The sequence below is a fragment of the Chamaea fasciata genome, unplaced genomic scaffold (assembly GCF_029207755.1).
Source record: "Chamaea fasciata isolate MVZ Bird 193981 ecotype frontalis unplaced genomic scaffold, bChaFas1.0.hap1 SCAF_4, whole genome shotgun sequence".
Lineage (NCBI taxonomy): Eukaryota > Metazoa > Chordata > Aves > Passeriformes > Sylviidae > Chamaea > Chamaea fasciata.
The window spans coordinates 60767046-61031486 of record NW_027094089.1 but is presented as its reverse complement, the minus strand read 5'-3'; the positions used below and the strand labels follow the sequence as shown (position 1 = coordinate 61031486).

At 39.4% G+C, this 264441-nt stretch overlaps 7 protein-coding genes across 22 annotated transcripts; 2 read left to right on the top strand and 5 right to left on the bottom strand.

The window, feature by feature from the left end:
• The first annotated feature begins 12588 nt into the window (after window positions 1-12588).
• IDNK (IDNK gluconokinase) lies at window positions 12589-20355 on the top strand. Of its 2 annotated transcripts, none has more exons than XM_066181765.1 (5): window positions 12589-12674; window positions 13095-13125; window positions 13495-13581; window positions 17259-17302; window positions 19304-20355. In XM_066181765.1, the coding sequence occupies exons 3-5, from the start codon at window positions 13552-13554 to the stop codon at window positions 19662-19664; spliced, it is 435 nt and encodes a 144-aa protein (XP_066037862.1). In that variant the 5' UTR covers window positions 12589-12674; window positions 13095-13125; window positions 13495-13551; the 3' UTR covers window positions 19665-20355. The 2 variants fall into 2 exon arrangements, with proteins under 2 accessions (XP_066037862.1, XP_066037861.1); XM_066181764.1 differs by lacking the exon at window positions 12589-12674 and adding an exon at window positions 12867-12967.
• Window positions 20356-25283: 4928 nt separating this feature from the next.
• On the bottom strand, window positions 25284-52242 carry UBQLN1 (ubiquilin 1). 4 transcript variants are annotated; one of them, XM_066181761.1, is made up of 11 exons: window positions 52059-52242; window positions 39322-39473; window positions 35462-35577; window positions 33822-34084; window positions 32962-33120; window positions 32110-32353; window positions 31477-31619; window positions 30524-30607; window positions 28071-28186; window positions 27588-27756; window positions 25285-26803 (listed from the first exon to the last, which is right to left on the bottom strand). In XM_066181761.1, the coding sequence occupies exons 1-11, from the start codon at window positions 52212-52214 to the stop codon at window positions 26648-26650; spliced, it is 1758 nt and encodes a 585-aa protein (XP_066037858.1). In that variant the 5' UTR covers window positions 52215-52242; the 3' UTR covers window positions 25285-26647. The 4 variants fall into 4 exon arrangements, with proteins under 4 accessions (XP_066037856.1, XP_066037857.1, XP_066037858.1 ...); XM_066181758.1 differs by having other exon boundaries at window positions 25285-26800; window positions 52059-52224; XM_066181759.1 differs by lacking the exon at window positions 30524-30607 and having other exon boundaries at window positions 25284-26803; window positions 52059-52224.
• Window positions 52243-62865: 10623 nt separating this feature from the next.
• On the bottom strand, window positions 62866-92748 carry KIF27 (kinesin family member 27). Its single transcript, XM_066181762.1, is given in 18 exon segments — window positions 62866-64038; window positions 64626-64790; window positions 65201-65399; window positions 67662-67752; window positions 67754-67866; window positions 68916-69131; window positions 70471-70644; window positions 71756-71869; window positions 72213-72410; window positions 73311-73516; window positions 74523-74678; window positions 75215-75348; window positions 75698-75873; window positions 77063-77269; window positions 80734-80877; window positions 87948-88885; window positions 90244-90444; window positions 92445-92748. Coding segments are annotated over 17 exon segments (3714 nt in total). The 5' UTR covers window positions 92743-92748; the 3' UTR covers window positions 62866-64038; window positions 64626-64641.
• A 2298-nt stretch (window positions 92749-95046) lies between these two features.
• QNG1 (Q-nucleotide N-glycosylase 1) lies at window positions 95047-102320 on the bottom strand. Its single transcript, XM_066181757.1, has 4 exons — window positions 101917-102320; window positions 100639-100898; window positions 97034-97229; window positions 95047-95777 (listed from the first exon to the last, which is right to left on the bottom strand). Exons 1-4 carry the CDS (start codon window positions 102251-102253, stop codon window positions 95545-95547), a joined length of 1026 nt encoding a protein of 341 aa, XP_066037854.1. The 5' UTR covers window positions 102254-102320; the 3' UTR covers window positions 95047-95544.
• A 778-nt stretch (window positions 102321-103098) lies between these two features.
• Window positions 103099-123722, bottom strand: HNRNPK (heterogeneous nuclear ribonucleoprotein K). Of its 7 annotated transcripts, none has more exons than XM_066181750.1 (16): window positions 123625-123722; window positions 121122-121200; window positions 120942-121020; window positions 119969-120079; window positions 118560-118616; window positions 116979-117022; window positions 116025-116097; window positions 115402-115530; window positions 114317-114445; window positions 113574-113875; window positions 113163-113217; window positions 109344-109394; window positions 105828-105849; window positions 105668-105750; window positions 105050-105219; window positions 103099-104294 (listed from the first exon to the last, which is right to left on the bottom strand). In XM_066181750.1, exons 3-16 carry the CDS (start codon window positions 120987-120989, stop codon window positions 104261-104263), a joined length of 1308 nt encoding a protein of 435 aa, XP_066037847.1. In that variant the 5' UTR covers window positions 120990-121020; window positions 121122-121200; window positions 123625-123722; the 3' UTR covers window positions 103099-104260. The 7 variants fall into 7 exon arrangements, with proteins under 7 accessions (XP_066037847.1, XP_066037849.1, XP_066037852.1 ...); XM_066181752.1 differs by lacking the exon at window positions 123625-123722 and adding an exon at window positions 123343-123433 and having other exon boundaries at window positions 119969-120066; window positions 120941-121020; XM_066181755.1 differs by lacking the exon at window positions 123625-123722 and adding an exon at window positions 123343-123433 and having other exon boundaries at window positions 115402-115515; window positions 119969-120066; window positions 120941-121020.
• Window positions 123723-123821: 99 nt separating this feature from the next.
• On the top strand, window positions 123822-190993 carry RMI1 (RecQ mediated genome instability 1). 4 transcript variants are annotated; one of them, XR_010720523.1, is made up of 4 exons: window positions 123837-123906; window positions 145026-145188; window positions 180503-180552; window positions 190964-190993. XR_010720523.1 is itself a non-coding variant. In XM_066181748.1 (2 exons), the coding sequence occupies exon 2, from the start codon at window positions 126340-126342 to the stop codon at window positions 128221-128223; it is 1884 nt and encodes a 627-aa protein (XP_066037845.1). In that variant the 5' UTR covers window positions 123822-123944; window positions 126313-126339; the 3' UTR covers window positions 128224-129093. The 4 variants fall into 4 exon arrangements, 2 of the variants coding, with proteins under 2 accessions (XP_066037845.1, XP_066037844.1); XR_010720524.1 differs by lacking the exons at window positions 180503-180552; window positions 190964-190993 and adding an exon at window positions 150118-150192; XM_066181748.1 differs by lacking the exons at window positions 145026-145188; window positions 180503-180552; window positions 190964-190993 and adding an exon at window positions 126313-129093 and having other exon boundaries at window positions 123822-123944.
• A 4175-nt stretch (window positions 190994-195168) lies between these two features.
• On the bottom strand, window positions 195169-233901 carry SLC28A3 (solute carrier family 28 member 3). Of its 3 annotated transcripts, none has more exons than XM_066182421.1 (18): window positions 233754-233901; window positions 225306-225410; window positions 221269-221351; window positions 218633-218724; window positions 217111-217300; window positions 215066-215210; window positions 213621-213734; window positions 212151-212228; window positions 207660-207740; window positions 206592-206672; window positions 205573-205698; window positions 205105-205235; window positions 204189-204357; window positions 202347-202544; window positions 199657-199738; window positions 198743-198841; window positions 196838-196961; window positions 195169-195362 (listed from the first exon to the last, which is right to left on the bottom strand). In XM_066182421.1, exons 1-18 carry the CDS (start codon window positions 233808-233810, stop codon window positions 195260-195262), a joined length of 2058 nt encoding a protein of 685 aa, XP_066038518.1. In that variant the 5' UTR covers window positions 233811-233901; the 3' UTR covers window positions 195169-195259. The 3 variants fall into 3 exon arrangements, with proteins under 3 accessions (XP_066038518.1, XP_066038519.1, XP_066038520.1); XM_066182422.1 differs by having other exon boundaries at window positions 204228-204357; XM_066182423.1 differs by lacking the exon at window positions 207660-207740.
• Window positions 233902-264441: the final 30540 nt, after the last annotated feature.

The following is a 264441-nucleotide window of genomic DNA, read 5'->3' as shown; positions in this document are numbered from 1 at the left end:
GGCGCGGCGCGGCCCGCAGGAACACCTCTCTGCCCTCACGCGCTCCTCTCGCTTCTCCGCCCCGCCGGTCCCGGCCGGGCTCCCTGCTCGGCTCCGTTTCGTCGGACTGGCAGAGCCGAGAGGAGAATGGTCAGCGCGATTGCTTGTCTTCCCCGCCCCAGGCGTGCCTCGCCCGGTTTTGAGCGTACCTGAGCGACTGGTACTCTCGTGGGAATGCCAGATGCCCTGCAAACAGGGGACATCCCCCAGGCTGCGGCGGGGAGTGGAATCCCCACGCTGCCTGGCCGCCCATGGCGGGAGTCTCCGGCGCACCCCAACACAGCCCGAGGCAGGAAGAGAAGCCTGTGTAAAGAAACCTCACCAAAGATTGAGTGTACCCCAATGAAACAGAAGAAAACAGACTGAAACTTACTGTAAGAGTGCAAGCCTTGAAAACTTGTTTCCTCGGTGGAAAAAATGACCCATTAGGGACCAGCAGTCACACCCCATTTGTTGTCTGAGAAAGAGAATGAAGCATCCAGTGGTTCCACTATTATGTTCTCCATCACAAAAGGGTGTACACTTTTGTGTAAATTGCTGGCAGAAAGCAAGCACCGAACTTAACCAGCCTTGAAACAGGGATCAGCACTGTGTTAAAAACTGAGCACTTTCCTTTGAAATATGAAATGAAAAACAGCCAGGGCAAAATGGGACATGACTGGAAATTTACAAATATAAAAGGAGCACTGACAGTCACAAAGAAGGTGCATTTTTTTCAGTTATTTTGCCTAGTTGTCTGTGATTACCTGTAAATGTCCACATTTTGAAAATAGCTCTGTGTGAATGTGTTGTTCTTTTGAAAATCCCGTGTAAAAGCCTAAGTTCTGTTACTGCTGTAAGCTCTTCCTTTGGCTTTCTGCTGGACTGCTAAAAGCAGGAAATACAGGCAACCACAAACAAATGAGAAATATATAATGCTCACTACCATCAGCTGATAAATATGCAAAGCCCTTTAATGTGGAACATAAAAGAAAAGCTATAAATACATGCTTCTCAGAAATGATAAATGCTTTCAATTGCATAGTGAAGCAAACCACTGAGTATTTAAAATACATTATTAACCTCAGCAGCCACAGTCAGCCCACAAGTTATGGAAGAAGGTCCTTATCAGCTGAGACACCAGATGTGGAAACCTACTCATTAATAATAAAATAACACTTTATCTTCTTACAGTCCTGCAACATGGGAACTCAATAGCAGGATTTAAGCCCACATGCAGATTGACTCTCAGGTGACACAGATTTTCCTGCTTCTCATAGAGAAGGAATCTTTTTTTCTAAGGCAAGTATTTAGCTTTCCTTCAGACTCTGCAGGACACAATTCTCCACCCAAAAGGGGAATTATAAGAAGGAGCTGAGCCAATGATGAAGATTAAGTGAGCAGGTCACAGTCTACCACTGTCTGTAGGGGGTTTTTGCTTTACCATCAGAACCACATGGAGAGGGATGAACTTTTCAGAAGTTCACAGTGTTACAGCAACAGTGATGACTACAACATGAAATCTGAATCCCCACACTGTTGCACAGCAAGCGTGAACAATTCTGTACCAACAACAGCACAGATACCTGAGCACAGAACTCAGAATTTTACTTGCCTCTTATAAAAACAGGTCACTCTTGTCTTTTTGGTCCCTTTATTTGCCTCTTTATTTGCCTCTCATACCATGTTAACCTGAGGTGCCTGAAAAGTCTGTGACACAAGTATAATAGATATATTGTATTAAATTCGTGTATCAAAAACTGTGCGTATTAAACTTTGCAGTGGAATGTAAAAACCCTGAATTCCTGAAAACAGTTCCAGGGCGTCTCTTTACATTTCACAGTCTTTTCTTAGTCCAAAGGTGTTACCTCGACATCTGCCGGAGAGATAACCGGGAAACGGCCCATTAATCATGGGCTGACCACATCTTCACAGTTCATCAGGAGATCCGATACCAATCTGGGCGGAGGGGGGCAGAAACCTTCCGACAGAAGATTCAGAGACTTTTCATTCAGACGTCTTTTCAATTTCTCAGGAAACTCTTTCAGATATTCCTTGCGGGATATCAGACATTTCAATGATTGTGTTATGGACATGATGTCATGTTCTTCGGGTTCTTTGTTACTGTCTTGTTTATGCCTCAGGGTAGAAAAATGGTATAAAACACCTACCCTGAGACCCCGAATTTGTGGGCAGTTCTCCAGAGAAGCACCCTTTGCTGCTCCCGGATTGTCCACTCAGCATTCGATCAATGTTGTCTGAGTTTATCGTGGCATTTCCCAAAATTGCTTTTCAAATTTGTTAAATAAATCTTTGATTTTGGAAATTGGCTCAATTCATTTATAACAAAAGTAACCCATCAATGTTTCAGCTACTGCAGCAATAGTTTTCACCACATAGAATGTGGCAGCCATCTAACAGGAGGACACTAGATAAATGAAACAATCAAACCCAAATACTCCATCCAAAGAGAAAAAACAAAGAACAGCCAAAAAAACCCAACCAAGCAATGAAAAGTTTTTTTGGTTGAAAAACCAAACACTCTGCCCAGTTGCAACTTCACGTAGTAAATCCATCAGATGAATTTTGTATCACATATTAGGACTACCACCCCTTCCTTATTATAAAAGCATTCTAGACTTTTTTTTCCCCCATTACAAATAGAAGGCTCTTTAAGGTCTCTTAGCATTGTAAACTATGCAGAAGAAACCCACAAACTTACCGCAACACATAGCATAGTGCACCCTCTTTTGCCAGATCTTGGAGGCCAAATAGTCCTTATGCAGCTAGCATTTGGAAAGATCACCTGAAAAGTCAGGTACTTGAGGAACTGGCATTAAACAGTATGGAAAATATAAGAAAACACAAAGCAACAAATTTATCTAATTTAATAGATAAATTTAATTCAGTTATCAGAAAATGCTGAGCTGATGGAGTAATGTCCTGGGGTGGCTTTATGATGCTTGTATCCCCAGCTGTCTGTTCTGTTTATGCTGGATATTAAGTTCTGCACCTTTAAGTCGGATTCTGAGAGCGAAGGGGGGAAATAAAAAGTGCGCAGTTTGTTCTCAGAAACTGCACTCACTCCTCTGCATTCTGCTCCTGGACTGTGTTGTCTGCAGCACAGACAGCGGGACAGAGCTCTCCTTTGCTTTTCGTTCAGGGTTTTGTTTTAGTTAGCTGAAGCAGAGAAGGTCCCCGGACTGTGTTTTTTCTCTTTCATGGAACTGATTAGCCCTGTTCTGGACTGAAAACCCAGAACACGGGGAGCTCACACCTGTGGCCCACTGGGGCCCAGGATGCAGCATTTGCCAGCACAGGAGGGACTGATAAGAGACAGAGGAAGCTGAGCTACAACCCAGGAAAAGACTTTCTAAATTTGCCATCTCTTCAGAACTGCAAGAGGTTTTATTGTTTACTATTATTCTTTTTTTTTTTTTTTTTTTTAATGTTTGTGAATACTTGTTAAATAAACAGTTGTTTCCACTTTTCTCCAAGGAAATCTTTTCCCAAAACAGTTGGGGGGAGGGGCCACTTAAATTTGCTTTTCTAGAGGGACCCCATTTGGAGGTTTCCTCCTAAAATTTGCCCTAAACCAGGACAAGTATATAAAAAAATATGCTGCTTCAGCTTGCAGAGTACGCTCCTGACTCAGGAGAAGGTTATAAGCTACTGCTGTCAAGTTGCTGAAACGACCATGGCATGTTATTGAGGGGTTTGCTGAAGTCCTCACCTGGCTTTGTACTGCAGACATTGGAAGTTCTAACTGGAGATCTCAATACCAGATAATGCCAATAGCAAGAACTGGTTGGTGGGGCTGGTGGAAAAGAATTTTAGATTCATCAGACTCAGAAACACTCAGTGCAATAGCCACATTCCCATTTGTTCTTCATCTAACTGGCCACTGAATTAATTTGCTTTCGGGATGACTACATGTGGATGGCCTAAAGGACTTACCTAGGAATTGCTGTCAGATACGAAGTTTTATTTAGAGACAGCAGGGAGCACTAATGAGCTTGAGTAGTACTTTGGTATCTGGATGATTTTGCACAGAGCCAAATTACAGAATATAATAGTCAAGGATTTTCTCTTCTGTGGCTGACATTCACAGCAACTTTAGCTCTTTCAAATAATGTTTATAATTTAACCAAATATATAGACATTTGATTTGGATTTGTTTGGGTTTTTTCCTAATACTTGAAGATTAAACTATAAATATAACTGCTATGGCTGCAAACACTGCCTGCCACAGGTCAGACCTTGAGTTCCAGCATGGGTAGACCAAGTGCACAAATCACTGTCCCCACAGGTGTGCTCTGTAAGGCACATTAACTTCCTTCCCCAAGGCCCACACCTCCCCATTGCCTTGGCCATGGGTCTCTCACAGGGCTCTCACAGCCAAGTCATTAGCTCCAATACTAAAATACTTTAGCTGAAAACAGATGGTCTGGGCATTAGGCTTCTCCAGAGCATATCCTAAAGAATGGGAGCCGGGGTTTGAGCTAGTAATGAATCAATAGTTCAGGGAGCAGGTTCCTGTAGGCAGGAAAGTGTGAGTTTTGCTGTCAAAGGCACAAAGTCCCCAGGAAAGCTGGCTTCCTAGGTGTCCTAGGGATCCTGTTAGAGAGCAGAAGGTTTAAATGACTTCTGAAGGACCTGGATCACAAGGCAAAAAAATCACTCATAATAAGGCCACATTTTTTTGTATCCACTTTGTTATCTTCAAGGGGATTACCTTTGAGACACACACTGTATAATTGTAAAATATATCTAGTAACTAACCTGAAATTAGCAGTGAGGTAATTGAAGGGTTGGGCATGCCAGGCAGCATGCAAAATACGAAAACAAATAAGAGATTCCACAAATATGGGATCTCTTTTGTTTCAATCTTTAGTAGTCATCTAAAAAAGTCACTTCAGATAAAAAACAATTTTAAAAAATAGCAGGGGGTTTGCATCTTGAAATAAAAGGTTTCTTACATCTAAATACTACACCAGTAACTTGAAAACTGTATCTAAAATATTAATGCATATATCTAAAAGACCCTAAAAGTATTACAATATACATAAATTACAAAGAAAAGTATGTTTTAATAGCAAAACTTCTACTGTTCAGTTAAGGCAGAGTTGAGTCAGAAGGTGAAACATAAATTCACACAGGGTTTCTACTTTCTTTTGTATTACAAAATCAGTACAAAACCAACACATTGCACGAATGAGAAAGCAACAAGATACATAAAATACTACACTATTTGACAGCAGTAGAAAAAGACTCAGGATTTTCATGCTTGTACTCCAAAGGGGGCGGTAACTCCCTAAAATCCACTAAAAAATGCAGGGCTATCTGTGATATATTTGGCCACAACTACCCTAGTAAAAAAGACCTGGAGTGTCATTGAAATGTGCAGGGCTGTACTGCAACCTGCATGGCACTGGTGGTCCTGTTCCGTGGGTGCACTTGTGCACCCCAACTATAGCTTAGAAGTGGTGAGTCAGAAGTTGGTATTTTCCTTCACTGCTTTAGTGTGGCAATCTCTACAAAGATTCAGAACAAAGTACGAGAAGAACATTATTACAATACTCCCTTCCAGCAGAGAATGATAGGTTGAATTTACTGTACAAACTTCTCAGCAAATTTCCTGCAGATGTCATCTGGAAGCTCAAACTCCAATCAGCATTTGTCCGAGTTAAACTGGATTGCACAATACCACACTTGAAATTTGCTGATGGGAGCAAACTTCACATTGATTTAAATCTACATAGTACAACTACCAAAAAGGCAAATGTCAGCTTTCAGCTTTTGGTTTGGAGTGTACAAAGTCAGTGGGATGATTCTTGTGATTCGCTGGGTCCTGGGACTTGCCAAGATTTTCTTATCAGTAGGATCAAAACATTTCTTTGGTACTCTCTTCTCTTTTCACGGAATATATAGCCAAGTGTTCTAATCTAGTCCTAGTCTAGTGAGTCTAATATCCTTCTCTGGAAAACTACAGCAGGCAGTGTACTCTCTCAGTTTCCCATGCTGCATCTCCAAGAAGTGTCTCTCCTCTGAGGACCAAATTTGTTCCTGAAACCTTCTTTCACTACAGGTTCTCTCCAGCTGCTTTCACACAATCCATGCAGTACTCTTACAGGTTGTTAACAGACCCACAGAAACCCTGCAGCTACCACTGCTGAAAGATTTTCAGTTTTTGTACACGACACAACCAGGGGTTTCAGAGGTCTACAGTTATTCAGTACCTGGAAGAACCTGATTGTCTTACACTGAATGCAGAGTGGCTGCCACATTCATATATCTCCATAGTCTACGATGAATTTAAAAAAAAAAACTAGCAAACCAATGATTCGGTAATCCAAAAAAGGCACTCTTCTCTACCTCTTCACCAAGCCACAAATCACAGCTCTGCTCTCCTGACTGTATTTATCCATAGACAAAGAATATAGTGATCTGACCAACAAAAAAGGTTTTTTTGTAAGTAGATAGAGATACATTGCAGGCAGTGTTGATAATTGGAGAAAAGAGGTATTTCCTTTTATAGACATTGTCTAAATAAATTAGTAAGACTCCAATTCAAATACAGTCTAATGTTACAACAAACAACCACATTTTTTCAACATTATTGTTGCAGGTAGGATTAAATTTGATCCTTACTATAATAATAGTAGTCATCATAAAATATATAAAAACTACATTATCATCAGTTACCTGATGGCAAGTCCAACAAAATATTCAGAGCCAGGCTTTGAAGAGCTCTCAGCATCCCAAAAGCCCTGCTTAAGGAGCACACAGAGAAATAGTCCCCAAAACACACCTTTCTATGTATCCTTTCATACTGTTCTTGTTACTGGGTGGAATTTGGATGCTCATGGACAGAATTCTCTTGCAGTAACATCCTGTTTCTGTGGCTGCTGCACAGGCACTTCAAAAGAGCTCCAAGTGTGTAGACCAGTTTTGGCTGGTTTTGTAGTTGCTTTTCTTATTTTGGGGCTATTCTGACTTTTAATACTCCCGTCATATGATTTGAATTTTACATCATCCACCTGCAGTGGTAGTTGTCTAACTTCAAATGTGTTTATAGCACTTTTCCACCCAGGAATGATCCTCAAAATTGAGGTCTATATGAGGAATCATATTTTACACCATGTCTAATTTGCATAAATCAAGGTAAAGTCCAGCAAAATAGAACTTCTGCTTTGCAAAATTATGTCAAGTTCCTAGTGTGTTTTGTGAACAAAGTAAGTATTACAGGAAAAACATGTACGATATACAACATGTATTTCAAATTTGTTCATCTTGGCAGCATCTAATCTGTATCCAGAACCTGTTATTAAAGTAATTAGCACCATGATTTTTAAATAATAATATGCAATAACATTCAGTTTCTGATACAGCTCTCTTTATAGCTTCTGGGTTCTGCCATTAATTCCTTTCCAAATTACTCATTGCTTTTTATTGTTCTGCCTCTTTTAACTACATAAAAGGTAATATGGACAGGATTTGAAGTTGCAATTAACTTTGTTGTTGAACTTCCTTGCACATGAGGGGCTCTATGGTGTACGAGCTAAGTGTGCTATTAAGTGATTGCAAAATGGAGGTTTGGCTATCCAGGGAAGAGATGTGGACTAACTACATAGAAAAAATAAATCAGAAACACTAAAACAGCATACTTCAAAAGCCTTCAATAGTAACTTACCTACTTGTAGAAGTAGCATTTTAAGACACATATTCTCCCTGCCACTTTCCAGAGCCAGTGGGTGGCTCCATCTTGCTAATGCTTTGAGTGCTTACAAAATTAATAGTTCTACATCAGTGCATACTGTTGGTGTTGTAAGTGCTGTTGAAATATAGACTGCATAACTCTTCCATCCTGGGTCTTGCAAGACAAATACAAGATGAGAAGATAAAATAAAAATCTGTTGCAAAACCTGTACTTCCACTGGAGGCCAGAATCTTTTAAAGTAACAGAATACTCCTGTAGAAGCAATTTTTACTCTCACATGGACTGGAATAGAAACAGTAAAGCTCTCGTAGATGCTCTTTTCAGCTCTGCCTGATTTCTTTTTGAAGAGACTAAAGGAAAGAAAACAGTCTTTCTGTAACTATGTGGTCTTCTTTATCTCCAGTCTGTCCCTAGAGCAACACTGAAATTACTCCAGACTGCACGTGACTGCAGCCTGCAAGCAGTAGCTGTGCACTACCTCTGCTAGCAGCCTTCCACACCCAGGCAGAAAAATCCATGTATTTTCCTGACTGTGCTCTGAGTGTCGGACATAATCCCTTGCCTCTCACTGTCACTTTTGAATCACACTACTGCAGCTCTAGTTGCTACTCTGGACTGAAACTACTGCAATAGTAGTAATAAATACTCTCAACATGGCAGATAAATAAAATGCTATTTTATAAACTAAGTCAGACAATTTTGTTGATTTAACTCAAGTCCATAAAATGAAGAAGTTTTCAAAACCTAAGAAACAGCCATGTAAAGAACCCAAGTAATTTTCCATTTCTTATCTACATTCATTTTACTGAAAGTCAATCAGCCAACCATCACAAGTAAATAATAGTATTTCCTTTGCTATTGTTAGGAAAATTTAAATAATTTAAAAGTAACTTCTCTTTTTAGAGCTATGTGCATTTCAACTTCGGATAAATGTTTTCTTAGGCCTCCTTGTACAGAAATTAGTGAGCTAGGACATGTTCTAGTTGTAGCACGGTATGAAGTACTGCATTCCTCTTTTACCTATAACTAGGCTTAGATGATTTTGTCATTCCTTCCATTTTGCAACCAAACTGAGAACATACTTGTGTCACAAGCACCAAAGAAAAGCTGCTCCCGTTCCCTCTTACCTATTTTTTGTTTGTTTGTGTTTGTACTGCAAACTGCAAAAATAAGAAGAGTTATCTCCAACGCTCCATACTTTTATTTTGTGAACACCATACCCTAAAGCTCTGAGCTTCAGTATAAAAAAAAGGGATGAGATAATATATACAAATACTTAATGTGATTTTAAAAACATTCAACAGCTTTAGTTTGATTTACTGACCCCAAATGTCTGGAAGTTTGACTCATTTATCAAATTGATGATTTTTTTTTTTCTCAGTACTGGCAAATCCTGTTGGGTGCAGAAAGCCATTATGCACTAAATTCTCCTCAGAAAGGACTTCAGACAATGTACTGACTGACTTTGCCTGGCATCAAACAAATTCTGAAAATTGTTGGTAAAGTTCCAATCAACATAGCTGTAATTTGATGATTATTTACTTTACAAGGAGGACTAAGTGTGACCAACAGAACACCGCAGTATAGCTTCTTTCAGCTACTCTCCTCAGAGTGAACATATTGTATTGACACTCTCTGCCTTGTATTTACTATCAATGCATACTCAGGATTTGATTTGAACCCCTAAATGACTCCATAAATTTGGTCCTTAACTGCTGAAAAAGTCTTACTCCCCTTAAGATTCAGGAAGCTCAGATTACTCAGTGTATCCAAGCCCCCACTTTTACAAGAAGCAGATGTGTGCGATGATGGATGTTCCTGGCAAGCTTTAAGAGGCCTATGCACTTTTACAGTAGTTCACCATTATACTGTGATAAGTTTCCACTAGGAATTACCATAGGAATGTTTTTTTTTCTACTTTGAATTTGACAATATTCTGAACACAACAGACATTTCCTAGTATCCATGGGAAAGAGATAGATATAGTAAAGGCAAACAGAAATAACTCCATGAAAATGAAGTTCTCTCATTCATATTTTATGTTACCCTTCTCTAAAATTAGGCAGCTAATTTAAGTAGAAGATGAAGCTTTACTGAATCCCATGAATTCAATATTAGTCAATTAGTCAAATAAGAAAGGCTCAGAAAGACACTGAAAATACTCCTAATAGCCATAAAAAATACCAAATGCCATTTAAAAAAGTATTTAAAGACACAGTGTCTGGAAAGTTCTGTTGAGGCTGAGAAGTACTTGATGGATTTTCTGGTAGGTATTCTTGAGGGTTTTTGACTTTTAATTCTAGAATGTTCGTCATTCACCATTATACTGTAATTTCACCTATTACTAAATACAATAAATAAAACATCAGAAGACGTTTACATTCCGTTCTTCCTATTTCAGCTTTGTGAATGTACTCTGGAACTCATGAAACCATACAAGATTTTTTATATAACTACCTCAAAGATTTGGAATCAAGTTCTACATTCTGACAACATTAGAAATAAAAATAAATTTAAATGATAGGGAGAAGCCACCATACCACCTCCAGCAAATGATTTTCAAAGAATAAGCATCATGACAAATTTCCTAAGATGTATATATATCACTAATTGATGAAGACTAATATGAAACTCTTTCATGTTATTAAAGAAATAATAAGTGTAAAAATATTTAATAGTCCTATGACCAGAACAGAGTGAAATTCTCACTCACATGAAAAGGATCCACATATTTTATTGGATTTACAACTTAATTAAGCACATCTTAAATGCTTAAATAAAGTATATACAATCTGATGCTGTTAAGTCAACCATTTGGCTAATTTTTATCCAGTCATCTCTCCAGCTGACTACTAGCATGAATTATATCTGCACAAATCATATCAGGCACACAAGCAGGAAATCTGAATATAATTGCCTTCTTCACATTGCCAATAGGTTTTGTGTTTGTACAATTCAATCAGCTTTCTCCAGATCTTTTTCTTCTCATTGCAGCAGCATCTGCAGAGCACACTGCTGCCTGCACAGCACATGCAAACTCTGCCAGTGCATGCTTATATTGTTATCCTGGCATTGAGTAAAATAGAAATCCTGGCAGGACTTCCTGCATGAAAAAAGGATATCAAATAGCTATTAGATAGCACCACACCAGTCTAACATGGCTCTTTTTCCAAAATTCAAGGATATGAATGATGAAAAGAAAAGGTGTCAAATAGAGAAGCTTGTTAAATCTGGTTCCAACAAAAGTCATTGAGCGTGCACTGTAGGCAGGTTAGTCAGTTGCTCTTCATGTTAGCAAAATTTGGGGAATTGTTTTGACAGAGTGATTAAAAGTTCTAATTCTGGGAATAGGAATAGCAATTGTGATGCTTCCAGGGTCAAAGTGAATGCTGGTATTTTTGAACTTGTTCATTTGGATCTCCCAGGAACTCTCATCCAAATGAAGAATTTTTTCCCTTTGTCATTATTACTAAGCCAAAAAATGGAAAAGATGCATGTAAATTCAATTTCTTTAGCACAATCATACAGCTATTACAGCAAAATATGTATCCAGTCACATGGCGCCTTACAGAAATCGTTGTAGTCTGTTAGTAATTTGAGAAGTAGCCTGTTTCAGTAATAGCTTAATCATTTTGAAGGTTCTGGTCTTCATTAAGAATTTCTTAATAGCTCTGTGACAAACAGGCAGTTCCAGATCTCAGTTAAATGATCAGCAACAGGCAATAATTAACCAAAAAAACCCCAAAACCCAAACATATATCATTCATAATGTTATTTGAAGTGCTGTGCAAAGGAACTAAAATTTCATGGAGACTGGGAGACTTAATGTACTTTCTGAGAATTTATTCCAAAGTTTCATTGATGTAAAAAATATGAAGGGGGCACACATTATGCCCTCCTGAAGCCACTGTCACCACGTGGAGCAGCTCTTACAGGTGCAGCAGATGCTTCTCCATCGCACAGGAAAACTACAATGCTGGTCGGCAGCATCACTGCATTTGATTCTTGCAAAGCTTTAAAAATGTTGCTTGGTCAGATATAAGTACATTATAACAGCAAGAATACTTGCTACCAAAGAAATTTTCCAGAATTTTCCACAGTCTTGCCCCTCTTCTCAGCCCTGTTGGGGCCACCTCTGGAGTGCCATGTCCAGTTCTGGCCTTCACGGAGCAAGAGAGTCATGGAGCTCCTGGAGCAAATCCAGCAAAGGGCTACAACGATTATTGAAGGACCAGATCATTCTTACAGAGAAATGCTGAGGGAGCTGGGACTGTTCAGCCTTGAAAAAAGACAACTGAGAGGAGACCTGCTCTATATTTATCAGCATCTGAAGGGAGGGTATCAAGAGGATGGATCCAGGCTCTGCTCAGTGGTGCTGAGCAACAGAACAAGAAGCAATGGGCACAAACTGAAACATAGGAGGATCTACTGGAACATCAGGAAGCACTTTGTTACTGTGAAGGTGACTGAGCACTGGAACTGGCTGCCCTGTAAAGGTTGTGGAATCTCCCTCATTGGAGACACTCAAAAGCCACCTGGACAGGATCCTAATGTGCTCTTCGGGGTCCTGCTTGAGCTGGGGTGTTGGACAAGATTACCCCATCAGTGGTCCTTCCCAGCCTTACCCAGCAAGTAATTCAGTGATTTAAAAGTATGACTGGATCAGTGCTTCAAGAAATACAAAAATGGAGCTACCCACAGCATGGCTGATGCCCTAATTAAATTTTAAAGGCAGACCTTTATCACCAAAGGGTAATACAAAATTCAACGGGCATCAATGCACACTTTAACATGCACTGAAGAAATCATTGTTTCTATTAAATTTGCGTGTGTTGCTGAGGCTGCAAACAGTGAATACCGCGCTAGGAACCGCTGGAAGAGAAACGCCCGACCAGACTGAAAAGCCGGAGACAAAGAGGGTTCAGGAGAAGATCAGGTAACTGCAGCACAAGTAGCAACTACGCGGAAAGAGAGCGGGGGACACGACACGGGTGTCCCGGGCAGCTGCGCGGGGCGGCGGCGGCGGGGCAGGAAGAGGCGCCGGGGCCGCTCCCCGCACGGCCGCGCTGGGGCCGCCCCACGCCCGAGGCCCGCGGGTGGGCCCGCACCCGCACCGCCTCCGCGGCAAAGGCCGAGGGCGGGCCGGGGCGGAGGGCAAAGGGGCAGTGGCAGAGTGCGCCGGGCCGCCATGGTGCTGGTGGTAGTGATGGGCGTCAGCGGCTCAGGGAAGTAGGTACCAGGCGAGGGGCGGGCAGGGGCAGAATGGCGGCGGCGGCGGCGGCGCGGCGCGGGCGGTGCGGCGCTGCCGGGGGCTGGCGGTGCGGGTGCGTAACCGGACCTTTGTGCTTCCCCGCAGGACCACGGTCGGGTGGCGGCTAGCAGAGAAGGTAGGAGCGTGTGGTAGCCACCGCCTCGGAGGCGTGCCGGAGCGAGCAGGCACCTCCCTGCGCCGGGCCGATTGCCTTCGCCCGGGCTGCTGGTCTCCCGAGCCGCGTTTGGCTGGCGCAGTGTCGCCTGCGCCGACTCCGGCTCAGCGCCGTGATGCAGCAGCTGTTGCTGCTACCAAGCTGCCTTAGTGTTTTGGTGGTTTGTTTGTTTGTTTTTTGCTAATCATTATGCTATAAACGGTGATTCATACTGTGGTGCAAGAAGCCTGTGATTTCGTAATTTCTTAGGTGTCTTTCTAAATTCTGAAGTAATTGTTACCTCACCTGATCTAACTGAACGATCCATAATTAATTTATTTTTTTTCTTAGTTGGGATGGAAATTCTACGATGCAGACGATTATCATTCTCTAGAGAATAAGAAGAAAATGGAAAGAGGGATACCACTAAATGATGAGGTACCTTGAATAAGCCCTGAAAAAAACCTGTTGTCCATACATTTATCTCTGTAACTTCATGCACATCTTGTTGAAGTAGATTGCGGTTTACTATGTAGATTAGTCTGACTGCAAACACAGGTCTGCATTTGGTAAGGTGAGGGAGACATCTTGTGTCAAAAAGGATTCTGCGTAAAAAAAAAAGTAGTTTATCCAATGCTTGTCAACTCACAAGTGGTAAGCTGCTGATCAGGACTTGTGAGAAATCTCCCCCTCTACAGTCCACACAGAAAGTTGCAGTTTTGGATTAGAATCATAGAATCTTAGAATATCCTGAGCCTGAGTTGGAAGGGACCCACAAGAACCACAGAATCCATTGTGTGGCCATGCACAAGGAAACTCCAAAAATTTGTTACCCTTCTCTCAAATAATTTTTCATCATTTATCACCACTTCTGGTTAACGTGGGAGGTCCCAGATGACTGGAGGTTGTCCAGTGTGGCCCATCTACAGCAAAGGTTGGAAGAAGGATCCAGGGAGCTGCATGCATGTAAGTCTGGCCTCTGTAAGGTTATGGAACAGATTGAGTACATCACATGGCATGTGCAGGACAACCAGTGCATCAGGCTCAGCCAGCAGGGGTTTGGGAAGGGTAACTTTACTTCCTTCTATATCCAGGTGAACTAGTGGATGATGGAAAGGCTGTCAATATAGTCTGCCTGGACTTTAGTCAAGTCTTTGATGCCATTTCCCAAAGCATCCTCCTTGAGAAACTGGCTTCCAATGTCCAGGATGAGTGCACTGTTCACTAGTTAAAAACTGGCTGGGTGGTCAAGCTCAGAGGGTGTTGGTGAATGGAGCAACAGTTGATGGTCAGTCACTGGTGGGTTTCGCCAGGGATCAGCGTCATGGCCAATCATGGTTAACATGGGCATGGAAGGGATTGGCTGCATTCAGTAGGTCTGCAGGTGACACCAGTTTGGATGCAAGTGTTGATATGCTGTAGGCTGGGAAGGCTCTGCAGAGGGATCTGGACAGGCTGGATCAATGTGCTGAGGCTAATCACCTATGTTTCAACATGGTGATGTCCCTTGGGTCACAACAACCCCAGGCAGGACTACAGGCTTGGGGCAGAGAGACTAGAAAGCTGTCCAGCAGAAAAGGGCCTTGGAGGGCTTGGTTGGCAGCAGGTGAACATGAGCCAGCACACTTGGGTGTGTGGCCAATGAAGAAGGCAAATGGCATCCTGGCCTCTATGAGCAACAGTGTGGCCAGCAAAACCAGGGCAGTGAATTGTCCTCCTCAACCTGTACCTCACATTGGTGAGGCCACACCTCGAGTGCTGTGTTCAGTGCTGGGCTCCTTAATTCAGGAAGGACACTGAAGTGCTGGAGTCAGTCCAGAGAAGGGCAGCAAGGATGGTGAAGGGTCTGGAACCCAAGTCCTGTGAGTAGTGTCTGAGGGAGCTGGGGGTGTTTTTACCCTGGGGAAACTGAGGCTCAGGGGAGACCTTATCAGTCTCTACAATTACCAGAAAGGAGGTTGTGGTGAATGGAAGTCAGCTTCTTCTCCCAGGTAACAAGGAATAGGACAAGGGGAAATGGTCACAGGTTGTGCCAGGGTAGGTGGCACAATAATATTCAAGGTGAATATTAGGAAAAAATTTCATCCTGAAAGAGTGGCTGAGCATTGGAACTGGCTGCTCAGAAAAGTGGTGGAGTCACCATCCCTAGAAGTGTTTAAAAAGACACTTAATGCTATGGTTGAATTAGCATGGTGGTATTCAGTCAAAGATTGGACTTGATGATCTTGAAGGTCTTTTCCAAGCCTTAGGATTCTATGATTCTGAATTGCAGCATGTGCCTGAGAGCTCTGACGAGATGCTTTGGAACTCTGTCAGGCTGGTGCTGTGACCACATCCCTGAGGAGCCTGTTCCAGTGCACAAACACCCTCTGGAATGGGGCCCTCTTCTAATATCCAGCATAAACCTCCCCTAACACAGCTTCAGGCCATTCCCTCAGGTCCTGTCACTGGTCACCACAGAGAAGAGATCAGTGCCTGTCCCTCCTCTTCCTCTCATGAGGAAGCTGTAACTGCAGTGAGGTCTGTCCTCAGTCTCCTCTTCCCCAGGCTGAACAGATCAAGTGACTTCAGCCACGCCTCACACAACTTCCCCTCAAGGCCCCTCAGCATCCTCAAGGCCCTCCTTTGGATGCTCTCTAATATTTATATTCTTCTTATACTGTGTTTCCCAAAACTGCACACAGGACTCTAGACAAGGCCGCCCCAGTGCAGAGCAGAGCAGGAGAATCCCATCCCTTGACAGGCTGGCAATGCTTGAAGTACTAATAGCTTAATGGCACAGCTTGAAAAAAATGGTTTCTCTGTTTGCCATCAATTAGGACAGTGATTTTACAGTTAAAGTCACTTTTCCTGTACAGAATCAGGGAGAATTAAAGTTTATGTCCACTACTTCTAGAGAAACATACACTTATGAATGTAGATAAAGACTTTTAAACAAAGAACATAAACTAAACAATCCTTGTGAACGTATGAAATCAATCTAAAAGCATATGGAGCTTAGAAACAGGGCAAGATGCAGTAATGAAATCTTTTGAAAAAGACTTTAAGAATTTAGCTGTAATAGAAAAATTTTGCAAAGCTCCTACCTTCTTTTTTTTTTTTTTTTTTTTTTGGAAGGCTTCCATTTTGTTTTTTTCAGTCCCTCAAATCTTTTGGAAGATGTCCTTAGCCCATTTAGACTGAAAAAAATATTCTAGATTTTGGTAAAAAACTTGGATCTTTCACTAGTGGTTGGAAGCCTGTATGTTGTCTGTAGCAACATTGTACACTTGAATGACTAAACCATTGGTGCATGGTGCTCAGCAAGAGGAAAGCATCTCTTCTGAAAAATGAGAGGTGCAAAATTGTGAGTGCCTTCTTGAATGCCAAGGAGAAGTTACTGGGTAGTGACAGCAGCAAAAAAATGTTACATTTATTTGTCTATGTTATAATTTATTGTGCTCACCCAGCAGTAACAGCATTGAAAGACTAAATGGGAGCAGTTGTTTAATGCTCATTAGGCTTGACTGAAGTTTGTGGCAGGTTCAAATTTCCAATTAAGTAAGCATCTGATCGATCACTTGTGTTTGCCTAAGTAATGGGCAAAAGTTTTGAGAAATTGTGGTTGTGATTACATTTATTTGTGAGTGCTATTGACATAAATGTAATTATTTCTGATAACTAAATTTAAATTTGTCTGTTTCTGAAAGCTTCAACTTGGATCCAAAATGGGGATGGGGTGTGTGTATATCACTGTATTAGAGAAAAGAAATAACAACTCTAGCTGTACATTTGAATAGTATAATAGAAGCAAGAGATAAGATGACTGTCCTTCAGTGGTTTACAAGGTGCATGCTACACTTGCATACACATTACTTCCATCATACACTTGTAGGGATCTGTAATATAAAAAGTACAATTCGACTAAAAGCATCTTATTCATAATGTGCTGAGCACTTATTATTAGCCTTCACAGGTAGTGGTAGCAAATCTATATAGGAAGAAAGAGATTCAAAACTGAACTTGCTGTACAGTTTAATGCTAATTTTTACCTCTAATCAAATATCTGAGATGCTAGTAGCAATTGTTTCAAATTGATTTCTGAAGAATTTTTAACTAACTTGTTTTCTTTCTAGGACAGGATTCCTTGGCTTTGCACATTGCATGATTTACTAAGGAGGTAAGAGAATATCCATTTTTAGTTTTAGCTAAAGACAGAAGTACTGGAAGTGTTTTCCCCCACTGCACTGCAAAGCAGAAATGTGATAGTGTAAAGAAATTCTGCAGGTAGTAAAGTCATTCTATTTTTACTAATCTAAACTGTCATAGTAATTGCTGATGGTGAGCCAATCCCTGAAAAATAAAGTGGGAAACTGTTGCCAATGATGGTTGTTTTTCTACTATCTGTGTAAAAATAATTTCAAGGATCCAGTTTATTAATAAGGCTGACATTAGCTACTTACAAAGAACATAACCACAAACTACACCAATAACAGTAGGATAAAATGCTGTTATTTTGAACAAGATACAGTGTCAAGTTTGTTTGACACTTTTTTTGCTTCAGTGTACTCTGCTAATTTGTAGCTGACACCAAAATGGGAGGAGGTCCCACTGATGCAGAGGGACCTTGAAACGGATTGGTAAGAACCTTTTAAAAATGCAAAATCCTGCCCCTGGGAAGGAACAACCCCAGGCACTGGTAGGGACACTGAGGGGCACTCAGCTGGGAAGCAGCAGAAAAGGGCCCAAGGAAGCTGTGGTGGACAGCCCCAGTTGGACATAGGCCAGCAATGTGCTCTTCTGGCAGGGCAGGCCAGCAAAATCTTGAATCCTGGGCAATATTAGACCAAGTATTGCCAGGAGGTCAAAGGAGGTGATCCTTCCTCTCTCCTTTTACACTGGTGAGGCCACACCTGAACTGCTGTGTCAGTTTTCGGCTCCTCATTATAAGAGAGGCATGGACGTACAGGAGAGCATCCAACAATGATGAAGGGACTGGAGTATGTCCCCAACAAGAAAAAGGTTGGGAGGGCAGGGACTGTTTAGACAGGCTTTACACTTGCTTATGCACATTAGGTGAGCATACCTCATTGGAGCACGGGTTAATTAATTGAGAAATTTGTCAGGACTGATTTGCTGGATCCATTGCTTTATGTTATGTGATAGCTCAATGCCACTGTGCAGCTCTGGAAACTTTACAAAACCAACTATATTTTAAAAGATGCTAATGCCAGTGTTTAGTTATTAGTACTTATTAGTAGCTGAGGCTGTAACTGACTTACCTAGGTGATAACGGTAGGTATTAGAAGTTCTTACTTTCCTTTGAACCAAAATCTGATGACTATTGAATGATTTTTAAATAGGTTTATACCTGATTTTATTACAGAATATATTTTCTTAGGCAGGAATTTTATTCACTCTTCATACAGACAACTAATTCTGGATTTGCTTTTTGGTGGGACAGACACACCCAGAGTTAAATGCTTTAAGAAACCTTATCAGCAAAAAATACATGTGCAAAGCATTCACTGACTTGCAATCTCTTGTTTAATCTGAAGTGAGCATATATGCAATGCTGCCAATGAGTTGCAGGAAACATAAATTACAGTTAAATCTGAGACAGTGACAACAGGTGTTGAAAATATTGTGTATTTATGAACAGTGGTCTGTCCTGTTTATCAGCCACTTACCTTTAGAGAGAATACTACACTAATTTTATAGATAATGCATAGGTGTTTCTATGGATATTTAGAACTGTTCCTGTTCTCAGCAATTACGGAAATGATCCTGACATTTCCTTGTGCTAGAATTGAATTTTATTTAGCAAAGAATAGTGGCTAATAGACAAGGTCCCTAGCACTGAGATTTTACTAGAAGATTGGCTAGCTTGACCTGACTTTCAAATCACATCTTTAACCAGACTGGAAATTTGGTTTCAAAATCCTGTCAAAATTACTCAAATACCACCGTCAAAATGCCACTACTCCAACAGCTGTCCTTCCTGAGGAGCTAGGGCTTGTCTACCTTGTTCAGCAGAACTAAGAAGCCATTTTTGTTATACCACACATAGGTATGTAAAAGTTTTTGGGTTTTTTGGTGGTTTGTTTTTGGTGGTTTTGTTTTTGGTTTTTTTTTTTTTTTTTTTTTTTTGTGTGTGTGTTGTTTTTTTTTTTTTTGATAGAGAAGACACATATAGACAAGATACAGTGCTGGCCTGTTCTGCACTGAAGAGGATGTACAGGCGTGTGTTAATCAGTGGAGCATCTGCAATTGAAAGCAACCAGCCAGAGCAACCAGGAGAAAACCCAGCACTGAAGATCCTCTTTGTTCATTTGGATGGACCTATGGACATCATTGCTGGCCGCCTGGAGAAGCGGAGAGGTCATTTTATGCCACTTGAACTTCTCAAGTCTCAGTTTGATACTCTAGAGCCACCTAGTGCACCAGAAAACTTCATTACTGTCAGTCTAGAAAAATCTCTCCCAGAAATAGTGCTAGAGATTGAGAGCACCATTCTTCAGGGTGAGGCATTGCTGGAGTAATTTACTGAATGACACATACAGAAATTCCCTGAAGGATCCCAAGGCTATGAGACAGGATTTTAATTATTAAATTTATTATTAAATCAAACCAACTTATTTTTAAGAGCTGGTTTACTACTCAGTTTTATCATGTATCTGTAAAAGACATATAAGATGTAATTTGCAAGAACTGTAAAGCTATTTTTAAGCCATTCACTCTATGAAGTTAAAATTCTCATTTTAGTAAGAGCCTGCTTTTGAAAACCCTGGTCACACAGAATAATGTATTTTCTTAATTTTAATATTTACTCTGTCAGACACTGAGATGGGCACATCTGCTATTACAAGATTAAATAATTTACAGCTTTGTTAAAAATAACGTGATTTTCCTAGAAGAGGCAGGAACATGCATGATGAAGTTCCATACATGACACTACCCTGTCTCACTGCTGGATTTTCATCAAGTTTTAAGTTCTGTGTTTGTATCCTTGATGACCTCACCAGAGCACTGATGACTTCATGAGAACTTTTCTGATCTCTTACTGGAAATTGTGAGAAAAAAAAGGTAGCGGTGGTGGTGATGCAATATACAAAACTTAATTGAATGGAAAGCTTTAAAAATAAAGCATAAGTGGCATCATACTGGCTCTGAACTTAGAGCTTTCAGGTACGAAGTGTACAAATTGCAGTTGATTAAAGATACTGAATGCAAGGTTGATAGACACTTCCTTCTTTTTGAAAACTTTACTCTTTCACAGCTGGACCTTCTCCTTCACTTCCCAATGCTGGTGGGTACCTCAGTGCATGTCAATGCAATTGCTTTAAAGCTTTTGATCAAACTTTTCTTAATACATATTTTACTCATCTTTTTTGATGAGGACAAGAAGAAAATTCCACACAGTCAGTCACCTAGCTCCCAGAATTTAAGGTCAAAGTCCTTTCCAATCACTAAGCTGTTTTTCAAAAAGTACTTAATGTCGTGTTATGCAAGACATGCCTTTTCAGCTTAATGTTATGAAAATTTCACATAGTTTCTGCAAGAAAGATTTGAGTCTTGTCTGAATGGAGATATGTGCTTGTGTTGTCACACATGGATTATTTTTAGTGCATCATGCAATTTTTTTTTTAATTCCTGGGATGATGGATGAACTCCTGTAGAAGAACACCTCATGTTTGAAAGCATCTTCAGTGTAATTTTTACCTGAGTAAGTAGTTGAAATACATTAGTCATGGTTCCCCCTATGTATGAAAATAGTAAGGGGGGTGTGGTTTACTAGACAAACTACTGTGCTTAAATTAGTGCAATAAATGGGCATTATCTTACTGAAAGCAGCAATTTTTAGAGATGGAGTTGGGATTTTAGGCATTAACCTACCCAGAAAAGGTGTTTTCCTGATTATTTGTGACCTGAAGGGGGAATACCAGGCAGTTACCAGTTTTAGTTTGTTTTAGTTTGTTGCTGTACAGCAACTACAGCACTACAGGGTGCTCTCACCTCAGAACCTGTTTGTTCCAAGAGACAGGGTGCAAGTTTAAGACACAGAGGCAAAGTTAAGTGCAAAGGATAGGGATATCTATATGCTTCTTAATACCCTCAGAGACCCATTTCAGACCAATTGACTTGTCAAACCTGTACAAATTTTGTAGCTATGAAAATCACAGACACAGCACCCTCTTGTGGCACGTCTGCTGTTAATGAGGTCTTCATCTTTTCCAATACACCATTTTACAAACGGTTGACTAATATACCCATTATTAAATACAGATTTATGCTTACTTCTTTCACACACAATAAAGTCAGACCAGGACACTCTACAGCAGCTGCATCCTGTCACACAGATACAATCAGACCTTTAAATAATTTTTTTTTTTTAATAAAGGGACATGTTTAAGTGTGAGTTCTGAGGCAGCCAGACTGATTTTCAGGTCTACTTGTCCGCATTTATAGAATACTCAATAAGTGACTTCACCAAAAGAAAATTGTACTCAACAGTTAAAAGAAGTTCTTTTTCAGAGAGTTCTATGTAAACAGCTTGGATTTTGGAAGGCTTCTAAACAAAGTACTATGTTTGTACTTACAGGCAGTTCATGCTTCAGATTAGGTCAGGGTATTTCTCAGTCTTTACATCTATGTTGGAAATATTTCCTTCCCTTACCCTTTTAATATATTTGCATTTTGCTTTTACTTAAAAGATACTGCAAAGAAGGTTGTTGTCAACCTAATCAGTTGTCTGTTACCTGCTATTCTGAAAGACAACAAAGCATTACTTCTGTTTACATTCTGTGCCTTACAAGCTATTAAGATGTGAATTATCCCAATACTAACCACATGAAACTACTCTCAGATTTTAATCAAGTTGTGCACATGTGCGGTGGAAGAAAAAGGTAGCAGAACCATCCCTGCTCAAATACAATTCTGCACCATTTCATTTACTTCATTTTGGTTTCATTTGTGGTTTTTTGTTGTGAGATTTTTTGGTTTTGTTGTTATTGTTTTTAAACTAACACCACTATTGTAGGGATGTCATATTCAGGCAGGCTATTAATATTTAGTACAGCTTATCTGGATGCAAGTACTCTGTGTGTATTTTGAAATGTATTTAGCAAATGCAGCAAAAACTGAGGAGGAAACACGTGGAGTTACAAATTGCTTTCTCTTTCTCTAAGCACAAACTATTTGTGCAAGGTACATGCACTATACATCCTCACAAATTTGTGCTAAGCACAATTAGTAACATGCTGTGTAAATAATGTACCTACTACAGCATAAACTTTTTTCAGTGCTAAATTGAGGAAATAAAATGCTATCTATCCCAAACTGCACAAGTTATCTATACAGGCAAAGGAACTGACTAGCTGCCTGCCACCTCAACTATAAATTGATATGTGGGGGTTTTTTTTAATTAATAATATTTATTTTATTATGCCAGGTTGCGGGGTGGAGCGACAGGGGTGGCTTCTGTGAGAAGCTGCTGGAAGCTTCCTCCATGCCCTGTAGAACTAATCCCAGCTGGGTCCCAGGCGGACGTGCTGCTGGCCAAGGCTAGGACAGTCAGAAAGGGTGGTAACACTCCTGTGATAACAGATTTAAGAAGGGGGGAAAAAACACGATTGCACAGTTGTAACTGCAGCCAGAAAAGTACAGGGTGAGAACACGTGAGAGCAACAACTCTGCAGACACCAGCATCAGAAAGAGAGGGAGGAGGTGCTCCAGGCACAAGAGCTGAGATTGCCCTGCAGACTGTAGTGTAAACCGTGGTGAAGCCACTGCAGCCCATGAAGGTCCATGGGGATGCAGAGATCCACCTGCGTCTTGTGGAGGAGCCCCGCACTGGAGAAGGTGAATGCCTGAGAGGAGGCTGTCATCCCATGGGAAACCTTTGCTGGAGCAGGGTCCTGGCAGGGACATGCACACCTGTGGAGAGAGCCCATGCTGGAGCAGGTTTCCTGTAGAATGTGACCCTGTGGGGGACCCATGCTGAAGCAGCCTGTCCTTGAAGGACTGCACTCCATAAACAGTGACACAGGTTGCAGCAGTTTGTGGAGAACTGTTGCCCATGAGATGGAGTGAAATGTTGGAGAAGCTCATGGAGAACTATCTCCCATGGTAGAGACCCCACACTGGAGCAGGGGAACCTCTCCTCTCCTATGCTAACACATCCAGCACAGGGAATAAAGTAGAGACGTATGCATGCCTGCAGGTCTATGATCTTACTGGCATCATGGAAACATGGTGGCAACTCCTATGATTGGAGTGCTGGAATGGAAGGATACAAGTCTCTTTAAGAAGGACAGGAAGGGGAGATGAGGAAGAGGTGTCAACCTCTCTGTCAGTGACCATCTGGAGTGCATGGAGCTCCACCTGGAATGGACGAGGAGCTAATTTAGCGCTTATGGATGAGAATTAAAGGGAGGACAAGCACAGGTAACTTCGTAGTGGAGGCCTGCTACAGGCCACCTGACCAGGAAGACTGACCAAGCCAGTGAAGCCCTCCACAAGCAGAGAGGAAAAGCCTCACATTCACAGGGCCTGGTCCTCATGGGGGATTCTGACCACTGCAACAGCCATTTGGAGGACCAGGCATAAGCACCTTAAGTATGTTTTGACTCAAACATTCTGACAGTTGCAACAGGAAAGTGTTGATTGGATTGGATTGCCCCTACAGAGGTTGGGCAGTCAGTGCTGTTCTGAGCCAACTTCCTTTTCCTTCCTAAATTGTTAAGCTTACAAGTCTGCCTTGAGACTCATGCTTAGTGTACCTGTGTCAAGAGAAGGGCCAAAACAAGTGAAGTTGTTCCAAACACCTCACTAAAAGGGGCTCCAAGACACCACAGTCTACTGTCTCCCTCATTTCCTGGGGGGCTCTAAATAACTGACTGTGCACATGTGAACAATACAGCAAGAATGGCACAAAAAAAATTTTATTTACATTAGAGGCATATACCAGGTAAACCATGGAAGGAAAGGGATTGGTCCCCAGCATTCTCTGTCAATGCCAGATCCGGACCATCCACAGCAGCAGGACCAATGCAGGATCTAAGGACTGACTTCTTTCCTTCTCTCTCTCTTTCCCATGTATTCTCTCCTGTTTTATCCCAGCAATCATAATCTACCACTTACTGAACATCTGAAGCTCATTGTGAGATTTGGGAGTTAGTTTGAAAGTTTGTTGTAGAAGTTGAAGAGCTTGTTAGCCAACACTTTTACAGCTGAGTAGTGGGCTAATTGCTGAAGTTAAGGCTACTGTATAGACATGTGGACCTAGTTGAGACAGACGAGAATTTACAAGAAACTTCACATACATTTCTGAGTTGTGACAGCCTGTTGGAGGCTCAGGACAGTAGAGCACACGTATTCCAGGAGGTTTGCTGATGACAACTGCCCTCTCCAACTGATAAAGGAGCCAAGAGGAGAGGTGCTAGGCTGGATCTTGTTCTCAGCAATAAGGAGCTGGCAGGGAATGTGGAGCCCAAGGGCAGGCTGGGCTGCAGTGACACTGAAACAGTGGAGACTGAGACCCTTGGGGCAACAAGGAGAGTGAGAAGCAAGATGACTATGCTGGACTTCAGGAGAACTGAATTTGGCCTCTTGAGGATCTCCTTGGTAGAATACCATGGGACAGAGCCCTGAGTGTAGAGGGCTAGATGACATTCAAGGCTCAAGATTAATGCATCCCAACTAAGAGGAAATTAGAAAAGAATTTCGGGAGGCCTGGATCGATGAACAAGGAGCCCCTGGACAAATTTAAAGCACAAAGAGGTAGCTTACAGAGCGTGGAAAGAGGGAAAAGTAGCCTGGGAGTAATGCAGAGAAATTGTCCAAACAGCCAGGGAGATGAAATTATTGTTGTTGCTGTTATTATAATATGAGAGAGAGAGAGAGAGAGAGAGAGAGAGAGAGAGAGAGAAGCAAAACCCAACCAAGAGAAACAAATTATGCACAGTACAGTGGCTCAGCACCCACTGACTGATACCCAGTTTATTCCCTTCACTGCAAGTGCTCCAGACACACTGCCCAAGTTGCAGAAGGTGAGAACAGAAATGAAGAACTGCCCAATGCAGAAGATCAAGTTTGAGAACACTGAAGGAACCTGAAGATGCACAAGTCCATTAAACTGACACAAAAGAGCAATAAAAAGCAGATTCATTTCAACTTTAATTCTGCTATCTCCACTTCATCTAAGCTAGAAGTCTTCAACAACATCCATCTCTTGCCCTCCTCCCTCCGCACCACACCACAGGAGTTGTTTACTACTTCTAGAATAGAGCTGGTAACTATTGCCAGAGCTTGAGCTCACTCAAATGCTCTCAAGATGGACTGTCATTTTGATTTTTAGATAGTGATCAACTGGAAACACATTGAAACAAGATGCGTAAAGATTTTTAAAATTCATTTATTACCTGTGCACAAGAGAAATAACTATCAAGAGAAACTTAAAAGCTTTACTGTATTTTTTTACTTGGTGGTCCAAAGTAATTATAGAGTATCACATGAATAGAGGTAATTTCTCCAATTACAAATCAGAATACGTGTTAAAATCTCAGTGGAACAAGCCAAATAGCTGTAGAAGCAATTCCAGAGCATAAGGCCATGGCTCTTTAATTTGGACAATGACAAAAGTAATTTACAGTTAATCTGTAAATATTGAGATAATGTTACAATGCAAGTTTCTGTACATTTAAATGTAAAGAGACAACCAGAACCAGTAATTCTAGTATATGTTAACTGAAGTTGCTTAAGCATTTTTTCTCAGATAGTTAGCAAAGATCCTGGGCAATTCTACACCAAATTAAAGTCCTGTGACTTTTTTTCCTGGTTTTGTTTTGGGGGTTTTTTTGTTTTGTTTTGGCGTTTTTTTGTTTTGTTTTGTTGTTTCATTGGGGTTTTTGTTTGGTTGGTTTTTTGGTGGGCTTTGTTGTTGTTTTTGGGGTTTTTGTTTGTTTTCTCATTACTTACCATTTCACTCTATTGTATTGTGTAAATCTCTAGAAATGAGCTGTCCCTGTTGTATACATTGTGTTTAAACAAATTAAAGCAAAAGATAGTAGATTACTCAAGTGGTATAAATCTTCCAACATTTTGCTAGTCAAGAAAAAAAAATGCCAAAATCACAATAAGCAGTATTGGTATCCACAGCTTCAGTTAATTTGTTTCCTTTTTAATGTGTAATATACATTAATTACTACTGAAGGATACTGTTTAAGGAGTAAATAAATTTGCCATTTGTAGGTCAGACAAAACTAGTTCATCCAACTGTGAAAGCTGATGTGGTTTCCAAAAAAATCGCAAATAATGCTGAACAAAAGAACTGATACGCTCAAAAGTGAAAAAGCATTGATTCCCACTGTCTGAAGGAAACTACTGCACTCCACCTTCAAATGCATCAGATTGGTTTTAGTTATAACAAGACAATCCCAAGAGTCAGAATGAAATAAAGCAATTTGAAAGATTAAAGAGCTGTTATCAAAAATAAATTACATTTTTTCAAGTGAAAGAAACACTGCTATGAAGGCTGAGAGCCAAGCAGCCTTTCAATAGCTGCACTGATGTCTCCTCCTGTTGCTATTAGTGCTTGTAAATTTGCTTCACGGTTCAGAAAGCCCATTGCGCTCAGCTGTTCCAGTTGTTGCTGAAATTGAACTTCTGGATTTTGTAACTGCTAAGAACAAAATTTCAAGCTATAAAGGCATAATACATATTTTGCAAAATACACAATTTAAACATAGGTGGGTTCTGCACCACTCTGTCTTTTCTAATTTTTGACTACACCTTTTTCAAGTTCCAAAAAATATATTCAGACAAATTCAATTAGCAGTTGAAAAAAAATTTTTAACAAGTCAGCACCATTGAATTATCTACACTTATATAATATTCCTGAACTCCAAGAAAAACTGACTGTTTGAAAGAGGAGGACTCAAATTAAATATGTATATGCATGTCCCAGGAACAGTTTCTCAAAGATACGCATATAGCTGTTTTTTTAAAACAAAACAGAGTTCAACCTAGCAATGTGGAACAGCAAAGATTATGTTGTCAGCAGTCTTGAACATCACAGGCTTTATTTTTCCTCAACATAAAGATCACCTCTTCTGTAACACTCCCAAGTATTCGTTGACTAAAATTACCAAAATCCTGACTGTTGGAAAGCCTGAGTCTAAGGCAAACTGTTAGTTGTGCTTTACAGAAAGATCCTGTTTACACAAAATCATGGCAAAATCCTGCACTTTCTCAACTGTATGCCCTCAGAGGCATGTTTTTAATCAGGACAGATGATGTTTTTTCACCATTTCCTGCACAGCTGCAATAGCACCTTTAAGCTTCCTCTAACTCACCTTTGACCAGATTCATCCAGTGGGCTCTCCCCTCTACTACCTGTCTTCTTTCCAGTGTTTTACAATTAAGAATGGAAGTAAAAATACCTAGAATTTAATGCTGTACTTTACCTGAGCATTTGCACCAGCGAGTGCCTGCAACATCTGGTGCACAAACTGCTGATGACCAGATTCAGCAGTTCCTGAAGTTGGACTTGTATTTTCAGTGGAAACAGAACTAGGTGCGGTGGATGCTGTAGGAGCTCCGCTGCTTCCCACTCCACCCAAACCACGATTAAATCTGTATAAATTACAGAAAAAGAAATACACCACTTGAACAATAAACACTAGTTTGTCTCTTCCCATTAATTAGTGGGTACACATTCTGTCAAAGAGAGGATAACAATTTGAGTAAAGTACTGAGACAAAGACCAGAGTTACCACTGTTTAGAATTGCATACCACTCAAATGTGACAGACCCTAAAACAAGTTTAGTTAAACTAAAAAAGGCAAGAGGATGAATCTTTAATAAAGACTGTATAAATCTCTAAATCTAAAAAGAATGAACAACACAAGGGAAGACTTCCTGTCCAAATTTGTAAGATCAATTCTTACCCTGGTATAAGCCCCGGTGCTTCTGTTGCTAATGTCTGCAAGCCCTGCTGAATCTGTAGCAGAGCCTGCATTGCTCTGGGGTTTGACATGGCTGATAATGTGTCAGGATTCTGCATCTAAGAGAAGGAGAAAAACCTCTTAATTATATTTAGATGCTCCAAGGTAATCTTGCTATGTGTCTTACAGAATCTGATATAATTTCAGAACTTGGCTTTTGATTTTATAGTTGAACATTACAGGAAATCCTTCACTTGTTTTTTTCTTCTGTGAGAAAACTTCCATAGAAGGTAATCAATGAACTCTCTAGATGCAGAAAAGCCTTTCAAATGAGAATTATAAAATGAGAAGTATTTTTCATTATAGATCTCAATCTTTCAAGGCCACAAGACTGTGTTAGTACATAATTCTAGAATTAGTCATATCATACTAAGCAACAATGCTGAACATGATGAAACCTGACCAATAAATATCTAAGAAAAAGTACTAAGTTCATTTTTCCTAGCTAATTTCAGATCACAGCAATTTGATTGTGACTATTTGTACGCATCTTCTTATCTGTAGTGCTCTTACAGCCTGAAATGGAAACAAACACACTGCAAAATATACCAGCAAGCAAATGTATAATATTCAAGGGTTCTCAGTCTACTGTGACTTCAATTACAAATTGGCTTTCACATCATCAAGAAATTTAGAAATTTTCATTTCTGAAACAAAACTTTCAAACTCCTCATTATTTTAGACACAAACTCAAAACTAGTGGCTTATGCTCACCTTTGCATACAGGTGCAACAGGTAAGTGAAAAGTAATGTTTCAGTAATGAATGAAAAGTAATGTTCAGACCAAAGAGCAGATAGGCTTACTAATCTTAGCAGCTTTCCCCTGTCCACTGGACCAGATTACTTTTGCTGAAAAACCACATTTGATTCATGCGGAAATCACAGATAAAGGTGAAACTTCCTCTAGTGCAGAGCAGAACTGCAGAATAGGACATGAAGAACTCTGATCTGAGTGCCTAAAGAGACTTCAGAAGAGCAATTAATATTCTCCATTCATGTCCTGGACTTTTATCTTCATGATAGCTCTAAGTCAAAGAACAACTAAATGTACAGTAGATGAACATTACTCAAATTTAAAGAAGTAAACATTTTGGGGTCTCCAAAGAAAGCTGCTCCAACTACTTTATGAAAATATTTAAATCATGACTTACTGTCTGATATATTGAAGCTGTCTTACATAAATGGTGGCCCAACAATTCGTAGAGCATTTAGGTGACCTGGATCTCATCTCTATTAATGTTATTAATTGCAGTAGCAACTATTCTTCCCTAGTTCTGCTGGGCAATTGCCCTTAATTGCAAAGATGCCTTCCATTATGCAGATTCCATGGTTTCTGTCTCCGAATCCCATAATATAAACACAGGTAGATAAGCAAGAAAACACAAATTGAACTATTACCAACATTCTGAGAATATCCAGATATTTCTCCACAGCTCACCTGCTGATGCTGTTAATCATCTAACTTTAGACAGTGAATACAACAGAGAATTATTTGTGGAGATAAATTCCAAGGTGGTAGTAACAGGAGATACACAAAGGAAACAGCTATGATTCCTACTGTGCCTTCATTAACCACTCACAGATTTCAAAACATAAATGTGGTACTAGCTCCTCAGATACTACTGAGTCATTACAAAGCAGTGGCAATCCTAAACACCACAGCCATTCACATGGTTCAAACAATGTAAACAGTATCTTCTGAACACTGAACATGATACTGTAATTCATGCATGTACTCATTATTTTACCCATATAACCTCCTGTGTGCAGTCAGATCTTGGCAATGCGTATTTACACTGATTTGCAAGGACTGCCTAATGACAGAACTCACGCAGTGGATTAGGTTTTCAATTCCTACAAAAATTTTGCTTGCTTTTATTTAGGGAACACAGTACTACTAACACTGTGGCAACTAACACCAACTAACACCAAAACTCACTTCTTTCAAATGAGTTAATGACTTGGGTCTTTCAAGACATGCTCTAGGACCTCTTTTTCAGTTATTTATGGCAGTTTTGAAGAGGCATGAGAAAAGCATACTGGAACTTTAACCAGTAATGTGAAAACTACTATTCTTTTTAATTTGTGAAACAAATCTTGTCACAAACAGGTGTTTTCTGGCTGGTGTGCAGTAAGAGCATTTATTCCTTCTAAGCAAAAAAGCAAGAACAAATCTTAGTGGTTCTGCTAGTCATAGATAAGTCAGGTTTAATTTTTGAAAGAGATGGAGACATTATCAAGAATATTATCAAGGGATAATCTAACTTAGTATCTAAAGCTAATGAGAATATATTACGGCATGTAGCTATTAGCCAAATCAAAGACAGGCACCAGTTTACTAAAAATAATGCTCATTGACTTGAAGAGCTTTATTAAGAGCTAGTATCTCATCTTACTTGCTGAAGGAAAGTTGGAAGTTGTTGTCTCATTTGTTCCTGAAGTTGAGGATTTCCAACAAATAAAGGATTATTCAACATCATCTATAGGACAAAAATATTTAACTTCAAAGATCAAGCAGTAAAAACCACTGGAGGTTTAAAACCAACTACTTATAATACACTAATCGTCTACGAAAATTACCTCACAGAATAATAATCATCTACTCCTTTGGCCAAAACTTTCTGGGGGTGTTTGTCTTTTTTTTTTTTTTCGGTTTGTTTCTCTTCTGCTTCATTGGGTTTTTTTCTTGTAAGTGAATAGATTTCCAGATACAAATGAGGCAGTCTTGCCAAGTATTACAAGAAAATCCTTTTCTGTTCAGCCTCCACTACAAATATAAGTAATAGCTTTGCTTTAAGTATCACCTGAAGTCAAGGATATTTCCAAGTGAGTATTTAACACAGAAGAGATAATATTTTTTCAATCTCAGTTCAGAATTTGACTTTCAATATTATCATTTTAAATAAAAACTGAAAGCACTTCTACAACACCATTCAGAACCATGACCAGAATAATATCTAGGTATGGCACCAAGTCCTCTCCCTTCACTTCTCCCAGACTAGTGGGGTTAATTGTTTACTGTTAGCTCTACCTTAATACTTATAGCTTATAACCAAAGCACTTGTTTTGTCTGTTTATAATGCTGGATCACAAGTTTAGGGCTGTACAAAACATACACAACCCCACAGCTTATTTTAGAAGCATGTCAGGCATGATATCCAACTACAAATTGAAGAAACTCACTGCAAAAAATTGTTGAAAGTAAGCAGGTAATAATTTCAGTGAGTTAGAAATTAACATTAAGAACTGGCCCATTTGCCAGAGGCAACTGTTGAGCTTTTGGGTTTTGTATTTTGGTATTATTTTACTTTAATACACACAATATATTACTATACCAAATGCAATTTACCTGTACTGCAAGATCAGGATTCTGGCTTAATGATTGCATCATGCTTCTCATGTAGGGTGCAGACAACATATTCTGCATAAGTTGTGGGTTTTCTGTTATCTGCTGTAATAAGCTCTGCATTCCTGGTGTATTGAACATACCAGCTTAAAGAAAAGTTAAAGGGCACTTTAGTAAACATCCTGACTACTATCAGAGACTATCTAAACCCTGAATATAACCACTTGGTTTTCATGAGTTTAAGACCCTGAAATTTACCTCAGTGTAGTTCTGCTTACACAGACACATACACTCTAGAATTTAAGACAGACATTGTACCCAACACACACTCCCATCAACTATCCACATTATTAGCTGTTTTCCCATTTGCCTGAGAACAGAAAAAATACTACAATTCATCTACAGATTTGTTACCTTTGTTATTTTAAGGCAGTATACAAGTATTATTATCACTAAAATTATTTTTTGTACTTTTTTTTTTCCTATTTTCCTTCAGAGGACTTTGATAAAAGTAAAATGTTCTACAAAAGTAAACAGCAATAAAAAAAAAATCAAAACCCCTCTTCCTAATGAAAAAATAATTTCAGCAAGTTTGCAAGTATGTGCAAATATATACAGTTGCAGTAACAAACACACCTCCAAGCCCAGGTCCCAAATTCGGTCCAGTTGAGCTCTGTCCCGTAGTGCCAGAAGTGCTATTTTCAGCATTACTGCTGCCACTGCTCTCACCACTAGTGCTGATATTTGTTGTGGAAGTCTGTGACCTGGACTGAGGAGCCCATGGATTTGGCAGAGGATCTCTATTTTCTGTACGAGATGGCTGATTGTCCCCTCCTGCTGATGCATTGCTTACTAAAGAAGCAAATGGGTTACCTCCAAACTACAAAAGAAAGCAAATATTTATCATCTACAAATTTCTAAATCATACATGAAAATAAACATTTATGGCTCTTAATCAGTTATACTCACCATTCTACAGTAATTAAATGTAAATATAGTGAAAAGACACTAACACTGAGAGATACTAGGACCCACCAAAAAATTAAATCACATTTCTTTTTGAAAGTAGTGTTGCTACTGCACTGTATTTTGATCACAGTAAAATTGTCTTGCATATTGGTTTCTGACTTTAAAGTCTTTTGTTCTGCTCCCCTTCAGTTAAAAGTCACTAAACACACCCTAAAAACGACTGTTTACTGGACCTCCAAAGCTTAAGGCAACAAATTGAAGGAATTTAAAATTAAGTAACAAACAAATCTATTAACTTTAAAATAGCTTCTCAATCACACAAAGTGATAGCTGTATTTCTTCAGACTCAGAAGAACACAGGATTTTTAAAGCTCTTTCCTCTCAAAAGTAAAAGGCTACGTAGCAACTTCGAGCTTTAAGAATTGTTTTGTCAAGTAAACATCTGGAAATTTAAATTACTTAAATTCTTTGATTAGAAAAAAAAATTTCCTTTCTGTGTTGTTTGTAATCTTTTCTCACCTGTTCCTGTGCTGCATTCAGTATTGGCTCCTGAATGTCTGTGTACATGCGCCGCAAGGCATTATATCCCCCTGGTATACTTTCAAGGTTGCTCAAGGCTCGGTCCTGGTTTCGCATCATTTCCTGCATCATTGCAGGGTTTCTAGCAAGTTCTAGTGTCTAGAGAAGTGGAACGTTTAATCTGTATTAATAAGAAATCCATTCTAAAGTGAAAACGTCAGCATTTGGCAATATCTCAGTTATCCCTGTCCAACCCAGTTTAAAATTATGATTAAAGCTGAATCAACCTGCCAGGTCAACGTGAATCAAGACAATTCAGCATTTAGCCAGCATTCTACTATAATTCTTACTATTTCTAACATCACTACAGCAGGCAGCCTATAGTATAAAATTTAAAATAAATACATACAATTTCAAAAGCATCTATCAATCTCTTCGGGTTTTGATTCATTTTGCCACACAAATCTTATTTATCTTTTAGTTTAAAAAGCATTTATAAGTACCCACAGCGAGACACAATGAAAATATGCAGTATTTTGGAGAACTACTACTTATGGTAAAATTGCTGGCTAGACAACAGGTTTCACGGGCAGACAGCCACATCCAGTTCTAGCTTCAGAAGACATGGCTACATAGAATTCAAAGACTTTCAGAAACTATTCTGCAGATTTTCTGAAATACCAATCTATTTTGGACATTAATGAGAAATGTAGACAATGGCTGTCTATGGCAACCTTTTATGGATTTTGAATAGGACTAAATACTTCAAGAATGTTTACACAACTTTGTCCCATTCCTGCCCTGTTGTTTACATTAACAGCAGAATCACAAGTCATGAACTAATAGATCTTTCCACATACCTGTCTCATTATATCTGGATTATTCAGCATATGACTGATTTCTGGATTTCTCTGTATCAATTGCTGCATTTGAGGGTTAGCCATAATTAACTGCCTCATCAGGTCGGGATTTGAAAGCATGCTCTGAACAAATGGATTCTCCATGATCTGAACCATCATTTCCGGGTTGGCCATAAGTTGTCGTTGCATCTGACTTTGCAACTCAGAGAAGTTTGAAGTGTTTAAGCCCAGGCTACTCAGGCCTGCCAACCCTCCAAGGCCACCTTTAAGAGGATGAAAAAAATGTGACTAACAATACTTCCAATCACATCCAGATTATTTCTAAATACAAAATACTTGAATATATCTCATACTTCAAAATAACAAAAATGAATGGAAAGTCCCATCTTTTGCAAGGCTGTTCAGGAGTTACACACCAAGAGTTTGCTTCCTTAAATAATAAGACATATAACTAAAAGTCCAAAAAAGTTTACTCTTAAATAAAAATTATTATAATTCTAACAACATTTCTTCTCATTTTCCAAAGTCAAGATAAAAGAAATACTTGAGTTTGGGGGGCCTTAGGTCCATGTTCCACCCCCTCCAGCAACACTTAAAAATCACATTTGTAATAATCAGTGATCTGTCCTCTTGGTTAGACTATAACTAAGCGAGAACTCCCAAGAGGACTAATATTTCCTATTCTAATTAAAAAACAGATCCTGTGGTCCTCTTGGCAGTAATGCACCAAGAGCTAATTAGGTTTTGAATTTTTGTACTTTGCTGAATCCAAATAAAAAATCTCAGAAGGTACTAGACAGACCGAAGAACCATTTACACCTAAGAAATTATCTGCTTACTATAACTGCTTTTCCAATTCTACCTCTTCCCTACTCCCAAATGCAAAAAAAGGACAAAAAAGAATGAAACAAAACCCCATCACAACTATGGAAATAGGTTTTAATTTTTAAGGCAATAGACTGTAGCCTCTTCATTCATAGAAGTGAAGACTAATACTATCAAACTTGAAAACTGAGAAATACTTAATTGTAAGATTAGCAGCAATTTTGTTGCTTTCATTGCAGATCTTGCCTTCATGTTACAGGTCCAAACTTCTACGATTCATCTGTATTCAGCTAACAGGAATTTAGATGCACTTTTAAGACGTACAGTACACTGGAAGGAATTTCATTACCCATAGTGCCAAAATATAACTTCAGTAGCACCTTACCACTGAAGGTGAAACAGTACAAATCCAAAGTTTGTGGTGAAACACTGGCACAGTTTATCCAGGGAACTGATGGATGCCCCATCTCTGGAAACATTCAAGGTCAGATTGAATGGGGTTCTGAGCAACTTTATCTAGCTAAAGATGTCCCAGCTAATTGCACAGAGGTTGGACTAGATCACCTTTAAAGGTATCCCTTCCAACCCAAACAATTTTGTGATTCTATATAAAACTAGCAAAACAACTCTCCTCTGGTAACTAACTGTTCAGAAACCTACAGCAAATTCAATATCTATCTGTAATCACTTTTTTGGCTGATGTATTTGTTTGGGTTTTGTTTTTTAAGTTCTGTCTACATTGTAATAAAGCTTTGGGGACAATTAGCTGAATCCAAGAGAAGATAACCACCATGCTACCTAACATATATTCTTACCCAAGCCAAAGGGGTTACTATTTCTTGATGCTGGTGTTGTGGTGCTACTGCTTGATGTTGATGTGGTGGCAGTATTTCCAGTGGTGTTTGCCTGTTGAGCTGGGTGGTCTTGTGACCTAAAAAGGCAATTTTAAAACTTTTTAGATTGTAACAAGTTATTTTAAGTAGTGCCATTAAATGCAGCTATAGTATTATACTTGAAAACCCAGTTATTCCCAGATTGCTTCCAGTAATAGATCTTTCTCAGACACCTGTCATGTCATCAGTTACTAATTTCAAATCGTAAAAAACCAGATAGGTATCACTGCAGCCATTACCACCTTCTCATCCTACCCTGTGATGCCTGCCAATGAATTGTTTTCTCTGTCCTTACCTTGTTTTAAGGATCCATGTCTTATTTAACTATACTCGCATACTACTGAAAACATGCCCACACCTTGAAAAAACAAAGCCTGAAAAATTTAATGTGAAATTTATTTCATGCCACATCTCTAATAGGATGCTTTACTGAATGTGAAATTCAGTTAATGTCACATTTTATTAGAAGACAAATCTCAGATTCTCAATAACCTTTAAGACTTCAAGGACAGACTGATAAAGAAATCACATGAAGCTAAAGCCAGCGTAATTTAGCACAGGCACTAAAGGCTACCCAGGCTGTATACTCACCACACCCTTCTACTGCAGGCAGAAAGACAGATGTTGTCATGCAGTAAAAGATATCAAGGAAATGAGCTTGAATAAAACTTACCTGGGCTCTCTGTTCTAAAGAAAAGAGGCTACCTTGAAATCCAGATCAATTCACTGTGGTTCAACAAGCAATAAATGCCTGTATTTGCAGTACTATAGAATAAAATAACTTTCAAAACTATGAATTCAGACTTCACAAAAAGATTTGAGAATTTGACAGTACACTAGACTTCATACTTCAGTTTACCTTGGAGGACCCTTCTCTGATAACGTAAGCCTGCTCTTGCTCAACTCAAGCAAACATCAGAAAGAAATCCCCAACCATGCAAAAAAATATCAGAAAGATGCCTTAAAATCCAGAGACTCTTCTGAGGTTTCTAAGAGTTCTTTAACTTCATTATCAGCAACAGCAAACTTTGAACACAAGATGACTACAATTGGCCAAGCAGCTCTAACTTGAATGAGAAAGACTACAGACTGTACACTGATCGTGATTCTCCTGCTAGATACTTGGTTTTCTTTCATCTAGAAAACACATACAACTTTTTTCCATAAGCAAAAGAAAAATAATAAGCATAAAATCTTATTTGTATTTTCAACTGAGAAGCTATTTTGAGAAGCAACTATGCTGCTTCATGCAATAGACATGAAAGGTCCTCAGAAGTGTGACAGAAAAGCAGATGACACTGAAACTTGAAGTCCAATACGGCTCCCATGCACACTTAGGCATATTCTCTGAAGATAAAAGTTCATGTGAGTGTCGAGCCTGTTAGCCTCCCCTCTTTCAGCGCTATTCCTGACAAGTGCACATCCTCTTTTATACCCATTTTGCCATTATGTTTCCTCCCAACACTTGTGAACAAACGACACTTGTTGACCTAGAACTCTATTCAGAAATTCAATGTATCTTCACTGCCCATTGCTAATCACTCACTGCTACTCTGACACTGTAAAAGATAGGCCACAAGATTTCACTGGAAGTCTGAACATTCTGGAAAACGTAGCACAGTAAAAAAAGCAATCTTTTTTTTTTATTTTTTTTTTTTTTACAAGGATTGGCTGGGATACATGAGGATTCCAATTTTGAAATTATACATGTAACATAGTTTAGAAGCGAAAAGATCACCTTCAGATCCAGTTTTGGAAAAGAACTTTTACTTATTCAGATACATAGCAGCAACAGTAACAGCAACAGTCAACAGAAAAGCAAATCGCATAGGGTAAGGTAGCTGGGAACAAATCAATCTTGATACTCATGGTCAAAAATCAGCACCCTCCAGGCCATAAAAGCAGTGTCTAAATCTTGTCTTTTGAGACATGCGTAAAATACAGACATTTTTGCAAGAATACAACTGAGATATATCAGGATAATGCTATACTTTCTCAGAGGTGATTTTCATTCTCTCCAGCAGGTTTTAGCATGTTTTTAGTTTATTCAAGCAAAGCTAGTGGGTGAAAACTTTAATGCATCATTTGAAGACAGCACAGGTACATGCAAGGGATCTGCAGTTCTTTGTTCATTGTTTTCTCAGACATAATTAAAACATTCTGCAGACAGTGGAAATACACTCTTCTAAAATGATTCAAAAAAGCAGGCACGAGTGAAGACATGGAGTGCAATGCTGGTAAGACAGATGCAGGAATACCAAAAATTCCCCAAAAGCCACACCTTTGACATTTGTGCTCCTAGGGGTTCCTCTGCTCAGAGGCAAAGTGCAGGAAGGTCCAAGAGACTGGCAGTGGTATTTCAGTATGTATATGGTATTTCAGTATAGCTACAGTAGGTGCAAACAATAAACCCTCTGAAGACTGTGCACGTCAAAAGCATCCTGTTAATACTACTCATGATGCCCCCCTGTTACACTCAAGACTGCAGGCAAAAATAGCAGTAAAAAATACAGCAACTGCAGAATACTCATTCAGATGCACAAGGCACAGAACTGCAGTATTACCTAACACTGTATTCAAGATTTGCATGGCTTGTATCAGCCTAAATTTCAGGTGGAGGAGGTACAGGCCAGAAAAGAGAGACCTCTGACAGTACAAACATGTATTTTGAGTCTAGGACAGAGAATATAATCCTCCCAGGACATGAATATAGAACTGACAGTATCAGTTTCAAAAGGTACCTACATTTAATGCTAATGCTACTAATTTCAACAAGAATTTGTATTTACTGCTAATGTTACTAGCCAGCCTCTGTGTCTTGGTAGGGCCTTGAAAGGGAAAGCCTATTTCTGTTCTCTCCTACACTCCATGCTCTTTCCTTCAACATCTGACATTTTCACATCAGAAGGGATCCTCACCATAGACAGAAAAGACCTAAGTAGAACAGGAGCAAAACCACTTTCAGTCTAAAAGAATGAACGTGTTACTGACTAATACCAAACTGCTTTTGAGAAGTCTATTACTTTACTTGCTGGAAGGATTTTTGGCCACTTCACAGGAAGTACACACGCCCCAGCTAACTGATACAACTTTCTAACTGTCACTCTAATGCTTCTTCACCACAAGGGAAAAAAAAAAAATAACAACAAACCTAGAAACAAACAAAACATCAAAACCAAAACAGAACAAAAAAAAATCCCAAACTATCTTAAAATCTAAAGTCTATTTAGACAGATAAATTCATTACACTAATGCAGTTCTTAAAAAATTTCCTTTCTTGTTTTACCAAAACAGAGGGTCTTTATTTACTGTGTTGGTAAAACAAGGAAGAAAAATCACTGCAGAGAAAAAAAAAGAAAGATAAGATTCACTGCAAGCTGTGATGTGTGAAAAGAAAATCTGCATAACATGTATTAATGGACAGTGAGAGATTATGTCTAACAACTATGAAGCCAAAACACAGCGAGGAGTAAAAGAAAAGTAGTATAACAAAAAAAATTAAACAAACAAAAAAAGGAAAACAAAAAAAAAAAAAAAAAAAAAAAGAAAAACAAAAAGAAAAACACATGTATTTAGGAATACAAATCAAATTAAAATCCAAGATAAATTTAAAAAAACATTGTAATTTCATAATTTCACTGTTGTCCTGAAGCAGCAGTAACTAAGGAACTGATTAAGGTGATTTAGTCAAACCTAGTTTTGCCCAACAGGAAGTTATTAATAACGCAGAATACTTTTACTTCTCCTGAGTTAAACAGAAGACCACTTGTTATTAAGGTTACCTGTTTTGTGTTTTGATAACCAGGTGAACAGTGAGTCCATCATGAATTCCATGCTGAGTCAAAGTATCTTGATCTTTTAAAATTTTTCCAGCAAATATCAACACAAGCTGATCAATGTGGGACTTGAAACGCTTAGAGATTTCTTCCTTGAACTAAACAAAAAATTAGTATTATACACTTATGTAATTAAATACTGAACTACAATTTTTTAAAAATAATTTAAGAAATCTGTTTTTTACATTTTACATCAGTTTCTACATTTTACATCAGTTTTTACATTTTACATTTACATTTGTACTAAATATTCTGTATTTAACAAACTAGAAATACTTTTGTTTCCTGAACTCTTTTTGTCCCTAGGAAGACGGGAAATATTTCTTTGTCATTCAGAAAAGGAAATCAGAAGATTTTCACATCTAGATCATTAGTTATATGAGTCGTGACAACAAAAACCTGATTTCTTCTGAAGACTACTATGACTTCAATCAGGCATGCATCCGTGATATAAATACATACTAGCAAATAATATACTTAAACACACCCATATGTATACACATGGTAAAGTATGCATATAATTATATACTAGCAAATACACATATACAAATGTGCACACCACTGAAGCCATCCATTGCTGAAGGACTGATGATGCAATGTCACAAAGAGGACAAATCTGTCTAGACTTTTGCTGGAACTAAGTATACTCTCTCCTTAGATGTCCTTTTGCGGCCTTCCTTCATGTGTCAAAACCAGCATTCCTTTCCACACAGACAGAATTTATACCTTAAAAACATTGTTGAAAAGGAATGTACAGATCATCTAGTTCCAAGTCCTCTGCCAAGGGTAGGGACACCTATTACTAGACCAGGTTACTCAAAGCCCTATCTAGCTTTGAATACTTCCTGAAATAGGGCATCCATTCCCTGGGCAACCTGTACCAGTGTCCTCACAGTAAAGAATTTCTTCCTAATATGAAAGAGGGTAAAGTCATCACCCTCATATCATCACTCCATGCCCTGGTAAGAAGTTCCTCACCATCTTTCATGTAGGTCTCTTTTGGCTACTGAAAGGCTGCTCTAAGGTCTTCCTGGAGCCTTCTCTTCTCCAGGATGAACAAAAGTCTCTCAGCCCGTCTTCATAGGACATGTGCTCCAGCCCTCTCATCATCTTGGTGGCCTTCTCCTGGCTCACACCAACAGGTCCATGTCCTCCTGCGCTGTGGTCTTCAGAACTGGGTGCAGCACTACAAGTGAAGTCTCACCAGAACAGAGCAGAGGGACAGAATACCCCTTGCCTGCCCTGCTGGCCACACTGCTTTTGGATGCAGGGTGGGATACAACCAACTTTCTGGACTGTGAGAACACGTTGCTCGGTCATGTCCAGTCTCTCATCCACAAGCACCTCCAAGTCCTTCTCCTCAGGGCTGCTCTCACTCCACCCTGCCGATATTTGTATTTGGGATTGCCCCAAACCAAGTGTAGGACCTTACACTTGGCCTTGTTGAACTTCCTGAGGTTCACGTGAGCCCACCTTCTCAAGCCTGTCAAGGATGGCATCCCTTCCCTCCAGTGCCTCCTTCACACCACACTGACTGGCACAGGTTGTTGGGGTGCACTCAATCCCACTGCCTATGTTACTGACAAAGATGTTAAACAGTGCTTGCTCCTAAGGCCACCACACATCACTGGTCTCCACTTGGATAGTGAGCTGTTCACCGCAACCCTTTAAACTCGTTATTCACTGAGTAGTCCATTTGTCAAAGCCATGTCTCTCCAGTTCAGAGACATATCATGTAACACAGTCAAACACTCTACATATGTGTAGGCAGATGATGTCACTCACTTTTCCCTCATCCACCACCACTGCAACCCCATCACAGGCAACCATCAGTTTTGTCCTTAGTGAAAATGGGTTGACTGCCACCAACCTTCTCCTTACCTTCCATGTTCCTTAGCATAATTTCCAGGAGGTTCTGCTCCATCATCCTACCAGACACTGAGGTAAAGCTGACCAGCCTGTAGTTCCCTGGGTCTTCCCAATTTCCCTTCCCAAAAATACATGGATGTTCTGTTTAGACTTTTCCAGTCTGTGGGAACTTTCATGGGGAACTACCACAACTTCTCAAATATAATGACTAGTGGTTTAGCTACTTCCTCGCCCAGTTCCCTCAGGGCCCATGGATGTATCTCATCAGATCCCATGGGTCTTGAACCTGATCTTCTACAGAGGACGGTCCTTCATTCTCCCAAACCCTGCTTTCACCAGCTTGCATAGTGTGGCTGGAGCACTTGCCAGTGAAGGGGAACAGGCTGGGTATCAGACAGTGGGCGCTGAGCCACTGTACTGTGCATCATCTGTTTCTCTTGCGTTTTGCTCCTTTCTGCCTCTCGTTCATTACTGTTACTGTTGTTGTTATTATTACTGTTGTTGTTGTTTTAAATATTAAACTGCTCTTATATCAACCCATGAGTTTTACTTCTTTTTGTTCTGATTCTCTTCCCCATTTCACTAGGCAGGAGAAGTGATGATGCAGTTGCATGATAATTGCTGGCTGGATTTAAACCTTGACAGATTATGATGATGGAAATTAATACATATTCAGGCAGTTACAAAAAAACTAAGTTTGGTGTTGTTTAGGTCTTCAGTTTGCACAATGTAACTAAATAACAGTATCAGTAAATTACAGTTAAAATACTTCATCCACTGGGAAAACCAAAAGCAGAAGGAGTTCAGCATCACTGGCTGGAAATTATGAGCATTTCTGTCCAATTCTCCTACTACAGTGACTCATCCTTTTAATTATCATGTAATAATCCAACCAACAACGTCAGCTCATTTGCTTTATTGTTCTAAAATACAAGTTTTACTTCATTGTAATAATACTATGCCTTGTGGTATTACAAAGGTGTTCAGTCATATCTGGGCATAGGAAAGGACTCAAAGTTGTGAAAATAATGTTTTGACACCCAATGTATTAATGGAAACTAGTTCCCTGTACTCCCTTAGTAACCAACTACAATAAAAATAATGTAAAATCATATCAATTTTTTACATGATTATGAGAAAAATATGTGGAGAGAAACACAGTGGGAATCAGACTAAAACACTGGACTAATGTCTCGACTTGGTTTCCCTAGGGAGAAAAGGAAAAAACATTCTTAACCAGAGTGAGTTGATTCAAGGTCACATTCGCCTCAAAGAATGGCAACTTGTAGATTTGACATGAATAGAACAAATCCAAAGCTCATCCTGTTGAAACACTTTGCCAAATTGCCATTTTACTTCAAGTTAACTTGTTTACATAAACTTTTTTTTTTTTTTTTTGCTTTGAAATACAGGAGCAGTATAGTTTTTCATATTGAGAACACTCATTGGCTTTTTAGCAGCACACCAGCACTTCTTGTTTATACTCTTGTCATGGGTTAACACAGCTTGGTTTTTAGCTAAAGAAGATACAGTTCCCTGTAGGGACCTGTTAATTCCCTGTGGAAAGGACAGGGACCTATCAGAGATCAGTTTTTAGATATTGACACATTATATGACCCCTGAGGAAGCCGGATGCGACTTTGTGAATACACAAATACAGCTGAGACTGTGACCGAGCTGCCCTTTTCCTTCCGGCCGGAGGAGCAGGTAAAAACTGGCCCCTGCGGCCTCTCCGTGGAGCAGCCCAGGCCGGCCAGGCCCCGCTGCCCCTCCCTGCTGTGGGGGAGCCGGCCCTGTCCCGGCCGTGCGCCCGGCTCTGCCGCTGCCGCAGCCCTGGCGGGGCCAGCGGGGAAGGGGAAGCCACGGCTGTTCACATCCAGCCGACCCGGGCCCTGACAGCAGCTACGGGCCTGGCGGGGCCGGGCCCGCCCCGACTGTCGCCAAGGGGTGGGCAGGAGGCACCCAGCAGCCAGGCTGCTCCGAGATCCCTCGGCGTGAGTTCTCTTCCCCCATCGGCATGGCTTAGAAATCCTAGTGGCTGCTGCCTGGCAGAGATAACGTGACCACCGCAGGCCCCGGGAAGACATTAACTCTTTCATTGCACGGATGAAACTTGCAGAACATTGATCCTCTCTAGGGTGCGAGAAGAGGTCAGAGTGGGAGACATTTAAAGAGACACTATGAAGATACCAGGGTCGGTGAAAGAGAAGTTGTATTTTAAGAGATGAGGAGATAGAGAAGATGCCTTGGCATTTTAGACTGAAAGTTTTGCGTGAGCCGTGGTAACAGACTGTAATATGCTAGAGTATTCCTTTAAACCGTGGACAGTAGGAACTGGCGAGATGGGTTGACCAAAGGTATCTGTAACTGACTGAGTGAATATTGAATTAAGTAGCTGTGATCCTGTGATCCCGTGAGAAGTTTGAACACAGAGAGATATGAGACAAGAAGCCCTCTGTGCCAGTGAAGAAGTGAAAAGAGATCTCTGTTCCAAGAGATGAAGAAAATCGTTTTCGTTTGAACTGTCCATTTTAAAATGACAGCCCAGTTATGTCCATGACCCCTATGCAGTTCGGGAAAGCTGCCAATGGGAGGTACTTCACAAAAGCAGCTTCCTGGGTGGCTGTTTCTGGGAACAGTTTCGACCCACAAGAGAACCGTTCTGTGTTGTCAGCGGAGAAATTCCATGACAAACTAAAGAGAATTCTCTTTCCAAATGAACTGATGAGAGAGTATTTTATGGGAGGTAACTGACTAAGAGTTCTGAGTTTTGTCTCTTTATGTTGTTTTTGGGAAAATGAACACTTTTGGGAGGGAGGAGGAGTGTTTTGAAAGTTTCATTTTGATTCTCATTTTCTTCTTTTAGTGTGTGTTAATAAACCTATCTTTATACCCTTTAAGTTTGAGCCTGCTTTGCTTTTTGCCTAACCATATCTCACAGCAGAAAAGACACTCAACCACTACAATCCATGCCAAATACCCTGATCTTCACAGCAACTTTAAAATAATTACCATTAACAAATATGTCTTTTTTATGTTAAAATACATGGAAAAAAACCCCAATTCTCTGTGTAGCAAGCTAGGACTTTTACTACACCTGCTCACCTTGATTGCCTCTGAAGGTTTTTGCAGGGTATGGATGGTCACCATAAAATGTTGATGTCTAGTGCTGAATAAATGCATACTGGTACCTAAGCCAGTTAAAGTAAACATCTGCCACCAAACAAGCAAATTTCTACACGAAGTAGAACAGCTGACTAAACCAGATATTGTTTTGCACTGTCACTTTGCAGAGCAGATCCGTAATTCAAACATTAATCTATTAACATCTGACAACTTGGGGCCTTGGAAGAGCCTGGTAAAGAGTTATTCCAGGTAAACTAAAAGTATTAACATTCAAACTCTCCTTTGAGATATTGCTACCACATAATGATTCAAAAGCTTCTGTTGACTCATTTTATGACATCAAAACCAGCAATGTAATAATCTTTCTATCTACTCAGAAGACAAAGTGTTGCAAAAAAGTAATAAAAAGAAGAAACCAAATAAATTAAAAAAAACTTTCCCAAATCCTTTCAACCTCAGCTTAGTAAGTCATTTTTAAAAACTACATTACAGTAACAACCCGGAAGAGGTCTTGGGCAATTAACATCCAAGTCCCACTGAAAGTAACAGAAAACAGGCCCCTAAAACCTTCAACTACTTTGAAAATATTAAGCTACAATTTCATCTAGATTACTGTACAAAAAAAGTATGGTTGCTGACTCTCCCCACATGAAACTCTGTTTTGAACACAATAGAGGATAACATGGATGCAAACGTTTGTACATAGAAGGCTGAACTGCAGTTTTCATTCCCAGCAGTTCTTCAAATAGTTCTACTACAAAGAAAGATTTTGAAACAACTTTACCTTGTTTGGCACCGCTGTTTCAAAACACACCCGTAATATTTAAACCTTCAACTGTCTTTCCTAACAACAAACACAGTTAAGCATATTGACTGAGCTCCAGTCTGTCTTACACTCACACTGAGCAATCTCAGAAGGAAACTTTGATGAGCTCCAGCTTTTATACAACAGAATTAATGGTTAAAGGTCATCTTGACCCAAGAAGTAAGGAACCAAACACTCATGGCCACAGCTGATAGCTGTGGTTTCCTTTTGTGATGAATCATGACCTGATCATCTTACGACCGACTTAAAAGTGAGTCAGTAAAAACAGGGTTTCATTGCACAACTCTAGGACACTATACAGAAGGAAGACAAGAATTTGTCATTTCAAGCAGGAATACAAGCACTTTTGGCTCACAACAAATAAAGCATACCTAGAAAGAACACACAAAATAAGGTTTCTATGTAAGAGTATGCTGTCTTTCATGTCTCAACAGAGTTACTATTTTATGATGGATTTGCAATGACCCATGCTAGTTTCACAATAAAATTATTTCCTCAAATGCCCGCAAACAAATCAGACTCACAAAACCCCCACATTTCAAAACACCAAGTCAGATTCTTGATGAACTCAAAAAAGCTAGCTGCCCATAAAGGGTAAACTGCATCAACGCATAGCAGTGTAAAGGGCTCACAACTCAAGTTCTAGCCATTTCTATTCCTTCCACGGATCCCTCAGCAAGCCACTGCACTTATCCAAGCACTTGTTTGGAGAAGCAATGCTTCTCCATAAAAGCACTTGGTAATCTACTCTCTCCCTGATAGTTATGAACCTGATCACTGGCAAAGCAACACAAACTGAAAACTTCATTTAGAATAAGCACAGTCCTGGCTCAGGCCACGGACAGGGTTCATTTTTGCTGTAGCCAGGAGGGGGCACAGCCAGGACCCAGAGGTTATTCTATACCACCTCTTGTCACTGACAGCACCTGGGGAAATGGAATCTCTCCCAGAGAGAAGGGGTTCTTTTCTGGTCAAGAAAACATAGTGGAGGGAGATGTCTGGTATTGCTTGTTATCAAGGGAGTTTTTTCTGTGTGAATCATCGATTTTCTTGTACCCTCTGTCATTAGTATTGTTGCTGTTAATATTTGTTTTCTTATCGCATTGCTGTTTCCAGTAAATTGGTCTTATCTTGACCTGTGATCTTGACCTTTTGTGCTTCCAACTCTCCTCTCCAGCATGCCTTGGGTTGACTGATAACTTAAGAAGAGTGAAAAGAGAAAAAGGCTCTGTAAGTTACAGGACACCAAGATTAAACTCAATCCACTGACATTTTCGTGCTGCGTAAAAATAGAAAATGTTTCAACTCCTCTCTTTCACTGTTATTTTCATCTTGAAAAGTCTCAACTTTATTATACAACTCTTAACTAATTTATACAACTTTCAACATTATTTAACAAATAAAGCATTGGCTCAGGGGAGAGAGGGAGGGGAAAATGTGGCAGAGAGAGAGTGTGGCAGTATGGTTTGGAAAGTCTCAGTGGGGTCAGTGATAAGGGAGTAACATTCCTAAGAAACAACAGAACTGTTTAACAAGAGCCAAGATCAGTATGTTACCAAGATATTCTTGCACTTAATACAAAACACAGCACCATATCAACTACTAAGAAGAAAATGAACTCTATCCCAGTCAAAACTGGAACACCATGTCACCATATAATCCAAATTCTTAAGATTTTACCCTAACTTTATTACCAGACAATGACCCTATTTACAGAGACAAGGTTTATACTCACTAGATTGAAATATTGTTTGGTTTTAAAAATCTTTATATGACACCTCTACCACAGCTAATTATTCAGTAAGGTTTTCTATGCTGTTGGCAATTCTGAAGTGTACGCAGGGCAATTTTTTAAAACTGTGTGACACCCCCAACCAAGGGTGAGGTATTCCAGCAAAACAAACTCACAGGACAAATGTGAGGCCCTATCTGATAGAGACAACATTTCATTCTTTTTTTTATGAATGTCTTACTTTTATTCAGAAAAGTATTACACAAAAGATACTTCACACTAATACTTAAATAGGTTTTCTTATTTTACTCCGTCTGCCAGTCATTTATCGGAAAATATTTGTTGAGTGCTATGGTCAGATAACTGATACCTTTGAGTTACATCTAACTAAGCCAATAGTCAGGAAAGTCAACATATTTTACTTCTGAAGATTCTTCTATCAAATAACCACTTACCATTGCTCTAAAACAATTTTTATATCACAAAATGAGGGGGAAAAAAACCCAGGTTAAGAAATCTGTATAATCGGTATATCATGAGGCAGACTCCATAAAGAATCACACAGATGTGTCACAATGCACTGAGACACCAGACAATGGAAAACCTAACACTAAATGCTTCGTGTATTAAAGTACCTTGAGACACCTAAAAACAACAGAAATCTGAATCACAGTTCTGAAAACAAAGAACAGACTGGATTCCATTATATAGTTTCAACCTATTTTGTTTGTACCATTCAATAATCCCTGAATTACAGAAAAACAATGAAACAGAACTGCATCATGTTAAAAGAATTGCTCTTGCGAAGTAAAGTTTCTTAAAAAGTAAAACATTACATCAAATATCAAAAGCGTATGGATGCCAGGAAAGATGTTGCACTACTGAATTACCCAAAGCTTTAACAATTTAACATCTACACCTGTGTGATCTTTATAAAGCAGAAGACTACCAATTTGGGATTGCAAGAACCAGGCACAAAAATGAAACCCTGAATTTATGGATTTGAAATTCAACTATAAACTGTGCTGAAATTTAATCAAAAAATTTAGATGCTCTCCACTTGACAAAAAATCAGTCTCAAGACAGTGGATATATTCACACTTAAAATTAAGTAGCTTATGGGTTTTATCTGTAGTTTAGTCTAGTGCAGAAAGCACATTTGTGTTCACCTACTTTAAATTGGTGTTTAAAGTGTCACCTACTTTAAATTGGTATTTAACACTCGAAGCTGTTAAATATGCTGTGGAACACTGAAAACTGTGTTCCATACTGAAGAGATAGTTTATTTAAAGGTTGAAGCTAAAATTTTCATATAATCAAAGGATTGACAATCATTCTGTGCAAGAACTTCAAATTTCTGAAATTATTAGCACAGATTTACTGTATCCATTGTTTGTTTGCCCAGCAGTCAATACCACACAGCTAGGCATGTTACTCTGTTTCAGAGCTGTAATGCTCACAGAATGGACTACTCGCTATCCTGTATGTGTGCTACACACCCACAGACAGTAACTCTGGACCAGTTATAAAAAACCCATGAATACTTCAAATGTCAACACAGGGCACTAAAACAGCACCAAGGAGCATCACCAAGCTTTTACTCTCCTAAAACTCCCTCATTCTAAACGATGAAGGTATAAAAACTGTTTTTCCATGTAACTGGTTCCAGCACCTCAACACTCAAACAGTTCAAGTCATTGACTAAGACATGAAGGCATGAGTCACTCCTGAAATGAGTACACTTTTTCTTTGTATACAGGCTTTACCAAAACACATAAAGACAACTCTGCTAAACAAGAAGTTGACAAGACTCAGAAAATTGCCACGAACTCAGAAAATGAAACAAAGGGAAAAAACACAGAAGGACAAGAGACAAACAGTTTTAGTGAGCCAGAGTATCATCACTGTCAAGGTCAGTTAAATTGAAAAGTTTATAGGTATTTATCTTTTACCAATCATGTATTAATTAAGTCTCTGATCTGAGCAAGACCAGTATCATACCCAGTCACAAATGCAAACACTTGGTCCTTGTCCTAATACTGTGCCAAACTGTGCTCAGCACAATTAAATAGTTTTCAAGAGAATAAAAGACAGATGGACAGCATTCACAATCAACGGACCTCCCAGAGTGGCTTTGTACTTAGTTTATTTTCCATACCAACCTGCACACTCACTGCTCTAGCTACACAGTACAAGATCACAGTTACAAATCTATTCTGCTGAAGTCTTTCAATACAGGAAGAAATCTAGACAAAAAAGTTGCAGACCTAGTTTACATCAATGGAGCAACATAAAATAAAATTTTAGCCCTATATTTGGCCCTGAAGACAAGAAATATTTTCCTAGAAAATCTAGGTTCCTGTTCCAGTAGTATTCTAAAATGACTGTGAAGAAATAAACAATTCAATTCTTTAAGTTCTAATGTTAGCTACAGAAAAATACTGAGGGATTTTTTTTCTTTTGCTGGTTTTTTTTTTGGGGGGGGGTGTGGGTTTCAGCCTACAAGCTACTGGCCCACCTGTCTCAACTGTACAGACCACTTGCTGATCCCAGACGCATTTGAAGAGATGTTGTCTGGTATTTAAGATTCACCTATTTTCAAGGCTGGCTCTAGAAACATTATATCTACTGTTGATGCTAATCAACAGCTCATTTTTGCAGTTTAAAAGAAAAAGCCAATATTAGTCACACTACGGGGACAGTGCATTTTTTAGTGCTGTTACACTGCCTGCGACTTCAATCCAATGGTCAACCCAGCAGGGCAATCTTACTTCACAGGAATTAAGTCACTACAGCTCCAAAAGAGACAACACTTAGAGTCTAAGACCTCTGTAGACAACAAAGATATCTGAAGTAATGTCCTCTGTTAATTCCCTAAACATGCATGACTGCTTTCAGTAAAAATTCAAGTTCTTGATAGATTGCACAACTATTTCAGTTTATGACAACTTTTTATTTGAAAACCTGGCAGCTCCAACAGTATTCAAATCTGAAACAAACCTGTTAAAGTCAAATGTATTATAAAATTCACAGCTAGAGTAAATCAGTTTATTATTTCCAGAGGACCCAAACTAATGGCTGGCTGCTTTTCAGGATAAACACAATCCTCAGGTAAGATTCAGTTTATGAATGTCTTTTGAAATATCCTAACAAAACAAAAGCCCCAAAAATGCAAAGACTTTTACAAAAACTGCATTGATGCTGCTCACAAATCTATGGAGAACAGAGAAGTGAAAAACGCCCCTTTCAGACTCAGATTACTGGGAAAGCAGTGGACAACATTAAAAAGCACACACAGTCATTTTACTTTTGGGAGAAATGCCTAGATCAGGCTTGCAGAGAGGGTAGCTCACAGCACACAATACTGCAGCTGCCAGAAGATTAGAGAAGAGAGCAGATCCAATGCATTGGCATCTGGAGAAAACCTCAATGAAACTCAGGTCTGGGACACTTCTAGCCCAAATGCTGATATACAAAAGGAAAAAAAAAGCAACAACAAAGCACAAACAACACAAAACTAAACTGAATCTAGATTAGATGTAAGGACAAAAAAATTTGAAAGAAATATTAGCATTTTCTCTATTCACAGCAACTAGGTGAAACAAAAGTCTGACAGTCCAGCTGAAGTGCTAGCACAACGTTTGAAACATCAGAGCCTTTACTTCATCTTTTGTATCTTCTTCCATTAACCAATGTCCTTCAGCTCTTAAGGAATGATGTCAAGTTCTGTATCCAGACATTAGTGGTGCTTTCAGACACGTAATCTTTTTTTGATGAGGTCTGCAATACCAATGACACACACAAAAAAAAAATTGTGGAATAGCACAAAGTTGCCACATTCAGAACCATTTCAAGGAAAAAACTTGGGAACCAGGGAAATCCTAGGGAAAATGAAAGAAGTTCTGAATCTAGCAATGTCTACATCCTTTACAAGCAGGAGACTCTGCGTTTTTACATTTTGATAGCATCTTTTCTATGATTTGCTGCTTTCTAATTTAAATAAATGAAGCTGTAATCAAAATTTACATAGCAAACCTTCTACAAAACCAGACGACTTGCCGGAAACAATGTCGATGAATCAGCAGGTGTCACTGGTTTGAGACAGGCAGCTGGGGCACAGACTTGCACAGGAAGGCACAAAATCCCTAATAACTTGGTTATCTGACAGTACTGCCATGCTACATTCCAAATCTGTAACTAGCATATTTAAGTACAGGAGACTGCAGATTTTACACAGTATAAGGCTATGGCTTCCCAAAGTTGAAGGCCTACTTGCTACTTTTAAAGACAGTGTTAGACCAAAACAACCACTGGAAACACAGAGATAAAAGTGACCATGTATTTTTCTATGGCCATGTTAGCCAGCCAGTGAGACAACTAACACCAAAACCAGACAGATCAACAGGACAACTCACAGCTAGAAAATGATTAGAGAGAAGGCTTTGGGATGGCCTAATTGTGGCCTTCCAGCACCTGAAGGGAACTTACACGAAAGATGAGGCAAGACTGTTTGCAAGAACATGTGCTGACAGGACAAGGGGCAATAGCTACAAACCGAAAGAGGTTTATATTAGCAATTACGAAAAAATTCTTTACTGTGGGAGTAGTGAGCCACTGGAACATGCTTCCCAGAGAAGCTGTGGATGGCCCATCTATGGAAGTGTTCAAAGCCTGGTCGGATAGGGCCCCGAGCAACCTGTTCTAGCTGAAGGTGTCCCTGCCTACGACAGGGGAGCAGGAAGACTTCTTAACGCCTACTTCCAACCCAAACCATTCCATGACTCAACAACTTCACGAATGAGCTGCGTCCACCTTCCAAGCCGGCCCTCTGCAGTGTAACAGAGAGAGAAGTCGGTGAGGAGGGTCAGAGGTGGCACGTTTCTCCACTACGCCCGCTAGCCCCAGATGGCAGGAGCCCTCTCCTGGGCCGGGATCGGTGCTAGTGCTCGCCCAAGAGCGCCCGGCGCGACGCGGGCGAACAGAAAAGCTGCTTTGTCACCGGGAGGGGCCTCGCCCCGCGCCGCCGGGGGCGGGAGCTGCAGCCCGGCGCTCCCCTCCCGGGCTGCTCCGCTCGGCCCCATCCCCAGCGTGGCCCCGCCGGCCCCCTCAGCCTGCTCCGCCGCCCCTCACCTGCCGGATGCTGCTGGTCTCGGAAACGGCGAACTCCTCCTTCTCCTTGGGAGTCTTCACCGTGACTTTGATGATCCGCGGCTCGGAGGCACCGGCGGAGTCGCAGGTGGGGGAGCCCGGAGAGCCCCCCTCGGGCCCCTCCGCTTTGTCCGACATTGCCGTGAGCGGCCGGGGCGGGGCGGGGCGGGGCGGGGCAGGACCGGGGAGGACCGGGGGCCTGGCCGGCGGCTCCCGGCGGCTACAGCCGAGCGCTCACGCCGCGCCCGCGACACCGGAAACGGCCTGTCCCGGCCGCCGCGCGCCGTGATGACGTAGAGCAATGGGGAAGTTACTAGAACGGGGCGTCGCCCGTGTACGCCGTCAGCACCGCGCGCGCCTCCGAGGGGCTGAGTGTGCCCGCGGGGACTCGCCCCGGACCGCGTGACTCCAGCGGAGCCTCCCCGCCGCCTGTTCAGCCTTGGGCTGTCACATCCCTGGCCTCTGCCCGTCTCCAGCCTCCACGGAGATCAATTTGTGAGGACACGTCCGGAGTGCCGTGCCCAGCTCTGGGCTCCTCCCTACAAGAGGAGAGAGACAAGAGAGGCAAGGAGCTATTGGAGAGGGTTCAGCCGGGGGTCACAAAGACACTTCGGTGTTTGGAATATCTCTCGTATGAGGAGAGACTGCAGGAGCTTGGCTTGTTTACTCTGGAGAAGATGAGAGGGGATTCATCAATACATATAAGTATCTCAGAGGTGGGTGCCCGAGAAGACGGTTCCAGACTCTTTTCAGTGGTGCCCAGAGACAGTACGAGCAGCAATGGCCATAAACTAAAACACAGGAAATTCCACTTCAACATGGGGAAGAACTTTACAGTGAGGGTGGTAGAGCAGTGGCACAGGCTGCCCGGGAAGGTCATGGATTCTCCCTTGCTTGTGACATTAAAAACCTGTCTGGACACGTTCCAGTGTAACCTGCTCTAGCTGACCCTGCCTTGCCAGAGGGCTAGATCTGGATTATGATCTCCAGAGCTGTCTTCCAACCCTAACAGTTCTGTTTCTCTGTGTCATTTTAGATTTTAGTCCTGTTTTCCTCTGTGTGCTTTAACCACTTAGTTAAGGTGGTTTAAAGTTGTACTTCCTTTAGTGGTATACCATTAGTGATGCTAAGTCATCACTCATGACCTAGTCCTGGTCTGTAAGTATTGGACCAAGCCTTGTCAACAAACTTTATCACACTTTCACTGTGACAAGATCTAAGGAAATGGTCTGAAGTTGTGTCAGGGAGGTTTAGGCTGGATAATAGGAAAAGGCTTATTGCCTAGAGGCTGCTCTGGCCCTGGAGCAGGCTCCCCAGGGAAGTGGTCACAGCACTTTTGTGGTCACTCACACCTGCTTTTGCTGATGCCTTTGCTTGTGATTTTGTTGAGTGACATAAACCGCCCAGTTGCAACAGCCCCTCATCTGCTGTTCCAGGACTTTCCACCCCCACAGGCAGACACAAGTAATGGGAAAGCTTAGTATTTATTGTCAGATGCAAGAGATGTGTGCTTTGGATTTTGTAAATCCATTCAGAAGGTCACCAGGAGTTTCCCAACTAGGATCTGGGAGTGCAGGTGCTGGCCGTGCAACTGTGGTTTGCTGGAGCTCCAGTCTGTAACTGGTGTTACAGAGGCTTGTAGTGAGGTGCAGGGGTTTGATGTTGGAAGATGCACGAAAACTAACTTGGCATAGTTTGTGAACCTACATCAGTGAAATAATTCAGTACCTGTTGCTTTTGAGTTACTTGGCCCCAGCTAAAGAGTAATAAATACGAGACATTTATGCTTTAAAGGTATTGCTAAGGTAGCATTCCATAGCTGGAAATCTCATCTTCCTCAAACTTGGACCAAGGAACCCTCAAACACAAATTAAATTTGCATTACCAAATCAGGCATTCTCCCCAAATATTCTTGCCTCTCAGGAAGTTCAAGGTGTCTGTTCCTGTTTTGGTGCAAAATACGTGTGTGGCTTTGAACTGTAGAATCAAATGTCCTTTTTTGCTTAGATGAGAACAGATGTTTCCCACAGTAATCTGAATTATGAGATGATTTGCTGGTTTGGTCTGCTCTTGGGATAACTTCTCAGACACCCTTTGTAGATTGGTTCAGCTAGTACTAAAAAAAGTGCAATACGGCATGATAGGCTCCAAAACTCTTTAACGTTTTTACTAAAATAATTTAAGACCTGCTAAGAGACCTTAAAATAGGAATACCAAACACTGGCTGAAGGAATTCCAGCTTTTGCCTGTTCTGCATATTCAAATATGAAGCCTTTCTTTGATCACACATACTCATTTTGCCCACTGGTTGTGACACTCGAAGGCGTTGACTTCTGCTGCAGCAGAACACTTGGACATGTGCCTGTGCCACATTGTCTTGTTGGCTGGCAGAGTGAGTGACATCATCCAGTAACATTCTGCACTGCAATCAGGCAGTGTTTTCAAGCAGAAATTAGATCAAAGAGCAAGGAGATACTCCTCACTGCAGGCTGTTCACAGTTTATAGATATAGCTCATGCTGACTGTATCATTATATGAGTAGACTTTATACAAGAGTAGCACAAGTTCTACCTGGTTATAGCTATCAGAAGTTTACAAGTTGGAGGAATAATCTTTTTTTTAATTTATGAATTATATTTGTTATAAGTGGCAAGGATACTAAAAATTTATAGAAAATAACTTGGAAGTTATTAACTAAGCAAGGAGGGAACTTGAACAAAGAATGTTTTTATCTTCACGTTAATTTTGATGCAGATAATAGGAGTATGGGATCTCATTTGCCAGAACTGATAGTGTCCAGATGGAAAATACCGTAATCCAGAATGACATGCATATGGGTTCTCAGTCAGATAGCTGAGAACAAAGCTTATAAACAGTGCATGGAAAATGAAAACAATACAGCAAAGAATTTTGAGTTCTTAATCCTCTTAACCTGATGGATTTTTAAAAATACTTCTTTCTTTCTTTCTTTCTTTCTTTCTTTCTTTCTTTCTTTCTTTCTTTCTTTCTTTCTTTCTCTCTCTCTCTCTCTCTCTCTCTCTCTTTCTTTCTCTCTTTCTTTCTCTCTTTCTCTCTTTCTCTCTTTCTCTCTTTCTCTCTCTCTTCCTTCCTTCCTTCCTTCCTTCCTTCCTTCCTTCCTTCCTTCCTTCCTTCCTTCCTTCCTTCCTTCCTTCCTTCCTTCCTTCCTTCCTTCCTTCCTTCCTTCCTTCCTTCCTTCCTTCCTTCCTTCCTTCCTTCCTTCCTTCCTTCCTTCCTTCCTTCCTTCCTTCCTTCCTTCCTTCCTTCCTTCCTTCCTTCCTTCCTTCCTTCCTTCCTTCCTTCCTTCCTTCCTCCCTCCCTCCCTCCCTCCCTCCCTCCCTCCCTCCCTCCCTCCCTCCCTCCCTCTTGCTTTTCCTTTTCCCACTTTCTTCCACCCATGCTTTTATTTCCCCTTTCTAAAACCACCTGTGCAATATTTTCTCATTGATTGCTGATATTATAGAACCGAATTCAGCATATGTATTAAACAGACCGGCTTAATTTTTATGCCACTTCATTTTCCTCACCTACGGTTGCTGGTGTTTACTGCAGAAGTTCAGCTTAATTCCCAGTGTTGACTAGACAGCATCAGTTTGGTATTTTTTCCCATAGTTAGTTGATGTAACCAATGCAAAGCCATCTAAATTGGCTTCAGACAAACAAACTGAAAACAGACAGGCAGTGATCAGAAAGTATTTTGAATCAAAGTGAAAGTTATGGCTTGTAGTAATGCACCCCACACCCCCAGCAGGTGCTTCCAAATAGGGAAAGAGTTTCAGTTTACCTCTGACATTTTAGGAAGTTTACCTAGAAACTTTGATACCTTTCTCATTGGGATTGGCTCGATGCTAGCACAGGAGCATGGATTGGGCTCTGAGAATGTAACTCAAAGTCTGTTGTTCATCTCATTGGCCAAGGGCCAAAAAGCCCACCTAAGCTGTTAAGTACTAAAGAGACAGAACAAAGAAACTCCATGCCTTTCGAGCTGTTGTAGCAAAGTGCAAGAGATTTCTCAACTGCCTGTGGGTGGTGTTATTATTTGTTTTCTGTAACGTTTTGTTATTTTGTTATTTTTTCTTTTTTAGCCAGTCTGATTTACAAAACACCTTCCAAGCGCAGTCTCGCTCAAATTAATTATAGCCACTTTTCTGCCAGGCTGGCCCTCAGAGTGTGGGTCAAACCCACAATGGCTCACATCAAGTTGAATCAAATTAAGAATATTAGCAAAAGGTTCTGAACCAGTTTGCCTGAACTCTGTTTAATGTTTTACCTGACATTAATGACACAGTCTTGAATTTAGATAAGGCCTCAGGTGGTCTAATGACAGCAAAACTTGCATACAATATCTCCAAAGTTCTGCTGTAAATAAAACATAGCTATCCTTGTATTTCTGAATATTCAAACCAAAACAAATGGTTTATGTTTATTTATAATTTGTTTATAATATAAATACCACTGATCTCTTTTTAATGTAAAAGGGAAGAGTATAGACTCTTACTCAAATATGGCATTGAAAAGATATTCTGTATATTTTTTTTTTCCCATTCCTCATTTGCCAGAACAATGGCTAAGGCTCTTGATTTAGACTCAGTTAAGGGGGTTTAATTGAAAAAGCTTCATGCTAAAGCGTAACTGCGTAGACAGCAATTATCTCCTGCTGTGGACAGGGGGCTCACTGTGCAGATTCTCTGCCTTTGGTACAGCAGATCTCAAGCACATGCCCTTGTTGGTAGTGGTGGGTCTAAGCACTGGCTAAATGCCAGTGCACCCACTAGAGCTATTTACTCCTTTTCTGCTATGAGATAGGATTAGGAGAAGAGCAAAGCAGGCTTAAACTTTAAGGGGTATAAAGAACACTTTATTACAAAACTGTAAGGAAAAGAAAAAAAGTAGTAAGAATCAGAATAAAACTTTGAAAACACTTCTCCTCCCCCCACAACCTTTTCTTTCCTACTGACAACATACAGAAACAAAACTTTAGGACTTAGGTCAGTTGACCACTTCTAAAATAGTCTTTGATCAGTTATTGTAGGGAGAGGAGTCTCTTTTGTCATGTCTTCAGGACTTCACAAGAAAACAGTTCTCGTGTGGCTTCAGTTCTCACAAATAGAAGCCGCCTGGAAATCTGCATTCCTGAAGTCCCTCCCATTTCATGCAGCCTTCCCACAGCTGCATTTATGGGCCATGTCAAACTCATGGGGGATGAGTTTTAAGACTGAGCTGTTCAAAGCAAAGGTTTTCTTCCTCTATCTCTGAGATCATCTTCATCTCTGGGAACAGAGGTTGGTCGTCCTCTTCCCTGGGGGCAAATGGTCTTCATCACTCATCTTCGTCTCTGTTCCAGCTTCTCAAGCAATCACAGCTACTTCAGCATCTACTTGCTTTAGCACAAATGCTTTTGCTCATATCTACAATCTGAACACTCCATCTACCGATATTGTTTTCATGAATTAAAGGGATATTCTAGTCCATCACCATGGTCTTGCAAAAGAATTTCCTTAGCCTAAGACTGAGGCATCTCCTCATTCTCCTCCCATCTGGGACTTAACTCCTTCTTCCCTGACCTTGGTGTCTTCATTTTGTCTCTTTTTGTGTCTTCACTCTGTCGTTTTTTCTCACTTGAGGGAGGATTGGTGCTTTTTAAGTTTCACCTGTGCCATAAAAGAGTTAATGTCTTGCCCGGAGCCTGTAGATGGTCAAGATGGTCGGCGGTGGCCAAAGCAGTCACAAAAAAGAATTTCCGGCCACTCTGGGGACTGTGCCAGGATCTCAGGGGCCCAGCCAGGATGGCCACAGCCATTCTACCGCATGGCGGGTCTCAGGCCCATCCTTGCATTTAATTCCAGCCACGGGTCCGCTTGACAGCGCTGGGGAGGAGGGAAGTGGCCCGGCGGCAGTATGCTAACAGCCCCTCGGCCTCCCCTCCCCTGCCTGGCAGCCCGGGAGGGATCCGGAACAGGGCCCAGCGGGATCCCTGGGAAGAAGCCCGGCCCAGACGCCAGGAGGAGGCCAGGCCGAGCCTCATACCTGTTCCCAGGCTGGTGAAAAAGAGAGCTTTCCCGGGATTTGTTTAATTTTTATTTAACATGTGTGTTCACAGAGGCGTGTCCAGCTTTCTAGTGGTCTAACCAGGTGTCAGTATTCAAAACTAGTCACTGACTGGTTTTGTCAGACACTGACTGGTTTTGTCAGACACAGACGAGACTCAGCAGCTCTTCTTAGAGAGATCATTTCCGTGGGTGGCTTCTTCCCTGCTCACTAAATGTCAATCAATGCAAACCCAGCACACTTTAGTACTGAAAATCTCAGGCACATGCCTTTGTTAGGTCTCAGCCAGAAGGCAGCATCCTTGTCAGGTTTTCAGTAGTACAGGAAATAATCTTGTCTCACTTTCAGTGGGATTTGTTTTTTGATGATTGCATTTCTAGTTCTTACAAGGAATCACCCATTCAAAAGTCTAGGAAAAATAATCACCCCTTTCATTATCCCAATCCATTAGCAGGTGTTTTCCAATTGTACTCTATATAACTTTTGCCTAACCTGAGTTATTTTTGTTAGTTTGATTCACTGAAATAATATTTAAAGTTTTGTAGTTGTCTTTAGTCATATCCATCCCAGAATTCATTTCTCCAGCTCCTCTCTACATGTGCACTGTGATTTGGTCTTTCCAGCAAGCCTCTTTGTCTCCCTAGCCTCTGTTATGTGGAACTTTTTGTTTCATTGGGAAAATTCTGCTCATTTCAGAACTTTAAGTGCCTATTTAAATTCTAAACTCTTTCAGTGTTCAGTAAATGAGAGCCTTTTGATCTTCATTTTTATTTCTGGCTTTCTCACATCAGCCTTGGTTATGAGGGTTTGATTTTTTTTTTTTTTAATCAACCTTTTTTGAAGAAGAAAGGGTTTATTGTGTTGTGACACAATTTACAGCTTATTTCAAAGTAACTAGAACAGATACAAAATAGTGTTGAAGATCTGTACAGGAAATCAAAATAATAACAAAGCTGTCTATTTACATACAGTCACATTCTAAAGTGAATCATTGTGGGAAAATAATATTGAAACAATTGCTGAATTTTCCAGAGAGAGCATACAAGGAGTGTCCTTTCTGAAACAGACCGCAACAGCTACAAAAAAAGCTTTGTCTTTGTGAACATTCAGTTATTACAAATGTAAAAGGAACTAGATATAAGAAAATACATTTTTTTTTTTCCAGGAGACATAGAAAGAATTTAAGTATAAGAACAACATAGAAGAGAAAAAAAATCAGCTGGTTGAAGAATTTCTGTGTAATTTATATTGGATAGACTCATTCTGTACTGGACAGGCTAATACAGCAAGTGGGAAAGGAGTGATGTTGAATAAGAACTGTATTTGGCATTGCCCAAGTTAGAAACATGTGTGTTTCTTTAACACTTAAAAACATCTATGGACTTCTTAAATGATGGCATCAACAGACATTTCTAGAATCCAATTTTGGATTCAAATAGAACTCCTATTAATCAAGCAGGCATTATACAAACTAATTTTTAAGTATATCACACTCAATAGCACAAGGAACAACACAGGTTTGTTCTATATTGAGGAATGACAGGGCAGGGAGTGGGCAAAGCTTTAACTAATGTCCTGAAAGAAAAAGAACATCAAACCAAATCTGTCAACTAGGGATAGGTGGACAAATTAAAACTTAAGGGAAGACAAATTTACAGAACAGCAGGTAATCAGTATTTTTGATTTTGACTTCTGTTTTATAATTTAGAATAATCAAATTACTGTAAAAATAATCTAGCAATTTAATGGTACCTCGAAACAGACTAATTAGTTTTTGTGAAAAGATAAATATCATGGATTTCTTAATTCAAAATATCTTACAAATACAAACATGTCGGAAAAGAAGTCACATCTCCAAGTTATGGACTTGGATTTGATTTGATTAAATAGAAGTCTTGGTCTTGTAACCCTTGGTAAATATCTGCTGTGGTGCAGCAGATAAAGAAAACACATACCACCTCTCCAAATGAAGGGGGTTGTAGTGGTTTGAAAGCAAAATAAATGAGAGGCTCCAAGGTAGAGATACAATTTAATAGGAAGAAAGGAAAGAAAAGTAAAATAAAATAGATGCAATAATACAAAAGACCACTGACAGAGTCAGAATACAGCCTGAGCAGAGTAATGGAAGCAGTTCAGATGAGGTGGTCTTCCTGAAGCAGTGATCCTGTAGAAAGGTCTGGTAGCTCGGGTCCTCTGGGAATCCAGTGGGTAAGGGCCCCCTGTACTGTCCCAAACCCCAGATTATATCCAGGTGAGAGTGCTTGGTTCCTCCCCCTGGGCAGAGTATCTCACAATGGGATGATGAGTCATGCAGGGGGTCCTTGATGGCCCATTAAACAGGGATAACTCCCAGAGGGAGTTATCTATGAGTCATGGGCAAGGCATTTGATGGGCCATTAACAGAAGATAATGGCCCAGAGGGAGGGGGTCTGGGAAAACACTGCCCTACCTGGATTCAACAGTTCATGAAGATGGTGATAGAATACTTTGTGCACATCCTATACTACAACTCAGGACAGGGTTTTAGTTTGAATCAGACTAGTAACAAAACTCATCACTTCATTCCACCCAGGAGCATTCTGTCTGTCAGGATATAACTATGCACACTTTATCCTGTGTGGTCACACGGTCCGCAGTTCTGTACTGTGGCATCAGTACCATTCTAAAGATGCTGTATTTGAAAATTTTTTTTCAGAGTTGACCAGAAAACAAAGGTAGGACAAACAAATTGGTGAATCTACGATTAGACTTTTAGCATGATTGTGAAATCTGAATAAATGTGGACTGCTAGTTACACTGTCTCATTTCTTTGAATAGACTTACTTCACTGTTAACATTTTCATGGAACTAGTTTTCAGAAGTCAGTAATAAGTTGTAACAGCATTACAGATTCATGGTGCCTTTACTAATACAGACTTTTGTCCCACTTTCCTCTCTTGCTGCCCACCCAAGTCAAGTGCTCTCTTCACACATACTTTGCTTTGGAAATGGGTTAGTGCTACAGTGTGTGGAAAAAAAAAGAAGTCTTCTTCAGACTTACAGGTATTTTGCTTTGTCTACTCTTTGGTCTCTTCTCTGGTTCTTTCCCTCCAACTTTCATGTCTTCTGCTTGTTTCCCAGGCAACTGACAGAGGTTTTCTATTCTGCTTCTAATCAGTCAGCTCCTACTCATAGTTGAACATTCTGTAATGTTCAACTTCAGCAACTATCACTAAATAAGATCCCAGGATTTAGTACAACATTCTGTGCTGCACAAACAATTCTACATTTTTATAGTCATATTGCTATTCATGTTGGAGTCCAGGGCACGGGGAAAACCCCTCAAACTGCCCTGGGGGTTCCAGGACCCCTGCCAGGACCCCAGGAAAGCATTGCCTTTGACCTTAGCCCATGGTCAAAATTGCCAACACTTACGGATAAAATGAGAACAACAAAAATTTAAATTAGATAGTAGTTTAGTTTGTCACAGGGTGAAAGTGTGTAGTTTTAGGTTTTTAGAATAGAAGTAGATAGAAGCAAGATGGAGAATTTTGGGTGGTGTCTTAAGTTCTTCTCCTTCTTCTTCTGCTCCATCTTCTGCTGTGATGGTGGCACAAAGACATTGGTAGAATGTAGGTGATGTAGAGAATTGCATGTCTAGAATTAGTAGTAATTATTGGTACAAAATTGTAAATATAGTACGTTTGAAGAGTTAATTAAGTTAAAAGTCCTTAAGAGACCTTGGATGCAGGGTCTCGTGCTCTTGGCAGTGGTGTCTTTCAGCGTGCAGAGCCTGGTGTTAGGCTTAATAAACACCTTTCAAGACTGAGCTGCAAGATCTGCTCTTCTTTCTTACTCTGGCACATAACTTTGGAAAAAAAAAACAACACCTAATTAAAAAAATCTTAAACCACAAGACATTCAGTGACAGGTAACATGGGACAAAAGAAATGTTTGAGCTTTGTCTTTGTAGTACGAGAGGAATTGTTTATTACTAGGCTAGCTCTGGAGACTGACACATGGCACTTTCCTTAACACTTAGCAGGCAGGGAAGAGCTTTTTCTGTGGTAATTGCACATGTTGGCATCTCCATTTTGCAGCTGAAAGTCATGTAGGTATAAACAAGACACAGACCATAAAATTTTAGAATCACAGACCCTTCAACATCTAAGTCTGTGTAATGACCCTTCAGCATCAACACTGCCAAGGGCAGAGACATCTTTCACTAGGTCAAGGTGCTCAAAGCCCTGTGCAACTTGACCTTGAACACTTCTGTGAATGGGGCATCCAAAACCTATTTCCAACCTGTTTGTTTTCTTAAATTCTATTCAGATTTTTTTGCACTTAAGAGCTACATATTGTTGGGAATATTTCTGTATATTCAGTCCAATACAGAAGTAGTTAAAAAAAAAGTCATATTTTCTCAGTTTTAAGAAAACTTCCTTTAAAGCTGCAGTATAACAAGAACGGAGACCTGTACTTTGTTATATTTTCTCCTATTACAGCTGAAATTGGAAATCTGATTCATCACCAGGAAGAAAAGATTTGTTTGTTAATAATTACATGGTGCAGCCATTTCACCACAGTGGCTAAGGAAAATCGACTTCTTTCCCTGTTTTCAGTCTGTGTTATCATTGTCTAGATAGTATCTAAAGCAAAATCCAAAAAATTTCCACTAAGAATGAGCACAGTAACAAAATCCAGTAAAGCAGTATATAATTATTTTAATTTTATTACTATTTTTATTAATTGCTTAAAGTACACTGAGCACACAGACAGATTGGGAGTTCTCTGATACTTCAAAAAGTACTTTTACTTGTAGTTACTAAAGACGTGAACTTTGTTAACAGCTGTTTTCACTTGAATTCGACAGAAGCAAGTTCTGCTTCCTCTTGACTGGATAACAATGCCAACACTGTTACCTAAAACGAAATTTATCAGCAGATAACTAAAAGTTACAACTTTCCTGAATGCCTATATACATAGGCAACATGGTTTTACAGCATCAGCAACCTGTAGCATGAACATGGTAAAAAGTTATCAGCACCTCACATTTTGCCGTTTCCATTCAAAAAGTTCACCACCTACAAAAACATCAGAGGTACTTGCTGTTACTCTCATCTGAGCAGGTGCTGTTAATACAAGCATGTATCCTAGTAAGCAGTCTAAAAACAACTGAACCATGACAAATATGAAATCATTCACATACTGAAAAACAGTCAGCAACTATACTAGTACAACACACAACAGACATTCTACAAATTTAACTGCAATATACAAACAGCGATTTTATTATTTCCAAAGCTCAGTAACCAATTACGGTTTTATTGCATTGTATAGCAATACATTTCATAATGTACTAAAAAGAAAAATAACTAAATGCAGAGTATTTCTTATAAAACTTACAAATATATGCATTAGAAAAAGTTGGAAATTCACAGGGGTCTTCTCTTCCCACTGCTACAATTGCCAAGGATAAGTGTTTCCCCACAAAGATACACATCCTAAACTACATGCTTCTTTGTATATTCAACACAGAATAATCTTTCCCATGCTCATTTATAACCCAGTCTCTAGAATATTCATGTTTACAGTTTGATAGTGTACTTCAAAGTAACAAATGTGTAGGCTCATTATCTTGCCTAGAGGGAAGGGGCTGAGCCCTAATTCACTCTGGGAGTAGACGTATCAGCATCTCTCTGTAGGAGGGCAAGGCACTGAGTGGAAAGAAACAGAAGCATCCATTCAGAGAAGGAGCCAGTCTGCGGAGCCTTCAAAAGAAACACCAACAGGCCAAGAAGGCTATATTGTGCATGTGAGATATTGTGGCATTGAGAGGAATGTAACAACAGAAGCAGTGATGAAACTGAATCTTCTTTTCTCCTCCATGTGAATAGTTGTGTTGTACATCTGGAGTCTGGCAAGAAGGACATGGAGCAATTAAAAACTTTTACTAAGAGTTGTTGGTTTTTGTTTGTTCAGTTGTTTGGGGTTTTTTTTAAGTCAAAGCATAACATGGCAATAGAGACTACTTCTTTTTCCCCTTCAAGTGTGTAAATGCTCTCTTTCAGCTTTGCTAAAGTAAATTAGTAACTGGAAGTGTGGCATTTTTCATCGACAATCTTCCAGAAATTTTTAAGACATCAGATACAGGGCATATAACAAAGCTGTTAGTTACAAGACCATTCAGATGCTTTCAGACAGCAAAATTCCTTTGTCTTAACCATAACAGTTTGAGGTTGTGGATGATGAAATTATGTCAGAATACAAAGAAAACAGAACAAGAATTTAAACCACTGGCACACCACTGCTACAACTACAGCTATAAACAAAGGCCTCTCACTTGAAATGGGGGTAGAGGTAGAATATATTCCTGAAGAACAGTTAATGCAGTAAAAATACAACGTTTTACAGCTATCTGGCATAGTTCTGTGTGTTCACCACAGTTCTGTGTGTTAATTGTCTATTAACAATTGCATAAGCATTATGAGATAATATGCTTACATTTGGATGACAGTAATTATTCAGATGACTCTCCAAGAAGGCCCTTCAGTTTCTTCTTCAGCTCTCTGCTGGTTTTCTTATAGAAAAATAGATCTTTTTCTAGTTGCTGGATTTTTACTTCATACCCTTTCAGGGTTTCTGCAGTACCTTCACTACTATTTTGTTCTAGGAGAAATAAAACTAGTTTAAGAACCAAGTATCTGTGTCAAAAATCAAGGTGCCCAACTAGACAGAGTATCTCGATGGCATTTTGCTTACAGTGTGCTTGTTTTAACTAACCTCAAGTAAGATCAAAAAGGCTGTGCCAATCCCACCTTTTAGTTGTATTTAGAAGATCAAAGTCAACAGAACCAGTATCTTACGACTTTGCAATATCAGTAAATTCAATATGAAAATACAGTAATTCTGATACTGCTTTAAAAAAATATTTCATTTTGCATTATATAACAATAGAATTAGTGGTAGCCAAAATATATCTCTGAACCTTATTTTTTTTTTCAGTTGGAATACAGTATTTCTTTGTTAATAACCAAAGAAAATACTTGTTGTATAATCCCTGCCCAAGAAGAAAATACCTTTGAAATGATTCAGTATAAACTGTATTTTTTTCTCATGTTCTTGGCACTGGTGAGTGGGCTGCCTGTCACACTGCAATTTGATGTGTTCAAGTGCAGATTCTAATTCATGCATCATGTTTTTCTGGTGTATGGACTTCATTTCATGTTCTTCAGTCTTCACTTGTAATTTTCGTTCAGACTCATGTAGGCCAACAATCTTAGAAAGAAACACACTTATTTTATCAAACCATTTTAAGAAAACCTTTTACCCTTCAGCCTAATAGATTAAGACATACAAAAGCACTGGATCTCTACAAGTAATTAAGCTTATACTGGAAATAGACTCGCCACTGCTACAAGTTGACACTTTAAAACTGGACTGCTTACATTTTGATCACATGGATTTTTTAATACCCTGTGCAAAGTTTAAACTGAAAGAACATTGTTTTCCAGATTCTGAAAAACTTCCAACTTGCATCCCACAGACAACCTTTTTACAAAATTACCAAAGGTTCACCCAATGTCACAAAGACACCATGCCATAATGTATTTAATATTTATGTTTCCAGATGTCAGTATGATTCCTAAGTATGTAGCCGCACACACTGCAGAGAGTGTATGCAAAATCTGTTTATACTGGTGTCATGGTTTGACCCGGGCTAAAAGCCAGGAACTCATGAAGAACTATTCACTCATTTTCCCCTAGTTTAGCAGAGGAAGGGGAAAGAAAACCTAAATGGCTCATGAGTTGAGATAAGGACCTGGAGGAAACACTCTAAGGGCAAAACAGGCTCAAATTTAAATGGTATATTGAAAAAATTATTAACAGAATTAAAAGAGGATAATGAGAACTAAAATAAAACCTTTAGAACACCTTTTCCCTGCCTCCAGCCCCTCCTTCCTTCCCACCAACGGCGCAGGGAGGCAGGGTGTGAGGGCTTTGCTCAGTTTTTTCACTTGAAATCTTTCTTCAGTTCACTTTGGGAGAGGATTTTCCTTTGCTATGCCATTGGGTCCTTCCCACAGGAGACAGTTCTCTCTGAACTTTTCTAGCGTGGTTCTAATTTTCACGAGTAGCAGTCCCACCCGACCTACTGTAACGTGAGTCCTTCCCATGGACAATGCAGTCTTCCCAAAACTGCATAGCATGGGTCATTGGGTCATGGGGTGTAATCTTTTAAGCATAAGCTGTTCTAGTTTGGAAGCAAGGGCTCTCTATCGTCTCTCTCTGTTTGAGTTTCCCACAAAATTACAGCTTTTCAGCACCCACTCACTCCAGCATGAGCACCTTTTCTCATGGGCTTTGAGTGGATCTCTGCATCTCCCTATGCACTTGATGAATTACAGGGAAACAGTTTGTTGTATTATAGTCCTCACCAGAGCTTGTAGAAGAATCTCAGCTCTGACGTTTGGAGCACCTCCTCTCCCTTCCTTTCACTGACCTTAGTGTCACCATGTTGTTCTCCTCACGTCTTCACCTCCTTTTTTCTGACTCAGAAGAAAATTGCTGTTCGTAGGTTCATTTGTTCTCAAGTTCTATCCATTGAAAAGTTCTTACAGGATTTTGCAGCACTAAAAGGTTGATCTCATCTAGGCTCTGTACTGGGGAAATGCTCGCCCCGCCCCTCGCTGTTGGCCACATGATCCCTGCCACTGCCGCATGAGCAGTGCCAGCCACCGCGGTGCTGCCTCCATTCAGGGCCTCTCTTCAAGCGGGGCGCCTGAAAGGAGCAGCCACCACCACCATCCCTGCCTTTCTGTCCGTGGCAGGGCTGGCTAAAAGCAGCCAGGCAGGCACAGGTCACCACTGGGCAAGCCAAGATGGCAGCGCCCATGTGGCCATGGCAGCCAAATGGCTGCCACGGCACCCTCCCCAGTCCTCAGAAAAGAAGAACTGTGCACAAGTGTTTTCCTTCTTAAATATGTCCTCACAGAGGCATTACCAACATCTCCAACTGGGCCAGCAATGTCCATTGTCAGAGCCTTCAGAGATTGGATCTGCTGGATTTAGTAGAAACTTCAAACAGCTTTCTCTCAGAAGCCGCTTCTGTGGCTTCCTCCACCCCCACTAAAAGCCAGGCTGTGTTAAACCAACACAACTGGATTTAGGAAAAAGACAATGGAAGAGCAGTTTTATGAAGCTTTCTGAAAGCGTGCAATCAGGAAGAATTTGAATCCAACACAACTATTTAAACATGTTGTTTCTCTCCTAGTCAGCAACACAGAGCACTGGAAAGGGGCAATGTAATTTCCAGATTTGCAGCACCTTTCTAACTAATGACAGCAAAACAAGTTATACAAAGTTAACCCACAAGTATCTTACTCAAGTTAACATTAAAAAAAATAACAGAGCTATGTAACCTGAAGATACATTTACCAAAAAGTTTCTTAAATGCATTTTTTATTTTTTGCCACCATCTCAATATCTAGAATAGTAATAGAAAATGGGATAAAGTATTATTCATTAGCCAAAACAAACCTTGTTGAAATAACTGATGATGATAGCTCTCAGCTCAGCAGCAGACAGGGAAACTAGTTTCCCTATTACATTATGCTTGCTCTGTGAAAGACTGAGAAGATGACCTAAGTAAGTGCTGGCGATTATGAATACTTTCATTCTTGTAATCAATTGCAGCTACAAGGGCTTCAATTCCTTCTTCTAGCTGGAAAAGAATATGTTCTTCCTACAGAGAAGATCTTTTTTTTAAAAGATCTTACTTTACGAGTAAGATCTTTTTTTTAAAAAAAAGCTCAGTATTAATCTTTCAAGACATCTTTAACATCATTCTCAAGAACAAGCCTAAACTTAATGGTAAGATGAACTAGTTGTAGCACCGAGAGTGGAGTGGAGAAAATAAGAGGTAGAGTGCAAATTTGTGTTTTCCTGCTATAGCACTCTTACCACAATACAGAGGTTGATCAAGTGGCTCATCACAAAACTAGAAGTCAAGTTTCTCTTTTTATCCTTCCCTCATCCTCACCACAGTTTGACTTCTGCTATTATTTTTTTATTTTTGGATGTACTAGTTTTCTGTTGGATTAATGAATTAATCAATCAGTCAGTAAGGAGTTTGGTGACCATGATTTGTGTAGGGAAGTGGCAGAAATGCCTGGCCTGAAGCACTGCGGAGTTTGATGAGTGAGGCAAGTAGGGATCTTTCTGGAACATTATTACCTTAGCTATAGTCTCATATTGCTTTTCAAGACCTAAAAGTAATCTGTGCATTTTATGTGAATTTGTCTTCAATATATGATACTGATCAACTCCAAGTAATGGGCCATGTATGTAATCTGACTTATTTTCACTGTAAAAATATGTAGTCTTTCAGGTAAAGTTTGCTTTTTCACAAGATTCTACCAAAAAAAAAAAAAAAAATCAAGGGGCATCACTACGTGAATATATTGCTTGTTCTGTATACTGACATTAAAATACCTGCCTGTGATAAACTGATGAATTTCTAGTTCCCTTACTTCTCATATTATGACTCTTAGACCAACAGAGTTTGGCAAGGCACTATCTGACTTATGTTCTTTTGATCTTAAACTTCATTCATCAGTACATAATTGGTGCTATCATAGTAGTATTCTAAAATTGCTATTCACAAAAGTATCCAACTTCTTCTCCTGATTTCTAGCTTACCTGATATTTGGAGACATTTTACGTCCTGACTGGAATTCTTTATTATTAAACAATACCTAAAACCTGGTATTTATCTCTAAGGTTCTTACTTACTTCACTTGACAACACGTTACCATCTTTCAGTTTCTCATCCATACTATTTCTCCTTCTGAGCAGCTGATCCCTTTCCATTTGGAGAGCCTGAATTTTTTCCAAAATGTTTGACTTGTCTTCAGTGGTGCTGCCCTGAAGCTGCATATTTTTATCACATAGCTCCTGATCCAGCATACTTAAGCGGGCAGACAATTTCATACTATCTTTGTTTAAAGCCTAAAAAAACCACCACAGTAAGCACAGATATAAAAATGAGATATTCCTTTCCAGTAAGAGAAAAGTAGGTGTCGTGGATTTTGTAAAGAACATGTTATTCTATTCCATCTGGGTGGAGCAGAATTGCTTATCTTTGCCCAAATGGGTCAGTGTCGCTTATCAGATGGTGGAGTGCTACTTATCTCTCTTCATTGTTTCACTACTCCCATAGGAATGTCTTCTGCTAATAGACCATTAAGAACTCATCAATGACATGACACATTACATTGTACTATTGTAAGATGCTCCGCACAGGGAGGAGGAGCCAAACCATCTTAACCTAGATAAAAAGGAGCCACAGTCCCACTAGGTATCCAGTTTTCCACCGGATCCCTGGAGGAAGACCGGACCCATCTCACCATTACTGAACCCCTTTTTCTTCAACGGGACCATCTCTACTCCAACAAAACCACATCTGCCACTCCAGGAGGGCTTACTTTGGACTGCTTCCAACACCCTGACCAACAGGGTGTCAGGTTGTATTTCTGACTCTGTCAGGGTTTTCTAGGATTTCTTGTTTTTTTATTTGCTTGCTTATTCTTCTGTAATACAACATCTGTATTTTTATATCCTTAGTAAAGAACTACTATACCTGTTCCCAAAATCTTTGCCTGACAGCCTTTTAATTGCAAATTTATAATTGAAAAATAGAAAAAGGGCTTACATTTCAAAGAAAACTCCAGCCCTCCCTGGCAAATACCTGTCTATCTAAACCAAGACAGTAGGTCATACTGTCATTCTGAAGTGAAAAAATTGCTTGTTTCTTGCAATGGGACCTCATTTACTTTGAGTTGACAGATACCATTAAAATAAAGCAAAACAAAAATGCTCAGTGTGCAGTTTTCTACATAATAAAAACTAAAGGCACTAGTCATTATATGTAACAATGATACTTTGCTCTCACTCTTTCTACTGAAAAGTAAATATTACAAGATATTTCTCTGCTGTGTTCTCTATACTGCAGAAGGATTTAGTCATATTCATAAATAATATATCACAGATATCATTCAATGCTCTGCAATAACAGAATTCCACAGTTCAGAATTGTTTTGGTTTGGTTTTTGTTTTGTTGTTGCAATTTTGGGGAGAAAAAATGAATAAAAATGATTGTGTTATTTACATTTGAAACGTCAATTGGTCAAGCTACATCCTATCTACGTCATATATATCACCACACACAGTGGTATAGACAGAGGAGGTCCCTTGAGCCTCCTCTGCTCTCTTATCTGCCCTCCCCCACCACCAGTCTTTCAGTTAGCCTTATGACTGTGGTGGGTTTTGTGTGTTTGTCTTGAATCACCTGGCTAGACCTCAGTTTCTTGATTTCCAGGTGGCTTTTCTCATGCAATAACGCTTCTTTTTTTCCCCCAATGGCTTCTCTTTTCTTTAAATCTTCTAGTTCTGCCAACTGTTGGTGCTGTTGAAGAATTCTTTCCATTTCTTCATCCAGCCATTTCTTCTGCTCTTCTAATTTCTAAAGTTTCCAGAGAAGACTCAGAGAGCATTAACCAGGACATTTTGAATCAGAATGTTGTGACTTTCTTTTTCCTTTCTTCAGAATTACTGATAAAACTGTAGCAGACATTAACTTTTCTAATGTCAGTATTAATTCTGCAACAGAAACCTTATTGAGAATAAGACAGAAACTGGACTGACTTAAAGGGGGCCTTAGTAATGTTACATTGCTACACCTCATATAAACAAACTCGTGTCAGATGCAGTATCTTTTCTAAATAATATTTTTTTTAAACTAGTCATATAAATAGATGTCATCTACCCAAGCACAGCAACTAAGTTTAGATAGGTTTAGAACCACAAGAATTCAGCTAGCCCATTCTCATTGGTTTTTAGTTGCTCAAAAAGAGCTCTTTGTGAGAAAACACTAAGTGACAAAAATAATTTCGTTGAAAGAATAAAAAACAGTAAATGACAGCTCTGATCCTGCAAGCATGGTCCATTATAAACTTATTCTGAAGTGAGTTTATCAGTGGATATATTCCTGTTAAGGCTAAAATGTTTCTTTTATTTAACTTTAAACATTTCTTTTCACCTTTAAAGACTTAGGGTAATTCATATTCCAGTGTCCACATCTGAAATAATGTAGGTGGTACTGCTACATAGTATACATACTTTTCTAACCCTGTTATCAACAAGCAAAACCAGAAACTGCTGCAATTTACAGCAGAGTATAAACCAAAACAAAATTAAAACGCCTGAACAACCCATGGAACACTTAAAACACAGTACATCAAGGCCACCCTCAAACCTACCAGACAACCAAACCTGCTGAATTCACATGCTTCTGAATCAGTATTTTTGACAAATTAAACAAACATACAAACAAACAACAAACAAACCAAACAACAACAAAACCCAACACTAAAGGCCCTCCTTTCTTCCATTCAAAAAGAGTAGAGTACTGCTAGGCTCTACTCCCAGTTTTTGCTACAGCAACAAAAAAAAGACAAAACTATGACAGAATACTCTTTTCCCAAACAGTTTATAAAAATAGATGACTAGGAATGAAGAAATTTTTTTTTTTTTTTTTAATTTCAGGGGTCACACATTTGGAATAGATTAACTACCTGTAGTTTCTGTGGAGTTCCCACTGAGTTATTTTTCTTCTTTTTTAAAGCACAAATTTCTTTATCCTTAAGTTTAAGGATCTTCTGATGTTGCTCCATCTTAAGTTGAAGTTCCTGTGAACAAACAAAAAGCACCATTCTTCCTACATCAGTCAGTCAAGTACATTTCATGTGAGAGTCCCCACAAGCTATATTCTGAATTACTGACCCTTAATTTATTTCTAAAACTGCAATGCAGAACTAGACATCAGGTAATAAAATTAAAAAAAAAGAAAGAGAAAGGTAAAATGGATGTTAATGTAAAATGTTTATAGACAATTTCTTTGTTGCATTTATCAAGAAATTCATTAAGTCATTATTGAAAATTAGAGAAAGCCTGGTAGTGTAGTGTATTGAGGAAGCAGGGAAAAAATTATTCATCCTAATCTTTGTCATAGGGAAACAGGAAGAATCCTACTTTAATTTGTTGCTGGTCCTGCTGAAGCTCTGCTTCCAGTTGCTTCTTCTTTTCACTCTCCTCACACAGTCTCTTCTGTATCTGGGATTGCTGATGTTTCAACTGAGCCACTTTCTGCTCAAGTTTTCTTGCTTCTCTCTCACTTTGGTTAGATAATAAAGCCAAATTCTTGGTGTCTTGCTGCTTCTTCTGTAAGGTCTGAATGTTCATGTCAAATTTCAATTTAAGAGCAGGAAAACTTGGAACTAATGACTTGTAACTATATGACTTAGTTGCATTCTTTATTTCATGCAATTCTTAGGGTCAGCAAGATTTACTAACTTCGGCCCAAACAATCATTTGTTATTGCTGTAATTTCTGAGCTATCTGGTAAGTTGGCATAGGCAGAATTAAACATGAAAAGGTACAGTTCATGTTTGGCAATACAGTGAAAGTACTAAAATCCAGCAGAAACCACAGTTCTGGAAAATTTGAAGAGATCCAATGATGTCAGAATGCTGGAGCCAGAATGCTGGTGTCAGAATGCTGAGCTCAAGTCAGTAAGCACACTACCTGTTTCTGTATGGAACTTTTCTGACCTGCCATTCTAGGATTGAGAGGCACCAAGCACCTAAGCCAGCCCTATACAGAATACTAACTTAGAGGAAGCAGAACTTAGAAGGTCAGTATCAAACAAATACACCTGTATTGGGCCTAATCTTGCAAAGCATCACAGGGATTTGCTTAGAGCTAGAATTTATATAGTATTTTCATAAAACATCAATTCTATTTACATCAGGTAATCAATTTGTAATACCCTCTCTCGAATAAGTTCTTCTATTGGACTATATACAATGATGTATATAGTCTATTGAACTATATACAGCGACAGCTCACATTCCCAGTAATTTCTTAGCTTCTTACATACCAAGAAGCTATTTTATGTATCTAAAGTAGATGTTAACCAATGGTTTGAGTATAATAGTATTAAGTTTCTCACTAGCTACTTCAATCCAACCGGCTTCCAGTGTGTAAAATGGGTAAGAATTTTACAAGCAGAGTTAAAGTTCAGACAGTGAGACGGAGATTTGCAAATCCTAATAATCAGATCAGAAATACCTGCACTTTCAACTTAGCTGCCTCCATCTTCTTCTGGCATTCTTTCAGTAACATGACTTTCTCAGGAATGTCTCTCAGCTCTTTACTGTCAAGCTCCTGAAGCTGCTTTTGTGTTTCAGCCAGTTCACTTTCGGCCTTCTCAATTTCTTGCTCGAGTTTACTTATCTTCAAAGAATACTGCCTGCTTACAGACTGAGCATCCTTACCTTAAAGATAGCAGATACAAATAGTTTAAAACCAACATGATAATCAGTTGAAATATAATTCTCACTCTTGGTGTTGAAACATTACTTACTTTCTTCTAAGTCAGTAATTCCTGATACATTTTCCAACACTAAAGGAACCTGCATTTCCCTTCATTTCCCTTCTTTCCCTTCTGAAATGAAGATAAAGTGAGTCCTAAATCTGAATGCTTCATGAGTCACCTTATGCCACAAAATAAAGTGCCATCTGAGTGCCAGAGTTAAATTCTTCTGCCTACTGTATATTTTGGCAAAATGGCTATCCTGTATTTAATAATTTCGTTTGCTTGTTTTTCTCAGAAGAATATGCCATTTATTTATTAGTCAACTTTCAGCTAAATAATTATTAAATAATCTTGGATTATGTTTCTACTCTGTGACTTGTCCTGTTTGGGCACTCTGGGATGGCACAAAGTCTTTCTCAGACCACCTCAAGAGAAGGTAAACAAAAAGGAGAAGAGAGTGATTGAAGGGGCTGAGGAAAGAGATCCTTCCTGTTATCACAAAGCTAGTTTCTGTGTGTAAGGGATGTAGCCACCAGGGACACTGACTTTTTCCTTCATCCACTTCTGACTCCCATTTCTATACTGTTATAGAATATAGAACATGTATCTTTTCTCCTATTCCAGACATTATGTCACAAATACATGTCTACAAAGACATCAGTAGCACTGACCACACATTAAAAATTACACTACTGTTGGATAAAAGCAATAACCAACAAAACACAAAAATATTTAACAAATAATCTTCACATCATAGTAGAGTAGGCTGTAGTCAAAATTTCCAGCGCAATCATAGCAAGTAATTAGCAAAATCTGTGGATTTTTAGGTTGTTAAAAATATTCTTGTCTAAGATAGTTATGTAAAAACTAAGACATACAAGACTTCAGGTTCTCTGTGCCTTTTCTTTGGCTTCTGAACATCTTCATTCCCTACGGTATCCAGTATCCCTACAGCAGCCAGTTACCTGTTCTTACTAACTCCTTTATAAGTTCCTCTTTCCTTTTGATATTAAGTGCAAGTTCTCTTATTTTTTGCTCAGCCTCAGCAAGTCTCAACTCTGAATTCTTTAACTTCTGCATGTTAAAAACATGGATTTTCTGGAGGCTGTCAATCTCTTCACCTTAAAAAAAAACAAAGCAAAATAGAGTTATAAAATCTGGAATAGATCCTGTATTCAAAAGGTAGTGCTCTGCAATATTGACTGTGTGCAGTTGTCCCATATGAAATACAAGAATCAAAAGGAGAGAAGACAGCAGGGTATTTTTCCCTGCCATGTGTCTAAACAGGAAAAAAAGGATGGTATACACTTGTATTTCAAGACCCTAGGTGTGAAAAATATTCCAGAAACCACTTCAGTTTTTCTGGTAAGATAGTAGCATCCATTTTCTTTCATTGAAGCAGTACTAAAGATTTATATCTAACTACCTTTTTATGACTGAACTGCCTTCTGGCTAGTAGGTATTACTTAGAGGTTACTAACATCTGTTTCAGAATGGGAAAGAAAAACAGAAATTGGAAAACCTACACTGAATTATAACCAAAAAATATTTGCAACAAATAAACATATTTTTCTGGGAAAACTAATTATGTGTGCTAAAGACATTATTGCATATTCTGATGCTGCAGTAAGATTTGCTCTAATGATTTCCATTATACCTGTGGTTGCATCAGTTTGTAGCGCAGATTTATTGGACAAACCAGACTTGTCTACTTGACATTTCATGTCACTTACATCAGGAAGGAAGCATGGAGAAGTGTGATTTGTTGTCCATGTTTGGCTTATGGAACGCCTATGGAAGAATGATAAACATGCTACTCTGCAAATACACAGGGATTTTTTTTCTTTAAGCATCATGCAAAGTAGATGATCTTAACAGAGAAGAATCTCAAACTACCTTCTTTCTCATCCACACCACTCCCACACACATCATCACCCAATTCCCCAATCTGCAAGGTAGATTCTGACCCCCAAGCAAGGATTACGCAATCTTTGCTAAACCTACATACATTAAACTTATTTTGCAGTATGCCAGGTTGGTCCCATAGGTTTACTGTAAGTATCATTACATGGAAGGATTAGGCAGTAATACGACCTTTGCTATACATTTTTCCGTAACAAATGTCAAAGAAAAAAATTACTTATATGTGGTTTTCTCTTCACTGCCTGTACTGTCTTCCTGTTCATCACTCTGATCAGAGAGGTGGTGGTGAAGGACTTTATCTTGATCTTCTAATTTGCTCAGTATAATCTGTCTGCGAACATGGAATTCTGCCATTATCCTGGCCAGGGACGAGACAGTGGGGCTGGTATACCCCTGTGATAGATATTGTAGGATTAATTCGTGTTTTCTTTTTATGATACTTTATAAACCTATATAGTTAGTTTGTGTGTTACTGTATAATGTTTAAAGCCTAAGGAATGCAGGGTTCTGGGAAGACATTCCTCGGCCGAATAGCAGAGAATCACCCATCACCGAAAGAAAGGAAGGCACCACCCATGGGTGATGGAGTTGAGCACTGCCATCATCAGCCATTGGCCAAGCACTCAGCACCCCATATCCATCATCCCAATCTCTTTAAGGACATACCAATACCTGGTTCCAGTAAACCGAGACATAAGTTTATGTCTCTCCTGAAAAACTATTCACCCAATTCACATCCAAAAAGGAAACCATAAGAATATGAATCGAGGACCATATTACACAAAGAACCAATGAAGTAATCGGTTGCACAAGCCCAAAAACTGTATAAAAATGGGGCCCTGCACACTCCGAATTTGGGAACCAAAGGGGGATTCTGTGCCATAGGGGCAGGATTTTCGGTTCACCCAGTGCCGATTCCCGGGATCGGAACTGAGCTTTAGTTGTGGTTTTATCGGGGTTTTTCTATTTCTCAAATTCTTGATTTTTTTGTTTTTATTAATGAATTTGTTATTAATATTTTTAATTCACGGATTTGGCTTATCATTTGTAACACCCCTGTCAAAAAGCACATGAAAATAATGAGTAAAAATACTTGCAACAATTTAGCAATTCGTTACTCATACTTTAAAAAATATTTCACCACACGAGCTTGTAAGTAAAATTACACAGGTTTTCTATAATAACTCTGAATACCTTTGTAACAAAAGGTTTTGCAAGAGCCAAGAGGAGTTGTTCCAAATATGAAAGAGGGCTCTGTTAGAAATTCATTATCCCATGTACTCAACATATTGGTAAGAATAATCATTGATTTTTTATAATGTTTCATACTTGAAAAAACCTCCAGAAAACCAGCTGGGGGTTGAAAACATGAGAGCCATAGCATTTGTAGGTGGGAATTTTAAGCCTAAATATTTTGGATAATTGTGGCATAAACAAATGTTACAAAACTAATTTTTCAGAGTCTTCAGTGGGAAGTTAAGCAGCAGTATCTGAGGAAGCCAACATATGTTGTCATGTCACGTCTAATCATTGGCCTATAATCATTACAAAGTAGAAGGGGGAAAATTTGGGTAGACCTTACCTTTTGGATCTCTGTCCCTGATGGCAGGTGAAGGGGGTGTAGCAGGTTTTTTGTGACTGGGACATGGTAGGGCCTCCTAGTAAATGCCATTACAGCTGGCCCATCTTCATAAGCACTTGGGAAATCTAAAGCTTTCACATCTTCAAACTTCTCTAATTTCAGTTTTAACTGATCAATGAGCATTTGTTGTTCCACCATTTTCTCAATCTCATGGGAAAAAAATAAAGCAAAAGCAAAACTGAGCTCAATATCATATTCACGACTTCTAATTCCTCACAAAGGTCAGGAATCTTGTAAATCACCCACTGACCTTAAATTATTCTGTAGGGCAGCAAACTGAGAATTCTATGACATATAAGCAGTCTCAGCGCACAACCCTGCCAATCCAGTAAAGTTTAGACACATTTTCGTTTAGAAAGACCTGCCCTGGTTTCCAAAGTTACAGAAAGAGTGCCAATGTGAGGTGTAACCAAACTGAGTATTTTAGGCCGTTCCTGACAACTCTTAATGATTCCTCATTTGCAGTAGATGCCCAGAGCACACCTGGCACCTCGGCTACAAGCTCGGTGTTAAATGAGATAAGGGAGAAGAGCCAAACCCTGTGAAGAGGGGAGTGTTTCTTTTTCTTCATGAATGACTCTGCAGTGCTAACTCCTTCTGGGGAAGCACTACCACAGTCCCACCGATCCTGAGGGGGTCATCTCTGCTAATGGGCCATAATTGCTCAACAGCATCAATGTAATAGACAGCTGTAACAACTTAGACCCCCAAGGATTCCCAAAAATCAGGATTACATCATTCCCACCGTGCAACTGTGTGCCCTGGGGAAGGTGCTGAATACTCTCCCCTGAACCTGGGCATATATACCTGAGGACTTGGGACCCCCACCACCCCTGGATGGATCCAGAGGAGGACCAACACTTTTCACAGCAACCGTCACTTCAGCAGGACTGCAGTCACCACTTGACAGGACTGTGAGCACAGGTTTGTGGGTCTAAGCCAGTTTTAACGTGTATTATTAGATTTATTTTAACCTTTCTATTAAATTGCAACTCTGACCTGAAATATCTCTCAAGGTAATTGTGTGGGTTTCATTTTTCCCACTGGTTCACCTTCAAACCAGCATACCCAGTTTAGTTACATTAGCCTATCTAGGCATCTAGTGAGAAGTGGATGACATAATTAGTAGCTCATGCTTGCTTTATATGCGTATTTACGGGGAAATAAAATGAGATTTAAACAAACATTTTCAAATTAAACTTATGGTCTGAGTCTTATTAATTAAAAATGTATACTGAACTAAACATATACATGATCCCAGGATCACTTCCTGCTTTTTCTTCCATGCAGCCTCAGGTTTATTGATAATGCTGGTTTGGAGACCTTATCTGCTTCTGTCACAGCATTATTCATATACTGTTCAAAATATTTATGTTATCAAAACTGATTCATCTATATGGCCAAGTGTCATGGGTTGTATTACAGGATGTGCACAAAGTATTCTATCACCATCTTCATGAACTGTTGAATCCAGGTGGGGCAGTGTTTTCCCAGACCCCCTCCCTCTGGGCCATTATCTTCTGTTAATGGCCCATCAAATGCCTTGCCCATGACTCATAGTAACCCCCTCCGGGAGTTGTCTCTGTTTAACGGGCCATCAAGGACCCCCTGCATGACTCATCATCCCACTGTGAGATGCTCTGCCCAGGGGGAGGAACCAAGCATTCTCACCTGGATATAATCTGGGTTTGGGACAGTACAGGGGGCCCTGACCCACTGGATTCCCAGAGGACCAGAGCTACCAGACCTTTCTACAGGATCACTGCTTCAGGAAGACCACCTCATCTGGACTGCTTCCATCACTCTGCTCAGGTTGTATTCTGACTCTGTCAGTGGTATTTTGTATTATTGCATCTATTTTATTTTACTTTCTTTCCTTTCTTCCTATTAAATTGTATCTCTGCCTTGGAGCCTCTCATTTGTTTTGCTTTCAAACCACTACACCAAGTTATATCCATTTTCAACTCACTCTATTGTTTTTGATTCATTTTGAAGTATGGTTAAAAACTGGCCTAGCAAGAACAGGGAAGTTGAAAAATAGCTCATGATACATTCTGCATCCTTCTACTTTGAATGCACGCTTTTATTCATTCTTTGTGGTGTTGTCTTAGATTGAAAGTTCCTTCCAAACACAAATATACAATGCCTTACAAGTTGACATTGTGTTGGAATACAATATATATTATTCATTCCTATGTCACAGAAAAGAGAATATATGTATGAATATTATATTTGTTATCTTTTTGGAAGAAGTAACAGCCACCTTGAAGCTATTTGTCCCTGATACAATTGCACATACAACTCCACAGTGTAACAGCCATTGCATAAATACATGTGTATAAATATTTATTACCTCCTACCTCATACCTGCTACTCTCAAAGTCCTTATTCTATCATGTATCATTAAATTACATATTCCTGTGATTACAATGTAAAATATGGACAGAAGCACTTGCTTTTCATTATCCTACCTACATTGTATGTTTTTAAAAAGAAGTGGCTGTTTAGTGAACTAAATGCCAAAATGGTGCCTGAAAGCTCTCAAGCTTCCTTCCTGTCTCTGATACTGAAATGACCTTCTATCTACACTGTGACAGCTACCTTGTATCCTCCAAAATTTATATAATAATTATCACAGTATAAGTTGACACTGTGGTGTGCAGGCTAAAAAAACAAATCTAGCCAGAAATGACCCATGACAGACAGCGAAGACAGAAAGAGACAGAAAAAAGAAAAAGATCATTACTAGTTTACTTACCTTTCATGTACTGACTCTCCCCAAGCCATCAGCAAAGAAAAGGAAAAAGGAGAAAAAGTATAATAAGGAGAAGAGCACTAGCTATCCATGTTTATGCGTTTCTGTTTTAAAAATCCATATAACTTATCTGTCATCCACGTATCAGGCAACACCAGCAGAATATTAACTATTCTATTTTGCAGTCTTCTCAACTTTGAAATGTTATGCACATATTAGCCACCATAATTTCATTAGCAATCTCAAGATTTACAGAAGAGGCAAGCAGCCTCTTTGTCACTACTTCACTTTCCATTGTGTCACTCAGTTTTCTCTAGTGGTAAATGATCAGAAAGTTAGGATGGAATTCTTTCTTAGAAAGTCAAAAGGGAACAATACTCTTATTCTTAATAAAGCTATAACAAAATAAGTTTCTATACAACTTTTCAATGAAAGCATTCTGTAGGATTGGTACAGTCTTTTTTAAATTCTGGAGAATCTTTCAAAGGCTTTCAAATCCTAATCTATTAATTGTCCTGAAACTCTTTTACAATAATACAAATCTGGGGAGAGTGTTATGTGTTATGCTTCAGGAGGCATGGGGAGCATGAATAGTTCACTTCAAGTTATGCAGGAGGCCTCTGCCACAGCCAGGCTCATATACAGTCTCCAGGAATCATGTTACTGTGATACATCCACTAGATGAACCCAACTCATTCAGTGAAACAGCTCTAATTAAAACACAATGTCCCTAATACTGACCGATAATTAAGTAAAAAAAAAAAATTCTAAGGGACATGTTGAATGTATTCGCATGGTAGAAGGATGATTCAATACAGATAAATGTGTAGAAAACACATTACAGGTAGAAAAATACCTGTAATCTTTGTGTTTCTTGAGCCTCCTCTAAAAATTCTTGTTGTTCTTCCTTTTCCCGCAGTAATGTCTTTATCTGATTCTGCAGTATCTGCACTTCATGATTCTTCTGGCTAAATAGTTCCTCATCCATAACTAGTACCTGCTAGATAATAGAAGAAAAGTTCAGCTGGGCAAAAGGGACATTATTATTCCTACAATGGGAATATGAATCAAAATTGAACCTCATTTGTTGTTAAAAGACATGACCATAACTGCAAAGTCTTGAGGTATGTGTAGCAAATTATCTAAGTGGTTATCTGCAGTTTGTAGCAGCTATTTCTTCACTTCTTTTTCATCTATTGATTTTGTTCTGACAAGTTTCATTCTTCCAAAGGAGATCATGTACTCACAACCAAACCTAATTTATTGAAGTATATATTAAATTCAATTATTCTCTTAGGTATGCTGTAACATGTAGCAACAAGATCACGGCATCTTGTGATTAATACACCTCTCAAATGAAAACAATAAGAACAGTTGTCCTCAATATGCAACTTGGATAACAGTTTAAAGATTAAAGAAACCATAAGAATGCTTCTTCATATGTTCTTGTAAATGAACTGATACTTATTGATGGAGACTTCCAAATGTTGTTACTCTTCCAGAAAGCCTACAGAAGCCAAAACCAAATATTGAAACATTACATCAACCCACAAACCTTCTCATTCTCGCTCTTCCTTTTTTTTTCTTTCTCTCAAAGAGAAGAGGTGGTGGTGGTGGACATATGAATGAATTTGGGTGTTAGCTACAGCCAATCCACTATGCCAGTATTTTAATATCATGTAAGACAACATTATTCAGGCAGTAATAGCTGCTAGCAAAGAAATGTGTATGTACAGACAAGAATAGGTCCACTACTAGTTATTAAATCTGTCCGTATGCAGACTCTGCTCTAGTTTGTAGCATCTCATTTATTTTAGCCTTCCTCTAACCATCTCTTCCTGGCATACTCACCTGGGGAAGTGAGTTTAAGCTAAGTTTAAGCTCAGTTTTTACACTGTTTAGAACCTGGGAAACAGAGGTTTAAAACAAGCCACAGAAGAAAATTAAGAAGGAAGAAAAAAACCTGTGATTTAAATTGTTTGAGAACAAAGAAAAGACAAAATTTGTTTGTGCAATTGCCTGATCACAATCTATAGGTTTGTCAGTTTGGTTGCAAACTAAAAATGGGTTGATGTTACAAAATTCTAACTTACTGGAGCACTGCCTCCTTCCACACATGACAAACTTAGTTTCTCTGAGATGTTTATCTTGCAACAGAACTTCACTCAGTTTCCAATTAGTGTACAGTTGTTTTAAGTAATAAAATTAATTTTGATTTGAGGTTATTTTCACTGTACAATAATCTGCATTTCTTTTCTTTTGATGTTCATAGTCAACATTTTAACTCAGCATATCCGATATATGTACTTCCTAAATGTATATGGGGATGTTTCCAAAAAGAATTACTTATTTGATCATGTGTCAGTTCTGTTAGGAGACATGTTCTCAGAAGGCTGACAGCCCTTCTCCCCATAGATCATCTCTAGGACTATTATCTACTGCGAGAGAAACAGCTAATCTGCACTACCAATATGACAGGATCCTCATGTGACATCTGCATGCTAAGAATCCCAGATGTTGTTTTGAAATTTTCACCTCATTTGGAAAACCATAAAGAAGTATGATGTCACCAAAAAGCAAAAGTTGATGTTTAACACAAAAGCAAATGTTAGAAAGTAGTTAGACAAAGAAATCTGCAAATATTTTAGAAACTCATTCAGAAGAAGGCATGGCAATGGAAAAAGAAATACAGGAGGTTTTGTGAGATCGTAGCTGAAGAAATACAGTTTAGGAAATTGCTAAGAGATAAGAGACGAGACTGTAACTTTGTAATATTAGACAGACTAGCAGATTACATACATTGCATTAAATAATATTAGACAAAAGTTGCAAAACTTACTCCCTGGGTTATCTGTAAGCTCACAGATATCTTTGAAAATATCTGTATTGCAATTATATCTGTTAGGCTTCTGACAGAGTAATATATTTGCTGGATTCAAAACCATTTCTGGGTTCATAGGACAACTACTGAGGGTATGCAACTAAGTACACACTTCCAAGAGAAGAGGAAGTTCTCTTACCCTCTTTTCCTCTTTCTCTTCTTTTTCCCCCAACTAAGTACGCTCCCTCACTTCCAAGCCCCCAATCCCAAGGGAGAGTAAAAGAAAGAAAACTTGACAGTCAAGACACAAATTGTTCAGTAAGTGAAAGTGAAGTAAAAGAGCAGAGAAAACAACACAAGTTGTTGTTTTCTCAAACAACAATGCAAAGGTAGTTAATGCAAAAGCAATCACTCTCTACCTCAAAGGGGTAGACTGATGCCCATTAGCTCCTGTGCAAAAAGACAGCTAACATAACTAAATCCCCCTCCTCCCCCTTTCAGTTTCTGAGTATGTCATATGATGTGAAGCATCTCTTTGGTTGACCTGGGTCATCTGCCTGGTTGTACTCCTCCTGTCCCTGGGTGCACTCGCCTATCTATTCACTCACAAAGACAGTTGGTCCCCTGATGCTGTGCCAACACTCTGCAGCAAGACCTAAAACACTGGTGTTTATCAGACTGTACTACAGAAATGCAAAACATGGCAGCCTGCAAACATTTATGAAGAAAATTAACTCCATCTCCATCTACAACATAGTACAACCTCCATTTATATTCCACACCATTTATGTCATGGTCAAGCCACACACTATCCGATGCAACATTATTAACCAGTCTTCCTTCCCTTCTTATCCTGTAACTTATACACAGATATCATTCCTTATGTCTACAGGCCACTCCTGTAAAATATCCATAAAATGTCCACTGAATTTATTTAGTCCATGATGTGGGTTCTGTCTGGTTACAGTAGCCACTCAGGTCAGGAGCCCAGGCTATGCTAAAAGAATTGTTGTATGATCCTACAAGAGACCATCACAGTCCTTCCATGGTGTCAGAGACTGAAATGTTATCACTCATGGCTCAAACATTGTTATAACGATTTTTGCCCATTACGGCAAAACTGTACGATGAAGCTGCACCAACAAAACTCACAGCAAATGGGTCTCCTGACTGAAACCCTGAACTGTCAGTTAAACTGACTAAAGCTATTCAAGGTAAGAAAAGTAACACTATTGGTCAAAGCATCTCAGGCCTAGGTAGTAACGGATAAGGCTGGGACAGCATTCACAGAAAAGCCAAGCCCAGCAGGTTCAGGAGGAGGCCACAGCCCCAGGCTTATCTGTTGCCAGGTTTGCACCAACTCCCACTCCACCAAAGAGTGGGGGAGGAGGGTTTTCAGTGCATGTGAGAACCTCTGGTCAGAGGCAGTGAACACCCATCCTCTGCTGTGCAGACTAGCTCAGCTGTGGGACCTCTCACCCCAGGAAAGTCACATCTACAGGACAGTCACATGAGGGGCAGCTAAGGGTGTGTCAAGGCCCACCAAAGGCCCCCCTGAAGGGTTTCCCAGACCCTGCACCAGAGGACATGACACAAAATGATGCAACTGACCCAAAGTCTTTCAAGGGACAGTGGCAAATGTCCTCGCTTCAGGGGAGGCACCTGGGCATCCCCACATGACCCAAATGTATATTAATCCATTGGGTACTATGCTTTTGACAGGGCACCCTCACCAGCAAGACCAGATGGAGAGGATCAACGAGACATCATTATCCATGGAGGGGTGGTATGTTCCTACTTAAACTGTCTGGTGTGATTCTTCCTGTTCCCTTCCTCCTTTCATCGCCCTTTCATCGCCCTTTCCTTTCCTTTCCTTTCCTTTCCTTTCCTTTCCTTTCCTTTCCTTTCCTTTCCTTTCCTTTCCTTTCCTTTCCTTTCCTTTCCTTTCCTTTCCTTTCCTTTCCTTTCCTTTCCTTTCCTTTCCTTTCCTTTCCTTTCCTTTCCTTTCCTTTCCTTTCCTTTCCTTTCCTTTCCTTTCCTTTCCTTTCCTTTCCTTTCCTTTCCTTTCCTTTCCTTTCCTTTCCTTTCCTTTCCTTTCCTTCCCGGAACTTCCCGGAACTTCCCTTCCCTTCCCGGAACTTCCCTTCCCTTCCCGGAACTTCCCGGAACTTCCCGGAACTTCCCGGAACTTCCCGGAACTTCCCTTCCCGGAACTTCCCTTCCCCTTCCCCTTCCCCTTCCCCTTCCCTTCCCGGAACTTCCCGGAACTTCCCGGAACTTCCCGGAACTTCCCTTCCCCTCTTTTACTGTTAAATAAAATTTATTGGTCAATTTCTTGGTATCAACATATAACCTCATTTGGTTTTAATCTCATTTCAGGGAGTAATCAATCCTCAGAGTTCTTTCCATTTTACTCGCAGAGAGCTCTCTTGGCTCTTTTGTAGTTAGAGCAGACTGTAACACATGGTAGAGCATGGTGTCAAACCCAGAGAGGCATAAATCCACGGAATCAGCATCAGAAAGAGGAAAGGGTCTACTGCATCTCAGGGACTGGTTAGCAGCAACTGCAACAGTAATCTTTCTGGAAGACCCTTTTTAACCACTGCCTCTTCGTCCTTTACATACAGACTGCTTTATGTGCAGAGTTCCAGGACCAAAATAGGTGCACTGCCCCACTTCTCATAACCTTTTCACAGTCATGCAGGTAGAACTGTAGGGTGGGATGTGTCATGGGCCCATGGTTCCCCTTCCCTTAAGCAGAGGAATTCCTGCTCATGGTAGCCAATATGTTGGCCTGCCCAGGCAAAGAGGTTTTAAGAGATTATCCACATTATCTTTTGAGTTGCTAGACCTTGTGTAACAATCTTTCCACAGCTGAGATACAGGCACATAGTAAGGAGAGGGAATAGAGCTTTTGAGTAAATCAGTAGGACTGGTAAACTGTTCTGTACAAAGCTGGTGCCACAGAGTCAGCCTAATTCAGCCTTACTAGGTTGCTGTCATACGATGTCTGTGTGTTCCGTACAGATTTCTGCCATTCAGATCATATGCACTGTATATTGTCTGGATCTTTTGAGGCCTGATTATTTTCCATGTCACTGAAGACCACCTTCACCACCTCTAATTCCCTTAAACATTAAATATATTTCTCTGTGGCAGTCCAAATGCCTCTGGATGACAGTATCTTCCTTAAGTGAGTACTTTGTCCTCACGCTCAACAGGAGTCACCTCTGGAACCTGGAGGTGGCTGACTCTCTTCCAATCCCTCTGTCAATCCCACAATCCCTAGTAAAGAATCCCACGTGATGTGTTTCCCTATCTTATAAATTCCAGACTGTTAGTCCCACTATTCCAGCTCTGGAGCAGCCAGGTAGCAATTAGCTCATCTTGTCAGGTAAAATCTTTACACATTACATTGCAGCTAAGTCTGGATAGGGACCAGGTAGCTTCCACCTCTTACAATTTCTGTCTCTTTCCTTTCCTAACCTTCTGTGGAACTGGCTGCCTGTTCTGATTCTTCTCTCTCCTCTTCTGAGCAGGAGCTGCTTCTTCTCTTATTAACTTGATCTCTGCTTCCATTGTTTGTTCTTTACTACAAGATCAGCTATCACAGTTGAGGGTTCAGTCTCTGGTTTAGTGTCTCTGTAGCCTCAGACCAAGAGACCTTCTCAGACCACCACAATCCCATTTGTGGGCTTTTAGACTAGAACCTCTTGCATTTCTAAGGGCATTGGACACTGACTTTATAGGGATGGGGCAGATCCAACACAGCTATAGAAGACACTGTGTTTCACCTTCATTCCTTCAAATGACGTATTAGTTTGATGGGCTAATGAGCCTGTTCAGACATGAAATCACAAACTGTCAGAGCCAGCAATGCCCCTGTGTTCCTGCCCAACTCCTCCCATACATACTCCCATACATACACCACAGGGATCAATCACCTTAGAGCGTGTTCCTGTGTGGCAACCCCAAACAGCTGTTTAACCTTATGAACAATAATCGAAGTTGGGATCACAGCACATCAGTATGAACAATCTGATTAGCATCAGATTAGGCTGATGGTCAGTGGTTTTGTCATAGCTCTCCCAAACAAAGGAAAACAAAGCTATAAAAAGCAAACAAAAGAGCAAAATCTGAAAATAGTCATTCATGACTCTTGGAGGCTGTTGTACAGCTAGAAAGGAATCAAGCATCTAAATATTCAAGGACACATACAAATCAGCACCCAAGGCAAATATGCAGCTTCATGACCTGCAACAGTCATTCAACACCTTAACTAAACAGTATTAACAGCTACAAACTTAATCTAGCACATTATAATCAAATCTGGTATTATCTTGAAAGCCTTGAGCCACAGGCTGAGTTCCAAAATAGACTGTTGTGGGTTACCCCAGTAGATCGCTATCGATTCACACAGAGCTATCAATTCACTTCCCCCTACCTCCATCTCCTAGGAGGACAGAGGAAGAGCAAAGGGAAAGTGAAAGCAAGAAAATTTGTGGGTCAAGATAGATGATCAGTAAGTGATGACAAAGTGGAAGAGAGAAAGAAAATAAAACAAAACGGATGATGCAAAAGCTATCGCCCACCACCTCCCAAGGCTGATGAATGCTCAACCAGTTCTGGGCAAAATACAGCTAATCTCCCTAAACCTCCTTTTCCTTTTTATTCCTGAGCATCACCTTATGTAGTATGAAATCTCTCTTTGATTAGTTCAGGTCATCTGCTTTGTTGCATGTTTGTGTCTCCAACTATTCATGCACCCTCCAATCTATTTACTGAGGGGCACAGGCAGAAAAACAGAAGGCCGGTCACTGTACTAAACACTATTCAGCAAGGGCAAAAACATTACTGTGTTATGGTCATAAATCTAAAACACAGCACCCTCAGAGATGCTATACAGAAAACAAACTCCATCCCAGGCAGACCTAGCACACTAGCGTAGCCAAAACCAAAAATCTAACAGACAAAACAGCTCAGCCTCAAAAGTCATCTTGAAACTGACTAGAGAAAATATAACATTACATCATTTATCTCTGTTGTCGCTGATTATTTATTCAAATATCCATTAAAATAAACCTATGTCCCAGGGATTAGCCAAATTAAATTATACAAAATCGTAAATTAAATTTAATTGTCAAATAAGGTACAGGTGACAGTTTTATCCATCTTTCAAAACTGAGTTAAAATTTTGGCAGATTGCTTTTTCACTTAGTCATTTAAATAAACAGCTTATAATTAAATACCTGGCATTTCTTTAATTCCCTCTTCAGCTGAAGAATTGTGATGTGATATGGTACTGGGCTGGTCTCAGTCCCTGTGTCAATTTCCTGGATGGTAAGAGCTTCCTTCCTTACTTTCTGTACCATAGTGATCCAGCTCTGCAACCTGTCCCGCTGACTTCTTCTTAAGCTAACATCATCATTCAAATCAACCAGAAAGGGGAAGGCTTCATCTACACAATTTCTGTAACTGAAATATTGAACCTGAAGGCGAGTGAGCTGCTCCTCAAGTGAACTGATACGGGCTTTTTCTTCATTTAAGTCATGTAAATGCTGATTATTCACCTGCTGGCTCTGCAAAGCTTCCCGAAGCAATCTGATTTCAAGTTCCATTTCATCAATTCGGTCTTTTTCTGGGTTATAATTTACTACTGGTTTATTTCTAATGTTTTTGGCTCTGTTGGCATATCTGAGGGAATTTAAAGATTCATCAAAGTCCAGTGAGGATGGACTTATACATGTTATCATAACAGTCTTGGCATTTCCTCCAAGGGAGTCTTTCAGAATACGAGTGATTTTAGCATCCCTGTATGGAATATGTACACTTTTCCTTTTTGGGTGTCCAAGGGCAATGATGACATTTCCCAAGGCCAAGAGACCACTATTGATCTGAATTGATTCTTTGAAGCGTTCACCAGTATTTCCAGTCTTTGCTACCCTCTCTGATCCTGCCAAATCCACAAAATGAAACTTTGAAGAGATCGAATCCTGTGCAACATCAGTATTTTTCTGATACTCTGGAGACTGCTTCTGGCAAATACTGATGGTAAAAATGGCATGAGATCGACTAGAGTGCTCATTCTTCTGTGTTGTGCCTGTGTGACGAGCTGCATTGCCGCTTTCCAGCAGGCTTATCACTTCATCTGCACATTCTACTTGGAATTCCTTAGCACCGACAATCACTTCAAACACAAAAGCAGGTGAAAGTAAGAATAATTTAATTAATTCTAAACTCTTCAGCAAAAGTTTACAGCAATAATTATAAACATACTGTATTAGAGAAACATACACGCCTGTGTTATTATGAGGTCATACCATGCAGCTACAGAAATAGAAGATACAATATGCGAAAAGCATGAGGTACAACACATCTGAAACCTGCAGATATTTAATGTATGGGTGTATTGTGCCATAACATTTGAAACAATATCTTAGACACAAGATGTAACTCATTTGCACATTGCAACACTGCACATTACCTTTACCACGTACAGTGTAGTGCTAGCTAGAAAAAGTATGAGCAAAGTCAGCTCAAAGGATATTTTGCTAGTTAAAAAAAAAAGGACTAAAACTATAAAGTTTTTAGTAAAAATTATTCCCAGCCCATACTAAGAAAAGAACTTCTATTCTGAATAGTGTAGATAGTTGGGCCTTTGGGACAGGTATCTGTTAGTAATCCAATAAAGTGTAAGTGTACTTCTACCAAGTGATCTTACTAATCATATTTTTTATCATATTTTTCTTTTAATGAGAGATGGAAAATGTCCTAGCACAATTTACTGAAGTTGACTCTAACTATACTGAAGAAAAGAAATAATTTAAAGTATATTGTGGGATCCTTTCAAAGCAACGATATGGTCTGCAATATTTGTGCTGAACTAGTGCTTTCTCCCAGGTACAGACAAAAAACCCACGATAGCTTAATATAACAGTATACTAATACTAGAGTAAACACAACAATTAGAATATAAAGACAAAAAAAGCCAAACCTAAAACAAATTAGATACTTCCAGAATAAAATACCTCCGATGTGAATTCTTCTAGCATTTTCATGAGGTGAACAGGACACCTATAGGCCAAGTGTTAATCTTGAAGCCTCTAAAAATATCTACTCTCCCTCCTCTAAATGAAGTGGTCTCTTCCACTCCTTTCATTGTAAAAGGGGAGCAGGTATTTACCATATAATTGACTTAACAATTGTCATTTAGAAGGAAGAAGCAATGGTTTAATCTTAAAATATTTATTCAAGTGAAGAATCACACACTATTTTGTTTCTACACAGAATTTGCAAAAACAGTAATTGTGTATTTACTTTACCATTTGTTGCCATTTCCACCCATATAGTAGAACATCTTTTTGCTCACAGGCATCTAAACCCCCAAGTGCTTCCAAACAGCTAAAATGTGTTGATACTCTGAAACTAACCTTTTTTTTTTTTTTACTTTTTATTCACTAGTAGTGAATAAGCACTTTCAAGAGAAGGGAAGAATAATTTGGGCACAAACTAAAACCAAAAACACCAAGAGAGCTGGAATCCTACCTGTATTTCCCTTCTCATCTTCTCGGATATGTAGTTCTTTTACAGAGGTCTCCAAATCCAACAAATCTCGCAGTTCTTCCTTGTAAACCTCTATATAGGATACCTTCACACAGAAGTTAATATTACGATGTTCAGAAATACGATGAAATAATTCCTGAATAGCCCGTGGGATTATCCCCCTTTCATCCACCGCAACTGATGCTAAAATATAAGCACAAATGTCACACAGACTTGCAGTCATTCTGTCACATAAATTACAAATACTGAAATTTGAGAGAAGCTTGTGATACTTGGTATGCAACACATTAAGGAATCTGAAGAGTTCATTGTTCACAAGGATTTTTGTAAATTTGTTTTTGTGTGTGTCAGAACCATTTTTTGCATCCCATGGCAGGATTCAAATTTAAGTTCTAAATTACATAATTTTATGGTCATGAAAGTTATGAAAAACATGGATTCTGCTTTAAAACTATCCTCCTTATAGTACAGATTTCTTCTTTATACCTACTCAGTATGGTTAGCAATGACATCTCAAGGGTCTGAGAAACTATAAATTCTACTTATATAAAGCAAAATCATCAGTAACTTAGAGAGAAGATTTATGACCAACATTAATAGTAGTTTCCTATTTTTTCATAGACATAGAACACTGGTGCCAAACTCTACTTTTTTTTTTTTTTTTTTATATTCAGCATAGGAAGGACAGTGCTTCCATTAATAATCTGTGCTCATTATCCAAGACCATGGAAGGTGTTTGCCTATGAGACAACACCAAGAATCTTTTCAAACCAAAAAACTAATGGGTTGCTCACATCTAACAATTAATTTAGTAAAGGTATTCATTAAACTAAAAGGTTTTACAATTACAATTGCAGAACTAAGATCAGCCTTAGATTGTGACATCTACTACCAAAACAATTTAGCTAGCAATGGTACTTAGAGGAACATTAAATAACACTAGTGAAGGGAACGGAAGTGAAGCTGCAACAATGAGCAGAACAGGCCAAAGGTAAGAGGTTCAATAAAGCTAAGTGTGTGGTCCTGCCCTTGAGTCACAACAGTCCCCTTAAGCACTACAGGTTGGGTGGGGGCAGAGTGGCTGGAAAGATGCTCAGCCATAAAGAAGCTGGGGTTGCTGGCTGACAGTGGCTGAACATGCGCCAGCTGTGCCCAGGGGGCCAAGAAGGCCGATGGCATCCTGGCTTGTATCAGCAATAGTGTGGCCAGCAGGACCAGGGCAGTGACTGTCCCCCTGTGCTGGGCACTGGTGAGGCCACACCTCAAGTGTTCAGTTCTGCGCCCATCACTGTACAAAGCACATGGAGGGGCAGGAGTGTGTCCAGAGGAGGGCAACAGAGCTGGGAAAGGATCTGGAGCACAGGTCCTGTGAGGAGTGGCTGAGTGAACTGGGGCTGTTTAGGCTGGAGAAAAGAAGACTCAGGATAGACCATATTGCTCTCTACTACCACCTGACAGGAGGGTGTAACCAGGAGGGGTCAGTCTTCTCTCCCGTGGTAAAAAGTGACAGGACAAGAAGAAATGACCTCAGGTTGCACCTGGGAGGTTTAGATTGGATATTGGGAAAAATTTCTTCACTGGTGGTCAATCAATGGAATGGTCTTAGCTGTGGACCTGGAAATGCAGGGTTAATGGTTGGACTTTATGATCTTAGGGGTCTTTTCCAACCTAAACAATTATCTGATCCTATGGTTCTAAATAAAAGTAAGACTCTACCAAGTCCACTATTTATATCCATTAGGAAGAATTAAATCATAAATTTCTTAGATGTCACAGACATTTCTTTCAAAAACTCCAAAAAAGAAAACAAATCCAACAAAGAATAAGCAAGCAAACAATTAAGTGCCTAATTTTAAGATAAGATAAATGTACCAAAAAATTTCAAACCCACGACATTTCAGAAAAAAAGTTCTAATATAAGTTGCATGTTAAAATGTGGAATGTGAAAGAACACTCAACAAATTGTATTTTTCTTAGATATTTTTGGTATAGTCTAATTTATGAAGAAGTTTTTAGAACTTTAATTATCACATAAATTTTAGAAGTTTTGGGGTTTTTTACTACAGGTTTCTTTCTTGGTCCTTAAAATTCTGCAGCATCATCTGCTATGTAATAAATATTTAACTTGCACAAATGTACCCTTTACCAATTAAAAAAACCCCAAAAACCTTTCTATAACCTACCAATGTGGTCACCGCCAATGGTGTAAGTCTTCCCAGAACCAGTTTGTCCATACACAAACACTGTAGCATTGTATCCTTCAGTCAGAGACACTAGAAGAGGCTTAACGCAAACAGCATAAACTTCTTCTTGGGTTGAGTTTTTCCCAAATACAAAATCAAAAGTGAAGACATGGTCCTTTCCAATGATAACTTGTTTAGCATTTGGGACTAATCTGACACACGCTTGGTGGTTATGAAGTATTTCTTTGGAAAGCAGAGGTCTGACTCGGACTGCAACTTTAACTGGGATCTCCTCCATGCCAGACTCCACCCTTGTGCTTCCCACTCAGTATTCATATAGTCAAGAAGAAATCTGTTACCACTGCTCTATTCACCTCATTCACAGTTGCCTGCAACTGAGAAATAAGGTTTTCTATGTTATATAATACAAAAGAATGAATGTCCTGAAGTGGAAAGTTGAGATTTCCTAAGGGACATGTAAGTACCATTACAACCTTGAAAAGCACCTGATATAAATGCAGCTCTATTAATAACTAGATAATCAATTAATAAATTAATTTTGCATCTAATAATTTCCAGGCTAGCAGACTTAAGTCTGAAAGTTACCTGATTTCCTATTTGAATACAACACAGCCATACAAAGCAACAATAATCTAAGAGGTTCTCAATAAACACTGTTGATAAAGCAAAGGCATACAATGGATCCTCTCATTTTCCTGTTCCTGCATTGATACTGCATAGGCAACACAAATAAGTCATTCAAAACCTTGTTCTCCAAAAGTTGTAATTATTTCTCAAAAAATGTAATTTTTTTTTAGTAATTATAATTTTTAGCATACATGGTTCCTTATACTGCCTGGTGCATACTCATTCTTACAGCATAAGCATTGCACATTAGCACACTAGTAAATACTAAGGAATCATCTTTCTTTACAGCTGTTTTTCACTAGAATTAAAAAATTCTGCAAGGGATCCCACACAAATCTTTTCTGTTGTTGTTGCTAATTCTGAGAAACTTTGTCATGCAAGGTAAAGTTTGCTGAACTTCCTGCTCTCACACACATTGTTTTCAGGAAAGCTGTATTACTGAACTGGCAGAAATCAGCTAAGCCCCCAAAATTCAAGATTGTTGAAAACTAATAGGTTAAAACAGTGTTGACTCACAGCTGCAAAGAGTAGAGCTTTTGCCTTTCATTTTATTCCTTTTAGTTTGAGGACCTGGCTATCCACAGCTGAAATTTGAAAACAGAAAAGCCCCATTTTGTTGACTGAGCATAAGAAGCAAGCAAAGCATGAGAGTGAGCCAAAACTTGAATTATAAGGGACATGGCAATCAGAAACAGATGCATAAACATACCAATAAAAACACATTGTGATTGATAACTGAGTTTAGTTACCTGGGTGCATTATTTTTTTATCAACCTCCCCCCCCCCCCCCCCCGCGGTGGTGCTCTTAAAATGCCAACATTTCCTACTCTCTTTTTAAACCTATATAATACACAAACAAACAAATTAACAAATCATGTCTCAGGTGCGGGAGGGAAGCCCTGTTTCCTAAGAATCTATTTTGTAAAAGGACGTGGGAATATTCCATATTCCCAATCCGTCAAGGCTAGAGAAGTACTTCGGTGTCGACGTTCGCGGCTCCCATAAGGGAGAGGCAAACATACAGGCAACCTTTTCGCTCGCAGGGGTGTTGTGAGGGCGGCCCACCAGAATTTCCGTGTTTGCAACGTCTCCAAAGCTGAGGAGTAGCCGGGATCATATCACGCGTGAGTGCGGGGAGCCGCTAGGCCGGCGGAGGCCCCCATGCCGTGCCCTGCTGCCACCGGTGCCGCGGGCCGGGGCAGCGCCGGGCAGCGTTTGCGACCCCGCGCTAGGCAACGGCCGCCAGGCCGGCCGCCTGCGCGCCGTACAGCGCCCCCAGCGGCGGGACCTGCGCGGGCGGGGCGTCCGGCGGGCTCCCGGAGCTCCTTCCCCCCTGCCCGGGTCTCGGCCCCTCCCTCAGGGAAAGACAGTGAGGCGCTGGAGCGTGTCCAGAAAAGCGCAACGGAGCTGCGCAAGGCTCTGGAGCACAAGTCCTGTGAGGAGCGGCTGAGGGAGCAGCGGGTGTTTAGCCTGAAGGAGGCTCAGGTGGACTTACTGCTCTCTACAACCGCGTGAAAGAAAGCAGTAGCAAGATGGCGTTCGGCCTCTTCTCACAGGCAACAGGTGCCGGTACAAAAGGAAATAGCCTCAAGCTGTGGACAGCCTCAGGTTGGACATCAGGAAAAATTTCTTCACAGAATGAGTGATTAAATATTGGAACAGGCTGCCCAGTCAGGTGGTGGAGCCACTCCCTGGAGTTGTCTGAGAAAAGACTGGATGTGGCACTCAGTGCCATGGTCTAGGTGACAAGGTGGGGTTGAGTCATTGGTTGCAGTCACTCAGTGCCGTGGTCTAGTAGACAAAGTCATGTTCAGTCACAGGCTGGACACGATCTCAGAGATCTTTTCCAACCTAAATGATTCTGTGGGTCCTCCCCTCCCATCCTCCCTCCCTCCCTGTGTGGACTGAGCTTCCCCATCCTGCCCCTAGCAACAGAAACACAAACACCCCCATGGCACGTCTGTCACCGCACTGTTTATTGGACAAATGGACGGGTTACACTTCCATCTCTGAGCAGTAAAGCATCTGCCGAGCACCTGCCACCTCTGTGCAGGTGTGCAGGTGGGACAGGCAGGAGCAGGGAGGGGCTGAGGAGGAAGGTACACTACTGGATCTGCACACACACCTGGCTATGCACACAGGCAGCCACGTACACCAATACAAAGGTCAAAGAGCAGGAGCAACAAACCCTACCATAACACGGGTTGCCCACAATTAATTCCAATTAGTTAATAGTTAATAATGGGTTGCTGATAATTCCAGTCAGGGCAAGTAAATGATTAAAAGAAAAGGTAATAAAACAATGGGGAAAAAAAGGCATGTTGTTACTAAATCACCAGAAAACAAACACTTGATTTAACAGTTCCAAGTTAGTGCATGACAAACCACCACATGAAAAGCAAAATTTCAGTTCAAAAGATAAGGCAGCAATAGAAGAGCTATCAGACTGGACTTAGTAATATATACACCGTACTCGGTGGAACGGGATATCTTTCATATCTTCCCTGTGATCCCTGGCATAGTCCCAAAGATAATAATCAAGTAAAACTGCATTGATCTTTTCATGCATGTCCTGACCCTTCTTCTGATAGAGCTCCTGCAGGTGCTTACAAATCAATGCACAACACCAAATAGAACAGCCACGGATCTCTACCTCTTCTTTGTCTCCAGATTGGAAAAGCTTCCCTGCAGACACAAGAGACAGCAATCTATTTATAACCAACAGACAGAAGCCCAAGGACTGCCTAAATTTGCTAATTTTTTTCCCCTCCACATTTATTCTGTCCTAGGATTCCAGTTCTCATGACTTACACAGCAACTGTTAACAATGTTGCTATACATTTTCTAATAGTTACTTTAATTTTACCACATTGCACTTAGAAGTTTCCCTCCCAATCAATTCAAACAACATCCTATATTCTAAAAAACTGCTTCAGGAGCAGAGTGTACTGCAAATCATATGATCATTTCCTTGCTTGCAGAAACAAAAAAGATAGTCTTTTATTATAGTATACTTTTTAGTATATAATTATTACACTTCATAGTGTATTTTCTGCCAGGATGACTGAAGTCAAAGATTTTAATATTAAAAACAAACAGTACCCCAAAACAACTGAATGTAAAGAGAAACAGTGGAATTATTTAAATGGGAATGTTCTCATTAGGACTCATGGAAGGATAAAACGTCTGTGAGATCTATTTAATATAAAGATATGCATAAACATGCACAGCCATTCTTTTAAAATTCATGGGTAACTGCATTAATCTGTTTATCTTCCTGAGTATTTCCAAAATTGCATAATAGCGGCTCTACATATATATACAGTCATTTTACAGTGCAAAAGTTATTGACCTATTTTTATTCGCTAAAATTTATGGTTAGTAAGTATTGCAAAGATGAAACCATGCTTAAAAAATGAGATCCTAGTCATTTGCAATTAACTTCATTTAAAGCAATATTTTTTAATAGATGCTTATGACATTACTTTGCTTATTATCTAGCAGTTCAGTACAAACAAAGTGGAATTCCCATGCTTTTACATCATATTTGAATTAATGACAAAATCATTGTTTCTTTTATGTAAACCTCAAAAATCATAACTATTCTCATGCCAAAAAGTGGGTGTGCAACAGCAGCTTTTCAGAAGCTAATTCAGAAACTCAAATTATATTTGAGTCTCTTTAATCCCTCCCTTATCAATGTTTAATCCACAAAAGAGTTAGGTCTTTATAAAAAAGTAACCTTAAGAACTCACTCAAGATCACAGTTAGAGAAGAAGTTCCTTCCTGCTACCTCATCCCTACATAAGAAATCCTTGTTCCCTGGAGGAAAAAAACTGACACATAGCCCTTACATGGACAACATATTACAGATTATAACTAACCTTAGTCTACAATGTCAGGCAGTAAGATTACTTGATATTAGCAAGGACAGAACAAACCTTCACGTAGTTTCTTCATTAATTCTTCAGAATACTTCATTGCTTTTAAGTGAACAAGAACTTGTGGAATTCTGTAGTCAGCGAATATTGTCAGAGTGGAAATATCATCAAAAGAGCCGTCTCCTTTGCCTTCTAAAACACTCCATGTGTCAGCCACAAGTATTTGTGCCCGTTTGTAGAAAGACACCTTTTTTTTCTGAAGAAAGAAATTTACTGATTATTTAAGTGCCTGATCAATAAATATAGCAAATAACATATTAAGCATTTCATATTGTTAAGCAAACATTAGTTAACTAGCACAGAATAAAACTGCAACACTCTTAAATATCTTAAAATCTAAACAATATCAAACTACAAACACGGATTATGTGGAATATTCATATATAAACTGAAATAAAAGAATAACATAATAAAAGTTATTGCAGCAAATAAAAATTGTTTAGAATATGCCTGGATCTCAGAACACATTCATAGTTGTCTACTGCCACTTGGCAAACACTGTAGTTGAACATCCAGCAACATTAATTTTCAGAAAGGCTACAATACATCCAACCTTTTGACAAGAGAATCATAATAGGCATGTATTGTACTAGACAATTAAAACATTTTGTTAATCCATTTATCTGTACTGCTAAATAAACAGAATTCTGGTGAAAACTTTAATGAATGCTCCTCTTTGTTTACTGCCAAGATGCTGTAACTATTCCTGACAACAAATTACATTTTTTGTCCTTGAATGATATTCTCCAAAAACACTGAGAAGTTCAACTACATTTCAAAGAACAACTTCTACAAACATCCTCAAAACTCCTGCCTCCCCTGTGCCTCATTCCATGTTGATATAGATGCAAAAACTTACTTCCAGAGAACATGTATGATTTTGTATCTAAATAACAAAATACCACATTAAACATCACACAAGAAGTGGTAACAAGAAGTAAATAATTAACAGACCAAACTTTATCATAGCTCTTACTGTCCCAAAGCATGGGTGTCATTCTTTCATAGCATTAAGGACTTCCCAGTAGTAAAGAACTGGTATGTCTCCAGCACCAAACCATTTCACAAGAGCAGAGGAAGGCAGAATTAGAATGGAATTTTTCATTTCATGCTGCAGTTTAACTAGAAAGAAAAATACTGTCTGGGACTCATCACTGAGCAGATGAATTTCATTGTTTCAATTGTTAACTTTTATGTTGCACAGAACTTATTAACTTTATATAAAAATCTCAACATGAAAAAGGCTACAAAGCATTTTGAGTAAATTTTTCCACTATTTATCAGAAAGCAAGTAAAGCACTAGGTGGAACTTAAGGACTTTTTTACTGTGCAAGTGACTGCACTGGCACAGATTGTCTAGAGAGGTTGTGGAGTCCCCCTCATGGAATATACTCAAGAACTGTCCAGACACAATCCAGTGCCATGTGCTCTGGGATGACCCTGCTCAAGCAAGGAGGTTGGAGGGACCATACCTCTTATGGTGTGGTCCCTTAAACCCTTACTTGGTCTCTGATTCTGTCTGTGAAAGACAGTAAAGATAGTACAATTTACCAAAAAATTGAACTTTTTTCAACATGGCAATACAATTATACTTCTTTTATCTTTTTTTTCTGCAACGCACTGCCTTTCCAGGAAATAGTACCATATACAGGAACATTTGCATCTCCTCTGCAGTACAATATGCTAATATTAAGGACTGTATCTAATTATGACCTACTGACATTAAAAGAAATGAGGAGTATTATGTTGGCAAAAAGCAAAATGTGATAGCACAGCCATTAAAAAAAAAAGCAAAGAATAGGATCATGAGGATTTTACAACCTCAGACCCAGGTGACGGATGGTAAGTAAAAGATGAATATGTGCAATATTATGGAAAGATCCAAAAGGACTTCACTAAGTCTCCGTCAGAACACAAAAACCCTGATATACGAGTACAATATAGTCTAAAATTTCAACTGCTGTTGGGAATCAAATACAGCACAGCATCTAAGTATGAATTATCCACTAAGAAGAAAAAATGTTTTGGAGATTTTGGTCTTGGTTTGCATTTTCTTTTTCAGAAAAACTAACACTGGTGACTTCTGTGATTACATGTGTAATTACTCAAAGTATTTTGTCTATGTATTTGGAAAAACATACAGTCAAATAATTGTGCTAATTTTAGAAGCTTCCCTAGAAGGTCAGCTGTAGCAGTCTGTGATAGTACGATTCTAATGCACAGCTTATCTTATAATCATATATATTTCTTCTTTGGAGAGTTTCTGTTTTGCTGTTGGATATTTCACCATCTTTCCATTTCCTTCCTAACCCTTTAGAAGTCTTACTTGTGACAGCTCAACCTGCTGCCATAAAAATAATGTGATCTATGTCACCACCTTCAAAATACACATCTTGCTTAGTGAAAGCAGAAAAAAAGCTTCCATATTCATGCAACAGGTTTTATTATTAAGTCAGTGCTTACGGTCTGAGATCATTTTTGGAACACCTTTTCATTCTGTAGTCTGCTGCTGCTTTTAAGGAGGCTTGCTTTATAAAGCACTCATCATCATCTCATGAAAGATAAAACGTCAATGAGTACAGTCACTATAAAGATAAGAAAATATCACTTTACTTAGAAAATATTCCCCTTTTGATCATAAAAATTGTCAAAGTATTACTTTATACGTAAAAAAAAAAAAAAAAAAGAACAACCCAAATAAACAAAACCAGTAGCTTGAAAGATTAATTCAAAAGAACCTCTGATTTTTTATGTAAATATATTTTGCTTCACAGCAGGAGACAAAGGAAAATAAAATGACACCTCCTGCTGAAGGGCAATAAATGCAATAGATTCAAAGCTTCAGGGACTGTTATTCCAAGAAGTTGAAAAGACTGCACAGACTAGTAGTACAGGCTGTGCTGTCACTTAAGATAGTCTTCTGGATTTAATGATGCAACAGCTGAGAGTACTCAGCTAAGAGTACTGCACATGCAACTGAGCACAAGAGCTGCTACATAAGTGTCAGATGGTAAATGAAAATCATGCCTGTATAGCTGAAAACTGGGACACAAAAAAACCCAGATGATCACTGTTTAATTCCCATAAATTTCTTTCAGGAAAAACTTCAGTATACGGTCAGTACTTGTTAATGTGGGTTACTTCTAATCTGTAGTCGTTTGAGTAATGTCTGTTGAATCAACAGCCGTTAAAGGGTGGAGTTCCAGTAGCTATGCATTAACTCTACCAGAGTTTCACTTCCTTCATCAGCTGCAGAGAGCCTCAAAGTAAAAGAAAAAGAAGATGCCAGGAGGAGGTTTGTCAGCAATTCAAGGGAAGCGAAAAAAAATGAAAAAAGGATTCCCATTTTTCAGGCAGGAATTATCTCAAATACTGTGCATTTTTAAGGAGTACAAAGGAGGTGTGATCTAATTGGGAACTCAAAGCATACCAAAATAAATTACAGTAAAGTGATGAAGAGACAGCATATGAAAAAAAGGTACTTCTCTGGTGAGAAAAAGAAAGTGAAGAAAGTGACTCTTGTCCTGACTAGTTGAGGACTATCAGGAGTCTTCTACTGTTACTAAACAGTAGGAATCTTTTTCTGAGCTTTAGAATTAGCTTACCTCAAATACAGCTTCATCTCTGTAAGAAGGAAAATTTTCCAGTACGAGATGTAGCAGCTTCTGAGCACTCTTCTCACTCATTTTAACACAGGTGAGGAAAGACCCACCAAACTTCTCTAACAGAATTATTCCACTTTCGTTCAGCACCCGATGTCTTTCTTCAATCAAAGGCAGAGGCACTTCTGTGTCAGAGCGAAACACGTGCCTAACTTGGTCAAGCGTCATGGTGGCAAAATAGGATGCACTGGTGATAGGTATCCCTTGAGAAAAGTGAAAATGAGGTATTTAGACTACCACATAACATACAGACCTAATACAGTGACCTGCTAAAGGAAAGAACTTCTATAGGAAGATCTAAGAAGTCCATCAACTCTTAAACCCACCTTTGTTTTCAGTGTTAACCGCATCCACAGACCTGCTCATAACTAAATTTTTGCATGCACAAACGTTTTCCCTCTACAGCAAATTTCCAACATACAACCACGGAACCGTTGTTACTTTTTGTACGTAATCTTACCCTGCTGCTTAGTCTTCATATTTTAAGTGTGATGTTTACATAACACACTTGCAAATATAGTCAATATAAAACTAGTTTAGTCAGAATAGACCTGTTTTCCCATGGATCCTAATCACTTTGTGCATTCACAGAAAGTGCCTTAATGCTAATACCATCTTAATTTACAAATAACTATGCAGAAATTTAATTAAAACTTTAATCTATACCTACTAACAGTTGGGTTTGGGTTTTTGCTTTGTTTTTCTGAGAACAGGAAAAACAGTGAGTGCTAAAGTACTGGGTTTAAATACGAAACTTAAAAACACTGGTGTAAAATACTGGTTTGAGGGGCATACACCCATATGTATTTTCAGACTTACTTTAGATACTCTGGTATTTTACCAGTCCAAAGGATTCTTGCTTTATGCCTCATTTTTTCATTTGCCATGGAAATACGTAACTTATCTTAAGAATACATGTGAAATAACCCAAGTCACGAACAGCTGACTACTGGCAATCCTTAAAGTCTTCCGAATGGAAGAGATAACCCAGTTGGAGCCACGAGTTAGGCAGTTTCAGTACAAGGGTATTTTGAAAGTACTTCCAGTTCCCTTCCCCAAGCACTAAGGGACGCCTGCACATACAGAGCTACAGAAACAGCGAGCAGCAGTTCCCAAGCGCGCGTCCCACTTCCAAGGCGCCGCCTTTATTTAATACACGACGCTCGGCTTCCGACGGCCCCCGCCCGCAGCCCCGGCCCCGCTTCCCCGGCGCTCACTGACCGTCGTCCAGGGCCCTGTTGACGGCGGCGCACAGCGACCAGTATCCGCTGTAGGTTTTATTCTTGTATTTCACAAGGTACTTGCGCTCCTCCTGCTCAGACCAGAAGGAGAAATTGAGGGTGTCCACCAGGAACACCCAGTCTACAGCCTCCTTGTCGGCGGCCCGGGGATTCAGCTCGTGGAGGCTTTTCCACCCCGCCAGCCCGAACTCCGCCGCCGAGGCTTTGTCGAACAGGCTCTCCGCCACCCGCCGCGCCCCCTCGTCGTCCACGGAGACATCCTTGCTGTGCTCGGCTATGAACTTGGCGGACTCCAGGGGGGACGGGAAGACCTCCATGCTTAGCAGGAAATACACACACTGCCGACGCCAGGACCTTTGCCACACTTCCCGCAGGATGCGCAAGGGAAAAGGCCCAGGCTCCCCCGGCCCCGCCCCGCCCCGCCCCGCCGTGCTGCCCCTGCGCGCAGGCGCGGCTGGCGGCGAGGCCCGCGCCGCGCTCGGGGGCGGCGGCGAGATCAGACCCCGGGCCCGGGGACAGCCTGGGCCGGTGCATTCGTATTGCCAGTCGCACCCTCAAATCCTGCCAGGCTGGAGCAGCGGGCAGAATCAGCTTTTCGGCAGCGATGCTTTCCAGAAGATTCCCATCAATGAGAAAGAGAGGGATTAAAAAAACCCAACCTGACAAAGGAACGAACAGACATATGCGTGTTCAGTTGTTGAGCTCTTATCTCCAATCAAAACAAAAAAGAACCAAACGAAAGACCATCAACAACCCCTTCCTTTTGCATACGTACGCAAGTTGGAAGCACACAGAAATCCAGCATTTATTTTAGTTCGCTTGCATTTGCCCAAAACCTTAGCCTCGATTGCAGACTTGTCTAATTCAGGTACTAAGTACTCTGCATACCAAGACGGCTGCCTTCCAACGGACTGGAGTGATGGCATTTCTTTCTACAGAACTCACCATCGCCCTGCCAAGAGAGCCAGCCTTATGCATAATGTTTCAGACTCCTTGCCTTTACCATGCCATTTTAAAGAGTAGCTGCACTGAAAAGGTGAAGTTCATGTGCCACAAATCATTGGGGGGCAGGGGGCAGGGATGGGACATAACATACCAACAAAACCACAATAAAAGAATACTCATTTAGTATGTACCATCATATCTGTATGTGCCACACCCCTTTACACTTTTTAATGTTTTTATTCAGGAAGTAAAATTAAAACTTTTAACTATAAATACAAATGCCAAGGTATTACATGAGATATCCAGAGGCTTTACAGTTTAATTTCTCACAAATAATTCTTACGGAACTCAACATACATCTGGAAAACAAGTTGAAGTTTTGCATACAATGAAAAACAAGTTACATAGTTATATTGTCAACTTGCCAATTTGCAATTCTTACCTCATACAAACAAAAGCTCAGGAAACAGGTGTAATTTATTCAGTAATGGCAGAGCAACTCTGCATTAAGCAAGCTGTCTAAAACCAGGTGCACTTTACCACTGTTTACTCAGTGACATCACAAAGTTTTAAAATAGTTTATTTATATACTGTCACCAATATATATATGTATTGCAAAGAGGGCCAAACACTTGCAAAAATGTCAAGTTTTACACAACATTTGCGTGAGTATTTTCATCTCTTTTTTCCCACCCAAACAGCAAAGCAGTCATTGTTTTCACACAAGCTCTTTAATTAGTCAAAAAATCCCACATAACTCCATCTATATATCAAGGAAACTGAAGAGCAAGCTTAACAGCAACTTTTAATTTATATGGGGTAAAAACAAACTAGGTGTACTCATTTTAGGTATGACCTTATGTAGACCTGAAGAAAAATGACCACCAAGAACAGGTTCACTAAATTTATTTAAAAATCCTAAAATGTTTCTTACAAAAAAGCATTACATTCTGCACACTGCTCTCAACAAATGCCAGGGAGACGTGGCCTACCATATTCTCCCCCTTCAAAGTAAGATACAGTGTACATAAAGCAGGGTGTTCACAACAATTACAGAAAAACAGTACAATTTACCACCAACAATGAACAAAAGTAGAATTCACTCTCTCTGCCGCTTCAAAATTTTAATGTTAGTCTCGTGCGCCCTTCCCCCCAAATGTATTTGTAAGGAACTAAAACATTACATCTGGTGTACAGCAAAGATTCCACTACACCTCAAATGCAGAACACCTATGAAGCAGAGGAATGTTGGCTTTTTTAACAGAAGCAGATTAAAAAAAAAAAAAAAGGGGTGCAGGACTCCTTCAGTTCTTCACTAGTCTTAGAAAAACTTTCCAGAATACTGCTTCACACTATAAAAAAGAAAAAATAATCTTGCATTAGAATCCTTCAACATCTGCATACTGCTTCACACTATAAAAGAAAAAGAAAAAAGCATGTATTAGAATACTGGACCATACATCTTGCATCAACATTCATAAAGCATATTAAATTACAAATTCCTAACATATTTTAAAGTACATAATTTTAAAATGTCAATGGCTAACAATTGTATCAGTGTATTTCAGGCAGTTAAATATTAGTAATCTAAAGCCAACCATTCCAGTTAAGACATTAAAATCTGCAATAGCAGCCAGAATATTAATACAGCAAATGCTATCTGTAGCTGTTAGGATTTGGCAGAAAAGGCAAAGTACTGTCAGCAAGGTGTGAAATGCTGCTTAACAGCCCCAAATCGATTTCAACTTGTCCTGCAGAGGCATGGTCTGTGCCATATGGCAGACTGTGATTTGTTGTCAATTTAGTTATCTAAAAACAACAAAATCACTAGTCTTCCACACAGAACTAGGCCAACATCCACTGAAATCTTCTATATTTTCTACAGACTCTATGTAATTTATTACAAGTAGTTTTTTGCAGCAGTTTTCACCAGAGAAAGGAGAGGACTGCTTGGTTAAGATGTCTTCCAGCAAGATTAGTTTTGAGGGTGTCTTCATTTTAATTAGAATGGAGAACAGGAGAGAATCAAGGCAGAACTACCACTAGAGAAGTTAGGTTCATATAGTTACTTAAAACCTGCCTTCTTAAAAAATTGATTCACAGAGGAGAACAGTTTTATAATACACACGTTAATTTGATAGTAGGGATAAAAATCAACTTTAACTTGCCTGTTCTGCAGCAAATACTGTGCATTTTGTATCTGGTCCTGTGTTCCTGTAATAGTTATTATCCGATCTTCTGAGCCTTCTAGTGGTTCATCAATTTTGATCGAAGCTCCTGACTCATGACGTATTTGTTTGATTCTCTGGCCTCCCTTTCCAATAATAGATCCTGCCAACTAGGGAAGAAAGCAAAAACATTCATTTCCTGATAAAATGGTCTTTCCAAAAAGTTAGAAAATTAAAACAGCATTTGAGAAGTTTCCAAAAATTCATTTTTAAGTGCTGCAATGGCAGCTTACTTCTTTATAGCCTAAAGATAGCTCCTGCAGTATTAATTGTATGGACACAGATGAGATAAAACTGGGAGAACCAGCTCTCATTTGCAAAGCACGGGTTACAAGGACCATCTATACTATGGAGTATTAACCACAAGTAGAATTGTTTAACGTGTCTGAAGACAGAAACCAAACAGTCAAACAAGACACTGTTGGTGATTTAGAAACACATGTTTTGTACTCACTCAAGCACTTTAAGTGCTTCTGATTTACTTGAACAGTCTGAGAAATGGCTGTGACTTTTTTTGTACGAGAAAGTATGAGTTGAAAGCAAATCAACTTTACTTACATCTTTGGGAATCGTTACTTGTGTTGTGATGATGGGTCCACCAAGATCTCCATACGAACCACGTCCCCCTGCGTAAGAATAATCTGATTTAAGTGTATGCATCAAGTCCTTTAGTAACTACATAATGAACTACATGCAAAGATTCTGTATGAACACTTACCATAACCAGAGCCACCCTCAAACTGTAAGAGAAAGAGAAAAAAAAATACTAAAGTCAACAGCCATGCTTCATTAACACATTTTATCTTGAGCATTATATTGTTAACTTTAAGCCCATTTAATCAAACATCACAACCCTCAACCTGATATAAATACAACAGTGTTGTGCCATCAAGAGGCAAAGAGGGAAGACCAGAAACAAAAGGGATGGGTGAGCAAGATCTCCTCTATCTCTGTTCATTTGCACCAGAGGCCATCTTGTGCAGGACCACAAGTTGGCTGAGATGATTCTTGTAGGTAAATCGTCCTACTACATCTACACCTTTGATTCTGACTATGCTACAACCCTTTAAGTCTCTGAAAAACCAATCATGACATGAGTTACTTCTGTTACATTTAAACCACCATATACCAAATGCAAATCACTGCAACGAGCACTCCTGGCCCTTTCATTTTTACAATCTGTAAACTTGCATTTGCTACCAAGTTCTCATTTCATCTAATGCGTTGTAGGTGTGCAAGACCCCATATTTATACTTTCCTAGAGAAGCAGAGAATATTTATACATTGTTCTCTCAAATTCAACTTCTGAACAGACTCCTGAAATCTGTGAGAGGAGACTGGAGGCCGCTCAAGGCTGAAACTGTCAGCCAAGCTAGTGCCATCTCAGTGATAATATTTAAGAGAAGAGTAATTTCCAAAGTGCACTGACTGCGAGAGTGAGCAAAGATGAAAAAAAGTGCTCCAGACACTGGAATGGAGACTGCCCTGCAGCCCATGGAGAGAACCACACTGCAGCAGATTGCTACACTGTAGCCCACTGACCGATGCTATGCTGGGAACAGGTAGATATGCCCTGAAGGAAGCTGCACAGACAGACACTTGTGGCCTGCAAGGGGCCCAACATCAAATCAGTCTGTTCTTGAAGGACTGTACCCCATGAAGGGGACCCACACTGGAACAGTTCATAAAAACTGTAGTCCACTGGAAACAGATAATTTGAGCAGTTCACAAACAGCTGTATCATCCCATGGAAGGTCTCTACACTGGAGCAGGGGAACAGTGCAGGGATGAAGGTGCAGAGACAAGTGTGATGAACTGACTTGGAAACTGCCATTCCCTACCCCCTACACCATTCTTGGCAGCGGAAGTAGAAGAGTAAGGAATGAAGGAGTGGCCGTTGAGTCTGCGAAGTGGAAGATAGGTAAAGTTGTTTTTATGTTTCTCACCACGCTACTCAAAGTGGTGGTAAACCTACCCAGAGCCAACTATGTTTTGCCTATGATGTTAATTAGTAAGTGATCTGCCTGTCTTAATCCTGAGCCACAGACTTTTCTGTCTTATTTTCTCACATTACTCTACTAAGGGCCGTAAAAGCAGCTGGATGGGCCCCTGGCAGCCACTCAAGTTCAACCACTCACAATTACTGGCCCACAGAAGCTACAGTTTACAGTGTAACAACTTTCCCAAAAATACTCCTTACCATCCTTTTTTTTACATCAAAACAGAAGCTATTCAGATCAAACTGTTGAGCTTATCCTCTGTCTCTAAGCAACATGTATTGTCTAATCATGTTACTTAGCAATATATAAATAGAGTTCACAATGGAGTCCAAAATACAACAGTAGGAACTACTCCACTTAAGGTTTAATTGAGAAGCTGATTCACATAGCACACTGCATACACAGATACACTGGTGTTAGTATTTGTCATAGGATTCCTTTTTGGACTAATTTACTTTTTAAGAAAAAATCTTTCCTTCATCACATCTGTCTCTCCAGACTACAAAACAACAGAATTTGACAGCAGCTGCTGTGTATATAAACTAAGAACTGACTTTTCACATATTAATTTAGCAGCATTTTGCCATCGTCAAGACACTGCCAACACCTGATGTACTCCATAATTTCTACAGTGGAGTGACTAAACAGTGAACAAGGGCTACAGGTATTATGTAACTGGACTTCTGTAATGGCTTTGACATAGTCCCCACATCCTTCCGTCCAAACTGGAGAGGGATGGATTCCATGGGTAGACTATTTATTGAACAGGGATACTTGCATCCAGAGGGCAGTGTCCATGGCTCAGTTTCCATGGACATGATGAAGTGTCCCTCAGGGGCTGGCCTTCACAGCGAACAGTGCTATTCAATGTCTTCATCAATGACACAAACAGATTAGGTGCACCTGCAGCAAGTTTGCAAGCTGAGTGGTGCTGCTGACAGACTAGAAGGACTGGACACCGTTCAGAGGAACCTGGACAAGCTCAAAAAGTGAGCCCATGGATATCTCATTCAATTTAACAAGACCAAGAGCAAGGTGCTGCACCTGAGCTGGTGCAACCTCCAATACCATCACAGGCTGGGGGATGAACAGATAGAGAGCAGCCCTGCCAAGAATAATTTGGGGGTGCTGGTGGGTGAAGCAGGACATGACCAAGCAATGGGCACTGGCAACCCAGAGCAGCAACTGTGTCCCATGCTGCATCAAAAGGTCAAGGGAAGTGATTCTGCCCTGCCAGTCTACTCCTTTGAGACCCCAACATGAGTACTGCATCCAGCTCTGGGGCCCCCAACATTAAGAGCATGGACCCACTGGACTACATCCAGCAGAGGACCATGAAGATTATTGGTGGGATGCAACACACCTCCTGTAAGAAAGCCTGAGAGCTGGGATTGTTCAGCTTGGGAGAACAGAAGGCCCCAGGGTGAGCTTATTGTGGCCTTACAACCCCAGAAGGCAGCCTACAAGAAGGCTAGTGAAGAGTTTTCACACTGACACGTAGAGCAAGGACAAGAGCTTCAAACTTAAAGAGGGTTAGTTTAGTTCAGGTATTAGAAAGAAATTCTTCACTGTGAGGGTGATGAGGCACTGGAAGAGGTTGCCCAGAAAAGCTGCGGATGCCCAATTACTGGAAATGTTCAAAGGCAGGTTCAATGGAACTCTGAGCATCCCGGTCTAGTTCAAGGTTCTCTACCCATAGCAGGTTGGAACTAGACGATCTTTAAGTTTACTTCCAGCCAAAACTATGATTCTGTGATGACATCCCCAAACCTATCTGACCAAATGATATATTTTCAAATAGATTGATATAGTTTATTCACAAACAGAACTGAGAAGTCACTTTAAATATTTGCTGTTTGAAATAAAATCCCACAACATTAAGGAAGTAACACAAAATATAAATTGTAAATGCATGCATCTACAGTGCATCAGTTATTTAGAAAGTTACCATTTATCAAAATGAAAATAGTGCGTAAAAGAGGCAAAAGAGGTACAGAAAAGCTCCTCTATTTTTACTAGGCTGCTGCATAATTCCACATTTTTTACTAACATTACTTGCCTTCAAAGGACACACCATTAAGTCTGCCACTAAATTCGGAGTCAGAAGAACGGCTTTATAATTTTAATAGGTGAAAGTTGCCATGGACTACACTCAAGATCTCCTAAAAAATTTGCTTTATCATTTGACCTACTCAATTAAAGCAATTTTCAAAAAACAGGCAGAAAACACTCACCAGCTCTGGTGGCTGCATGTCATCACAGGCATCCACATGACACTGCATCATCTTCCAGACACAACATAAGAAGAAGAAAGGAAGTTCAGGTCATACAGACTTTTAAGAGAATGTTACAATCAAGCAGAAGGCACAGTGGTACAAAGAAACCTTTATACTATTAACAAAGACTTAAAATTATGTGATTTAGACTACTTTCAAGACTCACTGGGCTTCTGATTTTACTTTGGGACAACTCTAAATGGGCAACTTATGTTTTCCTTCACTTTCTGTGCTATTAGCAGACTTTTCCTCCAAGAAGCTCAGAAACTAATGCCAAGGCAAAATTTAAACAAGCCTTCTTTTTTCTTTTAAAAAACTTTTTTACGTTTTTACATGTAAAAATATTTTATCAATCTTTTATTTCTGCCATCTGCTGGCAAAAGAAGGTTTAGTAAGATTGATTTAAGTAACTGCAAGTAATTACGCCAACTGCAGGTTAAGCAGGAAGAACACTGCTTCTTATGTTTTACTATCCACACACCTCATCTAGCCAGTAAGTAGACTAACAATCTACCACTGCTTAATTATATTATAAACTTAATTATATTTCTAAAACATATGATATATGGCATTTTTCCTTTCAGAATTTTACAATTTCAGCAACTGATGCTTATTTGTGCAAAATGAGTTTCAGAAACAGGGTGTCTTTGCATACATAACGTTTTATACTGCCAACTGATTTGTGCTAGTCACTACTCAGAACTGGAACAGAAACCAGATGACAGACTGGATGAGGCAAGGCACTTAACTTCTATATCTAATAAAAAACCCTGCATGCAGTCCTAACTGATATCAAATTCTTTTGTAGTAAGTTTTTCTGGTTTTTAAGAGTGACCTAGGAAAGTGGAATTTTGTTACTTCCTTCTAGCATCTGCATGAATAAATAGCACAGTTGTCATACATTCTTCCTTAACTAATTTTTTACATGCCTCTAAGAATAAGGGTGTTAAAAAATACAGAAAACTCAAGATTTTTCAGATTACAACAGTCCTGATGGCCTCCAGGATTTGATTTGGAGTAGTTACACAGTGAAATATAAACTTCTATATGCAGATAAACAAATCTGTACTTTGGAGAAAAAGCTTCAGAACAGATTATTAAGTCAAATGAGCATTTAAACAGCAGTACATATTTATCCTAGAACTTTAAGCCTGGCTAACAGACAAGTATCATCTTGTGATGATAGTTTAAGTGATTAACTTTGTATAGCCAAGAGAAATTTACCCATCTTTTAAAATCAAACTGGGTTTTTCTCATTTCAGCATTTACAAGGCTGTCAATATTGTCATATCACTGGAATTCACAAAAAACCACAGTTCAGCATCCCATCTTAAAGGCTGTCAACTGTTCCATCTGTCTGCCTTCAATGAAAAGGAGAACTGGCAAAAAATTGTTTCTGTACATTCAATTTTTCCAGTATTTTTGAGATGTTCATCAACTGTTGCTTTTTATTACACTTATGTTGGATAGAATCCATGTGAAAAGAGCACTTCTAACCTTTAAGAGCAATTTTTTCCATCATTACATCACAAACCACAGTAATACTGGTTTAGTTTAAACTTTTAGCTATACAAGAGTTTCTACTCGAAACAAAGGGTAGCACAGAAGACTTTACCTTTCGGCATGATACTTGAAGGTGTGATGTCACACTCAGTGTGAAGATCTCCTTTCTGCTTACACAATTTAGGATACTAGGATCATGATTAACTAAAACTAGAAATTAAATACTATCTTTGTTGGGAAGTAGTCCTCACTTTAACTAGGCTATAATATTTGATCACAAAGGAGCCAAAGTCATGAGCAGCTTCACTATGAAAACGAAATGAAATTGCTTTTTATTTCATGAAAGAAACCAAATTAGAAGAAATTACTCCACCTGCATGTAGAAACTCATGTCAGTAAAGTGAAGGTCAACCTGACAGGCTAAACCTAAGTAAAAATGGATTTTCTATTCTAGCTGGACTGGAATAAAAATAGAACAAAAATTAGAACACACTACTGCTCAAGAGTCCAGCTGAGTAAGACTGTGTTCAACCAAATTCCCAAAGAAGGGCAGGCAGCTCAGTTTATGTACTCTAGCACAGGCTTTATAAGCTGCAAATAGAAGAACACAAAACCTAAGCTCTGATAACACAGATAAGGAATCTCGGAGGTGTACTTCTCCATTCTTCCAGCTTCTTAGCATGCAGAGTAGCATGGGAAACAAGTTTTTTTTGTAACTGCAAATATTTCCTTTCATTATTTCTAACAAGCACATGACTTTCTTGCAATTTGTAGTTCCAGTAACTCTTATTGCCAAGAAGGAATGTAAAGCCCATTTAGGTAGCCTGTTTCATAGTTTTCATTTCTTTTACATTAATTTAGAAGAAAAAAAAAATAATGTGTCATCTTAAGGAAAGTGCCAAACAAAGCCAGAGGAGAAAAGAAGATTGTTACTATAGAGATCCACCTCTGTTGTGGTTTAAGACCAGCTGGCAACTAAGCACTACACAGCTGCTTGCTCACAACCCCCCACACAACCCCCAGTGGAACTGGGATGAGAATCGGAAGTAAAACTTACAGCTTGAGATAAGAACAGTCTAATAACTGAGAAAAAAGTTTAAAAACAAAACAAAGAAAACCAACAAAAAATGAAGCAACCAACACCATCATGCCCCAAAACAATAAAAAATCAGTAATAAAATCAAGGGGACATGATACAGCTGCTCACCACTTTGCTGACCACTGCCAGGCCCCACCCTCAAATCCTTATGAACCCCCCTTGTGTGTAACTGCCCCAGTTTATATACTGGGTATGATGTTCTATGGTGTGGAGTATCTCTTTGGCCAGTTCAGGTCACTTGTACTGATTATGATCCCTCCCAGCTTCTTCGGTGTACCTATTCACTGGCAGGGCATGAGACACTAAGTGCCTGACTTAGGATAAATACTACATGGTAAAACATAAAACCATTAGCATGTTATCAACATTATTCTCATACTGAATTCAAAACACAGCACTAGACCAGCTCCTGAGAAGAAAGTAACTATCCCAGCTGAAACCAGGACAACCTCTTGGATTTTCTACTGAGGAAACAGTAACCTTGTCTCAGCACAGCAGATGGCTGCTGGGGCATCGCAGTTCAGAATGCAACACAGAAGACTATCTGTTATCCTTCGTTTTAAGCTTCCACACAATATGAGGTTTTTTTCTCCCCACAGAAAGAACTGCTGCAGGATTCAACTAAGCAGTGGTTCTATCTCCAAAACACCTGGAATTAAGAATGGATTTTCTGCAGAGAAACTGAAGAACACAGAACTGGTTCGAAAGAGCCATCACCTACCATCAACTAGAGCTCTTCTCAGGTACAGTTCCATAATCTGTATTACTGTATCAATGCTCATGTTTTTCAATCTTTAGTGTTAAGAATGCTTGTGTAACTCATCAAGAACATTGTTCTGACATGCTTTCTCTATCTGAAAAATCTACCAATTGCTATTTCTGTCATGCTGATAAAAAAAAAATCTGAAAGATGGCCAGTGCAAGAAAACCTACAGGGCTGAGCATAGTCAAATTCTCTGAATCTTTCTGATCACAGAGAGAAAGAAAGAAAACAGAAGAGTACCATTCACACCTCAAACACTCATCCACAGGAGGACCATTTGTACGGACAACACATTTTGGTTTTACTATCAGAACCGTGTATGTCCCAAATGAATGTGCATGTGGTACAGCAACAGGGGGTCAGCGTGCGAACTGTGCTTAGGGACACAACAGAGCAAATTCTAAACTCATACCATGCCATCGTAACGGTCTCCTGGTCTGCCCCTTCGGTCATAGGACATCAGATCTCTAAAACAAAAAATGCTATGTTAATTGTGTTATGCGTATTATGAGCTGTCTTGTTTATTCCAATCTGGATTTTCCCATTCATGGTTCACATATAACTTTGTATCAAATTACCCAACCCAAGTACTGAAAAACAAAAAGTTCCAGAACTACTGACCATAGTCCTGGAAACTCACTACAGCACAGCAAGTAATTAAATTTCAGTAAATTTCAAAATACTCTTGTCTAATACAGGCTCTATTTTGCATAATCACTACCAACATGGAAGCATGGAAAAAAGCAAGGCACAATCACTGAAAATATGAAAGCAACTCAGATATACATGAGTTTTTGTATAATGTATTTACACAGCAACTCACCCGCCACGAGGAGGTGGTGGAGGAGGAAGAGGAAGATTACGAGCTCTGCTGCCACCTCTACCCCCACGACCCGGTGGAGGTGGTGGAGGTCCTCTGCGAGGGCTCATATCATCATAATCTCTTCTCGAGGGAGGCATAGGGCGTCCGCCACGGGGCATCCGATCAAAACCTCCTCTTCCACGCATGGGAAAGCCCACCGGCCGTCCCCTTCTATCATCAAACATCATTGTGAAGCCACCATAGTCATACGTTTCATCATAGAAATTGGGATCATAAGGCTGGGCCCGTCCTTTAATTGGAGACTAATACAAACAAACAAAACAATTCCCCAAATCAGATAGTTCTATTACAACTGGCACATTTAATCAACATATTTATGCATTTGGAACATGTTCTTGATTTCACAATGCTGCCAAGAAAGAAAATGTTGATCTGCTACCTGTGAACTCAACTATGACAGTAAAACTACTTAGATCTGTACTCTTCGAATTTTCCATTCTGATGACATGTTAAGTATAAATGGCCCCCTAGTACCAAAAATTGCTTTCCTCCCTCATAAGGTGTACCCTAATTCTAAACAACAGAAACAGTTCCCAAGGTCCATCACTTTGCTGTTGGGAAAGTAGGAGGCACTGAATTTAAACTAGAAACTGAAAGACAACATTTTTCATCCAACGAATGTCTAAAACAATCCAATGAAATAAATGCCAATGAAAGAATAAAATAAATGTAATGAACATTACCTCAGAGATAAGATCCAGGATAATCTTGATGCACTCAACAACTCTATCAGGTTTTCCACCAATAAGCACCACTCTGTCAGTTGAATGAGGACAACACTCTTGAAAGAGCTTAATGGTGGTCTGAGTGTTCTGTAGAAGAAAAAACTCAAAGATTATCAAATTATTCTTAACAAGTTTATAAAACCATTAAAATATTTAAAAAATAAGATTCAAGAGACAGTTAAGATCCCACTCACTTAAATCTGCACGCTTGCTTCTGAGTTATTACACAAAATTGGAAGATTACATATGTTTTAATATCTTGCTGTTTTAAGTTTTCTATGAAGATGAAAAAAAACCCCGATTTTCTCCTATTTCAATTATGACACACCTATGACACATCATTTAATTAAGTATTAGAAAAAAGACCACATAATCATTGAGAGCTTACAGGCTGCTTTCAAATTAAACATGCTTTGAGTGCTTAGACAGCAACGTTGCCAGGATTATGTCTAGGTACCTTGCTTTTCTTAATCCATACAAACAAGTACGGGCTAATACCTGAACTGACCTGAAACTGCCTTTGACAAAACACCAAGAAACTCAATCACATGTTTGCAGCTCATAGAGACCATAAAGTTTTTAAAATCTTACTTTTTCACTTTAAAAAAATGGTCTTTAAGGATTTAGAATTAAAAATTACAAAACCAAATGTGAAGTCCTTTTACAGTTCATCTACTGTGAAGATGCTTTCATTCTAAATTGTTTTGTGTGTCCAACCACACAAGTCATTCTACACTATGCAATAGTCTGCCCTAAAAAGAGAAATTAATACAATTTTAATAAAATGAAGTAAAAATACTTTATTTGCGGTAAAACACTGTTTTTAAGGAATGTTTAACCAAGTCCTGGCTCTGCCACTGATATTACTTCTGAGGGTCTGCAAATAAGTTTCAACTCCCAGCTCCATCTCAAAAGATCAAAAGCAGGTATGCAACATGTTCAGCAGAAATTACTGCCCAGCAGATACCTACAAACGCCCCTTATGAACAGAAAATATTGCTTATAGAACAAAATCAAATCTCAGAAAAACAGAAAGCAAGTACCTCTCTGAGTTCTTTAATTTTAGCACCCTTGACACCAATAATGCCTCCTGCCAAACTCTGGTGAATAAGAAGTCGAAGTTCGCAGTCGAAGTCGCTGCCTTTGTAGTGTTGATACTGCAAATAAGATGCATATAGGGAGAAGCAATAAAGATTAATCACAAATATTCAAGATACTTGGCGTTTTAAGCTTTTTCTTCAAACACAATGGCGTGATTTAATTTATTGCTGAATTGTAGTTCTGTATTTCTTTCAATACAACTGCAACAATTTAAACACCTCACCTGAACATGACGTATCAGTTTTGCCTATTTACATTACTTATTAAATTACACTGCACAACTTGCTATAAGGATTTTTAAAGGTATAAAACAGTGCAACACTTATTACTTGAAAAACAGGAAGGCTGTTCAAAATGTTAAATTAATAAAAAATTACAGACTCTGCCCTCTACCCAAAAAAATGCCAATGTATCATGACAGCCATAATCCTTCTTTAAAAGGCTTTTGGGATTTTTCACTTTTCTAATTTCCTGTAATTAAAAAGTACCAAACACTCTAGAACCATTTAATTCAAAAGCTAATCTTTTCATTCTAAACAGAAAAAAAAAATTTAAAGATAAATACCTCTTCTAAAGTAGGAATAATCTTCTTCAAGATTTCTCCAATTGTCTCTATATCTGCACTTATACTCAAGATGCTGTTGGAAGCCAGGATGACAGACAATATGGAGAAAGTAGAAAAGAAAAAGCAGAAGTAAATTTTTTTTATCATCACACAAAATTTTAACAAGATTTACTACAAGGAAGAGTTTAAAAATATTCCCCATTTAAAGTAAACCTGTTTGCTTAATTTACAACACATGCATTTTTGTTTATGCCCAGTATATAGGCATGAGAAATTTAAGATTAGGTAGGTCTTGCAGAGAGAGAAAGACAGAATGGGCTTTTGGAAGGGCTCAAATTAAGTGGGCAAGAAATTGACGCAGAACTGAAAAGTAGAAGTGAATATTCATGTTCCCCGCCACCACTAATAAGGATACCCTCGCTATTACATTTGTAGAACTGGCACACCTTCTCATATTAAAAGTGAGGATATGCAAGTGGTGAACGTTGTATCTGGAATAAGGTTATGGAACTCAGATTACTAATGGGCTCTCCAAGAAAACAAATACAAATGCAGGACAAAAAAAGACAAAACAAATGAGAAGTGAAGGAAAGCGAACCGGAATTAGCATTTCATCAGAAATAATTATGAACAGGCAATGCTGAGGGGAGCGAGGTGGGCCACAAAGACAGAGCGAGAGACTATTTTGAACCAATTTGATTTACAATGCAGCAAATATGCAACACTTGAAGCTGTGCTCCTTCCATTGAAATAAAATCAGTGGATTGTTTGGGTGGGCAACTCACGTAAAAGTTCAGTGACAAAAAGACTTAATGGGGAAAATAAGACAGAAAACTTGAAAAAAAACAATACACCGTCTATAAGGGGATACTATTTAATTATATCAAAGGCAGGTAATAAAATACATTTCTCTCTTTCTATTCAGGCAGTGAGGCATAAACTGTTGGGACATACCGCTCGGGGCCACTGCTGTCTGGGACTGAAACACTGGCATTGTACTGCATTGGTCATTGGCGTTCGTGGATGTTGGCATTGGGCATGGGTATTCAATCGGAAGTTGTCAAGTATGGTACCCGTTTGGCAACGAGCACATTTTTGGGCATAGCCAACCAGGGTTTTCACATGGGCGTTCAGGGGCGGATGGGCCAACGTCATGGTGGGCAACGCAGGGGCAAGTCGATCCAGTACATGGGCAACGGAGATATATGGCCAAAAAAACAAGGAGAGGGAAAAGGGGGAAAAGCAATAAATTTTAATTTAATACAAACTATACTCATTACTCTCAATTAATGAAACAAGCTTAAGTTGTTCTGAAGACTAACACAATAACTGATTGCTACACCGACTGTGGCCTAACAAAACGGACTTTAAAGATGAGTCACTTGATCTGACTAAACTACTTTTTACTTTTAATAAATGATGTTTCAGTAGCAGGCTGGCTCATGAGGGTAGACGCAAAACCTGTCAAGACTGATAGTACTAGAAACTTGGGCAAATCGGGAAAGTTCAAGTTCCAGACGAATCTAAATTATCTGGACTTAGGTGACATACTGATTTACTCAAAAAGCAAATTTAAAAAAAAAAACAAAAAAAAAAAACAAAAAAAAAAACCAACAACAACAAAAAAAAAACCAAAACCTGATTAAAAAACCCTAAAAAAAGAGGAACTAACTGCCAAAGTTAGTGAGCATATGTATGATTCCTGACCATTTCAACTAAAATCTCAACTGTAGTTGCGGTAGTTTATGAACTCAGTTGGAACTGATTTGTAATGGTATATTGCAAAATCTTGTGGTGAACAGAGTCTTGATTGGAAAAACCATTGAAATTGTAGCTGATGTTAAGTACAGGAGTGTAAACAAATGGAATTTAAGAAGCGTTGCCAAGTTTTATAAATACACAACATTAATGCTGAGCATGTGTCTGATCACTGGAGTCAACCCCCTGTAAAATGTGAACAGGCATTAAATCATGACCATTTAAAAATGCTTCCAAGTAACAGAATAGAGTGTTCCTTTAGTGATTTTTATACTCATGTTTAAAGCAAGAAACCTTAATATTAATGCCTTTGTGCTTCATGTGCAAGCTGTTAAGTAACAGATGGATGATTTCATTTTGCTTTTTTAAAGAAGTTAAAGAATTCCTCTATCACCAGGTTAAGCCAGCCACCTGCAAGGGTTTCAGCAGTACTATAATGGATTCACACATATGGGGAATGGTGCTATTAAGGGGTTTAAGCTTTATCAATATTTTTAATAAGGATGGTAACTCACTTCAAGTGTGTAATTTAGCAGAATCCTATTAAAAAGTGAAGAGATTTAATATAAACCTCTCCTCCCATGCATCAAGCTGAGTTTTAATTGAAATAGAAATTGAAGAACTGTTATCTACTCTGACAATCGATACAAATGGCTTGTAACTTGGATGTCTATAGAGTTGAACTGCTCCCATTTCTAGAAATGCACGCAATCAAGTTTTCGATGTAGTGCTCTGAAAGAAGCAGTGTTAAATTAGTTCAAATTCATATATACTCACGTCTGTGCGAAGTGCTTTAATATTTTTGCCACCTTTTCCAATCACTGCTCCAGCATTCTGGAAAATAGTTTTCAGAAGTTATGTTATGACAACACAGCACAGATTAAGTTTTTGAACTCAAGACTAAAACCAGTAGATCTATTTTTGCTGGCCCGAGTGGTGGGGGCAGGCACTATTTTGGAAAGGTTCAAACCAAACTGAAACCAGCTGGAAGTTTGTCCACATAAAGCTCTTATAATCATGGAACACAGCAGAGAGAGAAAAATATCTCAGCTTTGCCACTAATATTTCAATTCCAAAGAGAAGTTTCTAGGCAATTCTGTCCATGTTGACTTCTTATAGACCAGATCTATTCAAAAAAACAAACTAAATGAATGTAACGTAGGTTAATTGTCTTCTTAATTCTCTGATCAGCTTTGTCTCTTCCTCATGGAATATGTTTACATATTCCACTTTTGTTCTCCAAACATTTGATAATTTCAAGTGATAATATTGTTTTGCACATTTGTAAAGTAACTAATTTCTCACAGCAATACGAACTGAGAAAGATTGAAATGAATGTTTACAGCCACCACCTTCATTCAAGCCAACACTATCAACAGGAATAAACTGACAAACAGTAAAGAACAGTTACTGCAAAACTACACTTCTACCAGGTTTTTTCAAAAATTCTATGGAAAGTATTGCTTTTATTACCCACATACATTATGCTAACAGCATGCAAAGCATTTCATGGTATTCCATGAAACTTGGCTACTGGTCAGAAACGCCACATTAAGTTACGATAACATTCTTTCATACCAACACAAAAGACTGGGCTACTTCAGAAAGTATAAATCATCTGTAACAACTGGAAACACCAGAGGAAATTCATATACAGCAACTTCAACTATTTACACTTGTCAACAAAATCAATGCAATCCCTGAAGCACTACTCGCACACTTCTTCCTGTTGATATAGTTGAATAAGTTCAGCAGATCTATTTGAGAGAGTTACTAAAATCCTAAGTTCTTGTCTCACATATTTTATTTAAAATCATTAATTTATAATCCTCTAAACACCTTCCTTTCCAGAGACTCATATACAGTCATTCCCCGCAAAATAGCTACCTTCCACTCCAAAGTAAAAATATCTTAAAATCTTTATTGCTCTACTTCTCAACAAGTATATCCTGTTAATAAACCCTGTATTGATACTTAGAGCCTTACCCTTTTAAGAGAACCCCATGGACAATTCCATTGCAATACTCGTACAACCACCATTCCTACATACTGAAAATTACTCCAGTAAGTTATCTCATTTCAAAAAAAAGCACATACTATCTCTACACTTATATTCCAACGTACACTGTGCCACCACCATCTCGAACAATGCCACACACAAAACCAGTAAGAAAAAACAAGCGTACTTTGCTCTGAAGCAAGATGCGCAGTTCGACCATCTCATCCGTGTTCCGAGATCTTTTGAAGGCCTGCTCTTCCTCCATATCTTCTGCAGGACGTTTGCCTGTAGAGAGGTCCATAGGGAGGAAACATAAACATTTATTTAACTTTCTAAGTCATAATAAAGTGGAATTTGTGCCAAATTTATGCTCTGTACTATTAGTTCTTTCCTATTAGCACAAAACTAATTACAGACATCAATTCTGAGCATCTACAACATTGAAACAAGTCTTTATTTTAACACCTTTCTTACTGATTAACAACTGAAAATGCATTTAAAAATCTACGAACTATGGCTTAAATGAGAAGGTTGCACACAGGCAGTAAGAAATTAATGACACTTTGTCTAAAGGAGTGCAGCATCACCCACTTAGTAATTATTTTTAATTTACAATCGGGGAAAACCTTTCAGGCATAAAGTTCAAATGTAGTTCATTCAACACTGAAATACTGGTGAAGTAATAGTAAAGTAGCACTTCAGATGCTGTTTGGGAAAAACTCGCACAAATCAACAAGAGTAATGCCCAAACTTCCCCGGTAATTATTCCTAAGAAATTTTCCATTAAACTCTTTAGCAATAGTTCACATTTTCATACTCCTGCACATAACAACTGCAATGCACAAAATGCACTTAACAGATATTCCCTATAGCATTCATATACACATTCACATTCTCCATACAGCTATGAAATATATTTCAGTATTTGGTCATAAATTTCAGTTCTTATGTCTAAAACATGCCAACAGAAAGATTATGTGCTTATGCTTTAAAGTATGTATAATGACACATTAATTAAAACTGAAGATATTTAATGCAGAACACAAAATTACTGCTGATGCAAACATATGGTAAAGTTAAATAATTCAAAAATTCTTTGAAATACTAAAAATTTTTAAGATGTTCTTTCTAAAAAGCAACAGTCCTTTAAAAAATTTACCATTTGTCTCCGTGTTGGTAAAGGTCTCCTCCTGTTGTTCAGTCTCCATTGCCTTTTTTCCTTATGCGGACAAGCAAAACCTGTTGAAAAATAAAGATGGTACATTTTTTTGTCAAAAGACAAACTGCACCTCATGCTAAAGTCAAAAAAATAACAAAAATAGCCTGCTGCTAGAACTTACCGCTATTATATATCCTTGATGACAAAAACTCAAGTATTCTGGGCGGGATCAAAATCCAATAGCCTATTGCTTCAAGAGCCTATGAAAACAGCATAAATCTGTTGTTAGTCTGTTGCTACAGTCAGAAACCAAAGGCTTGACCTAAGCTATAGCTGTAAATTTTTTTTTAATAAAAGAAAAAGCATAGCCAAGCCAAACACACCACTAAGAGAAGATAAAGGCCAAATCTGTAGACTTACATATACTCTAAATGTCTGAATTACAGGTTTTGGGCACACGCTAGTTTTAAGTAACCAGACAATCTCAACATAATATGATATGTGCCTTGGTTTCACTTTCTAAAGGGCACTACACCAGAATCTGGTCCTGCTGTTTAGGACAACACTATTTACACTTAATAAATAGTCCTGTTAAGGTAATTGTCAGCATTTGTTCTACGAATTCTCTACTAACGTACTAGCACATATTTGAGCATGCGCTCCTCTCGACTCTAACTGATGAATAAAAATAAACTTCCAACTACACTAGAATAACCTCTTTTTAGAAATACCATCCTCTGCAGTTACAATTCACTGCATGCACACACCCCCAAAACCTCCAAAAGCAGCTGTACTTCAGTGAAATTTTCAGAAATAGATTGTGACCTGCTTTTAGCTACTAAGTCACAATCAGGAGAAGTGTAGGTAAAAGAAACAATTGTGCAACTTACTATCATAAAAAATGTGATTTACAAACACAGACAAACAATCACGTATTTCCCCTTGAATCGCTTTAACTTCCATTGCCCCAACAAAAAGCAGGGACTCATTCTTGTATTCACTATCGGGGGAGGGGGAATGGGGGTGGCGAAAAAGCCGATTATAACTTATTAAACGACCTCTCAGACAACCATGTAATGGTTGGTCCGCTTGAGGGGCTAAGAGCAGGCTCCGCCTTCCCAACACATGCCGGTACTTCCAGGCACTGGAAGTGGGCTAACGGACACGCACAAGTTTAGTAAGAGCAGGATCTCAGGCAGACATTGCCAAAATTGCGCCGTTACGCGGACGGGCAGTAAGGAAAACACCGACATAGCGTAACAGCCCTTTCACACACCGGTTCATCTATTTCCAACTATCCCAAAAATTTTAAGGCAGCAGGGAGCGAACTGTTATCACTTAGTTACAATTCACAGCTTCGTCTCCCCTAGTCAAACCTCCCCACAAGTCGTGTTCTCAGTGACCTCGCTCAGCTAAGTAAATCGAGGACATTCACATCACTAATAAGACTAAAACGGACACGAGAGGTGGGACCAGCGACCACAGACCTAAGAGCTGAGGAACGCCAGAGCGCCTCCAGGGAGCGGCGGCGCTTCTCGCCGGCCTCTCTCTCCCCGCAGTTCCCTCCCTCTCTCCAGCCGCCCGCCCACCGCGGCGGGGCCAGGGCCGAGAGCGGTAGCGCTGCGGCACCCCCGCGGAGCAGCAGAAATGGCGCCCTCCGAAATGGCGCCCGCCCGCCCACCCGCTGCGAGGCGGAGCCGGGAGCGGAGAGGCCGCCGCCACCACCACGCAGCCGCGGGGAGCGCCACTCGGCTCGGCCCGGGTCGATACAAAGGAAGTGCCCGGCGGCTCCAAGCCCGGCGCTGCAGGCGAAACAGGTCAGCTCGAAAGTCACGGGCACGCCGCCCGTCCCCGAAAGCGGCGCGGCCGCGGATGCGGAGCGTCCGCCCCCCGATCGGCCTCTGCGGCTGCTTCCGCCAGGCCGCAGCCTGGAGCGCCCTCTCTGCGCCCGCCATAATCCTCAGCAAAAGCTCGCCCTGGGCAGTCACCACAGGCGGGAGCGGGAAGGCGGCCGCCGCGCCTCCGCCCCTGCAGCGGACCCGCTGGCGCTGCGGAAGCCGCGCTGTCCCCGCGGGGCAACGGGGACAGTGGCCATCTAAGGGCCCTCGGCAATAGCCGAAGCGGCGACACACCAACGTCCTCCACGCAGCGCTTTCCCTATTCTACCGCCGACCCTTCGGGATCTCCACGGAAACCCTGGGACCCACGGCAGCCCTCGGCGGTTGAGGCCCCACGACAGGAGACACAGGCCCTCTCGCACCGCTGTGTCACGCAGCGTCGCCGAGCGGGGTACAGCGGCAGCTCTACCTCTGCAGGCGAGGCCTGGACCGGCCTCTGCCCTTCTCCCGCCCCCCTCCCCACCTCGCCGTCCTCGCCCGCACGGCGCCGCGGGCTGCGCGTACCTGCGCCCGCCGCCGGCCCCAGCGCGCACGGGAGAGAAAGGGGAGCAGCCCCGGCCTCCGACGCGCACATCCACCAGCGCCACCCGCGATTGGTCCCGCCACCGCCCCCCGTGCGGCGCCGCCGCCGCCTCGTTGGATGAGGTCGCTGCCCGTCAGCACAGGAGGCGGCGCCGCGATCCGCACCGCCCTCCGTGAGGGAAGGGACGAGATGGGCTCAGGGAAAGGGCAGCGCCGTTAGGCCCGTGCCGCGGCCGGCTGGCCTTCCCTACCGGGCTTCCCTACCTGGGCGCCAAGCTGGGAGCGGCGGGCCAGGGAGGGGGCGGCCCAGGAAAGTGGGAGCGGCTGCGGCCGGCAGGCGAGAAAATGGCGGCCGCTGAAACCCCGCCTTGTGCGTGCAGCCCGGAGCGGCGGTGGCGAAACTCTCGCGATGATTCGACGCACACCTCCCATTGGCTGGTGGGTGTGCGCGCGGCGGTTTAGGGGAGCGCGGGCTCGGGCCGTGCCCGTCCCTCAGGCCGGCGGGAGGAGCCAGCGCTGCCCCGCCGAGACCGCTCGCCCGCCCCGGTGAGTTGGAGCTCTCGGCCCCTCCGAGGGGCCGTGAGGTGCGGCCTGTTCTCGTTCACATCTTCTTCCTACCCCCGCTTCTGCCCCTCCTTCGCCCCTTTAACCTCCCCCGTTTAAACTTGGCGTTTTACTTGGGTTAAGTAACCTCGCGTTATCTTCCGAGTGGTGCATCTTTGGGGAGAGCTTGGAGGCAGTGTGTTCTTTTGTTTGCTCTGAAGGCTATGATGGCAAAAAAACCCCAAGAAACCCAGCAAAACCCACACCTAGTATTTCTTAAATATCCTTACTGTAGGTTTTGTTTTCGTTGTGTTCTGTAGAGAGACTGAGCTCCTCAGTCTTCCTTTCTAAGGGATTGAACGTGATCTATGTACAGTCAGGCAACCCAATATCTTTTCAGTATTTGTAGAGTGACGTCAATGCGGGAGTTGATTGCACCGTTGGCAAGTGTGCTAGCGATTCCAGATTGGGAGGTGCTGCTGACACTCTGTACAGACAAGAGCCTTGCAGGGAGATCTGAAATAGATTGGAGCACTGGGTAACTTTCAGTGGCATGAAATTTGCCAAGAACAAATTTGCCAAGAACAAATACAGATTCTGCCCCTGGGATGCACTAAAACTGGGCACAAGTGTGAGCTGGGAGAGAAGTGTGTGTAGAGCAGCCCTGCAGAAAGGGATCTGGGGGTGCAGGTAGGCAGCAGCTCAGGGTGAATCAGCAGTGTGTGCCCGGGCAGCCAGGAGGGCAAACGCCATCCCAGGCTGCATCAGACACAGCAGCACCAGCTGTGATTGGATCATCCTGCTGGATTCAGCCATGGTGAGGCCCCACCCCGAGTCCTGTGTGCACTGCTGGGCCCCACAGGTTGAGAAGGGTGGGAAGGTGCTGGAATGGTCCAGAGGAGCAGAACAGAGCTGGTGGAAGGGCTGGAAGGCACATCCTGTGAGGAGCGGCTGAGGGCTCTGGGTTTGTCTGGTTTAGAGAGGAGACTCAGGGGTGTGATCTCATTGCTCTGTACAGCTTCCTTGGGAGGACCTGGAGAGGGAGTGCTGGTCTGTTCCTGCCATCCAGCAAGACAGAATAGGAATGCTTCAAAGCTGTATCAGGAGAGGTTCAGACTTAAAAATAGGAATAATTTCTTTACCAAGTACAACAAAGCTGGTGAAAGGCCTGGAGAGTAAGTGGTGTTAGGTGTGGTTGAAGGCTGCAGAAAAGGAAGCTCAGGGGAGACATTCTTGCTTTCCACACCTACTTGAAAGGAAATTGTTACGAGGTAGAGGTCAGTCTCTGAGACTGACTTCAAGGTGTACCAAGAGAGGTTCAGGTTGGACATCAAGACTTTTTCACAGAAGGAGTGTTTAAGCAATGAACAGACTGCCCAGAGTGATAGTGGAGTCACCATCCCTGGAATAGTTCAGGAAGTGGTGGGACATGGCTCTTGGTGCCATGATCTAGTTTACATGGTGGTGTTCAATCAAAGCTTGGACTCAGTGACCTTGGAAGTCTTTTCCAACCTGAATTATTCTAATTCTAGGAGCATGAGCAAACATTGAAACAGGCTTCTTGTAGCGGTGACTGGTGCCCTAAACTTATTAGTGTTTAAGATGTACCTGGACAATATCCTTAGTAAAGTGATTTTACTTTGGGTCAACCCTGAGTTGGTCAGGTGGTTGGACTAGATGATCATTCAAAGTCCCTTCCCACTGAAATACTTCTGTTCTGTGTTCTGTTTGTGCAGAGCTGCTTCCTAAACTAACAAGAATTTAGAGTTTATTACTCACTGATGCCCTTGAAATGATAGATGCCAAGACACGGTGCTATTGTGGCCAAGTCCTGCTCTGGGTCTCTAGATAACACTGTTACAAGCCAGCTTTCTGTTGTGGGGTACAAAGCTCTCAGTCACAGACTGAAACTCACCCCTATGATGTAAGTGTTGTTAGACCACAGCTTGGTTCTATAGATCCTGCTCCTTCTGTTTGTAACAGTGCTGGTGTAGTGGGAGAGCAACGTCTCAGGTCAATTTCTAAAGTAAACTCTGTGTTAACAGAAAGAAAGCCATAGAAAGAAGAGGAAATACATTTTAAAACCTACCGCTGTTTTGGTTTGGGTTTTTTGTTCATTCACTTTCAACCTATAAGAAAAGGCTTTCAGTTATATGTTTCTAATTAAATCAACAGAAAAAAGCATGGTTGCTTGTGTAAGTCTCCATACTTTTATTTTGCACATACCTTTTATGCTGATAATTACACATACCTTCTATGCTGATTGAAATGTTAACTGTTGGAAATGCCTGTGGATTTTATTGTCTGCAGAAGTGTTTTTAAATTTTTGTATGTAATATGAACATGAAACTTGTAATAATTTCAGTTTTTGTCAAAAGATTAAATATGTCTTTTTGAACTCCACTTTAGGGAATTCAGTCTCTTACTTAAAAGAAAATGTCTACATCTAGCATAGTAGCAAGAGCGGAAACCTGGCTATCATCCACATGGCACGTTAAAGTTCCTTTAACATGGCTGGAAGCATGTATTAATTGGATCCAGGAAGAAAACAGTGGTAGTAATTTAAGTCAAGCTCAGATTAACAAGCAGGTGTTTGAGCAATGGCTTCTTACCGATCTGAGAGACTTGGAATATCCCATTTTGCCCAACTGCATCTTAGATACTCCCAAGGGAGAGTTATTAGGCTACTACTCCATACAGATTGATTCACTGGTGGATGTTAGCCAGCCAGCATATTCTCAGTTGCAGAAGCTAAGAGGGAAAAGCACTGTAAATGAAGAAGTTACAGCCAGTACTCAGGCATTTCAGAAGCCCTGGGAAGCAAAGCCTACTCGAATGCTGATGCTACAACTAACGGATGGCATACATCAAATTCAGGGCATGGAGTATCAACCGGTGCCTGTTCTCTGCAGTAATCTTCCTCCGGGAACAAAAATCACTGTACAGGGCAATATTGCGTATCGCCTTGGAGTCCTTCTGCTTAAACCAGAAAATGTGAAATTGCTGGGCGGTGAAGTTGATGTTCTTCTTGATGATTATTGTCAAGAAAGAGTCCTTTCTAGATTAATTGGAGAAACTGAAAACCCTAATTCTGTTGGACAAGCTGGACATGAACAGATTTTTTCAAGGCCTGCAGATGAATTAGAACAAACTCTTGGCCCTTCAGATGAAGAGCTTTTAGCCAGCCTTGATGAAAATAGCGAGTTTACTTTAAACAACAGAACATCTTTAGAAAGTGGATACTGTAGTAGAAGCAACAATTTTAACACAGCCTCTAGTTCAGTGACTGCACAAAATGGAAATGTTTTGCTACAAAAATCTGGAAGTCCTTTCCCTCACTCAGATGAACAAGTTTCTCCTCCCATAGAGTATGCTGATGGCCTTTTAAATGACTTTCCTTTAGAAGATGACTTTCTTCTGGAAGAAGAGATGCAAAGAGAGATGGAAGAAGTGCCACCAGTGGACGTGAAAAGAAACATAGGTTTAATTACTGGCAGACTTCCACATATATCTAGAATCTCCTACAATTCATCTTTAAATGGCACTGATGAAGAAGACGATGTTAATGAAAAAGATAAGTTGAGGGAAGCCATCAGCAAGGAAAATAACATGAGAAAAACAATATTTGATGAAGATGGAAATAGCAGGAGTAACTTATTGCAGCACCAGGTCTTATATCAGACCTGCAGTTCATCAGATTTTTCTTTGGCAAATCCTCCTGAGGAAGGGCAAAATTATACAGACCTAGATGAGGGCAGATGTAAACACCGAGACACTTCTGACAGCAGGGTATTAAATGATGATCCTGTATTTTCCTTAAAAATGGGTCCAGGAGGAGATCAGCAGAAACATGATTCACAGGGCTTTGCTTGCAAGGCAGTAGAAGCACGCTTAGAGTTAGATTCTCCACCTTTCACATATATTTCCCTTCTCCTTGCAAAAAAACCAGAAACTGTTACAATTCTGAAAGTTAAATGTTTTATTGTCACTCTCACTGGAAACCTCACAAAAAGCAATGGGTCCTGGGGTATAAAGGCTAAAATTTCTGATGGCTCTGCTTATCTTGAAGTAGATTTTGCTGATGATATTCTAACAAGTTTGATTGGCTTTTCAGTGCCTGAAATGAATAAGCTGAAAAAAGATGCAACTTTACGTCTAAAACTTAAGGATGGTTTAGAGAAATGTCAAAAACAGCTGATAGATCTCTATTGTTTGATGACTATTGAGTTTAATCCATTTCAGTCTAAAGCTACTGTATTAATTCTCCAGGATGTTGATGCTAGGCATCTAGAACAATTGAAGAAACGTTTGACTAAATAACATCTGCAAACTTGCAGACTATATGTTAGGAAATGTTTTAAGTCAGATTTCCTGTGAAGAACTCTTGAAAGTTTACGTGATGTGTCTTTTATCAGGAATTATAATGTAAAAGTGAGACAAGGAGATTACTTGTTGGAGCAAAACTGGGCAGTTTGTTTCTTATGGTGACAGTATTGGAATAAGATTTCAAATATTCGTGTCTTGATTTTTTCATTCTGCCTAATCCTGCATCTTCTAGACTGGTAATCCTGAGTAGCACAGTTTTTCAGGAAATGTATAAAAATTAACAAGCCATCTTGTTATTTTACTTTCTCAGGTAGTTACCTGGTTTTTAAAAGAAAGGTACATGAGTTTCTCAGTTTCTCAGTTTTTTTCTTGGAGAAAATCAGTTGAATAAATTTAAATAACAAATTATTGTTCAAATAGTCCCTTCTGACTATGCCAATCTGAAGACTCAAATCTATATTCACTGTGCAAGAACTTAAACTATAGAAAAATGAAAGATTGTCTTCTAAATATTCAGGTGTGACGAAAAAATCCAATTCTATACAAAAAGGAAATTAAAAAGCCCTCCATATTTTTACAAATAATTTAAAAGAAGGCCAAGTGTTTTAAAGTGTTTATTAGCAGAAAATTATTGTAACATATGCGGATTCTATTTTTTGTCACATTAATGTTAATCATTGCTAGTAGTTTGGAAACTAGGGGTAGACTCATTCACTAACTCTTATTGTTACTTTACTAACCTTTTTACAGAGTAGTCAAATACTTGTGCTGCACGCGTTGTATAGTATTTTTAATGTTGCTCTTAATTTTGTTTTTTTTTTTTAATTTCTACTTCTAAAATAATAAAGTTTTCATTTAAATTTTGGTGGATGCTGCTTAGTCACTTTGAAAGAAAAACATATATTTTGATGAGTGTATAGAGTATTGTCTCGGTTTAGATAGACAAGTATCTGCCAGGGAGGGTTGGAGTCTCCCTTGGAATGTAAGCCCCTCCCCCCTTTTCCAAATTATCATAAATTTGCAATTAAAAGGCTGTCAGGCAAAGATTTTGGAAATAGGTGTAGCAGTTCTTTACTAGGGATATAAAAATACAGATGTAGTACAGAAGAATAAGCAAACAAATAAACAAACAAGAAATCCTAGAAAACCCTGAGAGTCAGGAATACAACCTGACGCCCTGTTGGTCAGGGTGTTGGAAGCAGTCCAAAGTAAGCCCTCCTGGAGTGGCAGATGTGGTTTTGTTGGAGTAGAGATGGTCCCGTTGAAGAGAAAGGGGTTCAGTAATGGTGAGATGGGTCCAGTCTTCTTCTAGGGGTCCGGTGGAAGGCAGGATACCTAGTGGTACTGTGGCTCCTTTTTATCTAGGTTAAGATGGTTTGGCTCCTCCTCCCTGTGTGGAGCAGCTTACAATAGTGCAGTGTAATGTGTAATGTCATTGATGAGCTCTTAATGGTCCATTAGCAGAAGACATTCCTATGGGAGTAGTGAAACAATGAAGAGAGATTAGTAGCACTCCACCATCTGATAAGTGACACTGACCCATTTGGGCAAAGATAAGCAATTCTGCTCCACCCAGATGGAATAGAATAATACGCTCTTTACAAAACCCATGACAAGTATGAGAAATTATTTGATTAAGTTTTTTGTTCTTTTTTCTTCTTCCCATCCTTTCCCCTTTGCTTGTTTTTTTGTTTGTTTGTGGGGGGTTTTTTTGGTTTTTTTGTGTTTTTTTTTTGTTTTTTTTTTTTTTTTTTTTTTTTGGTTTTTTGGTTTGTTTTTGGTTTTTGCTTTGGTTTGGGTTTTTTTGTTCATTTTTTTTTTTTTCCTTTGGTTTGAGTTGGTTTGTTTTGTGAATTCAGAAGAATTAATATTCTGGCAGGAGTAGGGGAACCAGTCTGCCCAGGAGCAGTCTGCCCAGTGTTGGTAGTGTTTGCAAAGAATGTAAAATTGGTGGCTAGAAGAGGGATTTTTTTCTTTTTTAATTGACCTGCCAGTATCCTTCTTCAAAGTCTTTTCTTTTTCTGAACAATGTCTGTTAGGCCATTGAGATTTGCTGTGACAGATTGTCAGTATAAATACTCAATGTCGGTATGCATACTCAATCCCAAATTGAGAACCATGCTTGAAGACTCCAAGGAAAACTAGAGGTAATTTCCCAGGTAAAGTTAAAATGGAGGAAGGTGAAGCATGGGACATCTTGAGGGTTTTTATGCTTGACGTGGGAGGGGTTTTAGGCTTTATTTTGTACAGTATAAACACAAAGATCCCTGTGTACCTTTCTTTCCTTGCACTTTACACTGTGAAGAGAACTTGAGGAAGTTATAACCCTGTGAGCCACCTCTGGGTTTATTTTCTGAGGCTTTTGGGAACAGTACATTGTTTAGAACTGTAACAGCAAAAGCTTTTGCCTGTCTGGAACCTACATTACTGGACCTTGAGTTACAGTTTCAGAAAAAATTGCTTGTTAGTAGCAAGCTGACCAAGCCTCATTTCATGTAATCCTTACAGAAGTTAATAGAGCTGACTGTAAACCTTCGGTGGGGTTTTATGGAAATATTTCTCCTATAATGAGTTAGGAAACTTTCTTTGAAGTTTTTACCTTAGCACGTAAAAGGATAGGAGTCTTTAACTTCAAACGGCATGAATAATCCACAGATTTTGTTCTGCTTGTGCAGAGCAAAAGTGATGTTATTCAAACTGCAAAATCAAATTAAGTGTTGTGTTTGGTTTAGATGATGAAGTCACACCTGCCCCTCCTCTTTTGCATTTGCATTAGTGTTTAGCCATCTCTGCCTCAAAAATTGCATGTGTCTCCTGCTCTCTTCCTCTCTCCCCTGCCTTCCCACCTCCAAGGCAATGCTACTTATCTGACATCTTCTTCTGCCTCACCCCCTATTGTCCTGGTCTTCATTTTCAATATGTGCTCTCTGGAAAGCCACTCGCATGCCTGTGGTCCAGTGCAAGCAAGAAGATCTCAAAAAAGCTGTTTACAGCGTAACTGCCCTGCAGATATTTCAGTGCAATTTTCTGGTGTATAAGGTTTCCAGATCTGTGTTCAAGCTTTTAGAATTAATGAGAAATATTGCATAGTTTTTCCAGTAAAGAAAAGGAATGAAATTACTGATACTGAGAAAGCATGCTTAGTTAAGAGATGATGTCAGAGAATGGTTTATGTGGCTATGTGTACCAGTCATTGGTTCTTGCCTTACCCAGTTTGCTCTTAGAATCAACTTTTAACAGTCTTAATGTTTTGGTGCTCTGTTGTATGCATGGTGTGCATTGCCTCACTGTACGTGGCAGTGGTGTGTGTCAGAGCCCTTCAGATAACCACTGTTCTTACAGCCTGAATTCACAACACACGTTGCAACCCCAGCAAAAGTATGGCCACATTTCTGGAGGGTGCAACAGCAGTCCTGTAGCTGCTGCTGGAGGCATTTGTCATGGCAGCTACTCTCACACCTTACATGTAGCCTTCTGGCAGAGAGCAGCTTTTGCACTTTCTGTCATCTCTTGTCTACAGTATATCACAAACTGACTTCTTGTTCTTATCTTTGTTTCAGGTGCTTAGTAGACTTCTGCACTTGCAGTGTGTCTGACTGCAGTTTCAGAATCTGTGTTCTTCAAGAGTGTTTTCCTTTTAATGGAGAAAATAAGCAGCTTTTTTTTTTGTTGCTGGTCACAGTGAAAACTTCCAATTAATTTGGTGTCAATATATGAAACCTACAATATTCTCACACAGGGACATGGATGTTGCTCTGTTAACAGTGAAAGTCGGTTCTTGCCTTATGGTTATTCAAGAAAATGAAACCAATTATGTGCTATGGCAGTGCCAGGTACCTGCATCAGAATATCCTTTAAAAGCTCTGACACTAAGGCAAGCTAGCAGAAAACAGAATGCTTTCAGAAACTTTGCTGTGGCCTAGTTCTTTTTAAGGTATTCACTCAAACTGTAGAACAAGGCCATGGCTAGTCCAAGAAATATGGCCGGCTTCCAAATATACTAGACTGGCAAGAACAGCTTGAGGAGTAGTCTAATCCTACTGGATATTAGTTTGGTCACAAATATGCATGTCATAACCCAGCAGCCTCCTTCACAGTGAATGCAGGCAGTGTTCTCAGGAAGCAACAGCTAGTCGAGATAATGTAATTTCAAAGTATGGGTGAAGAATATTAAGGGATTTCCTAAAAGGTATTCTGGACTGCTCAGTAATGCGAGTTCACAGTAGAAGAATTATTTATTTCAGGTCATATCAAAAGCAGAAATTTTCACGGTAATGGAACATGATTAGATGGAACAGTACATGACATTTGGTCCTAAATGTAAGGACCTATTTCTTGACGTCTCACTGTAATAATGTCAAACATTTCTGTTTTGAATAAAAAGCTGACAACTTTAAGCTTTTTGTTAAAGGGAGGAAAGAATGATTTATAGTACAATGTTTCTGAATTATCTTGTGGCAAAGAAAATTAAATGTATTAGTCTGAGAGAAAAAGGCAGAAAGGCCTTTAAAATATAAGTAATACCTCTCATTTCAGATCCTATTCTCTGTTGTTATGGTCCTAGAAGGAACAGAATACCAATAGTAATAGCAGCAAATGAGAGGATAAAGGTAAACTGACATTGCAATTCTGAATTCAACTGAAGAGGCAAGTTTTTTACAAATCAGCTGCTCACCTAAATGTGTATGGATGACAGACTTTTGTATCAGTCTGTCACTTTTACTGTTTTTCTTAAGGACTTCTTTCCTTATTGTACTGGCTTTTCCAACAGGGTGAAATTGCAGTGTTTGTCTGTTAGAATTTGTCCAGCTTCTGATTATTTTCTTAAGGCTAAAAAACTTGGTTCTCTCATCCTTTCCCGCAAATGGCATGTTCTCCATCTCCCGCAAATAGCAAGTTCTCCATCTCCATGACCACCTTGGCAGTGTCTGCTGGCCACGTCCTTCACTGTCAGTGGCTTTCTTGTGCTAGGGAACGCTAAATAGGACACAACACTCCATGTGCAATCTCAAAAGTGCCAAAAGCAGAAGGTGGCTTGCTCTCTGGGACCTGATTGCTGGCTCTGATGGTCATTGCCACCACAAGGTCATATGGCTGACTTCTGTTAAGCTGCACACAAGTGCACATGCCTCTTACTCTGAAGTTTCCTAACCAGCTGGTTCCCAACCCATACTGTTGCATGGAGTTACTTCTGCAAGGATGAAGGAATTTGCATTTGTCTTTGTTGAACTTATATTTCTGCAAGTCCAAGCTGTGCTCTACTGGTTCTCTATCTCTAGCTGCTTTCCTTTCATTTCTTGCCCCTCCCTGCCATATGTGTAAGCTTCTCTACCACTTGCCCCTTATCTACACAATCAGACACCTCTTTCTACAGGGAATTAGCTTGGGCAGACATAACTTGGCAATGTAGGCCTCACTGACTGTTTCAAACTACTGTCACCTTCATGTGCCTAGGTATGGATTCAGAGAAGATTTGCTCTAACCTCTGGGACTGGGGTCAGACTGTCAAGTCGGTAATTCCCTGGATCCTCCTCCTGGAAAATGAGTGTGGCACTTGCCTTTTACCACTAATCAGGTACTGCTGTAACTTTTCCAGTGTCATCGAGAATGTCCTTAGGACATGAGCCAGCACCCTCTCTGGTCCCATGTGGAGCTGTATGTGTTTGCAGAGTAGTCTGTTGCTACAAGGAGATGCTGGTACATATGATCTCAGTAGGAAAGACACTCTGACTCTAAAATACCATTTAAAACACTAGTTATTGGAACAAACACTTTCAGATAAAGGCAAGGTCATGCAGGTGGCATAAGCTCTGGTACAACTGTCAGCTGCCTGCTGGCTGCTCCAACACTGTGCTGCCTGAGCTTGTCTCACCACCGAGAGATTTGCACAGCCCAACACAGCCTAAAGGCCACACTGGCTGTGCACAGCACAGACCTGTGGCTGCTCAGGTTAGCCATGACGTCATGTGTTCACTGGGATCTCAATGTCTTCTAAGTCAGCATCACTACATTCCCTGTCCCATTACTTGCAGTAGGTTGTGCTACCTTTCTACAGATGCTTAGTAGGCTTGGGAAAGTTAGTAGGCTTCTTGTCGTCTTCTCATGGATCACCTGCTTCTTCAGGTGTCTGTGTTGCTTTTGTAACCCATAAGTTATTTAGCCTGTATCACAGGTAGTACAAGTCACAGTTAATGCTAGCTTTAAAATAGTTTTACTGTAGGGGCAGTACAGACAGTGGAAGAAAACTTTTGGCTAGATGATAATCCTTAAAAAACCATGGTAATGTATAACTGACTGCTTTGTGGCAGGTGAATACTAAAACATCTTTTACATTGTTTTTATGGACAAAACTAACATTGATTCCAGCAAAGTTCTGGTAATATAAAAGAGAGCAAAATGCAGGCTTCACAAATACTATCTGAATTGGTAATACAGCGTAAAGCAGAGAGGTGAGCTGAGGTGGGTGAACTGAGAGAGATTTTCCTAGGAGGAATTACAGATTGGAGGCCTCTCAGAATAAGGGTATTTCCCTATTTAACAGGGCAGCTCTCACAGAGTCATTGTGGCGAAGAAAATTTGCCTCAGTTTTGTGGCTATTCAAAAAGCAGTAGGAATTCCAGTCCAATTGACTGAGAGAGAGCATCTACAGACCTGTTGAGCACCTTTATGGGTAGGTGGAGGTTGGAGCTGGGAGGTATTCCATACTTAACTGCTTCTTAGTAGCTAAATGAGCATCTCCCTGCACACTGAATTAGATTTTTAAGTTGAATTCCCTGTATAAACTTCAGAGATATCAAATACAGTTGATTTAGCTGGTATAGATCACTGTGCCATGTTAAACAACTTTTTGTTTGCATACTTAGTAGGCTGGAATTTTCTTCTAGGATGAGAATACCGGAAAAAAAAAAAAAAAGTCTACAGAGAGCCCTGGAGAGGCTCAATCGATGGAAGGACAATTTCATGAGACTCAGTAAGGCAAAGTGCTGGGTCCTGCACTCGGATTACAACCACTCCATGCAGTGCTACAGGCTGGGGGAGGAGTGACTGGAGAGCTCTTTGGCAGAAGGGGACTTGGAGATGCTGGCTGACAGCTGGCTGAACATGAATCAATATGTCCAGGTGGCCAAGAAGGCCAATGGCATCCTGGCCTATATCAAGAATAGTGTACCCAGCAGGACCAGGGCAGTGATTGTCCCCCTGCACTGGGCACTGGGGAGGCCACACTTTGAATCCTGTGTTCAATTCTGGGCCCCTCACTTTAAAAAGGACTTTGAGGTGCTGGAGAGTGTTCAAGAACGGCAACAAGGCTCGTGAAAGGACTCGAAAGCATATGAGAAATGGCTGAGGGATCTGGGTTTGTTTAGTCTGGAGAAGAGAAGGCTCAGGGGCGACCTCATCGCTGTCCACAACTCCCTGAAATGAGAGTGCAGTGATGTGGGCGCTGGTCTCCTCTACTGTGCCTGCAGTGAGAGGATCAGAGGAAATGGCCTTAAAATGAGACGGGTGATGAGAGATTCAGATTAGATAGTAGAAAAATTCTTTTTCACTGTTAGAGTGGTCAGGAAATAGGTTTTCCTGGGAGGTGGTAGACTCACGATCCCTGGAGGTGCTCAAGAGGATTCTGGATCTGTTGCTGGGCGGTGTGGTTTATAGGGTTACAGTAGTAATGCTGGACAGTGGGACTGGATGATCTTAAAGGTTTCTTGCAACCTTGACAATTCTGTGATTATTCTATGAAAAGCAGGTTAGGATTTCTGCTTAAAGGGTCAAGGATTTTTTTTATTGATATTGATAATCACAGTTCAAGAATGAGGCAATGATAGCAGTAACTGCAGAAGATGAAAGTCTGATCTCACTTTTTAAGTATTGACAGAATAACAACCTTCAGGAAGTATTCTTTCAAATTAAAAAACATTAAAATGCTAAGGTGAAAATACACCTATGTTGAACACAAAGAATCTATGATGGAAAAGATTGTGATTTGTGGTAATTATGAGGAAGTGTTGTGTTCCACTACCAGCATTTAGGAAATAAATGTAATTTCAACCTAAATATTCACAACTGACTTTCCTGCTCCTAGGACAATGTCTTTTTATATTTACAATTACAGTACAATCATCATTTAACAGATGTGTACTATATATAGAATTTGGGCAAGTATTATTTCTATTAAACAACAAATCTATCATTTACCTTAAAGAAATACAGCAGCTCCTAATACTGCTGGCTGTCTAAGCACACGCTTGACTGATTTACTCCCTTGTACTAACTGTTAGTGTAATTCCCTCATACAGTTTCTCCAAAGTAGAAAGTGCTATTAAGTAGAAAGTGTAAATAAGGATCTACTTGGAACGTAAAACATTCAAATTATCCTTCATTAGATATCTTTTTATGAAAACACATCATTTGTCTTAAACCTTTTATTTACAAATGGGTAGCTCAAATGCAAATATTGAGAAATTTGTTTGAGCTGCCTAGAATATTCTGCCAAGCATATGTGCAGTAAGGGCCTGTATAAATATTATATTACTTTAAAATAAATGTTAGTCTATGGAAGAGCACTGAAATAGATTTTTGGGTCTTTTTAGAGGTGGTCAGAGACAAAGGCAAGCATCAGCTGTTAAGCGCTATGGAATCACATTGAATCATGTAGGCAAAGACAAAATAGGAGACAAAGTAGGTGTCTTCCTTATGGGGCCCATTGCTGTTCATAAAAGAACATGAGGCTAATTCTCATGGTATTTTTAAAATCAACATTATCTTTTATTTTTGACCTCCTTATTTTCTAATACCAGTATTGTAATATATGAGTTATAATCTTTTAATGTAAAATAAGAAAGGACAGTGTGAAATAATCCTCTATCTCTAGGCAAGTACTTTATCTGCTGTCTAATGTTGGTGATGGTTGATGACGAATCAAGAGACCAAGAAACCCTAAAAGTCTGTTTTTCTTCTATCAGGTGACACTGGTTAGGTGACTATCATTTTCCCAATTGCATTTAAAACTCCTGATTCAGTGACCATTCTTCCATTTTTATTATTTGAAAATAAAATTGGGAGTTAGTTTGGTCTAATGATATCTTCATAATAGCCTTTATAATAATCAGTAAATTAGGCCCTGGTTACAAAAATAAAGAGGTAGCATACTTGCGAATATTGACAGCTCAGTACTATTTCTCCATACATGAGTATTGGTTGTTAATCACTCTGCAAAGACAGAAGCAAGTATGCAAAATGCAGCATGTCTGCTTTTCCATATTTTTAGTAGTAATTTATCCATGTGACACAGAATCTGATATGTTTCAACCGTATGCTATGTATTGATAAGAGTTTTTACCAAACCATTATCTTGTAGATAGAAATTAAATATTAAGGCTTCTGTTCCTGCTTCTTTGTAGAGGGAAGCTTTCTTTATAGAATTTTTTTTTCTCATCTGAAGATACATGAAAATGTGTGCTAAGGAAAAATATTAATGTTCTGATAATCTTAACAAGCTGATTTAAATCCACAGTTTATGTTATTTATGAAGACTCATTATTTCGTGAAATGAATAGTTTTAAATCTAAGAATCCAATACTAGTATGTCTTCAGTGTAATTTAGAGCTTTACATCTTCCTGAGAAATACTTCCAATACTTTCATATTGTATTATACCAAGGATTTAAATGTTTAAGAAAGATGTTTTGTGTTAGAAGAAGGCAAAACAAATTTTTATCATGACAGTAGTATAATATTTGGAAATGGTGTGTCTGTTTCTGATTTCATTTTGAGAGTGTAAGGGCTTGTTAGAGAAGGAGAACTTTTTAGTGGAAAAGAAAAGGGTGGTTGGAGAGAAGGTCGGGTATCTTAAAGGCAATGTATTTTAGCAAGAACTTTCCTTACTTGATTGGAGGAGGGAAAGGCAAAAGCTCAAATAAAACAACTTTAAAAAATCCCAAGCATCATACACTGGCTTTAATTTACTTTGATTTCTGTAGAAAAGTCTATTTAAATAAACTAAGGTTGGTGTCCTAGGCAAGGAAGCAATGTGCTTTGCACATGTAGTGTGCTTGATGTTGCTCTAGTGGTATGCACAGAGCAATCAATAGAAAAACTTTTGTTGGACATTTTCATAGCAGAACTCATCTGCCAAAAGCTTCATGCTGCTCTATGTTTTCTTTTACCATCCTGTCTCATTTGGAATGCTGTTGAAAGCAAAAACTTGTATATTAATTCTACAGAAGCTTACAAACCTCTCAGATACCTTGGGTAACCTCATGCTTTTCAAGAAGGGGAAGTGAATTTGTTTGGGTTTTATGGGGAACAGGTTCAGTGCAATTAATTATTGTGGTAAGACTGAGACAGACTGACAATTGTTGGACATTGTGATATTGGTATAAAGATCTGTAAGCTGATTTAATTTGTGTAATTTTCCTAAAAGTTGTGTAATAGACCCAGTGAATAAAATAATGCCCATGTTGCACCTAAAATTTTGGGTAGGATTTGGCTGACTGAAAAAAGGTTAAGGACCTGATCATTTAATGGCTTAGATTTGCTTTAGTTCTATATAAACCATACTACACTGAAGGTATTAAACCTTTTCTGGCCCTGTTTTCATGCTTGCATAGCAGCAGTGCTAAAAACAATCAAAACTATCACCATTAGCTGCTGGGTTAAAAATTCTCTGTAGTTGTTGGGCTGGATTTTAGCTTGAACCAGTTCCCTGAAGTACAAAGGAGGAAATGCTGTAATGGTGGAAAGAAGGGGGGGGGGGGCGGGGGACGACATGCAGAGTGCATATGCCAGTTTATTGTGTGTAGAGCCATCGCCACTGTTCTGCTGAAGGATAGCAACAGTCATCCTTAGGAGTCAGTAGGAGGAAAGTAGTATGAAAATATAAGAAGGAAGTCAAGAACAGAAGGGAAGGAAGCTAAGAGGTAGAACTATGAATATCAAAATGAGAGAAAGCTTACTGTAGCCTTTGTTTTCTTTCATGAATAAAATAATGTCTTTATTGGGAGCAGTAATGAATAATAAAAAGCAGGGATGGAAAAAGGGAAAATCAAAGCTTTCTGTGGTGTTGAAAACTATATGTGATTGTAGAAAGCCCAATTCAACTGCAGAAGCAGCTGAAAATTAAAATCATACGTATTAATACTGATTAAAGCTACCAATGAAGATACACAAAATAATTGAAATAAATTGCTTAATTTGAGGGGTCTTAGTATCTACAGTATGTTCCTTGTTGAAATTTTCCTATCAAAAGACAAAGGAAGGCACAGCGAATCATTATTTTCTCATAAGTATTCCACTGAACTCTAATTTCTTACATCTGGAAGTGTTGAAGTATATACTGTACTTCTGTGAATGAGTATAAAAATAATGTGGCAATAATAATAACGTTTGTCTTTTTGAGAGATGGTAACACAGAATCATTGAATTGTTTAGGTTGGAAAATGTCTCTAAGGTTATCAGTCCAACTGTTAATGTAATAAAACATTATCTTTAAACAGCCTTGAATCATTGTGCTGACTTCATTTTTCCTGACAGAATTCAGAGGGGCATGCAATGCAGGTATCACACAAGCGAAAGGAATTGTATGTTTAGGACTTTACTTCCAAAGAAAAACAAAATATGGTGTGTCTCAGTATATTTTGAACCCAAATCTACACCATCCTGTTCACTCATTGGACTAAACTCAATGCAGTGAGTACATGTTCTGTTGCAGCACTTCACCAATCCTCCCATTGGTTAGGATCATAGCTTTCTTCTAGGTACCAATATCCCAATTCCTCTAGGCTGCATAAGTAAAGAATGAACTGGTTCTAATTAGAATATAAACAAGCATGCTGAATTTCATAGCACTATTTGCAACAGTGAAGGGGAGCGTGGGGGAAAGTTGTGGAAAGATTCTCAGTACAGACTTTTGCCCTGATGTTTTTTAAACAGTGCATTTATCTTTTCTTTATTTCTCAAAGTATCTTCTCCAGCTGTGCAGTTGTAATTCAGCAGTGTCATGTGTTGTCATTTCTGCATTAGTAAATACGTAAGACCTATTTACTGAGTAATTATGAAATAACCTCTAAATGAAATGCAGGGAAGGGTTCTAATAAAATTTTAAAGTTGCTAAACATCTATTCAACTTTAAATGAGAATTTTCAATCTGTGTATCCTAATGAGTTCTCAGAACACATTACTAAAGTATATAAATGATACAGTAAACACAAAATGTGATTTTCCACATTCCCAGTCTATAAAAAAATATTTGTAAACAAAATATACTCATACACAAGAATTCAAATATTAATTTAGGATGGAATAGTAGGGCAACCACATGAAATTTTAAATGCTTTTTAAATATATAACCAACAATAAAGGAAGCCTGTAAAGATTGATATCAGTAACTCATGTCGTCCAGCATTTTGTCTGAAAATGTCTAGTACTAGGTGTGGAGGGTAGCGTGGCAAGGGTAAAGTGTTACTTCCTGGATTCTTTCAGCAATCTTAGGCTTGTGGACATCCTCACCCACAGGCTGTATCTTTGCACTTAATAGTCCTTCATTGGAAATCAAGAAAATGATACAATCAGACTATGCCAGATAATCAGAGGTTTTTTGTGAATATAAAATATTGTTAAAATTTAGTTTTTGTCTACCATCTCTGCTTCAGGTACTGCTATACTTATGTGCAAAGAAAAACTATTTTTTGGTTTTAAGATCTATCCCTAGTTTTCTTAAATTCTTACATCTTTCTGTTACCACACAAACCTTAGTCAGGTTAATCTGTTAGTACAATTAATGCCATAAGTACATTACACTAATTGTAAGTACAATTAATGCCACAATCCACATATCATTAGTATTACTAAACTGTAAAAACAGCTCCAAAAAAACCCAGCCAACAAAAATCCCCACACAAGTTAATCTAAGTATGAAAACTGATTTAAAATGCTAACTGAACATTTATAAGTAGCATTAATCATCACAATGTTAATTAATAATCATTTGGAATTTTTAACAAAGCTAGATGAAGTGGCAATTATAGTATTGTTTGAAAGATCTTCTTGATAACTGGTATATTCAATGAAGATAGATAGACCTAGTCCAAGGAAAATCTTCATTAGGTTAGAGAAATAAATACACAGAACTAGTTATGTTGCTAGGAACAAGTGTCTCAATCACACAGAGGCCTTACCAATAATGTAATCCTATCTTCCAGTTTCTGACTTTACTGTTCTGTGTGCTGCTTATAATACTTTTTCTCATATTCTTTCCGGTTTTTGTTTTTGAATTGTAAATTCATTATCATTTCTACTATTTTTGTAATTGCATTTTTTTAACTGAAGTGTTTTATACTGTTTCTCTACACTCACTTGGCATTTTTAAGTAGGTAATGGTAAAAACATAAAACATAATACAAGGAAACATAAACCAACCCTAATAACCCCAAATACTAAACTGTAACACCTTAAACCAAACTCCATAATCGCTAACCCTTAATCCTAACCTTCAGATATGAAATAATGCTTTACTTAGAATCACAGACTCATTCCAATTGGAAAAGATCATTAAAATCATTGGGTCCAACCATTCATCCAGCATTGCCAAGTCCACCACTAAACCATGTCCCTAAGTTCCACATCTACACGTTTAAAATGCATCCAAGAATGGTGACCTGTCTTGGTTTGGGAAGACAGGTATCTGCCAGGTAATAAAAAAAAAAACAACTGGAGTTTCCTTTGGAATGGAGAGTGTAACCCCCCCACCCCTTTTTTTCTTTTTCAATTATAAATTTACCATCAGAAGCTCTTAGGCAAAGATTTGGGAAATAGGAATAGCAGTTATTTACTAGTATGTATTACAAAGCAGACAAACACAAAAAAACCCCCCACCAAACAACTACAGCATTAATAACAAACGAAAACAGTACCAAGAACCTTGAGGGCCTTGTTTCACAAAACCCAGGGCAGTTTGGTTTCGGTGTCCCTGCAGGATCCTCAGAGCACCAAGCTGAAACAGTGGAAAGTCCCAGGCTGGTAGCTGGGATGGCAGGGTGTCTCGGAGGGCAGGGGCAGGATGTCTCGGCAGCGCGGGGGGTGCAGGGTCACACTGTAGCAAGAGGAGCAGCGCCGAAGAAGCCGAAGGCGAGGCAGGACCGGCCCAGCTCCCGCGGGTGGCAGAGAAAACTCAGGATTCAGGCTGAACCGGTGATAATAGATTTCCCAGGACTGGATCTCTTTGGCCACAATGAAACTCTTCCAGCCAGCAACAGCCGTTCTCTCTTCTCCCCGAACGCCGAAAAAAGAAGAGCCCGCAGCTGCCTCAAGCTCTGTCTTTTACCTACTGTTATCTCCCCCTTCCAACTTTGTCCACCTCTTTGTTTCGGTTAAGTACTCTCAAGTATCCAACACTTGGTCTCCTTGGTAACTTATGGGGAAAAAATTCTTTAGAGAAAGAAGGAACAAACCTAACCCCCAATAGGACCCAACCATTTCTTTGGGTAACCTGTTCCAGTGCTTGACAACCCGGCCAGTGAAGGAATTTTTACTGACATCCAATCTAAACTTCTCCTGGAGCAATTTGAGGCCATTACCTCTTGTCCTGTCACTGGTTCCCTGGGAAAAGAGGCTGACCGCCACCTGACTGTGACCTCCTGTCAGGGAGTTGTAGACAGTGATAAGGTCAGCCTTGAGCTTCCTTTTCTCCAGGCTAAACAACCCCAGCTCCCTCAGCCAATCCTCAAGTTCTGGACTTGTGTTCCAGACCCTTCCCCAGCTCCATTGCCTTTCTCTGGAAACAGTCCAGCCCCTCAATGTCCATCCGTGTAGTGAGGGGCCCAAAGCAAGGTGCAGCTTCATCAGGGCAAAATACAGGGGGTGGTCCCTTTTCTAGTCCTGCTGGCCACACTCTTGCTGAAACAGGCCCGGATGCCACTGACCTTCTTGGGCACCTGGGCACGTGCTGGCTTCTGTTCACTTACTGTCAGCCAGCATCCCCAGGCCCTCTGCACCAAGCAGCTTTCCAGCTACTCTGCCCCAAGTCTGTAGGGCTGCCTGGGGCCATTGTGCCTCAAGTGCAGGACGCCACACTTGCCTTGTTCAACCTCATACTGTTGTTCTCAGCCTCTGTCCAGATCCCTCTGCTGGGCCTTCCTACACTACAGCAGATCAACACTCCCACCCAACTTCGTGTCACCTGCAGACTTACTGAATGCTCTCAGTCCCCTCATCCAGATCCTTGATCTAGGTATTAAAGAGCATGGTCCCAATACTGATCCCCGGGGAACCTGTAGTTACTGGCCACCAACTGGACGTAACTCCGCTCACCAGCACTCTCAGTCCAGTCATCCAGGCAATTTTTAACCCAGTGGACAGTGGACCCATCCAAGAGATGAACACCCAGATTCTCCAGGAGAATGTTGTAAGAAGTGTTGTCAAAGGCTTTATTAATGTCTCAGTAGACAATGTTCAGAGCCTTTGCCCCATCAGTTAAGTGGATCACCCACTTCATAGGGTGATCACAGGATGAGATCATGTTGTTCAAGTAGGACCTGCCTTCCACAAACCCCTCCTGGCTGGGCTGTCCTGCAAATGGCATGCGATGACACTCAGGATGATCTGTTCTATGACTTTCCCTGATACCAAGGTCAGACTGACTGCCTATAGTTGTCTGGATCCTCCTGACCCTTCTGTAGATGGACATCACATTGGCCAACCTTCAGTCATCTAAGGTCCCCCATTTGACAAGGGCTGATGATAAATGATAGAATGTGGCTCAGCACTTTCAAGACCTCACTCAGTATCCCCAGGTGGATTCCATCCAGCCACGTAGACTTGTGTGGGTCTAAGTGATCTAGTAAGTCACTGACCATTTCTCCTTGGACTGTAGAAGGTTCATTCTGCTCCCTATCCCTTGTCTTCCACATCAAGGGGCTGGGCACCGCAGTAACTTATTGCTACCTCCAACTTATTGCCCTTTCAGATACCAGAAATCAAGTAGAATAAATTCTTTATCCAGAAAATTCTGGTTTACACACACACAATCCTGAACACAATTTTGGGTGATTATTTTACAAGATGAAGATTATCAGAATGCAGCAGTTTTCCATCATATTTCCTTCTTGTTCTAGTGTTTTAAGTGATAAGAAGAAGTCAATGGGGAAATAATATTAGGAGTAGAGTAGGTATCTCTGCTCCAAGAAGCAGGAGGCTTGTGTAACTACTTTTTTTTTTTATTACATCTCAAAAATATTAAGTTTTTTGTTTACTTACTGATATTCAAGCTGAGGATCCATACTCTCAAAATTTTTCTCCACCCTTGCTTTCCTGCAGAGTCAAGGATTCTGGGTTTTATTTGATTTCAGGTAAGCACATAACAACTGGAAGAGAGGCAGCACTACCATCTCACTCTGGTATACACTATGTTATAGATACTTTACTGCAAGTAGGGTCTGTGTTGGTAACCACTTTACACACACAACCACTCCCTGTAAAGGCACACTGCTTTGACTAGGCTGGATGATGTGTGCTGCCTCTTAAACTGCTGAGGACTTTCCTTAAAATTGCTATCACTGGCACCAGTGGCACTCTGGCACTTAGCACAACAGCTAAGAGGAGAGGAGTTTTTCCTGCCCTGCAGACCTCAACTTCTGAAAGAGAGAAATGGGCAAATGAAGTGGAGACAACTGAGTTTTCAGAAGACAGAAAGTATGGAAAAGGCAGAGGCTAAAGGAAAAGAAAGCATGAAAGCTACAACAAATCTTCTTTTTTTTTTTTTTTTTTTTTTTTTTTTTTTTTTTTTTTTTTTTTTTTTTTGTTAAGAGTTGTCCAGGTGCAGAGGACAGTCCTGAATTTCTGAGTACCTGGGCAGAACTCCAGTAAGTCAAAGCTGGAAATCTAAGAGGTCGGCAAGGCCCAGATAGAATGAGAAAAAGAAATTTGGTTATGTGGAGGCCTGCAGAAGAAAAAGAGAAGAACAACTGAGGTGAGAAACTTGAACAGCTATGGGAAAGGGTCTGCACATGAACTGTAAGATGATGGTAAATGGGCAGATGCTGACATTTGGAAGACTAGAAACTGGCAGGGCTGGAAATAAATAGAAGTTTGGTGGTGTAGCAGAAAAGGACAGGCAGCCAGGCTGGACATGCGGTGCCTATGATCATAGAGATAAGAGAGAAGAACGATAAAAAAAAATAGATCCTTTCAAATGCATTTTCCCGTGACTGTAAAATTATAAGTGGCTGTAAAGATTTTTAGGGTCCAAATACAGAATGTTTTCCTTTTGAAGAATATCAATACTTGGGATATTCCTAAAGCTACCCCTGGGTGGATGCAGTTGTTCCTACAAAAAGTGGGTTTACTTGAAAGGCTTTTTTTGCCCTAACAAAAGTGGACTATAACCTACAAATGTACCATTTTTGCTTATCCACAGCTGTGTAATTTCCATATGTATTATCTATTATGTAGAATCACCAAGGCACTTTTTGCCAGTGGAGTCCTGTTTATGGTGGGTACTTCTTCTGGCCCATCTTCTGTCCCTTAGCAATCATATCTTAAGGCATCTCTGATATAAAATGGGCTTCTTTGCATGGTTCTAATTTTAGGTCTGCAAACTGTGCAATTCATTAGCAAGGTATAGAAAAGAAGATGCGGTCACAGTAGCAGAAAGGGAAACCTTTATGAAATCAAGAACTGAATCCACAGACATTAAGTGCTGACAGCTATGTCCAGTACTAAAAAAATAGAGGTTTTCTGGTTTGCAAAGTCACTATGTAATTTTAAAATATAGTATCTCTTAGTTTGCAAAAGTTGCTTCTTTAGTAAATTGGCTTTAAATGTCAGTATATATTGATCTAGATCTAGACCTAGATCTATCTCTATCTATGTATACATCTACATTGCCCAAATCTGAAACCTTGCTTATCAGAATCTCTTTTGACATTAAAATTCATATTTATTCTTGCTTGACAAGAATTTGGCTAATCCAGTTCCTGCTGTTCAAATAGGACATCATAGCCTATTTTTCACTTGTTCCTTTGTTTTCCCGGAGTAGGTAATGAGCTCTGTGTGGTTTGGAGAAGTCTTATTTCTTCCAAGGGTGATTTACTTAGCTCATTTTATCTAAATCATCAGTAAATCCTTTATATGTAGTGAGATTACCAGCACATGCAGCAGGCAGATCAAAACTACCAACGCATTTATGAGATACTAATTATATTTTAAAAATTACACCCCACGTATGTGTAATATGTTAATTAAAATGTGTCTTTGTAAAATTTATATTTACTAACTCCTTTCTTTTTTTCCCTAACACCCCAACCAGGTAATTGTGAGGTCTGTTTTAAAACCCTAGGTACTGCTGAAATATCCATAAATACTATAACACTGATACATCTATGCTAACCTTGCTCTTACAGTATCTAAATAATGCATTCAAATCAGTATTTAGACAAGTAGCTGATATTTAACCTTGGTTTTGAATTACTGCAGTTAAGATTAATACATATTTCAGGAAGCTGCAGGTTTCTCTCATGTTTTAAAACAAAGCATTGTGCAATGAGAATGTTGTTAGCTATATTAATGTTTTATAAGTAGAGCTGCTGTAATTAAAATAAATAAGATGGCATTTTCAGTTCTTCTGTTTTCTCTGTACAGATCTTAATTATCCTACCATAAAAGCTATAACAGTTTCTCCACATTTTTGGGAGTCTTTGTATGTGTAATGCAGAATTCAAGCAGTTATTTCTGAATAAATTCTTTAATTTGGTCTTACTATAGAAAATATTTTGAAGTGTCACAACGCGTTGCATTTATTGTATACATCCATCAGAAGATCAGCAAACAATCTATAAAAGAATTTCACCTTCCTAGGGAACCTGACACTGCTAGTCATGTTGTTTGTTTTCAGTATGTAATAATGAAGAATATTTACTTCAAATACATTTGCATTTTCCTTCTGGGTATTTTTGAAAATACCTTTTAAAACAAGTTCTTATTTCAATAGAAAAACCTTTAAAGCATTGCACAGAATCAACTTCCGCTCCCAGGGTTGTTTTTACTGATGTTATTCTTTTAAATGCAGTTCCAACAATTAATGGAAATGGTCCTGAGAGGAGACATCTGGAACATAAAGATAATTATTCTGTGTACTGTGACTTGATGCAATGAATGGAGCTAAGGATATACTTTGTATCTCTCCAGCAACACAAAGCTATCTATTATCACACGAAGAGTACTAAAAGAAAAGAAATCCTATTGTGATTTAAATAGGACTCTATTTCCTGTTACAAAACCTCAAACCCTCAGTCAATACTAAAAACAAAATTTGCAGATCCGGGGACAACCACAGAGTAAGTAATCAGAAGAGAGTAACATCTAGTTTTCGTTCCAAAGGAAAACAGGAAATGTTCTTTCCTGCTCCCGTAGATGGGAATTTATTAGACCTCTTAGTAAATAGTTTAGTTTTACAGTAGATTACCAGGAATTAGTGAAACTGGTTATGTCCCTAATTATGGAGTTTTTAAAAAAATGTCCTTAGTCTACTTTGGAAGATTTTGAAGTGGAACTTTATTATGCCTACAGAGTTGTTTAAAGGAGTGCAGTACTCTCAAAATAAGGGTCACAGGTGGAATGTAGAAAAGCTAATATAAAAGGTAATGGAAAAATCCACTACTTCTCTTCACTGCTTAAATTATGTGATTGGGTAAATGGATTTCCCTACTTTCTAGGTGTGTGCTTCTACATTAGTCTAGCAGCCATTAGGGAGAAGAGGCTGCTCTGCAAATTGTCTCCATGAATCCTGTAGTTCATCTTTTTATTGTGTAAAACATAAAAAAATTGCTCCTAATCAATCCACTTCAATTTTCCATCTCAAAATCATTTTTCATCCCTTTTTGGCCTAGAGTACTTCTGAGATGTTTTCCTGAAATTAAGTAAAAGGAAGTGGTATTTATATCAGTGAGCAGATTAAGGCTATGTGAGGTAAATCTTATTTTGGCAACAACAAAGACTCTATATTTTTACTTAAAAGTTCTTAACAAATTGATCAATGCTTTTAGAATAATTACTCCACATTTCAGATGTAATAGTGGTCTCTTATTCAATAAATAAAAGATGCATCTCTTGGTTACAATAATAGACTCATAGAATAGAATCATGAAACATCCAGAGTTGGATGGGACCCAGAAGGTTCATCAAATTCAACTCCCATCCCTGCACAGCACCATCCCCAAGAGTCACACCATGTGCTGAGAACATTGTCTTAATTCTTGAACTCTGTCAGGCTAGTGCTGTGACCACTTCCTTGGGGAGCCTGTTCCAGTGCCCAACCACAACTGGGGTAAAAAACCTTTCCTAATATCCAACCTAAACGTCCCCTGACACAGCTCCAAGCCTTTCCCTCAGGTCCTCTTACTGATCACCACAGAGGAGAGATCAGTGCCTGCCCCTGTTCTTCCCTTCATGAGGAAGTTGTAACTGCAGTGAGGTTTGTCCCTCAGTCTCCTCTGGGCTGAAGAGGAGACCAGGTGCCCTCAGCTGCTCCTCACACAGCTTCCTTCAAGACCATTCACTTTGTTGCCCTCCTTTGGACACAGTCTAATATGTTTAGATCCTTCTTGTATTGTGACACCCAAAACTGCCCCCAGCGCTTGAGGTGAGGCTGCCCTAGCACAGAGTAGAGCAGGACAATCCCCTCCCTTGCCTGGCTGGTGGTGCTGTGCCTGATGCACCCCAGGACAGGGTTGGCCCTCCTGGCTGCCAGGGCACTGCTGCCTCATGTTCAGCTTGCCACTGACCAGGAGCCCCGGGTCCCTTTCCATGGCACTGCTTTCCAGGGTCTCATTCCCTGGTCTGTCCATACATCCAGGGTTGCCCTATCCCAGATGAAGAATGCAGCACTTTCCCCTGTTGATTTGTCAAGGTCTCTCTGCAGGGCCTCTCTCCCCTCAGGGCAGTCAACAGCTCCTCCCAGTTTTGTATCATGTGTGAATTTGCTCAGTATCCCTTTCAGTTCTGTGTCCAGGTCATTTCTGAAGATGTTGAAGAGCAGAGGGCTGAGAATGGGGCCCTGTGGAACCCCTCCAATGACAGATTCCCAGTCTGATGTCACCCTATTCTCTATAATCCTTTGTGTCTGACCCATGAGAGCTAGTTGCTCTCATCCCATGACATGTTTATCCAGCAGTGGGCTGGATATTTTGTTCAGAAGGATCTGTGAGATTTACTGAAGTCCAGAAATATCACAACTGGCTTCCCTTGGTCAACTCCTGTGCTCTTCAGAGGAGATTCTTAAAAGGTGACCAGCACTGATGGACCCCAGCACCTTCAAAAACATTTTCCCCATAGTGCCTTTCTCACTATTACTCTGAGCAGCCTGACATCTGCTCTGCCCTGTCCAGAGTTGAAGTTTTGCTGGCACTTTTCCAATGGACAGAGATTTTAAACCTGATCACTTTATGGTTGCTGTGACCAAGACAGCCCCAGTCAGTGCTTCTCTCATGAGACCTTCTCTGTTAACAAGCAACACATCAAGGAGCGTTGATCAACTCCTTTAGTACATGTACCATGAAGTTATCATTGTAGCAGGACTTTTGCCCCCACCACAGGAGAGTTTATCTGTTGTTTGTTAGCTGGTGCAATATCTCAGGGCATCTTTCATATAAGCCTTAGATGAGCCTTGGTGAAGTAACTCGATCAGGACAGTTTGCCTTGTTGTCAGTTATTTCAGTGCCACGTGACTGATGCTTTCAGCTGACCATAAACTTCTTGCTCTGGAAGCAGATGTAGAAAGATAAGCTGGAATTTCTGACTGACAGACACCTCACTTCACAAACTATAAAAGCTAAACCATACTTTCAGAAAGCAGAAGTTTGTACATTCCCTAAAATGTGTGGAGTTTTCTTCTCAAAATCAGGATGCCTACTTCATGATTATTCTCCTGGGGGATGTGAGAAAGGACTATCATCACTCTGGTACACTATTGTCAGTGGTAAGTGACATTGACTTCTAATCTATACTATTTTGTTGCTAGCTGTAATATAGGTACCTTTATGTCATACACTCTTTTATATAAACTACTACGAGTTCTTTTTGGTTTATCCTGTCTAGTAAGTAACTCTAGTTTTGCATGTTAATCTCCTTTCTATTCAGTAAATAAGTCAATTTGTAATAGACCTGATTTGCCATCCTTAAGAACTTGCAAACCAGAGTGATTTAGGTGCAGGGATTTAGAGCTGCTGCCAAAAATCTGATCCTAAGGCAGGGCTTGTCTAAACTCTCACTCAATCCATAACAATCATTCAGTTTAGGAATGTTGTAAACAGTTGTTTAGGAATCTTCTGGACCTGTTTGTGCCATCTGTGTGGTTTCCCCAGTTAACATCTGGCAAGCCGAAGACCTCTGTCAGGACAAGGACAATTGATTTACAGGTGTCTTTTAGTTCCCAGAAGAATAATTCATTGGCGTTATCATCCTGGCTAGGATGTCTATAGTAAATTCTCACACTGACATCTGCATTATTTGTTTGTCCCCAGTCCTTTCCCAAAGGCTCTCAGCTTTGCTAGTGACAACTGCAAGCTCCATACATTCCAGCCCTCCATTATATACAATGGCACCCACCCACATCACCTGCCTATTCCTCCTAAAGATCCTGTAACCATCCAACATGGCACAACACTCACAGAGCTCATCCCACTAGAATTCACTTATGCCAGTGATGTCATGTCTCTGGGACTGGACCAATGCTTTGAGGTCCTTTTGCTCACTTTTTATGCTGCATATGTTTGTGCAGAAATATTTCAAGTGTGGTTCACTGTAGTTAACACCTCCTGGACCAGACTGAAGGAAGCCTCTAGCACTCAGTTCCTCAAGTTTTGGCATGCCATCCCACTCCTTACCACTGGCAAGCCTGGTTTAGCTCCTTCCCCACTTCAAAACTTGTTTAAAATTCTACCAATGACCGCTGCTAGCTCCTGTGCTACAACCCTTTTCCTTCTCTGAGAAAGGTACATCCCATCAGATGTTGGTAGATCAGGTGTTAAATACACCATTCCACAGTCAAAAAGCTCAAAATTTTTCCAGTTACATCCCACTTGTATCCTTGTGTTCAATTGATCCGTCTGCCTGTTCCTTTTGTTATTCTTTCTTGCTGCTGGAATGTCCAAGAAAAACACTACCTGTGCTTCTGATCCTTAAAGCAATCATCCAAGATGATGACTCAATACTGAACTGTCTTATTTTTTTAAAAAAGAAACTAAATTATTTTGAACTTTCCTACTTACAGATAGCAAGTCACTTACTAAATAAGGGGGGTTTTTTGCTTATATTCCTCTGAAACTTGCAGGCACTCCTTTTGTGAGCAATAGTATTTTCTGTTGGCTTACTTATAGTCATTAGCTCCTAGAATATGATATTCATTATGTTCAGGTTAAAGAACAGTTAGGAGATATGATGGTAAGCTACTAGAAAATTATTAAATCTCTATATTTTCCGTAGTAGGCAGGTGTGGTGTTCATGGCTAGAATATTGCAAGGCTTAATTAATTGCTCTTGAGAGGTCCTGGCAGAGGATGTTCTAAAAAGTACTGTTGTCTGAATAAATATTTTGAGTCTAGTTTTGTAATCCTCTGGAAAACAATGATATAATTACAGTTGGTAAAAAGCTAAAATTCCATTTCACTGTAACAATTAAACTTCTCAAGTTTGTTTCTCTTTTGTTCTGGAGTAGAACCAAGACTTTTAAAGAATTTTCAGAAGGAAAATTGCATTGTAATAGGATTTTTTAAATAAATTATTCAGATTTTCAATTTCATCTTCTCTCAGCGGAAATAACTGCCTGACTTAGGATGTTTAAAATCTTTCCAACAGAAAAACTCCACAGAGCTAACAATGTCTTATCTATACTTCAGCTTGAACAATTGGGGGTTTTTCTCAAAAGTGTGGTTTTTGAAAATGCTGCAACCAGATTTACTAATTTAAATATTTTCCGATCAATTAGGTCTTATTTGTGATGTACCTGTACACAGAAACTATGATCTAAGGTTATTGAAATTTGACTTCCATATCCATTCTTAATTTTTCTGAAAGTAGTGACAACACAAATAAATCATATTCAGAATGTCATAATGTTCCTGTTGGTATGTAATAATAGTACTTGAAAGTCATTAAGATAGCTAGAAGCCTTCTCTAATTGTTTAAGTTAATCAGTTCAGTCATTCTGTACAGTGTGTGTCAAACTTTAATGCCCACAGCATATTATGGCACCAGGCACCAGAGAACTGATCAGTGAGCAGGTTCAGTGGCCTGGGTTACAGCATAGGATGTGCACAAAGTATTCTATCACCATCTTCATGAACTGTTGAATCCAGGTGGGGCAATGTTTTCCCAGACTCCCTCCCTCTGGGCCATTATCTTCTGTTAATGGCCCATCAAATGCCTTGCCCATGACTCAAAGATAACTTCCTCCGGGAGTTATCTCTGTTTAATGGGCCACCAAAGACCCTCTGCATGAGTCATCATCCCATTGTGAGATGCTCCGCCCAGGGGGAGGAACCAAGCATTCTCACCTGGATATAATCTGGGGTTTGGGACAGTACAGGGGGTCCTGACCCACTGGATTCCCAGAGGACCAGAGCTACCAGACCTTTCTACAGGATCACTGCTTCAGGAAGATCATCTCATCTGGACTGCTTCCATCACTCTGCTCAGGTAGTATTCTGACTCTGTCAGTGGTCTTTTGTATTATTGCATCTATTTTATTTTACTTTTTTTTTCCTTCTTCCTATTAAATTGTATCTCTGACTTGGAGCCTCTCATTTGTTTTGCTTTCAAACCATCACATTCAGTTCTGACTCATAGATGGATATGTGCATCCAAAATTCACATTTCAATGTATTCTGACTCATGGATGGCTATGTGCAAACCAAAATTCACATGGTTTACTTGGCCAATACCATGCACTGATTTGACTCAATCAAAGTTTGTGCTGGAAATTTTCTGGATCAAAATTCTAATTAGAATGCTACTTTATGGTGAGTTAATATTTTTAGATGAGGGTGTCCCAGAACAACAGCAGGAATTTCTATATGCTTCCAAAATTACCTTCACATCCAGAGAAAGCTGTCTTGGAAAAACAGAAAATAAATTCTTATCTATGTAGACCTAATATCTAATACTGATAAAGGTGTAATTATTAGTGCTCAACAGGATTCTCAAGATTTGCTGTGGCCAGCGAATGTGTCTGTCTGGTTCTTCAGAACAACGGGAGGAGGAGTGCAGGCAGTCCTACAAAAAACTCCTTCCTCATGGTGCTTGCTCATTATATCACACAACCTCTGAATTTGGGTTTCAAAGAACAGATGAGAAATAGCATTTATTGTCCTTCAATAAGTGTACACATGGTTCCAGATAGGATATTATACTGCTTGTAAGTGTGAGGAGAGATTTTTCAGAAATATTTGGAAAAATTTGGTGCTTCTGAGTGCAGATCAAAGGTTAGTTGAAACAGAAACAGAGCTTAGAATGCAAACAATAGGGTGATAATTCCATTGCTGGCACTAAGGTGGAAGATTGCAGGTTCATATTGTCTTGGACCTGCTTATTATAAGCTATCTCAAGAAAGGCAAATTGGTAGGTATAAGAAAACAGAACTTGGTTCCAGCATCACAGTCATTTTGGAGGATATTACTAGATCTTTTGAAACCTCTTGTTAGAGATATAGCCTTAGTTTAGCTGTCACCATGCTTATCATCATGAAAGTTTCTGTACATGAAAAAGTGAAAGTATATAGGTGTAGAGATTTTTATATGAATACAGATATGTACTTATTTTCATTTTTTCCCAGAAAACCAGGAGAGGCGTGGAACTGAGTTACTTACCTGTTAGTTGATATGTGACTCTGAGAAGTGTTACAAATTTTGTTTCTTAAAGACTGCAGCCACAACCCCAAGTTAATATCACCTTGTAAACAAAATCAACAGCTTTTTTCCATTCACTTCAATATGCTGTCCCTGAGACCAAGCTACAGCCCATGTAGCTGTCACTCAGAAGTGACTGCAAATGTGATTCTGTGTCTATTTATTTGCTTCCCAAATGCCAAAATTAACTAGGGCTTGACTGGAGATTCCAGCTTGCAGGTGGTGATTTTTGAACTGCTGCCATACACTTCCATACACTTCTAGTCTTCTTCACTGGTCTCACAGGCAGAAGTATAGCAATCCTTGTCAGATTTACATCTTCCTAGGGATTCCTGAAAAAGTAGGAATCGAAAAGGACTGTATTTTCTCTCTCTTGTGCAGAAGAGCAGAGGAGTAGCACATTGGTAAATTCTGCCCTCAGAAAATTATTACTCCAAATAATTAGGTCGACAGACTTTTCTGAGAAAAGGTCTGGAATTCCCTGTGTGCTACTCTTGTTCCCTAAAGAGGATAAATAATTCAGCTTATGGTCAGGCAGCAGAAGTCTCTGGCAGATCTGTGACAAAGAACTCAGATTCTGATTATGGAAAATGGGAATGGAAATCTAAGGTGGCCAGAATGTGACCATGTGATTTTTCTGTGCAAATAAAACTTAATATAGCATCAGGATCTTTATGGTGTGATCCTCAGGATGGGGCTAGATACATAGGTATTGGGATGCAGGACCATAAGACTGTTGTGGCTTAGCAATGGTATTCCCCAATTTAGTAATTGTGCTAAAACCACACCACCACTCACTTCCCCTCCCTACACCACAAGGAATGCACAAAAGACAGAGATCATGTGTTAAGAGCAATTTACTGGAAAGAGCAATGAGACAAGAAAATGAGCAGCAACAGCAACAACATTACTAGAAAAAGCATACAAAGAAAGGCTGATTTATGTGTAAAATGCTCACAAAGTCTGAGACAATGAACCATCTGCTGATGAAACACCTGCTTCCCTCCGTCTGCCATATTTGTTCAACTGGAAACCATGCCCTTCTTCCCAGAAGCCAGAGGGTCCCCTAGCCCCACTCTCAGCAATGATGTGAGGTGGGTAGAGAACAACCTTACAGCCATGCCGACAAGGGGCTCCACTCCCTCATGACTATGGCAAAAATGAACTTTGTCATGGCTGGAACTTGGGCTATATCCACCCTGTATTCTGTACCATTTACATCATGCCCACATCCTACACCCTCTGACTGTATGCACACACATTTATAGAAATATTCACCAAGTCAGAAATAATTCACCCTCATGTTGCCAGTCCAGATCCTCCTGAGACATTTTAATCTTGGCAGCTCCATCCACTCATCCCTGGTTGCACTGTTCTTCAACAGCCCAACTCTTGGGCACATGTGCATCTCACCATGTACTTTTACAGCCAGCTTCTCTACTCAGCTATATTGTAATCCCTCTCTATCATGCGATACAGAACAAGGATGATTTGATGATTTTATTTGTATTTAAAACATATTCTTTAGATGTCTTTCCTTCCTCAGTTGTCTCTAATAAGAATTTCTTTTTATTTCTTTCTCTGTCCATTTCTTTTTGAAAAGCATTCTGGGTTACTTGGACATATATATGGGTCTGAAGCCTTGAGAGGCTACCTGGAATAGAGGCTAGACAGTGTTAAAGGAATAGAGTAGGTATTTATTAAAAAGGCCTCTCAAGAATACACCTTGGGCAGTACAAGTGCCCAGCGAGGCTACACCCAAGATGAACATGAGTTCTCACGCTTTTATAGGTTCTGGTCCATTTACATATTGGGGTCAATTACCCAGTTACAGCTTCAGGTTGTGAAGTCCCGTCCTCCCAGTTTGCTCTCCTCAATTTGCTGTTGTTTATGCTTCTTAGGCCTGAAGCTGCAACATGTCCTTGGTTCTTGGGCTGGAAAAGGATTGTTTTGTGTAACTAAAATGGGAAGGGAACTTGCAAACACTTCACATGAAGTTCACAGTTGTATACTAATACAGTGCAGAATCTGGAAAATATGAAAGCTAAAACTTAAGGCATCGGGTCAAAAGTTCAATGTTCTTGATAAATATACTACTTGGTACGTGAACGTTGCCTTGCCTTTAGTAAGCCATCCAGAAACTCATTCAACACTGAGAAAAACACACCCCTGCACATATTAAAGAATAATTATCCACAAATTTGTGCATAATCTTCCTTTATTCCATGGATACTAGTCTAACTAATCTTTACTAATTACTATTTTCACCTCTGCCACTTGTTTTATTTGCAGTCTTAGATGTGAACTTATGGAGGTTCTTATGGTTGTTCTTACAAATATTTTATTCCTCTTAATTTTGTTCAACATTTAATTTCTCTGTAAGTTACTGGTGATTTGCAAACATGACATGTCCATATGTTTCTTTCAAATCTCTAGTCTGCACATTAAAATGGAAATGTGTTAAATTTGTAGGCCAAAGACACAGAACAACTGAACAGCCAACACAGGTCAAACAAACATTATCAGGCTTTTATAACTGCAATTTACAGAAGAGGCTGTTTCATTGGGTTTTTTCTAACTATATTTGAAAATCAGCATGATTCAGCTCTACTGGATAATATCAGCTAGACAAAACAAAATTATTTTTATCTGGCTATACTCTCCTACAGTGTTATACCTCTTGACCTTGTTATTCTGTAAATTTGAAATAAACTGGCCTTTCACAATTCTTGTTAGCTTTGTTTCAAGTCCATAAAGAAATCTCATATAAATGATACTTTTAAAATAGGTATTTTTACTTTAAAGATAACATTTAAATATGTAGCTCCTTAATATTAGTTAAATTATTTTTGTTTCACACTTGCCTCCTTTAAACAGGTGTAAATGGCATGCTCACTGTTGCCTGCTGGAAATCAACATTAATACAGATGGTAAGTAAACAGGCATCTCATCTTCCCCATGCCAGATGTTCACTAATTGTAGAACTGAATAATGGATAATAACACATCCTAATGTATTTATCAATAGATGTATCTTTTTTACAATGGAAAAGAGGTAATCTGAGACTTTTGTAGGTTTTTTCTGCTCTTACTATACAGGAACAAGGAACTAGCTGCCTGAAAAAGCTGCCATGTGAAAGGGAGGCCGCCCTGGAAACAATAACAGAGTGTGATACCACATGAAATAGAAATTCGCTTTGACCATGGCTGGGATACGGTTGCTGTCATCACCATCACTCAGAATTAAAGTTATACTTAGAAAAGGATATGATGTGAGATTGATTTAACAGTGACCAAGCTAGCTTGTTTCCCATGAACTCCAAACCTTTGAAAGAAGATAATTATCTTCAGAATAATTATCTTCAGAACACATACACCACTGTATTGCTCACTAGGACTTCAAGGTTAAAGCCAAAATTAAAACACTAAAAACATTTTTAGTATGTAACTTCATGGAGGAAACTAGAATAATTCCTGTGAAAAATGGAATCCTAATTTAGAAAGAACTACATTGCAGTGTTACAATAATCAAATAAGGGGGAGAGTTTAGTGTGAAAGCAGTTAACAGACAGAAAAGCAGTTAAGCTATCCAGCTTTGCCATGGCAAACTAGCTGACCATCACTGTTTGAAGACTTTGTGCTGCTTCTCATCCCTGATTTTCCACTTAAAGTAATAAAAAAGTCCCTGTTTTTTCAGTGGTAGAAAACCAGCTATTCAGCATATCCCAGAGTAAGCATTGTGCATATTTTTAAAGATTCCTAATCAGAAACAGTAGACTCCTAAAATTTCTGGTGGAAGGCTAAAAGAGAGAAGTAGATGAAACATATTTCAGTGGACCTATTATATCAAGTGTTATTATATTACACCTGGCATCTGTTTGTCTCTTCTCTTTCTCTTTTCCAGTCTCCTTGCCAAGTGACTGCTAAAAAATAGATTTAACCTGTGCCATCTGTTGTTTTACTGTAGACCCATGTGCTGCAGCCTCCTGTTTACTATAGCATTACATTTAATCTATTTTTTTGCCAACAACATTTAAAATATACACATATCCAGGTTAACCAGACAACCACTGGTAAGAAGCAAAGAGAACCTCCTCAAGCATATGTTTTATTACATTCTATTTCATTAACAAGACCCACTTAGTCCTGGAGTGCACTTGGAATGCATCTTGGTTGTGTTTGTTTAAAGGTTGCTATTTATTAATGCACCATACTGGAAAGGGCAGGGGAATTGCTATATGGTCTATTGTATAGCTGATTAAGTAGCTGAAGAATTGATCATTATGTGTTGACTCTTTGTTATTTTCCATGATTAGATTTCTTTCTTGCTTTACAGCATCTTTCTTTGAAAGGGGCAAAGTACTGCTGTCACTTCAGTTCCTGATAAAATAATTCTGACTTTCACAAGAAGAGGAGCTGGCAGCACTGCAATTTCTTAGGCTAAGCAGAACAGTAGGTTGTAACTCTATCACCTTTTTATCTTCATCATAGGAGCAGGAGCCCGGATAGTAGAAGTCTATCAAAGGTGGTGTGCAAGTACTGAAAATGGATCTATCTTCTTGTCATATACAAAGAGATTAAACACAAGTCAGTAAATACTCAAAAATTATAATTTTTTCTTTTCTTAAGATTTTTAGACTATGCCTACCTGTGTCATGAAACACAGCTATGTTCCTCTCTGGTAAAAAGATGAAACACTTCAGATACCATTTGGACAAGGTATTGCCATTATAACATGAAAATCTTTTTAGTCATTTTAGAGTGGTCAGTGATTTAAAATCTGGGTGTCTCTGGGAGAGTGGTCAAATAATTGGGTTTTTTTTTTTTTCCTTCTTTAAAAGACTAAGTAAAGGCAGCCTGTGTTTAAGAAGTTCTAAATGTTTGGAGGTATTGTATGAGTGAAACGAAAGGGAGCTGCAAGTACTAAGTGCTATTAAACAGTGAAAATCAAGAGAAGAAGTTGCAGACACTGTTTTCCTCACCTTTTTAATGGAAGTCATTTGAAGAAATGATGCTTCTTAATTCTTGCTCATTTCAGGGCTCAAAACTGATCATAAAGAGATTTGGGAAAGAACCTTTAAAGCAGGTGGCCAGAATGAGTAATGCCCTTATGCAATGGCAGATTTTTCTGTGGTATTTCTGAGCTCATGGAAGCAGAGAGATTAGCAAATCCTAATGCTATTTAATTGTAAATAATTAGCTTCTTTATGTAAAATATAGGCTTCTCCTAAAGATTTTTTTGTTCTTCTGATATTCTTCAAAATGATACTTCCAAAGATAATAAAACCAATTCAACATGTAAGTTGTACTTATTGCACAAAAAAAGGTAAATTGATACTTGATGATATCTCAACAATATAGTTGCATAATTAAATATTGGTTTAAATTGAAAATTCCACATATTATCTTTCCCTGTTTACAATTTTTTCAACATCATAATGTCTTAGTATTTAAATTCAACTAGGAGTGACATAAAAACTTCATCTATCTCTCCATTTCTTGTTCTTTTATTTGATACTACACCATGAATCATAGAATTGTTAAAGCTGGAAAAGACCTCGAAGACCATTAAACCCAGATGTCAACTTTGCATGTTCACCGCTAAACTGTGTCCTCAAATGCAATATCCACACATCTTTTAAACACTTCCTTGTATGGAAGTGTTTAAAACTCAACATTTCGTTGAGCAGCCTGTTCCAATGCTTGACAACATTTCCCTAATATTCAGTCTAAACCTCCATTGGTGCAACTTGAGGTAGTTTCCTCTTGTTCTATCCCTGTTACCTGGGAGAAAAAAGCAACCCCCACCTGGCTACACCCTTCTTTCAGGCAGTTGTAGAGGACTGAAACATTTAATTTTAATTCTTTCAAGATCACAGAATATTCTGGGTTGGAGTGATAAAGTCTCCCCTGAATGTCCTTCCTCCTAAAACACAGGCTAAAACACCCCCAGCTCCTCAGCAGATCTTCCTCACAGGACTTGTGCTCCAGACCCTTCACCAGCTCTGTTGCCCTTCTCTGCACCCTCTTCAGCTCTTCAAGGACCTTTCTGAAGTGATGGGCCCAGAACTGGATACAGCACTCGAGGTGCAGCCGCACCAGTGGGAGTACATGGAATAACGTCATCTCTGGTCTTGCTGGTCACACTATTGCTGATACAGGCCAGGATGCCATTGGCCTTCCTGGCCACCGGGGCTCACACTGGATCATGTTCAGCCACTGCCAGCCAGCAACCCCCGGTCCTTTTCCACTGGACCTTTAGAGAGTGTTTGAACAGAGCAGACACGTGCGAGTCCGTGAGGCCTGGTGGGTTGCACCCACAAGTCTGGTGAGAGCTGGCAGGTGTCATTACAAGATCACTCTCAATTCCCTTTTAAAGGCAAGTAGGGGGGTGGGGGGGTGGGAGGGGGGGATGTTACTGGAGACCAGAAAAGAAAAAGTGTCATTCCTGTCTTCAGCAAGGACAAGATGGAGGACCCAGGGCACTAGAGGACTCTCAGTCTCACCTCAGTCCCTGGAAACCTGATGAAGGACACAATTCTGGAAATAATTTCTATGTGTATGGTGGACAAGAAGGTGACTTGAAGTAGTCAGCATGGACTTGTGAAGAGGAATCATGTGTGACCAATCTGGTAGCCTTCTAAACCAAAATGACTAGCTCAATGGGCAAGGGAGGAGTGCCCAGCAAAAGGACAATATATTTATTGCAAAGGGCATATATTTAAATACAGGAAGTTTCTTTTAAACAAAAGAAAATGCTGCCTTGTTTTGGTTTGGTTTGGTTTGGTTTGGTTTGGTTTGGTTTGGTTTGGTTTGGTTTGGTTTGGTTTGGTTTGGTTTGGTTTGGTTTGGTTTGGTTTGGTTTGGTTTGGTTTGGTTTGGTTTGGTTTTTTTATGATAAGGGTTGTCAACACTGGAAGAGGTTTTGAGAAATGTAGCATTTGCATTCCTGGCCTCATTCAAATCCCAACTGGATGGAAGCGTTGGGCAATCTGTTCTAGCAGTACAGCTCCCCTCTTTCAGCAGGGGATTAATCTGATAGCCCCCCAGCTATGCTGTGATACTGTGATTATTAAAGCTATATATCCCTTGCAACATAACCTGCATTGAGACCAATGCAAGAAGAAACAACAGCAAGATATGGTATTGGTGATGCCTTCTGGTATGGAATGGAAATACCTGTTTGCAGACCAGATCCTCTGTTGATGTCAACTAGTTGCCTCCTTGGGACCTAAATTTGGGGATGTCACCACAAGGCTGAAGAACATAGCATGACTTTCAGAGAGGGACCTGGAATAGGTTGGAGCATTGGGTAATTATCAGTGGCATGAAATTTAACAAGGGCAAATAGAGATTCTGCCCCTGGGATGCAGTAAAGCTGAGCACAAGTGTGAGCTGGGAGAGGAGTGTGTGTAGAGCAGCCCTGCAGAAAGGGATCTGGGGGTGCTGGTGGGCAGCAGCTCAAGGTGAGTCAGCAGTGTGTGCCTGGGCAGCCAGGAAGGCAAACCCCATCCCAGGTTGCATCAGACACAGCAGCATCAGCCAGCCAAAAAATAAAAGGCTGGAAGGCATGTACTGTGAGGAGCATCTCCAAACTCTGTGTTTGGAGAGAAGGAGGCTGAGGGGATGTGGAAGTCTGTACAGCTTCCCAGTTAGGGGATGTGGAGAGTGAGATGCTGACGTCTTCTTTTTGGGATCTGGTGACAAGATGAATAGGAAGCCTACCCTGGTAGGTCTGGAGATTAGAAAGAGTTTTTTTACCAAGAAGGTAGTCGAACATTGAACAAGGCTTGTAAAGAGGTGGTTGATGCCCCAAACCTCTCTGTGTTTAGGAGTGTCTTGGTTTGAAAGACAGGTGTCTGCTAAGGAAGGCGGGAGCCTCCCTTGGAATGGAAAATGTAAAACCCTTTCCTCTGAACTATTACAATTTTGAAATTAAGGGGCTCTCAGGCAAAGATATGAGAATAGGAATAACAGTTCTTTACTAGTAAGTATAAATAAAAAAGAAATAAGAACTACAACTTAATAGGAAAATTAAAAAGAAAATGCAGCAGTACAACAACACTGACAGAGTCAGAATACAACCTGACACCCTGTTGGTCAGGGTGCTGGTAGCAGTCCAATTAAATGGCAGCTGCAGTCCTCCTGGAGCGACAGATGTGGTTCGATTGAAGCAATGGTCCTGTAGAGAAGGGTGTAGTTTTCCTCTGAAGGTTCAGTGGTGGAGTAGATAGGTCTGGTCTTCCGCCGGGAATCCAGTGGAAAACTGGATTCAAATCTCAGATTATATCCAGGTAGGAATGCTTGGCTCCTCTTCCCCAGTGGGATGATGTAATTTTATCAGTCATGCAGTGAGACTCAATGGCCCATTAACAGCGGACATCTCCCTGAAGGGAGGATGGGTTGTGGAAGAGATAAGGAACACTGCCCCACCTGGTTTTAACAGCTGGTAATAGAATACATTACTTTTGGTAACTACAATAGAATACATACTTTTGGTTACATCTTTAATTGCAACCTAAGACAAGGAGGCATTTGGACAATGTCCTTAACAATGTATTTTAACTGTCAGTCAGCCCCAGCAGTGGTCAGGCAGGGGGACTAGATGTTAGCTGTAGGTCTCTTCCAACACAAATATTCTATTTTATTTTATTGGCAGATTTTTGTTCATGTAAAATTAGCAAATCATATACTGTGAGATAGCTGGTGATCTGTGCCTTCAAATTTCAAACTAAAGCAGATTTCCCAGCTTGAGCACGAGTCTCGGAAGTTGTGTCTGCAAGACTGGTGTATTCTTAGTGTACTTGCTTGCTGTGTTCCCAAGGACCTGATAAAAAGATACTTACTTTACAGGAAACTTATTTTTCTGGGAAGACAGAGTCCAACGCACCCATATTTAGCTTTGTTTTGATGGCTTTCTCCCATTCTGTAATGCCCAAATTGTGCCAGCTGAAGAACAATCTGAAAATAATAATAGCTATAAACTGCTTTTTGGCTTCCAGCTTCAAAATAGCACCTCATCAGATGCTTTGCAAGGAAAGCTTTTTTCATCAGCTTTGGGGTTGGAATTTCATAATTTCTTGCATATGTAAATGCTAAGCTTCTAAAGAAAAGCATTGTTAATGTTGTCGCTCCAGGATTTCAGAGCAACAGAGCTCAGTTCAGAAAAGTCAGTACTTAGCCACCTGAAGTGCCTGAACTAGAAATGACTGCTGAGCTGGTTTCCACCCTACCATGGCACCATCCAAATAAATAACTAAAATGAAAGCCAGTAAAGCAAGAGAACCCATGAAAATGTAGGAGACAAAATTCATTATGAGTCCCCTTTTCTGAGGATGTGGTCTTTTCAATATTAACAATATTCAGCATTTAAACATGCTACTAAACATGAAGATCTATTTCTGCATGCATTTGAATATGTACAGATTTACTGAGCCAAAGACTGCTCCCAAAATATCACTACCCTCAAAAATATCAGACAGTCATATCTGGACAATCTCTATCCCCTTTTGCAAGCAGTGATGAACATAGCACGTCTGGGAACTTTGACAACAAGGTGATTTGTTAAACTCACAAATGTTTATGTGCAAAAGTGAATAGAATAAACACTTTGTGATGGGGTGTAAATCTGTTTCCCTCCATAAGTGTGCTGAATCTGGTACAACCTGTCTGGAGCAGAACTTGTGGGTAGCTGTCAAATGGGGAAAACTGAGGCAGTCTTATTTGAAGTTCTATTGACAAATACACCTTTTAGAAGTAGAAAACCATCTTCTCTAACTTAGGCTGGCTACCCTAGGAGCTGTTCTTCCCTGGGGTGAAAAGTGGAGTGAGGTTGATAGCATAGAATTAAAATGTTTCTAAAATCATGAAATTGTATACAATAGATTCACGAGGGGTGGAAATGTTGGGGCAGGATAGGCCTGGGAAAGAGAACTACGTAGGCCCTGGAAACAAAGGTTAGGTTTTGTCTTTACTAAATCATGTGAAGCTGCATCTGTATAATCATCATATGGTAAATGATATGATTGTTAATTGTAATTCACCATATGATAAATGATATGATTGTTAATTGTAACATTTGATAAGATCAATGTATACAATAGAACAATATGAGTTTCATAATTATATATAGTTATATAATGAAAGGGTATAAAATCAGGTCCATCTCAAATCCATGTTGGAGTCAGATTTGGGTCTGTATCCTGTACCCCTGATTCCCAGAGCTCTTCAATAAAGCACCTGCATATAAACATTCTGTGATTATGTGTTTCAATGCTAACGAGGTGAGAGTGAGACAGTGAAGGGATATTTCTGAATCCCAGTGAGAAAAGCCTAACAGGTGGCTTAATAAGGCATCTGCTTTAATAAGACAAAATAAGAACAGGATTATAGGTAGTGAGAAGCATCTTACATCCCCTCAGATGCAGGGCACCACACATTTGTGCAGCATCAGGCAGGGTCTTTGTGGGTTTTCCCATGGCTAGTGCAGATCCTGTCCATGGGGAGAAACTTTCCTTTTCTGTCATTCACGGTCATGTATAAGTTCCTTACAAGTAAATGATTCTGGGAATAATGATAAAATTATTTAGCTGCATTGTGGATTCTGTCTATCCTGCTACTATCAAGTTTACTCTGTTAGGTGATTATTGATATGACAGAAAAATTCTTAATTTTTTATTCCAAAGCTATACCACAACACTGTTAGACATCTGAAACACAATGTCACGTCCCAGGGCAGAAAAAAAGGAGTTGTTGTTGTTGTTGTAAATAACCAAGATGTAATTAATGAACATTGTCAGCAATCAGTATGTGGCTTTTCCACTTCAGATAAACTCTAATTAATTTCTAATAATGATTCATGCTGAAAGACCACTGTGTTGACTTACAAATCATCATCTCTCTTACAGATAATAGGTTTGTAATATATTCGGGGTAATATATTATAGCCAAAAGAAATTAAAATCAGGCTGGCTGGGAATCTTGTGCTTGAATTTGTAAGAGTAAAACAGAGTTCTTATTATATTCCAGGAAAAATTTACATACTAGATAAAAGACAACAATACTTTTTAATTCTGACAGACACACTAATGGTAATGGCATGAGAATTTTGTAATTAAATTACAAATCTTGCAACTAAAAGCCTTAAGGTGAGAAGTCAAATGAGACATCTTCCAAACCAATCTTTAATATAAAAAAGCAGCTGGGAATAGTAAATGTCAAAATTATAGTTGGTTATAGCTGGAATATAGTGCTACAGCTTTGGATTTCTGAAGGTTCTGAGTTTTTTTCATTTTTTTTAGGCTATGAATTGTAATCCTGCCAGGCCCAATAGTCCCTATACAAAGGGTGATTTGCAGGGATGCCATAGGCATGTCCTGTGAGTGAAGGTAGGGATAGAGAAGGCTGGCTGCTCTTTATAGACAAAGAGGGTCAAGGGTCCTTGTGTAGAGTGGGGAGGAGAGGAAGAATATAAGTTACACAGATATGGTCTAGTGAGGTACTGCATGAGCTCATTTTTCAGCTGCTTCACAGGAGCCACTTTAAGCTGGCATTAGGACACTGTCTGCTGGGCACAACAAATTTACTAGGTCATTTATGCTGCAGAGGAGTGGTTAGGATAGTTCACAAGATTACTAGATTTCCTGTCAGATTTTTGGACAAGAAATAGGTGGTCTGTGACAGAACTGACACATCAGAATTTTGCTTACACCTCTGTAGTGACTGAAGGACATGGACCCTGCTATGCAAGCAAAAGTCACTTTATTACACTAATCACCCGTATTTATAGTTCTCTAACTTCCATACAAAATTTTTCACTCAGACCCCTTTGCCCCTATTCCCTTAGCAACACAATCTTTTCAGTTATCAAGTCCCTGTTACATTCTTTTGCCCCAGCAATATCCTTGTTACATCTTATCTCATTGGAGTGGTCAGAGTGACCAGACATAACTTCACGTTTGTTCTTGCCTTGAGTTTATATCTCCCACAGCTTCCACTGCACCAGGGCCAAAAGGTCTGCAGTGCTACCCAGCTCAGCTTCTGTGGCTGTCTGATCTTCCACACACCTCTCAATTCTTAGTGGTTCCATTCTGTGAAAGAATCTGTTTCCTTCTTCCACAAGTAAAATTGTAGGACTTGTAATAGTTAAACGAAATATGATTAGAACCCCTTCTTTCTCCCTTCATACACTCCATCTGTGAGCATGCCCCTCCCCCTGGGGCAAAGTGTGGGCTCTCACCCTTGAAAAGTCTCCCAGTCTCCACTTAGTTGCTGTGATTGCACTGGTCTTCATCTTCCATCCTACCCTCAGTTATCTCTTCTCCCATGACATATTACAACTCAGTGATGAGCTCTTGCTCTTTGGTATCCACCATTGCATCCTGCTGTCCTGTTACCAAGAGGTCCTGTTACTGACCCTGCTTGCCACAGACCTGTATGGTCTCTGTCTTTCTTTGTCTCACCCCAAAAGAAGTGGCCCTGCAGGTTTAGAGGTCATTCACCAACGGCAGCTAATGATCCAACTTTCTCCCTATGTGATGCCTTCTGTGGTGGCTGTTAAGTCACTCTGGATTATTTTCATAACAGAACCACATGGCATCTCCTCATAGCAATTATCTTAAAAGGCTTGATCCCAGGCATCTTTAAAGACTCTATCAGTTATTCCCATGCTTAACTGAAAGAGCCACAAGGAGATAACAGAGCCTTCTTGATTACCAGCAAAAGCCTTTCTAGGCTCTTTGTAGAAGAAAAGGTCTGAGCTGCCAAAGGTTGTGGAGCTACACTCTATAACCTCCTTTGTAAAAATTGGCTTTGAGGTCACAGACAGAAGGAGAAAACATGGAGAAATGTATACCCTAGAAACTCTTTCAAGAGCCAGCTGGCAACATTTGTTGAGTTGTGCTTCAAGGTACTCGGGTGCCATTTTATTACTACCATTTCTTTTTGCAGCAGTGAAATGAAGTAGGCTGCATACAAAACTGCTTTGCTAGAATTAATTTCCCTCATTTTTGCCATGTTACAATCCTGCTACAGATTGTACAGAGGAAGTATATGATTACTGTAGCATAAGAATTAGTGAAAAATATTGAGTTATAAACTTAAAGTTATTCAAACTGCTCTTTGCTAGAATTTTCAGAACTTTCCTAAATATTGTGACCTATACAACAAGAATCACACTTAAAAGATAGCCAACAGTGATACAACAAAAAACTTCAGCAAGATGCAGACTCCCTATTGGGAATTAATTAATTAATTAATTAGCTGCTGAAACACTAAAAGGCTCTTTCAAAAGCTGTTATAGCTCCTGTCCAAACTCAATATGATTTGAGAAATCATGAAGTTCTGCTTTACTTTTACCAGAAGAGTAATTTATTAAGCCTTAATTTTTTTCAGTGAGCAATGAGAAACAGCCTTCTGCTAAAAATTTTAAACATTTCAAAAGAAAATAATTTTCTTCTCTTCCTTTTTTGCAGACTACATAAATCCCAGGATTGGACTTGAACATATTAGAAGCTAAGCAGCTATTAAGTAGTTTGTCACTGCAGTTTACTTATTTAACTTCTATGTCTACAAGAAATATGAAAAAAACCTAGACTTCATAATATAGAAACAGGAACATTGTGCCTTCTGGCAACAGTGCATGCAAATGATAAGAAAAGGCTGCCAGTGTACAGTGATTACCTCTGCAGGTAATGTTTGTCTTCTTTTATAAATAAGAGAGAATAAGAGTTTATGAATGATTGCACCTTCTGATCACATGCACCTTCTCTGATTAGAATGTGCAATAAAAATGTAATTAATTCATACTTGGGAAAACATACTGTATATAGGTAACTACTATGGTATTTACTTAAGAATCATTGATTGCCTTCAAAACATTTCTATTTTTAACAGTAGCCCGACTCTCAGGCCAATCAATACTGATCAATAATCAATACCTTGAGAGTGTGAGAACTCTCTTGGCTCATGGCTTTTGCTAGTGTATGTCACACTCAGCCTGACTTGAAACACCAAATATGTATATAAACACAGGCAAACCGATGCTGATGTACCATGTCCCTGGGCACCACTCCTTCAGGTCAGAAGGAGTTTCCAAAGTGTTGTTTCCTCCTCTTCAAGCCCTGGCATCATTACACTCTAATACCAGGCAGTCAAACACCTAACAGACCTTCTACCACACTCTAGCTCTTATATTTTAATCTTTTCAGGGGTATGACTGAACCCTCAGTTCAAATCAATTAATTTCCTTCATGGGCAGACCCAGCACCTTCAGCCTGGAAAGCATCATCATCAGGTTACAAAAGTTGCCCCACCAGTAGCTTAGTTTAATTTCGTTAAGCCTGGATCTCATGTTTCTGGTTTTGATTTCCTAAGACTTGCTTTCAGTTGGATGGACACATGATAAGGTTAAGTATTATGCAGCTACTAGCTTTGCATTAAGCTGAAGCTGCAAAACACAATATTTTAGTAAGTATAGTGATCAGAAAAATAACATGAGGATTTTGATTGTAGTCTGGATGCAAACTAATCCATTACTGAGGATAAGGAGAATTGGCCAAGGCAAGGCAAGATGAGAGCATGTTATAGTCCCTGAGGTACATTAAAGCGCACTTCAGAAAATCATAGAGAACTTGTAATAACAGAGATATGAGGTTTTTTTCTTCTCTCTGCCTCATTTATCTAGAAAACAAATTGGTATACATTTTGTTTGAGAGGTTTACCTTATTTCATGCAGTCCAGCTTTTGTTCCTGAACTTTAAAACAAAATATAGAGACAGGTTAGCTCCCTCTGGTGGAGTTTAACAGGTTCTGAGGTATGGGTCAGCTTGGAAGCTGAAACAGCTAACAGTCAAAAGAAAGGCACACAGTGTGGCAACCTCACAATGCAGCACTCTGGGCTGAGCTTCAGTATGTTTGTCTTTTGGAGAACAAGCATTTGACCATGTGCTACTGACATAATCCTTTCAAACAAACGGGGTTTTGAGCAAATTACACAACCTTTGCCTTCAGGAAACTTGGGAGCTGAAGACCTGAAGCAAACTCTATTTTGAATCAATTTCTTTTATTTCATGGCAAGTATTTTTTAATAGAGAAAAAAATTTAATGTACCTTTGTCTTGCCCATTTGCATTAATTTTCCATCAATGCCAGCCACCTGTATAGATTACACAATTAATAGTTTAGAATCCCAGAGTAGTCAATATTAATTAGGCACTTAAATTACTGTCTTAAAACAGCTTCTGTGATGTGGAGGACAAGTTTTTCTGTCATCTGCTCAATATTTATTTTAAACATTTTAAACCACCTCAGAAATATTCAGTGCACAAAAACCTTTTTATGTTGGAATGGATTCAATTTTCTTGTGCAATTTAAGGCTATAAATTGCATTAACATAGTTCACTCTCCACAAAGGGGAATGTGTTTTGCATGCGTAGCTTTTAATATATGTAAATGAAGCTGAAAATACAACACATGTGGCTAATTTGGACAAAGCAGAGGTTTTAGACCATTTCAACCCCAAGCTGATGATCGTTCTTTCAGTAGCTGTGTTTCACAATTATGCAGCATGTACTTGTGTCCTCAAATAAAAAGAGTCGTGTTAAGTAAACTCAAGCAGACCTCACTTTGGCTCTTAGGAATATAATAATACTTCAAAAGCTTTTTTTTTTGGTTTTTTTTGGGGTTTTTTTGGTTTGTTTTTTTTGGGTTTTTTTGGGGTTTTTTTGTTTTTTTTTTTTTTTTTTTGTTTCTTAGCATAAATAGGAAAAGGCAGAGTAATTTAACAGAGGGTTAGGCACTACATTCTTTCCTTGTCAGTTTGAAACATCTGCAAGAAAAACAAAGCCAAGATCAAATACCAGTTAGTATTAGATTTGATTTAGAAAAACCAAAAATTTTCCTAGAGTTAACCAAAGCACTTAACCATTTTGCCACATTTGAAATTGGTAGAGTTTATGTGGATAAATTCATCTGTCATCTTGAAGTCACAAATTGCACTTTAATTTTGAAAGTATGAAGCAACTTGTACATTTGGAATGGTTGATGTTAGCAATTTGTTTTGCAAAATAGAAAAGCCTTAATATACTCTATTGCTTAGTTTTAGAAAACCTGCCTGGTATCATACTAACAACAAATAGTATTTGTAAGTATAAAGTATGGGCACTTGATAAGGTGTTTGATGGCCCAGTCTTAAGTGATTTGTATTCATTTAGATGTACTTAAGCAATCAGACTCCCATTATTTTCTCTTGGTAGCCATTGCTATAGCTTTTTAGGTCAATGGAAACATTGAAATTATCTTTTTCCTTCTGCCTTTAACATGTTTTTCATTGATTAAGAAGAGAAACCAAACCCAAAAGTGCCTACAAGCACCTACTTGGCAGTCACATAAAATAATTTATGCCTAGGCATTATTTGAGTGAATTTGAAAGCAATATTTAGCCAGTTAATTTTTTTTTTTTTTAAGGTTGATGTCTCTGTCTCTTTCAGCACAACATATGTACACAAATTTAATAATTTGAAGATAAAATTATACACTTTCTTCCTGATTCATGTCTGATTAACTCACAGACACATAAACAAAACTTAAGATGTAAGTGGTCAAAATTTATTGAATTTTAATTATTAGTAGTATTATTATTTGTTACCTGAGCACATATTTCTAGAGCCTGAATACTCCTGCATTGCCTTGCTTCAATTATGGGTCAGCTTTCATTTATTAGTACCACCTCATTATATGTAATTTCAGCTTTCATTCCAAAATCTCCCTAAATTATCATGTCCCTCTAAAATCAATGCAAATGCATACCAAATTTATAAAAGAAAACTAAATTAGACCAACAGTACAGTGAGGATACAGGCTAGTACTTCAGGACAAAATTTTGTATCCTTGAATGTCCTTACACAACACCTAGATGGTCTTTGTTACTGGGGCCTTTCTTGCAATGATGCTTATCCATTGGTCCTCATGGAAAACATCTCTCATGTTTAAACATATTTCCACCCATGGCTTTGTAGGACCTCCTATCAGCAACTATCTTCTCTTCTGGATTTTGTGTTGTTTGGAAAGCAGCTGTGGGGATGATACTGATAACCTGTGCAGACTTTGGCAACTTGGGGTTGTCTCAGAAAAGATACTATGTTAAACAGAAAGTAGATGTGCTTACTACCTATTAGACTGTCCAGCAATGCCGGGCTTATGTCAGAGCCTACCTCCTCCAGGGAATGACGTGGTGCTTTCTGAGTCTGGAGGAAATATTATCAGCAGGAACCATATTTCAATTTAAGTGTTTTTCAGCTGATTGGGGCCAGCAGAGGTTTCATTCACTGTACTCCAATCCCTCAACCTCTGTGGAACTGTTAGCAGCTCTGAGTATGATGTGGGATTTACTGTACATGGGCTTGGTCTTGTGGCTAGTGCAAGACTTGTGCCATACTTCTGGAGGGACCAAAGCAATTTGTACTGCAATCCCCTTTGTCAGAGAAAACATGATGATGTTTCCCTTTTCAGCTTTGGAAAATCAGTCAAGGAAATTTGCAGTGGAGATAATAAAAAACACCAAGAGTACTGAGCCTGGTTGAGATATAGTTAATTCTCTCATAGCAGCTTGTACAGTGCTGTGTTCTAGATTTGTGGCCAATACAATACTGGTAACACAGCTGTCTTGCCTGTTTTGCTGAACAGTGTTTTCCCGGCATGCAGGGCTTCTCTCTTTCTCCCGCTGCCACCCCAGTGAAGGAGTTGGGGGTGGGCAGGATGTTGAGAGGGGACAAAACAAGGCGGATGAGCTGAGTTACCAAAGAGATATTCCACATCGAATCATGCCACAGGCAGCAATGAAACAAAACAAAGGGTTTAGAGACGTTGGCTGTGTTTTGCTTCAGTCTACTTGTGAGAGGTGGTGAGTGGTTTTGCAGCACTTGTTTTGTTTCAATGTATTTCTGTCTTCCACTCTTTCTCCACTTAATGAACGATTTTCAGCAGGATCCTAAAGGCTTTTTGCCAATACACTTCCTTTTCTCCTCCCCCATTCTACTGGGGGAAGGGGCAAAGTGAGAAAACAGCTGTGTGATTCTTAACTGCCTGCCAGAGTTAATTCCTGTGATGGCAATTAATGTTTATGGGGATGAAGTTTCTGTTATTACTGAGAAGAGCTCACTACTAACAGCATGAGTTATGAGAAATAAAATTGTTAAACCAACCCTACTCGCATTGAGTAATTTTATTCAATTCTGCTTTTTTTCTGTTAATTATTTAGAAATTATCCTTTCTTTCTCATAAATACTTGCAATGTGAAGTGTATGAAAGTCGTAGTTTGAAAGACTTCAATGATTTTGATTACAATAATTTTAAAATAATGACTACAGAAAAGTCAAGGTTCTCGCTCCACCCCACTTCTGGAAACATTTTCTCTGGTAATGAGAAAGACTGAGGTCTCACTAATGTTGCACAGAACTGAGTAGAGGGTCCTAACTTGACAGACTGTAATGTCAAATGGAGTGTCCTCACTGAAGAGTCAAGCAAGAGCTTTTTCGATTTCAGTCGGCCACTGGCATTTGTAAATCAGATGTTCTGATGCTTTAATAAATTCAGATGTTATGTGATTCCTCCATGCTGACTCATAAAAGAACATGCTTCTTCTTCGGATGTGATGTGGGAGGCACCAGAGGCCTACCTACATCTGACTGATGTCAGCTGCAACCTCACTGCTGCATGGAAGACTTACAAAGCTGAACTCAAAACCTCATGCAGGGTTTAATATCTACTCTAGAGAGCAATCTAGCACATCTAGAGGGTCACAGAGAGGATGGGCAAGGTTTTAGTTGGTAAAGAGGAAGATTTATGTCAACCATGCAGTAAATGCTCAATTTAACTCTATAGTAAATGTAATTGCATTACACTATCTGGTGGGAAGTTTTGCTACTCTTCAGACAGAGATAAGTGGACTTGGAAAGTACATCTAGGTCAGAAAATGTGAAGTGTTGTGAGCACACTGTGCTAAAGTCTGGCTCTGAGGAAAATGCAACTTGGGGCTAAAACACAGCACAGGATTTTCCAGCATATCATAGGCCCTCATGAGAAAGATGTGTAAGTTCTCTCTACAGCTGCCTGAAAGGAGGGTGCAGCCAGGTAAGAGTCAGCCTCTTCTTCCAGGGAACCACTGCCAGGACAAGAGGACACAGGCCTAAGCTGCATCAGGGGAACTTTAGGTTGGACATTACAAAAAATGTTCCTCACAGAGAGGGTGACTGGGCATTGGAATGGGCTGCCCAGAGAGGCGGTGGTGTCACCACCCCTGGAGGTGTTTAAGGAAAGACTGGATGTGGTACTCAGTGCCCTTGTCTAGATGACAAGGGAGTGTTGGGTCATAGGTTGATGCAGTGATCCCAGATGTCTTTTCCAACCTAGTTAATTCTGTGATTCTGTTTCCTCCTTCTCTCCTGAGTTGAAGGACCATTTGACTGAAACTGGAGCTGTTCAAGGCCTTATTTAAGAAGCTGTAACTAATAAGCGCATCTTTTACATTTTTAGGGCTTAAAAATAGCCCATTGGATAAAAGATGGTTACCAAGAAAATCATGCTTTTGTTCAACCTGTGCTGTCTCTCAAACTGCACCAAAAACACTGGCTGTGCTCTGAATGTCATTTGGTCCTCTGATCCCCTGTGTCCTGCTGATGCACTCGCTCTCTTTCACTGTTCTGTAATATCAGATGACCTCCACTCTCAGCAAAACTGCTGGCAGTCAGCCATTTGGAATAGACAGCCGCAGCATGAAGAGAGTCTTGCTCCGCTTAGTAAATGGATTTTATAGGACAAAGAGTCATCAAAAGCTGGAATTTTCCTGGGAAGTGGAGTGTTTTAAAGTGGTAATTTCCTAATTTTTCTTTTCTGTTTCTTTTGCAAGGTACTATTTGTTTAGTAATCTCTTTTTCAGTCCCTCCTCAGTTTGCAAGTTCACTTAATAGAGCTTCACCTGCACCATAATTGTTACAAAATACTTATATTCCAGAGAGTATGATCCCCCTGTTTGACAAATAAGCAGATACACAAAGGATAAGCTTTCAGTCTTACAGTTCTCATAACAGGGAATGAACAATATCAATATTAGTACTGGATGCAGTTTAGAAGAGTATTTGAAAGAGAAGAAAATCAGTGAGTGTAGAAACACTGGACCCTCAGGAAATAGTTGGAGATTTGTTCTTTGTTCTGTGTGATTTACATCCTGCAGCAAAGTTGCAGGAGCACAAGTACCAAAAGCAAGTAAATTCACCAGGGAAAACTCAGTTCAGCATGAGGACTGCAGGAATTACTGCCCTAGAAACAGCCATCAGCAACAGATATTAAAGGATAGTCTGTATTAGGGTGAAGCAAATATATTTGAGTGCAAAAGTGTGAACTTCCTGAATGTAATCACTAAGTTCAGTTTAGCCAACATCCTTATTTCTTTCATTTGTTGACATTGCTTATCAACTGCTTTCTACTCCAGAACATGTTAAATCATTCAAAGTAAAGAAATATGACCATGAAATAAATTTTTTAAGCTGGATCTTCCAAGTCCCTCACTCTTCAAAAAAGGACTTTTGTTTTTGGAGTCTCTGGACCCAGTTACTCATATTTTCAGCAGCTGTTTTCAAATCAAGGATTTAAACTAAAAAAAAAGAAAACTTTTTTCCCTCCCTCTACCTTTTATTTTCGGTTTTATTTTGGGTTTTCTTTCAGACATATCTTTTTTTTTTTTTTTTTTGTCAGTGTATCAGCTTTCATTTGAAAGCTTCCAATTGAACATTTGGGGCTTGAATAAGCAAATAGAAATGCCAAGTAACTTAAAACTGCATCTAAAAAATAGTGAACGATGCTGAATATCAGAAAATAACATACATATTGCATTGGTATACTACAGACATAATGAGAAAGGTCTAATTAAAGGATTTTTGCTGAAATAATGTGGTTCAAACAAATAACAAGCTTTTTTTCCCTAGAACTGCTTTTCCTTACTCTGTTACTATTGTATAATAACCCTGATCCAAAAACCTCAGCTCCCCATCTGACCTGCGTAAACCCCTTCTCTCCTTAAATCCCACAAATGAGCCTCTTCAATTTCCTTTTTCTCTGGTGCTCTGCATGGACTGTAGACAACCACATCTGCATTTTCTGTCCCAGTCCTAGTACTGCAGCCCAAGCACGACGTGTTGCTTGTGCTGCCTTCAGTTTGAAAGTATGTTCATGTAGCCCTGCATGTGGAAGAAAATAACACACCACAGTATTACTAACATTTTCAGGGCATTCTCAGGCCTCTGGTCACAGGGATTTTTTAAGTGCTTTAAGTTCCTGAAATGGAGGTTGTTACAGAAATTCTGACAATTATTGATCCATCTCAAATTGTGATCTGTGAATAGTAAAACCCAAGGACACATTATTGTGGTGGAGGGACAAATCTTCCATTTTACAGATGTTACAGAAAAAATTGTCTCCAGTCCCAATGTAGAATATGTTGTACATTAGCATTTAAGAGAGCAGCACTGGAAAATAGAAAACAGATAATGATAAATATCTGGAATGCACACTTAGAAAATAAAGCAACCATAACAAAGCAAGGTCCATTTAAATTCAAGATAAAAGGAAATAACTTGAAGTAAACAAAAAGATAAAACCTTTAGGCAGGTCTTTGATGATATATACTTGAAAAATTACTATTCCGATGCACATAAAAACAAAATTAATGCACTCCTTAACAGCCTCCAAGTGCCCCACATGCCTACATACACAAAGGGCTGATGTAGGAAAAGCATTAGTTCAGGAGAACATTATTTCACTGAATTATGGGAAAACAGCTGGGTTGCATGTCTCCCCATATAAATTCTATAAAATCTTTAATGAAGCTCTGAGTTCCATTTACTGTGCACCATTCACCATGGTCTTGAACATGGTGACAAGCCAAGACATTTGGCATGATCCTGGTTGAGACAGTATATATCCAACATCCTATCATCTATCGGCAAAGGCATTTCCAGAGGACTTAAATCTGTATTTCCCCATTACTGAAAACCACAAGTAGGTAAACTTTTTAAACAGACATAATTTGTTGAATAATAAACACATTTATGGCTTTCCTGTATTAATCAGAAAAACAAGAATCATTACTCATGAAGTCTATAAAGTATTTGGTTACAAAGTTTTAGCTTCAAAACAGTGGCAGTTATAGTGGCAGTTTTAATAGATTGTTGGAAGTATGCAAAAGAAATGCTTTAATGGACCTTAATCAATATGTTCCCATGCTGAAGTGCAGGGCATCCAGACTCAACCCTTTCACTGTATTTCCCAGTTAACAGTTTAGAAAGATACTTCTGTTATTCTGAGACAAGCAGCTCATTCTGGTCTTCTTACTTAGCAGATCTATGGGTTGCTCATAGCAAGGGACTGAATGTTTTCATCTATATTGTGTAGGTCAGAACTGGCCCAAGATTTTCTTAATCTGGATCATGTGCTATCCTTTTGTCATTTTTTTCCTCCCTGAGAAATATACCATAGAAAGAGGTTTCATGCAGAGGGAAAAAAACTGGTAATTGTAATTGTGGCTTGCATTTGTTTTTCTGGGGTTTTGAATTATTTAATGTCCTAATAGTTTCTTCTCTGATTTTTATTTCCACTTCATCATCCTGGTCCTATAAATGTAATGCTCCTACTTGATTCTGCTACCTTTCTTTCACTCCCTCCACTTTGTTTCTTCCACCCATCCCTTTCTTTCTAATCCCTGCCCAAATGACAGCAGATTGTTCAGTTTCTTTGGCAAGCAGAATTCAAAATGAAAGCAAAAGCAAATTACTGTAACACAAATGAATCGACTTGTGGAAATTATATCTACAGCTGACATTCTCATATTGGAGGGAAGAGGGGCAATGTGGTTTTAGGCACAGCTGAAAATTAAGCACCACACAGATAATCCCTCAACATCCACTCTCTCCTCCTCACCCTCCCCCTGTAAAATGGAGAGGCGAATCAAGGTAAGATTTGTAGGTTAAGATAAGGACAGTTTAATGATTGAAAAAAAATAATAAATTGAAAATAAAATACAGTAATAATGGCAAATAATATTAGTAAAAAGGAAAAAAGGAAAAAGTGATGCACAATGCAATTGCTCACTGCCCACTGAAGGATGCCAGACCCTGCTACCACACCCAGATCAGCTGCCCTTCCAGGTAACACCCACCAGTTTATACACTGGACATGATGTTCTAAGGTGCGGAATATCCTTTTGGCCAGTTGGGCTGGATACTGGTACATACCCACAGGCCAAGCACCAAAGTGGTTGGCCCATGGATACATACCAGTTTCAAGCCTTACTTTCTAGATTGTTTTAGTCAACTGTCCCAGCTGTGCTCCCTCCCAGTTTCTTTTGTGTTCCTACTCACTGTCAGAGCATGAGAAACTGAACAAATCCTTGACTCAAGATGAACACAACTTAGTAGAAAACCAAAACATCAGTGTGTTATCTAGATCATTCTCATTCTGAACCCAAAACACAGCACTGTAACAGCAGCTGAGAAGAAACTAACTCTATCCCAGCTGAAAGCAAAACAGAAGAGTGTTTATTTTTAAAGGATGATAAAGCTCACCAATCTGTGAACTGCACTGTCACTGAGGGTAGTAACAAGCATTCAGTCCCTCAGGGCTCCAGTGTGAAAAGCTTCTTGAGAGTTACTTATGGTTGCCATGTCATCAACTCCTCAATATAATTTTACATTACTACAGCTTCCAGTAATGATTTTTCCTCTTTCAATAAAATATAACTAACCCTCTGAAAAAATTCCATTTCAAAATCCTTAGCTAGAGATCTCTTTACTTAAGCTTCAAAGGCTTCATTGTCCAGATATTGATGTCATTCTTCAAGTTTCTTCAGGGAAAAATCTAAAGGTTTTATTTATTAATTCGGATGTAAATCAAGTAAGGGAATATGTTAGTTTTTTAGACCTGAATAAGCATGTATTTGCTGTGGATATTTTCAACCTCACTTCAGAGTGACCTTGGAAAGACTGTGTCAAATATCTAACCCTACACAGTATCTGTTTATAGTGGTTTGAAAGCAAAACAAATGAGAGGCTCCAAGTCAGAGATACAATTTAATAGGAAGAAAGGAAAAAAAGTAAAATAAAATAGATGCAAAAATACAAAAGACCACTGACAGAGTCAGAATACTACCTGAGCAGAGTGATGGAAGCAGTCCAGATGAGGTGGTCTTCTTGAAGCAGTGATCCTGTAGAAAGGTCTGGTAGCTCTGGTCCTCTGGGAATCCAGTGGGTCAGGACCCCCTGTACTGTCCCAAACCCCAGATTATATCCAGGTGAGAATGCTTGGTTCCTCCCCCAGGGCAGAGCATCTCACAATGGGATGATGAGTCCTGCAGGGTGTCCTTGATGGCCCATTAAACAGAGACAACTCCCGGAGGGAGTTATCTATGAGTCATGGGCAAGGCATTTGATGGGCCATTAACAGAAGATAATGGCCCAGAGGGAAGGGGCCCGGAAAGTGCACTGCTCCAACAACTGGATTCAACAGTTCATGAAGATGGTGATAGAATACTTTGTGCACATCCTACACTACAACCCAGGACACTGTTACATGCAATCTCCTTCCCATCATTTTTCCCTGTCAGCAGCATCTCAAGAACCCACGTACATTATGTATTTTCCATTCATGTGCTTGCAGTTATAAAATGACAGGTAAATGAATCAATGTTTTTCATATAGATCTATTACTTCACCATTTTACAATAAGACATCACACCTCAGCTACAGTCAAACTCAAAAGTTCTCTGAAATTACTGTGACTTCTCTGACTCTGCTTGCATTTGGAACACTGCTGTGACTCTCACAGAGCAGTAGACAGGAAAACTTCCTAATGCTTGGCATGGCCTTCTCTCCCTTTTATGGTCAGATATTAGTTACATGGACATTTAATTACATATATTTACACATGCACCCTATTAAAATATAAACTAGAAAAACAGGAGAAGGATGAAATTCAGCCGCAAGTGATGGAAGCAAAAACCCAGGTATGACTGTGACTGGATGGTCTCCACATGCTTAATTGTCAGAAAGGCAGAACTGTTCAACAGGTTTGTGAGAAGGCACTAGAGAATAGAATCCAATGTAGCTGATGGACTCTGGAAAGCATTTTTAAAAGTGGGGAACTACAAAACCAGCACACAGCTGAGTCAGTAGGACATGAGTGGAACAAAGTCAACTTAAATCCAGGGAAGAGGAGCAAGGAAGCAATAGTTTTTAAAAAGAGGAAATTTTAGAAGGTGGCAGAAGTTTCTAAAGTAGATGAATTTCCCATTATTGTCAGAGAATGAAGAGGTTAGAGATGAGTTTTCAATCAGCCAGAGATGATGAGGTGACAAAAGAGCAAATGTGCCTCTGTGAAATTCTACATAAGATTTGGAGTGTTGGAATACTCCACTGTCGCATTGAAGCTTAGAGTTTTCTAGAGACGGGTGTTTTAAGTAATAGGCCTCTTTGGGCTCAAGAATGACTACTGCAGAAAACTCACTTGATGAAAAGGGAGTGCACTTATTATTCTATCATCTTCTCCCAAATGTTGTGCTTGTCACTTCTCTGATGCTTTGCAAAGCTGAGCTTGGAAAACTTAAGATTAAATAACAGGAAGATCAAAGTGAGATCAGTCATTCCCACAAAGTGGTTGGCCCATGGATACATAACAGTTTCAAGCCCTTCTTTCTAGCATGTTTCTCATCACAGTAAGTATACTCTAGCTGTGTGAGGAGACATTGTGGTAGACAAAACAAACAAACAAACAAACAAACAAACACCCATCCAGGAAGTAAAGAAGTTGACAAAGTAAAACTTAATTCCAACTCTGAAAAACATTTCCAGTCATCCCTCTGTTTTTAATTATTTAAAATTTGAAATTATTTTTTGGAAACCAGGTGACACAAGATCTGAAGAAAGTATTAGACAACAAAATTAAACACATGCATATATGAGATGTAGCTCTCATTCACAATGAGAGATGGAGGAGTCAAATTTTTAACATTGATGGGAGTTATCTGGACATGCATATTGTTAAAATGTCTGAAGGCTAGTTTTAAAATTAAGCTTTTGCCACCTTCTGTGTCAGGAAAAAGTATAGCTTTAGATAAATCGGTTGATTAGCAGCAACAAACCTGTCATATATTAATTGCGTAACACATAATAATTGTGGCAGGTTGGGAAGTCCAAACACAGAACACTAACAAAAATGAGTGATGGGCTCAGCCATCATATGGAAAACCACAGTGTGTTCTGAAAAATTTGTCTCAGAAAATAACAGCTGCATGGAACTGTAGTACTGAGGTTTTAATTTCCCACTGTTTTGAATTTTGTTTTTCAGGTCCACTTTCCAGGCTTTCTTAACTGCTGTCATCTTTTACCTTTGGCCTGGTAAGAAATTTCAGGTATTTCTGTGTATTCCCAGGGGACACAGTACTGAAAATCCTATTGTGGTATGACAGTCCTGAGCTCATGAACAGTGTTAAGGTTCTTGTTTTGCAAAGACAGCTTTGAAATTGGGTGCTCCACATGTGGTCAAAGCCCTCACTCCCATCCCACACCACACTGTGTGTCCCATGGCTCCTTTCTCTACACCCCCTCCCTCCTGGTGGTACCCCTTTGCCCTCCTTCTTGTCCCCCAGAGGGAAAGCAGTCAACTGGGAGGCAGCAGCACACTCTGGCCTCTGAAAAAAGGGACAAGGAAACACAGGGAAGCACAGATGAGAGAACAGAAAAGAGGCAGAAAAGTATCAGAGGGAGATTGGAGAGAGGAACAGGGAAGTCCCCATTCCATGGCTGCGGGGTAGAGGTGTGAACCCACTGACCTCTGGCAAGCTCCTTCACAAAAGAGTCAGAGCAGACATGAAGGACAGAAAAGAGGTTTGAAAAATCTTAAAAAGGTGCCACAGACTTAAAGAAGTATCTGCCAAAACCACAAACATTCAAGTAGGCGAAGGCATGCACCGTGCTTGGAGATGCACATTCTTCCCTGCCTCTCCACCTTCTTACTCCTCAGGGGAAGACTGAGGCTCAGAAGCTTTCACAACACATGCTACAACATATGTCAGTATGTCACCAGTGCCATATGGATCATTACAATCTCACAGTGTAAACAGCATGGAGGGGATTTTTCAGTTGTTAGTAGTAAATGATGACTAGAAACAGCTTGAAAGCATACATGTGATTGATTAGTGGTTAGGACCCTTCAGTCTGGAGATTTCAAACTTGTTTTTAACTGCAGCATTCATCTCTTGAGAGCATATCACTATATCACTACAATAAATTCCATGGCATAAAGCTTTGCACTTCTCCCAGAAATCCTGTGAATTGCCACTTTCTCCTTGACTAGAGCTGAAATACAGAGGAATAGGCAGTACTCTCAGCCCAGAGCAGCAGGCATACATCAGGATACTTTTGGATACTTTATTACTAAAGGATGAAAGGTGCAAAACTGTCACACTGACCTTCCGACCCGGGGAATGCTTCTCATTCAATCCAGCACGCCCCATGCCATCATTGCTGGTTGTTTGCTGTTCTCTAAAATTATTTTCTCTCCTGACATGGAAGAATCACAGGACTCCATTGCTCTGGCAGGCTGAACAACCTTAAAGCCATTTTTAAGGAGAAAAATGTCAATGAGGAAGGTACATTTGAAAAAAACCTTGGCTGGTGGCAGAGACCACCCCAGCCCATAAGCCTAAACTCTGAAAAGTCTTCTTCTGACAAGCTTACCCAGGGAACACTGTTGATACACAGTCAGTTTGGAAGGGCTGCAAATCCCATTCCAGTACAAGACTCTGGTTTCTGACCTCTCTGGCCATTCTGGCCATGTGTGCCAGGATGCAAAGTGTTTGATGATGAGCATGTAAAAGTTGCCTGTAAGTGAGACATGCTTGAAAAGCTGTCCCCAAACCCAGCTCTTCTAACACGTTCACAGCAGCATGGCAGTTATGAGGGTGGTCACTTCTATTGTTGTTGCACTCAAACTTCTTGGGAGTGGATCCCAAGTGGAGGCACAGGGCAGCTCTGGTGCCAGCATGGTTGAAATGCCTAGGCAGGAGTGTTGGAATGGGTGATCTTCAGAGGTCCTTTCCTATCCAAAGAATTCTGTGATTCTGTGAGTTCTGTAGAAATGTGTACAGGAATGGAAACAAAGCTCGCCTCTGCAGATGTCCTTTTCCTTCTTTAGACTTCACCAAGTAGGTTTTAGCTATTCAAGAACACATTGCAAGTCAGGTAGCTGAAACGAAAAAAATGAACTTTATCATTAAAGACTCTTAGGCTTTATATGAGAAAAAACAGAATACATAATGATCACACTAACTAGAAGGGTCAGATTGGTTCATTTAGTGTCTTCTTTGTTAAATAACATGGCTCAACTGGCTTGTTCTGTATTTCTAACGAGACAGAGGGCTTGTAGAAAGTGAAATATTTAGATTAGTATTGTTTATGTTATTTTTAATGCTTTATTAACAGACAACACTTGGAATTTGTTTACAGTTTTCTTTTTCATGACCAGTCTGATGGGACATTCAGACCAGTTTCATTACCTGAATATTTTCCATAGCTTCACACAGACAGTCTGTGGAGCTTTTTTCATATACAAAATATGTGGACTTCAGTGGAGGGTCAATTTTGGAGCTTGCTGTGTCTGACATGGGGACAGTCCTTGTCTCTCCTCACTGAGGTCAAACATGCAGCTCCCCACTACCAAAACCTTGCCACATAAAAAAAAATACCGCTTCCTGTGTGCTTGTGCACTGAAGTGCTCCAGCAAGAGCAGCTCCATAACTTCTGACCTTGATTCCAGAAGAGCTTTAATGGCAGCACCTATATTGGCTTACAGTGGAGATCTAGCACAGAACCATCTACACTTTATCAGCCAGTCCTAGACCCAATGTAGTGCAGAGCCGAACAAGATAGTGCAAAATCAATACATTCTTTCACTTTTGGTAATTATCAAGCTGACTAGTTATAAACTAAGTAAACAAAACCTCCAAATGAAATTGCCTCCCATCCTCTCACTTTGCAAACACTTAGGAAACATTTGTCTTTGTTGACAGTTTTTCAGCCCCACAGGCGTTGCCAGCAGCATCATGAGAGACATGATGGTTCAGTCCTGGTCTATCTAGACTTGAGGTGAAGCCCTTAACCAGGTCTAAGACTGGTTAAAACAAAATACTAACTCTGAATAATCTCACTGATTCTAGAGCAATATATGAGTCTCTTCAGAAAACATATATATATATATATATATATATATATATATATATATATACTCAAGTATCAACCCACTGAGAGGCAATGTTTTCCTGTGGTGCAAACAAAGCCCATGGGCCCATCTCTGCTAATAAAATAGACCTTTGTCTCTTACCCATTTCCAGCGATGTAACTGACCAATACAGACCTAGCAGTGGCCACTAAATGTTGTTGAAAGCAGGAGATTATCTGATGGCAGCATATGGTTTTACCAGCAGTTGAGGAGTATACTGGACAAGTATTATACAAGTGTAACACATTTATACTCTTGCTTAGGAAAAAAGGCCTGATCACATCTGTATTGTGCTCTATATTGTATCGTTAATGGCTGCTTACTTTGTACTGCCCTTATGGTAGCACTACTATGATTATCATTGTGTCCACCAGTGTCTGTTGTGGCCTTGATCGCTACACATGTTCTTCTGTTTGCTCCATAAAAATTGAATCAAAAGCTCTCTGTAATTTGGTCTATTTGTTTCCATAAAGTAGACTAAAAAGTAGGTTTGTGCCTGTTCATTGTCCCTGATAAAGTAATGTACTCAGAATTACACCTATTTTTTAGAACATGTTTTACCAGTGACAGTGTCATCAGACAGAACAGGTACTGTCAACATAGTCTTATTTGGTCACAATCAGGAACAAGACATCTAGTAGCAGGTGTTTTGGTGTTTTGATTTTTTCCCCTTTTTTTCTGTGGCATTGTTGTAGTTTAAGCCCAGACAGTAATTAAGCACCCCAGCTTGCTTGCTCAACCCCTAACCTCTTTTTCTGCCATCCTGGTGGAATGGGGAGGACAATCAAAGTAAAGCTATAGGCTGAGATAAGAAGACCTTGATAATTGCAAATAAAGTAAAATGCAATCATAATGGTAAATAATAATCATAATAAAAAAGAGGAAAAAAAAGTGATGCACAATACAATCACTCACCACCCATCGACAGATGCCAGACCCTATTCCCACACCCAAATCAGCTGCCCTTCCAGGTAACTCCCCCAGTTTATATAGTGGGCATGATGTTCTGTGGTGTGGAATATCCCTTTCATGAGTTCACGCCACTTGTCCCAGCTGTGCTCCCTGCCAGTTTCTTTTGTGTATGCCCTAACTGGCAGAGCATGAGACAAGAAAAAAGAGTCCTTTACTCAGGATAAGCATGGCTTAGCAGAAATCAAAAACATCAGTGTGTGATCTACACCATTCCTATTCTGAATCCAAAACACAGCACTGTAACAGCTGTTAAGAAATTTGCTCTACCCTAGCTGAAACCACGTCAGACACATAAGTGTAAGAGGGTCTTCCAGGAATTCTAAATGAGATCACTTTTACAAAGACAAGAGTGAAGATTCCCAGTGTCACCATAATAGTTCCTCAGTCACTTGTATCAGCACGTTAGGATTCAACGTTTTCTCTCTGAAATGCCTGTATTGGCAAAGATAATTCTCAAGTGGGAGATTTCTTTTATTTTGAAATCTGGTTTCTTCCATCTTCCCCATCAAAAAAAAAAAAAACCACACCAAAACAGGAGAAGAACTATCATTCTCCTCTGGTTTGGAAAGCATTATCAAGTTCGGTTCAGTGGAAGCTTTTTTTGATAGATTCATGCTTGTCAGATAATGTACCTGTTGTTTTTTTTCCTTGACTACTAGTGCAGCTAAATCGAATAGTTCTCAGGTATTAGGCCAGCTCTCTCTTTGATGGCTAATGAGTAAACTACCTGACCGGATTTGTGTAGAACTATAACAAGTGTATCAGAGAAAGCATAAAGCATGAAAAGAATGCAGTTCACCAGCTACAGCCACCTTATGCAGTTTTAGTTGGGAGTCAAAGAGATTGAAAAATACTTTTTGCCTAAGCACATACGAAGAAATGAAGCCTGACTTGAAATCTCAGACTGGGCTCTGCTGTGGCTTTATTATGGCATTTAAGTAGCTAAAGGGCAAAGTGATAGTTGTGGGGAGATCTCTTATTTTTCCTATGTCTGGTTTCAGGTGAAGCCAGGTCCCATAGTCACTTATGAATGGAAAATATGCATAGTACAGAAGGTACCTTATCTGACTTAAGCTGAGCTGTCTGCAAGAATAGCACATAGCTTCTAGGATCAGTTCCTTTTTTTTGAAATGCCTGAGCATGATTATTCAAAAAACTGTGGAGGATGGATGTCTTCTTTGTGGTGTTCATGAATGGAAAATAGGGAAAGGACTTTTATTTTAGTGGCGCCTTTGGGAAGTAAGCGAGCCTAGTTGCAGAAGCCATTTTTGCCTGATGTTTGCATTGTAGGATTTTGGGAGATGTTTGCACAGACCAAAGACCTTGCCTCAGAGAAGAAAAAAATTCAGATACAGCTGAAAGCACCTTTGCTATTTTAGGGATTATTTAAAGAATAAGGAGGGAGTGAAGGTACTTTTTAATGCAGAAAGAATTTGGTACATTTTTAGCATCCTACTGAATCCTTAAGGATCTGCAAAGGACAAGGTCTTTATAGATCAGAATAGCACTGGTTAGATAAAAATTTATATTTTTATAGTTATTGCAATATAGTCAGAAGCGGAAAAGAAAGTTCTTCCCCTTGGCATGAATTTTTTGAAGGAACTTCAGGGAGCAAGCTTTATGGGAAGTAAAGTTACTTCTATTTAAAGTGTAGCATTTCCCTGTTAAAAAAAATAGGGAAAATACTATGGTGGATAAGACCAACATTTTAGTATTTTCCTTTTGACCATTATTTGACAAAGTCTTCTTTGGAAGCAGTCCAAAGGACTCCAGGTTGAGGTCTCCAAGACAGAAATACACTTTTTGATACTAGCTGAAACTATCTTTGGAGAATATGCTCTCTTTCATGTCCAAGTGAAAATGTTTTTATGAACAATTTTCCAGAAAAGGGAGTGTTTTCAAAGCTGGGTATTGCCAGTAAGAGCAAACCCACCACCCATCCTGTACTGCTCCTGAGGGCTTCAGTTCATTCTATTGAAAAACACATACCAGGCTTCATAGAATGACATAAGGAAATATGAAGAAAAGCTAATGCACACAATCTACCTAAGCTTTCAACAGTACCATTGTTGTTGAAGGGCTTTGAGCCCTTCAAGTTTTTTGAGTGTTTTGTGGATCGTTCCTGAAGGACAGGTGCTCATACCTTGTGTATGCCATTCCTGAATTTCCCATTAACATGGTCATGGATCTGACAGATGAAGAACAGCCCAAAGTCGGTAGCTGCTGTCTCATGTTAAAAACATTTCACAGTTGGAGTAGAAGTAATGGTTAGACCTTCTTATTTAGGTATTGAGAATACTATGCCATCCAATCTCTTTTAAGGAGCCTTTTAAATTCTGTTGAAGCTCTTGCAACTCACTGTGAGCAGGTAACTGCTCTGCAAAGTGGATTACTTTGCTGTATTTAGAAGTAAGAATTTAAGCTCTTGAATAATGGCTCTAGTACCTCTGGAAGGCAAGGAAGGCTCATTGTTCTTCCCTTTTCCTTGTTAATAAAGAGTTTGCCAGACATTGCAACAACCAATACTCCAGAAACAAACCATTTACTTGAATACATATCATAAGGATGTCTTGTCATTGTTCTCTCCACAACAAGTTTCCCTCTCCTTTTTCCAAGAGTACTGTTTTCTAGGACTTCTATTCAAGGTTATATCATTATTAGTATGTTTGTCCTGACCCTCTCTCCCACAGTGAGATGATTTCTCCTGCTTCCCCTTACCTCTGCAAGGCAACTGAGGAAAACTATATTGTTGCCTGAAATAAAACACGTATCTTTCTCAAATAGCATTAAAATTAGAATATATAAGCAAATCCTTAACTGAAAGGCTTTTAAGGTGCACAATATGGTGATATGCATGCATGATAGAGTGTTTCTGCAATTTTTTAAAGGTTAGTTGATTAGTGTACCTATCAAATATTGTCCAATTAGAAGAACAGTCACTTAGGTAATTTTTCCCCTATGTTTTGCCCCACTATAGTTATTCCAGTGGCTTTCTTGTTATGTCCTTAAAGTTCTGGTGGAAAACAAAGTATCCTTTCTGGCCTAAAAAGCAAGACAAAGCAGAATTCCAAGAAGCTAGCATAATTTCTAGGGAAGTGCAGCTACTGTACTAAACAGACAAAGTTAGAAACTATACAGCTATATATTGAAATTTATAAAACTACACATATACACCAAACACAAAAATCTTTAGGCATCAGCTTGTAAAAAGCCTTATCATGTCCAGCAAACCTGAAGGTAAAGGAAAAGCTGAGAGGTGGACTGGTGGTGGGGATTACAATAAGATAGGCTTTGGTAGTATTATTACTGTTGTGATTCTAGACCATGCCTAATTTTTAGAAATCTTTAGCCCCATATTACCTGCAGGTAAATAGAATAAGCAGGATACACAATGACCCTCTTCACACCTCCATCTATTGCAAGCTTTTTCAGCATCTAAATTTTATGTATTCTATAATCCATTCTATTACTTTCTCTAAGGTTACTACAGACACTAATGCTTTACCACAACATACAACGGTGATTAGAAAAGTAGGGCAACCAGCACACATCATTTCAGGAAAAGATGATCTTCAGGAAAGCCCATTTCTGGAGGAGGTGCTCTGGGAAGTAGAGCAGTAAGGTGCCCAGAGTGGCCCCTTAAAAACAAACTACCTTAGCCAAAATATATTGTAATTTTTATATGAAAAGAAAAAACCCTGAAAACAGGATGAAAAAAGTATTTAACACGATTTTTTGATCAACAAAAACCACAAGTGGACCACAAAATAAGTAAAAAGGCTAGATACTTGTATTCCTACCTACTTTCTGGGGAAGAGCTTTCACTGAGTCTCTTCTGCCATCTAGTGATCCAACAAAAGAAAAATTCCAGCACCCCCTGATGGTGTGTGAAATCAAAATAAAGATGATGAAAATTAGCAAGTACAGAAAGCAAGATGGGAAGAGTGCTTCTGTAAAGTCATTTTACAGATCTGGAACAGAGATGAGCAACTTTCCCAAGTGAACACAGGGTAAAAAACTCATGACTGGACAAAAATTCAGGTTTATTATACTGAGTATGGGGCTATTTTCCCTTACATGGGGACTCCAAACATTGTAATGCAATTGGTGCTGAGATAGGAACAATTCCCTAGCAGGTGGAGGAAAAGTAAACAAGGAAATTGAAATTTGATATTTCTTACCTACATTTAATTGTGGTAACAAGCAAGATTTTGCATGTAAAAATTCAAAATTTTCTCATTTCATCTAGACAAATGTGATCCTTAACTGCCATTTATATTTGCAGTCAAGGAAAAAGCAAAATGTCATGTAGGGTGCTGCCATCTCCCTCATATTTCTAGCCACCTGACATCAAAAGCATCAATCAATATAGCAAAAATGAAATATTCGCTGTGCCAACCATGGCAACATACGCATTCTGATCAATGCCTTATGATGTAATGCAGTGGTTGCTATAGTGAATCTGCTATGCTGCAGAACACCATAGCAACAAGAAAACGCTTTGATTTTTCCCCTCCTCTATAAAACCATTAAGAGTGAAAGAGTGAACTGGTTTTCACCAGTCAGTTTTCTAGTTTTGTATTATCCTGTTCCAGATTCATAGCTTCACAAAGCAAAACAGAAGCATGTGTACAGTTGTACGTACACACACAATACACAATATTTTATTAAATTAAGTACTTTCATTAGTTCCTGTGCACTGATAGACTTTAAAATTAACTTAAAGTCAAAATCAAACCCAAGGAAACAACTCCTGTCTGATGATTTACATTGTCATTAGTGTATGATAACTCCAGCTTCGGTGAAGACTCACCAAGTTTAGGCTGGTGCAAATGGGAAGGGAATTTGATTCAGCCTCTCAAATATGAAAGTTTTGTGACCTGATGCTTTTTTTTATGTTGGTACCAGAAAACAGCCTAGGATTGCAGCAGACCTGTTTATTTTGTGGGTCTGCTCACAGAATTGTGATGGCCCCACATGAATGAACTGTCCACAACTTTCAAACTTTGAGCTTCACACTGGCTGATCCCCAGGCAAATCCAGCTGTGCTGGTGACCGCCCAGCACGGCTGTGCTCCCCATGCAATGTACCTCACTAGGACAGAGAACTTCCCCTGCCTGCAGCAATGCTCTCAGCAAACATTTGTCTTCTACAACTGCTGAGGTCGAGGTTCAGCTATACCTTCACACCTATGTGGCACTGCTAAGCATTTAGTGCAAGCCGTTCCTAGCTGAAATTTGGAAATCTGACAGTGATCCACAGACTCACAACTTTTGGGAAAAATTAATTTATGGCACTGTATAGTGAGAAGTAGACTAACCATAGCAAAAACCAGTTTCAGTCCATAGGAGAATTGGAATTAATATTCTATGTCCTTGGCATCTTCCTTCTCTCTATTCATGCCGTTTGTAAGAAACAGGTGGTACCTGGTTTGGAGAACACTGTTTTGACGCCATAACTTGCTGTGTATGACATGCCTTTTCCATGTCCTTGTTTTGGCTGGGATAGAATTACTTCTCTTCCTAAAGTGCTGTGTTTTGGATTTAGGATGAAATTGATGTTGATAACACACTGATGTTTTGATTGTTAAGTAATGCTTACCCTAAGTCAAGGACTTTAGCTTCTCACACCGTCCCAAGAGTGAATAGGCTAGGGAGGAGCCCAAGAGTTTGGGAGAAAACAGTCTCGGTTCCAGACAGGAGAGGGTTCATTTTTGCTGTAGCCAGGAGAGGGTGTGGCCAGGACCTGGAGGTTACTCTACACCAACTTATTATTCTATATCACCTCATTATTTGATACCACCTCACATCACTGCTGAGGAAGAGAGTCTCCGCTGAGGTGAAGGGTTTCCTTTAGGTTGAGTAAGCATGTGAGTAAGTGAGGAGTGGTAGGGTAATGCTGATTTCCACACAGAGGGAAAAGCTGGGTGATTCTGGAGCAGTTGGGGTGGTGCCATTGCAGTCAGGTTGAGCTCTCTGGTGACAGCATTTTTGCATGTGAATCACTCTCCCTCTCTTTTGTACATTTTTGTTCTTCATATTGCTGCTCTTCCTGTTTGTTTTCTTATCTCACTGATGTTTCCAGTAAGTTGTTCTTATCTCAACCCGTGATCTTCACCTTTTGTGCCTCCAATTCTCCTCTCCAGCCACTCACAGGGGGGAGGGGGAGCCAAAGGGAAGTGAGAGATTTTGTGGTGTGGTTTGGAGGGTCTCAGTGAGAGCACTACATTGGGGAGTACCATTCCTAAACCATGACACACACAGAGTCAGAACAGCTGACACAAACTGCTCCAAAGGATAACCATGCCCTCTGGTGTCATGCTCAGTTTATAAACTGGGGGGAAGGCTTGCTGGGTGCTGCAGCCTAGGGCCTGAGTGGTCAGTAGTCAGTGGATAGAAAACAATTGCCTTATGTGTCAGTACTTCTGTATATATATATATATTATTATTATTACTATTATTATTATTATTATTGTTATTGTTATTATTGCTTCAAACTGTCTTTACCTCAACATTTTTTAATTAATTTTTTTTCTTTGAATTCTCTTCCCTGTCCCAGGTAGCAGCAGCAAGTAAGCAAGTGACTGGGTGGTGTTTAGCTGCCTGACAGATAAATCACAATAGATTGTCAACTACTCACTTGTTCACAAAGGTATATACATTGCAATGGCTGCTGTGATATGCAGAATTGCAAAAAGTTTGTTTCTAAAATGTCCTTGTTTTTTACATCTGCCTCTCATCTCAGCCAATTAAAACAGAAATATTCCTATTACCTGCCAGACATTCCTAATTTACATATTTCAGTATTTTTCTAAATTGGGTTGAGAGAGAACTTTGTCTTATTTTAAGGGTAATTTTCATTGATGGTACATGTTCTGAGTGTGATAAAGGCTATACTGTAGATTTCCTGGAATTCTTACACACAAAACTGCGTAAAAGTTTTCCTGGAATTATTACCATTGCCTTTTAGTGACTAACATCCTGCAGAAGCTACAGCACAAAGCTATTAGATGTGTACTGACATCCAGTGGGTAGCTTGTGAGGGTGAGAAATTGAGTCATGCCACTAATGCTTCATTCACTTGTCACCTTCATTAGTTCTAACCTATTGTGCATTGCCATTCCAATAACTAAAGAAAATAATTTTTTTTACAAGACCTTTGAAACAGAGCTACCTCCAAATAGACTTCATCTGTTATTTATGAATTGAAAAAAATGTTCACTTACATCTTTGAGTCTATAGGTATAGTGCGTGTACTGGGTTTACATGGCCAGGTTTTGGTAGTGAAGGGGGAGAGGGGAATGTGCTACAGGGTGGCTTCTTTGAGCAGTTACTGGAAACTTCCTCCATGTCCAGTGGAGGTAATACCAGTTGGCTCAGAGATGGACTTGCCACTGGCCAAAGCTGAGCCCACCAAAGACAGTGGTAGTGCCTCTGTAATAACGATTCAAGAAATGGCAAAAAACCTGCTGCAGAAGAAGCAGCCAAAAGAGAAGAGTAAGAAAATGTGAGAGGAAGTCTCCCAGGTCTGTGGAGAAGGAGGGGCAGGAGCTGGTATGGGTACAAAGCTGGGATTCCCCTGCAGCCTGTGATGCAGTCCATAGTGAGACAGCTGTGCCTCTGCAGCCCATGGAGGTCCATGGGGATGCAGTGATCCACCAGCAGCATGTGGAAAAGACCCACCCAAGACCAGGTGGATGCTCAAGGGAAGCTGTGACCCTGCGGGAAGCCCACATTGGAACAGACTCCTGGTAAGACCCATGGCCCCATAGAAAGAGGAGCTGGTCCTGGAGCAGAGCCCTGGTAGGCCTGTGGAGAGAGAAGCCCACACAGGAGCAGGCTTGCTGGCAGGACTTGTGACCTAGTTGAGGCTAACACTAAAACAGCCTGTTCCTGAAAGACTGCACCCCATGGAAGGGACACATGATAGAGCAGTTCATGAAAAACTGCAGCTCATGGAAGGACTCGAAGGACTCACAGTGGAGAAGTTTGTGGTGGACTGTCTGCTACAGCAGGGATCCCATAATGGAACAGGGGAGGACTGTGAGGATTCCTCTTCCTGAGGAGGAATGATAGGCCAAGACAATGTGTGATGAACTGACCACAACCCCAATTCCTCATCACTCTGGGCTGCTGGGTGATGGGGATGGAGGTAGAGAAAATCATGGGTAAAACTGATCACAAGGCAGAGGGAGGTCGGCTAGAGTATTTTTAAGATTTGGTTTTGTTTCTCTGTATCCCACTCTGAATTGACCAGCAATAAATTAAATTAATCTTCCCCAAGTTGCGTCAGTCCTGCCTATGACGGTACTTGGTGAGTGATCTCTCCCTGTCTTTATCTCAAGCCACTAACCTTTCTTTTCCTCTTGCCTGTACAGCAAAGGAGTAGAAGGATAGAGAAAGTTTGGTGGCACCTGTCATCCCTCCCTCCACAAGGTCAAGCCATCACATGTGCTAGCAAGCATTTGATTAAATCAAACATTTCTTTTGAGGTCTGTGATGCAGATTTGTTGCCACTTGTATGGTCAGAAATGTGTTCCTGGGCACTGATAGTTCAGGGACCAAGCTGCCAGGGTAACTCTGAGCTGGTGAAATGCACTATTCTACTTTCATATTGAGAGAAACACAAAGAGTTTTACACTGGACTCCTAGCACCATCACAAAGACAGTGGGAAAATAGTCATGGGAACACATGACAATACTTGGTAGCAATCCCCTCCTGCTGTCACTGCCCTTTTGGCTACACTTGAGATGTAATATCCCACATATATTGTCTTTTGATTAAGACATCATTAAATTGCGTGGGCAATCTATTTGAGCAGGTGTAGAGAAATACCATACATACTCTGCAAAAATTGCCTTCCATCTAATCCAGCTATAGATGAGTCTTAAAAAGGAAAAGAAACACACCACATCTCTTCTGAGGCTGCTACTTTCAGCTATATGAAAGGCTTTTTTAGCAGTTTATGCATGATTGTATTTACTAGCCCAAGTAGCTCTTTTACCCAGCATAAAACTGAAATAGAAAGAGCAACCATTTCAAAAGACTGATATTAAATTGAGCATGGTAGGGAGTAGCAAAAAGGGAGAGTTCCAGGGATGATTTGTAAACAGAGAGTGTGGGTTGTGCTCTTCTTGACAGCAAGAACTAATGTTTCTGATTAATTTTCCTTGAAATAATATATTACTCTATTTCACACTCTAAACTTACTTGATATCTAAACCCTGCTATAATCAGCATGTTGGATAAAAATCAAATAGATCAAATTCATGCATTTTCTTTATCTGTCCTAATCAATACTATCAACTTCCTTTAAAACCACTGAAAACTGAGGATGACATGCAGTCTTCTAAATTCAGGTGGATGAGGCCAAAGCAAAACACCTAACAATATAAAACTAGAGATAAAAAATCACAAGTAGTAGCAATACTGACATTCATAACTTTTCTGGGGATTAAGTTAATAAAATGAGGAATAATAAACTGTACAGGAAAACAGCACTTTCACAGTAAGTTCAAATAAATACCCCTGGAAACAGCTGGACTGGCAGCTAAGTTAATGAACTTGGATTTCCTGGAAAAGATTCTGCAGTAATTAATGGAAGATTGAAAAGTTAGTAATTGCTTTACCTGAATACACCATCTGCACAATTTTTATTTGCAGAATGTGTCAGAATTTTCCAATGTTCCTGTACTTTAGTTCTGACCTTTTCCCCCCAAGCATTTTGCATTAACGATATAATAGGATAGTAATCGCTTTCTCTCCCTCTGTCTCTATCTCTGCACAAAACTTGTCAGTTTTCGAGTCCATGAAAGTTGTGAAGCTTAAAACCATAACATACTTCCTTCTTCAAGGGGATACTGTAGAATCTCCTACATTAAGCTTGCTTGACAGGAAATAGTCATGATATGGACCTGATTTTTCCTGCATTTGATAATGGTCAAATATGTGTAAAAGTTTCTGGCTGGTGACTCCAGGATCAACTTTCAAAATGGATAAAAACATAGATTTAGAAGAATTAATACAGGAAACTTGACCTGGAGTATGGACAATTTCATTCATATGAGTTCACTCTGAACAGGGACCAACTTCCTGCACTCTCCTGTCAGCAGAAGGAGAACTGTGGCATAGAGTGGTTGGCCCCAGTTTGGGTGCTTCAGTGGCCAAGCTGATGAGGTAGAACAAGTTTGCAGCTCAGTTCATGTGCAGCTATAGCTACCTAAGTATAGGTAGGAATATATATATATATGTATATACCTGAATATATAAATATATAAATCTGCATTTTCTTCGGCGATAACTATATATATATATATATATATATATATATATATATATATAGTTATCGCCGAAGAAAATGCAGATTTCTGCAAAGATTCATTTATCTTCATGCTGTAAAGACTTCTTTGCCATCAAAAAAGGCAGAAATAGTATTAGAAATTGACGGCAACTCGGAATATTATTTCTAGTTCATAGCTTTCCGTAAGTGGCAGCCAAATCTTCTGAATCTTATTTTCTTCATGCCTATAGCAGTTTAATCTGGCAAATTAGTCAGTTTCAGGGCAGAAATAAAAGCAGGAGAATCAGGCTGAGAAATAAATGTTCTTCTATTCTGATTTGTAGTGGGAGAAGAATTCTGCAGCAAGAGGTGTCTTCCATTTATCCCTGTTTAATTTATAAATAATTCCAAGCAAGTCAGAGGAATTGGGATGGTAAGAGATAAAAAATAAAGATTGCATGAGGGAAATTCACACTCATTGTAGCAAAGAATATTTTTTTTATTTTTCTTTCTTCCAAGGAACATAGCTCTTATTTATGATCTACCCTGTCAAAAAAAATTAAAACTTAGGTAACCTAAGTGCAATGAAAAGCAGGTTGGCCCAGTATTTGGCAGCACACTTTCCAGGAATTCAGACTGTAGTTTCCTCCAGGAAAGGTCTCCTCCAAATGATTTGCACTGGGGAAAAGAAATAAAGGAAAAATCAGATAAAACTCCTCTTCACAGAATCACAGATTTTTGTCATGGGAATATCTCTCTGCAGTATATGTATATAAACACACACATACGCACATGGGAATATGCACTTTCTCCAAAGCAACTTTAGATGTGTTAAAATTTTCATGAGAAACAATACAGAGAGAAGACCTTCCAGACATCAGCCAAGTGCCATATCCAAAGATTCTCCCTTTTTATCAGGATAATTTCTGGTTTTCTGTATTAAGTCCTCATGCCTCTGGTATATCTCCCTAGATAACTGAAATGATTGAAGGCCTCACTTCTCTATTCAACATTTTTACATTTTCAAAGCATCTGCTTAACATTGATTCTGCTGAAAATACAGCAGATTCTTGTCTTTGTAGCAACCTGGTAGAGTTGAAATTAGTGAGATGAGCAAAAGTAGGCATAATGAAGAAATAAGAATGATTGAATGTACCCAGAGATGATTTTTGCTGTGTAAGTTCTACTTTCAATAACAAGGATAAAGGGTGAGTTAAGGGTATTTATTTCTAAAGTAACTAGTTGTGAAAATAGAAAAAAGCAGCAACACATTAGGACAAATTTGAAAGGTTCTTGCCAAAACCTAAATACATAGACATTGGGCTGTTTGTGAGATAGTGTTAAGTACCTCTGAATATATTCCTTGTTTAATATCAGTATTTTTTTCTTCTCTGCCCTGGATAAAGAGCTGTGAAATACAATTTATCTTGAAATATTTTTCTACTTTAAATGCATGTAAAGTTTTCAATGTAAAGAGGCCTGGTTACTATTATCTTCAGTCACATTACAGACAGAACAGGGAAGGGAGGGAAAGGCTCCTGACTTTTTTTCAGCTATTGCTATCCTCGAATACCATGTTAACATTATATTAGCTCAAATATTTGATTTAGTATTTGAGATAAACCAAGAATCATCGAGTCCAGCTCCTGGCCCTGCACAGCACTATCCCCAAGGGTCACACCACATGCCTGACAACATTGTCCAAATGCTTCTTGAACTCTGTCAGGCTGGTGCTGTGACCACTTCCCTGGGGAACGGTTCCAGTGCTCAACCACCCTCTGGGGTAAAAACTTCTTTCTAATATCCAACCCAAACCTCTCCTGACAGCACTTCAGGCCTTTCCCTCAATTCCTCTCACTGGTCGCTGTAGAGGAGAGACTGGTGCTTGACCCTGCTCTCATGAGAAAAATTCAACAAAGATATTTTGAATTGTCTGTTGGTTCTGTAGGTGTTTGTCATGCAACAGAAAAATGCTCCAAGAAGAGGAAAACAATTCAACAGCACTAAAATAGTCATTCCTCTAAAAGATGCTAGTTCACTGAAAGCAGATGCCTAAAAAAATACCAAATACAAAAATAAAAATAAAATTAAGTTTTCCGAGAAAATATGAGCTCCCTAAATTTTACTCTCAGAGGTTAAAGGGTTCTCAATACCTGGTGAAGTGATGCTGGCAGCATTTAAATAGCTCTGTACTGTTGGCAGGGAAATCTGTACTGTTGGAAGCATTTCCTAATAAGATGTGGCAAGGAACTTCCAGACCAGAGACAGTCAGCATTCCTGCGAAGTAAGTTACAATTTTCTTAATGAGTAATGAAGAGGAAGATAAAACCTGAGAATATGACTCATGGGGTCATGATCAAATGCCAGGAACCATCCTGGCTGATGCAAAATCACCATTTGAGATGGTAATGTAAAGGTACAAGGTCAAAATCTTTGAACTGTGGGACTTCTAGTCTAAATCATTTTAAAGAACTAAATTAAGGAGCAACAACAATTTATATACTTTTTATATGTAGAAATTCAACTACAGCAACCTATCTGTAACTATCTGTTACACCGAGATAGTTTTGGTTTTCTGTCCCTTCTAATGATATTGATATTGTGTAGTAATGCCTTTCCCATACCTGGGTCAGTGTGTTTTCATTAATTAAAACAGAAGCTATGCTGCATTTATAGAAGTGCAAGTAAATACAGAACCTCTTATTTTGTTTTAAATTGAGTTCACTTTGCTAGATATTCTCTAAAATTTCCTACAAACACTAATGTCATCATTCACTGGACCAATGGAGACACAAAGTATGAAAGGGATAGCTCCTTCTATATGTAATGTTGTGGAACTTGGACATGTTTTTAATATGTTCTTTTCTTAACTGGGGTAATAAAAATTGCTTGGCTTTTCTACTTTCTACCGAGTGTAAGGAAAGTAATTGGCATGGCAGAAGTGGGTGGAATGCAATTTTCTTTCCAAAGCAGATTCTATTATTTTGGAGAGATTTTCCCAGTGGCTGGTCACGATATTATTTTTAAGATCAGTATCGTGAAATGACACATTTTAGTAGAGCTTCCTGGTTCCTCAGTTATGCAGAGTAGTGTCATGTATTAAAATATTAAGGATGGCTGTGAGACTAATGTTATTTCAAGTGTGCTGGTTCTGTAGCCTTCAGAAAATACTGTCGGCTTATCCTTAAAATGTGTATCTTTCTGTTGCTGCCATGAACACAAAGGCACAGAGTGGTTTTGGTAGAAACAGACATAGTGGTTTTAGCTATATAAAGTACCAAGATCTTTTTTCCCTCTGAAATATGAGTGCTTTTAGCTTTGTCATACAATTTTGTGTATCATGTGCTCAGGAAAGAGCTGGAAAAGGGATTGTTAAGTACTGAGGATAAATTTTACCTCCAGAAACATATCAATTAATTACTCTTTTGAATAATTAATTTGTTCTTTTTAATTTACTCCCTAAAATGATAGCTGCATTGTGATTCTTCACTCAGATTGAAGCTGAAATTTTGAAAATGAGGATCAGCTATGTAGTCCCATTTTAAGACCATTTCATGAGCCTAAGTGCTCTGTGGAAATAATATCCACTCATAATATTGACTTAACATTACAACAAAAAGTTGCTCAGATTCTTCCTCACTCTTTCTCTTTTACACCCTTTCATTCCACTTTTCTGTATCTTTTCCAAAATTACTTCTCTATTCCTGTATCTAGTGGTGTGGAGGTGGGAGTGTAACCCATCCATAACTTGCTTTGTTTATGAGTCATGTGTTCTGCAAAGACAAACTAACTGAAAAAGCCCAACAAAAATCTCCCCCATTAAAAACACCATATCCCCCTCCCAAACACACAGGAATAATGGAAGAACTAAAATTTTTACATATTTTCATATTATAGTTTTCAATAAACTTTTGTCTCATATCGACCTTATCCTGCCAAGCCCAGAAATACTTGTGTCCGAGTGAGAGGGTCGGCAGCCCAGGTGGATATGGCATGGTGGTGTTGCACTGCCACATGGTGGTCACTGCATGCAGGGAAACCAAACCCAAGCACGGTACCTGCCACACAGGCTGTCATGAAACAGGCTGCAGTCCCTGCAATCATGGCTCTGAATGCACCATCAGCAATTTCCTTCTTTTTTGAGGGAGCAATGCTTCCTAGGAAGAAAAACAAAGTGTATGTCAAACAGAAATGCATGTAAGGAAGGTGAATCTGCCAGCTTTCGCCCCCACAGGAGTAATTTCCCACCCTGCAGTTTAAACTAAGGGAAAACATGGAGGGAAAATGGGACATTTTTTAGTTGGTTATTTGAAAGCCAAGTGCCAACTGTTGGCTCTCTACATTAAGTGGGTGGCTTATATATAAAATGGTAACTTTTGTTTGCTTTGGCAGTTTGCATGTCTGTGCTGGATGATTGTGCCCTTCAGAGGAGTCTGTCCCCATAGCTTGGTCTAGCTCCCCACTGCCAGCACTGCAGAGCCCACTGTGGCTTCAGGGTAAAGAGGACTCCCAGGAATTCTAGCTGCCTGGCAAGGAACTTGGATGGTTTTTCAATTTTTCTTTTCCATTGAGACCTGAAAACCATTTTTTTATTATTCCTTCCCTCTAATCCTACTGCATATATATATTTTTATACGAAATAGCTGAATCCATCTTTCAAACCAGCATGCTATGGAGCTGATCTGTTCCTCCTGAACCTCATGGATAGTAGTAGCTCAGGCTCATGTTTGAAGGCCAAACAGGGAAAGCTATCAGAAGGGCTTGGTTCCTTCCCCTTGCCTTCAGCACCTCTACCAGTACCTCCACAACAAAACCTGTAACCCCTCTCAGTGCCCTTCCATTCACATTTGAGTGCTAGGCCTTGGCAGAGCAGCTGCTCAGCCCCTAATGCCGTTAAGCCCCAGCCTGTTCCTTTGGGTGCTTTTGTTGGGATTTGCTTGACAAACAAATTGTCAGTGAGAGTGGTTCTTACTCAGGCCTCCTATTACCAGTCCCAGGGAGCCGAAGTTGGCAAACCCACAAAGAGCATAGGTGGCAATGACTTCAGACCGAACCTGAAAAGCAAAGACACACCCCCTGAGTGGTTTGAAACAGCTCATTGTGATTTAAAGGTCTGAAAAAACACCATTGTAGCTCTGAGCACAAAAATAACTGTTTTGCTTGGTGGCTGCCCAAGGTGTGGCTTTCAGAAAAGCAGACCTTCTCCCCAGTGGGAAGACACAGGCTTTCACACCCACTGCCCATGTTAGGACTCACAAACCATGTGATGATTTTATCTTTCGTGTATATTGTTGCGCCTTTCTGAAGTGACTACTAGTAATTAAAGACAAAAAAAATTGTATCTTACTAGGGGCAATTTAGCTGCTGTTTTCTGAAAGTTATGAGTCAGAGAGCTATAACCAAATTTGTTTTTCACAGCTGGATGCCTCTATAAAACTCTTTTGAAACTCAGGTTTCGGTATGCATCCCTGACTTGTCCCTGAAGAAGCAGGGGACTCTATCTACAAAGCTGCTTTGTGCATGCTCCACCCTGGGCAAAGAAGTAAACTGGTCTCCTAGGAAGTGGGTATATTGATGTGTTGACAGGCAGAGAGGGACATTATGATTTTGGAATTCTCATTAACAGCTTATTTCCATACTGACTTCTGCCACCCTCCTCCCCTTGGGTAACACCAACTAAACCTGGACCTCAGAGCAGAGAAAGGTTGGCCTTTGCCTCCATGGAGGGACCCCTCACAGGACACAAAATGACCTTAGGTGAATTCAGACAATAAATTTTGCAAGTCTTCAGACAAATGTAGTTCAAACATTTTGAGAAAGGAGGCAACATATCTCAGCAAATGGATTTTTGTCCCCCAGGCAGCTCTGAATTCCTGTTTACTGGGGCTTAGGTTCAAGCTGAAAATGAGTGAGTGTTCTAGCAGGTTTCCTGTTTATTAGAAGTTCCTCTGGTTTAATTCCTCTTTTATGAGCATCAATTTGTAGATACTTTCAAACAATCTGTACAAATGCAGGAAAATGTTTTTCAAGTACCCACTCTACCAGCTTTTCCTAGAAAAAGCTCTGTGTACTCTGATTTCCCTGCTTTCATTTGCACTTTCCTAGCTCTGAAAACAGGAAGCCATGTAATTAATGACTCAGGTGAAGACACTTGTTTGCTCAGTCTGAGTGAATATCTGTGTGTGGATGAATTAGAGAGCTCTGAAGCTGAAGAGAAATTAAAAATGGAAGCCAAGCACACCCTCACCTGAACTGTTGTGCTGTAATTATAATGGTTACTAGCCAATTTTTACCAGCATTATGAATCAAAATTGTTTATGTTTCTCAGAGCTTTTCACCATGGAAGCTAATACAGCTCTTTATAAGTATTAGAAGTGAATGTGAAGGTTCTATATGACATCTTATGGGAAGGGGGGGGGTGGGGGGCGGGGGGAGTGAAGTAGATTTCCCTAGGATCTATCCTCTAAGGCTGTATTCTGTACTAAAAAACCCTTATTCACTCATGCAGGAATTCAGTGTCATAGTCACATAGTAGAAGGAAGCACAGCTATAGCAGAGCACATCAAAGATCATTCTAGCCATGGTTTTATTGCCAGGAATTTCAGGAACAGCAGTAATGGGTGCTCAGGCAAGGGTGTGAATATTTTATAAGACCATGTGGCTTCCTACCTCCACATGTGAAATATGTTTTGTTAATCAGGAATGCAAGTGGTCAGGAATTTGATTTTGGTTTTTAATATAAGAGGAATCCACAGCATCCCATCTGATTCAAAGAAGCAAATAAGAGCTGTACAAAATACTTTCTCATTCAGGCTTTCTCCACAGTGTCAATCTGTCTCGATTTGAGAAAGAAGGATCAATGGAAGTGTAAAGTTGGGTATCATGGTTTTCGTTGCCTTTTCTCAGGACAAATTCAGCATGTGCTGTGCGTGTGAATGCCAGACAGTGGAGCAGTCACATCCACAAATGACAGCTCTGATCACTGAATGACCTTTGACCCCATGCACACATGCAAGGTGCCCTTAGCATTGCCTTCCTCAGGCACTGTAGTAGGAACTACACTTCTGTTGGGTAAACTGTGAACGAGAGGTGGGACAAGGCTGGAAAGCTCAATTGAGACAGACAGATTGGACTCAGTGTGGTAAGGGAGGTGCATGCCATGTACTGCATGTCTTTTACTACTGCCCTCTGCAAAGGGAACAATAGCCTACAGCAAAGGTGTGCCAGTAATGCCACCTGCTAGAGCTTGCTGCTTGCCTCTCTTTAAGTTTAATGCTTGGACAAACATCTGAGGGCAGGAGGATCCTCAAGTTCTTCCTCAGGGTTTTCTTGGGAGAGTAGCTCATAGATAAGTGCTGAGAATCAGGTAAGAAGAAACTTGCCTTGAAGACAGCCTCTTTCTTAAGTATGGTGTCCTGAGGGACACTGCATGTTCCCCAAAACCACACCATTCTGTTTCTATGCTTGTTCAAGACAGCTAGGGCAATGACAGTCACAGCAACCATACAGAGCAATGCTGCACTTCCACAATTAAAGTCTGTTGCTCAAAGACACATCTTAGAGTAATATGCAACCATTTAATGCCCGAATTAAAAAGTAAGTTGAACTTCAACATTGAAGTATTTGATGAAATAAATCTGTAGAACAGAAAATGTTACTTACTGTCATATACTGTTTCACACCATTAATATACATGCTTCCACCCTTTTCTCGCTTTTGAATCAGTTTTGAAAGGCGCTCATAAGCCAAAAATTCATTGAAGAAAGTTTTGTAACCTAGTAGTCCACCAACAATAAAACTGTCTTCCCAGTCTACTCCCATCATGAAAGAGAATGGCATGAAGACATAAGCACAAATGTTCTGCAGAATGTATAAGAAAAAGCAGGTCAAAAGATATGGTCAAAGAACAATAGCAGGCAGTAAGTTTTCTAAACTTAAAATAAGGATGGTTTTATTTTACCAGAAAAAAATTGGCCTTGAATTTTTGCTGCCACAAACTCTGGGAGAGTTTTTAATTGTCAGGCATGCTTGAGTAACTTTTAAACCATTAATGCAGTCTCTAGGTATAACAAATATTGATATATGTCCCTAATTTTATATCTAAAATAAAACAAAGGTTTCTGTGCCTTCTTTCCCCTCAATAATGGCTTCAAATTAGGCACAGTTTTTGAGGAGAAGAACTAAAAAGCTGATAAGAGAACTGAGGATTCTAATTCTTCTGCTGATTAAATCAAATGTGTTATTGAACACACTTAATTATCAGGTTATTGGACTCCAACTGGTGTAAACAAAAGAGTTGTCTCTGCATAAAAGTTGTGTATCTGACACAATTAAAGCTGTGTCTACTTTTTCCTGGCATTATGAGATTTATGCAAATTGAAAAAGAAATCCCATATCACAGTATAGCTTGTTTCTGTATGAGAGAAAATAGCTTCAGCTGTGAAAGGATTTGGTCAGATTGTCCCTAGGGATTGTAACAGAGGTCTTTAAGCAGTTACTGTTCCTGGCTGGTTTCTTTGCCAACAAAAAGTTACACGTTAGTGTCTCTCCTAAGTGAAGACTGGCTGCATGCATAGTGTCTGTGTCTCAATTCCTTGTGGACTATCTACCTGTCCAAACCTTACACCACCCAGCAGTTATGAAAACACCAGCCCCTGCATGAGTACGCCTGAAGCATGCATACTTGTGCCTTTTCTCAGCTGTGGGTATCTGGGGTGCAGTGAGATATCTGTGAAAGCTTGGCAGGGTAATAATCTAGTATTGCTGAAGCCATATCTGTTTTGAGTGGCATATGTTATGAGTGCACTTCTGCAGCACCTGTAACACAAATTATATCCATGTTTCTCACAAGGCTTTTTTTAGGGTCTTGCAAAACAAAAAGGCCCAAACCACTGAAACTAGGTGATTGCATTGGGTCAAAAATGACATACTGACCTAGGTTCAAACAGAAGTCCTGTTTGAAACCCATTTGCTCTGTTAAGTGATTTGGGTACAGTTTTACATTGTAATTGTTTTGAGAACTAACTGATATCGAGTAAGTCTGGTTTCAGACAAGCCCAGCCTTTCTCCAGTATCCCCATCTAAGTGAATCTAATGAGCATTAAGGGTTTGATGGGACCTCCTGAAGCTAAAGCCACTTATATGTTTAGTTGAAGGAGATAGTAATGGCCCAGCAAGTGTGTAACTGACAGGTGTGCTGCACTGCCAAATCAGAGAAGGCAGATGCTAGCCTACTCGGTAAAAACATACACTGAGGGTTAGCAGGAACACCAGAGAGGGAAACTATATGCAGACTAATAGATACAGAAATACTTACATGACAAAAATTTTACTTTAACTATTAAGAAATTTTTCAAAACATGCAAATAAATATGGGTTTAGATCACATTAAAACACAAAATGAGAACAAAAAAAACAACTACAAACAAACCACACAAGCACTTAAATTTGAGACAGACAAATTATGCATGTACATCAGTTGCATGAAGAACCTGGAGACCATACCTCAAAGGTTAGCTGTGGATAGTCAAACAAGTTGCCTACCCAAGAAAGGCCTGAGTCAAGGAAGCTCAGCAGGGCAAGGAAGGAGATCACATTCACGGCGATGTTTGCTACTAGCCCGATGGAGGTAGAGGCACCCTGACTGGCTGCTTCCAGCAGATTCTTTGATTCACTTCACCAATGAAGACAAAACCAGAGTGTGAACATCTTTAAATTCAAGAACAAGTAACAGAACTAAAAGCACTGGATTAGAATTCTAGTACTGAAGCTGTCTGTACACTTGTAGAGAAAATAATGAAGAGGAATGATGAGGTAAAGTGGACTTTTCCTGTTAGTCCTCATGGCAGACACTTGAAGCATATGCTTGTGATGCCCTGAGCATGTATTCTGGTACATTCAGGGTTGGGCAAGACATGGATCAGACCTCAAAACTGTAGCACTGCTAGGATTAGGCAGTGGTCACTGCTCTTCTTCCATGCAGCCCTTGCAGACATGCCTGGGCCATTCAGGAAGAGATCCTTACAAGCTTTTTTCTTTGCCTGTCATTCTCAAGAGAAGTCTCCCTGCAGGTGGGCAACAAAATTGCTGCTGTTGTTGAAATGACTGCTTTGCCTTTGCTTTTTACATGTTTCCATTTACAGATTCATTACAAATGGGAAAGCCTCCTGGCAGGTCACCTCAGGTAGGCACTTCCCTCTTTCTTTGGAGAGTTTACAGTTTCGCCTAGGTCCTTGCAATATGTTGGATTGTAACTGGGCACACTCATCTGAGTTAATAAATTAACCATTTTCAGTATTTAGTCTGCAATTAATTTATTGCTTGCACACCCACCATGTAATCCCCCTAAAATTTGTATGTGGAGTTATTTTTCCAGATCTCATTTTTGCAGTAGTATTAAATAGTACCTGGATCAGCTTACCTTTTTGCCATTTTTATGCCACTCCTCAGAGTTACCAGAGGCTCTTCAGTTTCAGGCCAGAATAACTTGGAGGCAGCTAATGATGCTGGTGCTGACATGACGGAAGCAGTCAGGAGGTGGGAGGGGGAAACCTAAAATTCCAGGTGACAGAAAATAATCCAAGATAACCATTATGGATTATTATGTATATGCATATATTATTATGCATAATCCATTATGCACAAACATGTAGGAATACAATTAATTTTTCTAGTTGTTTGGATGATTTTTCTACAGGGATCATTAAAAGCTCATATTGCTCATAAGGAAGAGAATGAGCCGTCAGAAGACCAGGGGTTTTTGTGGCTAATTCCTTCAGAGACAAAAAAACAAACAGTGGGAATGACTGAGGGATACTTTCAATGTGTTTTATCTGGGCCAAATACTTGAAAAATTTCAGATAAACCATGTATTTTCTAGTTCTCTTACCCCAAAAGAAATATATGCTCCTAAGACACTTCCAGCAATAGTTGAGAATCCTGCTGTCATGACTGCATGGAGTTCCGACTTGGTGATGTATGGTAAGTAGGGCCGTACCAGGAGAGGAGACTCTGTCTGGAAGTGAAAAACAAGCACCAAATTAAGAAATCCCCAATAAAAGTTTCAAGATTTCTTTTATTAAGGGCAGAAAAATTAGTGTCTGCATCATACTCTCTTCAGTATCTTTGACTAGTTAATCCTAGTGCTAATGAGTGCTCAAATTTCAATAGATTGGGACTTTTTTATCCCAAGAAAGAGAATGTCTGAAGACTATTGTGGCTGGTTATGGATAATTGTGCTGTCCCCCTGAAAGCACAATGAAACTGCCACGAAATTCTATTCCAGTTCTCAGTGGCTTAGGGACAGCTACAGGTCTGAGCCACAGACAAGGCTGTCAAATGAAACACACCTCTCTGGCATGTGTGTGAGCACATCCTTCAGGCAGTGTCATGCAAAGGCATACTTTAAATCTTGAAGTATTGTGACGTGGTGATGCATTGCTGCCAAATATCATGCTAATAGTGCATTTGGGCTTGGATGCTAATTGTTGATCTTCCTACATTGCTTTTAAGCTTTGGACAGACATTGTTGTAAATGTGGGTTTAATGCATTTCCCATTAAAGTGGAAAGTTAGATGTTGTCCACTCTTTTTGTGAATAAGGCCTTATACTGCTAGCCCTGGATCTTAGTTTTCTTCATTGTCTCTCCTGCCCTTGCCTGCTTTCTGTGCCATCTTTTCATATCACTTGCTTTTCCAACTCAAAAAGAATCCTGAAATTGTAATTTCTTCATAGCCAACATATGAACATACTGTAGTTTTGGAAATCAACCATCAGACTTGCTGTAGAGGAATCCTAGCTTTATAAGAGATTATTCTTTTAATACATGAATGCTCAATGAGCAGCATTATTTCCCTATATTCTGTAATACTGTTTTTTGTTAGCATGTTTTTCTGTGCTCCAACTCACCTGTCCCACAAATATGTTACCTGCAGCTACCAGAGATTCAACAGGAGTTGTCCCCATGAGGATGTGCATTACCCAACCAACCTAAAATGATTCAAAAAAAAAAAAAAACAAAAATTGGCTCTGTCTGTTCCATGCCCTTCTTGAGTTAATCATATCAATCTAAGAGTTCAGAGACATGTTACAGTGCTTCCTGAGTCCACGATTTCAGTTTAAAGGTATAGCACATTCATGTAAATGTTACATGCTAGAATAAGACAGAGGAGGAGTAATTTAACAAAACTGAAAGTAGTCCAGGCACCTTCTAGGCATAAGTATGTTAAAACTAAATTAAACAAAACAGATACTTTGATGTGTTCTTATTACTAATCATCTTGTCCAAAAAGACTTGGATCATAAGGAGGGAAAAAATGTGAAATTTAGATTAAGGCTAAAAATGCCTGATTGCAAATTTAGCACACTAATGTCAACTAGGCGATGTTCATGGTGCCTATATAACAATCCCGTGAATGTGAAGGGCAAAGTAATTTAATTTAAGAATATCTTCAAATTAGGTTTGACTACCACCACAGAGGAAGATCTTTTCCTTCATGTAACAGGTTTATTGGACAGAGAGGACAGAAAGTGGACTTGATCCTATCTTAGTAGACATAGATGACGACAGAAATGAACACTTAGAGAGTGAGGTGAGGAACTACTGAGGATCTTGTCTGGGTATCTGTGATAGGAAGGTGTATGCAATTGCTGCTGAAATGCTTAGCAGAAATTCACTGTCTGTGGTTTAACCTCCAACCTGCACTTTGAGAAGGGCAGACAGGAAAAGAAGACTTAAGCAAGTATGGCATCCAAAGAATGCTAAACATAGGCAGGCAAATCTAACAATTAATATGACATGAGCAATGAAACCAGACTGAGAGAGAGAAGGTGTGCAATGTGATGCCAATTAAGATTTTGCATATCTACCATGTAATGGTAACATCTGGAACTATTTCCAAGCTACAGTTCCTCCGCACGTGTTCAAAACATTCCCCACACTAGCCAAATGGGCACCTAATTGGCAAAAATGCATACCTTTCCAATAAGCCATGGCATGAATCCAATGTGGTAAAGCATAGACATAACCGTACTGAAGAAAACCACAATTGGCAGTACCTGATTTGAAGACACAAAATCATTATAACTTCTAGAGTGGTTTCCTGTCCTTCAGGCTATTTATTCTTTGAAAAAGAGAGTCAGGCTTTTGGAGTTGTACTTACAGGTATTGAAAACTTATCATTAAGTTTACACTTCCTTCCTTTTTGTGCTGTAATTAAATAAATCTCATTTATCTACATAGTATTCTAACACAACTGCAATTGTTTGGAAACTGTTTAGCTTAGCATAATACACATTGGTTTATAGCCATGTTTAAATCAAACATTTACACCCTTTTAAAAGAATCTATTTAAAGGTATATACTTATTAAATACAAAAAGTGAATATAGGTCTCTTACTGTGGACATTGAAAAATACTTTCTTTCAACATAATTTAAAAAATTGCATGAATGCCTAACCCACTCTCCGACAGGCTATTAAAACCACTCTCTGATTGGGTTTTCATCCTGAATGAAACTAATACAACCTGATTCTCAAGTATGTGAAGTATTCAGGACAGCACCACTTCTAAGCTGGCATACAACAAAGAAAAATTCCAGCCCCTCACCCCCCAAAGGTCCAAAATTAGTCAGACAGATTAGTTACAGCTAAAACAGTACCACTGTTACATGAAAAGGGGAGGCTTCCTTGACCGTTAGCATGGAGAGACTTATTTGCCCCGTAGTGTTTAATTTCTCGGTCAGTGTCCCAGGAAAGCCAAGCCAAGCCTGACCAGTCTGTCAGCATCCCTTTAGGGGCACCCTTAACTGAAGAGTCCTGTTGTTTCGGAGGGTGGTTTGACTGTCTTACGAAAATACACCACCAGGATAAAGGGAGACCTCTTGGCAGGTCTTGCCCTATTAGCGTGTGTTACCTGCTGCCAGCTGCCAGTGTCCATAAAGGATTTACACTAATAATTTAAGGAATAACACTCTTATTAATATAAAATTGTTACAGCTTAAGGTTCAAAGATTGTTGCTGATTGTATCTGACTGCAAAAATATACTTGAAGGAATACACAGACAAGCTCTATTACCCAATAAAAGCATTCAGGGCACACAGAGTCTGGTTCTTACCCAACAGGCATTTGTATGGGAAAGAAAAGAGGTTCAGCCCATTGACTGATCCCAGCAGTTAAGATGGGGTCTTCCCTAACTTCCCCCCATAGTCAACTTATGTACTAATTCTTTCTCTTTAAGTGGAGTTTAGTGACTCTAGTCATACATACCTTTGTTACTGATTAGTGTAAAAATCTCTCCCTTAGATTTTAAAGATACAGTCAAAAAGAATGTAGAGAGCATTCCAGTAAGGGGTGGTCATACATCAGGAGTAGGTAACTTTACATTAATATGTAAAGTTACATATGTATAAATGTGTACATTAATATTATTGGTCAGCTTTTATGAAGCAATTTTGTCTAAGGAGAGAGATTTTGCCACAGTTGCTGGTTCACCAGCATCTTCCCCTCTTTCCTTGGGTTGACAGTTGGTATATAGTTTATCAGCTGCAAAGTACCACCAAGTTCTCTTTCCTGCAAGTATTTCCACAGAGCCTGGCAGTGGTGCCACCACTCCACCCTCCATTCCATCTCCCTTAACAGGTGATGAGGAATAACCATGGAAGAGGTTTCAAGTCATGCACCAACCATATTCCATCCATAAAGCAGCAACTGTGATTTACCCTGTATTATACAACTCCTGCTAAAATGCAAATATAACCACTCAGTTTCCTCTGAGTGCACCCCCAGTTACCAGTCCACAGGGTCTACAGTCATTTTCCCACAACCATAAAGACTAGGAAGCTTTCATGTGTATTCACTAATTACATAATGCATTATAAATAAAATCAAGTAACAGAATGAAAAACAACAAACCACTCTGTTAGTTCAGATCTTTTCAGTACATAGACTCTATGCCTTTCTAGAGAAGAGTTGGTACTATCAACAATTTTGATAAACATTTAGAAACTCAATTTTGATGATCAGAACCTTTCCCTGAAAGGACAGAGCGCAATTAACCAATATTGTTGTGCTGTTCAACAAGTTAATATAATGTTGTTTTCTACAGTTTGGTTCCTTGATCCTTTTCGCAATTCTGTAGGGACAGTTTGCCATGCAGTAACAGCAGAGAGTTCAGTTCAGTAAAATTAATACCTTTCTCCCCAGTCTCTTCTTTTGTTATTACCATAAAGAGCAGGAAGTTAAAACTGTTGGCTGCTCTCAACTCCCCTCCTATCTGTGGCTTTAACTTTTTCCCTATTTTCCTTCAAAGAAGGATGTTTAAGAAACATGATATTGTATTGATGTTTAAGAAACATCCTGCTTTTTCATACACTCCTAAAGCTTGACCTTCAAAGCAAAGCCTTTCTCAGGGAACCGTAAGTCTCCTGGTGTACTAAAGAAGCTAGAGATTTAACAGAAGTCCAGTTTCCTCCTTGGTCAAAGCAAACTTTGTCTTTCGTAGTCACCAGGACAGAAGACGTAATACTAAAAGGTCTTTTCCATCTACTTAAGTACTTGGAAGTGCTTATTTATGTGGGCAAGTGGATTCTTTTACAACTCTGATACTCTGCATCTACCTGCACTAATACACACTTAAAATATCCCAGTATATGCATTCAAACGTGTGCATTTTTGACTGATTAGTGCTTCCAGAACTGTGTGCTCAAAGGCACTGGGGGACTGGTGAACTGGTCAGAACATAAACAAGTGTGCATATGTACATATAGGATGTGTCTGCTCTGGTAACATGTCCACTTCACCTGGAAGAAAAGTCACGTGTCCCTGCCTATTGCTAAGGATGCAGTATGAATACAACTGGACTGTGACAGTTTTCTGCAGACATATCCTGTCCCTTGTCTAATCTCTCAGGAGCTAAGCATTGTCTTTTGGAGGATGCTTTGAAATATCTTGGGGCAAGATTTGGAGAGGTCATCACAACATGTAAACCCCATAAAATACCTGAAAGACACAAAAAAGCACTTTGGACCAGCTTATTGTCTAAATAAATGACAAGTGTTTCAAGAGAGAACAAGCTGACTGTCACTCACTGTTGTTGGAAGACAGAATTCCCTGTCTAGAGGAGGAGCAGATGGAGCACGTTTTGATATTGCTGTACACTTGCCTGCCTGCCACTCCGTATACATATATATGTATATATGGCTATATATATGCAGCTCTGAAAACCAACTTATTTTCTTGTTTTTCAAGGTGAGAATAATCTACTTATTCCTGTTATCATCTTCTAGAAATTCCATGGTTTTGCTGGCTTGAACCATAGGATAAGACCGATGGACATCTGCCTACACAGAAGCAAACTTCTGGCTGTCTAATCCCCAGTTATGGTTTTAGTAAGCAAAGTATTTTACATCATTAAGGCGGGGGGGGGGGGGCGGGAAGGAGATTTAATAATTTCATCCCTGAAACATATAGAATCATGTTAATGACAAAATGTCTAAATTTTTTGCCCTCCTAAGATGTTCTGACTGTTCTTAGTAGCAGGTTATTTTACAGATAGCACTTTCTCTCTAAAGTAATGAAAAAGCTAAGTTTGCAGAATGTCTAGTTTGGAATATCACCTGAAGAAAAAAATAAGACAAAAGGCATATAATCCCATGGTCACATACCTGAAATATCAAAAGAATGGTGTCTGAGTAAGTCCTGATACATTTATTATATTTGTTTGGGGTTTATTTATTTGTTATTTGGGTTGGTTTGGGGTTTGGTGTTTCTTTTGCTTTGTATGTTCTTGATTACAGCCTAAGCAGGAACTGTGGCATGAGCTACTTCTCAAAGCAAACCCAGGAAGGATGATGGTGCAGATTAGAGAGCACAGAGCAGATAAACTGTATTCTAGCTGTTTCCCAAAAAGGTCTCTTAAGAAAAAGATGGAAAATCTCCCTGTGATCTTATAAATTCAATAGTACTGCAATATCATGTAATTCTTCCTGCTTATGCAGCTTCTAACTCTTCTCCCAGGCATAAATACACATCGAGGCTCTCCACTTCTTCAGCGGGAAAGTCTGTGAGGCAGTGGTTTGTACAGCACGTAAGGGTACAACAGCATAGCACGGCAGAGCACTTTTACTCATGGAGAGGTGGGGAAAATAGGCAAAAGATAATATTTCTGTCAGTGGCCAAGTACAAGCCTTTTAACCTATTCCTTGTAGAAAGCTATTCCAAAGTTTCATCTACATGTAATATGTGTTGCTACAATTAAACAAAGTAAGTGCAATCTAACTTAGTATATAGCAGTGAATGAAAGTGTTCCCAAATTTTCTATGCAGAATATCACATAATAAGGAATCATTTACCTGTTGATTTCTCTGGTGACTACGTAGGTATGACAAGACACACAATTTATTTTCCAGCTATACAGTTCCACTTGGCATTGTTTATCTGCCACATACAGCATATAAAAACCATCTTACCTTAAAAGCAAAGAAATGATCAGTGTATTTGTCACCAAACACAAACTTGGCACCTGTGTCAGAGTACTCCAGAAAAGTCTAGGGACAGAAAGCAAAGCAAATTAGCCATAAGCTCTGGGTACATGCCAAAACCCAACAAAATATTGCTAGTTGTCTTGCAGAGGTATGGTGATGTCCAAGAAGCTTGGGCTCTGATTTGTAGGGGTCCAAGCTGCACTGATGATTGTATTTGGCTGAACCGAGGGTCTCTGCCGTGCTCTATTGAGTACATGACACAATGGAGGCCATAAGCTACACTGAAAAAAACATTTACTTTTAAATCCCAACACTGTGGTGCATTTCTATGCTCTATGTGATGAAAATAAGTACAATGAATTATACAGCTTAAAATGGAGATTTGATGGCTGAAGTAATGAGTTTCAAAAGGTGTAGTAGCTAAGAGCTAGCCAGAGGGAATCTTCTACTTTTAAATTTTGATCCAGTGCATTTTTATACTTCTGATGCAAATGTATGCATTACTGATACAGTTTAAAATGGAGTTAAAATACAGTTTATAATGGCTACAGTAATTAGTTCTGACAGGATAGACAGTAAGACATGAAAATAAGAAGCTAACAAAAGGGAGCACCAGACCTGCTTTGGTCAGAGGCTGAGAACCTGGTGACAAAACACAGATGACTCTCACTGCCCGCAGATTAGACAGACATCACATTTGTGCCTTTGCTCCTGTGCAAAGACAGTACATTCTGCACTGTCTGGTTTTTACCTCTGCTTCTTTACCTGTCAACAACAGTTGTGCGAATAGTATCCCTGAGGTGAAAAGTCTGAATGTCCTTCAGCAGGTACTCTCTGATCTCTAGTTTGGATATTATTTATTCGTTACTTTACGGTAAGAGACTTTTAAAAAAACTTTCTGTTTGCAGGGATGCCTGCATATAGATCCTGTCCACTTTCTAGAGATCCCTTCCGGCATGCAGATCTGGATTTTGTCACCTATATGTAGCTGAATTAATTTTCTTGTATGTTATGAGGACTATGAAATGTCTCTGATGCCAGGAACGTTGCTGCTTTGAAGATAATTAAGGTTGTGCCCTAAATCCCAAGGTTTTGCTGCATATCGTGCTTACTGCAAGGACAATTTGGAGTTAAGCCATTTCTAAGAGTTCTTATGAGTGCCCTGGACCAACAGTAATTTGTGTTTCAAGAATGCCAATTTATAACTTCAGCCCAAGGATGGTTAAGCCATTAATAAATAGGATTACTCTAGCCATTGTATTAACTGAACAAAAAATAAATGGGAAGAAGGTTGAACTCAGGAAGTCAATTACCTTTCTGAGAATCCTGTTTTCTTCAAGACAAAAAAAAAAAATCAAGGGACAAATGGATCCTTGAACAGCCTGTTTATATAATGTAAGGTTCTCAAGACAGAAAATTATATTAAACAAGTAAGGATTTTGCTCAATAGCTTACCTGGATCTGAATGCCCAACCAGTTAAATACATCAAAACCCACTTTGGTCCTCAGAATAAGAATCCCAAGAATAAACTGCATTCCTATTCCTGAAAATATTGGTCTCCAAGTAACCTAGATAGATAGAAAAAAAAAGAAACTACTCATTATTTAAATAAATGATAGTTTACTTTGGATGTTTGTTTAAATAATGTAAGGGGATCGTCTGACTATACTGCAGGATGGGAGCAGCTGCCAGAACAGGTTGTAGGGGACTTGGATCTACACATACCTGGACAGAGAACAAGGAGATTTTGCTACAGGGTTTGTCCTTGGGTAATTTCAACTCTGTTTATATCCCCTAGCTTTAAAGACTTTTGATACTTGAGAACTACTCAGTTTTACATTGTGATTCATCATATAAAGGCAGTCATAAGAGAAACTGTAGGGGCCTATGATGAAGTCCTCTTCACTATACTGATGATTCCTGTTCTTCTGCCTCAGAAAACATCTTTGTTTTGTGAAAACTGAATCAAATCACTTACAAAACAAAGAGTTGAGATGGCATTCTCTATGTAATAACACAATGTAATAACACAAACCAATTAGGTGTAATGAGGGTTCATGGGAGAGCACAAAGCATTTGGAGTATGAATTTTCACCTCAGTTGGAGACAGCAGCAGTTGCAAAAGACAGGGCAAGTTCATCAGTCCTTGCTGAGAGGACTTCACTTGTTAAGAAAGTCTCAGCACTGATGGAAGATGTGAAAAGTATAGGGAAAATTTGGTGACCTGGACAGTGGATGTTTAATTAACGAAAGCATGTTGAGATATGTGAGGGATGCAAACAAGAATAAAAGCTAAAGTGGCGATTGTGGTGGCTGAATTGTGGTATTGCCCCTTTGCAATACCACAGCAAAACAGTGGATATTTCTGATGGAAAATTAAAATACATGGCATTTATTTGAGAGCCTATGGGAGCAGGTGAGCAAAAAGTGAGCACCACAGGTCAGCCTTGGCTACTTAATATACAGTGGGAAACAAACTTGTGAGGGGTAACAGCTACACAAGCCTATCATACCTCTGATTCCAGGCAATTTGTATTAACATGATGACAGTGTCCTCAAGAAAATGACTGTGATGTGCTGAGGACTATGGTGAGGCTCCTGTGGGTGAAAGCATGGAGAAGGCCTGCCTATCTCAGCTTGAACTGTATCAGGGCCGAAACAGAAGATGGGCAGCAGTTTCCCAAAGACTGAGAGACAGGTGTACAGCCCCTACATGGTCCCCAACAAAAAAATTATTTTCCTCAGAAATTAAATACAGTGCTTGGTGTCAGTCAAGCCTATATTCCTACTTTCCCACATTTTGTTACTCTTACTAGACTTGGTGGTAAGATGGGAGAATACCTTTTTAGACACAGAATAAAAAAAATCCCAAAAGATCCATCATGGAATAAATACTCACTCTGGCTGGATATTTGGAAAAGATAAGCATCAGGAGAATGTACATCCCAAGCCCACCAAAGGAGATGAGCTGACGGGATCCTCGTTTTGTTATGTCAAGGATGAGCCAGCAGATGATCGTTATAGTAAGAGTTGCACACAACACCCTGGGAAATAAAAAGCATTATGATATCCTGAAAAGGATGTTTGGGATATTCCTTTCCCTTTACATACCCACAACATTAACATCTCTGTTTGTGAATAAACTCTTTGTACGATATATTGTGCTGTAAAACCTGTGGCTCTACACAAACAGGAACCTGCCTGTGCTGATGCACCTCTGGCAAAATCCCTTGGTGGCATCTGGAAGAAATGTCCTCCAAGCCAGAGTATGGGGGGGAACCAAAAAGAAAAAAAAAAGCATGAGCGGCTCTTGTCTGGGTGCTATTTCTACTAAATGAAGTGCGGTATCTTCTTTTCTCACTTCATCCTTCTTTTCCTTCCCTTCCTTCTTTTATTAAATCTCTCTTTAGTTCTGGGCAAGAGAGGCTGTGGTATTTATGACCTGTGCTGTGCTGTTTAGCTGGTGGACCTATGGAGCACACTACTGAGGAGCAGGCTATAAACGGCTCCTTTCCTTGTAACCATTTGTAGTCTGTTCAACTACCTCAGAAACAAAGACATGAGATGTATACATCTGTATTTCAGTGCTTCTATGGTCCCCACTAGGAGAACCATGTTAAGCTTATTTATTGAAGGTAATTATTGCAACAGACTGGAAGACAACAAAATACATCACCCCATGTACAGAGAGGAAACAAACAGAGTCCCAAGTCTTTAATGCTAGCTTTGTCTAACAATAAGCTTTCACTGATTTCAGTGGTATCCAAATACGTAAATTCCATCTTTAGATGGGGATTAAAAACATTGCAGGCAAACACTACAAAATGGCTTCCCCGTTGCAATGCTGAGTAATCCTTTCTACATCTGAGAGTCTTTCTGTCTCTTGCAAGAAAACAAGTTCAGCACCTAATCTGTGATATGTACAATTTAAGGATTGCAGCCCAGGTAATATAGCATTTACTGCCCCCCAACTTGTTCCATCTGCTCCTCAGGGCTCTCCTGCTCCTTTTGCTCCTTCTCCCAGAGAGGCTGCCACATCATCTAATGGAAATGGCTCTGTGTGACTGCTCTCTAATGTGGCTCCTGAGCAGACGGACCACAATCTTCATATCACCTTTCTTAGCAAAGCCATTTCTAAATTTTAAGAATAATCTGGGACATTTTCCTGAACTGAGAATGACTCCTCCTTAAAACTCTTTCTCTCTCAGTTAGTAGGTGACCTAGCTGAAACAGAAGGTAGCTCGCTAATTTTGTTTTCCTTTTTAATGAGATTTCATTTGTTTTTTCTTTGGTCTACAAGGCTCATTTTCCTGCTCATTTTGCTGGGGATAACTTCAATAACCCAGATCACTGCTCAGAAATACCTGAAATAAGTATCTGACAGGTCTAATCATCTACCATTTATCTAGCAGATGAATGTCTACCATCCCAAATTAAGGTCATACAACCTTATTATGACATTATATCTGGCTGGCATGTTTTGATTCCTGAAGGTCAAGTAAAAATTGCTAGGGGGATACGTGGAAAAGCAGTGTCTAGATAATACACTCCAATCTTTAGCAGTTTGAAAATGTTGAGTTATGGTCTATATGAACCTAATAGCTCTGTCAACAGTGAAGCACTTTATGGTTTGCAGAACGAATGCAAAAAGCTGCAACACACGTGAACTTTTGTGAACATATTCTCTTTCAACCACAAACTTTTCCCATCTCAATTTGTGGTATTTTTCTATGCTTTCTGCCAAAACTTTTGATCCCTAGCTACTGCATTGAAATCCTGAATGTGTTTCTGGTATCTGTAAACTGGTAAATACGGAATTATTCTGTGATTTTATTGAGATATGTATGATTTACCCATCTCTCTGTTCTTATGGGGACTATTCTTAATAGTCAACTTGACTAGTGCATTGTCCTTCTACATAAATAGAAAGTAATTAATATTTACCATTTTAGCCAAAACCACTGTTTTTTCAGATATTGTTCTCCATGGGAAAAGAATGCAGCAATTGTGTCTTCATACTTTGCTATTAAAAAATCCCAGCAGATGAAGAAGATGGCTATGACAGTGACGACAAAGAGTGGCAAAGCTCTCTGAAAATTCAAACTGCAGGCTGCAATAACTACTGCCAAGTATGCTGTCACAGAAACAAGAATATACATGTCAGTTAGGTTGGTATTTTTAAAAACAGGAATTTTAAATTTATAAGTGGTGATCAAAGTCAGGCCTGTGTTTATCTTTACGGCAATTTTCTGACTCTCAGCCTAAATACTGAAAAATTTTGCTTTTTTAGATAGTGTGGTTACTTATGATATGCTCATTGATGAGAAAAGTGGCTTTCATTCTGTCAAAGCAGATTATATGCTTTTGCCAAGGTTAAGTTCATATGAAACATGTTAATCACTCAGAAAAATTTAACATATCTACAATAATTTCTTTTTCCTTTTTAAAAGGCATGAATTAAGGTCATGAGTCTTGTTCCTTTTTTCGAAAGAGGATGAGTTTAACCAATAAAACTAGAAACAAACTCTTATAAACACATGTCAATTGACTGATTTGATGACCTTAAGTAATTGTGAAGCTTAAAAGTAATTTACTTTATGAAGTAGCTATGAAATTATTTATTTGACAGGTTCACTGCTGATAAAATGTTGGACAAAACCATATTCAGTTCTTGTAAAGAATTATTTAATTTTGTCTATTGCAAATAAAGAAGGACTACTGATTTTTGCAATGCAAGTTGGTTTTCATGGAATTAATGTACGAAATCCTGACATATTCTTAGAACTCACTCACTCTCCTGAACCAGAATATGTCTATACTATGATAAAGCAAGGCAAGATGATGTGATGAGGGCAAGATATTTAGCATGCAAGCAACACTTTTATAACCACCTCCTGGTGTGCTGATGCCTGTCTCATAAATATTTCAATTCTCCATGTTCCCAGTGTTCAAGTTGTAGTTTGTTCAGAAACAAACTTGTGAAGTAGAAGGAAACAAACTAACCCACTGGCTAATTAGGAAAGGGAGAAGACAGAATATCTGAATGATTTTGCAGTGCATACTATCGTAAGTACATGACTTAAGTTCAGTCCTATTTGGTGCCTGACAGTTTTTTAAGTGCTATCATGGTCTTGGACAAGTTACTGAAACTGTAATTTTGGAGTCAGCTGGTAATGGAGTAGACACAAAGTCTGAACTACTCTGATATCGCAAGTGTAATTGCTAGTCAGACGTTAAACATGCTGGAGAAGCAGTTTAGCAAGACTTGTGCTTTTGTTATGTTTGGGAATGAGTGGAGGTTTTGCAATCTGGAATTCTTTCTGGGACTAAATTCTTAACTACTTTGAAATACATTGTTAAAGACAGTCAAGAGTTTTTATATCAGATAAAGACACAGCACAGCCTATCATCTCATACAGGTAAATAAATAAGGCTTCAGCAATCCTGGGTGTAAAATATACTGTACCTGTTATTAAAATTCCACAGATAACATAATGAATTTTGGTTTTATGTTTCTTGCAAAAGTCACAGGCTTCATCATATTTTTTTTCTAAATGTCTAGGAAAAAGAAATTAACAAAGAATAGAAATGTAAGCTTTTGCAGAAGAAAATTCTGTTAAATTGGTCAAAATTTCTCCACTGAAGTTCACTGAATTTGAAAAGGATTAAATTTGGATCTGAAGTGCTAAATAAAAAGTGCCTTTTGAGAGAGACTTCTTTGGGTTGATGTTGGACAGGTGAAAAAGAAAATATGGCAGATATTTAATGGGACAATCTGTCATCTACATAATGGGCCAAAGTCAGCAGGCCAGTTCTGCTACCCTCTGAAGTATAGCTGTTCTGTGAAGATATCTGTTAACAGGGTTAGTGCCAACTGAGTAAGTAGTTGGAAGATTCAGTGTCCATTACTAGACCCACAAATTCTGTTAATACAGCCAGCCCAGCACTACTATGTGGAACAGTAGCGTTGCTGTAATTGTGAAGGCCTAAGGCTGCATTTGTGTGCGTGTAAAATAACCAATACCCATCTAAAGCCTTATTACAACGTGCATAGATGTTTCTGGACTTTTTAAAATTTGGTTGTTATTACACTAACTTTTCATGTCATCATCTCATGGAAGTTAAAATTATTTGTTATGTTTGAATGTCATGCTCTGATATCAGTTCTTCCAGTTATTACATATTTCACTTTCTTCGTTTTCATCACTAAATGCAAGAGGGTGACTTCATGAGGGAGGTCAAATTTAGGGAAATAACAGTTAAGGAAATTAATTCAACACAGATTTCAAATGTTAAATATGGGGGTGACATGGCTGTTTATCTATGAAAATTACTGAAGCAGTGGTTAAAAAAAACACCTTCATATTGTGCAAGCTGGAAAAACAAACAAACAAAACTAAAAAAAACTACAGCTATGTCTCTGTCATCTCAGATGCACTGCTTTAGAGAGGTACATCTCTGAAGCAGTGCCTCACATTCCCAGTCCATAAAGGCAATGTTATATTTAGAGATGCTAATTGTCCAGACTGTACTTGTTTGAAAACTAAATGCAGCTGGAGTTAGATGCACACTGAAATCCAGCATGAATACCCTTCTTTTCTGCAAAGAAAATTCAATTAATTTAAAATAAATTTGAGAGAAATAAGAAATATTATTTTAAATTATGTCAGTAAACAGAAGAACAGAGCAGGAACACACTCCTTTGCAAATACAAAGAGTAATAGGTTCTCTGAGAAATCTTGATTGCTTTTGATACTTCAATTTCAGTTCTGGGAATTCCTGTTGCTTCACAAATTATAGTGCTCTTTTTTCCAACTTGTAAGAACATTAGGTTATCTACCCAATCTCAGCAGAAAGATTAGATACAACAGCAAAAGAAAAAAGGAGAAATGAGAGACAAATAGATGAAATAGCCAGTTACTTTATCAAATTTATGGTTCATCCATCACCCAAGAAAAGGAAAAAATACTATCTACTATCTGTTACTGCTGCTTATGAGTCCTTTGGGATTTAAAATTGTTACTTATAGGTTACAATTTCTTGTAATTTCTTCTTTTATCTAACATTTCTCTCTCCTTTTCATTTTATTAATTTAGGCTATTGTGACTTTGGTACCAGAGTATCTTAAATATTTAAACACATATATCATAAATATGCAGCTCCATTCTGAAAGGTGGCAGAAAAAAAATGTTCCTTATGAAATATGGTTAATTTACTAAGGAAACACTCTTCTCTAAAAGCTGATCCTATGAGCTTGAAATGCAACTAAAGATGTTGATAAAACAGGTCTTGCTTAAGCATATTAATGTGAAGTATTTATATATGTCAAAACTATTCTTTCTTGCATTTTGTAAGTCAGAGATCAATGTTATCTTGTGCACGTACTCCAGAAGGGAATGTTAAAACTTTGCACTTGTAGTGAATCTATGTTATCAACAGACTGATCTTTCAAAAGGGCTATGTCTTAGACCACAGGCTATTTAGTACTATCTGTGGAAAGAAATCAGTGACACATATGAACATTCAGTATGATTAAGTATCATGTCTTAATTATTTATTGCCTTAAACAGTTTGTAATTTTCACAAAAATACCTAATCCTCAAGTAAAATGTGGATGTGTGTTTTCACTCTGTGATTACTTGGAAGTAGAGCAAATACGATGTGAAACTTTTGTTCCATTAAAATGGCTTTTCACAGCTATTCTGTTTTTACTTTGTGCTGGAGCAAATGGCTATGCAAACTGAAAGACTCTAGTGAATCTTCATCTTCCTGAAAGAGACCACTCATTAAGACCTGTACCTAAAAAACACTGCTCTAGAAATATTGGAAGTTATTGTACAGGAAGAAAAGATATTGCTCCTTTAACTTGTAAGGCTTAAAAGGACAGTTACACAATCACAGATGTCATTTGTAAAGTGCAATAATTTTAAATGCGTTGTGTTTCTCTACTACAAAAATTGCTAGGCAATACAAAAGTCTATGTAGCATAGTGGTACAGCAGTGAAATTTAGAGCTGTCACTTCAGAAGCATAAACACTGGCAGCTTTTTGCTTAGGCCAGGATGAAGTGAGAGGAAGATTTACTCAAGCAAAAACACATTACCTTTTCAAGCGTGGTTGCTCATCCTCTACAGAGTCACGTTTGTTTTCAGGCAGATCACTCTCAATATTGATGTATTCATCTCCCTGGAAAGCAGATCAGTGCCGAGGTTGTTAGAGGGGTTTAAGCTTCTTAAGTAAGGTGCAAAAAAACATCCCCACTGGCAGATAGCTGAAGCAGTCTCCAGACTTTCCTGTCTAAACTTCGTGCATGGCTCCAGCTCTCCTGTCTGCCACCAACTCTGATCGGTGTTTAGATCAGCTAAGGAGTTTCCCAAGCCATCCACACTATTTTCAAAAGGGAAATAAAGGGGGAAAAATTACTAGTGTTACTCAGAGCTGAAGAGGGCAGGGCCTCACAGATGGTACTACTGCATACAGTTAAAAAGGGGAAGCAGTGAATTAGCCAACTTTGCCCAGCACCCCCTGATTTTGTCACTTCCCTCTTTGCAGAACTTTAATATGATGGAGCTTTTGTATATGGAAACAGGTTAAACCGGGCAAGGCTCAGTGTTTTAAAAATTTACCTAAGCCAATAATTTTATTCTTAAGAAAAATTGCTACCTGAGTCCACATAAGCACGGCACTATTAAAGCTTTTGTATGACTACAGGCTGCCCTGCACCCTGTCTGAGGACTGCCTTGAGGCAGCCAGGAGGGGCACAGCCCCTCAGACCTGCTCAGCACACCTGTGGGGGCTGTCATGCCCACCCCCTGCACCACTTTCCCCACCTCACTCCTGTGGGGCACAAGGAAGGAGCTTGTCCCATGGCTACTTACCTCCATGCTCACAGTGGGGCCTGCAGAGTGGCCAGGGCCCAGGGCAGGCGACCACTGTGCTCAAGGAGAGCAGGGTACCTGCATGCAGCCCTCACATCTCTCCCTCTGAGCACCGTGCCAGGGCACTGTGACCAGCGGACCGGCCTGCAGTGTCTGCCCATGACCAGGGCAGAGACAGGCAGTTTTTACCTGGCCCAGTGGAAATGTCCTACCCTCTTCAGAAGAGTGGCCCACAGTCCTCAGCCACTTTTGGAGCAGTGACAATCTACAGGTGAGTTTACCTTTTGCTATTCTGTCCCATTTATTTATTTTGAGTCAATTCCCCAGTCTGCTGTGGAAAGCAAGGACTACCACAGACCTTGCATTCATCTTGCCCATGAATTCTGTCTATCTGCCCTGCTGCAGGTGCTGCCAGAAGCCCTGGAAAGCTCTCAGTTAGTTGCCAGGGAGAGATTTGAACCACAGAGTCATAAGAATGGCTTGGGTTAGAATCATTTAAAGATCATTAAAGATCATTGAGTTCCAACCCCCTGCCATGGGCAGGGACACCTCCCACCATACCAGGGGGGTAGCCTCATCCAGCTTGGCTTTGAATATCTACAGGGATGGGGCACCCATAACTTCTCTGGGCAAATTATTCCAGGGTCTCATCACCCTCACAGTAAAAAAAATTCTTCCTAATATCTGACCTAAAGCTACCCTTTTTCCATTTAAAGCCCGCCCCCTTGTCCTATGACTACACGCCCCTATAAAAAGTCACTCTTCCTTATTTTTTTGTAAGCCCCCTTTAAGTGCAGAAAGACCACAGTGGGATCCCTGCAGCCTCTCTTCTCTTTCAGCCTGCCAAGTGTCTTCATACTTTATTGATCTCAAAGGCAAAACTAACACATGGCAAGACCAGAGGAGTATACACATGGAAGCTGCTGTTCACTCTCCTAGGGAAAGCTCAGCGTAAAGCCAGCAGGAGTCAATTGGTCCTCTGGCTGCAGTTTTCGAGTAGGGTGCTGTGTAGCTCTGTGGAGTTGCTCTGCAACATATGATGGCATCTTCACTAAACTTAATTTCTTTTCCTCTTTTGTCTTGACTGTGAAATAAAGCAAACCTGAAAAATGCCTACTCTTAACTGGTAGTACTCCTCTCAATGGCTGTACGAGGTGAGGTAGGCTTCATATTTGAGGGACAAGACAATGAGTGGTGATAATATGCAAATACCATTTATTCCTGAACCTAAATTTGGAATGTAATGCATACCAGTGCTTCTCACAGATTTTTTAACCTACATTATAAATCAGGAGAGTCTCACCCCTGCGGGTGGAAGTGCCATGCATTCACATTTGGAAGCAGCTACACTCCCTTTGGCACTCCCAATCAACTCTCCTGATTCACAGCTTGAAGCTTATATCCTTCAGATATTGCTTTCACCTCCACCATCATTCCCACTGCCACCACTTCATGCACTGCCTAGGCCAGGCCATGCTCTTCTCTTTTTCCCATGCCACAACATACTCCCTGTGCCTGGATTACTCACAGCCTGAACTCTGGCTCTCTGAATTTTTGAAATATATCGTTTGTCTATATGAGAATATACCCTACTTTTGCTTTTGAGTATTTCAATTACAAAAGCATCAACCTACATATTTTCACATTGTTTACAATGTGAAAAAAATAAGCTCAGAATATTACTATGCCACTCTTTCATTATCACAAATGCTTTCCTACAATAACATTAAAAGGTGAGAAAATCTGAAATCAAAGACAACTTTTTGTGAAAGGGTGCAGATACAAAAGGATATTGGAGAATGGATGCCTTTTGCTTTTTTTTTTCATGGCCAAACATGACACTAGGTCTGGCTCGTGGGCAGTGATGGCCCTTGTTGAGAGTTACCTAAGGGCTGTGTAGACATGTGGACGTCTGCCAGCAAAGGGAGACACTGCTATGTCCATACTGTAAAGACCATCAAAAAAAATTCTTATACCTCAGTCACAGTGTGCCTGAGAAATTGTTGGTGTGAATATTCACATCTCTGATACTCTTGCACTAAGCAGTGGCAGAATTTTCAGATTAACCTTTTCAGTGGGAAATTGGTTTCTCTGATACAAATCAAGCTTTCATAGATGCCACTACTTTTCTCCAATTTTTTACAGTTTCAATCAGTTCTTGAAGTCCTTTTTGCTTTTTTTTTGTTTGTTTGTTTGTTTTAACAATTTCCTTTTTGATAGCTTTTTTTGAAGCTGAAGGTATAGGCACCATCTACCACCTTTCTCTCCTAGGATCTCAGATTCCAATCTAGTTCCCAGGAGTGCTTATCAGAACAATCTAAGTGATCCTTTCCATCACTGTGTATCTGGAATTAATTCAGCTTTGAGAGCAGAAACATTACTTTGCGGCATGCCTTTGCTGCCTCTGATCAGATCCAAGAAAACAACAGAAGACAGAAAGGAGTACCCACTGCATCAAGTATTTCTTATATGCTGCTTTGAGTACCATTACCAAACTTGGCCAGTAGATACGATTACAACAGAATTTTTAGAGTAGCAAGTAATTTCTGGAGTGAGAATGTGAAAATATTAATAGCTGACAATGGCAAAATACCTGTGGATTTTTTTTAACCTGACTTGCATCTTTTCATAGTGGGATACTCACTATGTGGGCTTAAATAGCCCACATAGGGGGCTTATAGCTTAAACGTATAGTCAAAAAGAAGTCAAAATGAATGTGTTTATTATTAAAATAACCTGTATTGTGCTCTCTTCTTTGGTCAGTTTTACACAGGACCTGTTACCTCAAGTTTGTCTTTGTCTGAATTTATTCCTTATTAGGATGTTTATTTAATAATTATATATCAATTATTAGATATTTAGTAATATGAATTCTTTGTCTGACTGAAAGATTGTATCTCTAAAACTAATGATTACAGATTCTCTTTTTCCACCTTCATATGAGAAAATGCTTCTATGTCAACACTTCATCCACAGTCTTCCCTCTGACTGCCATTTCTGATTCCTCTTTTGTATCTTATATGAAGCTATTATGACATTGGAATATATTTTTTCTGAACCCTACACATGTAATTGTTTTTTCTCTAACATTTTTTGAGAACAGAACTCACTTCCCTGCCTGTTTATATGTTTTAAATCATATTCAGATTTTGTTAGAATATCTGTCTTAGATATACTATTACATTGCTGACATTAACTCTGAGGTTTACTAATTTTCATAAGGTTATTTGGAAGAAAAAAAAAAAAAAAGAAAAAACCATACCTGATTAGTATGCACTGTTTTCTTGTTTTGTGAATTCCTGATTCTCTGCAAATTGTCTCCAAAGCCTTTCAGATTTGTATCATCCACACCACCATCGCCGTCATTCTAGGACCAGAAATTAAATTGGTTCAAATCAGAAGCTGAAAGCCTCTCTAGTGTACAGTGAGAACTGATTTACAATCTGGTGCCTGGGCTACCATGGAAGCAACTGAATGAGTAACAGGAAATGGCATCAAGTTGCACCATGAGAGGTTTAGATTAGATACTAGGAAAAAATTCTTTGCTGAAAGGGTGGTCAGGCATTGTAATAGGCTGCCTGGGCACGCGATAGAATCACCATGCCTGAAGTGTTCCAAAAACCTGTAGATGTGGCACTCTTGGGGACACGGTTAATTGGTGAACATGGTGGTGCTAGATTAATGGTTGGACTCAATAATCTTACTGGTATTTTACTATCTAAATGATTCTACAATTCTCTGTGCCACTTTATTAGACCAGGGAGCCCAAAACTTGGTGCGCAAAGCTTGGCTGTTCATGTCCCTGCACTATTGCACAAAGGGGCCTTGATCACGGATGGTGCTCAACTAATGTGAATCTGCTGTTGACTAAAATCTGCGACTTGTTGTGTCAGTAGTGGTTCAACAAGTTTATAAAAATCCAGGTCTTATTCTCAGCAAGGGCAAAATGGACTATGTGGGGCCTTCCTCAATTGTTAGCACCTTTGCTCCAGTATTTATGTTCTTTTACACACATTGAGTAAATGTGAATATGTACTTGTATTGCTCTTAGAATAAAACACAGGTTATCTTTGAAGAGAGGAGTTAGCTTTACCACATTAATCCTCTGAGGTGTACCTTTTATCAGAGAGATGAAGACAGCCATAACCATTTCTAATCTATTTTTTTTAGTAAATCCTGAATCTCTGTTTTCTTGTTTCTTAATGTTCTGAAGGATAAGTTATCGCTTTGAAATGGTCCTAGAATATCTGGTTCTTGGTTTTGTAATAAAGCTGCTTAAACAAAATTTCAGACAACTTACATCTGCAATTGGTGTGAATGCTTTGCATTACAGTGGTTTCTTATAGCAGCAATTACAGTACAGGTTTCATTGCATGAAGTATCTCATTTACATGGTAATTTTATTTACATGGTAATAGACCCAGTAAATTAGTATTTACAATGAAAACAATCACTTTCACATAAGCAATACAAAGTAAGTTGAATCACAGAAAATTATGATACAGACAGAATAAGCAGTACTACTAGAAATAAACTGAATTTTGCCTTTTAGCAGAAACAACCTTAGAAGCAACTAGAACAATGTTCAGTAGTATTTTTCCTTAAATAAACATTGCCTCTGAACTTCACAAAAAAATCAGTTTCAGTCAAAGTGTTTCTGTAACTTTGTGCGTCTGGGAGAAGCAAGAGGAGTCACAAGAAGCTGTTTATGCCAGTGCTGTGGCCTTAATACATCATTTTCCTCGCTTCTAAGCTTCCAAGCCAAGAGCATATTTTCCTTCCCTTAAGAGAGGTATTTCTTTTTCAGAAACACTTGTCACTTGTTTGCCTTCTAACCATGCCATCACAGGAGTTTGCTGCAGCTGCCCCTGCAGTCAGCAACAAAAGCAACCACTGAACATCCCATACAATTTAAAAAAAAATCAAAAGAAGCAGATATTAACTGTATCATTGAGATATAATACATTTAAAATTCTACAAAGAAGAGCATAATGAAGTCAAAGCAGTATAGTTCTGTAATTTACATACACACACACACTCCTGAGAATGGTGTCTTTGAAGATTTCTGTACTTGCTGCTGAGGAACAAAAAGCAGAGTTTTCCTAGAACTTTTGTCAGTAAATGTGTGAAAAAAAATAAGCATGCAAGTTGCTGTCCATGAAATACACAAGTAAAGAATAATCTGTGTTGGAAGAAACCTGTAGAAGTCACTTTGGCGATACAAGTGCAATAATTGCATAAGAGTTTCATTTATAGAATAATTTAAAAATATGAATGTACGACTAATGTAACAAAACCAGTACAAGCATCACACAATTACTGGAACTCAGTAGTCCACACTGCATTGATACATTCCTATCCTTCTCTGTGAATAAAAAGTCGTTATTTCAACTGATCATATCATATTTCTGGATTATTACTGGTTCAGTAGAAACTGGTTAATTACTGTTGATAACAAGTTTACTTTAGTTAAGACTTCTGTTGTCTAGAACAGTCTTTGAATGAGTGCCATGAAGCTGAGTGATTTTCTTATTTCACAGCTGATTTTTAAAGTACTGTCTCTTCATTCTCCCCTTTATAGATTCTGTTTGTTCTGTGAAAACACATTATTTAACCCTACCGCTTGAAGAAAAAAAAATTATTTCTAATTAGAACAGAAATATTCAAGTGACAAGTAAACTGCCTATTCCCTTTTCTTCCTTACTTAATGTCTGAGGGGCTGAAGGAGCTCCTCAATAAAATGTCAGTCTATGCTTATGTTGGGGGTTAGGTTTGTTCCTTCTTTCTCTAAAGAATTTTTTCCCCATAAGTTATCAAGGAGACCAAGTGTTGGATACTTGAGAGTACTTAACCGAAACAAAGAGGTGGAAAAAGTTGGAAGGGGGGGATAATGCAGGTAAAAGACAGAGCTTGAGGCAGCTGCGGGCTCTTCTTTTTCCAGTGTTCGGGGAGAGAGAGAACGGGAAGAGAGAGAACGGCTGTTGCTGGCTGGAAGAGTTTCACTGTGGCCAAAGGGATCCAGTCCTGGGAAATCGACTATCACCGGTTCAGCCTGAATCCTGAGTTTTCTCTGCCACCCACGGGAGTTGGGCCGGCCCTGCCTCGCCGTCGGCTTCTTCGGCGCTGCTCCTCTTGCTACAGTGTGACCCTGCGCCCCCTGCCTGCCGGGACACCCTGCCATCCCAGCTACCAGCCCGGGACTTTTCCACTGTTTCAGCTTGGTGCTCTGAGGATCCTGCAGGGACACCGAAACCAAACTGCCCTGGGTTTTGTGAAACAAAGCCCTCAAGGTTCTTGGTACTGTTTTCATTTGTCATTAATGCTGTAGTTGTTTGGTGGTTTTGTTTTGGGTTTTTTTTTTTTTTTGGTTTTTTTTTTTTTTTGGTTTTTTTTTGTTTTTTTGTGTTTGTTTGCTTTGTAATACATACTAGTAAAGAACTGCTATGCCTATTTCCCAAATCTTTGCCTAAGAGCCTCTGATTGTAATTTATAATTGCAAAAGAAAAAAAAAAGGGGGGGGGTTTACACTCTCCATTCCAAAGGGAACTGCAGTTGTTTTTTTTTATTACCTGGCAGATACCTGTCTTCCCAAACCAAGACAGCTTACTGCCTACTCTTGCTGATTGCTATGTAAGCAACTCAGCACAGGCAGAAAACTTCTACCTCATTAACTCAATATCCTTTTCCAGCTCCCTGTAAATATCTGGAGAACAAAACAGTGCAGGAGAAAATGGAAGTTTAAGCCTTAGGCACTGCAGTTAGCAGAGTCCTGTTATGAGCATGGGCCAGTCCAGCAATATGTAAAGTCGTTTCTGAACCTACTCGACCTCCAGGTGACATGAGAGAGCAGGAAATTCACAGAGAAGCTTGGGTGGGAAAATTCCCTTTGCTTTAGTGCAACTTAAGGTTTACAGAATTGGCCCATCTATTTTGAATGTCTGTTAAATGAAAAGTGTTTCGAAGTTGTGGTTCTGCTTTCACAAACTGATTTACTTTAACTGATTGGAATTCAAGTCTTGTAAAATGTTTGATTAAATGACAAGGACATAGCTGTCTCAACGGTGTAAGTGAAATGCTCTTTCAATATTTGTTTAGTTCCCTCTGGACTGTTAAGTCACCAGGTATTGTTGCAGGACTACATTCACTGACCTTCCCTGCCATCTCCTGCCTGATTTTGAAGGAGGAGGGATTTTGCAAAGAGCTAATTACTTCTATTGTGCTTTCAACAACAGCAGACACTCTGGAGTAGATGGTGTTACACTCATGCTACTTAGGGAAGAAAATACACGGGCCAACACTGCATTCAGACAGCTGCTTAAATTGTTTATGGTTTAAGGGTGGGTCCTTATGTTATGTTGGAGATTAGAATCAGGATACTCCAGGAACTTACTGGAAAACAGGTGCTTCAAAAGCAAATAATTCAAGTTATAGTGTCGGATTTTGTTGCATCTCATTAGATTTTTAACTGCATTTGCCCAGCAGAAGTGAAGCCATCTAGTTTACAGTTCAAAACTTGCTTTTCTTTAAATATTCAGTGCACCTGAACACGATTCATCTAGTTTTCCCTCATGTACTATCTTTTGCTAGCCAGTGCTGTGATTCTGAAGGAGTTCAAATGCATTTTAAATACTGAGGAAGAATTTCTGTAAATTCATAATCACAACACTCATAAATACCTGTCAAATTATAAAACTCAGTGTACAAGGCAGGAAGGAAGAATGTCCATTATCCATGTACTAAAGTACAGTAAATGAGCTGTAGAAACAACAGATAAAAAACAGATTCTGCCAGATTTAAATTTAGCAGGCTATGTCTTCATGGACTGTTTTGAAAAGGACTGTAAATAACACTCCCCATCTCTGAGTACATTGCTGTTTTCCTAAAAAAAATAGGTTGCCAGGGCAGGATAGTTGGATAGTATCCTGAAATGTAGGGTTTTTTATTAAAAAACCCCCAAGTATGGCTTTGGAAAGCGAGTTTTGAAAATGTGGAAAAGGATTGCATAATTTCCTGTCTGGATCTCGTTAAGTAATGCAGTGCAAGACCACCTTCATTTCCAAGGGTAAACATAACAGTGATGTTCATGAAATACAAATGCTTACTAGCATCTATAGTCTAAACTAACCAACCAGACAAGAGTATCTAGGAAGCTGTGCAAAATAGCAGTGAACAGAAATGGCATTTTTTAGGATATGTTTTGAACTTGTTTGAATGAAATGGAGTACAAATATTGCACGAATTATGACAACACCAATGCCTTGTGCACTGTTAGTAAAGGGCAGAATTTTTAAGGGGATCCTTCCTCAAGTCAACTTTGTAGGAGTGGTGTGCTCTGCTACAGAAACAGGTACAGGTTGTTTAATGCATCCTAACACTAGGAATAGGAGGCCAGTGAACAATATCTATTTATTAGCTTTTACCTTCCCTTTGCATTGTATTTATGTTTGCCTCTGTGTTGCTTTTAAATGTAGGGCAGTTTATTCATCCCACCTACTGTTCCTTTTTAAGCTGCAGCTTTTATCATCCCTTATGGAGTAACTGTGACTTGATGTTTAATGTTATCAGAGATTTGAATCATTAGAACTGATTACATAGAAATTCTGCCTCTTTAATAAAGGCTAAAGGCAAGCTAGGTAAAGCCCATCTCAGTTTTAGGACAATTGTTAGTGATACAGGGTTTCTGAGCAGGAAATTGTGGGCAAATGTAGTGGTCCTCCAGCCAGGGCCATGTATGAGAAAAGTAAACTGAACCATCTTGAGGGCAAGAGACACAGTAGTGTTTCTACACATTATGTATGACATTATTGTAGCTATAGATACACAATCAGTTTTGCAGGTACACAGACACTTAGCAGGAACAATTTTCTGAATTGGGGATAATGATTTAAGTTCCTTAAACTACATGACATTTTTAAGATGAAAAAGAATTAACAACCTGAATGTCTCATTATAAACAGTGCAGCAATCTGTTGGTTCTAGCTATGAGGAAGCATCCAAAGCAGGTAACTTCAGCATGCAGGTCTTAACAACAGCATTGGGTTTTTTAAGGTAAATACACTATAACTGAAGTGTAGGAGCACGGTAGGGAAGACTGGCAGTATAGGTAAAGAAAGCTTTGTATCTTCTTAAAACCAATAGAAAAAGCTCACTCATCCTAATACCCAAATGCCTGTTGGTAATTGAGATGTTCCTAATATCCAAACGAGAAACAGAGAGAAACAGCAGAGGTGTACATTTGGGGTTTATTGTCTGTTTCCTTTTGAGACCATTTTGAGCTGTTAATAAGGGGAAGAGTTGCTTCTGTGTCTCACAGGTATGGGCATTATCGCAAGGCAATAATGCTGCAGGACTTGCAATTTCAACATTATGCTCAAGTGGAAACTGCATAGTGTGCAAAAGAAGTAGCTGATATTTTGGAGAACCAGGCATTTTTAAAAATGCAATTAATGGTATTAATATAATTTTGTGCTACATGGATGCACGTCCTATCTGAAAGTTAACATAGGTGTTCTACTGAGCGTGTACTACAGTATCATTGAAAATGGTGATACAGTGAAATGCTTCTGCGATGCAATGGAAATCCTGTCACGGTACAGATGAGTGTGTGTTCACTTATCAATAGCAGCTGAGAAATTGAGAAGAGCTCCTAGTTATCTCCCTTTGACCATTCGTGTGACAAATCAAAAAGCAGACTGACTGCTCTCTATTACAACTTCTTAATCCTGTTAAGAGTCCCTTTGCAACAGAAAGTACAACGCTTCTCATTCTTGACTTAATAAAGATCTGGTAAGAACCTTCATCCATCACTTAGTAGCCTTGAGCTGCTTTGTATTACATTGAGAGCTGTTTTACTAACTTAGGTACTTTATAAAACAAATTACCTAACTCGAATTTACTTTGTCCCTCTTTTACTTTATCCCTACGTGCATTGATCAAGCGGTTCAGGTGCATCTGAAGGTGCATCTGTATTTAAGTACTACAGATACTTTAAATGGTTTCAATTACACCTTTTCCGGAGCACTTTTATATTTTGTGGTTGAGGTAAGATACTTATTGCTTAATACATAAAGACTCATTTATTTTGGAGGAATTAAAGTGTTCACTCTTTGTGTAAGAAAACCTTTAAACACATGAAATAGTGGGAAATTATAAGACTGTTTACTTTTCAGTGGCTTTTACTGTGAAGTGATTTGTTTATATACAGAATTTTACCTATGTCCTTCTGTGTCTTATTTTCTCTAGGGATTGACTTACATTTTGAAACAGGGATAGACAGTGTAAAAGTAAATAAAATGGCCCGGATAAGCTAGCTGCGTAAGGCAGAGGGTTAATCCGGGTCACTCCACTGTGCTCCACAGATCTCTGAGGAAAACGGTAGTTCTCAGCTTATGCCACTCTAGAGAGTTCAACACCGAGCTTTTCCGACTAGGGAGTCCTCTCCTTTTTGAGTTTTTAAGCACAGACTTAGGAAGCTAATGGCACTAGCTTAGGCACATATTTTGTGTGAAAACAGACAGGATGAAACCTCTTTACTCGCTCACTTGAACTGAGGGTGACTCAAGTTCAAATCGCTAAACTATCTGCTCGGAAGCAGAGATGCGTTGAGGGTGTTCTGATTACCCAGGAGAAAGTCCTAACCACCCGGCTATCATGTTTTAAGAGTTATCACTCTTGCCTGCATTCCGCAAATATTCCCTGACGGACTTGTCTGTCCCTATAGCGCAATGAATAAATATACAGAGCGGTTGAATGTCGCTGATGTTATGTAATAGTCCACAAACTTAGCATCTACAAAGACCCTTCTGTGTTACTTGGATAGTGTCGGCAGATATCCGCTACCCACTTCCTGCTAGCTGAGATCAGAGGCAGCGTAAGGACTGGAGACGGCAAGGGCGAGCAAGGGCCTGCTTTGTTAACATCGCCCTTTTCAAAGCACTGCATAGCCACTGTCTCTCCCCGATCTATTCTACTTTCAGCAACAAGTACAGTGAGCCAGCCCGGCTGCGGGTTCGCAAGTTTCTGTTTGTGTCTGCCCTAATTCCAATGGAAGCACAAGGATGCTGGGCACTGAGAAACAATAACTAACTACTTTTGGGGGTTTTGAATTTTTTTGTGTTTGTTTGTTTGTTTTTTTAAACGGCTGTTATTACCTTATGCCTAGAAAATGCAAAACCTTCTGGCTTGGATCCTTATCTTCTCTCTGTGTTCTTCTTGAGAGCAGAAGACAATTGCACTTACTTTATGCATGGAAGAATGTTATGCCCCACTGCGATTACATTATTACATTGTTATTTTTCTCATATTATTGAAATACATTGTTTTGATGAGTTATATGTCTGCTGCGTAATACTGACCTTCTCTTTATCAGAACTATAAATGACCTATCTTCAGGAAAAACCAGCAACTGATACAGCAGATGGGAGTCTGTTGCGACATCCATCAGCCTGTGAAATATTACCAAATCAAGATACTTTTCAAAGCTAGTTGTATACCACTGAGTAGAGCATACTTCTGAATAATTAGTGAATTGTGCTCAGCTTTTTTTTTACCAGAGCCGTGTACTTTGGCAGGGTATCAGCACGTTGAATGTTGTAAAACACCTGAAGACAGAACGCAGAAAATGCTTTTTCTTTGTTCGGGGTCTGAATTCAACATTGTTCAGTTTTTAAGTCCTTCCTCTTCCCCAGAAAGCAAAGGAAACCACGCTTACCTGGAAGGCCAAATTGTGCACTCCTGAGTGATCACGGTTGGTCTCCGTCAGTTCCATGCGCCTGGTACGGAATTTTGGGTGAATGTTGGAAGCTATTTCCAGCAGAGGGGAGAATCAGCCAGGACCCGGTTAATCCATCCACAGGACCGGTATCACTTGAAGGCAAAACGGCTGGAGACCTTCTCAGGTTACTCTCACTCCCACTTAGCTCCACCTTCTCACTTCGCTAGCACAGCCCTTTTTGGCGAGCATGGCAAACTACTTTCAGAGACAAGAATGGGGGATACCTGCTGGCCCAAGAAACAGATTTTACCCAGTATATCTCTGGGTGGTCCTAAAGAGAAGTGTGTGTACTTATGAAACTTCTGTCTTTCTTCACTTGTGTAGGAGAAAATATTCCACGTCCAGATTTTGAGAGGCCAACACATTTTTTATCCTTTTTTTATGGGTATTCTCAAGTCATTATTTTTGTGATAATATTGTAGCATTATTTTCATAGTAGTTTTCACCTAGCAGGAGAGAAAATGAGTTTGTGAACAACACTCACTCTGACAAGTGCTGGTTAAGCCACTTTCAGCTGGCATCCTGTATTTCATGGCACAGAGTCTTTTAGCTATCTCTCCACCAATTATTCACCTAAACTGAAGAGTTTTTATGATACTTTTCAGGCTTGCTATTTGCTGTATTACAAATAGATGTTCTTAAAACTATCAGTTGGGTCTCTTATCCATGTTTTTTGTTGACTATGGACTTTGTGTATATAGCTTGTTCTGGATAAGTCCTGAAAATAGCACTATTACAGACACCAATGTCAGACAGGATTTGTGTGAATATAAATTTTGCCATTAAGAACAGCTAAAGTGACTGTGTTCTATTTCTTGGAAATTCAGCAAAGTATATTTATGAATTCATTAGCTGCCTACATTCATAAGTTTTTACACGCAGATGGAAAATGTCATGAGTTACGCCTCATCCTGTGAAAAGCAAAAAACTATGCCCTGTTTTATGTATAAAAGCAGAATGGATTGGCATGACTGAATGTATTATTTAAAATAATGAGCAATTACATGAAAAATAAGATGATGCATCTTTCTGAGTAATCTTCCAACTATTTTACTAGTATTATAAATCATACTGTTGCAATATGTGCTTTCTGAATATTATAACTATTGCTCAAAAAGAAGGTCTAGCTGAGGTTTTTGTTTTGTTTTGTTTTGTTTTGTTTTGTTTTGGGAGTGCAGGGTTTTTAATGATTTGCAGTGTTCAGAATATTTTCGGTGACCCAAGTTTTGAAATCAACTTGTTTGTTGGTAATTGTATTTGTCCTGTGAGTAGAGGAAATTTTCTGGCTAATTACTTCTCTCTGAACAATAATCGCCAGCAAGAAATAAATGCAAATATCTTTAACAAGTTTTTATAAAATTGCCTGCTGATTTTTTGCATACCTCAGCTGCTTTCCCTTCCTTTCTTCCTTCTCTCCCGATTCCAATTTTGAACATGCTTTTACTACAAAAATGTAGAAAAAACAAGGCAATGAATTATTTTCAAATCCAGTCCATGCAATCTTAAAATCTGTAATCTGCATTTGCATGGTTGGAAGAAAGTTGTACCCTCCTAACAATTACAAGACACAAGTATTTTCTGGTATTGTTCCTTGTCTTCTGGCAACCCAATAGATAATTTTTAAAACTGTTTTTCTCATTTAAAAAAAAAATCTCAGAATAACACTGACTCAATAATTTCAGTATGGTTTCCTCCTTTGAATTATATTTTATCTCAGAAAACTTACAGGATGTTTAAAAGAAGAAAATCACACATCCAAGAAAAATCCTGAACTCACTACAAAAACCATGAAATATTGCCATTTCTTTCTGGACAGAGGATTATATATTTAAAGAAAATCAGGTAACTCACTGATATTTTTTGACATGATCCGTCAGAATTATATTTAATGTTTGATGTACAGCAAACTCTTCCTGTTTCTGGTTAAATACTACTTGAAGATATGTTATTTTATATCAAGGCATGTTATGTGTCTGAGGAATATTGAATCCCATCATTTCAACTGATAACAAGCCTGGATGTCTGTTTTCCTCGTATGTTATTCCTTTGGCTATGAGGAGAAAGCATTAAAGACTCACATTCTTAGATTTTAAGGTGTTTTTACAACAATAGATTAATTGCTGGGCTGAAACAAATATGTTTTGCCAAAATTCTACTGACTCATAGCAGGGAAAAAATTTATAATAATCTTAAGAGTTGTTCCCAAAGAATAGTGATAAGAAACTTTATGTTCCATTTCACTATTTCCACATATACTCCGGAATCTCTTTGTTTTATTTAGAGGAAGACAAATCAAAAGGCCTAATTGTCTTACTGAATTTCACATATAAATAAGATTTATATTTTTCCTAGTGTGAATAATACATGGCAAATGTTTATTTTCATTTGAGGGAATAATTTGCCTCGGTGCTTTTCACTTCCATTTTTCATGGTAGAAGTTTATGAATTTATTGAAAGAATGCTGCTTTTTCAGTTGACAGGCCTGAGAAAGTAGGGAAGAAAAGCATTTTATTGTATTGAAACAACAATCTGGAAAAGCAGAAACTACTTTTCATATACAGACTAAGGAAAATTTAATGTTAATGTGTTGAGTATTTTTACAGTATTATGTAGAGCCTGACACAGTGAACTGTTATTTCATTGTACCTATGGCTAAAATGTAGAAAATTATTCAACTTTTGTAATTAATGTTTTTTAAAGTTTTAAGTACAATCAGCTATTTTCTTGAATCCTTTTCTCAAAATAAGTGAGAGGTGATTTTAGTAATTCCCCAGAAATTTTTAAAGGAAGAAGAATGTTATTATACCCTCAGAGTGTTTTTCCGTGTCTTCTAATGCAGATGAAAGAAACAAGAAGTCTTGTTATAGGAGAGGCTTTCAGCTCAACTTTTTGCTTAGAGATCTGAGTGGCAAAGAAACGGAATGCTGTGTCAAGTAAAATAAAATATTTTGTTAGCAAATTAAACCTTCCCACTGCTATATAACTCTGCCATGAAATCCTAGCCATGTGGTAAAGCATTCAGAACCTCTGTTCCTCAAGTAACAGAACAGTAATGCTCAATTTGCTCTGAAATTGGCACACAGACTGGTTAAAGCTAGAAAGGGTTTTTTTGGGTAATATAAAAATATTAACCAACATCACAGCTTACTGTACACACAGCAGGCAAATATATAGCAACGTGATTCTTAATAATTTGCTATGTGCATAGAGAAGATGAGCAGGAGTATGAAGAAACGAGTAAGTTATCTAAAAAAGAGTAAAGTCATTCTCTTGGGGTTTTTTTAAATTGTTGAGCTGTGAGAAGCAACTTCATAGTTAGAACCTATAAAGTTCAAAAATTCAAAATTTTTACGTTCTTAACTGATCCTATTCATTATGCATAGTTTTTAAAATATTACTCAGTTATGATTTCAAAAACATTTCAGTTAAATTTTTCAAAAGTATTGAGATTATCAAATCCCAATTTTTCATACATGCCCTGAGTTAACCGTGCCTCAGAGGAAAGGTGAATGAAAAAAACCCCATGATTACCATTGACAAATGGTTGGCAAGTAGAAGATTGTTTTACATTTTGCTATATATCCTAATATTTATGTAGCTAGTCCTGCTTATCCCTCTTCTGACTTCTCTGAGTGAAAGATGCCTTCCAGATTTGAAAAGAGATGGGCCAAAAATTTATTTTTGTTCATGTATATAACCTACAAGCTTCAGGTGTTTGCAGTATTGCCTATTCAGTTTTTAGAAATATTTTTATACCAATGTCAAAGATAGACTATAACTCTCCACATCATCTTGAGAATAAAGGGTGAAAGGAAGAACGTACTGTATTGGGGAGAAGAAACACAATTTTTTATGTGTGTAAAATTGTCCCTCAACACACACTTTTCTTGGAAACTGTGACTTTTTATCTAAAGGGAATTTCCCCTCCAAATTCTCAGATACTGCTCTCATATTTTTAACGGAAAAGCAGACAATGAAAAGCTCTTTGTAAGATAAAAACAGTTTAAAAAATCAGAATGATGTCAAGTTTGATGAGATGTGGACACAAACCCCCGGATCTCCGTTTTTAAAAACCGTTTATGTTCGTACAAAGTGACTGTAAATGAGGTGGCTGAGTGGCCAGGTGCTGCCTCCATTTCTCCCAGGTTCTGCTCTGAGTTCAGTTTGTGCTTCTTGCTAGGCATACACTCTTGCCCAGTAAATCTCCAGCTCTTACTGTGGCTTGTAGCTCTCCCTCTGAGATCTTTTGAAACCAGTATGAATTTGAGCAGCTTGTTTCTTTTGTTTTGTTCACTTCCTCATTTTTCTGTGACAGTAGAAATTAAACGTTTTCATACTTCCCTGTTGAACTAAAGTTGCCCCTTCACAGGATGGAAACACGGCAAAAGAAGTTCATGTTTAACAAAAGCAGTGAATTAGGGGGGAAACACTTCTCAGAGGAAAGTCAAGGACCTTGAGGGCTGTTGTGTTTTACCTTGTAGCAAATACCTGTGTAAAGCTGTTTTTAAAAAAAGGAATCCTGGGCACGTGTTTGTTTTTACTTTGTAATAATTTTGCCTTTCTGCAAAATTCGTGTTCAGTGGGATGAAATGCTACAGTGAGTCAACAAGACGGCCAATCACTCTTGTGAAAACCAGACCTCTGAGCTGGAAAGTGAATTGCAGGTACCATTACTTGTTGCACTTCCTGCAAAGGCAGGTGTGACCAACCCTGTTGGGAAATTAATAGTGATTTAAGGAAATAATAGTGATATAAGGAAGAAATTCAAATTCTTTCTGTAATTCTAGTTGTAGTCTAGCTGGCATTTGCAAGGACTGTTTATACAAAGGTGTGTCTCTGGGCGTACCTGCACTGCTTCACAGGAATTTCCCAGCTTGTTTCTGTACAGATGAAAGAGTGGACTCATTTGTGACAAATTACTTCACTGAGTTCCTAGCTTGCTTTGTCTCAAAGCAGCTACCTAGTTGTCACTGGATGTCCCCAAGTGCTGGATTCTCAGAGGTGCCAGGTGTTACGCTGGCAGCCCCCATAGGAGGCTGAGACAAGTTGATAGGTGTTACGTGCACATTGAGATGTGTCAATGGTTGTCCTGGGTGGAGAAATTGAGTAATCCTGGGAGCTCCTCCGGGCTAAGATGTGCATAGATAAGAGAATTTGAATAACGACTAGAAACTGTTCCTGCATATGTAGGAATAGTAAGGTGGAATAGTCTTTTGTCCACTGCCAAGATAATTAGAATGTGTTTTGTAGGTACTTAAAATTAGCCCGTAGTAATTTATTATGTCCTTTTTAGGGTAGTTATCCTGCTTATAGGACTAGAGTCCTAGCAGGATCACTAGAGTTGTAAAAATTTATCTCAATTACACAATACAGGAGTCTGATCTAATCCTGTGAAGATGCCATTGCAACGCTTGCAATGGGGAGTCCTGCACCATCTGCCTAGTGGCAGACAGTCCTGTTTGAGATATTTGGTTCTCCACAAAAGCATTACCTTATCAGTGCAAAAGATCACAGGAGAACATTTTTGTAACTAGCACTCAGTCTGTGAATGTGTGTACAGGTCAGAAAGTATTCTTCCTAAAACAAAACAATCTGGTAAATCACTAGAATCACTACAGAATTACTGGTATAATCCAATCTTAAAGGTTGGAAGAGACCTTCAAGATCATGTAAAGATATAAATCAACATAAATTATTACTACTTGTTTAAAAATGAGGTAAGAATCTGATAAGTTGGTGTTTTGTTTTTTTTCTTCAGTCCTTGTTGTGTATTTGTTTTTTGCTGTTACAATTCAAACAATGGCACTTACCTACTTCTTGAACTATTTTTTACGTAAGTAAATAGAGACATCCTGCCAGTGCAGTATAAGCTTGAGTATAGTAGCGATTTTCAAGCTCTAGCAGCACAAATTAACTTATGATAAGGAATTTCAAAAGGAATAAAAAGAGGACAGATCAGAAATCTAAAAAACCTGAGCAAAAGTTATTAAAGTATTTAGATGTCTGTCTACAAGAAAAACTATACTCATAACACAAAACTTATTCTTCTGTGTGATTATTGCTTTCTTTGCACACTTAATAGTGTTTCTGGAGCTTGGAACTGCAAGAGGATGATGATAAACAGGAGCTTAAACCAGTCAGTGGGAATCCTCACAGGCTGGGAAATGAAGAGAAAGTCACAAAAAATTCTGTTCTTACATTCCTTACATTTAGTGATAAATCACTCGTACTTATTCGGAGCCGGGGTAATTTACTGTGAATATACAGTGTTCAGTGTGGTTCCCTGTGGAGACACTCATTATGCAGACAACAACGATTCCCGGCTGTAAAAATGGCAACCAGCGCCGTTTATAGGCCGTTTATAGAGCTGGAACCATCGCAGTGGGGTTGAGCATTTTTACACAGAACTGTACCCTCACCTGCAGTTCATGTTACTTAGATTTGGAAAGCAGCTGCACTGATGAGAGATTTAACCTTGAAGTCTCTGTAAGACTCTCTTAACTGATAGCAAATGGTCCTGTCTTTCCTCTTTTAAAAACCATTGCCTGGTCACAGTGGCAGTTCAGCAAGTTTCTATTTTTGGAATAACAGAGTTAAGGGTTATGCTGTAATTTACAGCACCTCTAGCATCAGGGGCTCCTTAAGAACACAAAAATGTCGTAGGAGGTGGAGGATGCATGCTACTCTGAGTACCTTTAATTTAGTGTACTAGTACTAGAAGTACTTTTCATCTAGGACAGATAACAAGACCTATCCAAGGACATGAAACGCTATATAATACAAGATCTTTTTGGGCAAATTTCTTACTCATTAGCTGTTACTTTTCGTTTGTCTGTCTGTTTGTTTTGATTGAGTTTTATTTTGGCGTTTTGCTTGTGTGATGCTGATACTTCCTCTGAGAGAATGGCAACCACACTACTCATACACTTCCTCTAAGCAATACTACTTTAATTACATACATAAATTTTGGTAGAATGAATGACTTGGAAGCAGGGTAAGCACACACTGAGGTTTTGAATTAATATTCCACAGATCTACAGCAAGAACAAGTCTTCCAAAATGAGGCCATTATGGAGGATTAAGTCTAGAAGACAAATGAGGTTGAATTCTAAGTTACTGTGCTAAATCTCTCCCTCATACTGGTTCCCTATGAATTATTAAAAAAATGTGAATATCGATCTAATGCTGATATCCAACTATGACGGACAAAGACTCTCTAACAGTTTAAAGTTAGAAAGTGTATGTTTAATTACGACGCTGGGCAGTGTGCGGGATAGCTCCCAAACACACACACTCCCACCCCCCAGAAGATCACAGGATCTTTTTATTTACAGAAGTATTGAATACCCAAAACACAAATGTATATTCATAACTCTGGTACATCCCACTCCCTGCTTCGTATGGTAATTAGCCAACAACTATTAAGCATGTGTGGTTTGTTCTTTGAAATGGGTCGGTGGTCTTTTTATGGGGCAGGGTCTCAAAATGATGAAGTAAGTGAATCTTCTTTGCTTTGACTTTTTAACCTTTTAGTGTTGCGTGACAACTGAATCCTGTTTTCCCAGGAGTATTTGATTTATGATTTCATTGTAATTCTCAAAGCCTGTTGATTAGTCAGAATACACAAACATAAGTTGACAGGCCTCAGTTCCTTAAATCCGGCTTCTGCTTATCAAAAGGGAAGTCTATCTGTCTTACTTCAGCAATATCTAGTTTAATAAAGTCTTTAATTCTTCAAAATTAATGTTTCACCTAGGTGCACTAGAGATGACACAGCATCTCTCTGCTTGATGCAATGGGAACACCCAGCATGATTCTATTAAAGGTCATTTTTTGAGTGCTGAATGCAATTTGAAAGAAATAGAAGCATGAAAACCTTTTACAAGAAAGAATCTTACCCTTTGAATATCAAGAAGTTGGTTCGTTGAAATACTTAAATATGATTAAGGACCCTTTTTATATTTTTTGTATCTGTGTATTTTGCATTTATTGACCAGATGCAGAAGTCTAAGTAAAATATGCTTCAGAATAGAAAATAGATTTCCTGCGTTCTGAAACACTACACCAACCAACGTATGCACTCGATTTGAACTCCAGGGCATTTTTCAAAATTGCTGCCTCCAGGGAAGGGAGAAGCACGAGTTAAAATTATCTTTTGAATTTTTAATGGATAGTTAGAAGTTCAAGCCTTTGCAGCAGCTGAGATGTATTAAGGGAAGAGGTCAACAGTGTCTAAATATCACTCTTAACATACCGCTGTTAACACAGCTAAAGCTGTTATCATCCCGATAGCTTTCAGGGAGGACCTGGCTCCGAGAGCAATAAGAGGATCTCTGGCTTGCCCCAGCATCACAGCAGAGTTGCCCAGACCAGTTCTTCCAGGTGAAATCTACTCAGTGCTGGAGTCTGGAGGTGTTTGATCCCTTTGTCATCTCAGCAGGACCATTTCACCTGTCCCCTGCACTCTTTGCTTTGTCTGGGAATCGGTCAAACTCATCTTGCAAGATAACCAGCCTGGAATTATGCATAAGAGTATGTGCTCTAAGCACAGTTTAGTATAAGGAATTGCAATCTCTCACTCCTCACTGAGAAATTTGGGATGTTCATTTAAGGTGCAAGAGACACAAAACTACATCTTGTCTGTCAAAGCAAAGGGCTTAACAGGGCATAAGTGGATTTGGACAACCGGTACCACAAATTATTCCTTTTTGCCAGTGGATCCTGTGTTTGTGCAACTAATCTGTTAGTGGGAAATTTATATTTGCGGTCTCATTTTTGCAGCTCTCGTTTGACTGCACGTAAAAAAATTCCAAAGCTTATTATAATGTTTCTGTACTGCAGGCTGTATATAATGGTTCATTAGTACACTTTCTGCTAAATATTTCCTGACCTAATGACCTTTTGAATTTTTTTAATATACTGCTTTATAGAGTAACCTGTTCATAAAACTGGCACAACATAACCTAAAGACATTTTTTCATTATGTTGCTGATAGAAAAAAGTAATCTATCTCACTTCACTCTATCACTAGTGTAATTTTTCTTTCAGCTTTTTCAACAACAGAGTGCTCTCTAGGAGATTTATGTGACCTAGATCCAAAGATTGATGACACACAGCAATGTTGTTGCAGAAGACAACAACGTTTTTATCCCCTACATTTTTTATCTACTCTTGTTTAGTCTAGTTTAAACTAAAACCACTTTTGAAATTCAGTGATACAAATGCACAAGTCTTCTACATAGAGGATCTTGTTCACTTCAGTGTCCTTATTCCTTGTATACTTCCTTTGAATTTTGGCAGACTTCATACAGGTTGCAATTTTTCTACGTGTCTAAATTTCACGTGTTTCATTCTGTGTAGGTCTGTGGGATCCTTGAATGTTACTGGTGAATAAATGAGAGCTTTATAAGAAATAGATGAGAGTGTACCATGAAGAAAGTCAAACTCTAATCCTTCCAGGATCGTTTCTAAACCTTTGCTGTGTACCCAAATACAACATAGCAGAGTGAGTCAGGCATATTCAGTATGTATGAGGAGTCAAACCTAGCTTAAAAGTAGTGAAGGGGAAAAGAATTTGTTTACCATTGGACTAAAAAGTACATAATTAGCTTAAAAGCAGGAAGGAATTGAAACCTGAGGGCAAGATGTTCTAGTTAATTATGGAACCGGGTGCAGAGCATAATGAGAGAAAAGAGATTGCAGAAAACTAGCAATTGCCAGTTGAATAGTGAATGCCACACGGGGAGGAAAAAGTAAATAGCTTGTCACATTTCCTTTTAACCACTGAAAAAGTACTTGCTACTTCTTTTTCGATTCTTGCCTTCTTTGGTGGACTTCTTTCACGTTAAGCAGGCTGTCCATTGACACCCTCTGGTTTTGCTAACTACCATCCAAGTCAGACCCTCTATCAGAAAAGCTGACTCTTCTGGCCATGCCTAACCATAAGATAAACAGACACATCTGTTTCTGACTAACTGGCCAAGTTGTCTAAGGACAGCGCTAATTACTTGTGATGGATTATTCATTTTACAAAGCTTTACACTTAAGTGCTTTAAAGTATATTTGAAAATTCCACTGGAAGCAAATTGCCTTGCAGAGCTGTCTTGCACCAAATGTATATAAGATTAATTGTTAGGCAGCACCGAACCACACTGTGCAGGAATCATATTACAGTCCCCCTAGTGATTGATGTGTAAAACTGTGGAGGGTTAGGTGCACTTCTTGACCTCTTTCTTTCTTGGAAAGGGGAAAAAAGCTCTAATAAATTATGTAATTTTAAGCAGAGGAATAACATTTGTTGGTAGCAGAAATACAATGTATGTGTGGTGTTCTCCAGATAGGCCACACACCAGAGACTGTCAGAGCAGGAAGTCTCTGTTTATCCTGAAGTGACAGTGTTAGCAAGCACTTGTCTTTTGAGCTGTCTTTCAGTTCTGAATGGTGAATGTAAGCATTATTATCCTTTTTCTCATACATGATTATCCATACATATACCCTGATTCCCTGATGAAATAACAGAAAAAGGTATCTGGTCCATGCATGCTGACAGATGCATGCTTTATTGTACATTCATATTGGTTTTTCTGCCAAGAGTCAAAGTTTGACTTGAAAGACAGTCCTAGATTCCCCTGCTGCTTGTGAGAGCTCCTAGATGGAGAGGTCATCCTTGGTCCCAGATCCTCTGTGGAGACACAGGAACAGCCAAACTCCCTGCCCACATCCTCTGGTGACACTGAAATCCCACATTCTGTTTTGCTGTGCTGTCCATACTACTTGGATTAACTGATTAACCTCTTTTCAACACTTACATTAAATCACTCCTCTCTTGTTTATATCTAGCCTTCCTAAGTAAGGATTTCATCTCTTTGTCAATATAAGGATCCCAAAGCTCAGTTATGGCTATTAGTACTAATTACTATCATAACGAAAACAAATACGAAGGAATAATTAACCCACTGCTGCCTATAAAATTATATTCTTGTTAAAGAGTCATGAATTCCACTTAGACACATTGATTATCTGATTATCTTCTGATATCACATTCAGGCTTTTAGGCTTCACCTTTATGGCATACGCAATATTCAAGCTATGTATTCTATTTAATCTCTGCTATGTTTTTACCTTGGTTGTTCCATATAGTCATGTTTCTGCTTTAATCTACAGCTTTATTTATTGTAAATTCTTCATAAGTTCAGTTTGCTTTCCTAATATTTTAATTTCACCATTTCTTTAATCTCTTTCTTTGCCTTTCAGGTTCCTACAACCTGCCCTGGGGCTTCCCAAGATTCATGAAGCTGCACAATTTCTGTTCACCATCAGTCTCCTTCAAGCATCTCTGAAGAGAGTTTAACAGAAAACTTTCCAGTTCCTGCTTTTTGTATTGAATGTTGTTGTTTGAACCCAATTCCCTCAAAACTTTCATTTACATCATTCATATAGTAAGTTTCAGTGTGAAAATTATCGTGTTCAGAGGACACACTTTTTAAAATTTTTTTTTTAATGACTGCAAAGGACTCTTTGTATATTACCTGCTTAAAATAATAAACAGTGAAAAATCGAAGTATAAATATTTTCAATGAGAAGTCATCTGTTCCCGGCCATTTTTATGAATCAGCCATCTCACAACATTAATAAGAATAAAACTCAGCTAGGGTTTCTCTTTTTCACTGGAAAGCACACATTTTCAAAAACTACATACATTCAGTTAGATTTTGTTGAAATTGAGCAGTGAGATCAAAAAATAAAGAGGGGAAAAGGGTCATGATGCCAGTGAGTCAGAGGGCCAGGCAGGCAGGGTGGTGTCACCTTCCAGTAGGAGGGAAGAAGGGGTAAGGCCCAGAAACTGGTTCCCGCCTTTGGGTGGGCACTGCCCTGGGTGTGCCCAGTGGGCTGGGAGGTCCTTCTGGACGTTGTAGGGGGTTGCTGCTCTGTGTTCAGTGCGTTGACAGAGACACCCACATTAATGGCAGTCCATGAGGGTGCCAGCAGTGATCCCACATGTTTAAGTGTGCTTTCTCCTGAAGCTCTTGTCAGCACACCTAAGTTCTGAGCCAAGAGAAAATATATAAATTTAAATTTGAGGCATTCCAGGAAATGGAATCGGCGGTATAGCTACAGAAGCCCAGACACAGGGAGAATGATTTCCCACCCTGGCTACACTTTTTAGACTCTAATGCATCTCTGTTGTCCCCGGGAGGATGGGTATGCACTGACCTGTACATTTAGTTTTGTTAACTGTTTTGCATTGTACCAGAGAGAATTGTAAATGAGCATCCACCATCAATGGCTGCCGTGTGTTAATACGCTCATCTTCCTGCGCAGATGCAGATGGAAGAGTCTGCCCTGCAAATAGGTCTGTTGGACACTTGATGGCAGTATTTGCTCTGGGTTCTTCCACCGGTGACTCCATTAGCTCTGTGTAACGCAGTCTCCAGAGAGCTGTAGCCATTTTGGGAAGGGGGCGCAGGACGGAAGGGAGTCACAGAAGAGGGGTGGAAGGACAATAAATATGATTTAGTCTCTTCAGTCCTAATTCCACATCTGTCAAAAACTGTTTTCGTTTAACTGTTTCATTTTCCTTGTTGACTTTCTGTCTTGGGATCTCTCACAGACCCTGTTTGTTCGATCTCAGGACAAAAGTTACCTGAACAGATTTGAAATCTATCACAGTGCAGCTAATAACATTGATGTGGTTTCTGTTGATTAAAAGTGAAGGTAGGATTGTTATGACAGCATTAGCCTCCAATAATTATTGTCTTCAGGGGACTACAATTCTTCTGCAGTGGCTGGAGTACTTGTCAACTTGCGGGTGCTGTAGAATATGTCTAAACAGGTGAGTAGATGCGAACAGTCTCCAGGTGTAATGAGCAGCCTCCTACACAGATTCCTGCTGATTCACCATTGGTGTTACTTTTGGAAACGATTATCTGAGAGTGTCTGGCCTGTATAGATGACCAAACTAATCCCCTGCTAATGCTGCACAGAAATGGCAGAGGTAGAAAGGTGCCAAGAAACCTCTGGGGGGAGTTGGCAAGTGCACCCCACCTCAATACAATGACTACGCGGAACAGGAATGTACAAACCACTTTATTACATATATACCAATACCTAATTCCCCTTCTGTGTTCTGAAATTTGTATCAAACCTACCTTATTATCAAATAAAATTTCTGTAAATGCTTGTGTTTCAGTTTTGTTTTGGTTTTGTCTGTTTTTTTTTTTTTTTGTTTTCTGTACATGTGAAGAGCAGATTAAAGTGATGCCACTAATAAAAGCTACATTCTGATGCTACATTAAAATTGATCAATTAAAGGTTCTAGGTAGATATTTTCTTTTCTCAATGCAATCAGCTTTTTACAGTTAATTAGAACAAAAATATATTTTAAGATCCCCCTTCTCCCAGTTGCAGTTCTGCTTTTCCTGCTTGTTCCAGAGGAGAGAATCTGTTGGTCTCGTGATAGTTTTTACAGTATGCAATAAATTCATGTTACATTATGGCTTTCTTCACGATGCTCAAAACTCTGGATTTGTGTCCTAAAAAATGACATTGGCATTTAAAAAAAATCACACTAGATAACAACTCCCTCAAATGCTAAGAGAGGTCTTTAGTTGATATAAAGCAGTATATATTTAGTATTGATTGCTTTTACGAAGCTAATCCACTTAGCAATAATTTTAGTGATGAGGCTGGGGGATTTTCATGTCCAGTTGGGTCATCCTTCCATATGTTTTCATTTGAAAAGCAATGAATAGAAATTTTCTCTAACTACGTGGGAAGTTCAGTCTCCTTCTGCTGGTTGTTGTTTTTATCAAGCTGAGTTATTCCTCATCCCCTTGAAAATCTTGGTAATAAATTAATAATTTATGCTAAGTGAAGCAGTACTGCTGGGAGCTGGAGTTGAACTAATCAGAATTCAAAAGTTACAAGGCCCATTGAAAACATTTGCTGAAATCACTTTGGCTCTCAGAGATATTAAGATGTGTGTGTGCGTGTGCGTGTGTGCATGTGTTTGGAGAGAGAGGAAAGCTTTGGCCCCTTTTCCATTTTCCAAGGGAATGACTAGCAATTGCTGGATTTAGGAAGACAGCAATGCACTGAGTAATCTTGCTCAGAACACTCTGGCAACTGAAATTTCCCTCCATGGAAATTTCAAAAAAATATTCTCTTTGGAAAAAGAAAATCAATTTTCCAGCATTTTCAGTGGGATGAAGAATTTTGAGACCTTTAGTTAGCAGTGATTAAAATAATTTATCTAGGGTATAGTTGCAGAGATCTTTTATTATTTCTTTTGGGAATACACATTCTGAACTTAATGACTTGGCTATGTCTCCCAGGGAGAAGCTAGCTGTTCTGAAACCTACAGCTGAGGCTCTCTCCAGCTCTGGATTGCTAGTAGGAACATAATACCATCCTGCAACTGCAGTCCATGCTGGTTCCAGTACGTTCCCTGAGCTAGCTGGTAGAGTCCAGCCATGCCCGTTTTGTTAGACTCTGTTCATGAAATATTTCAGTTTTCACAGAGTACAGTTTAAAAAATATGAAATTATATGAAAAGCCATTTTCCATGGCAACTCCTAGCCAACTCTTTTCCATAGAGAGGTCAATATTTGGGATACTGGAAGAAGAACACAGAAAGAGTGGTTGTTGTTGTCTCCCAGGGCACCACTTCTGGAGAATGCATTATTGCTTCATACTGGAACTGTAATGACAATGGCCATTGCGAGACAAACCCACATAATTTATTAAGACCCATTATATATTTATACCTCGGTATCTCATGTAATCTTTTCTTGCTTTCCTCCCAAGTGAGTCTATGTAGCCAAGCCCCTGTTGCCCTGGGTTGCATAGGTTGTTACAGGTCCTGAGCTGTGCATTCCAAGGTACTGATGCATTCCAAGAGTGAGCTGTAAAAACAGAGATAGCGGTGTAATGTATTTGCTGTGGGTGACAGGAATATTTTTGTGTAATACAGTCTTTTTTCAATTTAATCATCTTCACTTTCTAGTAAAACAGGAACTCTCCCCTCAGTTTTGATCCCCCCACCTCTTTAAGACTCCAAATCACAGAAAATTCAAAGCTTCTCACTGAGAAAAAGAAGTAATTGCTCTAGTGAATAAAGAATTAGTCAGGTACCAGCAGATGGTGATCCAGAGTATGTAATACTATTTGCTCCTTTGCTCAAAGAGAAAAAGACCATAGCAACATTATGGTAAAAGGGATTTTTGGAGGGACTGTCCCATTATCTTTTTGAGTACACAAATAATAATGACTTCATTTGAAAAGATGTCCACTATATGCAGCTCCCAGTGATTTAAACTAAAAGTGCAAAACTCACTCATAAGAAATGGCTGCAAGTTTTTGAATGTCTTGGATAACTTAATTTACTCAAACCCAGATTCTCTTTAGTGCTTCTAGGAAATATGGAAATAATAACAGAAAAAATAATTAAACACACACTGCCCAAACAACAAAAAACAAACAGACCAACCTAAACAGAAACAATTCAGAGAATAGAGGCTAGAATTTTTGCAGTGCAAATATCAGTCCTGAGCTAGTTCCTTGCTTTCCCAGTTTGACAAACAGAAAATAATCTGCAGATTTAAAATTATAGGGGGTTGGCTTCAGGTTGCAAATTTTTGTGAGTGCTTTGTTTGGTTTTTTGTGATTTTGTGGGGGGTTTTTTTTTGTTTTTGTTTTTTTTTTTTTTTTTTTTGTTTGTTTGTTTTTAAATTGGTGGTGGTGGTGATGCTGTTTTGAGTTTTGGGGGTTATGTGTGTTGGGTTCTAGTTTTGGGGTTTGGTTTGGGGAGTTTTTAAGCTTTAAAGTTTGCAAAGAGGACCTAAACCAGCAGCCAGAAAGCAGAAAGCTTTGTCTCCCTTGTCAATTAAAAACTGGTTTGGATGAGCAGAGTAGAGTTGTGTTCTTGCAACCACTCACTCACCTGTTCATCAGCACATCTATACAAAAGGCAAGGGCGGGGCTTTTCTCCATATACAGACATCACTTGTCTAAAGGCACCCTTAGTAGTCTACTTTATTTAGTTTTATAGATTCCCCTAATCTTAGATGTTAAAGGAGCTGCAATGTTTTTGAAATGGTCTAAATGTCTCATCTAAATGTTGAGTTAAAATATTGATCTGAAACTTGACCAGGATTTTAAACCACATGTAATTCAAGAGATGTTCATCCTAAACTTTTTTCTAACTTTACAGTGATCATTCAAAATTCTAATCTGGGTTTTGTTTCCATTCTACATCAAGAGCAATTAGTTTGATTGCTTGCTTTTGACTCATCCTCAGCTGTATATTTTAATGATAACCGTTAAGCAATATTTAAGATAAATATAAGTCTTCTCTACAGTCATCTGCCCCAAACGGAATTTTAATTTTTGATAATAAAAGTGTTGATATGTTTGATCTTCATAGTGTAATTTCAAAAACGAGTTCTTGAAGCAGTGCTCAATCACAATGAAACTCATATATGCAATCAACAAGGAAATTCATCAAGACATCAACAATGGCATTTGCTCTTGACTTGAACTTCAGAAGAAAGCTTTTAGAGTGTTGAGTCAAAATAATATAAAAATCAAAGCAATGTGCTGTTTACCCTGTTATGAGATTCTTCTAACTCTGATCATTGTGGCTCTGGTCCCAGTGATTTCACTATGTTTTATTCCCATCGGCTTACCTAAGAAATGAGGCGATGTTTTGTATGAACAAGGTTGTTGCAACTTTTTCCACAACTAGTAGGAATTTCCTATAAATGGTACCCTAATCTTTCCTATAGATTCCGTAGCTTCACTGACACACAGAGATCATCTCTCCCCTTTTTGTTCTATGTAATTTCCTTTGCTCCCATATAAGGGGATCTCTTCAAAACCTAGGAAGCATGAATCCTCTTAAAATAAGTAAGAAGAACCCCAAAATGCCAAACCAAAACAGGCAGGAACAAGATTTTCTCAAACTGTGATTTCATGAGATGTCATTTTGGTTTGCGGTACTTATGTATGGATCCAAAAAGCTGCACTACTATGATAAAACCTACCAAAGTAGTATAAGTTTACTTTCCCCTCCCAAAGTGGTTTTAATGTATTTTGTTTGTGTTATCGCAGGCAAATTTTATTTTGGAACAAACATAATTCGCCATAACTTTCTATTGGATATAGGATTGTTTGCTATGGTTAATTTGATAAAAATGCAATTATATACCTACACCTGATTCAAATCAAATTCATAATATCTGTTAATTCAGTAGTTTAAAGCTCCAGTATTACTGACTCTGAAACTGTGTTTTATTTATGGACAGATGTTCCTGTTTGAGTGCAGCAGCATCAGCTGAAGATGTTATTGTTTGCTCCCTCTGGGTATCTTTCTTGGATGGTTTGAAATTTTCGCCTCCCACTATTTCGTCTTGTTAAACTAGTCCTGGAATACTTCCTAATTCAGATCCGGCAAAATAAACTAAGTTAATTCAAACTATTACATGAACTGTTGAAATTAATGCAGCTGGTTTGCTGGCAGCTAAATAGGAATCACTCACACACACTGCAAGGGTGGCAACCTCCAGCAGGAAAGTAGTTGCTAGCAGCTGGGGTGTGGAAAAAGAGAAATCTTTAAGTAGCACATCTGTGAAAAGCAAAGATCTCTGCAGTTTTTTTCTTCAATTTAATGACTTACCACCTCATTAAAGACAAATTGTAAGTGAGCTAAACAGTGAGCCAATTGAAATAAGGTGGTAACTACTATAATTGTAGTTACAAGGACATCAGATTGTTCTTGAAGGATGGACTGATTAGTGCTCTTCTGGTATATTCTATGAGAGTACTATGAAGAGCTGACCTGATGCCACTTAAAATTCAGAATTCAAATCAATGAATATGAACATCTGAAAGTCAAAGATATGATGCAGGACCAAAATATAAACCCTAGAGCTGTAGGCCCTTCTCTCATTTTACAGTATGTAATGGCACTGTATTTCAGAGCAGTGCTCTAGAAAATCTGTCACCTGAACAAGTCAATAGTAAATACCTGAAAGCAGGGATGGGGTGAAATTTTATCCTTCAAATTTTATTATTTGAGGAGGGGCTGAGGACTTGGTTCGGGCTATCTTAGTGTGTTAGACCACCCTCAGTGCTTGATCTTAAAGTGCTCCTCCATGTAGACAGGTTTGCTGGTACAGGTATTCAGCCTGTGCTCCTTGACTTTTTGCTTGTCTCCAACAAGTTCTTTTCTCCTGTGTACAAATCATGATTGAGTAGAAAGTATAAAATTTCTTGGACCTAAAAGAGGTAGCTTACTGTTCAAGCTGGTAGGAGAAAGGGATGCCAGTTCAAATTCCTAGTTTTCTCTTTATCTTTTCTGATGCTGTATAACAGGGTCGGTTGGGTGTTTTCATGGCTTGAACTCCAACAGAGGAGGCTTCCAAACTGATTCTCTGCTGCCTATACTTTATTTGCTGGCTTATTGCAACAATTGAGGTGGCCTCTTTTGGCTGCATTTTGAGAGAAAGCAGTGAACAAACTTTGGTCGGAGTCTGTGTGTAAGAAATGTACTTGCAACATTCAGCTGGACAGAACTTATCAAAGAACTCTTTCTTGTATGCTTTTGTGACAGTTAGACAGTCCTGGTCAAGTTTAGAAACAGAATTGATAATATCTTACAAAATTTCAGGTCAAACAGGAGAGTTAATATACCTTTCCTAGCCTCATTTTTGCATCAGATATGGGTGCATTCACCCCAGATTCTGGCTATAAATCTTGCTTAAACACATCTGTAAGATAGATCTGTAAGATCTGTAAGATCTGTAAGATCTGTAAGATCTGTAAGATCTCCCCCACAAGGAGTTCTGATTTTACACTAGTGTTATGCACGCGGAGCTGAGCAAGATGAGAAAAAATGGTGCAGGTGTCTTGTCCCAAAGACATATTTGAACCTAGAATGTATACTGTACTCTTTTACTCTTCCCCCCACGCCCCGTGAAGAGTCTGAAATGACTTTAAAATCCTTCAATTCTTTGCTTCATATTTATTTGCTTTTTTTGAATTGCAGGTTTTCCATACCTACACTTGCTCTGCTCTCTTAAGAAACATTAAAATACTGAATTAAAGTTCTGAATTTGAATGAACGGTTGCCATGAATTTCAAAGTGGGAGACAAATAGCCTTAAAATATATTATTGTAAAAATGTACTTAGTAGAAATGTGGAGAGGTTGCTGATAAACCATCACAGAAAAAAAAAAAAAAAAAGAAATATGTTCTAAAGTATGTATAAATAATAGGAATAGAACTGTATTTCAAATATTAATAGATTATTGCCATCAATAAACAAGGGTATCAATCTTACATACTTACTATAAATTACATCCATTAGGTCTTTCTTTCTCAAGCACATAAATCCATACAATCAGAGCATGTATAAGTTTTTAAATCCATAAATATATTATGTAGCAGTTCTCTTTGAGGAGATAATGCTTTGTTCAATATTCTGTCAGAATGTCTCAAATGAAGTAAATGGGCTTCTAGAGTCTTATTTATGGAGGTTCAAAAGAGCAGAACTTAAAACATCCAAGTAAAAACACTTGCAAGCTCGGAGAGCACAGCATCATATTCTTCTAACCAAACGGAGAAACTGACTGAATTTCTAGATTCATGCAACTTGCTAGTGTCTGAGACAATCCTGACTATGTCAGAAACTTTACCCTTCCAGAAAAAAAGAAAAATATAAAAATGTTAAAGAAAAGGAAAAAATTTTTTTACCTTTTCCTGTGGTGTTCTTTTGCTGTATTCTAGTAGCTGATATAGAAAGACCAGATCAAGATGGCATAAATTTAATTTTATATTCACACAGGCCATAGGGCTTCTCCCCCCTCCAAAGTGACAGAAGTGATAGCTCAGCTGAAGCACATCTACACCAATGCACACAGCACAGACAACGAACAGGAGAAGCTGGAAGTCATTGACATAGTTGCCATCGTGGAAACAGGGTAGGATAACTTGCACAACTGAAGTGCTGCAGTAATGCTTCCAAAGGGATAGATAATGACTGAGAATTGGTAGGGTAGCCCTGTTTGTCAGGGAGTATTTTGATATTCTAGAACTTAATGATAGTAACAATAAGGTCTAATGTTTATGGATAAGGATCAGGGGGAAGGCCAGCAGCAGAAATCCTAATGGGAGTCTGTTAGAGACCGTCCAATCAGAATGAAGAGGTAGATTAAATATTCTGTAACCAGGTCGGTGTCTTGCAGTTGCTGGCCCTTGTTCTTTGTGGGGGACCTCAACTCACCAGATGTCTGCCAGAAACAGACAGAAACTACAGAACTGAGAGAATGTGGTCTAGGAGGTTCCTGGAGTGTGTGAAAGATATCTTTCTGATGCAGCTTGTGAGGGAGCCAGCCAGGTAAGGTGCTCCACTACACCTGCAGTTGTTACTAGACTGGTGGGTGATGTGGTGGCCAGCTTAGGCCAGCAACCCAAAATGATAGTTTTTGATTCTCAGAGAAGGAGAGAGGTCAGAAAAGCCACTGCCTTGGGCTTCTGGAGGGCACACTTTGGCCTGTCCAGGATGGTGGTTGAAAGAATCCCTTGGGAGGCAGTCCTTAATAACAAAGGGTTCCATGAAGACTGGACATTCTTCAAAAAGAAAATCTTACAGGCACAAGGGCGTGCTTTCCCATGGTGGAGAAGAAAACTGGTCTAAAAGAATAGAAACCTTTCATAGGAACTCAGGGGAAAATAGAGGATTTACTAGTTTTGGAAGAGGGGGCAGGAACTCAGGAAAACTACAAGGATATTGAGAGCTTATGCAGGGAACAAGTTAGAAGGTAAAAGACCAGATAGATATTGATTTGGCCACTGCTGTAAGAGATTACAAGAAATATTTTTACAAATATATTAGAATGGAAGGAGGACCAATGTGAATCTAAATCCTTTATTGGACGCTGGAGGTTACATTGCAGCAAAGAATGAGGAAAAGACTGGGGTACTTCATGCCTTTGTATCAGTCTTTAATAGTCAGACCAGTTATCCTCAGAGTACTCAGCCCTCTGAGCTGTAAGATTGAAACAAGGAGCAGAATGAATTCCTCATAATCCAGGAGGACACAGTTAATTACCTGCTGCTTTACTTGGATGCACACAGGTCTATGGGGCCAGATGGGATCCACCCAAGGGTGCAGAGGAAGCCATCAGAGGAGCTCACCAAGCCACTTTCAATCATTTACTAGCAGCCCTGGCTAATGAGGAAGGTCTCAGGTGACTGTGAGTTAGCAAATGTGACATCCATCTATAAGAAGTGACAGAATGAGAACCCAGAGAACTGCAAGCCTGTAGGTATGACCTCCAGCCCAGGGAAGGTCATAGAGCTGATCATCCTTAATGCCATCACATGGCACATGCAGGCCAATGAGGAAATCAGGCCCAGTCAGCAGGGGTTTGTGAAAGGCAGGTCCTGCTTGACCAAGCTGGATGTGTAAAAGGTTGTGGTTGTTGTCTGCCTTTTGTTGTGGGAATTGTATTCTCCAATTTAGTATTTCTGTTAAAACCACACCCTTTCCACCCCCCCAGATGGAGGCACTAAAGGCAGAGATCATGGGTTGAGATTAGAGCAATTTACTGGAAACAGCAATGTGGTAAGAGAACGAACAGTTACATCAACAATACTAATGACAAAATATATAAGAAAAGAAAGGATTCACAGAGAAAGCCTGCAACTGTAACCTATTACCGGATGGCTTCCCCCACCATGTTTTCCAGACTGGAAGGAACCCCTTCTCCCCAGAAGAGTATCTTTTCTTCCCACCCCTGACAATGATATGAGGTAGCATAGAATAACCTTCCTCCTTATTAGTGCGAGAATTAACCATGTCCTGGTTAGAACCAGGACACCTTTGGCAGCACTCTTCTGGAGAAAGTGGCTGCTCAAGTTTCGGACAGGTACAATCTTGGATGAGTTAGGACAAGAGGAAATGGTCTCTTGCCATGTGCCAGGGGAGGTTTAGATTGGATTAGGAAATATTTCTTCAAGGAAAGAGTTGAGTTTTTGCACAGGCTACCCAGGGACATGGTTGAGTCACTATTTCTGCAGGTATTTAAAATATGTGCAGATATGGCACTCAGGAACATGGTTTAGGGGTGGATTTGGCAGCACTACAACAGTTTGACTGTAATCCTAGAGGTCTTTTCCAAGCTATATGATTCTATGATTCTGTAAATCAGTAGCTGAGAAGTTGGAATGAAGATGCATTTTCACTGTTAGTGCTTGGTGTTGTGTGAGTCGTAGAGACTACACCAGTTCTGCTGTAAATGTGACTTTAAGATATATGCTACCCATGACACAGTGAAGGAAGCCAGGAAATAGTTGAGCAGAGCACAAGACACTAATGCAAAACACAATGGATTTTCTAAATAGTCCCTTTCTTAATGTAGGTCTATAAAATACAGGCTCTCTTTGATTTCTTTCACTCGTAATAGATAAGAAATACACAGTAACGATGCACTTCCTTTCTAGTGTATGTGAATATTACATCAAATATTTTGCTTTCTGTGGTAATAACATCAGGATTTCCAGCAAGGAGATGGTCAAATGCAGGCTCCCATTGAAAGACCTGCAGCAGTTTTTTGGGAACTTACTGACAGGTTACATAGTTAAGCGTTTCTCTGGCCAAATATTACCACCTTTGTGGTTGTGTCTGGCTGTGTGGCAAACAACAAAAAATCTATTTAAATAAGTGGCTATTTTTCTACCAGGCTTGTTCCTTGCTCTGATTTGTTGCATAGTTGCTTGTGCTGGAAAAGCACATGGGGTAGTCTTGGAACAAAACTATTAAGCAGGTATCTGGAATGGGGAAGGAGGAAACCAATCACATAAGGTGGTTTACTTACTTCGGCAAAAATATGTAATCCTTATTTTAGAGCTGGGAGAAGACATAAGAGCACAACCTAATTGCTGGGACCATCTCCAGAATGACCAACTGTCCTGCAAGGGGGCTAATTTTTCATTTGCCTCCCCTAATAATTTCATAATGACCCTAAACAGTACTGACTGTTCCTATGTGCCATATTAACTGTATACAAAATGCAATGTTGCTATAAGGATAAAAAGCTCATAGTAATGTAGAATCATAGGATGGTTTGGGTTGGAAGGGACCTTTAAAGATCAGCAGTCCAGCCTCAAAATGTTTCTCTAAACCATGTTGTTCAAAACCTCATACACCTTCACCTTGAACACTTCCAGGGATGACATACCCACAGCTACTCTGGGCAACCTGTTACAGTGTCTCACCACACTCATAATAAAAAAATTTCTTCCTTATATCTAATCTAAACCTATCTCCTTCTTCTTAAATCCATTTCTCCTTGTCCTGTCTTTACAGGCAGGCTTTAGTAAAAGTTCTCTCTCTGTCTTCCTTATAAACATCGTTATTGAAAAACTTCTTCAGGCTTGCAGATTTAAGCCTGATCTGCAACAATGGGAAGGACTTCATCCCCGCCCAGTCTAAAGACTTGGGGGCTTGAGAGATGGAGGAAAGGAGATTACTATTGAAAATTGGGAAAAAATATTTTTGAGTACGAATCACATCTAAGTTTACAATGAGTGTTTTTTCCCTCTGCATTGACCTGGTGTTAGAACTGGAGCAGTAAAGTCCCCAACATGCCTGGCCTGGCTGCCCTGCGGCTGGACAGAGAATTCTTGGGGGACCCCCAAGCTCCCAGCAGCTGATGGAGAAGAAATTGTCCCCTGCACCGTGTTCATGTCAGTTGTCGCCATCTGTCCTGTCTTAGTTTTTAGGGAGGGTACATTTTCTTTGATCATCCTTTTCAGGCCAATGTACTTGTAGAAGCCCTTCCTAATAATTTTTTTCACAGCCACTGCCAAATCCAGCTCCAGTTGTGCTTATGTGATCCAATTGGTGTACACCCAGGCACCATCCCTGTATTATTCCCAGCATACATGCCACTGATTGCACTGCAAGTGCTTTTCTTCCATACACTTTCATTAGGAGGGTCTTTCTGACCCATGCCTGTCCCCTACCCTCCTTGCCTAATTTCTTATGCATGGGAAAGAGGGCTTGTTTACTCTAAGAAAGAAGTCCTCAAAGATTCTGAACAGATGTCAGCTCTGTTTGCTCTGCTTGTCGTCCTTTACCCCCAAGGGCAGGTTCCCAAAGGGTCCCATTCACTAATTCATAAACCAACTGTTTATATCGAGTTTGTGTCAAGCAAAGAAATAATTCACCTGCAAGTTTGGATAACATAAATAAGACATGGTTTTGCAAAGAAAATTGTGGGCAATCCTGATCAGATGGTCTGGTTTTTTTGCCTTGAGACATGCGATTTCCTGCAGTCATTTTACATTCTGTGGACATGGTGTAAATTTCACCAAGCTTCAGCAATGGTGACTGGATATCTGACTGGAAAATTGCCCACTGGGCTGTTGCAACCATATAATTGACCAGTTAACCCCTGGATCATATCTCAGTTATGATAAAATTTTGATGATGCTGTATTCCTTCAGGAACTTCTGTGGCTTTTTTCTGCCTTACATAAATCCATGAAATTTATTGATGCCATGTAGGATGAATTCTGATTAATTTTTTAGGTATCACATTTCTTATTGCTCACCATATACACTTCCACCTCTAAAGCATGCTCACAAATTGGGTGCTGACATGAGAGTAAAGAAATTCTCAAAAATATTCTTAATGAATTTTAAAATTCTGGTTTCTACATTCAATCAAAGTGATAGTATATCTTGCGAGTTAATGGGAATGTTGGTATCTGTTGTTGAAGTCTTGCAGAAGCAAATAATGTCCTGAGTTTATTATCATTAGCAGTTATTAATTGGACTTAGTCAACTAGGTGCTAAAACGAACAAAGAAACAAGGAAAACACTGGTAGGTCCACTTCACTTATTTTGGAAAGATTTGAGGCACACTAATTCAAACCATGGACTGTATATTACTTTCATAGCACAGGGGACCAAATGCTTACCATGTGGAACACAAAACATGGAGAATTATTTGCTTCATAAGAAACCAGCACCAGCCTGTTCTGTCTAAAATGGGAGAGGAATTATAATGAGAAATGAGGGGTAGTGAAGATCTCTGGTGCTGAACTCCACTTACAGCTGTAGAGCTGTCACTTGGCATCAATAAATACATGGCATCAATATATTTTATGGATTTATGTGAGGCAGACAAAATCCACGTAAGCAGCATCAACAAACTTTTATCACCATTTATCTGTGGATGGCAATGATGCTAGATTTAGGATGAGGCAAATTTTCCAAAAGAGGCAAAATATTTGCAGATTTTAATATTTTTTGTGAATTTTCCTGCCCCTCATTTTCCCCAGTTGTAGAAGTTCAAAAGCTCAAAAATGAAAGTGGTATGAACAACCACATAATAGGAACAACCAGTCTTTAAAATGGATACAGTTTCAGGCATTTCTCATTTGACTGTTTTAATACTACCATCTTGGAAACAGTATTCCATTTTCTTATGTATTGAAGAGGAAAAACATTCCTCACTGTCATGTTACTTCTGTAAATGAACACTAGGAGAAACTACTGAAAAATGGAGGAATTTTAGCAGTATAGAACTTGTGTGAGAGAAATATCAAGCCTCTGCTTGCACAGAAATCCCCATCGTCTATCATCACAAGATACAGATAAATTATACTTGTTTTTTTGGAGATATATCACTTTACATTCCATAATATCAGTTTAATTTGATCTGAGAATGCTAACAGGATATGAATAGCCTGTAATCTGTAAGGCAAGACCTTAATGTAATGCTTTAGAAATCACATACAACAAAACCCTCTCCGTTTAGGAGGTTAATATGAAATATGGATAGGTGTAGCTGTCTTCTTAGAATACTTGGAACAGAACAAATCAAGCTGGAAACTGTGCCTATATGTAAAAAGAATTGAAAACTTGGTGACACCTTGCTGTGTGACTCATGAGAGCTGAATCAAATGAAAGAAGAGAGCAAGAACTAAAAATCTAGTCTGTGTTCATACAAAACCTTCCAGCTATTGTAATTTTGCTTTATTACTGAACATCTGTGTAAAAATCTCCTTCTGGTTTTTTAGAAAGAAAATGTTTCTGGATTTGGCATGTAGATCTCCTGGAGCCTTAATTCTTAATTTTAATATGTTAACTATTATGCCATTGAATTGGTTGTACTTGTAATGACAGCTTTAATGAATCAGGGCAAAAATATCCTAAATGTTTTACTTTTAGAAGTAAATATTTCTGTTACACCTTCATTAGACAGGGTGAGAACACAGACTTCTACATAAAGCACTTGTAATAAAGTAAACAACCTTGCCTAATTTCAAGGTACTTCAATAGGCCAAAGGAAAACAATATTTTGAAACTATACTAGGCAAAGGGCCCAGTATTTGAGTGGGCTGGATTGAAGCAGTTGGAGTGGTTCCAACTGCTGAATCTTTTCAGTTCACAGCTCTCTACCATTTCTTTGATTACACAAACCTGTAGTTTCTAGTGGTTTCATTGCTGCTGTCTGAGAAGTGGTGATTGTCTTTACAAGGGTGGAATACAGGAAGCTTCTGCAACACCATGGCTTAGGCTTTTCCAGCCCATGGAACTGAGCTGTAAAAGATACTTAGACTTTGCAATCCTATGGTCTTTCTTTGGTCTTGCAGAACAAAGTCTTGATCTCTCTTCCCATCCCATAGCACTGTAAATCACAGAATGGAATGGAAAGGGGGAGAGTTAATCTGCAAAATAAATAAGTGATTTTGATGTCTTTACTCTTTGCCATCATCAGAGTATCTCCTTAAAGACAACTTTAATCTATGGCATCCTTGTTATATCCTTTCAGAAAAGATTTAGCGACAATCATCATCAGCAGAAGATTAATTTAAAAAAAAACCATAGACCTTCAAATCAGGTAGGGAACTAAATGCACATTGATTGAATGAGAAAAGCAGCTCATCAGTGCTCCAAATGTTCTGCAAGGATAAGGTGCTGGCTAAAAAGTTTACTCCCAAAGTCGCAGGGGAACCCCGAAATAATGAAAGGAAGTCGGCAGAGCAAACACAGGTCCGATCAATATGATTACTGCTACCTTTCTCCTTTATTCAGTGTAAGATGGCAGGTTTTATACACTCTATATAGTTTACACTTACAGGTACATTTTCACTGGTACAAGGCACAGGGAAGAATGCAAACACTCATTGTTTAATAAACTGTTTAAGGTAGCTACTATGTCCACACCAATTACTATACTTGTTAACTACTATGAAACCCTTTGACCCTTGGCAACACCTTAAGTGAAAATTTCTAAATGCGACACACACTTGGCACTAATTTCTGTCTGCGCCACAGCCTCCTACAGGCCTCAGGATGAGGCCCAGTCTGGATGATTTAATTATAGTCCATATCTGCTACATACTCCCCTTTTCTCTGGCAAAGATTTCATGCCTTGATTTCAGAAGATTTTGAGATAGCCTGAATATGGTATTGCTTCTGACAGACAAAGGTCAGTGGGAGGTGGACTTTAAGTATTAAGATATTCTGGAATTGCACCTAGTGAAAACATACAAGCTTATGCTTAGATTGGAGTGAATGAAAATCTAGGGGTCAGTGAAATGCTATTATGTTTGCAGATATGTTTCATGCAACATGGTGCTGTTATTCTTGAAATTTTATCTGTGTCCAGTTTCATTAATTGAAGGGTAACTTACTAATGCACAAATGCTGGTCATTCAGCTCACTGATCCTGAAATGTCCTTGTATCTCAGGGAAGAATAAGAGGATTTCTGAGTTTGGAATTAATCTGGTACTGCAAGTGTACATTAGTTATGATTTAATTCATCTTTCAAATACATAATGCAAGCTCTTTAACAAAGCATTTCCTTAATAACCACATTAGAAATTGAACCTCATACATCAATCAAAGCCATACTCTGGTTAATTTTTACTACCTTTGAATCAATAAGGAAGATCGTAGGATAGTAAAACATTTTAAACATTGAAACTTAATGTTTTAAGTGAAGAATTATTTTGGCACAATCTTAATTTGTAAAGTGATCTTTATATATTAAACACATCATCACCAAGAGGCAATTAGATGCCAGTGGGGGAAAAAAAAACCCACTGAATATTATTGAAAACAGATATTAATTTCTCTTACATTAATTCGCAAAACAAAAAAAAAATCAAAGTAACATCTAATACATGGAAGTTAAAGTATATTCTCTCATACTATAAAAGTATTTATGATTTGGATAGAAGTCCTAGTATCAGCCAAGGACGGGGTTAATTTTCCACAGTAGCTGAGAGAGAGAGTGGAGCTGGTGCTGTCTTGACATGTCTGGATTGTTATTCTGTATCGCCTCATGTCCTTTCTGGGGAAGAAGTAGGGGATTCTGTCTTTTGGGAAGAAGTAGGTTGTGGCATCAGCTGGGAAAAAAAGGTGCCAGGCAGGAAGGTCATTGCCATTTTGTTCCTTTTCCTAGGGAACAAGTGCTAATGGAGCAGTGGGCTGACTGACAGCAGTAACATCACATCAGGTTGGACTCAGCGAGCATTTTTCTTATAATCACCCTCTTTTATACTCTAAAGTTATTAGCATTGTTGCTGTTACTGTGTGTTTTCTTATCTCACTGCTGTTTCCAGTAAACTGTTTTTTGTCTCAGCTTGGGATATTTGCCTTTTGTCTCTCTCACCTGAGGGACTGGAGGGATTTGAGGAGCTGCATGGGGTTTAATTTCCAGCTAGGGTTAAACCATGTAATAAGTCCTGTCAATTTCTCAAGCATGAGAAGAATATCTCTCCGATGTGGTTAATGGGAGCACAAATGGATTTGACTGGCTTACAATTTACCACTTAGAAAAGAGAATGGTTTGACTCTTTATGACTGCAGATTGATGCAGTTCCAATAGAGCCTGTGATTTGCACCAGTTGGGGGCCTAATCCATTCACTTCTGTAACGAGTAGGAGTTAGTATTCAGGCACAGAGAGCCTCTCTGTTATTAATGCTGCACTACCCCAGTGTGAATGAGAAGAGAATGAACTATGTGTGCCTATTATCTCCTACTTTTCTAGCTCTTGAGATCTAAAAATTAGAAAATAAAAGCTTTTTTTCCTATAGCTGAAGGGAAAAGAGTATTTACCTAGTTTTAAAACTGACTGTTCGCTACATAGCTGCTGCCAATGAAGGTCTTCTCTATGTTTTCCTTTAAATTTGTAACAGTAGCCTATAAACCTCAGCTAGACAGAGTGGTGATGAGGGCCTCTGCTGCATTAGTGTGAAAATTACAGAGCTGTAATTTCCTCATAAGCTTGATTTTTTGTGGCTTTGTTGCTTTATTTTTTTGCCCAGAGGAAAACTAAGGGACAAGGTTTGTTATTGTTCCCAACCAACAAAAGATTGGTTCAACAATTCTTCCATTTGAATAGGAAATTGCTTTTTTGGGTAAATAGAGAGATGAGTCAGGCAAAGACATCATGAGATTTCTGCAATGCATTATTTTACCATATGGAAATAAGTTAGGTTGAAACAGCTGAGGCCAGCCAAGTTCATTCTTGTACTCTACAGAATACACTCAAAACCAAAACCTTCTTCCTTTGCTTTTATCCTACTCTATTTTTTTCAATCCTGTTGTTCTTTTGCTTCTGTTTTGTGTAGAGATGTATACACAGCTTAGCCTGGGTGTACAAGATATCTCCATGTTTTGAGTTTTGGAAATTTTTCATTTGCACATAAAGAAAATTTTTCTCAGGCTGCCTTTTCAGATGTTTCTAATGTTCTTTTCTTAGGTGACACCTAAATCCTTCAAATTTACATAAACAACTTCTAAACCGGTTCCACGGTCAGTGTGTGGAATATTTGAACATAAGTCCTAATTTCTATGTTTTACACAAGCAATATTCCTCTGTCTTTTCAGCAGCTGCCCAAAATGGTCACATGCATTCAACAGGAAAACAGAAGGAATCTATATGCTGGTTAATCAAAGCAATGATGACATCTTGATAAACAGGACCCCAAATAATAAATTGATCAGAGTAGAAACAAATGGGCAGATTCTTAACTGTAAAGACCAGAATACTACCTATATGAGAGACATTAGATTTCATTTTTTTACTTCAGGAGCAGAATTACTGTAACCACAACTTCAATGTACAAAATAGCACACATATGCCAAAAAGAGAGATGCACTTTTGTTTAGAAAGCTGCCTGAAATCCATATGGGAAAACTTTGTAATCAAGGTCCACTGGTGTTGTGCAGCCCATTCTGTTTGTTGGTAGTTCTAACCACAGTTGAATGTGTATTTATAAATCCTGTGCATTTCACAGTCTTGATGCCATAAACACATAACTAAAATATTCTGCAGCATGGCAGTTTAATATAGTGTTTTTTCTGATAAAAGAAGGGGAAAAATCTATTTCCAAAAGTGGAAGCCTTGGTCATTGCCAAACATGCCAACATTTTCTGTAAAGCTGTGTTGGTGAAGTTCAGTTCCCACAGTTGTGGGCACACAATTCTTTTACTCTTAAATAATGAAGACTGAACCCTTTCCTCATCTGAGAGTTCAGGTAAACAGTGACAGCAGTTAGCTCCCAGGGTTAATAAGAGCAAGAGCTTTCAAAACTTGC

Excerpts from the sequence above, each read along its gene's own strand:
- SLC28A3 (XM_066182421.1), bottom strand. The coding sequence starts at position 233,810 with ATGGAACTGACGGAGACCAACCGTGATCACTCAGGAGTGCACAATTTG. Across the intron at positions 199,739-202,346 it reads GTGTGAAACAGTATATGACA|GTTCGGTCTGAAGTCATTGC; the intron begins GTAAGTAACATT and ends TTTGCTTTTCAG. Across the intron at positions 198,842-199,656 it reads ACTGGTAATAGGAGGCCTGA|GAAGCATTGCTCCCTCAAAA; the intron begins GTAAGAACCACT and ends TTTTCTTCCTAG.
- IDNK (XM_066181764.1), top strand. The coding sequence starts at position 12,927 with ATGGTGCTGGTGGTAGTGATGGGCGTCAGCGGCTCAGGGAA. Across the intron at positions 12,968-13,094 it reads GGCGTCAGCGGCTCAGGGAA|GACCACGGTCGGGTGGCGGC; the intron begins GTAGGTACCAGG and ends GCTTCCCCGCAG. Across the intron at positions 17,303-19,303 it reads TTGCATGATTTACTAAGGAG|AGAAGACACATATAGACAAG; the intron begins GTAAGAGAATAT and ends TTTTTTTGATAG.
- RMI1 (XM_066181748.1), top strand. The coding sequence starts at position 126,340 with ATGTCTACATCTAGCATAGTAGCAAGAGCGGAAACCTGGCTATCATCC.
- UBQLN1 (XM_066181761.1), bottom strand. The coding sequence starts at position 52,214 with ATGTCGGACAAAGCGGAGGGGCCCGAGGGGGGCTCTCCGGGCTCCCCC. Across the intron at positions 35,578-39,321 it reads GTTATCAAAACACAAAACAG|GTCACAAGACCACCCAGCTC; the intron begins GTAACCTTAATA and ends TTGCCTTTTTAG. Across the intron at positions 27,757-28,070 it reads GCACCGGGGCTTATACCAGG|ATTTAATCGTGGTTTGGGTG; the intron begins GTAAGAATTGAT and ends TAATTTATACAG.
- HNRNPK (XM_066181750.1), bottom strand. The coding sequence starts at position 120,989 with ATGGAGACTGAACAACAGGAGGAGACCTTTACCAACACGGAGACAAAT. Across the intron at positions 118,617-119,968 it reads GCATCTTGCTTCAGAGCAAA|AATGCTGGAGCAGTGATTGG; the intron begins GTACGCTTGTTT and ends ACTATTTTCCAG. Across the intron at positions 113,876-114,316 it reads TCCTGGATCTTATCTCTGAG|TCTCCAATTAAAGGACGGGC; the intron begins GTAATGTTCATT and ends TGTTTGTATTAG.
- QNG1 (XM_066181757.1), bottom strand. The coding sequence starts at position 102,253 with ATGGAGGTCTTCCCGTCCCCCCTGGAGTCCGCCAAGTTCATAGCCGAG. Across the intron at positions 97,230-100,638 it reads GAGATGAAGCTGTATTTGAG|AAAAAAAAGGTGTCTTTCTA; the intron begins GTAAGCTAATTC and ends TTCTTTCTTCAG. Across the intron at positions 95,778-97,033 it reads AATGAAGAAACTACGTGAAG|GGAAGCTTTTCCAATCTGGA; the intron begins GTTTGTTCTGTC and ends TTGTGTCTGCAG.